The 217210-nt window shown below is 45.0% G+C and overlaps 5 protein-coding genes and 1 long non-coding RNA gene across 15 annotated transcripts in view; 3 read left to right on the plus strand and 3 right to left on the minus strand.

The window, feature by feature from the left end:
* Nucleotides 1–8299, minus strand: part of LOC142466087 (uncharacterized) — a 22519-nt gene extending 14220 nt beyond the window's left edge. For 2 of the 3 annotated variants that reach the window (XR_012788051.1, XR_012788050.1), the window contains exons 1-2: nt 7719–8299; nt 6316–6428 (exon numbers count right to left, since the gene is read on the minus strand). This is a non-coding gene — a long non-coding RNA (uncharacterized LOC142466087). The remainder of the gene's footprint in view (nt 1–6315; nt 6429–7718) is intronic. The other variant, XR_012788049.1, reaches the window with a different exon arrangement.
* Nucleotides 8249–14639, plus strand: EIF5A2 (eukaryotic translation initiation factor 5A2). The gene is made up of 5 exons (XM_075570807.1): nt 8249–8402; nt 9345–9530; nt 9875–9979; nt 12335–12466; nt 13046–14639. Exons 2-5 carry the CDS (start codon nt 9366–9368, stop codon nt 13106–13108), a joined length of 465 nt encoding a protein of 154 aa, XP_075426922.1. The 5' UTR covers nt 8249–8402; nt 9345–9365; the 3' UTR covers nt 13109–14639.
* A 5141-nt stretch (nt 14640–19780) lies between these two features.
* Nucleotides 19781–22885, plus strand: RPL22L1 (ribosomal protein L22 like 1). Of its 2 annotated transcripts, XM_075570808.1 has the most exons (4): nt 19781–19937; nt 20298–20387; nt 21096–21217; nt 22693–22885. In XM_075570808.1, the coding sequence occupies exons 1-4, from the start codon at nt 19899–19901 to the stop codon at nt 22835–22837; spliced, it is 396 nt and encodes a 131-aa protein (XP_075426923.1). In that variant the 5' UTR covers nt 19781–19898; the 3' UTR covers nt 22838–22885. The 2 variants fall into 2 exon arrangements, with proteins under 2 accessions (XP_075426923.1, XP_075426924.1); XM_075570809.1 differs by lacking the exon at nt 19781–19937 and having other exon boundaries at nt 21027–21217.
* Nucleotides 22886–64092: 41207 nt separating this feature from the next.
* Nucleotides 64093–138635, plus strand: SLC7A14 (solute carrier family 7 member 14). 5 transcript variants are annotated; one of them, XM_075570812.1, is made up of 9 exons: nt 106950–107108; nt 107448–107627; nt 114526–114998; nt 123791–124027; nt 126418–126635; nt 129252–129398; nt 129903–130111; nt 130234–131111; nt 138123–138635. In XM_075570812.1, exons 3-9 carry the CDS (start codon nt 114695–114697, stop codon nt 138437–138439), a joined length of 2310 nt encoding a protein of 769 aa, XP_075426927.1. In that variant the 5' UTR covers nt 106950–107108; nt 107448–107627; nt 114526–114694; the 3' UTR covers nt 138440–138635. The 5 variants fall into 5 exon arrangements, with proteins under 5 accessions (XP_075426926.1, XP_075426925.1, XP_075426927.1 ...); XM_075570811.1 differs by lacking the exons at nt 106950–107108; nt 107448–107627 and adding an exon at nt 64093–64211; XM_075570810.1 differs by lacking the exons at nt 106950–107108; nt 107448–107627 and adding an exon at nt 94087–94215.
* An 8583-nt stretch (nt 138636–147218) lies between these two features.
* CLDN11 (claudin 11) lies at nt 147219–170871 on the minus strand. Of its 2 annotated transcripts, XR_012788052.1 has the most exons (4): nt 170404–170871; nt 161261–161425; nt 148329–149800; nt 147219–148248 (listed from the first exon to the last, which is right to left on the minus strand). XR_012788052.1 is itself a non-coding variant. In XM_075570816.1 (3 exons), the coding sequence occupies exons 1-3, from the start codon at nt 170627–170629 to the stop codon at nt 149565–149567; spliced, it is 627 nt and encodes a 208-aa protein (XP_075426931.1). In that variant the 5' UTR covers nt 170630–170871; the 3' UTR covers nt 147219–149564. The 2 variants fall into 2 exon arrangements, 1 of the variants encoding a protein (XP_075426931.1); XM_075570816.1 differs by having other exon boundaries at nt 147219–149800.
* Nucleotides 170872–183842: 12971 nt separating this feature from the next.
* On the minus strand, nt 183843–212715 carry SKIL (SKI like proto-oncogene). 2 transcript variants are annotated; one of them, XM_075570818.1, is made up of 7 exons: nt 212560–212715; nt 205487–207112; nt 191315–191412; nt 190283–190527; nt 187217–187377; nt 186245–186469; nt 183843–184931 (listed from the first exon to the last, which is right to left on the minus strand). In XM_075570818.1, exons 2-7 carry the CDS (start codon nt 206531–206533, stop codon nt 184770–184772), a joined length of 1938 nt encoding a protein of 645 aa, XP_075426933.1. In that variant the 5' UTR covers nt 206534–207112; nt 212560–212715; the 3' UTR covers nt 183843–184769. The 2 variants fall into 2 exon arrangements, with proteins under 2 accessions (XP_075426933.1, XP_075426932.1); XM_075570817.1 differs by having other exon boundaries at nt 183843–184964.
* Nucleotides 212716–217210: the final 4495 nt, after the last annotated feature.

Raw genomic sequence — 217210 nt, forward strand, 5'->3', positions numbered from 1 at the left:
CCAAGCTGCCCTTATTGTTTGTTTATACACAGGATTGAAGCGGGGGGGGGGGTCTCCGGAGCTTTACCCCATTCATTTTAGCTCCGGGGACCCCCTGCTTCCCGAGATACGTACCTCCCGCAGGGGGGTGCCGGTCGCTGCTCCGCTCGGCTACCAGGATTCCCCGTATCGGACCGCTTTTCAAAGCGGCCGCGTCCTGCGGGCCAATAGGAAGCCGTGACGTCATCCGGTGCGGCTTTCCGATTGGCCCGCGTGACGCGGGATCTCTAAACTTGCAGGAGACACCGGGCACCACCTTTAGAGATAAGTATCTCTGGAAGCAGGGGGTCCCCTGAGCTGAAATTAATGGGGTTCAGCTCTGGAGACCCCCTTGCTTCAATCCTGGGGAAATTTTTTAAAAAAAAGCTAATAAAAAATGGCTTGGGTTGCCCCTTTAACTGACACGGGAAATGTTGTGTAATGTTTTGTTACATCTCCTTTGTAAACTATCATGCATTGAACTTTGTTCTGTCAGCATATTGCCCTAATGACTGCTGCAATCACGGCACGGAAAGGCTATTTGCTGTACAAAGCAAATGGCTAATAAGTCTGTTCCAAATCCCCTGGTACATAGTGTCCAAAACACTCCGCTTTTATGGTGGGATTTAATTCTAATAACAGGAGGGGAGGAAAACCAATCTTACCCACAATGCAGCGCGCTGCTTTTACAGCAGTTAGGGGGAAAGCAGCAGTATGGTCAGAACAGAACATTGTTAGATTATGTACTTAATGAAGCGTTGCCTTGATATCTATATTACCTCAGTAACTGCCTCCTCACGTCTATATTACCTCAGTAACTGCCATCTCGCGTCTATATTACCTCAGTAACTGCCACCTCACGTCTATATTATCTCAGTAACTGCCTCTTCACGTCTATATTACCTCAGTAACTGCCACCTCGCATCTATGTTACCTCAGTAACTGCCACCTCACGTCTATATTACCTCAGTAACTGCCTCCTCGCGTCTATATTACCTCAGTAACTGTCCCTCACATCTATATGACCTCAGTAACTGCCTCCTCACGTCTAAATTACCTCAGTAACTGCCTCCTCGCGCCTATGTTACCTCAGTAACTGCCTCCTCACGTCTAAATTACCTCAGTAACTGCCTCCTCGCATCTATATTACCTCAGTAACTGCCTCCTCACGTCTATATTACCTCAGTAACTGCCTCCTCACGTCTATATTACCTCAGTAACTGCCTCCTCGCGTCTATATTACCTCAGTAACTGTCTTCTCACATCTATATTACCTCAGTAACTGCCTCCTCACGTCTATATTACCTCAGTAACTGCCCCTCACGTCTATATTACCTCAGTAACTGCCCCTCACGTCTATATTACCTCAGTAACTGCCCCTCACGTCTATATTACCTCAGTAACTGCCTCCTTGCATCTATATTACCTCAGTAACTGCCTCCTTGCATCTATATTACCTCAGTAACTGCGTCCTCGCGTCTATATTACCTCAGTAACTGCCTCCTCGCGTCTATATTACCTCAGTAACTGCCTCCTCACGTCTATATTACCTCAGTAACTGCCTCCTGCATCTATATTACCTCAGAACTGCCTCCTCGAATCTATATTACCTCAGTAACTGCCTCCTCGAATCTATATTACCTCAGTAACTGCCTCCTCATGTCTGTATTACCTCAGTAACTGCCTCCTCACGTCTATATTACCTCAGTAACTGCCTCCTCACGTCTATATTACCTCAGTAACTGCCTCCTCACGTCTATATTACCTCAGTAACTGCCTCCTCACGTCTATATTACCTCAGTAACTGCCTCCTCGCGTCTATATTACCTCAGTAACTGCCTCCTCGCGTCTATATTACCTCAGTAACTGTCCCTCACATCTATATTACCTCAGTAACTGCCTCCTCACGTCTAAATTACCTCAGTAACTGCCTCCTGCATCTATATTACCTCAGAACTGCCTCCTCGAATCTATATTACCTCAGTATACCTCAGTAACTGCCTCCTCACGTCTGTATTACCTCAGTAACTGCCTCCTCACGTCTAAATTACCTCAGTAACTGCCTCCTCACGTCTATATTACCTCAGTAACTGCCTCCTCACGTCTATATTACCTCAGTAACTGTCCCTCACGTCTATATTACCTCAGTAACTGCCTCCTCGCGTCTATATTACCTCAGTAACTGCCTCCTCGCGTCTATATTACCTCAGTAACTGCCTCCTCGCGTCTATATTACCTCAGTAACTGCCTCCTCGCGTCTATATTACCTCAGTAACTGCCTCCTCGCGTCTATATTACCTCAGTAACTGCCTCCTCTCGTCTATATTACCTCAGTAACTGCCTCCTCACGTCTAAATTACCTCAGTAACTGCCTCCTCACATCTATATTACCTCAATAATTGCCCATTATATCTATTTACCTGAATAACTGCCCCTCGTTATTATTTTACCTCAGTAATTCCCCTCATATCTCTTTCACCCCGACAATTGTCCCCTAATTACTATTTTGACCTCACGGTGGGTAATAAGGGGTTAATCGCGGATCTGTGGGTCTCTGGCAGGCAAGGGGTTAATAATTTCCCCCAGCTCCTCATTGATTAGTTGGTAGGATAGCCAATCAGCGGGTTAATGAATCGCCAAGTGTGACGCCGCTGTGCCGGTTTTTAAAATGATAACATAGGTAGGTGTTACCCTTAGCACAGGGGTTCGCAACTCCAGCCCTCAAGATACCCCCCCCCCTCCCTCCAACAGGACAGGTTTTCAGGATATCTCTGCTTCAGCACAGGTGAGATGGCTCAACCAGTCCCTGCTTCAGCACAGGTGTCTCAATAAGTCCCTGCTTCAGCACAGGTAGCTCAATCAGTGGCTCTTATGGGCTATCCTTAAAGCCTGACCTGTTGAAGGGTCTTGATGACTGCAGTTGAGAACCTCTGCCTTATCATACCTCCCATGCTAGCAGTGCCTTACAACCTTTTCCCTTTAATGGGCCGTGATCAGCCATGCTTACTAATCCATGCTGAAGGGGCCTTACGGAGTAGCACTGCTTAGGTAATGTGGCCCACAATGTCTCACAGAATTGGATGCATCTTTTACAGATGGAACCCACAGCAACAACCCCAACCTCCCACATGTGAAGGGCAGCCCAGGAATACAGCAATAACATGTCTGTGGTACCCTTTGTGTACTCTGCCCTATTTAGGGTAAGGGCCTAGTTGCCCCATCAGATGTCTTACTATTATAAAGGAGAATATGAAATAACATTGAACGGTTACATGGAAAATACGTCTGGCGTTAGCCTCCGCCCCCCTGTGGTAGCTCTGCAGAACTATATTTCTAGGTGGTGAAACTGTAGCACAAAGACTTCAAGTCCCTAAAAGCTGCAGACCAAACACTATCCTACATGTGTGTTTTTCTTAATACATCAGTTCTGTACTATGAGAAAACACTTTTAGCAGTTTTTTTAAACAACTCTGAATGACATTTTTAATGTATTATAATGTAACAAGCATTTTTTGTTTCTATAGAAACTATTTACGTCACATCCCCCTCCTCTTCTGAAACAGGCTCTGGCACACCCCTGTTAGAGCCCTGCCTTCTCTCTAGCAGTGCACCAATTGTATCTAGTGACTGCCCGGCCACATGATCTTCCCCACAGAACTTTGCATCTTTGGTCCTCTTCTGCTGCACTGACGGCCATTTAGTGATCCCGAGCCGAATCTTTGCCAATTGATCACAGATCGGATTGATCGACAACTAGCTAATTACAGTACTTATCATTGTGTGGATTATATTGATACACATATTAAAGGGGAAAAAATGTAATAAAAAAACAAAATGGCAGCTTGGACTGCTACTTTAACTAGTAATGCAGCAGGCATAAGCATATAGCGGTCCATGTTAAAATGGATTTGAAGCAAAAGGTGACACTGTGTGCTCATTTGCATGTCATTACCCAATGGGGAAAGGTAGTGTTTCAGACCTGTCTGAGTCATGTGAATGTGCTCACACGGGGGATTTGTATTTGCTGTACAGTGTACGCTGGAGGGTGTTTGTCATTTTTATGAACCCCTGGATAACAGAATGGTTCATCTCTGGATAACAGAATGGTTCATCTCTGGATAACAGAATGGTGCATCTCTGGATAACAGAATGGTGCATCTCTGGATAACAGAATGGTGCATCTCTGGATAACACAATGGTGCATCTCTGGATAACACAATGGTGCATCTCTGGATAACAGAATGTTGCATCTCTGGATAACAGAATGGTGCATCTCTGGATAACACAATGGTGCATCTCTGGATAACAGAATGGTGCATCTCTGGATAACAGAATGGTGCATACTTGGTCACAGATCCTAAAATTCATACTCTGATACTTTCAGATCATACCCCTATATCAATATATTATTGATATAGGGGTATACCCCTTTGCACCAGAGAGACATAAACAGACATGGTACCAGGTAAAGGGTTAAATCATGACACTCCGGCCCTCACCTCCTCGGTTACCAGATCACTTCACCATATAAAAACCTTAAAACAGGGGTTATACACAGAATTTTACTATAGTTGCCAAAATTCAGCCTCTGATTGGCTTCCTGGCGCACCACGTGACGCATCGCTGCTCGGGAACACAATCCTATTGTAGCCCCTGCTGGCTGACGCGTAACAGTACACAGTGAGCCAGGGAGCGAGGAGGGACCGGGACAGCAGCAGGGACCTAGCCTTAGCTGGAATAAGGTAGAGGGGTGAACTCATCCAGTCTGGCCTTTCTTACACTCTGTTAATTAAGGTCAGGTGATCTGCACCTGGCTGTGCTGTTCTCTTGAATGGAGAATAGTCGGGGTCACAGGCTGGGGTCAAGGTAGGCAGCAAAGGAAAAAGTTCAGGGTCACAGACAATGGTCGATGTCAGGTCCACTCCCCCACCTGTCGGCGGCCTTGCGAGCCCTCCCCCCTTTCACACCTGTATTTTTTTTCCCTCGCTGTCTCTCACTCTTCCCCCCTTCTTCCTCATTCACTCTCCCCCTACATCCCCTCTCTTCTCTCTCCGCTATCACTCAATCCCTCCTTTCTTCACACTCATTTCCCCCTCCTCCCCTGGTCATACACACAATCCCCTCCCCCCCCACTAGACACACAATACCCCCTCCCAATAAAAAATTACCCCCAAAAAAATGCAGACACCACTCCATCCCCCCAGATAGACACCACTACCCCCTCCCCTCCCCCCCACACATATGCACTTACCACCCCCCACACACAATCTGGAGTTGCTTGGTAAACAGAATTGGGATTTTCCTATCAATTGCATCTGTTTGTGACAATTATTATCATCGTTTATTTGTAAAGCGCCAACATATTCCTCAGCGCGGTACAGAGCAATGTAAATTACAGGAACAGAATTACATACCAAATAAGGACAAACATACAAAAGGTAATGAGGGCCCTGATCCTGAGAGCTTGCACTCTATAATGCTGGTCATATAGTGCAGGGGGTGCTCAACTCCAGTCCTCAAGCCTCCTGTCCCTCCCAACAGGTCAGGTTTTCAGGATATCCCTGGTTTAGCACAGGTGCCTCAATCAGTCCCTGCTTCAGCACAGGTGGCTCAGAGGCTCAGTCTTTCAGCTGTGCTGAAGCTGGGCTATCCTGAAAATCTGACCTGTTTGGGGGGCTTAAGGAGTGAAGTTGAGTACCCCTGATAAAGTATGTACCATAGAGTACACAACCTCCGTCCATTATAAAGAATACCAAAAAATGCCTGGGCTTTATTCTTGCGCTTTAAAATAAAAGGATGGAATTCCAATTGCTGCTTTTTTATAAAGTTTGTGTGGAGATTATGGAAGTATTGGGGCTCATTATTGGTAAGTTGCCATTGCAATATTCATTATACAAAATGCAAGAAACGGCAATTCCAAAAGCAGTTATCCCGCAGTCGTTATTTCTCCGTCGTTGCAACACATTCCTTTGGATTGGGTTTCAGTAACATACTGTAAATCAAGTCAGCTGTTCAACAAATATCAAGCGTTTTAAAAGGTCAGTAGCGCCAGCTGCAGATCACCATAAAAACTACACCAACCCAGTCCAACTATGGAACACTTAATGCCTCGTCCAGCGTGAGAGCGAGCTGGCGTTCCAGCCCGTGACGTCAGGCGCTCATGTTGCTCGGGCGATTCCTGGCCCTGTTAGTTGCCAGTGACGTCACGTGAGTGGTTCGCCTTCATTGGCTGAACCGCGCACGTGACCCAGCCAAGCGCGACAAAGACAAAAAATGCGGTCTCTGCACACATCGCACCTCCGCGCGCGCAGTATGGACGCCACCATGGAGTTTTATTGATTTGATCGCGTGCTCTCTAACCCTGGACGAGGCCTCACACGGATCAGCTCCGGAGACCCCCTGCTTCAATCCTGTAATAAGAAAAGAAAATCCAAATAAATTAAACCCGAATGCTGGAGCAGGTGCTACTATCAATGTACCTGGAAGATACTATACAGAAAATAACATGGAGATAGGCACACCGAAAAGTTGCTGAAAATATGTATTTTATTGGCCCACTGTTTTGTCTAGAAAAAAGGTTCTGCCGTGACAATGAGACCGGGGGTATTATTCTTGGACATGCACAATATACATATTTATTCACATTTCAAAATCGTTTAGAATCTGTTATTTTTCTAAATAATATTTATTACATTCTAATTGTTTTATAAAACATAGAAAAATAAAAAAATTTTAGGTTACCACAATAATACTGGACACAAAGGTGAAAGATGTGAATGAATCATGCTCGAGACAGACACACACACCCCTCAACTCCATGCCATTTCCTCCTCTCCTTGGCCCCACCCCCAGGCTCCTAACACCTCCTGATTGGCTACATTACCCAGCAGCAGCCAATCAGGATGAGAGCTGCCCAGCCCCCTAGCAGCAGCCCTGCTGTGGGAAATATCGCAGCCCCCCTCCCCAAGCCGGTCAGGTCACTGTCCAGAGAGGTAATACCGTACACACATGTACAGTATTTCCTTTCATTTTTTACTGGACAGTGTCCAAATACGGGACACCTCGCAACCATATTAATATATATATATATATATATAAAAAGAAAGCGGAGAGGTACACTGAGAAGCAGTAGAAATTTATACTAAAAAGCCCACAAAGGAGCTACAAGGTATAATACAATTTATGACAAACGATTTTACTTACAACTAACTAGGTGGTAAGCTGAACCGGGAAGGCCTGGAAGTACAGCCGTGAGTAAGAAGGGTAGGACCTAACCCGCGAAGTTCCTCTCTGCTGCCGGTGTCGCTCACCACCAATAGGCGCTCACGTTGCAGCCCCTTGTGGCCTCTACGCGTCTCGCACTACGTGCACGTCCTGAGAAAGCACGTAGTGCGAAACGCGTAGAGGCCACTGGGGGCTGCCCATTGATTGTAAGTGACACCGGCAGCAGAGAGGAACGTCAAGCCAGACGGAGCCCCATCTTGGCCACGGCTTTACTTCCAGACCTTCCCGGTTCAGCTCACCACCTAGCTTGCCGAATACACACATCCAAAGTGCAGTTGGGGGAGACACAGAAATTTGATTCTTACAGCCTAGGTTGCCATTTTAATAAGCAAGCAGTAGGAAGCCATGATTCTTATATCACCGTGAGCAGAGCACGCTACCCCAGCGCGCCTTGCTTTCCCCAGCACCTCACTGACCTGCGGTCAGTATGCAGTGTGACGTCACTAATCCTCCCGGCATCCTCCCGTTCCCCTCACACAGCACCACGTGTCCGGGCCCCCTCCCAAACTGCCTGCAGCGTGACGCAGCCCGCATGGGTGCTTGAGGCACGTCACCCCGCGTCATTGCCTGAGCCGCAGCCGATCCGTGTGTGTCACTGTGAGTGTGATTGAGTGTGTGTGAACGTCCGTCGCTTTCCCTCTGGCTCCGCCCACTTCCCCCATAGCTCCGCCCACTTCCACACAGCTCCGCCCACTCTCCCTCCCTCTGGGGGAAGCTCTGTGGGCATGCCCGCCCTTTCCCCCCCCCAGCGTATCTCCATGGGTTGGCACGTGTGGGACGGCGGCCTTGGGTATATACCCCCGCCCACTTTGTGTAAGGGAGGGGGGGAAGGCGAGCGCAACACCTCATCTACGCTGGGGCCCCGCCCACTCTGCGTAACGGATGGGGGGAGGCGCGCGCACGCGACGTCCCAGCACCCCCCGTCCCACGGTAGCGCGGGTGCCAGTGTTCGCGCCGTGACGCGTCGCCCCGCCCCAATATAAGCCGGAAGCGGAGGGGGTTTCTGGGTAAAAAGCCTGCCTGGGCCCCGCCTCCTTCGCGCTGCCGCAGTGAAATTGGGCGCGTGTGCGCAGTGACGTCTCTTTTTTTTTTGTTGGAAGGTAAGGAAGGGCTCGCATGGCGCGTGGGTCCCCCCGCACCGCCGCCGCGAGACACAGCGCGCGCTCCCTCTCCTTCCCCCACCCCTTTCCCTCTGGGAGATGCCGGTGCCGTGGGTTTTGGGGAGAGAGCGGGCAGGGCGGCGCATAATGTGGCGCTTGGGGGAAGGGACAGGGGTGAGGCCGGCACACGGGCGGGGGACTTGGCGGTCGAGTCGGGCTTCGGGCCTAGCGCGCCACGAGCTGCCCTGAGGGGGTGAGACCCGATAGGGGGAGGGCTGGGGGGGAGACCCGATAGGGGGCGGGCTGGGGGGGAGACCCGATAGGGGGCGGGCTGGGGGGGAGACCCGATAGGGGGAGGGTTGGGGTATCTGCAAGCGGGGAAAGTAACAGCTGCTTCCCCCCCATCTTCCGTGCGCGTTATGCACGACAGCGGAAACCCGTTAGATTCGCCCGGTCCTTGCGGTGTGATCGGCCGGGCAGAGGACGGTGGGTGGCTCGCGGGCTGGTAATCTCGGGTGACTTCGCGTGGGGTTTCCTGGGCCAGGGTTCTCATACACGTGGATGGGGCGGCGGGCGCGAGGCTGGCTGACCCTCCCGGGTGTGGTCTTTCTTTCCCTTCACAGACCGGGTGTGACTTTGATAACTGGGAAGGGATAATACTTATCTGGGTATTTTGCTGTATTGATGATGTCCCAGTGGAGCACAATGTCCTCCATAGGAGGTATTGAGATTCGTGCATTAGGTTAGGAATAGCTTCTAGGTCTAATCATCTCCATTTTGGTAAATGCACTAATTGTACACTAATTTCTGCACATTTGTCACAGTGCTGGTCAGCATGCACACGCGTGTTTAATACAGCGCCACATCCCAATTACAGAAGTGTGATCATGTTTTCTAAAAGGTGCATTGATGCTACATTATTAAAGTCTAATGTCTCTTCAGTACTCGTAGACACCCAGCAACATGGCCGATGATATTGATTTCACAACTGGAGATGCCGGGGCTTCCACCACTTTCCCCATGCAGTGCTCTGCCCTGCGCAAGAACGGGTTTGTGGTTCTGAAAGGACGTCCCTGTAAGATCGTTGAAATGTCGACTTCCAAGACTGGCAAGCATGGTCATGCCAAGGTAAATGCAAGAAACCAGTCAATCGTTTACTAGGTGACGTTCACATGTTAATTTGCTACATGTCTTGTCTACCTTCAATGAAAACATATCAACTGCACCATACTTTGAAGATATTCTGAAACATAACGAGGGCTTTTGCCTTAATTACATGTTCAAAAAAGCCTCAAGGCAACATTACTATTTGATAAATTTGTCCTGTTTCTGCAGCTGTGGTTCTTTGGGTGCCAAGTCTTTCAATGCTTTACCACTTTTGGGATCTACACTCTTTGAATGTTTGAGTAAAAAAAAAGATGGTTATTGCATTTAGGCCTTTACATGTGTTACAACTTGTTTTTTATTTGTAGGTTCATATGGTTGGTATTGATATCTTCTCTGGTAAGAAGTATGAAGATATTTGTCCTTCTACCCACAACATGGATGTTCCAAATATTAAAAGAAATGATTACCAAGTAAGTTGGTTCACATGCTCAAGCCTGCTGCAGTTAACTTGTACGTATTGATAATTTGAGTTTAATGTTTGATAAACCTGTCTGTGGTGTGGATGGCCTCACCTTTGAGCAAAGTAGCACAGGTCAACTTAATGCAGTCACTGGGAACCTATAACTTGTCATTAACTGCTTCTTACAGATGTAGTCAAACTTACTCTTTTGTGAGCCGCAATTTGCGTGCGATCTTGGCCCTGAAAAAACGACCAAGTAGAATTAACACTGTGGGTCCCTGCTTCTGAAGGGGTATTAATCCTGGCCTCAAGAACTAGGCTAACCTTTTGGATGAGCTTCGCAGCCATCTCCGTCTGTGTTGTCCCCAGCAGCTCTGAAGGTAAGAAGCGGTCTCCACCCCCTGTTATGATGTAGAGCGATGTCTCAAACTCGGTCCTCAAGGGCCACCGACAGGCCAGCTTTAATGGATATCCCTTCAGCACAAGTGGCTGAAGGCTGAGCCACTGTGCTGAAGCAGGGATATCCATAGAAGCTGGTCTGTCTGTGGCCCTTGAAGACTGCATTTGAGACCCCCTGAGTAGAGTATCTACATCATCCTGGGGGTTGGGACAGACCAGAGACTGCTTCTTACCTTCAGAACTCCTGGGGAAAGCTGCACAGCTCATCGAAGGCCTGGTCCCCGCTGACAACTGCAGCGCCCGCTGTGGCGGACGCTGCAGGGACGAGAGCCCTCCCCTCAATGGCGCCAGGCCCGCTGCGAGGGGGGGCCGCAGAGCTGTGGCGAGAGTTGCTCCTGCTCTCAATAGAATTGGGAGCAGGACTTGTGGCGGAGCGCTAAGCCACGCCCCCCCAGCGGTTCAGCCAATGAGGGCGAACCTGTCGGGTGACGTCACGGCCGCGCCCCCGTCCCTCCCGCGTCGTGCCCCCCTGTCTTTCGGTCTGCAGCTCCCTGCAGACCGGGGAATCGGCTGCACGTGCCGCCAGTCTCGCGTGCAGCGGAGTTACCGGGGCCTCAGCCTGAGGTTAGTATTGGTTTCTTGATGGCCCATCAAGTGAAGGATTAACACTCCATGGGTCCCATTCTGCAGGGACCCCTGCAGGGCTGATCTTCATGGGCCCGCAAAACGTACTATTTGTGGTGCCACTGATTTTAATTATGTCTGTCTGCAGCACTGAAAATCGTAGGTCTGGCAACATCTGTATGTGGCTTTTTACTGCGTATGTGGCTTTTTACTGCGCATGTAGGCCAATATCTTGTGTTCTGACATCTACGGGTTAATTCGTTTTAACAAAAGCATGATTAGTCTCTGTAGTAAGCAAAATGTGTAGGTGATTACGTTTTTGTATGTTGGTGTAACCAGTGGAATATTCATTGGTGAGTTTTGGTATGGGAGGTTGTCTGACTTGTCTAGCATTGTTCAAATCGATGGACTGGAATAAGTCTGTAACCAGTGACACAGCCATTCAATTCTAGAATCAAACTCTTAACATCAAACAGTTTTGGTTTTAAATGTAATCCGTCAGGAAATATTGGGATAAATCTGACATTTTTAAATGCAGAATGTTTGCATTTAGGAAAGTGCTGTTGCAAGACACCTTTTTCATAGTCTTGACACTGTCTTAGAAATAATGGAAATATACACCCATTACATACACTTGGCAAAAAGTAGGGGCTGGCTCAGAACCTAACAAACACATACCAGGCTAGGTATATACTGGGGGAGGGCACAAACGGGTCAGGTATTGGATATCTCCCTCAAAATGAAAGCCACCTGTGCTGAAGCAGTGATATCCTTAACCTGACGATCTTTTGATGAATATAATTGCCCACCGCTGGTATATACAATTAAGGTACTATGATGGGAATCAATTTATCACGTGCAATATGAAGGCAATGGTGAGTTGTAACCACGCCTTGTTGGGATCCTTGTCACAATGTTAACATTTTAGCCATAATGTGCCTTGCTATTCCATTTTATTTTTTATATTGAGTTTTGGTGTCTTGTTTTTTTATTTCAGCTTTGAATATATATTTAACAAATATTGTATGTATTTGTCTGAATGCCGTTTTGTTAGTCTAGCAGAGAACCAATACTATAATCTAAAGTGCCGGGATGTACACCGTAATCAGGTGTTTTAGGATTCTTATACATGGTGGTTACTACATTAAGTCCCCGTAGTATATTCAGCATCACATTTTCTGCCTTAACATCTTAATTGTTTATAAGGGTTTAATGCTTGAGCCAGGGCTTTCAGTAACTACAGTACTGTATGTGGTCTGGCTTGTATCTGGAGATTTGGAATATCTTTCTTGAATGCATTTACCAGTATCTTATCTGACTTGAGGAATGCCTATTTTTCCAGCTGATCGGTATAAATGATAAATACCTGTCCCTTCTGAATGACAATGGTGATGTTAGAGATGATCTCAAGCTGCCAGAGGGTGACCTGGGAAAGGAAATAGAATCAAAATTTGATGCAGGAGAGGAGATGCTGGTAAGGCAAATGTAGCTTGTTGCATGTATTGCAGGCTTTTCATAGCGGAGGGCCACCATGGAACCCTTTGGAGGGGGGTGACTATTTTGTCAGGACATGTGCCCTGTGAGACTAATGATGTAATGGCCGTTTTATAATCCCATAAACACTTAATCATTACCAAATTGGACAAAACTGATCTGTTTTCAGGAAAGCAGTTTTAGCTGAACATTGTGTGCTTATTCTCATGTTTACAAACATGACCGATGAATACATGTACTAGTCTAAATTCACAACTTCCCATGGACAGCAAATGTATTCTCCAGACAGTTTATGCAACACTCCCCATGACAGACATTTTTGCGAGCTGGGGATAGAAAAAAAATTTCATTAAAATTCATGACATATTGGTTATTTATTATCATCGCAGTAGTGGGTAACTCATTGATTGTAATTTTTAATGTCTAATTTGCCCAACCTTTGAACAGTAATGCATTCAGTGTCCTGAATGGAATGCTGTCAAATCAGATTGAAGGCAAAATGCTAATACTTGCTTATTGTAACCATTGTAAAAACTTTATTTTTATTTTTTCTCTCCAGATCTCAGTCTTGTGTGCAATGACTGAAGAATGTGCTGTAGCCATCAAGGCAATGACCAAATAAACAGGGATCCATCCACCAGACCCGAGCTATCTGCTCAGGTCCAGATAAACCACAGATCTTAAAATTGGTTCTGATTGTCACCAAAGCTATGGCCTTCACAAACAACCTCATTTCTTTTTGAATTGTCTGCAAATACTGCTAGATTCTAAATTTGGTTATGCAGGTTTAACTGGCATTTTTTTTTCAAAATCACTGCAGTTTTAAATGATTTAAGAATTCTCTAGTTACCTTTCACATTCCCTTAGGTGTCAGTTTGAGGGTCCAACCAAACTGATCAAGCGTCTTGAGTGGAAATGTTCTCCAGCATCTGTTTGCTCTTGCATACAGGTTAAATCAGGCGTCTAGTTACATTGGTAAAGGGCACCTGGAATACTAAGGTAATTTAACTAAGCAATGTAATGTTAAAATATATTGATATACCTTACTAATACAGCAAAATGACAATATTTAGAATTATATTAACTTAAGCCGCAAGTTTGAATTGTATGCATGTTAGACTGATCTCCAGGTGCCAAGTATAAGCCTTGGACTGCTGAGAAACTAAAGTGATTTTAAAAATGCCAGTTGATTTTGCTGCCTTTCCTGCCCCCTCCTTATTAAACAGTCCTGGTGGCCATGTGCAACTAAATTGTAATACCTCTGTGCTCTCCTATGCCAATGTGTTGGCTGTATTGTAACCTTGTAAAACCGTGTCAGCCTGCCTGTCAGTCTAGACAGGTACTCGGTATGTTGGGTGATTCTACATAGCAGGCAAACAGGGCACAAATAAGGGATAGAGTTGTTAACGCTACAGATGTTCACTCGAGGCCTTTGTCATCAGACTGAAAAAAAAACAAAATAATAAAAATAGAAAAATGCAGTTCGGTTGCTTTTTTCTTTTATTGTATTTATCTTGAAATATTAAAAGGAGTAAAGACCTTCCCAGGAATTGGTTTGCAGTGCTTCCAGTGTGTTTTATTTTTAAGTGGAAATGTCTGGATTTAAACTTGTAGCACAAAAAAAAGGACACTTTGAACATGGGAATGTGCGCATTGTTTAGGAGATGGCAAAATACTTTGCATGTAGTCTAATTGCATTCTCATGTTTAATTCCTTGAGTATTTCCAAAATCTGGTGTCTAAAGTACCCCGAGTAGAGGTATAAAACATGTTTTGTGTTTTTTAATCGGCCTTGCTCTTTCCATATGCATCTTGAGCTGAACCTTATGGTAGACTTGAATATTGGTTCCATCAGTATTTTTGGTAAAGCATTGCTCTCAGCTGCTATTTACCCTTTGTACAGAATGGAATGTGTAATCTTTATTTTTTAAGTCAGAGCAACCCTTTAAGTGGGTTTTTTTCCTTCTCCTTCCTTGATAGGCACTTAAGTCTGTATATATGACTGCAACTCCTGTGCCTCCTTTTTCTTGCAACTGAGGACTATTCTGAGTTTAATTCACAAACCTTTCATGGTAACCTTTCCAAAATGTGTTTCCCATATTTTGTTTCACTGCTGAATAAATGCTATAAGGCAAACACTTCAGCTCAACACTACATGCTGCCTGTAGTCTGTTTTTGTATCAAGCTTGCATATGAACCATATCTGTTTGTAGGACCTCAAGCATCAGAAAGCTGGCAAGTGGCAAAGTTTGAACCTACAGAACTGAAGTACAATTACAGCAGAAAAACTAAACAATGTGGTGCTGTTTGACTTTTATATTTGCTGGCCATCATTAAAACACTAAGCAAGTTAGGCCTCGTCCAGGCTGAGAGCGCGTGTGCGTCAGGCACTCATGTTGGTCGGGCGATTCCTGGCCTGATGGTTGTCAGGGCGTGCCTGTGATTTCATGTGAGTGGTTTGCCCTCATTGGCTGAACTGTGCACATGACCAGGGCAAGCACGACAAATACAAAAATATTTCTCGGCAAGTAGCGCAGTTGTCACGTGCGCGCACGCATCCTCGACCAACGCATTGTCGCAATGTGTTTGATTGCGCTGAGCACGTGCGCTCGGCTTCACCCTGGACATGGCCTAATTCTGTTAGTGATGTTGTGAATCCACCTCCAGTCCGCTTTAGAAATAAGGATGCTTATATTTACGGTTTTACAAATGGAAGTAAACCTTAGCCTAATACAGAGTACTTAATTGACGTTCAAGCGCAATAATGTGAGGGGAAGGAGCAAACACATTTAATGTCTTCCTGTTGTGTGTTGGGATCATGCACCTTTTGGCAAAATTAACATCTACTCTGCTGTCACTCTTGGGTAGAGGGCTCTGCAACTCATTGATCTCTATACGGTGCAGGTGTTTGGCATTGTATCACTGCTGGCTTCCAACAACCAAAGTCATTTTAAAGCTGCAATCCACAATGGGTTCTTTGCCAAGCTTGTGTTGAACATTAGCCTGCTGCTACTGAGCGGTTTTAAAATATATATTTTTAGCCTTCAATCTATACTTGGTTCTCATCATGTCGCTTGGCAGTGGGCCCTTTGGGAAAGGTGGCAGAAGAAATGGAGACCTTGTTTCTTATCTACTTCAAAATGTGATCCTATCTGGATAATGTGCAGCTTTAGCTTTTTTTTTTTTCTCTCACATCTGGTTTAAATCTGTTACATTTGTGGTTACTTAAAGCTTTCTGCTGAAATATTGGCACATATTTGGGCCTAAAATGACCACTGCATGTTTGATACTTTGCAGTAAAGGCTATTTCACACATTCATAATGTGGACATGTTTTTCTTCACCTGACCCCTAGATCAAATGCTAATTGAAGCAGTAAGGGCAAGTCATGTTTATATTGCTGACATATAAGAAGTTAATATGAACCACCGTTGCTCTTAATGTGTGTTTTAATCATGCCTATAGCATACGTTTCAATATTTGGGTTTTCATGTAGTATGCAGTAGGGGCTTATAAATATCTCACAAATAAGTTTATTCTAAAATGATAGTTGACACTTAAATGCAGTTACATCTTTTGTGGTTTGTATTTTAGCTCTCCCTGTTGATCTAAAACTGCTCTAGAAGGCCTTTTGACTTGATGGGTGGGGGAGGGTAGGGGGTGTAGCTATTCTGTCGAAGTAGAAAGTGGTGCTTATAAGAAGCCAGTGTTTTACAAACATGCTTTTCCCTAAGCTCTTATTTCAGAAGTATTTTTCAGCATGCTATAGAAGAACTGACATTGCAATTTACACATTTCAGTAAACTTACCAATGTAAAAGTCCCAATGTGTTTTAGAAAATAAAGTGAGTGTTGTATAAAATGTCATGTCCTCTTGAAATATGTAAATCCTAGCACAACACGAATTCTGTTTATTTGGGCTACAAGATTTTGTGCAAAGAACGATATATTTAACAAGTGTTGACTATCCCAAAATTCTGCAAAGTATCTGTTAACAAAAATGGGTGATAAGCCTATTTGACGTTGGTTAGATTCATGTACTGTAACAGTTCTCTGCCGTTTCAAGTTGTACAACACAATCAGAAGCCTTGTATATTTTGCATTTCACTGTAAAGTTAAACCTAATTGGTTAATCAAACCTGTAAAGTTTTAAGATTTGTGTTATTAGGTTACTAAAGTGTGGATTGAACAAAGTTAATACGATATCAATAAAGCCTAGGTGATTTCGGATGTCTATATATAGTTTTCATTTATAAAGGTTCAATTCTACCAATATTTTATATAATAAACATTATGCATGGTTTTTCCATGTGAAACCAGGGATCTCGCCCAACCTTTCACAAACTAAAAAGAACAATTTTTGTAAAGGTGCTTGCATTCCTTTTTTGAGTATATGGATTTCCTAACCAAAAATGCTTTTGATTTAATTATTCAGTATTTTGTAATGATCTGTGTCCAAGTTTCATTTCTTTGTTCTTTGGGGTAAGTATAGACTATCTTTGTGTTTAGGGAAGCGGTGTTTATATCCATTTTATATTTTGAGTATACGTGGACAGCTGTCACACAATTTTGCACACGTTTTGGTTCATTGTTGAACAAATCTTCAGTTGCATCACAAATTATCAAAACAGTATTTTGGTCAGAAGCATAGTTTAATAGAAAGTGAGTGCTTGCTTGTAAACCACAAGTACCCCACATAATATTACACCCCGTACACTTAAGTCACTAAGAAGTTCTAGTTATGTGTAAGGATAGGTCTCGATATGACATGCATGTTAGACAAAGGATTATCACAGTGAAAAGCAAGATTTAAAAAGTCTGGTAGTACAGCTGTGTATGCGGTTTTCTTACAGAAATCTGAGAACATGTCAGCTCCACACTATACACCCAAGTCCTACATTGCTTTACGATATATTTTTTTTTTTTTATAAAGAGACTGTGTTAAAGCCGTGCTATTGTATGTGCATGGAGCAGAGGGTCCTGAGAGCTGAGCTGAACTGGATTGATTTCTGCTCTAGTTACCACCGTGCCCCCCCCCCCCCCCCTCTCTGTAGGTACTTGTACAGTTTAAAGTTCCGGTCACGTGGGCCACCACGTCATTCCTTGTCTCTGCCTATTGGCCCGTGGTACTTTTAAACCTCCATATTGTGCACATAGCTAGTCGGCACCTACGGCGGTAATTATCTTGGGAAGCAGAGGGCCCCCAGAGCTGAAATTGTATGTCTTTATTTATATAGCGTCATTAATGTACATAGCGCTTCACAGTAGGTATACACGGGGTAGACTAAATCAATGAGGTTCAGATGCAGAGACACCCTGCATCAAATTATTTTTTTTATTTTAAAGTCTCTTTAAACACTTCAAAGCACTAAGTAATGCAAGAAAGAGAAAATTACAGGCTAATTGGCAATAAAAATGCATTTTTACTCCAGGAGCACAAATATCAATATTCCTTAAATGTTATAGGAGCAATGATGCCACAATAGCCACTCGTGTGAGACTGCACGTAGCCAAATACTTTGGAAGCATCTGAGCACAAAGCACATTGTTACATCCACATCAGCTATAGCACGTAGAGTGGCCCCAATGCCTAGGACTTTATTGCATTATTCCCAGTTCTTAAACATGTGCATTCGACGTAATGTGATATTTATAAAAATGTTTTACCAGGAGTTAATACATTGAGACTTACCTCCTCGTTTAAGTATGCTCTGTATGGTAAATTATTTAACAAAAAGATGATGAAATAAAAATGCTTAATTAAAAACACAACTCATGATTTTTTTTTTTAACATACAATTTATGTTTGCAATAGGTTTAATAAATAAAATTATATGTAGGGGAACACAGCCAGTAAAACTGACAAGAATGTATATGATGTATAAATCACGGTCATGTGACACTTCTGAGGAAAGATGGCGGACGCTGATATTTTAGGAGTGAAAATATAGCAAACAAATGTAGGGAAAAATCAACAAGCTTTGACAAGAAAGGAATAATTGTGATTATAATTCTGTTTAAAGCTCTGGTTACTGAAAAAGTACATACTGAAACTGCTGATAGAGCAGGGGTGTGTAACTACCATGATAAAAAGGTGTGAAGCATTAAACTTGTTAGGAAAGACTAGCATATAAATTTAAAAAAAAATTGTATTAAATCCCAAATGCCGGAGCCATGGAGCGAGTGATACTCGGTTGAACTTCCCAGGGATTGGCAATGGAGACGTACGGCTGGATGGAATTTGGTCTGATGGGGAGAAGGAGTGGCTCAGTGAGTAAAGGATTGAGACTGGCACTAAGTTTAAAGCATGGGAGCCTGGTTCAATTCCCAGTGTCGGCTCCTTGTGACCTTGAGCAAGTCACTTTATCTTCCTGTGCCTCAGGCACCAGAAAGTAGATTGTGCGCTCCACGGGGCAGGGACTATGCCTGCAAAATGTCTATAAAGCGCTACGTAAAACTAGCAGCGCTATACAAGAACATGCTATTATTATTATTATACAGTAATAGCAGTTCTTATGTTCTCTAGCTCAGCACAAAACCACACACCCAGAACTTGGAGGCAGGTCCGTTTTCAGTCTACAGCATCAATTTGTCACATTTTGCAAACAATATAAAAATGCAGCAGAGGATGCTTGGCACAGCTGGCAAATGTTCGCCCAATTCTGGTTAAAAGGCCATTGTTAGGCCGAATGTTAAAGAACATAAAACCACTCATACCGCCAGTATTCCTACCAGACTTGTCATTCTTTTTTTAAAGTAACCTTACAACAACAACAAAAAAATGCCCGTATTGTTTTTAATACATATATAGACCACTGCCAATGTTGTACCACCATTTAGGAAGTTATGGATTTGCTCAAATTTTCACCACTGCTGAATATTACCCATGTGACGGTTTCTGTCGGAATGGAGGCCCTGCATTTACTCATGGTGTAGTCCAGTCATTATCAACGCACCCTGGGGGCCCACAACCTCAAGCCAGGAGTCACACATTTATAGAGCAAAGCAAAACTGTGCAAACAAAAGCTTACACTTACAGCTAATATGAAAATACTGGCTTTTAATTGGCACGGGTACACACGTTGGTCCTAGAAGGAGCGAACCCCTTAAACGGTATTCTCTTATTTAAACATGTGACTGCCATTAGTACACCTGGGCCCCTGGGCGGACTGATCATTGTATGTCACTGCTGTGGTCCTAGGAGATACTACTGAGTCATTACTGCAGCCTGACTGAGCAGCGAAGCAAAGGGGGGTGGGGTGGGAGGAACAAGACACCGGATGTGACGCAGGTATTGCCGCCGTATCCGACGCCACGCCCACTCCATCAGCGCACTGCGACGTCACCCCGCGTATAAATACCGCGCGGCCGGCGCGTGCATCCCCCTCTGTGATAAAACTTTCCGCGTGGACAAGATGGCGCCAGTGAGGCCGCAGCACAAAACCTCGGAGAGGGTGAATGTGGGGCGAAGGGGGACACGGGGAAGGGAGAGGGGGAATGTGGGACGGGGAAGGGAGAGGAAATGTGGGACGGGAGAGGGAATGTGGGGCGAGGGGGACACGGGGAAGGGAGAGGGTGAATGTGGGTCGGGGGACACGGAGTGAGTGGGGGAATGTGGGGCGGTCGGTCACGGGGAGTGAGTGGGTGAATGTGGGGCGGGCGGTCACGGGGAGGGAGAGGGTGAATGTGGGGCGGGCGGTCACGGGGAGGGAGAGGGTGAATGTGGGGCGGGGGAGAAACGGGGAGGGGGAATGTGTTGGAGACAAACTAAACCCCAAGCACACTGTCACCAACATCCTAACTTCTTTCTGCAGAGAGACAAAAAGTCCAAGAAGGCGACCTGGAAGTTCACCCTGGATCTTACACACCCGGTGGAGGATGGGATATTGGACTCTGTGAGCTTTGTAAGTTCCCTGCGTCCTTCCCATATGTTTTAATCGGAACAGTTTGTAATTGGATAAGTATCCTCCCTTCAACGCTTAAGTAACTTGGCTTTACTTGGTTGTAGAATAGGCTGGGTGCATAATGATTTTTTTTTTCTTGTGTGGCGCAAATAGTGTGCGTAGCGCTGTTCAAAGTATTTGCGCAGAGCTTGCAATCTAATTTTGGTGCCTGAGCTAAAGGGACTTCCGCAGGGTAACAAGCCGACCCGCAGGGATTGAGTCGGGCTCCCCTGCTTCACGCTGTCGTGTTCAGTCTGTGCCTTTGCTCACTGAATCACTGTCTCGGAAGATTGGTGAATGCCTATTTCAGAAAATGGCAGTGAAATAATTAAACACGTACAAGAAGTGCACATTTAAATTTGAGTTCTGTCTGACATTAAAAAAACAAAATACGAATTCAGGTTTTTTTTAAAGCTTTAATTATAAACCACCTCAATGTGTGAACATTAAATAATGCATGTTTTATTAATGTTTTTAATTAATGAAACTAAAGTGTATGTGAAGCGATTGGTTCTATTTTGATGTGGTAGTGATCGTATTAAAGTGTTCTCTTATAACGTGAAAGGAAGGAGCTTTGTCTTTAACATGCTCTGCAACTAGGGTTCCCTTCCCTAGTAGATGCCTAGGGTCCTCTTCCCTAGTGTCTATCTTTTTGTTTTCCTGAAACAGGAACAGTTTCTGAAGGAGAGAGTTAAGGTCAATGGGAAAACTGGAAATCTTGGGAACGTTGTTCATATTGAGCGTTTGAAGAGCAAGATCACGGTTGTGTCTGAGAAACAATTTTCTAAAAGGTAAGACTGGTTGCTTGTTAGTTGTGTAATTTATATGATTTCGGCATGAAAAGTTAAGCAGCCGTTCAAGCTGCCATTTTTCCCCCATTCAATATGTGCATCAATACAATCTGCACACTGACAAGTGATTAGCTAAGTTGCCGATCGATCTGTTGTCCTGTGATCGATCAGCAAATTTGGCTCGGGCGTTCATTAAATCACTGTCAGTGCTGCAGAATAGCACCCAAGATGCAAAGTGCTTCTCTCGAGGGAGGGGTGTGACTTTGTTAATGGTTGCTATAGAGAAAAAAAAATCCTTGTTACATTAGAATACATTAAAAATGTATTGAATTTTTTTGAAATGCTACAACATATTTTCTCATAGAACAGATTTATTTAAAAAAACCACATGTAGGATATTGCTTGAACTGCAGCTTTAATGACTAACACAGGGAATTTAGTGTTAAAGCAGCCGCACATGTAGCACTGTGTGATTTTTGAATTTGATATTATGGAATTGAAACAGAGGGTCTCGAGCTGAACTGTTAATTTCATCCCAGGGGACCTCCCTGCTTCCAGAGATGCCTGGGTGCCGGTATCTCTGGAGTTTAACAGTCCCGGTCAAGCTGGCCAATAGGAAGCCACAAGGAAAGACATCATGGCTTTCTATTGGTCCGCAGGACATTTAACCTGGCTGCAGAGATACCGGCACCGCTACGGAGCTAGGTATTTGAAAGCAGAGACCCCGGAGCTGAAATTCACAGTTCTGTGAGGCCCTCTGCTCAGTCATGTAATTAAAAAATAAAGAATGAATGAGTAGACCAGATGTGTCTGCTTCAGTTGCCATAAAACATGGGTCATTAGTAATTTACAGCTAATGCCATTAAATATTATTTTGGCTTTTTAGTATAGGACAAGCTCAATTGGAGCATTGTAACACATCATAATTCAGCAGTTACAGAATAATTGAGTAAATGATTTCAGCTTTGTTAAATAAGAACTGTAATAAAAGTAGTAGTCTGGTTGTTGGATTCTGGGCAAGTTTGTAAATGTTTTCACCCTTCAGTAAGTTTTAGCAAACACTGTGTTTTGTTAACATAACATTTTTTCGGGTCTTATGTAGCTATTTTCAGTATGGAGCAATATTGCAACTGTTTAGGTAGTCATGATTTAGTTCAGGGGTATACAAACTTTTCAGCGTGCGCCCCCTGCCTGCTCTCCTCGGCGCCTTAGACTCCCCCCGCTCGACTCCAGCATTAAAATACACGCAGGGTCGTGTCGTCGTGGTAACGTGATGTCACGTGTCCTCGCATCGTTATTTGACGCTGGGTTACAGGGACAACACGTCGCTGGATGGTAAGTGTATTATAGAGGACTTGTGCGGTCCCCGCCTGGGGGGAGAGGGCAGGACCTCCTAACAGCTGCTCCCCCAGTTTGCGCACTACTGATTTAGTTTGCCTTGCAGGGCTAAAATACTAATGGTTCTTTATATATAGGTACCTGAAATACCTCACCAAAAAATACCTCAAGAAGAACAATTTACGTGACTGGCTACGAGTGGTAGCGTCGGACAAGGAGACCTATGAGCTTCGCTACTTCCAGATCAGCCAAGATGAAGAGGAGTCGGAAACCGAAGAATGAAAACATTTGTGTGCTCGCTATTTTACCAAATAAAGGCGTTGGACATTGTTTTGGGATGTTTTGTCCTGTTTTTTAGTCCAGGGTTGTGTGTTGTTTACTTTAAGGTTTTTTTAAAGTGGCAAAATATTAATCGGGGAACCCAACTAGGTGTATAATGCGTTAAATAGGTTTTCTGTTTAAAATAACAATCGCTGTAGGTGGGAACAGTATAAATCATTTATTTTTGTGTCTCAATATTGTGACACATAGCTGTGTTTATTATAGCAGCTTGACTCGCTTGATGGATCTTCCTGATGTGAACAAATGCAAACCGTTTTAATGGCCTGGCCTGTTTAGCTGCTATAGATTCTGACCACTCACTACCTACTTGAATTACATTTGAAACCCATTGGAATAAACCTGTTACATTGGCTTCAAAGTCTTGGTGCGCTATACATAAAGCAGAGGGGAGACCATGGTTCAGAATTTGCTTATTGAGCTATAAAAAAATATCAACAATGAAATTGTGAATAAAGATAATCGCACCAGGTGCCTATTAGCTGAGCTATAGTCAATCTTTCAGGAGAGGGCATAAAAGCTGCAGTTCAGTCTTTTTTTTTTTTTTTTTTTAATTTATTTTTTTTACTTCAATAGATTCATATGTGCAATCTCTAATTACCTAAAGAACTGAATAGCTGCTGGTCAATTAGTTCTCCATGTATTGATAGGTGAAATTTGGTGACATAATTAGAGCTGGCATATGTTTTTCTTCTGCTTCTTTCTCTCAGTGGAAGCTCATGAATATTCACTAGCACTCCTGCAGTGACATGTGCTAGAGGGAGGGCAGGGCTGACAAAGGGGTGTGCCAGGGCTTGTGACAGGACATGAAGGGGCAGTGCCTTAGCAAATGGCTGTTAAAATAGAATACAAGAAAATTGGTCTTTCAAAGTTGTTGTTTTTTAAACAGAAAATGCTAAAAGTATTTTTTCTTACTACAGAACTAATTTATTAAAAAAAACACATGCAGGATATTGACTGAACTGCAGCTTTAAGTGATGTATGGTGAGTGGCCAAGCTGCAGCAATTCTCCTGTCAGGCCTAATATAGGGAGAATGCTTGGTGAACAAATGGGAGAACATTCATATTGGGCAAAGTGCAATAAAAAAAATTAACCACAATTGTATTTTTGTTTTAATTCTTATTACCAAATTGCCTAAAGCAACTGTCCCCTTAGCACTGCAATGTATGGCCAACATGGATGACCTGAGCAGCTCCACATGGTGTCCCACTATACCCCACCCTCCATTCAAACAAGGGAAAATGTGAAATCAACGGTATTGTTCCCGTCCTAATATAGGTATCTTCTTTCCATAAATCTAATAACTGGTTATAAAATAAAAAGTATATAGTGTATATGTTTAAGTGAATGTGCAAATTGTATTGCTCATTCCTGAAAGTTAAATAGTGCAATTCGAAGCTAAAATGAAAATGGCGGTCAGGCTGAAGGACCTGCTCAGTGAGTAAAAACAGTGGCTCTGAAACTAATGACACTGACAAGCAGGGGAGCCTGGTTCAATTCCCAGTGTCAGCTGCTTGTTGGGCAAGTCACTCACCCAGTTCACCAAAGAAATAGATTGACAGCTCTACGGCCGGGCACTCATGCCTGCTAAAATTCTATGTAGAAAAGTACAGGCGCACTCGCTGGATTAGATCAGCGCGCCTTGGGTGCACGAAAATCATCTCAACACAGGGAGATAAATATGGCTTGTAAATCCTACAAAGTGGAGAAGAAACCAGTGCTCCAGGAGTCTTACTACACAAACAAGTTTATTCCACAGACATCAGTGTTTCAGTCAACAACATTGACAAAGGGCTGCTTACACTGTCAGCGCTGTACAAGAAAGAATGTCTTATGTAAATGTCATTTGTCCCATATTTGGACGGACTGGAATCCCATGCTGTTAACCCTTCAATGTTAAATAGAAGGAAGATGAAATTAAGTTCAAATGTTTATTTTGCTGGTAATTTCCCTGCTGTCGCGTTTATACTAGTTAAACGGATTGTCAGCAGTTCCTTAAAATGCCATTTAAACGTCCCCCACAACATTTCTTCCGTGTTGACTTGGATATATATCTACCCCATCCCTTTTACCCAGGAATTGTCCAACTGGAGGGTTCCAATCATGTTTTCATGTCCCTATAATGAAATGGGCAGTTTTTCACACAGGTGATTGTAGTATGCTGAGTATCAGTGTGACTGGCAGCATAAACTGCAGCTTTGATGTCATTGTGCGCATCCATATTAACTTGTTTTCCCACTAGGGGGCGCTATGACCTCTTTCATGCCACTGCCTGCTGCCTTGTGTTGGTCTTTGCAGCTGTTTGTGAAATGTGTGCTGTATTTGAGGTCTGATAAAAGGATATAACATTAAGCAACAATGGGAGTACAGTACCGTATATCTGTAAGCGTGTTGCACATTGGCTAAAAAAAATGTGCTAATGAATAATAATATCACTTGTGAGCACATCTCGGACTGGTTTCTGCCTTTCCCCTTTATCTCCTAGCATACACTGCTTCCACTGCAGCAAGGAATTCTGGGAAAGGATGTGCAAATGAGCAGACAGTGCCACCTTTACTAATAAATAGAGATATTGAAAAAGACAACGTTTGTAAGATGATTAATGTAAAGGTGAAGGTTTTTTTTACTGCCAAATACTCATCAATACAGAAAATAACTTACATACAGAATAATACACCTTACTTGTTCTGTATATGCCGGAAGTATCGAGACTTATTTTGTTTTAAAAGCAAAACAGTATATTTTCATAAATAAATACAGAATTATTCGATATGTTAGTTCATTAATTTATGTAATAGTCTTTTTTTCAATGTTTACAGAAATGTTTAAAATGGAGCTAATAGGGCTCCATGTTAAAATGGATAAAAAGCAAAAGGTGACACTGCTCATTTGCATGGCATTTCCCAGAATCCCTTGATGCAGTTGAAGCACTGTATGCCAAGAGAAAATGGGTAAAGATAGGGCTGCAGACCTGTCTGAGACACATGAATGTGCTCACAAGTGATAATTTTATTTATTTATTTATAAAATATTTTACCAGGAAGTAATACATTGAGAGTTACCTCTCGTTTTCAAGTATGTCCTGGGCACAGAGTTAAGACAAATAATACATGGTTACAAATACAGTTACATAAATGTGCAGGGTATACATTATATACAAGACATTGCATGCACAGTTAAAGATAATATATATTATGGGCGAATGAAACAATTACAGACCAGATTAAAATGTGAGACAGCCTTAGATTTGAAAGAACTTAAACTGGTGGTGGATGTGAGAGTCTCTGGTAGGTTGTTCCAGTTTTGGGGAGCACGGTAAGAGAAGGAGGAACGGGCGGATACTTTGTGGAGCCTTGGGACCATGAACAGTCTTTTGGAGTCTAATCTCAGGTGATAGGTATACATACGCATGCTGTAAAAAGCTGACACTGATATATGAGTAATGAGTATCCTAGTAGAAGCAGTACAGGTAGTGCTCGCTATCCAACGTTTCACTTTACAACGAATAGCATATCCAACGCAACCCTATGGGCTGTTTTTCAACGCCTGAATGCGTTATCCAGCGCTCACCGCCACTGATTAACATGGGACTCACTTTACAATGGGTTCACTATCCAACGCTACTTCCAGAACGGATTCCGTTGAATAACCGAAGTCTGCCTGTAGTAGTTTCGGAGTTGGAAGATCTAGGGTACGCTAGAAGCAGGTCCCTGTGACCATGGGGAAGTTACTTGACCTGCGTGTTCCTCTGTACTTTGATTGTAAAGTCTGTGGAAGGGATTCATTGCAGCTGCACGATTCGGTACACACAGCATGCTGTGTACAAAGAAGAGCAATACAATACTAATATGACTAGTATGATTTTTCATTTTTCCATCATTTACGTTTAGCTTTTCCAGTGTATGTATACTCTGGAAAAACACCTACCGTGGCACATGCAGACAATGTTAGTGCCGCACATTATATTTTAGAATTATTCTTTGAAAGGTAAAATATTGTATAGGATTTTTGAATGACCCATTAGATAAGGTTGTTAGAATGTTTTAATTATGTTTTCCCCTTATCATTGAACAATGGGATTTTCTGTTTGCCTTCCTCTGGATCAATATACTGTTAATACAAATATAGGATAACGTGTCTGTCGTGTAAATTTAGCACGGGTTGAATTTGATGGACATGTATCTTTTTTCAACCTTATCTACTATGTAACTATGTAACTGTGTAACTGTAACTGTGTAACTATGTAACTGTGTAACTATATAACTGTGTAACTGTGTAACTATGTAATTGTGTGGTAAATGCATTACAGTATATCATTAAGAATTTGAATTAAGGTCTCATCCACACCCATATACACGGATTATCTTTTGCTTTGCAATGCTTTACGGCAGTGGTTCTCAACTCCAGGCTTAGACCCTCCAACAGGCCAGGTTTTCAGGATATCCCTGCCGAGCCACTGATTGAACCACCTCTGCTGAAGCAGGAATATCCTGAAAACCTGGCCTGTCGGGTGGGGGGCGGAGGGGATCTTGAGGACTGGAGTTGAGAACGCCTGCTTTACAGTATCCTAGAGGAGAATATTTCAACATGAGTTGATTTCCCTGAGGCTGAATGTGTAACTATCGTGAGTATGAAGTAACTGGTGATGTTCCTTAGCAACACAAATGTCATGTTCTTACATATAATTGGTTCTGAAATTGTATTTTTAAGCTCAATAAGAAACAAAACCAGTTAAACTGAACTTCAGCATCGCTCCATGCTCGGTGCCATTTATTTGAGCGATTCTTGTGGGATTGAAATAACTTCAGAGAAACATTAAGAACGGCTTTGGGTTAGTAATTAACTCACCGATCCTTTGACGAAGTGGCCCTCTTTGGCACGAAATGCGTTGGGCTGGGACAGGCTCGGTACTAGGGAGAGTACCAGGATCTACGCATGTTTATGTTTTTGTAACAAGATGTGGTAAAAAATACAGAATTGTTGGATTATTTCAACAAGCCACGTTGCCGTTTTGACTCGGTGATTGGAACAAGGGCTGTGCGACTCCGTTTTCTGTTTTCTGCTTGGAGTCAGTGAAAGAAACCGCCGGTCTGGAGTATTCTTGCAAAAGAAGAAAACTTAGCCAATGTTAGGGCCTAAGATATCCAACACACAGCCATTTAATTGCCATTGTTTATCCCAACCATGATTTCATTTAGTGTCCTATGTATTTTTATCCCTTGTAGTTTTGGGGACATAGTTGTCAGGTGTTTGCACGGTCTGCAAACGGCTCCCAGTCAGGGGGAATGATTGGGCCTCTTTTCAGGAATGGGAATTTGGGGTGTTTTCCATCATAGAATTCTTCACAGAAATGTGATTTGAAGCGTTACCTAGAAGACTTGGGTTTATTTTCTCTTTTGTGCCTAGTTATTTAGAATTCAATTTCACCTGATTATAGAACCACCGTGTATGTCTTGTTTGAAGTGATTGTAGCGTTGGAGAATTACAGGTTCCGCATATTATAATGAGAGTTATTCACAAAAATCTCTCCTTCTTCACAAATCAAATCTGCTGGGTTTTGCCGCATTGTGTCATATGAAGGAAACTTCACTATCGCTCTTCCTACATTTTAATGAGGGGCAAGGGCATAAAGAAAGGTTTGGGTTGCTTGTTATATGGCCATGTATGGCTTGTTGCCTGTCATTTTACTGTCTATAACAAGAGTGGCCCACTCCTGTCTTCAATGGCCATGGGGTCGGGTTTTAAAACTATCCCTGCTTCAGCTCAATCAGGCAAAAGACAGAACTAAATAGACATTTTAACTATACATATATCCAGGAACTGCACTGATTCTTATGTCTTCATACAAAAAACAAATACAATTATTTGCCCGGTGATTATTTCTTTTTTTCAACTTTAAAATGTTTATAACGACAAATTAAGCGCCATTGTAATACTGATCACGGAACTTACCGGAGGTTGGAACAAGGGCAGGGACACAAAACAGCGGGAGTTTTTTTTTTTTAAACAAATGAATCCAATTGAAAACAATAGATTACATTTCATCATTTTTGGGGTGATTCTACCAGTTTTGGAGAATTTGGTATATAGCCTCTTAAATATTTTCTATAGTATAGATAACTGCTGTAAACATTTTGTAGTATCCTACAAAATGGAGCAGGGGTGGGCAACTCCCGTCCTTAAGGGCCACCAACAGGTCATGTTTTAAGGATATCCCTGCTTCAGCACAAGTGGCTCAGTCTGTGACTGAGCCACCTGTGCTGAAGCAAGGATATCCTTAATTCTATGTAGTCTTTGAATGAGCCACTGATTGAGCCATCTATGCTGAAGCAGGGATATCCTAAATTTTATGTAGTCTTCGACTGAGCCGCTGATTGAGCCACCTGTGCTGAAGCAGGGATATCAATAAACCCTGACCAATTGGTGGCCCTTGAGGACTGCAGTTGGACACCCCTTTTCTATAAATTCACAAATTCAGAGATAACTTAAGCCCTGGGGCTTCCAGGGTGGCGCCAACAAAACATTTAACAGTAATGCATTGCTGGACCCATTGGGTTCAATGCAGAGAAGTCAATAAATACGGACAGAAATAAGCAGGGAAATAACAGCTTTCTCTTTGAAACGTAAAACGAAAATATCTGTAGGTTACCCAGCTGCTAATTCCCGTTAAAAAGCATGAAATAACATTTATTTTCACAGTGCTATTTAACCTTCAGCTGAGGAATGAAGTTGTTACAAGATGGCAGCTCTGTGTTCTATTTCAGTCTTTCTTTTTCTTTGAGAGCACATTGCGCTTGATAAGAGCTTAGTTGAAGGTACAAGGGAGTGTGTGTCAGTCTAGCTGTCCAAGGACGTTCTTAAACAGGCCGGCATTGCAAGGCTCTCCCAGGTGGCAATTATGTTAAGACAGTTTTGACATTTGCTGCCTCAAAGACTTCAGTGGAATATCACCCTTTAATCCCAGTGTTTTCGCACTAAAACATCATTCTTTGGTCCAGAACATTGAAATCTACTCAACATGGCCTGTGGACATTGAGAGCTATAACAGGCACATACGCAGCTCTTTGAATTGCAGAATAGTTCAGCCCTTTGGCAGCATTAAACTTATCCACAACAGCAACAGTGTCTTAGAACAATAAGACACAAGAAAAGCGTTTTAATGATGCTTTTTTTCTGAGCGAGATCAGCTCTGAGGTCATCCCAGCTGAGTCCCATAACTAGCAAAGCTGTACGACAGTGCATGTCACTAATACATGTTTACTAAACCGTATCACAAGGATAAAAGCAGATTTTACACGCATTCTGTTTAAATACTTAAATAGTAAATAGAAATTAAAATCTGTTGGAGGATGCAGTCGCGATTTGAAATGAAGGGGGATTCTTATGTAATCTTTAAATAAAAGTCCCACGTGTGAGCACATTCACGTGTCTCAGAAAGGTCTGCAACCCTGCCTTTCCCCATTATCTCTTAGCATACAGCGCTTCCACTGCAGCCATGGATTCTGGGAAATGACATGCAAATGAGCACTCTGTGTCACCTTTTGCATCATATCCATTTTAACATGGACCCCCTATAAGCTTATGCCTGCAGCATTGTACCAGGTAGACAACATGATTCCAATGTTGTCTCCCAGAATCCCCAACTTGCTCACCCACTCTGCTAATTGGCTCTTCCTCCCAGTGACATCATCAGATGGAACTGAAAGCTTCATCTAACCTTGTCTGCTATGTTGTTTTATCAAAGGCAATAGGGATTGTCAGTGACTATCTTCCACTTAGAAAGGTCCGTGGAAGTTTTCAAAGCTTCTGCAGGAATGTGGGGAATACATTATCAAAGGGTGAAGCAGAGGGTCTCACATAAAGTGGCTTTTCCAAAGGGCCACACACACAGTGGGTTTTCTGAATCCCTGTGTGAGCCCTGTTCATATAGTTATAACACATGATGGCAGATACTATACGTTTCCCAAGTTATTGAAACCTGGTTTGGGTGTGATCCTCTACACCCAATGTAACCCATCTCGCTATTGAGGAATGTCAGGGCTGAATTTGGGAAAATGATCTGTGGTGGGACTTTGTTTGTACAGGTGTTTTCAGTTTCTCGTGTGAAACAGAAACCCCTTTTTCTTGCTTCTGGCTAGGGGTCTGTTATTCTCATCACACAACACGGATGCACACAGACTAGATGCTGTGAAATCAGACATGAGTCATGGGAAAGCACATTAGTTACAGATCTCTAGGAGCCTCCAAAATCTTCAAGTTATAACTCGCCACATTGGCACACAATAAGTCCTCGTACCATCGTGAGAATAGCGATTCAAGTGTAACTATTTAACCCCTTCCGCTGCAGGGGGGCAGCAACCCCTTGCAGAGAAGGGGATAAACTTCTAGCACATAAAACACAATGATCCCAGAGAAAGTATTTAGAAATACAGGTGCATCCATTCTTCCTGGGGCGGTCTGCTTCTATCCCAACAAAATTAAATAACGAGGAGTGGGCACTACCAATTTCTCATCAACCAGTTTTGTATTTTTGCCACAGAATCCAACATTTCGGCAATGTGAGACTCGAAAGAGACCATCCGCTCACACTTCCCACAGCGGCATGCTCCCCGGAGCAGCTGCTCCAAGTGCACATACTGTACATGTCACAAGATGTGCATTGAGTGGCATTCTCAACCCTGCCCATTAGTGCTACGACGGAGTATTAAGTGCTAACAATTTACTATATTTTTATTTACCTTGTTTCTGCTCCGGGTAATAACTCAACACTCAATCTAACTGCAATTCAGTCCCACTGCTCAGTGCGCGCGCGCTGAACGAGAGATAGTACAGGACTGACAAATTGTTCAGAACATCATGGACACATTTTTGAGAGTTTGGTTTGATTGAGCACTAAGATTTGGCATAATTACACAGCCATCTTTATTAGTTGGTAAACGTGTGAGATTCCTAATTTTACCACGATTCCTTTGCATTTACAATGCCTCAGAAGTGAACATAACGTTTTAAGACCTACCCACTCACTGTAAATGCATACTGTACTGAAGTTGAACACAGTGGAAAAGTCTTGAGTTGTTGAAAGAGAATCCCGAATGATGTGAGTTTTAGTCCTTAACCTGAGCCGGTCACTTCGTCTTCCTGACCCACTAAATGACACCGAGTTTTTCCCTGTGACCTGAAACCTTTCTCTTTGTTCTGTGTGGCAGTGAAAACAGCTGCTTCACTAATGCCTCTTGATCACAGAGCTCGTATACCCGTATTTATGTAGTGTCCTAGTGACATGCTACATCTCCGCAATTTGACATGACCATCACCCCTTATCTCTCCCTCTGGACCATGATAACTGCACGTAATTATATCTGCAGTTCAGTCTTTTTTTTTTTTTTTTTTTTTTACTTCAATAGTTTCTCTAATTACCTAAAGAACTGCATAGCTGCCGGTCAATTCGTTCTCCGTCTATTGATCGGCAAAGTTTGGCGACATCTTTAAATATGGGGAATGTAAATCGTTGCTATAGGAACAAGCATGCTTGTTAAAATAGAATACAAGAAAATTGGTCTTTCAAAGTTGTTGTTTTTTAAAACAGAAAATGCTAAAAGTATTTTTTCTTACTACAGAACTGATTTATTTAAAAAATAACACACACATGCAGGATATTGCCTGAACTGCAGCTTTAAGCGTTGGAAGCTAGATGCCCAATGCACTTGAGTGGGATCTATAAAACCATTTTGAGTGGTCTCTGTTGTTATGTGTAAACCCATATCTTTCTTTCAGATTGTATCAGTGTGTTTTTCTGCTGTTAGGTCCTACAAATATCCAGTAATACTCCACATCGTTCCCTTCCCATTCACTACAGTTTCACTTGTTACTGTACAATGCCCCAAGCTTGGCATCTCTGCAAATTATAGATCCGACTTCCAACATTTGATGTAAATGAAGTTGAAACACATATAACTTCATAAATATTACATCTTATGTATGTATGTATATCTGTATTTATATAGCACCATCCATGTACATAGCGTGTCACGGCAGTAATACACGGGACATAATAATATAACACGTAATGGGAATAAGCGCTTGAGACATAAAAGTAACATTAAGGAAGAGGAGTCCCTGCCCCGAAGAGCTTACAATCTAATTGGTCGGTAGGAAGAACGTACAGAGACAGTAGGAGATGTTCTGGTAAGTGCGTCTGCAGGGGGCCAAGGTTGATGTATGAGATTTACAGTATAAGCCAGCGGATCCACCCATATCCTTCCCACATTTAGCAAATGTGTAACTTGTAGCCATAACTGATGTGTTTAGTCTGCCTTTGTTATCTGTGATTAGTTTGTGCACACCTCTGCCTTGGGTTTTGTAGGACATTGTCTTAACATGACACTGGTGTGTTACTATCTGGTTATAATGCTCTTGGAAATGAAATGATGCACGAAGATAAACCACTTAGAAAAACCTTTGTGAAAATGATTTTGAAACAGTGGGAAGTCGGTGATTGGACCTTCTTCACAATATCAATACCCAAATATCATAAGCAGTATTAAGTATGGACTCCTAACAAAAATACATGCCATTCATATAATATATATATATTTTCACATGTTCTGCTGGGTCCGGACAACACAATATGCGTAGTTCTGCGTACAAATACCTATAATCACGCTCCTTATACCCAGGTTTGTGTTACTGTGCACATGCACTGCACTCAGTTCTGCGCACAAATACCTATAATCACGCTCCTTATACCCAGGTTTGTGTTACTGTGCACATGCACTGCACTCAGTTCTGCTATTTTCGTTAACCAAAATGACCATTAGGATAATCGTAACGCCTGTAAAGAGAATAACCTAACGGTAACCCAGTGTTACTCCTTGAAATTACGTATGGTTACATTTTTTCCGCTATTCGTGCTAATGATATGCATAACAGGTGTTCCCCCTAACATTCAGTAGTATAAAACCAATTTCTGTGTCAATTTCTATAGACTTACCCCAAGGTAAGTCTATTTTATATCCCCATTTGGAGTTGGTGTATTTTAATATGTTTATTATTAATATGTATTGGGCGGATATTTCTAATATGTATTGGGGGGGTATTTCTAATATGTATTGGGGGGGTATTTTTAATATGTATTGGGGGGGGTATTTTTAATATGTATTGGGGGGTATTTTACAAATGTATTGAGGGGGTGGGGGTATTTTTTATATGTACGGGGGGGGGGCGGAGGGGGGGAATACAAGGCTAAAGGTTGGCATTCTCCCCATTAGGACATTATGTATCAAGATAGCCCAGAAGAAAAGGCAAAATAATACCCATTCGCATTCATTCATTGGGCCGTGCTGCTTCATTGCTGTGAGATCCATCAGCAGCCTGCGCTTTGTGTGTGTGGCTGGGATCAGAGCTGGGTTTGGCACAGCACAGAGTCTCCCAGCCCGGGAGCAGACAGTTTGGTGCAGTCGGTGCCCACATGCAGCTATGTGGTGACTGCAGATGTTAGAGACGCCACTCCTTCCTATGGTATGAAAATAACATTGTATTTAACCCCTATGCTACCAGAATGGCCGGTAACACAATGCATTGATAATGAGTTGATATAGTGGAGGCATTTTTTTTAGTAACACAAATAACATCTATGTACAATCATATTGTCGTGAAGAGAAATGGTTCTTTTATTATACTGCTGTTGTATGGACGAAATGTATAGCAGGTAACAATAATCAGTAAATGTGATTGTAGCTTGTCAGGATGAAAATATAGAATAATTATGTATGTATGTATGTATGTCTTTATTTATATAGCGCCATTAATGTACATAGCGCGTCACAGCAGTAATACATGTGACAATCATATAAATAACAAATAATACAAATAATCCATGATGGGGAGAAGTGTTTCAGACATAAAAGTGACATTTAGGAATGGTGTCCCTGCTACGAAGAGCTTATAATGTAATTATCCTGAATGGATTAGGGCAGGGGTGCGCACATTTGTCTCCTCAGCCCCCCTGCCTGCTCTCCCCCCCCTGCCTGCTCTCCCCCCCTGCTCGCCCCCCCCCCCCCCTTTACCTTGTCTTCGACGTGAAATTATGCCGCTGGGTCACATGATGTCGCATTGCCATGGCGACACATTGCCTGAAGCCATCGGAGACAAGGTAAGGGAATTTACAGAGGCCTCGCGCGGTCCCCAGCATTTCATTTAAATGTTTTGGGGAAGAGCGCGGGGCCTCTGTAAGCGCCCCCCCCCTAGTTTACGCACCCCTGGGTTAGGGGATGCGTCACGCGTTTTCTTAGAAGGCCAGGCTTGCTAACCCATAAGGCCTCATGGCCTAAGACCGCCTGGTCCAGGGGTGGCCAACTCCAGTCTTCAAGGGCCACCAACAGGTCAGGTTTCAAGGATATCCCTGCTTCAGCAGAGCTGGCTCAATCAGTCCCTGATTCAGCACAGGTGGCTCAGTCTCTGCTTCAGCACAGGGGGCTCAATCAGTTTCTGTCTTTGACTGAGCCACTGATTGAGCCCCCTGTGCTGAAGCAGGGATATCCTTGAAACCTGACCTGTTGGTAGCCCTTGAGGACTGGAGTTGACCACCCCTGGCCTTGTCCATAAGACCCATTTATATTTGATGGGGTGCGTTTCTCAGAAACCCCCGCACTGCATTCACAATATAATGTGTCGCCTCCGACTTTGTCCTGCTCTTTTGCCACATTATCACTAAAACATATTAGCATAAATAAATTCATTTCCCGCACACATCCCTCCCCCCCTCCCAGTGTTATGATGGAGCAATGTGCGCTGTAATTGATTTTTGCAGATGCTTAGCTAAAGCAGGAGGTGCCACTGCGCCATTTTCACAAGTGGCAGAAATCCGCGTTGCTTTCTTGATGGTTTTTGAGAACCGTTTTCTGACCCGAACAGTCTCCAATTAAATTTTCCTGCAAAATGAATATCCACCAACTGCTGCAGTTCAGAATCCACGGGACGTTCCTGGTCATTAAGTTTAATTTAGTAGTAATGGTCATTTTATTTGTCATCATTTGAATCACACATGCACATTTTCCATGACAAACTGTGTGCCGTAGTGTCGTTGGGGTGTAAATGATCTTGTTAACGGACAGTGTGACACAATCAGTGCAGCTAATGAGCTTCTCTTCCACCCCTCCTAGCACACTGTCAGAGATTGTATTCCTCTGATATATGTCAAAGTGCTATTTGTTCCAGCAACAGCAAGCGTCCAAAGGTGATGAAACAGCCTGCATGTATTCTCCTGCAGATTGCTAATCTGTGCTCTCAGATACAGACACCTCTGCAGAGGTAAGAAGAGAAGAATAGAAAGTTTCTCTAATGCATTAAAGCTGCAGACCAAGCAATATCCTACATGTGTTTTTTTTTTAATAAATCAGTTCTGTACTATGAGAAAATACTTGTAGCATTTTTTAAAACAACTCTGAATTGCATTTTTAATGTATTATAATGTAACAAGCATTTTTTTATTTCTATAGTAACCATTTACAAAGTCACACCCCCTTCCTCTTCTGAAACAGGCTCTGGCACAATCCCCTTTTTGCGCCCTGCCCTCCCTCTAGCAGTGCACCAATTGTATCTAGTGACTGCCCGGTCACATGATCTTCCCCAGAGAAATTAGCATCTTTGGTCGTCTTCTGCTGCACTGACACACATTTAGTGAACCCCCGAGCCGAATCTTTGCCAATCGATCACAGGAGAACGGATCGATCGGCAATTTAGCTAATTACTTATCATTGTGTGGATTGTATTGATGCACATATTAACGGGGGGGGGGGGGGTGGAATTTAAGCTTTAAGCAGCCGATTACAACACAAAAGCCCAACTGGTCAGTTTGACAATTTTCCATCAACTAGATAACATTGTTTTTGTGTTTGTTTTATTGGTCGTGTATGAGTCGCTATGGAAAATACGTTGGTCCGTTAATATATAATATATAAACTTTGCAAGACAATCTGCCGCCTTGGCTTGCTCCCCTGGATTCAGGACCTCACACCATCCTATGTAACATTGTAACATTTGAAACAATACAGCATTGTGTAGAGGAGCGCTCAATGTTTCGAATCACCCAGCATTGAGTAGGTTAGTGATGATACTGTATATTCCCGTAGTTTAATTGGGAGATATCTCTCGTGCTTTTCACGTTGTTTGAAGGCCTCGTGATGTTCCAACCACAAAAGCTCTTCCTCCGACTAGAAAGCAGCCCTACCAAGGAAGTTTACATTGAAAGCAGGCATCTTTCAACGGAAAGTGCCAAGCAAACCACCTTTGAAGTGATGCCAAACGTTAAACTATTGTGATAGAAAGGGATGTGTAAGAGGCAAGCCCACAGTTACCCCGATGAAAAGTTGTGTTTATTTATATGCATCCTTTGTATTTACGAGAATTGCAGGAGATTTCCGTGTGACGCAGAACTCAAGTACATAAAAACTCCAGGGCACGGACACTACTGATTATAAATAATATACTTTTCCTAAATAGCACACATTTGTTAGGAACAACCCCCTTTCCAGTATAGCTTACACTCTTAATTGAGAGTTATTTGTCCAAGGTCACAAGGAGGGGGATTTGAACTGGGTTTGGTCACCTCACTAGGGTTGTCAGGTGGCTTCTCCAAAAATACTGGACACAATGGTAAAAGGTGCGACGCGCTCGAGACACACACCCGCTTGAGACAAACGTTCTGGAGACACATACACACATCTCTCTGCTCCATGCGGTTTCCTTCTTTCCTTGGCCCCACCCTCAGGCTCTTGCCACCTACTCCTGATTGGCTGCATTACCCAGCAGCAGCCAATGAGGCTGGAGGAAGCTGCCCAGCCCCTTAGCAACAGCCCTGCTCTCTCCCTGCTCGGGGAAATCCCGTAGCCCCCCTCCCCCCCAAGCCAGGCAGATCACTGTCCAGAGAGGTAATACACATACATGTCCAGCATTACCTGTAATTTTTTACTGGACATGGAGTCCTTTTTGCAGGGCACGGTTACAGGTCCTTTTTTTGGATCAAACATGGATTTTGTCGTGGATCCTACACTTCTAACACACATTGCTATCCATTAGACAAGCAGATTACAGGAAGAAGGGATATTGTTCCTTCATCGGGACGACATTACTGGGCATCTGCGGGCGAGCTTGCCGAAGATTACTGAATTATTCCAAAACAGTGTAAAATGCAGTATTGCAGTCAGGGCCGGTGGTAGGCATAGGAGACCAAGAGGATGGCCAGAGGATGGTGGGGGCAGAGCCCACCGCCCCCAGCGGTCCAACCCATATGGAAATGAAAATTTCTGGAGTCTGTAGCCAAAGAGGACCTCAAACCGCTTCATAGCCAGGTATGGAATCGCAAATTAATTTATTTGTATTTATAAAAATATTTTACCAGGAAGTGATACATTGAGCGTTACCTTTCGTTTTCAAGTATGTCCTGGGCACAGAGTTCTGATTTTCATCTTCAAACGGTATCGTATTGCTTATTGTGACACAGTCCAAAGATGTTAGGCAGCTTTCTGCCCCGTTTTAGGTCAGAAAGTGCAGAAATAGTTAAAAATGATCCATTCCACAGCTTCACATTAACTCAGGCTGGTAAATGGAAAATCCAGACCACAGATTACAATGGGTCTAGTTCTCCCTCACCTGCCCTCCTAATCACTAGCACATGTATTTAGAGTAGAGAGGTTTGCATTTCACTCTCTCTCCTTAGAGCCTGGGGGCTGGGGGTGTCGCTGCTCCCCTGCATCCAGTTCGGGGTGGACGGCCCCTTCAAGTATCACAGTACCAGAGGATTTGCCTGGACACTTGGGACCGAGTTCCCACCACGAACAGATAAGACAAACACATGTTTACTGCCGTATCTAATAGACTGTATGGTTTATCTGGTGACCCTAAATAAGAGGGCATTGTTTTAAACTGGGGAACCAGGTTAGTTGGCCCAGCAGCAGTTAGAGGCTGATTATGATGTGTAGTTAGATCCCTGAAAGGGATAGGATTTTGTTTATATAATTTGGTTTCTTGTTACTTGAAATAACAGTGTGGGAAATACTATAACACTGATATGAGTAAACCGCTGAACGTAAATATCTGAGTGCCTCTTGCCTACACATGTTAAAGCTGCAGTCCCTTACTTGGATGAAAATAAAGCAGGCAGAAGCCTGAGTTAAGCAGCATAATACTTTGCATGATCCTGTTTTTGTATAAATAACCCTAGAAGACTGTCTCGGGAAGAAGCCAGACAGACGTCAGCACTACAAAAGAGGGGCGTTTGTCACAATATATATATATATATATATATATATATATATATATATTTATATTTATAGGAGAGGTTTCTAGAAGGTCAGATCCCTGGAGGAGGCAAAGCAGAGGGACCTCACCATGTATATAGTTTCAAGTATATAAATACAGTTAGTATAGGAACCCCTTTATTCTTTTATAGATAGGGACCTAATCAGATAGCGTTCCTAGAAATGGCTCCATACAACTCTCTACATTCACACAGGGAAGTCTATGCCCAGAGGGTGTTCCCCAATATGGAGCCCCGGGGCACAGCCGGATCAGCCCGCTCGGAAGGTCCATAGCTGACTCTCACCCTAGTACCACGATGGGGGTACTGCCTGCATACACAGAGAGATTGTTACAAGGCCCTTCAGGGGTCCACATCAGATGGCGCGATACTGACGTTATCAAGGAGAGGGATCTGTTAGGTAACGTAAGAAGCCTAAAACCTCAGCGCCTCCCTAGGGGCAGCTAGGGAAGCAGCATAGACAGAATAGACCAGGGGCACGCACGTGATTATACTTTATGCAATGTACTTTATAAATGTGGGCTGGGCTCCCTACGGTAATAAAGCTGCTGTTTGAATGGACAAAGTTCCTGGCGCCCATCTTTACTTACGACCGCCCAAGTTGCGCGCATCCTGCACCCTGAACCAGGTAATGCCTCCTGATTGGCCAATAATACAGGCACTGATGTGAACTCCTTAGGCTACGGCCCCAGTCCTCACTGCTGCACGCGCGCCTGGCGTCCTGGCGGCGCGTGCACAGTTTAAAGTCGTGATCGGCGGTCTGTAGGGGAGCTGTAGAGGAGCGCAGAGCCATGATGGGGAGGGGGGGGCACAGCCATGACAGGGCATATCTGCCCTTCCATTGGTGCGTGCCGCCCACGTGATCGTGTCGCGGCACGGGAATACAAAATTCTTGTCTTCCCTGCCAGCGTACGTGGCACAGCGCTCTGCGCGCCACACACACACAGCCACTGGAGCCTGCCCCACAGAGGGCTGTGCTGTAGGGCGCGCAAGCAGTGGCCACTGGATCCCTGGCCTTAGGATCCGGGCGGTGACGGCTACAGGGAAATAACATTAAAAAAAAATAGTCTAATAGTATAAAAGTATAGTGTGGAGAGGGAGGGGCAAGACTGACGGCTCGCCTGGGGCGGGGGGGGGGGGGGGTGGGAATTGGGGTTGAGCACCAATGGCCTAGGGCACCCAATACCCTAGCACTAGTCCTGATTGCAGTGCACCGTATTAGGCTCATGTAACTAACCATTGCAGCCTGAAAATGTACTCATATAATCAATAACAAGAATATTTGATGCATTTTGCAATCGAACACATCAGCTAATATATTCAGCCTTGTCAATCAATAGAGATACAAGTTAAAGAGTTGGTGTAAAGCTTTTAAATTGCTTTAAAATGACTGAAGAGGAAATCTGAACCTGTCGCTCCATACTCACGGGAGAGAAGCATCCCTATGATCCCTATTTATTATTTTATTCTTATTCTTTACGCGGGACTCTGAGATCAGTCGCCCTAATTAGTGGCCTTCAAAACTCCGTTGAAGAAATAGTTGTTCTTGACAAAGAGATTTCCACTCGTGGCGCGACAAGAGAGGAAGCCAAGCTGCTTTCCTTGTGCAGAAAAGAAAGAACAGCCGTGAGATAGGAAAAGAACCGAAGTCATCAGCGTTCCCCAAACCGTTCATTACTCCCAACAAGAAGGGAACCTTATGTATTCCTCGGCCTTGAGGTTAAGTATACTGTTGTGCCATGTGCTGGGTGTGTCGAACTGCACTGTCCCTGACTGAGACAATTAGCAACACCTAAGGAACCCTGAACACTTACCGGAGTCCTTAATGTTGGCGTGAAAATAAAGAGCTCTTTATTATATAGGACGCTGTCGGCAAATATAGGGCAATCTAATTGATATTGTGCCTGCGTCTTTCAAATGTCACAGATTGAGGGTATTCTGCCAGTATGCCTTCCCTGTGTCCCTGTGAACCTTGTATTCTCCGCGTTTTATGGTCATACATGAATAGTTGGAAGCACCTCTGTAGCTCGTGGTTTGACCTGAGCGTTCTGCAGCATTGAGGACCAGTTCTGCGCCTTCACACTTCATTCCATCGCACAATGAGCCAGTGTGGGGTGTTCTTGGGCTTACACACTGGAACTCTGCAGATAATGTCACGTCCAGCCTGTTTTAGCACCATTGTGTGTCATGCCCCTTTATTATTGTTCCGAAACATAACAGCTTCACTCAGCCATTGTTCAGTTTCAATCAACAATGTGCTTTTGTTTTTGAAGCAGCGAAACCTCACTACATTCACCCTGACATCTATCTAATTGTTTCGAGATGACCCATTAAAGTGGTGCTAACTAGAAATGCACGACGCGGTGTTTCGTGCTATTGTTTTTGGTTGTAAGTAAGTTACTAGTTTAAGCCGCCACCCACCCACGGGAATGACCTTGAAAGTATATTCAATGCCATGGTTTGTAGAAACGATTAGCAACCTTATTTTTTCCTCGTGAGTTTTTACTTTATTTCAATGTGTATTTAAAGGTGCAAATTAAATGCTGGGGATCGCGTGAGGCCTCTGTAACTTCACATGCCTTGCATTCCAGCGACGTATCGTCGTGGCAACCTGGCGTCAAAGGGCAGGGGGACGCAGGAAGAAAACTTTGCACACCCCTGTAGTAGGGTGTCCAGATGGCAACTCCTGCTGTTCACACCCGCTTGCTCAACCACAACAAGCAGCACAGTGCTGCATTCCATGCAGGCTTCAAAGAGACTTATCAGGGAAACTGTCTTATCCTGTGCTTCTTTACATTGGCTGCATTCCACTGATGTCGCATAGTGGGAAGGGCCACGGTTTGGGCTCACTTCTCAGGAATAAAACATAACGTTTAAAAATCCTCAAGCAGACAAAAAGCTAGGGAGGAGCAAAGAGACGCCCTGTTTTACCGTATTGGGAAGAGATCTTTAACAAATAAAAAAATGTATGGAACTGCAATCGGATCTGCCACTTTAACATTCTAGATCAGGCGTGGCCAATACCAGTCCTCAAGGGCCACCAACAGGTCAGGTTTTCATGATATCCCTGTTTCAGCACAGGTGGCTCAATCAGTCCCTGCTTCAGCACAGGTGGCTCAATCAGTCTGCTTCAGCACAGGTGGCTCAATCAGTCTCTGCTTCAGCACAGGTGGCTCAATCAGTCACACTCAAGCAGAGATATCCTGAAAACCTGACCTGTTGGTGGCCCTTGAGGACTGGAGTTGCCCACCCCTATTCTAGATAATCCTACATTGTAAGTTTACAGTATGGGATGCTTCACCAATCTATCAATCAAAGAGGCAGCTGCACCCTGACAACACACAGCAGAATGCGGGCGGTCACTCTTAGGCCAGGTCCCCCGCTGGCTACTGCAGCGGCCGCTGTGGCGGACACTGCAGGGACAAGAGCCGCCCCACAATGGGGCCGGGCCCGCTGCGAGGGGGGGCCGCCGCGCTGCGTCGACAGTTTCTCCTGCTCTCAAGAGAATTGAGCTCAGGACTCGCTAGGCCACGCCCCCGGCGGTTCAACCAATGAAAGAGAACCTGCCGGGTGATGTCACGGCCGCGCCCCCGTCACCCCCCCATCACGCCCTCCCCTGTGTTTCCCCCTGCAGCTCACTGCAGACCGGGGGACTAGGCTGCACGCGCCGCCAGCCTCGCAGACGCGCAGGCAGCGGGGCCGCAGCCTTAGTAGCAGTTTAGGAGAAGCCGGTTGCAATAGAGAATAGGTCTTCTGTCTCACATTTCATTCCGCTACTTCTGGCCAAGCCCCCCGTTTGGCAATGACAACTTCGGAGTTACTAGCATAGAACCTATAGATTATCCAGCCTATGAAAGTCCAGGCTAGTAATGTCACTGAGTTTCTGTAGAGAGACGCGCGGGGTTGAGGACCAGCAGTTTCTATGAAATAACATCGTTGGATATTCTCCAATTTAGTCATCTTTCAGTCGGAGGTTTCCAAAATCCATTGCACTATTCTCATTGAGTAACGGCATTTAGATACTTTACAATCCAAAATATATGTATCTTACTTAAGTTATCATAAGCCAATTATATCATGTATTCCAAGTGATAGTATGGAAATTTCGACACAAAAATAAGTAAAATAAATTATAATCTCAAATCTCTTTAATTGAATTAAAAACATCCCCCTCACAAATACAATTTCAGTGACAAAACACAAACAGGTTTCACTTACAATGCGCGTGCTCAGCACACACAACATTTAAAACAAAAAAAAGTATAGAGTGGGAACGTAAAATAAACAGGGGAGGGGTAAGGGAAATGAAATATTCCATCAACAACATGTATCACAGCGGGGTACGATAGATACATTTAGGGTTTACAGCGTAGTTTTGTTTTAATCCACATGTTATGCAGTTTATTTCAAGCTAAAACACAAACAGTAGTGTCAAAGAAAATATAATGGAAAGGTTCAAAGAGCTCTCACCCACCGGCGGAGTCTCCATACGGTCACTCGCCTACACAAGACGCCAGGGAAGCCGGAAGGATTACTCGTGGTTCCAGGGCTCCCAGATTTTATTAAAGGAATGCAGAGTTTCTCCACCAACATTATTTCGTTAATCTTTTGGGTAATCAGCCTAATGGGTGGGGTTACCTCTCTGATCCATACGGCAGCAATGGAGCATGGTGCTGCTGACAGGATGTGGGAACGGAGCTTATTTAGGCGTGGGGTTACGTTTTCAAAAGGTTTGGCTAATAAAAAGGACATTGGATCCGAGATAACGTCGATATCTAGAACTGACTCGATCACATTTTGAATCACGACTCAGAATTGAATAACCTTTAGGCAAGACCACCAAATGTGAATCATATCTCCCACCTGTCCACGGTTTCTCCTGCATTTATCGGAGGATCCCAAATATATGATACTTCATTTCTTAGGGGTCGGGTACCACCTGAACAAAATGCTATCTCGTTCTCCATAATGGTAGTAAATACCGATGTCTTGGCCGTAAATTCCTAAATGTCCTACCAGCCGCCCCGCAGAATCTCCACCTGGAAATCCTCCCGTCTAGACATATAACCGTGGGCTGGAACATCTCCATATGGAACCAGCTCCTCGTGTAGAGATGATATCAAAGCTTGGGGTTCATTTTTTTGCCCTTGTTTTGCCTTTGCTTTCCAGCCAAAAGACTTTAATGCATAATCCCCTCTCTAAAGAAATCATTAAATTAGGGGGTTATCTAAGAGTTCGATGGTAAAGGTCAATCAAAAGATTAGTGAGGGGTTACACAACGCGTGTCTCATAATAAGATAAGGTTAAGGGAGGTTAAGGCATAAAATAAGAGAGTTACTCACTCTCTTTCCACTTTCTCCAACGTCAAACCAATAGCCAGATCGGAGGAAGGTTATCACGCTGATAGATTTGAGTCAAATATAAACTGCAAATATAAACTCCAGTCCTTATTGGCCACCAACAGGTCATGTTTTCAGTATATCCCTGCTTCAGCACAGGTGGCTCAATCAGTCCCTGCTTCAGCACAGGTAGCTCAATCAGTGACTAATTGAGCCACCTGTGCTGAAGCAGAGATATCCTGAAAACCTGACCTGTTGGTGGCCCTTGAGGTCGGGCGTTGACCGCCCCCGGTATAGAGTGTTAACCAGGACAATTGTAGAGACAGTGTTGCTAGCCTACGTTTGAAAGATTGTTCTCGTGAATGTTGCTATCCCTTCAGAAAACGCGACGAAGCGCTCCTTTCCGCATTAGTTCCCGGCTTACCGCGTCACTTGGCAGATACATATTTATCTACAAAACACCAAAGGGTCGTAAAAGTCTTTGCTATTTTTCCATTATAATTCTGCTCCGTGATTCACCCAAACGCTTCAAACAGCGCAGTGTGAAAAAATAATAGCGCAGCCTACCGTCGTTATGTGACAATATATCGTATATACTTATAGTCTCACCAGATAAATAATGGTACATAGAAAGCCATTTCTGTTTGAAATTTAAATTGGATGTTTAGCTAAAATCCCTGTTGCTGGTAAACGGTTCCCAATTGTCACCTGAATAATTAGTTTGTGCCGGGATCCAGACGTGGCAGTAATTGGTCCATGCACCATGGTTTTATTTATAACACTGGAAATGAAGTCTCCAGTTTATACTTTGTATATTTACAGCCGCATTTTATTCCAGGCACTTCTATAGTTATGGCAAATCGTACACACTTACATCATCGACTCAATTCCCCCATAATATAATAGCTTCCAGGACAGGAAACGTTATGTAAAATAACAATATTTGGTAGCATGTGACACAACAGAGCTGGCACAATGACCCTCTGCACCGAAGAGCGTACATTCTAATGTGGGCGCGGGGTGATAAAGTGACTTACCCAAGGTTACAAGGTCACAATAATGACACTGGAATCCAAACCAATTCCACTCAGCTAGGTGTCTGATCCATGTGAATAGCTATAGGATTAACAGAATGTGTACCCAATTGTAATCAATATAACTGACAGTTCTAATAAGAACAATTTTATTTCATATACCTCTGCACAATTACTATATAGAGATTGGTATCGGAGATCACATATATTTTATATATATATAACATTTTACAATGTTGTTTGTGGTGCCTGAGGCACAGGGAGATAAAGTGACTTGCCCAAGGTCACAAGGAGTTGACGTCGGGAGTTGAACCAGGCTCCCGTGCGTTAAACTCAGTGTCGGTCGCGTTACTCACTGAGCCGCACCTTCTCACTAAGATGCAATGGTGAATGTGACTGAAATCCATACAGACTGCAGCACCCAAGAAGCATTTTAATTAAAATAATTTACAATTAGTACAATAAAGGAAAACAGTGGGAGATCTGAAGATCTTTTAAAACGCATCTTACCCGGCAGGACTTTGCAGACTAATATGGCACAGACTGATTCTGTAGGATTACAATACAAACTGTGCCCTTTGAACGCTCATATTCTGATGTGAAATATGGAAATAAATGGCTTCATCTCGTTTAAACCTTTTAACAGATTTAATTGGAACCCATTATTTCAGTGGTTTATCTATATTTGAAATAACTGGGCTGAAAACAAAAACGCACAAATAAATAGTATTTATATAAAACCTACAGAATTTGAGTATATCAAAGTCTGATCCCTAAATTGCAACACGCAATATTACTTGTTAACGGACACTTAATTGCGTGGCTTTTAATGCATGGTAATGGCTACCTTACTTTTGTGAATGTGGCCCATACATTCTTTCACCCTACTGAGGATAGGGTAATGTCACAATAGTTTCATCTTCTCCCGATTCCCTAGTAGGGTCGCCAGGCGGCGTCTCCAAAAATACCGGACACCATGGTGAAAAGTGCGAAGAGCTCGACTCACACACAAACAAACACACGTATCCGCTCCATGCTGTTTCCTCCTCTCCTTGGCCCCACCCCAGGCCCTTGACACCTCCTCCTGATTGGCTGCATTACCCAGCAGCAGCCAATCAGGAGGGAGGAAGCTGCCCAGCCCCCTAGCAATAGCCCTGTTCTCTGCCTGCTCAGGGAAATTCCACGGCCCCCCAAGCCAGTCAGGTCACTATGTCCAGAGAGGTAATACACATACACGCCCAGAGAGGGAATACCGGTATTCACATACACGCCCAGAGAGGGAATACCGGTATACACATACACGCCCAGAGAGGGAATACCGGTATACACATACACGCCCAGAGAGGTAATACCGGTATACACAAAAATGTCCAGAGAGGGAATACCGGTATACACATACACGCCCAGAGAGGTAATACCGGTATACACATACACGCCCAGAGAGGGAATACCGGAATACACAAACACGCCCAGAGAGGTAATACCGGTATACCCATACACGCCCAGAGAGGTAATACTGGTATACACATACACGCCCAGAGAGGTAATACCGATATACACATACAAACGCCCAGAGAGGGAATACCGGTATACCCGTACACGCCCAGAGAGGTAATACCGGTATACACATACACACCCAGAGAGGTAATACCGGTATACACATACACGCCAGAGAGGTAATACCGGTATACACATACACGCCCAGAGAGGTAATACCGGTATACACATACATGTACAAAGAGGTAATACCGGTATACACATACACACCTAGAGAGGGAATAGCTGTATACACATACATGCCCAGAGAGGTAATACCGGTATACACATACACGCCCAGAGAGGTAATACCGGTATACACATACACACCCAGAGAGGTAATACCGGTATACACATACACACCCAGAGAGGTAATACCGGTATACACGCACACGCCCAGAGAGGTAATACCGGTATACACATACACACCCAGAGAGGTAATACCGGTATACACATACATGTCCAGAGAGGTAATACCGGTATACACATACACGCCCAGAGAGGTAATACCGGTATACACATACACGCCCAGAGAGGTAATACCGGTATACACATACACACCCAGAGAGGTAATACCGGTATACACATACATGTCCAGAGAGGTAATACCGGTATACACATACACGTCCAGAGAGGTAATACCGGTATACACATACACGCCCAGAGAGGTAATACCGGTATACACATACACGCCCAGAGAGGTAATACCGGTATACACGTACACGCCCAGAGAGGTAATACCGGTATACACATACACGCCCAGAGAGGTAATACCGGTATACACATACACACCCAGAGAGGTAATACTGGTATACACATACACGCCCAGAGAGGTAATACCGGTATACACATATACGCCCAGAGAGGTAATACCGGTATACGCATACACGCCCAGAGAGGTAATACCGGTATATACATACACGCCCAGAGAGGTAATACCGGTATACACATACATGTACAAAGAGGTAATACCGGTATACACATACACACCCAGAGAGGTAATACCGGTATACACATACACGCCTAGAGAGGTAATTCCGGTATACACATACACGCCCAGAGAGGTAATACCGGTATACGCATACAAACGCACAGAGAGGGAATAACGGTATACACATACACACCCAGAGAGGTAATACCGGTATACACATACATGCCCAGAGAGGTAATACCGGTATACACATACACGACCAGAGAGGTAATACCGGTATACACATACACGCCCAGAGAGGTAATACCAATATACACGTACACGCCCAGAGAGGTAATACCGGTATACACATACATGTACAAAGAGGTAATACCGGTATACACATACACACCCAGAGAGGGAATACCATTATACACATACACGCCCAGAGAGGTAATACCGGTATACACATACACGCCCAGAGAGGTAATACCGGTATACACATACACACCCAGAGAGGTAATACCGGTATACACATACACGCCCAGAGAGGTAATACCGGTATACACATAAACGCCCAGAGAGGTAATACCGGTATACACATACACGCACAGAGAGGTAATACCGGTATGCACATACACGCCCAGAGAGGTAATACCGGTATACACATACACGCCCAGAGAGGTAATACCGGTATACACATACACACCCAGAGAGGTAATACCGGTATACACATACACACCCAGAGAGGTAATACCGGTATACACATACACGCCCAGAGAGGTAATACCGATATACACATACACGCCCAGAGAGGTAATACCGGTATACACGTACACGTCCAGAGAGGTAATACCGGTATACACATACACGCCCAGAGAGGTAATACCGGTATACACGCACACGCCCAGAGAGGTAATACCGGTATACACATACACGCCCAGAGAGGTAATACCGGTATACACATACACGCCCAGAGAGGTAATACCGATATACACATACACGCCCAGAGAGGGCGACAGTGTCCAAATACAGGACAGTCTGGTTCAGCACTGGACACCTGGCAACCCTAGCCCGGCCTATATGGGTAATACATATGCCCTTGAGTCCTGATTCTGTATTTCCTTCATAGGCTTGTTGTGGTGGGAGCTATGTAACACAGCAGGCAAAGCTCTAGGGAAATATCCATGTTCAAAATGCATATGAAGCTGAAACTGACAGTGTTCGCATCTGTAAATCCCCCCCCCAGAAACTGCAGTTTCATCTCTACTGAACCGTGGGCCCAGGCAGGGCTGGCTCACACATAGGGGACATGTTAATGCACTCTGGAGATTCTTGCATTTAATGTAGCATTGGGGTGCAGTGCAGACAAATGAACCCCTTTGCTACCAGAGAGGCCTGCAATATACTGTTAAATGGAGAATACCGGTCCCGTCACGGTTAATCTGTTTGGTGGACACACAGCATCGCCATTGTTAATTCATTTTTAGTTGTTTGATGCTTCTTATGATCTTTAAGTTTGAAGTGAAACATGCCCTGCCTAGTGTGTGTGATGTATTAATGTACAGTAAGTGGCATCGATGCAATTGTGCAGCTTATAACATTTGCTAGTTCCCGCTGAGGCCTAAAACACCACAAATCCTTAAACCAGGGGGGGCCAACTCCAGTCCTCGAGGGCCACCAATAGCTCAGGTTTTAAGGATATCCCAGCTTCAGCGATTGAGCCACCTGTGCTGAAGCAGGGATATCCTGACAACTTAAACCTGTTGATGGCCCTGGAGGACAGGAGTTGGCCAGATAAGATAAGATCGAAGATACAGGTCTCCGCGAGTCTGGTCGGCCTTGGAAAAGGTTAATTGCCAGTCTGCTTGGAAACCAGGTTTACACTAATATGAATGACAGCGCTCAGTAACAGATGAGCCCAGACAGGGCATTGATTTCCTGTTTGTTCTGTTAGAGCCTCTCTGTAGGATATTGCTTCCATAGCAACCCTCTTTTTAACGATGTTGGAGGGATTCATCAGATTACCAACAGTGATGCCTGTGCGCTCAGACTAATTAAAATAAACAGCATTTCATCACTTTTGCTCTTTCCATTAGCTATGAAAGGTGTAGAAACTGGTCATTGTTTAAGCTGAAGGAACGCAGAACATAAAATACGGGTTTGTGGTCGAACATGAGTTATTCCAAACTCTTAGAAGGAATATTTTCTAAAGAGACACCTTGCTTAATAATGCTCTGATGTTAACCCCTTGATTCTTGGTTACTATGCATCCCCCCTCCTTTTGGGATTGCAATGTATTTAAAGGGTTACTCTGTGTGGGCCCACACCCCTTCCCCATCATATGGTGCTGGGGTGCCTCAACAATAGTTAAGCCCCGCCCCTTCTGCCTTGATACAGTGACATCAGTCTGGCATTTATATAGTGGGGAGGAACTTCTGGAAGGGAGATCCCTGGAGGAGACCTAGAGGAGGGATCTCACTGTAAATAGTGTGTTACGTGTAAAGATATCCCCTTTTTATTGTTTAATAGTTAGGGAAAGTGTCCTAGTTAGATCGTGGCCCTATGAATGGCAGACTATACCCAGAGGTGGTTCTGCAGAGCACAGCCCAGTGGAATAGTTGGAACAGCCCCATCGGAGGGTCCATAGCTGTCCCTACTCCAGATCGCCACGAGGTAGCCTGCATTCCCTGTGAGAGGGACCCTGATCACAGACTGAGATTAGCACACGGCCAGACAGAGGCCCTAGGGAGACGAAGCTCTACGGAAGCCACCCAGACCCGATTTACTCTCTCCTAAATCTGTCTCTGCGTCTCGCCTGCTGAAATTCCTCTCCTGGCTTCCTAACAAATCCCGTATCACTTACAAAATTCTCCTCCTCACTTTTAAGGCTTTACACTCTTCTGCCCCTTCTTACATCTCAGCCCTAATTTCTCACAATACACCTGCCCGACTCTTGCATTCTGCTCAAGGATGTCTTCTCTCTACCCCCTTTTGTGTCTAAAGCCCTCTCCCGCTTTAAACCCTTCTCACTGGCTGCCCCACACCTCTGGAATGTCCTTCCCCTCAATATCCGTCTAGCAGCCTCTCTATTCACCTTTTAGACCCATCTTAAAACACACCTGCTCATCGAAGCATATGAGTAGCTCCGTGGCTAATACTATACACCTCCCACATCGACCTTGACCCCCTGCAGACGCACTGACCAGAACACCCTCCTACTGTCTGTCCGATCTTCGTACTTACCAATTAGATTGTAAGCTCTTCGGGGCAGGGACTCCCTTTCCTAATGTTACTTTTATGTCTGAGGCACTTCTTCCCATTTATGTGTTATTTGTAATATTTGTTAGTTATATAATTGTCACGTGTATTAGTGCTGTGACGCGCTATGTACATTAATGGCGCTATATAAATAAAGACATGCATACACTGTACATACAGGAGAGGGCTTCGTTAGGTAATAAAAGGGGATCAAGCCTCAGCACCTCCCTAGAAGGCTGAGATAGGGGCAGCTGGGGAAGATCTTGTTCAGACAACAAAAGACAGAAAAGGTCACAACGTACATACCAAGATGCATGTGACTGTAACAATAAAACTGCTGTTTGAATGAATAAAGTTCCCAGCGCCCGTCATTGGTAGCACATCAGCCAGCCACATGAATCCAGCACCCTGACAAAGTAACCAGCTCGGAGTAAGCCAAGGTAAGAACCATTGATGTAAATCCCCAGGAGACGGGGGGCAGGTTACATCACATACAGGTGAGCGTTCAATAGCTATGCTTTTCTAGACACGAGCAATGTGCAGAAGATCACCTATTTTCTCTGATGGTCATGTTCGTTCTCTTTCATAAACTCTGATGATATCTGCACAGTCTAAACCAGGGGTGTCCAACTCCAGGCCTCGAGGGCTACCAACAGGTCTGGTTTTCAGGATATTCCTGCTTCAGCACACGTGGCTCAATCAGTCCCAGCTTCAGCACCTTCAAACCTTTCTTATTATCCAGATGTGTCCCCTGTAACCAACACAAAAGTGCAAACACTGCGTTTGTTACTGTGTCTTATTTAGGCATGTTTATGCCCTTGGATAGTCCTGCTACAATACATCAAACCCTCATCTCATCGGCAAACCCGTGTTAGAAATTCATATGGTGCAGAACTGGCGGAGTGCAGCAGGGAACCCAGGCAGGGTGTATAAATACCGCTATTATTAAACATGTCCCAACATATTAAATGGAATTGGATCAGTTGCTCTTTTATTGTTTGAACTATATTGTGTGCACTTGACAGTAATAAGATCCCAAACGCATATGTTATCTGCTTGTCTCTGGTATTCCAGGATATTAGCGCAGTGGTTTCAAACCTTTTTTTTGTTGTTGTTAAGGAACCCCAAGTGAAATTCTGAGGAACCCTCAACCATCTCTAATAGCGCGTCTGAGAGTAGGGGGAGCAGAAGAGAGCCAAAATGCTGGGAGGAGAGCAGAGGGGGCAACAGAGAGCAGAGAATGCAGGGAGGATAGCAGGAGGAGAGCAAGGGGGGGGGGGTTAGCAGAGAATGCAGGCAGGGAGGAGAGCAGGGGGGGAGGGCAGCAGAGAGCAGAGAATGCAGGGAGGATAGCAGGAGGAGAGCAGGAGGGGGTAGCAGAGAATGCAGGCAGGTAGGAGAGCAGGGGGGCAGCAGAGAGCAGAGAATGCAGGGAGGATAGCAGGAGGAGAGCAAGGGGGCAGCAGAGAATGCAGGCAGCGAGGATAGCAGGAGGAGAGCAGGGGGGGCAGCAGAGAGCAGAGAATGCAGGGAGGAGAGCAGGGGGGGCAGCAGAGAGCAGAGAATGCAGGGAGGAGAGCAGGGGGGGGCAGCAGAGAGCAGAGAATGCAGGGAGGATAGCAGGAGGAGAGCAGGGAGGGGCAGCAGAGAATGCAGGCAGGGAGGAGAGCAGGGGGGCAGCAGAGAGCAGAGAATGCAGGGAGGATAGCAGGAGGAGAGCAGGGGGGCAGCAGAGAGCAGAGAATGCTGGGAGGATAGCAGGGGGGCAGCAGGGAGGATAGCAGGGGGAGAGCAGGGGGGCAGCAGAGAGCAGAGAATGCTGGGAGGATAGCAGGGGGGCAGCAGAGAGCAGAGAATGCAGGGAGGATAGCAGGGGGAGAGCAGAGAGCAGAGAATGCTGGGAGGATAGCAGGAGGAGAGCAGGGGGGCAGCAGAGAGCAGAGAATGCAGGGAGGATAGCAGGGGGGCAGCAGAGAGCAGAGAATGCAGGGAGGATAGCAGGAGGAGAGCAGGGGGGAAACAGAGAGCAGAGAATGCAGGGAGGAGAGCGGGGGGGGGCAGCAGAGAGCAGAGAATGCTGGGAGGATAGCAGGGGGGAAACAGAGAGCAGAGAATGCAGGGAGGAGAGAGGGGGGGCAGCAGAGAGCAGAGAATGCTGGGAGGATTGCAGGGGGAGAGCAGGGGGCAGCAGAGAGCAGAGAATGCTGGGAGGAGAGCAGGGGGGCAGCAGAGAACAGAGAATGCTGGGAGGATAGCAGGGGGGGCAGCAGAGAGCAGAGAATGCTGGGAGGATAGCAGGGGGAGAGCAGGGGGGAAACAGAGAACAGAGAATGCTGGGAGGATAGCAGGGGGGCAGCAGAGAGCAGAGAATGCTGGGAGGATAGCAGGGGGGAAACAGAGAGCAGAGAATGCTGGGAGGAGAGCAGGGGGGCAGCAGAGAGCAGAGAATGCTGGGAGGAGAGCAGGGGGGGGGCAGCAGTGAATGCTCGGAGGAGAGCAGAGGCCGGGCCTGACTGCAGAGGGTGGGGACTGTGAGGTTGCTCATACTGATTGAATTATCCATTATTTTTCTGCTTATGAGTATTCACAGTTGGATTATATATGCATGGATTCACTTTTGTTCTTATCAGTGTTTTAGAGCACCATACAGCATTTTTTTCTGTTGCAGAGGGTGGGGACAGGGTTAGCTGCGGAGGGTGGGGGCGGGGTTAGCTGCGGAAGGTGGGGGCGGGGTTAGCTGCAGAGGGTGGGGGCGGAATTAGCTGCGGAGGGTGGGGTTAGCTGCGGAGGGTGGGGGCGGGGTTAGCTGTGGAGGGTGGAGGGTGGGGGCGGGGTTAGCTGCAGAGGGTGGGGGCGGGGTTAGTGTCAGCGGAGCCTCAGCAGTGAGAGCAGGAAGTGAGGTGCCTGCTGCCAGGGCTCAAGATCGCTTCCCCCCCATGCTCCACAGTGACAGGTAGGACACACTAGGACCCCCCCTGCGGCTGCTCCTCAGAACTGGTGTGTGTGTGTGTGCAGGTCAGTGGCTGTGTGAGTGTCTGTGCAGGTCAGAGAGAGAATGGGGGGTAGAGAGAATAGAGGAGGGTGGAGAGAGAGGGACGAGGGAGGGGGGAGAGAGAGAATAGAGGAGGGGATTGAGAGAGAAAATAGAGGAGCGGAGGAAGAGAGAGAGAATGGGGGGAGGGAGAGAATGGGGGGATGAGGAGAGAATGGGGGGAGGGAGAGATTAGGTGGCATGGGGTAGGAAAAGGAGAGAATGGGGGTGGAGAGGGAGAATGGGGGATGGAAGGGAGAGTTGGGGGATGGAAGGGAGAGTTGGGGGAGGAAGGGAGAGTGGGAATTGGTGGAGGAAGGGAGAGGGGGGGGAGGAAGGGAGAGAGACTGGGGGGAGGGAAGGAAGAGAGACTGGGGGGGAGGGAAGGGAGAGAGACTGGGGGGAGGGAAGGGAGAGAGACTGGGGGGTGAGACAAAATAGGGGGTGGGGGGGGGGAATGGGGGAGGGGAGGGATAGAGAGAATGTGAGGAAGGTAGAGAGAGAATGGGAAAAGGTAGAATGAATAATACAGCATCAATGGTGACACTATTAGATAAATATCATTATAATATTCATTTTTTAGTAATGTCATTTGTTGTATTAACAATCTTTTTTTGTGTCCCGGTTTTTCATTTTCAAATCTGTTCCCCTTGGAAAAGGTTACTCGTGGTTGCTCTTCCAATGCAGAAAAAGGGACAATATTTCCAACTGCGAAAAGAAAAATGGAACTACGCAAATTTCCTCCCATTTCTTCACTGCTGGAGGCAATAAAACATTGAAAAAAAATGGGATTATGGACTCTGCTAAGAGGCAGAAACCCAACAGGAATGAACCTGGAGGCGATGTGGGTGTTTCTCCCTCCCCGACTCAGAATCCCAAGATAAAGTTACATGTGTCAGGCACCGGGAGTCAGATCTGGGGGAACAACTGGATGGAGATAACTGGGACAATATTGTCAATGCTGTGGCCAGCTGCTCTATATGCATAGCACCCGTACAAGGTAAGGATGCGCTGGTACAAAACCCCAGTAGCCATATCTAAATGTACGGTTTTGTACGGTTATTCATAAATATTGTGCTCCTATGGGCCCCCGCACTTAACACTCAGAGGGAGGTATATCATCTTAGTTTCTTAACTGGTAAGGGACTCTGCACCCCTTTTGTTGATTCGGAATAATCATCTGTATTACCCTGGTTACACGACGCCCATTATGGGGATCCTGGCTGGTCCTTTGTAATTACCAACAGTACCTTTGGCTTGTTTGGGACCTGCCCCTTCCATACAGACATAGACGAGTATTACTGCGGATCCTTTTCTGAGGCCTTCTGTGGCGTGCCGTTTTCCTATCTTTGGGACCTGCTGGATTCACTTAGCCTTCTTCTGGGATCTAACTTAAAAGGCACTGTCCTTCTCTACAACATAATAAATAAAGGGATGCCTGCTCTGTTCTACTTCTTTATGAGTCCATCTCCTCTGCCCGAAGCTTCTCTCCCCGAAGCTCCTCTCCCTGAAGCTCCTCTCCCCGAAGCTCCTCTCCCTGAAGCTCCTCTCCCCGAAGCTCCTCTCCCCAAAGCTCCTCTCCCCGAAGCTCCTCTCCCCGAAGCTCCTCTCCTCATGTCCTCCAGGAACCTAACCTTTCTAAAATATTTTCTCTTACCTAAATACTCTTCCATGACATCAGAATCTCCATAGCAACACCGAGCGGGAGACCACCATATGCTAAGCAGTTAGTAACCCTTTTGGAGGGGGGTTTGTGACGGTGCTCGTCTCAAATCAGGAGGCGGACCCGCAGGGCTGAGGTAGGGATGCAAATAAACCGACACGTGACCGGGGACAGAGTCCTGTAAGAGTATCCGTAGTCGGTAAGCAGGCAGAGGTCAGGGCTGCTGTCAGTGGGGCAAAGTCGAGTAAACAGGCAAATTGTCAGGGCAGGCAGCAAGCAGCGAGGTCGGGGTCACGGTCCGGGCTCAGCAATGGGGGAACCCAAACAGACGAAATGGGTAACGCGTGATACCGTAGACAAACAGGAGCTGCAAACGTAGAACCTTGCTCGGCGACTCCCACTTGGAACGGCAGCCTTGTACAGCAGGCTGCCAGTACCCAAAATGGCCACAGTGAGCAGAAAGGGCAGGTGACTTGGAAAACCCAAACCGCAGCAAAACACGGGTCGAGCAGAATCCTTACAGGGTTACATTGATATGACACGTTCTGAAGATTGGGCGTCTTTGAGTTTTCCAATAGAAATGTCAAGAAACTCCAGGTCAGGAAGCGCATTTAGTGCGTTTTTGCCAAAAATGCAAGTCATGAGTTTTACCTCCACGACGATTTGTCAGATGGAAAAGTTGACGAGCTATCGGAATGATACCTGACAAAAATTCCAAAAGGTTTGTCAACCCTTGCTCTATCATGCGGGAAACTCATGTGAACCCCAGTTCAATCCTCCTGTAACCCCCCCAGACCAAGAGCTCACCTCGACCTCTGACCCTAGCGATAGAGGGAAAATAAAGGCAGACAGTCCCCCCCAGGAAATGCTCAAAGGACTTATCCTCTTTCCACTACATGGCTAGGATTCCCCACCTGATACCCAAGCTGTGTAACAAATACTGTACCCTGTGTATCTTCCCTGTGATATAAAGACATCCCCCCCCCTCCTATTTTATTTCTGTACCCCTCCGCCTCTCCACATATATCCTTTCTGCTTAAAAATGTAAATAAAAACTAAGCTGAAAATAAAATGTAAAAAATCGGATGATATGGTACACATTACAGCGCAGTAACATGTATCACGAAACAAACGGTATTTACGCGCTGTATCGAATATTTATAAGATCTGCAGCACTTTTTGGCTGCCATTGTGTCCCTTCACTATAAATGTTAAGACGTTCCATAAAGAGTAGCAGCAAATGTAACAGCGTCACGCCCGCCCGCACGCCCGCACGCCCGCACGCCCGCCCGCACGCCCGCCCGCACGCAGGGTGACTGAAAATAAAACGCTCTCCTGTGGAAGTTCAATAACAGGAACTTGGGGCTGCTGAGCTAAGCAGAGTGTTGTTTTAGAAACCCTGTCCTTCGGGGGGAAAAAAAACAACAAATCGAAAGTTAAGAGATTACAGGTGTCTGAAACGCAGAGCGCTTTCCTGGCCGTCTGACATTTTGCTGACTGCGCAGTTTCTACTTGTTTGTACACCGAACCCACACATTTGAAGTCCCCCCCTATGGGAGATGGTCAGGAGGACACATTTACAGGGGTTTATTCACAAAGCTTAGGGGCCTATGCAGAGAGCAGCGTTAGAATAAATTGGAGAGTTTAAGAAAAGTAGCTTTAATGGAGAGTTTTATTCTCCATATGCAGAAATGGGTGAAATCCGCTATTTTTAGCATTACTGCATTTGGAGAATTGTAAATGAGGAGATGCGCGCAGCTGAAAGGGGGGGAAAAAATCGCGCTTTTTTTTTTTTCCCTATAGCTGGCGACCTCCTGCTTCTTGCCAACTTTAGTTGGCGGAGAAAATTGCCGAAAATCGTGCCAAAAACAGCCGCTAGATGGCGAGCGCGCCTTTCTGAATTCGGATATTTTTCAGACTGGCGAGATGTAGTTTCTCGCCAGCCGCGCGGCGAAATTTTGAAATAGAGAAAAAAAATGGCGCGTTTTCCCTAACTCGCCATTTTCAGCTGTTTTTAGCGCGATTTTCTCCTAAAAATGGCGAGATTGCAAATAGCGCTGCTCTCTGCATGAGGCCCTTAGTGTGTGCTGCAGGTTGCACAGTTATGTGTGTAGAGCTCAGGGGAGTCCCTATCACAGGGGTGGCCTACTCCAGTCCTCAAGTGCTACCAACAGGTCAGGTTCTCTGGATATCCCTGCTTCAGTACAGGGCGCTTAATCAGTCCAAGGTTCCCCACAGGTGGCTCTATCAGTCCCAGCTTCAGCACAGGTGGCTCCAGGGGGGGGGGAGGGACAGCCGGGCCCGGTGGCTGGGGGGTCCCGGCTGGCCGGCGCTGCAAGTTGGGCCCGACCTCTGGCCAGGCCCGGATGCTGGTCCTCTCGCGGTCGGGCCCCGGCTCTCCCTCAGCTGCAGGCCTGTGGGGGTATTTTCTATATGTATTTGGGGGGTGGGTGGATTTTTTATATGTATTTGCGAGTGTATTTTATATGTTTTGGGGGTGGGTGGATATTTTTATATGTGTTGGGGGGGAGGGGGGTTGTGGGTGTATTTTTTATATACAAAAACAGAAAGGCCAGCGCATCCTACAAAATGACACAACATATAGTGCAACACCTCAGTGCTTATCTGCTCATAAAAAAGGGTCATTTAGTTAAACCCTTTGGCCAAAAGGTTGTAAGCCTGCAGCCACGTCACGGCGTGACCAGTATGCAGCCACGTCACGGCGTGACCAGTATGCAGCCACGTCACGGCGTGACCAGTATGCAGCCACGTCACGGCATGACCAGTATGCAGCCACGTCACGGCATGACCAGTATGCAGCCACGTCACGGCGTGACCAATCTGCAGGTCCTAACGCTGCCTGGCACAATTCTCATGTACCTCTCTTTTCTGCTGGAGGGAGAAAGACCGTACTGGGTCTGTGATACACAGGGACATGATAAAAACGGCTAATTGTATTTTTTATATGTATCAGGGGGTGTATTTTATATGTTTTGGGGGTGGGTGTATTTTTATTATGTATTGGGGTTCTATGCATTTTTTTTAACTTTATTAACAGGCTTTGAAACAATACAGTGAGATACATTGTCATATGTACACAAATAATAGAGCAGTGCAGAATAGCCACATACAGTACACACATACCATGCATATTATGTGCACATATCAGGTGAATATATTACTGTGTACATACATCAGGTAAACTATAAAGCCCCTTTTTTTTTCTCTAGTTATTTCAACGTGTTATTAATGTTGTAAATGAGAAGAGAAGAAATTAAACTTCAGCCGCTGGGATGAAAATATTGTGTGAGACATTTCTACTAAAATACCAGCAAGCCCGAGCCTCATAGTAATCTGAGGACAGACTGGATCCCATCGTTGGGGAGACTGGATCAAATTGTTAGGGAGACTGGATCCCATCATTAGGGAGACTGGATCCCATCGTTAGGGACACTGGAGGTAGGACATGATAGCTGTAAAATGAGGTGGTAGAGATTTTGGGAGATGATTCACAAGATAGCAGGTGTTTAAGGTCCTCATATATTGTGTTACCTGATGTGTTGGGATAATAAAATCTAATATTAAATCCTCAGCATGTATAACCTAAAATATTCTTTCCAGTTAAATAGTCTCCAGAGCGGTGAGCTATAGTACCATCATTCACCCAGTAGCCCAAGCACGCTGCCTGGGGGTCACATTCTCCTCTCACATTCAAAACGTCTCTAAAACCTGTTGCTTTTTCCTCCGCAATATTACAAAGATACGCCCTTTCCTCTGTTGCTCGACTGCTAAAACTCTGACTGAGGCCCTCATTCTCTCCCGTCTCGATTACTGTAACCTCCTGCTGTCCGGCCTTCCTGCCTCTCACTTGTCTCCCCTACAATCTATCCTAAACGCTGCTGCCAGAATCACTCTACTCTTTCCTAAATCTGTCTCAGCGTCTCCCCTCATGAAATCCCTCTCCTGGCTTCCTATCAAATCCCGCATCTCGCACTCAATTCTCCTCCTCACTGTTAAAGCTTTACACACTTCTGCCCATCCTTACATCTCAGCCCTAATTTCTCGCTATGCACCATCCTGACTCTTGCGTTCTGCTCAAGGATGTCTCCTATCTACCCCCTTTGTATTTAAAGCCCTCTCCCATCTTAAACCTTTCTCACTGACTGCCCCACACCTCTGGAATGCCCTTCCCCTCAATACCCGACTAGCACCCTCTCTATCCACCTTTAAGACCCACTTGCTTAAAGAAGCATATGAGTAGCACCGTAGATATTACTAGACACATGATACATAAAGCTTGGACCCCTGCAGAAGCACTTACCAAAATGCCCTCCCACTGTCACTGTACGTTCCTCCTACATACCAATTAGATTGTAAGCTCCTCGGAGCAGGGACTCCTCTTCCTAAGTGTTGCGTTTATGTCTGAAGCACTTATTCCCATGACCCACTATTTATATTATTTGTTATTTATATGATTGTCACATGTATTACTACTGTGAAGCACTATGTACATTAATGGCGCCATATAAATAAAGACATACAGACATACATACAATACAATAGTGAGGCTTAAAGCTGTAGTTCAATCTGTCATTTAAAAAAAAATATATAGTATGTGCATCAACACAATCTGCACACTGACAAGTGATTAGCTAAGCTGTAGATCGATCTGTTCGCCTGTAATCGATCGCTTGCTCCGGGTTATTTAATTCAGTTCTTGCACAGCATTGTGGGCACTGTAGTCCTGGAATATGACTGACTGGGCAGTTACTAGATACAATTGGTTCACTGCTAGAGAGAGGGCTCAAGAGCCAGAGCCTATCAGGAGGGGAAGGCACTTTGCTTCCTATATTAGAAACATTAAAAATGTCTTAAAATGTTTTTTTTTTTAATTGCTACAAGTATTTTCTCATAGTACAGAACTGATTTATTAAAAAAAAAAAAAAAAGCACACACGTAGGATACTGCTTGAACTGCTGCTTTAACAGAACAATAAACAGATAAAGTGAACTTCTCCCCGAGTCATATGTTTCAACAAGGTGAGCAGTCATGCGGAGGTATTAAGAAAACATATTATAACAGAATCAATATAACATTATAAAACAGCAGAGAACAGGAAAACAACAAACCCAACCAGCTCTAGGACCCTGCGAAGGGAAAACATGTTATATCCACACAGTGCAGCTCACGCAGAGTTAAACTTTAACCCTTTCGCAGTGATGGATTAAATGATTGTCTAGAACTGGGGGGGCGCGCCGAGATTTTTCTAGGGGGGGCGTGGCGGTTGCAGAGGCCCCCGCACTCTTCCCCGCGGCATTTAAATGAAATGCCGGGGGATCACGCGAGGCGTCGGCAACGCCAACTTACTGTGATTCAGACGGCTGTGTTGATGCGTCGCCATGGCAACGCGACGTCAAATGACATCACATGACCCCGCTGCGTCATTTGATGCCGGGAACCGAGGTAAGGTGGGGGGAGGGGGGGGGGTGCGAGCACCAGGGGGAGCAGCTGCAAACGTTTGCGCTCCCCTGGTCTATAATATGGGATATTATTCCCGAAGGAAAGAGGGGCGCCCATACGGAGCGGATCTACCATGAAAAGCACCCCCCCTCTGTATACAGGAATCAGGCGGTCATGTACCGCCATTTCCACGCTGCCGGCGGTAATCGGGGGTAAAGCGCGTCCTCTCTCGGGGAGCAGCTCTGGGGCATTTTGAAAAGTAAAAGTTCCTGGTCGAGGAGGAAGAGAGAAACCTTTCTCTTGTAGGATTTTGAAGTGGGCATTTGCCGGCTCAGCGACTTATACATAATTTGACCAGGCTGAGCTGGGTGTGCGGCGATACGGCGGCGATATGTGGTGGCTCAAGATGGAAGTCGTAGTCTGAGCCCGCTGCTGGTAAGGTAAACCTTACTTAATAACTCTATAATCTAGTAACACCTTCAAACCTTTCTTATTATCCCGATGTGTTCCCTGTAAACAAAAGGAAACTTATCAAAATGTGGCGCTCTAAATATTCAGATATCAATCATAAAGAGTATAAATTAATATAACAGTGATACTTATATAAACATATAGGAAGATGCAGCTGTGACCCGGCTGAGGTTTGCTCGGTCAATCCTCTTGGTACGGAATGGCGATGGGGTCTCCGGGAAGCGCAATATATGTAATAAAGAATAAAACAGTGATGGTGCAATATTGTTAAAGCAAGGAAAGTGAATTCAAATAGTGATGACACGGCTTTCTATATATATACTCACAAACGTGTGAGGTTTTGCAGGCACATAAAGGTATCTTTTAAGGCATTCATTCAATCGCCAGGGGATGCAGAGATCAGTGTTTCCCCGTATGTATGGACTCCCAGGAACATATTTTCAGATACAGGTAAGCATTTTAGATCGCAATGGGTCTCTCTGGCTGGGTCGATGGTGTCTCAGCTTCCCCTCTCTCGTGGCACCAGTGCGTTCCAGACACCGGAAGTGATGTCATCCGCCGCGTCCACTTCCTGGGGTTCCAGCCTCCTGATGAAACCTATGTGGTGAAACGCGTAGAGTGACGCTCTATCCCTGAGACGGCTGGAACCCCAGGAAGTGGACGCGGCGGATGACATCACTTCCGGTGTCTGGAACGCACTGGTGGAACGCACGCCACGAGAGAGGGGAAGCTGAGACACCATCGACCCAGCCAGAGAGACCCATTGCGATCTAAAATGCTTACCTGTATCTGAAAATATGTGCCTGGGAGTCCATACATACGGGGAAACACTGATCTCTGCATCCCCTGGCGATTGAATGAATGCCTTAAAAGATACCTTTATTTGCCTGCAAAACCTCACACGTTTGTGAGTATATATATAGAAAGCCGTGTCATCACTATTTGAATTCACTAACCTTGCTTTAACAATATTGCACCATCACTGTTTTATTCTTTATTACATATATTGCGCTTCCCGGAGACCCCATCGCCACCCTGTAAACAACACAAAAGTGCAAAACTGCTTCAGCACAGGTGGCTCAGTCATTGATTGAGCCACCTGTGCTGAAGCAGGCATATCCTGAGAGCCTGGCCTGTTGGTGGCCCTTGAAGTGGAGTTGGCCAGCCCTGGGCTGCAGTGAGTGTGAATCTAATCTCGCCCTCACATTCCGCCCCCTTTGTTTCCCTGGCTTTTCCCTTCGCGAGGAAACAAATGTATTGGAAAAGTAAACGCCAAAGGGCGTCAAATATGAGCTGCCACTTTTCCAAAACAAGCTTCGTGCGGCTATCTCTCCTACTTCCTTTTTCATGCAGCAATACATCATCGTCCTCACCGTCATCATCATAGAGCAGAATGGATTGTTTGGTTGCAAGAGATAGGAGGGCAATAAATGTGCAATTTCTGTCTGTTTGTCGCTAGGATTTATATCAGATATTATTTTTAATTGATGTAACCCGGAACATTTAGACAATACCACCCATTTAACTCTTTAGCTGCCAGACAGGCCTGCAACCCTGTATGAAAAGGTTTAATACCAATCCCACCTCAGTGAGTCTGTCACTGATGCCCAAAGGTTATACACAAAAAGGATGTAGCTTTAGGGGACGTAGCTCTGTATTACTGCGTAGAGTAACACAGGAGGGAGGGGGAAGAGCGGGTATGATACCTTTTATTGGACCAACAAGTAGTTGATATTTTAACTTTCCAACCTCTCGAGGTCATTCGTCAGCTAACCATGAGAGGTTCCAAAGCTTGTAACACCTCAACTACTTATTTGTGCAATACAGTGTATCATACCCCCTCCTTTGTTACTACATGGAAGAAATTGCTAACACGGACCCCCACCCTACTCACTGTATATACTCATCGTGTTTAAATCCTCACTACTTCACAAAAAGAAATAAGCAGAAATGATTCTTCATAATAATATGTATTTTACTCATATAGAAATGTACATAGATTATAGGGATCATTTAAAACCATATCCCAAGACGTTACATCAGTTTTTTAATTTGTATTCTAATTATGTATGTATGTATGCATGTCTTTATTTATACAGCGCCATTAATGTACATAGCGCTTCACAGCAGTAATACACGTGACAATCATATAAATAAATACTACAAATAACACATGATGGGAAGAAGTGCTTCAGACATAAAAGTAACATTCAGGAAAAGGAGTCCCTGCTCCGAAGAACTTACAATCTAATTAGTCGGTAGGAAGAACGTACAGAGACAGTAGGAGAGCGTTCTGGTAAGTGCGTCTGCAAGGGGCCAAGCTTTATGTATCAGGTGTTAATTATCAGCCATGGAGCTACTCATATGCAGGTGTGTTTTAAGGTGGATCATAAAGGTGGATAGAGACGGTGCTAGTCGGATATTGAGGGGAAGGGCATTCCAGAGGTGTGGGGCAGTCAGTGAGAAAGGTTTAAGGCGGGAGAGGGATTTGGATACAAAAGGGGGTAGAAAGAAGACAGAACGCAAGAGTTGGGATGGTGTATAGCGAGAAATTAGGGCTGAGATGTAAGGAGGGGCAGAAGAGTGTAAAGCTTTAAAAGTGAGGAGGAGAATGGAGTGTGAGATGCGGGATTTGATCGGAAGCCAGGAGAGGGATTTCATGAGGGGAGACGCTGAGACAGATTTAGGAAAGAGTAGAGTGATTCTGGCAGCAGCGTTTAGAATAGATTGTAGGGGAGACAGGTGAGAGGCAGGAAGGCCGGACAGCAGGAGGTTACAGTAGTCGAGACGGGAGAGAATGAGGCATATCTTTGTAATATTGCAGAGAAAAAAGCAACAGGTTTTAGCTACCTTTTGAATGTGAGAGAGGAGTCGAGTGTGACCCCTAAGCAGCGTGCTTGTGCTACTGGGTGAATGATCGTTCTTCCAACAGTAATGTGGAAGGAGGTAGTAGGGCCAGGTTTGGGAGGAAATATGAGGAGCTCTGTTATTGACATGTTAAGTTTAATTCGGCGTAGGGCCATCCAGGATGATATAGCTGAAAGACAATCAGAAACGTTGGTCTGTACAGCAGGTGTCAGGTCAGGGGTTTGAAAAGTACATTTGTGTGTCGTCAGCATAGAGGTGATATTTGAACCCAAGAGATGTGATTAGGTCACCAATAGAGAGTGTGTAAAGAGAGAAGAGAAGGGGTCCCAGGACAGAGCCCTGGGGTACCCCCACAGAGAGATCGATAGAGGAGTAGGAGGTGTTCGCAGAAGAGACACTGAAAGTACGATGGGAGAGGCAGGATGAGATCCAGGATAGAGCTTTGTTCCGAATACCAAGAGTATGGAGAATGTGAAGGAGAAGAGGGTGATCCACGGTGTCAATTATGATTATATACAATGAGCAATTTTCTATTCATAAATGTCAGCATCATTATGATAAGTAAAGCGGTTACATTGAACCTTACGTTTAATTGGATACATTTTTTATACATCTGTTCCACCCGCGCACTACTCATGTTAAACATGTTCTGCCATTTTCCCTCAACTTGCCCAGAATTGCTTTTCTTTTTGTGATATCAGGACATAAAATAATACTGATTTTATGCGCCCTTCATCTGTTTTTGTTCATGGGGGAAAATAGTTCTGTTCTTACATCTCTATATCATTCTGGGACTATTTAAAGTTCCAGTTCCCTTTCTAAGTATGTGCATAAAGATTTCACAAAATACCCGCGTTCCGGTTTATCAGGGTGTTAGGCACTGAAGACACTGGGATGTGAATAATAATTTAAGATGATTGGCACTAAGATATTAATTCCCTCTTTTTATTAAAATCACCCTTTATAGCAGGGGGGTGCTCAGCTTCAGCCCTCGAGGAACCCCTTTCCAACAGGTCAGGTTTTCATGATATTCCGGCTTCAGCACAGGTGACTCAATCAGAGGCTCAGTCGAAGCGGGGACTGGTTGCGTCACCTGTGCTGAAGCAGGGATAGCCTAAAAACCTGACCTGTTGGGGGGCATGAGGACCGAATTTGAGCCCCCCCCTGCTTTATAGAATGACTATTTTTTCATGTGCTGTGTGTTTGGATAAATAACTGTCCATAAGCAACAGGGGGGTGAATCCACACATCTCCGTTAAAGGAGCAATACAAGCGGGCAATTTGTAATTATTCTTTACACCGGATGAAAGCATGGGGATCTCGGATCAGAACCCCATTCATTTCAGCTCCCGGGACCCCCTGTTTCAACCCTATGCTAAAAAAAACCCCACAAACAATTGTGTCCACCTGGACTGCCGCCTTGTCAGGGCTCATAATGCCACGTTACCTAAATCAGTTCATTTCATGTTACTTTCCCTAAGGTTGATGCATACCCACAAAGCTAATTATACTGTATGCAAGAACAACGGCCATGAAATGTATCTCGTTAGCATAGGTTGGATATCGGTTAATTAGCGCAACGTTATGTAATGTGATGGCCGTTACATGATCCCTGTAACAGCGCATATCCACAACCAGCGCCGCTAAGGTTGACGCACGGACTTGGTGTTACATACCAGGTTACATTACTACCAGGCAGACCCGGAAACATTGCTCTCTGTGTTGAGGAGATGGGGGGAGAGAAAATACCAATGAACACGTGTTGTGTGAAGGTGTTTGGGGAGATATTTAAGTCAAAGAAGACTAATAGTAAAGGGTAAAATAGCTCTCTCTCTTTCTATCTCTTTCTATCTCTTTCTTTCTTTCTCTCTTTCTCTTTCTTTCTTTCTTTTTCTCTCTCTCTCTCTCTCTCTCTCTCTCTCTCTCTCTCTCTCTCTCTCTCTCTCTCTCTCTCTCTCTCCCTCTCTCTCCTTCTCTTGCTCTCTTTCTCTCCCTCTCTCTCTTTCTCTCTCTCTCTCTTTCCCTCTCTTTCTCTCTCCCTCTCTTTCTCTCTCTCTCTTTCTCTCTCTCTCAGGTCTGGGTGGAAGTATCAACACCTTAACCCAGCGGAGCGCAAACTGGTGGTCTCGAGACTGACTGCGGGGGGGGCGCGGGGTTTACAGAGGCCCCGCGCGCTTCCCGAAGGCACTTAAATTAAGTGCCGGCGCAGCTGCAGGGCCTCAGTAAACCTGACTTACCTTGACTCCAGCGGCTTCTTAGACGCATCACCATGGCAACGTTGTGGCAAATGACACGTGAGGTTATGTTTCGTCACGTTGCTTAATGCCGATGCCGGAGCCGATGTAAGCGGGGGTTGAGGTGGAGCGGAAAGAGGGGAACCGCCAGCAGGGGGCGCAGGGAAAAATTTTGCACCCCCCTGTCTTAAGGTATGACTTAATTAACGTAACGATACGCAGCGGCAAATTAGAAAATACACCGCCCCATGGCACTTCGCTGTGGCGGCCGCCTCCCCGCTGCCGCCCGCCTTCTTCTTCTGAATCACAGCATCAAACGACACTGCGGACATCACCAACATGGCGTCGTGTTGCCATGGCAACACGACATCATTTTACTCCACGACGCCGCATTTGTTGGTGACATCCACCGCCTCATGTGACATTGCGGTTCAGAAGGAGAAGGAGGGCGGCAGCGTCGGCCGCCACAGCGAAGTGCGTTCCCATCAGGCCTGAGAGCGCTGCAAATGTATATGGGGCGGACATTTTTGCCGCCCCAAAAAGTTTCCGCCCTAGGCCCGGGCCTAAGGGGAAATCCGCCACGGACGGTACATCCTTTCCTGAAACGTAACAGACATTTGTGGATGTGCGCTGTTACAATGTAGGCCTCTTTCGCATATAAATATCACTAACGCCCATTATAGCCTTTGGGTTATTGGCCTTTGAAGATACACATACACATTCTAGTGATGATGTCACAGACGCCTGTGTGGTTTGGAACCCAGTCATTCTTTTCCCGTCTCCTGGGTAATACCCAGCATGCATCTCTTCATACTTCTTTGTGTTGTCTGAAGCTTCCGAATTGTCTTGGCATTTAGGGTCCCAAGTTTCAGATCAATGCGTGAGCACAGGTAGGATACAACGGTCAAACACTTTCCCTTTTTAAGGCGCAGTGGAAGGTTCCCTTGTAAGTGTAACAACCCTATCTCCCCCACCCACCCCCCCTCATCAGGGAGATTTGCAGGTAATGGGTGTTATGGTGCTAACCTGTAGGCTTACAGAAGGCCTAAGCCTCCGCTCATGGGGAGCTTGGGGTGCAAGGTGCAGGGCCTCCACCTGTGAGGATCCCGCCACAGACGAGATGACCCCTCACAGAAACCTATATACATATACCGTGACTAACCACTCACACAACAGTATAAACAATAAGCTCTTTACCAGCAGGGTCCCACAAGGTATACATGCATAATAACAGCACAGCAATAAGAACTCCCTGTCCCTCTCCTCTTACTGGGAGAATACAGCTCTAACCCCAATACCCCTGGGATAGTGTATGTCCGCCCAAGGTAATAGGGTGTGTGAGGCAGCGCTACCCCTCTGATGTCGTTGGTGCATGTGTTGGGCACCTTCCTTTTGTGACGCTCATGAAACAGGGTCTCGCTCCCTTGAATAGAGGCAGGTGTAGTGTCCCACAATGCGGGGCCTCCGACACCACTCCCCCCTCTCTTTACTACCGGAAGCTGCATGCGTAGTCTCAGAAGGCAGGGGGGTTCTTTGCGGGAGTCTGTCCGGCTCCGCAGTATCACCGTTGCGGGCTCTATTAGGAAAGGTCCCTAACTATGGGCCTTCCCTACAATACCAAGCTACAGGGATTGGGGCTTAGCTCAGGCCTAGGGGAAGCTCAGGCCTAGTCCCAGGCAGACTAACTGGCTCCCAGGACAGTTCCTTCCGCGCCGCGGGCTCAGGCAGCTCTGACCTTGCTCCTCATAGTTCTAGAGGATATCCTCTCTCCAGTCCCTGCCAACCCCAAAATGGCCACCGCTCCTCCGCATAGCAGTCTGAGGAGCTGCATAAGCTCCCCCGAGAGGTGTGGAGGACTACTCTGCTACATCAGATTGTCTTGATACTCTCCATCACATCTTCATTCCCCTATTGTTTTCATTGGAAAGTTCCCATCTATTAGTACTTGCCGGCCAAGGTAGACATCGTCTAAGACTTCTTGTTCTGTTCCATTTATTTCGATCTTTGTAGAGTTGAAACGTTTGTTGAACATCACTTCGGCCTTGATGAGGTTCATATGGAGGCCCGCCTTCTTACTTTCTTTGGCGAGTTTCCCAATTTGTTGCTGGACGTCCTCTCGCCTTGTGGCAAAAATAACAAAGTCATCTGCGAATCGTAGGCGACTCAAGTATTCAACATTGATTTCGATTCCATTTCCTTCCCAATGTAATGTCTTGAACAAGTCTTCCAGTGTTGCTGTGACACGGAGTCTTCCCGTCACACTCCCGGGCTGATCCTTATCTTGCTTGAATCTAATGGCTGATGTGGCATTTCCATAAATGTTCATTATCATGTCAATGTGTGCTTCTTCAACACTTTGTCTTCTTAATGCCTTCGAAACCGCCGAGGCGAATATAAATATATATTTGCTGACAGTCCCCCTGCAACACTGCAGAGCAGTTTCTTGCAGGCCTCTTTGAAAGTGAGGGGCTTGAGAACAAAAACAATATGGGTTTAATTAATGGCTGGGAAGGACATATGTTTGTAATAGTGACCTAACCTCTTTTGAGCCAGTGGAATATACAACGCACTGTTCTGTAATCTGCTGGGAAGCGCCAGCTGTGAACAGGTTTCACTGATTTTAACAAAAATAATCCCCCCAGACTGGCAATGTTATTTTATTAAACATCAGGGATATCATCTTTCTAATGCAATGCATAACTCGCAATCATGGAGAAAGGGCATTGTATATCAATTCTTATTATTCTCATAACACTACATAAATATTATGGATAAATGAATCCATATGCTATGAATTGCAATAACTCACTGAATGTCAGCCCACATAAAAACAATAGAGGTATCTGGCAGAGAAAAAGGTCAGTTAGAAGACATTAAGACTGGGGGTTATGTATCAACGTCTTCTGCAAAACAGGGCCAAAAAGTGGGGCAAAAAATTAGCACCAGATTTATCTCAGAAAAAAACTCTGTGTTGCGTTCAATTGATTTTTAGTCTTTTTCTAAATCTGGTGCTATTTTTGTACCACTTTTTGGCCCAGTTTTGCAGGTTGGAGACTTTAATATGTGACCCCATTGCGTTACTAGTGTTACCACCCAAGTCCACGTTGTAAAGAATATATAGGCCACAGGCTTCTTCTTCAGCTTCTGTCCTGTGCTGTGGAGGGCAGCTGAACTCAAAGTGATAGAATGCAGAACATTAGGAGTTAAAAACCAAGCACGACTCAGCTGTCCTTAGTAATGTGAAGTTGGGTGTTATTCCTATGGGCGCAGAACCTCACATCTCAGCTGTTGGGGTGGGATACCGGCATGGTACTATGTATTTGGTAAGTATGAGCACATTCAGTGCTTGCTTTGATGTACTAAACTCATTGAGATTGTGATTGACATGTTCAGTGCTTAGGATCAAGCTTTGATACTCTGCACTCGCTCATGCTGTACATGCTGCACACCCAGGAGCTTCTCCCAGGATCTGAACTAAATCTTGTCATCTCGTTTACAAGCCCACGTGGCCTGCATATTTATATTGTTAGTATATAGCATAGCATCCAAAACCTGGACGGTCTTTTATAAGTGGATTACTTAAAAATCAGCAAACATCACAGCAGATTTGTAATATTACCAAGATCAGAATCCCCAAAGACCTGAGTATTACACTGCTAAACCGAGAAGGGGTCAAGGGGCACAGAATTAGGAAATATCTATTAAAACACATGCTAAATGCAGCAGGAGGTACCATCGCTGCCAACTGGAAAAAGATGGAGGCCCCCACTATGGGACAATGGGAGTGGAGAGTTTGGGAGCTCATGAAAATGGAACAATTATCAAGGATAACCACTGACACGAGGTCACAATGTGAACGCCTCTGGCTGCCATGGTCAGAGATCACTGCTAATAGAACAGTGTGAGAGGGTCGGAAAGTGGACATATTTGCCGTAGTGAGAATAATAATAATAAGGATAATCCGGACTACTCTTTATGAGATTGACTTGTTTCTAGTATTTATTTTACTTCTTCTTTGACTAATTATTTAATTTTTTATTTTATTTTTATGTCAGATTGTTGGTGTTATGTTTGTTTTTACTAGTATATGGTTTAAGTTGTGTTGTATTGTTTTATATATGTTAAATGTTATAAAAATGCGGATTATAAATAAAGAATTTAAAAAAAATGAGCAAACACAACCTTGTAACTATTAATATTCTTCTGGCATAGCTAAACCTCCACAAAATGTACAGTGTGTACAGTATGGCAAACACACAGCGTACTAACATTGATTTATTCCTAGGGCAATATGTATAGAAGCTTTTCAGATCTGGCAAGTCTCCATCTCTGAGGTGCACAGAAGTTGGTCGATTCATCCCAGATTCAGATGTCTTTAATCACCTAACTAAGGGAATCCATCATATCTGTAATTGTGTACAAAGCTTTGGAAACCTCGTAGATTCCTCCTCATTTGTCCCAGTACAATACTTCTTCAGAACCCATATGGCTACTCACGACATGACATTATTTATCGAAAGGTACCACTAGGTTTTACCCAATCAAAATAAAATAGTCTGCCCTTTCTGCAGCAAATGTACAAAATGAGGACAACTTGTCTCCCACATGACGATGTAATTGTCTAGGCTAATTAATTGAAATGAGAATTATTTTCTATCTAACGATGGAGCCTACTGTAGTAGCTTCGATGTTATCTCTGCCAAACGGAAAGTTTTGGCATGATCCTGCCTCACGGTGTGACATTAATGTTATCACGGTATTCAGAAAGTGTTCTCGCAAGTCAAAACTGAGGTAGGAAAATGCTTATACCGCTCGGGACAGCAGTGTCCTTATCTCTGTCCTTTTCTAAGTTCTGCCACGGCGATCTGCCCGCAGTCTGTAAGAACTGCCCGGAGAGAAGCTGCATCTCCCTGCACAGCTCTTACAGGCGATCTTCCTGCACGGAGAGAGCTGCATCTCCCTGCACAGCTCTTACAGGCGATCTCCCTGCACGGAGAGAGCTGCAACTCCCTGCACAGCTCTTACAGGCGATCTCCCTGCACGGAGACAGCTGCATCTCCCTGCACAGCTCTTACAGGCGATCTCCCTGCACGGAGAGAGCTGCATCTCCCTGCACAGCTCTTACAGGCGATCTCCCTGCACGGAGAGAGCTGCATCTCCCTGCACAGCTCTTACAGGCGATCTCCCTGCACGGAGAGAGCTGCAACTCCCTGCACAGCTCTTACAGGCGATCTCCCTGCACGGAGAAAGCTGCATCTCCCTGCACAGCTCTTACAGGCGATCTCCCTGCACGGAGAGAGCTGCATCTCCCTGCACAGCTCTTACAGGCGATCTCCCTGCACAGAGACAGCTGCATCTACCTGCACAGCTCTTACAGGCGATCTCCCTGCACGGAGACAGCTGCATCTCCCTGCACAGCTCTTACAGGCGATCTCCCTGCACGGAGAGTGCTGCATCTCCCTGCACAGCTCTTACAGGCGATCTCCCTGCCCGGAGAGAAGCTGCATCTCCCTGCACAGCTCTTACAGGCGATCTCCCTGCACGGAGAAAGCTGCATCTCCCTGCACAGCTCTTACAGGCGATCTCCCAGCACGGAGAGAGCTGCATCTCCCTGCACAGCTCTTACAGGCGATCTCCCAGCACGGAGAGAGCTGCATCTCCCTGCACAGCTCTTACAGGTGATCTTCCTGCACGGAGAGAGCTGCATCTCCCTGCACAGCTCTTACAGGTGATCTCCCTGCACGGAGAGAGCTGCAACTCCCTGCACAGCTCTTACAGGCGATCTCCCTGCACGGAGAGAGCTGCATCTCCCTGCACAGCTCTTACAGGCGATCTCCCTGCACGGAGAGAGCTGCATCTCCCTGCACAGCTCTTACAGGCGATCTCCCTGCACGGAGACAGCTGCATCTCCCTGCACAGATCTTACAGGCGATCTCCCTGCATGGAGAGAGCTGCATCTCCCTGCACAGCTCTTACAGGCGATCTCCCTGCACGGAGAGAGCTGCATCTCCCTGCACAGCTCTTACAGGCGATCTCCCTGCATGGAGAGAGCTGCATCTCCCTGCACAGCTCTTACAGGCGATCTCCCTGCACGGAGACAGCTGCATCTCCCTGCACAGCTCTTACAGGCGATCTCCCTGCACGGAGAGAAGCTGCATCTTCCTTCACAGCTCTTACAGGCGATCTCCCTGCATGGAGAGAGCTGCATCTCCCTGCACAGCTCTTACAGGCGATCTCCCTGCACAGAGAGAGACGCATCTCCCTGCACAGCTCTTACAGGCGATCTCCCTGCACAGAGAGAGAAGCATCTCCCTGCACAGCCCTTACAGGCGATCTCCCTGCACGGAGAGAGCTGCATCTCCCTGCACAGCTCTTACAGGCGATTTCCCTGCATGGAGAGAGCTGCATCTACCTGCACAGCTCTTACAGGCGATCTCCCTGCACGGAGAGAGCTGCATCTCCCTGCACAGCCCTTACAGGCGATCTCCCTGCCCGGAGAGAAGCTGCATCTCCCTGCACAGCTCTTACAGGCGATCTCCCTGCACGGAGAGAGCTGCATCTCCCTGCACAGCTCTTACAGGCGATCTCCCTGCACGGAGAGAGCTGCATCTCCCTGCACGGAGAGAGCTGCATCTCCCTGCACAGCTCTTACAGGCGATCTCCCTGCACGGAGAGAGCTGCATCTCCCTGCACAGCCCTTACAGGCGATCTCCCTGCCCCGAGACAGCTGCATCTCCCTGCACAGCTCTTACAGACGATCTCCCTGCACGGAGAGAGCTGCATCTCCCTGCACAGCTCTTCCAGGCGATCTCCCTGCACAGAGAGAGCTGCATCTCCCTGCACGGAGAGAGCTGCATCTCCCTGCACAGCTCTTACAGGCGATCTCCCTGTACGGAGAGAGCTGCATCTCCTTGCACAGCTCTTACAGGCGATCTCCCTGCACAGAGAGAAGCTGCATCTCCCTGCACAGCTCTTACAGGTGATCTCCCTGCATGGAGAGAGCTGCATCTCCCTGCACAGCTCTTACAGGTGATCTCCCTGCACGGAGAGAGCTGCATCTCCCTGCACAGCTCTTACAGGTGATCGCACTGTTTTTATTTAATTTTAATAACACAGCATTCATTTCAGCCTCGGTGACCCCTGTTTCTTGAGTTACAGGCCCTGGAATGGGGTGCTGATATCTCCCTGCATTGTTTAAATCTCCTGCGTCATGTGACCGGGACATTTAAACTGTGCGGGAATACCGGCACCCCATACTGAGGCCTGTAACTCGGGAATCAGGGGGTCCCGAGGCTGAAATTAATGTGGCTGAGCTCCGGAGACCACATGCTGCAATACTGTGTTATTAAAATAAAATACCGGAAATTACCTTTGAACCGGAAGTGACATCACCGGAAGTGCCGGCGCTGGCAGTATATAAGCCTTCGCATTAGACCAAAAACGGCAGAGCCGCCCCGACGGGGTTGAATTTTTTTGGTCTGATTTAGAGGCTCATCTACTTCCGGTGTCGGCACTTCCGGTGATGGGACGGCCAGTTCAAAGGTCATTTCTGGTTTCAGCACGTCCGGTTCAGAGGTCATTTCAGGTTTCCGACATGACGTCACTTCCTGTTTCCGGTGACGGCACCGCCAGCTCCTGTCACATGACTTCCAGTCCCGATTTTACTTTCACTTATTACTTTTACTTTCATTGCATTTTTTTACTATAACTTTTATTTTAATTTATTTTCACATAATTTTGGTATATTTTGACTCCTCTCACCATCCTCTATCCAGTGGATGTGGTGGTGGAATAAGATTTTTTTCATGAAAAGTTTTGTGTTTGATTGACAGGTATTTATTGATGTAAGTAATTACAAATATTTTCGGTATTTGTTGATGCTTAAACAGATAACATAATTAGACGTACATTTGCATAACAATTAAATGCGTGCAAAAGCTCATCTGTCGTCGAAGGAAGAGACGCCGGTGTAGACGGTTCCTCCCGCCAGTATTGGCGCCGGGGTATCCTTTGCATGAAGGTCTCGTTTCCATTGAACATGACGAGGTCTTATTCCTTGGCTTCAAACTCCATTCCCATGTAGAATTGAAATGTCGCTGTTTGTGGGAGGTAGGATGTAGCGCCCGTTTCTTGTGGGTGTATGTGGTACATAAACATGGGATGGGGATTAGAAGTGACAAATTCTTGGTGCAATGGCTGACAATCAATTACTTGTAGCAATGTAGGGTCTTTTTTCCCATATATTTCCCGTGTCATTATTTTGACGTCTGACAGATATTATTCCCGGGCCCTTAGGAATAACATGTGCCTCCGTCTCAACAGCATTGAGCCATTTTTCAGCCCAATATGTGAAATCTTCTTCTAAATTGTCTATAAATTCTTGGTCCGCTTCATTAAATTGTGTGTATGGGTCTTCTAATAATTGTTGGTATAGATTGTAAGCTTTATCGTGTTCTAGAGCAGCACAGTCAGCTTCAGATTTACAAATTGAGCATCTAGTGGGTTACCTGTTCCCAGGTAGTTGTACCTCAACGCATTGAGTTTTCTACTCATTGGCCTACGTCATCGGTGTGACGTCTTCGTTTAAGGGGTGGAGTGGGTGGCTGGGTTAGCAGGCTGTCTTCCAGTGGTTGGGAGTTCTGTGTCAGAAATTGCCGTGAGAGATCCGCGTCTGAGTCTGCATCTGAAGGAATCCGAACAGCTCCTCAGTAGAGACACACTCCGGCCTTCTCCAGTCAGTGAATCTGTAATATATAAAATATTCCTCCACAATCACACTGTTGGTTACTACCGCTAAGGTAATAAAGGGGTTAACCCCTCCTGCTACCCAGACAGTAGGCATAAACACCCACCAGGGACAACACCAACCTTCACCCACCCCCTCTACCCCCAATAACCATTAAAATGCAATACAAACAACAAAATGAGCAAATACACCCATTGATTGCCAGTGTGGTTACCTATACCCTCAATGGGAGCAAAGATAACCCCAATGGCAATTAATGGGCACCCTACTACCCACCCCTTTTACCCCCAACAATCCACACGCCCCCCAAAACACAGTACATTAATAGGCAAAATCCCTATTATCCAGATCTGGCTAATAGCGCATTTGCCAATTACAAATAAACATTATCCAGCCAGCATAAAGTAAATTAAAGTTGTACTTACCCCTGCCAGGACAAAGGCCGTCCTCTTCCTCATCTTTGTCCTCCACGTCGTCCGTGGGCAGCAACAATAAAATTAAAAAAACTACTGGCCACTAACCCCTTAATTACCTTTGCGGTTAGTACCCACTATAGTAATTAAGTGGTTAACCATCTCTTCCCTCCCAACCCCCCCCCCCCCCCCCGATAGCCACCCAGGGTTAACTCCTCCCACAACCTTCCTGGTAGGCCTGACCACCCACCCTGGGGTTAGCTGCCAAGGTAATGAAGCTGCCTGTAAATGTATTTTTATTACATAGGATGGAAGCAGGGGGTCTCCGGAGCTGGTATTAATGTCAGCGCCGGAAACTCCCGGCTTCAATCCGATGCAGTAAAAATAAAAACATTTCTTCAGAGTCCCAGCGCGGATCCCGCCGCGCCACCCTTCCGGTGGCGAGATCAGAACCTGCGCGTTGCAGCTGCGATGTGAATCTCGGAGCTACTAGAATAGCTCGTTTTCACACAAAACCTCGAGTTTGAGCATTTTTTGAGCTCCCACACACTTTGTGTCCGTGCGGGCGCTCGACCGATCGGGGAGAAGCACTTCTCGAGTGAGTTTGGCTTGTTATCGGAGCTTTCTGCATAGCTGCACCTGCAAACTCGCTCGAGAAGGGCCCAAAATTCTCGATAAGTTACTTATCGAAGCTACTGGAATAGGCCCCTACGTCTGCCTAAGAAATAGAGCATGGTAGGTGATAAATAAATGATATATAATAAATAAATATGATATATGATAAATAAATATAACATACTGGCTTCATTTATAAATATATGTTTTGAAGAAGATCCTTTGTGATTAGGAGAGCCTGCACTCTTTTTAACCACTAGTTAGCTTGTAAAGGTATCACTTGTACTGTACCGTTCTCGTGCTTGTCTGTGTAACATGCAGCAAGAGCCACAATTGATTTCGTCAGAAATGGCTGCAAAATTGCTACTTCTTTCAGAATTGCCCAAGTGCGAATTTTTGGCTTCGTTGGCATTTAACGGCGTACTTTTTTTCTGACCTTTTCACCACTTCTCGGTTCTGATACTGAACTGGATTTTTTCCTTGAGTCTGATTTGATTTGACATTTTAAGAGTGGAGGTTACACCAAAAAAAACATGGAGTCCAACATTACAGCATTCGCGTATGAATAGAAAAAATAAATACAGGTAGAAAGTCAACGCTAGTAACAGTGTTTGCCTCGATTCATTCAATCCACGGCTTCAAATGATCCGTGTGTAATTTTAAGTACATGTTTCGTTCTAATTTGCGATATGGTGGAGACTGGAGAGCAGTATGGTTGAAGTATAAAAGATTTCAGTGGGGTTTCGGAAAAAAATTAATCCCGCGTTAACATATAATGACACTGTTACTAACGACCATAATTACAGAGGGATTATAAAGGGTCGTTTTCCATTTCCATCCGACGGAAACTAATAACCGACGCTGGTGGTCGGTGAAAAGAATATAAATAATATTGGATAGACTGGTTGTAATGTCAGATAATAATTGCCATTCTGCGTTTCCAAGAGCTGGTTTGCTAAACATTTCCATAAAGCCATTGCTTTAATTACTGCGGAGAATGGACATGCTAATTCTCATATTGCCGGCTCTTTATGTAACGATCGGCATCCCACGGCTTCTTTTTTTACAGTGGCAGGGATCCAATGTGTCCTTAGCTAAAAATACTACTAGTGCCATTAATGTGGAGCAGCCGGATGTACCTGCAACGTTGTATACTGTCAGAAAGCATCATGTCACAGTAGAATGTTTGGAATACTATATCACAGGGACACATTTGTAACCACTACTTAAAATCACTCGAGAGCTTTTAGAGCTGCAAAACTCAGCTACGTCTACCTGAAAAGAGCTGAAATGTTGCCAAGCAAAGGGAGCTTCCCAACACATGAAATAATCATTTCTTTCTTTTTGATTTGATATTTTATTGATTTTTTTTTTTTTTTAACACTGAAAAGAGCGATGGGGGTACAAAAATTAAAAAAGGAAGGGGGGTGTGGGTACAGGAACAAAATAGGACTTGGGGAGGGTTTGGGTTGTAGGGTACATTTTCAGCCATATAAATACACAGCAATTATAGCATTGGGTTGTAAATATCGCCCTTCTACATGGCTGGTCTTAAGAGTCTTTGTTTATTCCAGTGTCGAGGAACTCAGATCTATTTGTGTCTCTGTACCTGAGGGGTTGTGGGGGTCTTCTATAAGGTGAAAAGGTTCCGGTGCATGTCCCATTTTACCTAACCATGTGTCCCATATATTTGTAAATGTGGCCAGGGAATAATTGAGGTAAGCTGTTATTGTTTCATACTGAAGCACTCGCCGGATTTTATTTATTATTTTGGAGATAAGAAGAAAAAATGCACACAATGCGCACCAGGGATTAAAATTATATCATTTATTAATAAATATTTCACTGAGGGGATCCAACCCCACCTCAGTATAAAACATCACACAGCTAGGTTCAGTTGCAATGAACATGAACCTTAGGATATACACTAATTAATCTAAATCCATTGACTGCATAACACACAATAAAAAAAATGGTAATCAAAGAGACAGTGTTAAATGAATAAACAGAACAATTGATCCTGAATTAACTAAAATGTAGTAAAACAACTGTCTATGACTGGCAGGGGGAGACGGAGACTCACACTGAAGCCAAAGGCGGGTCCGCGGCAAACGTGTAAAAACCCGGATCACGCCACCGCAGAGATGGAACCACCGCCTGGGCTTCTTGCAGACGCCGTCTCAGCCTGTCAGCAACACGCGCAGAATGACCTGTCGTGACCTCTACGCGTTTCGCACTACGTGCTTCGTCAGGAGGTCACATACAGCGTCATCAGCGCGTATTTACATAAGCTACAGCCAATCGGAGTGCCGAGCTTGGAACCAGTACTTAATGAGTGCCATACACTCACAAAGGATAGTTTTAAATTTATAATGACAGCAGTTTTTAGCCAGCATCAGCCAAAATAGGGCATATAAGTGGTTCAAACGGCATATATATTCATTATCAACAACATATACATTGCATCCATAGAAAACAGGGAAACAGGAAAAAATAATAGTAAATAAATATTAACCCATTCACTGCTAAACTACAAATGTAAGACATACTACAAACCAAGCAAACCATATACCTATCATGCCCAGACTGCAATATACACATCAATGATTGAATACATACCCACAAGGGAAAAAAGAGATACACAATAAACATAATGAAGTCACTTAATGAACGTCTCAGACATATGATATCATTATTTTAGAAGTTATTTTAAGAACGGAGTAAGTTCAATTAACTCATTAAAACCAGTGGTAGATATCTGGTATGGGACCTCTCCGCGCGGACGCTAAGGGGCACCTGGTCGCCATCAATATATGTAGCATCGGTTTGCGTTCTCCGTATGAGACATGCTGGATCGGCCGGCTAAGTAGCGCCAACCAAGAATCAATTTCCACAGTACGTCCCAGGACCTCGTTTATTAACTGAGAAACTTTCTGCCATAATCCGGATATTATGGGACAGGTCCACCATATTTGTACCATTGTGCATTTCTGGTGCATCCCCCGAAACAATTCAATAGACATTTTGAATATGCGTCCCTTTGAATTGATAGGTAATAATTGTAGCACTGTCTGCAGCCATTTAACTTTAATAAATAGCTCCCGTGGGGGTGTTCTTAAGGTCTAATATTATGACTTATTTGGGGGCAGTCATCAAATTGCAAAGATAGAATTTTTTTGCATTAAATTAATTTTTTTAAAAATAATTTTAAGATGCTTATTTTAGAATGTATATGGAGTTCTTTTTATTAAAATCTACCAGATGCAAAATTGGGACAAAACAACAGCGTCGCTAGAGCAGAAAATACATCTCACATCTTTTTATATTTGTTTCTGTGATTCATTTCTCTGCACACGTTTTGGCCAGGATTTGCCGTTGGAAAGTCTTCATTAATAGCAAAGATGTTAACCGCTTAAGACCAAAATGAATGAGATTTGTGTGTTCTGGACCACAATATTGTATTTCCAGGGAAACATAATGACTTTCGTCAGTGAGACTATGAGACATTAATAATTACGGGATGAGGCTCCCCAAAAGTCAGTTAGGTTTGAAAAAAGAATAATAGTAATAACTTTATTTCATATAGCGCTTTTCCACCCAATGGGACTCAAAGCGCTTCATAATTACAGTGTAGTGCACTGTATGCAGCACATAGGAATTTTTACAGACACAGTCACTGCCCAGATGAGCTTACAATCTATTTGTTGGTGCCTGAGGCACAGGGAGATAAAGTGACGTGCCCAAGGTCCCAGGGAGCTGACACCGGGAATGTTGGAAATAGTCCCAATGGCTCCAGGTAATTTGCTCTAATTTCGCTGCTCTTCTTTAGTATGTGAGTGGATGAGCCCCTTTAATCAGCAAATGTTTGCATTGCTCTATCCTGCAGCCGACAGAAGATTGATCGTTAACTATTTACTCTCTACTGCATTTGCTTTTATTGTTAATGACCCCAGATGTCATGTCTCAATATTGCTGAGAGCCACTAGAGTAGTAATTACTTTAGGCCTGTGATTACCTCATTCTGTCTGTAAATGGCTTAAGGAAAGAGCGGTGTGTTAATATTTTACATGGAAAATACTCTCTCAACATGCTTAGCACTGTTCTGTTTTACAGGTGGTGGGAAATCCATCTTTACATCCATCTGTGACATCACAGGCCTGTCTCCAAAGTAATATGTTGGGACTATTTCTCCTACAACCGGCTAACGCTCTCCCGCAGGGATGGATTTCTCATTATGCCCGGGCCTAAGGTGCCAAAATGTGGGGGCGGCAGAATTTGGAGGCGGCATGTGCTTGTCAGCAAGCATCAATCGTGCATGCGCCACCGGCAAGGTGACGTCACACGGCATCACGTCGCCATGGCAGTGGGACGGTGCGGCGCTGGAAGAGGTTTACCAAATAATCTGTTTTGAGCTTAATTGATGGATGGAATGAATTGAAGGATTCGTCAAATTGTTTTACATTTTCGTCACACCCTGTGCATATTATAAACAGATAATGGATGTATCTGTAATATTTGTAAGGTTTGTGGAGGCTTGTGGTTAGGAATCTCTGTTCAAGATTGGCCAGAAAAATATTGGCATATTGCGGTGCCAGCCTGGTGCCCATTGCAGTCCTCATTAGTTGTAGGTACATTTCCTTGTTGACGCGGAAGTAGTTGTGTGTGAGGATGTTCTCTATCTGTTTAGTCATTACTTCAGCTCTGTATTTATGATCTAGAGGAGAGGTTGTGAAGAATTTAGATCCTAAGCTCTTAGGGGCAGGAACTCCTTTTCCAATTATTTTTTCTGAAGCACTTAGTCTCATTCTGTTATAATATTATGTCACATGTATTGTAAAGCGCTATGTACCTGAATGGCGCAATATAAATAAATATGTACATAAATACATCCATGTAATTTGAAGCATGCCTCAGTGCCATCCGTGTGGGGGATGTTACTGTACAGGGATTCTGCATCCATGTAAGACGTAGTGTGTTGTGTGGAAGTTGTTTGATGTTACGTTTATTGAGGGATTCTGCGGTATCTTGTATGAAGCTGTTGGGGTTCGTGACTAGTGGTTTGAGGATATTCTCCACTAGGCCTGATATTTGTTCAGTGTGTGCATTCATACTGTACCTGTTATAATTGCTCTGCCGGGGTTTCCTGGTTTGTGGATTTTGGGAAGCATGTTAAAGATACCAACTTGGGTATTAGTTGGTCCCATCCTGGTTGCAGGTGATTAGGGAATGGTTTGATGAGATTCTTGAGTTACTTTGTACTTTCTTCTATGCATGTTATTTGTATCCATCACCCCCACGGCACCTCCTTTATCTGCTCGGTTAATGCTGATGTTGTGGTTGGTTTCGCAGTGCCATGATTGGAGATCTCTCCATGGAGGAAATGTTGTACATCGTTTGTTTCTGTAATACTGATGCCAGCGAGGACAGTTAACTGAAAAAGATATATACAATTTCTGCTTACATTGTTTGTAGTTTTGCTATTGTAGCGCCCCCTTTGGGTACTACTAGTTAGTATAAGGAGTTAACAGCCTTAATGGGTTAACGGTGTGGGATCACTCATGTTATTCCCCCACCATGTGATGCAGGATGACAATGCAGAAAGGGATTAGCCACTTCTTTGTACAGTATGTCTTGTAACCACTGAGGTCACTATAGGGAGATAGAAGGGTATACTGTATATAGCTCCACCTGATGTTCTAGAAACAGGTTCTTCAGAGTTCTGAGTGAATCCTCAGTGTCAGTGCTGTGAATAGGTTTTGTGTATTTATGTGTATTAATGATGTGCTGTCACCCTTTGTTGTTTTCAGGTAAGAAACGTACTGTATATAGTTAGTGCCCATAGTAATGACCCAACATTGTTCTTATGCATGAAGAGGAGTGAGCATGTACTCAGCAGGGTGTTCTCAGAGTAGGAGCTCCGGAGCCTAATTGGATCGGCCCCACCAGAAGTTCCTAAGTAAACTCCCAATCCAACCAGTATGGACTAAGCATGCAGTGCATGGAAACACTATAGTGATCCTGGAGAATAGTGTGTGTCCCCCAACAAGGGTCCACCTGAGATGGGGCATCATTGAAGCCATGCAATTATCAGCTATCTCCTGATTGCCAATCTAACTAATACTAAGGGGAACAAGCCGAAGTACCTCCCTAGCATAGGAGTGAGACCTACCAGGGGAGTAACCATATTATTTGCCACCAGTTAATGTCTGTTCCATGGCGGCATTATGAACAGCGGTGAATAAAGCTCTTGTTTGTACCATAAAAGTTACTGGCGCCCATCCTTATTCTATCTGCCTATCCACGCCCAGCCTGCACCCACCCAGCACCCTGAGCAGGTCTGAGAGACCGAGCCCAGCCTGCACCCACCCAGCACCCTGAGCAGGTCTGAGAGACCGAGCCCAGCCTGCACCCACCCAGCACCCTCAGCAGGTCTGAGTGACAGAGAACAGCCATTTAACTCGATGTAAACTCTTTTAGACCTGGGTAAGGAGGGTTACACATACATTTTTAATTTAAGTATCATCTACCAAACGACCATGTCCCTGGCTTGTACATTTGGCTTCTCTGGTTGATTCGCTGCAGGATAATGTTTCGCTTTCATGAAAGAATGGTGTCGAATATTGAGAAACGTCCCCTGAATTCACAGCCTCGCTGAAAGTGATTGTGCTGGAGAAAAGGAAGAAAAAACATTTTTGCATAAATTTGCAAAACCCATTTACTAGAAATGAGGATTTGTCATCCAAGACTAATTTGGCTTCTCTAATTGATGTTTTCATTTCTTATTTACATCTGAATACACTTGAAAATGTCTGAGTTCTTGATTATGCATTTTTGGTAAACATCATATTTCTAACCTTCTATTTACTGACAATATTTAATCACTGATATAAAAAGTTGCTGCTCCCCATGTGGCGCCTCTTCCCCATGTGCTGCTCCACTGCTGCTCCTAATGTGGTATCTCTTCCCCATGTGCTGCTCCACTGCTGCTCCTAATGTGGTATCTCGTCCCCATGTGCTGCTCCACTGCTGCTCCTAATGTGGTATCTCTTCCCCATGTGCTACTCCACTGCTGCCCCCCATGTGGCATCTCTTCCCCATGTGCTGCTCCACTGCTGCCCCCCATGTGGCATCTCTTCCCCATGTGCTGCTCCACTGCTGCTCCCCATGTGGTGTCTCTTCCCCATGTCGTGCTCCACTGCTGCCCCCCATGTGGCATCTCGTCCCCATGTGCTGCTCCACTGCTGCTCCTAATGTGGCATCTCTTCCCCATGTGCTGCTCCACTGCTGCTCCCCATGTGGCATCTCGTCCCCATGTGCTGCTCCACTGCTGCTCCTAATGTGGCATCTCTTCCCCATGTGCTGCTCCACTGCTGCTCCCCATGTGGCATCTCTTCCCCATGTGCTACTCCACTGCTGCTCCCCATGTAGCGTCTCTTCCCCATGTGCTGCTCCACTGCTGCTCCCCATGTGGTGTCTCTTCCCCATGTGCTGCTCCACTGCTGCTCCCCATGTGGTGTCTCTTCCCCATGTGCTACTCCACTGCTGCTCCCCATGTAGCGTCTCTTCCCCATGTGCTGCTCCACTGCTGCTCCTAATGTGGCATCTCTTCCCCATGTGCTACTCCACTGCTGCTCCCCATGTAGCGTCTCTTCCCCATGTGCTGCTCCACTGCTGCTCCTAATGTGGCATCTCTTCCCCATGTGCTACTCCACTGCAGCTCCCCAAGTAGCGTCTCTTCCCCATGTGCTGCTCCACTGCTGCTCCTAATGTGGCATCTCTTCCCCATGTGCTGCTCCACTGCTGCTCCCCATGTGGCGTCTCTTCCCCATGTGCTGCTCCACTGCTGCTCCCCATGTGGCGTCTCTTCCCCATGTGCTGCTCCACTGCTGCTCCCCATGTGGTGTCTCTTCCCCATGTGCTGCTCCACTGCAGCTCCCCATGTGGTGTATCTTCCACATGTGCTGCTCCACTGCTGCTAACCATGTGGTGTCTCTTCCCCATGTGCTGCTCCACTGCAGCTCCCCATGTGGTGTCTCTTCCCCATGTGCTGCTCCACTGCTGCTCCCCATGTGGTGTCTCTTCCCCATGTGCTGCTCCACTGCTGCTCCCCATGTGGTGTCTCTTCCCCATGTGCTGCTCCACTGCTGCTCCCCATGTGGCGTCTCTTCCCCATGTGCTGCTCCACTGCTGCTCCCCATGTGGTGTCTCTTCCCCATGTGCTGCTCCACTGCTGCTCCCCATGTGGTGTCTCTTCCCAAGTGCTGCTCCACTGCTGCTCCCCATGTGGCGTCTCTTCCCCATGTGCTGCTCCACTGCTGCTCCCCATGTGGTGTCTCTTCCCCATGTGCTGCTCCACTGCAGCTCCCCATGTGGTGTCTCTTCCCCATGTGCTGCTCCACTGCTGCTCCCCATGTGGTGTCTCTTCCCCATGTGCTGCTCCACTGCAGCTCCCCATGTGGTGTCTCTTCCCCATGTGCTGCTCCACTGCTGCTCCCCATGTGGTGTCTCTTCCCCATGTGCTGCTCCACTGCTGCTCCCCATGTAGCGTCTCTTCCCCATGTCTGCTCCACTGCTGCTCCCCATGTGGCATCTCTTCCCCATGTGCTGCTCCACTGCTGCTCCTAATGTGGCATCTCTTCCCCATGTGCTGCTCCACTGCTGCTCCCCATGTGGTGTCTCTTCCCCATGTGCTGCTCCACTGCTGCTCCCCATGTGGTGTCTCTTCCCCATGTGCTGCTCCACTACTGCTCCCCATGTGGTGTCTCTTCCCCATGTGCTGCTCCACTGCTGCTCACCCTGTGGTGTCTCTTCCCCATGTGCTGCTCCACTGCTGCTCCCCATGTGGTGTCTCTTCCCATGTGCTGCTCCACTGCTGCTCCCCATGTGGTGTCTCTTCCCAAGTGCTGCTCCACTGCTGCTCCCCATGTGGCGTCTCTTCCCCATGTGCTGCTCCACTGCTGCTCCCCATGTGGTGTCTCTTCCCCATGTGCTGCTCCACTGCAGCTCCCCATGTGGTGTCTCTTCCCCATGTGCTGCTCCACTGCTGCTCCCCATGTGGTGTCTCTTCCCCATGTGCTGCTCCACTGCAGCTCCCCATGTGGTGTCTCTTCCCCATGTGCTGCTCCACTGCTGCTCCCCATGTGGTGTCTCTTCCCCATGTGCTGCTCCACTGCTGCTCCCCATGTAGCGTCTCTTCCCCATGTCTGCTCCACTGCTGCTCCCCATGTGGCATCTCTTCCCCATGTGCTGCTCCACTGCTGCTCCTAATGTGGCATCTCTTCCCCATGTGCTGCTCCACTGCTGCTCCCCATGTGGTGTCTCTTCCCCATGTGCTGCTCCACTGCTGCTCCCCATGTGGTGTCTCTTCCCCATGTGCTGCTCCACTACTGCTCCCCATGTGGTGTCTCTTCCCCATGTGCTGCTCCACTGCTGCTCACCCTGTGGTGTCTCTTCCCCATGTGCTGCTCCACTGCTGCTCCCCATGTGGTGTCTCTTCCCATGTGCTGCTCCACTGCTGCTCACCCTGTGGTGTCTCTTCCCCATGTGCTGCTCCACTGCTGCTCCCCATGTGGTGTCTCTTCCCATGTGCTGCTCCACTGCTGCTCCCCATGTGGTGTCTCTTCCCCATGTGCTGCTCCACTGCTGCTCCCCATGTGGCATCTCTTCCCCATGTGCTGCTCCACTGCAGCTCCACATGTAGCGTCTCTTCACCATGTGCTGCTCCACTGCTGCTCCCCATGTGGTGTCTCTTCCCCATGTGCTGCTCCACTGCTGCTCCCCATGTAGCGTCTCTTCCCCATGTGCTGCTCCACTGCTGCTCCCCATGTGGCGTCTCTTCCCCATGTGCTGCTCCACTGCTGCCCCCCATGTGGCATCTCTTCCCCGTGTGCTGCTCCACTGCAGCTCCCCATGTGGCATCTCTTCCCCATGTGCTGCTCCACTACTGCTCACCCTGTGGTGTCTCTTCCCCATGTGCTGCTCCACTGCTGCTCCCCATGTGGTGTCTCTTCCCCATGAGCTGCTCACAATGTGGCGTCTCTTCCCCACGGAGATACACATTTGTTGATTCACCATTACACTTATAATCAGAACATCAGAAAGTGCTACTAGAAAGCCCAGTGGGTTGTTATGTTACACATACTGTATATCTTGGTTCCTACAGGTCATTTTGCTGAGGGACGTGTGTGTTTGGAACCCTTTTAATGACAATAAAAAATACTATGCTCATTGTGTGGTGACAGAAACATATAATAAGCTTTTCTACAATGATATATTTACTACAATACAATCCAGACAATTATGCGTTTTTCTGCTAAAACGGTGACTGCTTTCATCTCATAGCAGTTTGAAATGGGACCTGTGTAATTAAAAGACCAATTCAGGCTTTTAAAAATAAATATATTGTTTTTTTAAACATAGATTTGAAGTAGAGGGTCTCCTGAGTTGAATCCAATTATTTTCAGATCTGAAGACCCCCTGCTTGCCTTGATACATATCTCCATAGGGGGCGCCAGTATCTCTGCAAAGCTTAAAGCTCCCGCGTCACATTGGCCAATAAGAAGCTGAACCTGATGATGTCACTGCTTCCTATTGGCCCGCAGAATGTGGGAGCTTTGAAACTCCGCCATTACGTGAACCCTGGTAGCTGAGCGGAGCGGCTACCGGCACCCCCTACAGAGGAAAGTATCTCAGGAGGCAGGGGGTCCCCGGAGCTAAAATTAATGGGGTTCAGCTCCAGAAGCCCCCTGCTTCAATACTATGTTAAACAAAAAATTACAAAACAGATCGCTTGCTCAAATTGCTTTCTTAAGGCCCATATTTATTGAGGAGTGGGACGTCTTAAAGCACCTAATGGCCAATTCAAACAAATGCACCATTTTAAATCTATACTGAAATGCTTACAACGATGTTTTAATTTCAACTTCATTGGTGAGCCATCTATGTAAAGAGATGTGTGAAGGCTTGATATGCCATCGCTGATCCTTACCAAGTTTAGGTCAGGCAGCCTGGAGCTATTTGGGAGGTAGATTTACTAATCATATAGAACACATACTAGCACCAACTAGAGAAAGGTGGGAACTACTGGTTACGGACTGGAAGTGAGCATGAGCCATTAGTAGTGAAGTTTGGACTCCTGAATATTTTGTATCACTGCAAAAGAACATGAAGAAGGCTTCACCAAGCTGCTCAGGTGGATATCTACCTCTAGGATCTTTGACCTACCGTGAAAAGTTGCCTGAATACTCCAACTTATATTTACATGATGCATAAGGTTTATTTGTGATCAGGTTGTCTTGTGTGGGATAGATTGAAAACAATCCTTTTTTCTTTCCTTCATTGGTTAATCGTTTAGCACCTAATAGTTATAGTTGCTAACAAGCTTCACATGGACATTAAATGAAACAGGGCTGAATTTTTAAATTAGGGGTTCTTGATCAAAGAAGAGAAAAAGGCGTTATAAGGAAGTTAGGAACATGGAGTTAAATTGGGATACATACATATTTTTAGCAGCCCATATTGTACTAGAGGATCTGCTTATTGTAATACAGAAGTCACTGTAATTCTACAACCACCAAACCCTAACTTAATCATGAAGCAGTAGCAAATGAGAGATGAATTGGTTTCCTCTTCCAGACACTAACGCAGAGACGATCCCATGTTGTGACTCGTTCAGCCTTTTCAGAAATCAAATTGGAGGTTATTAACTTCTTCTGCACACAAACAGGTAAACAGGAACGTGGTACAGATTCTTCCATGGGTACATTAAAATATAAGTCAAACATACATCCAGGGGCTTAGCCAGTGCTTGCCTAGAGGAGGAGCACATAGCAAAGCTGATGGGACACAAGTAAGAGTATGTCCAGTTATCCACTGGAATAGTCTTTCTCAACCAAAGTATAGAGGTGAAGGTACTGCCTGAGATATATTCTTCTATTTTCTATCGTGGGTCTCCTCTTACCTCTCCCATCATACTTTCAATGTCTGTTTTGCCAACACCTCCTCCTCTATCGATCTCTCTGTGGGGGTACCCCAGGGCTCTGTCCTGGGACCTCTTCTCTTTTCTGTTTACACACTCTCTGTAGGTGACCTACAGTAATCACATCTCTTGGGTTCAAATATCACCTCTATGCTGATGACACACAAATTTACTTTTCTAACCCTGACCTTACACCTGCTGTACATACAAAAGTTTCTCAATGTCTCTCTGCTATATTGTCCTGGATGGCCCTCCGCCGACTTAAGCTTAACATGGCAAAAACAGAGCTCCTCATACTTCCTCCCAAATCTGGCCCTACTACATCCTTCCACATTACTGTTGGAAGTACTATCATTCACCTAGTAGCAAGTAGCCCATGCACGCTGCCTATGGGTCACGCTCGACTCCTCTCTCACATTCAAACGTATCTAAAACCTGTTGCTTTTTCCTCCACAATATTGCCAAGATACGCCCTTTCCTCTGTTGCTAGACAGCAAACACTCTGACTCCGGTCCTCATTCTCTCCCGTCTCAACTACTGTAACCTCCTGTTGTCCGGCCTTCCTGCCTCTCACCTGTCTCCCCTACAATCTATCCTAAATGCTGCTGCCAGAATCACTTTACTATTTCCGAAATCTGTCTCAGCGTCTCCCCTGGTGAAATCCCTCTCCTGGCTTCCTATAAAATCCCATATCACACACTCAATTCTCCTCCTCACTTTTAAAGCTTTACACTCTTCTGCTCCTCCTTGCATCTCAGCCCTAATTTCTAGCTATACACCAACTTGCGTTCTGCTCAAGGATGTCTTCTCTCTACCCCTTTTGTATCTAAAGCCCTCTCCCACCTTAAACCTCACAGACTGCCCCACGTCTCTGGAATGCCCTTCCCCTCAATATCCGACTAGCACCCTCTCTATCCACCTTTAAGAACCACCTTAAAACACACCTGCTTAAGGAAGCATATCAGTAGCTCCATGGCTGATAATTAACACCTCATAGATAAACATTGGCCCCCTGCAGACACACTTACCAGAACGCCCTCCTACTGTCTCTGTACGTTCTTCCTACCAACCAATTAGATTGTAAGCTCTTCGGAGCAGGGACTCCTCTTTCTAAATGTTACTTTTATGTCTGAAGCACTTCTCCCCTTTATGTGTTATTTATATTATTTGTTATTTATATGATTGTCACGTGTGTTACTGCTGTGACGCGCTATGTTCATTAATGGCGCTATATAAATAAAGACATACATACATATATGTATTGGAAGATACTAGGTTGACGCAAGCACAGAAAAATAAAGGAGGTGTGTGCCACTATAGGATTTCTTTGTCTGTGCTTGCACCAACCTAGTATTTTGGGACACAAGTAACTACATGCACCTGTCCTGGGCAGGGGACAGGAAAGCAGTTGGTGACTAGGCTGAAGCCCCTCTAACTGGCAATCATCGAGAACTTGTGTAATGACAAGCAACACAATTCATTGCATGACTGCATGACACCTTTGTACAGGAGAACTCGTGTATTTCTCAGCATTTTGCAGACCATGATGCTCTCTGCTTTGTCACAGCATGGCTGCTTGATTTCTTCATTCCCCACTGTTCCATCAATATTGTTGTTTTCAAGAGGACTGTATTTTTCCATTGCTTTTTTTCTAACCAACACTGTAGGAACCAGGAGAGCAATGTATTCAACTTGGATGATTGCTTTGTATTTTTAATTGCCTGTATTCTGGTATTGGAAATAGCAGTATATATGGCTGGCGCTGTTCAACGCACATGCTATCCTGTTGGACTAACGCCTGACCATTTCCTATACCTAATGTCTACTGGCTGATTTCCATTTCCCCACCCTTTGATCTCTCACACAATCCTTCTTTATGGTGTAGAAAAGTTAGATACATGGAGTTATTCATTAAACTGCAATAGTGTCATGGAGTGTATTGGACTACGCAACAGTAATAAAGACAACCTCAAGAAAATAAAAAGGGGGACACATTTGAAGCAAGCAGGTAAACTTTATATGGAAGCAATAAACAAAACGATTCAAAACGCGTGTGTTAAACAGGATCACCTGCCTGAGTTTGTTGTAGTAGAGCCCGATTAAGGTTTTTTTTTATTCCCCGCGACCTCCTCTGTCATCCTCCATTGGTCTCTGGAGTGTGAGGGGAAGTGATTGCCGATGTAACTACCACAGCGCTGTGCTTCTCCGCTGGAGGGCTGGTCCTCTGGTTGGTGAGCACAGAGTGGTCGCACTCGTTGCTGGAGTTTGGCGGCTGCGGCTGGCATCCTCCGATGTACGCGGAAGTGGCGTCGGATGTGCTAGTATCCAGTCGCGTCAGTAGGGATTCCCCTGGGCAGTAGCCTGTATGTCTTAGGCAGGCAAAACGCAGACCCCGTTCAAGTGCGGGGTCTGATAGTTGCTGGACTCTGAGGCAGACCATTGTGACTTTGGTAGTGCTGCTAGCTGGTCCTAATGTCCTAGTATCCTACGCGTTTCGGTACTTCAGTGCATTTCTCAGGGAAATAAAGACAATATAGCATAAGCTCATCCCCAAAAAATGTGCATTTCATGTGTGGTAGGAATAATGTACATACTGAATTATATATCAACTAGCTGTACCCAGCGTGCCATATGCCGATCTGAAAGGCTGTTAATTAAACATTACTCTTTTTTTCCACCCCTTCCTGTAATGCCTTGCTGTCTCGTCTCCTCTTCCCCACCTTACTCTCTCCTCCATCATGCCCTGCTCCTCGTTGAGCTCCTTCTTCCCTTCTATATCCACTCCCTGCCTTGCTGTGTCTTCTCCTCTCTGTGCACACTACACTTCCTTCTCTCCTACTTATCTCATCCCCTCCTTGCTGTCTCTCTGTTTTCTCCTCCTACAGACCTTGCTGTCTCTCCTCCCCTCTCTTTGCATTCCCACCTGCCTGATATGCACACTGCTCTCCATTCCCTCCTCCTTATCATACCTCTGTCTCCTCCTCTCCGTGCTCTCTCTCTCCCCTCTCCCCTCCTTGCTGTTTCTCCTCCCTTCCCTCCTCCATCATGCCCTGCTCCTCTTTGCACTCTCTCCTCCATTCTTCTTGCACTCCATGCCTTACTGTGTCTGCTCCTCTCTGTGCACACTGCACTCCCTCCTCTACTACGCATCTCATCTGTCTCCTCCTCTCTTTGCTGTCTCCACTGCCATTAAAATCCCCTCCCCCAGCATTTCCTTGGTGAGTGAGAGGCCACTCAGTCTAACACAGAGGGGAGAGATGTGTAGTCTTATGGCCTCTCAACCTATCACAGCGGGATGTACAGACATCCTTAGATATATATATATATATATATATATATATATATATATATATATATATATATATACATACATACATACATACATACATACACACACACACACACATACATACATACATACATACATACATACATACATACATACATACATACATATACACTGAATATCTCTTCTTCTGGGCTAACAGGGTAGCTTAGTGGTAAAGTCACTGCCTTTGCCACAGTTCAAATCTAAGTTTCAACTCTCGTTGTGACATTGAGCAAGTCACTTTATCTCACTGTACCTCAGGTACAAAAATTAGATTGTAAGGTCTTTGGGGCAGGAATCCTCGTGCACTTTGTATACTGACAGCGCTATATCATATAACAAAAATATATGATTATTGCTAACAACCTATTATTAGTATCAACCTCCTAACAGCAAGTAATATAGCACCATTCTTCTGTGTTGATTTTGTGTGGCTCTTGCTTCATTTCTTCTCCAAACACTTTATAATAAAAGTCATTTTCCTAATTCTAAAGGTGAGTAAATTTATGATAGAAAGATAGATAGATAGATAGATAGAATGCAAAATCCAGAGACAGGGCACTCACACACAATATGTAGTAGATGTCTTCCAGGGTGCATACCATTCATGCATTGAAAAAATCACAATCAAGGAACAGGAGAGGCACGTCCAAAATCAAAATCGGGGTGCTTAATACGCAGCACTTCTGCTCCCTCTTGAAAAAGGCTTCATTGGGAGCCAAATGTTGAGTATTAAACGTGTGTGTGTGTGTGTGTGTGTGTGTGTGTGTGTGTGTTCTTGTTTTAAAGTATGTCCTGGGCATAGAGTTATGATGACAAATACATGGTTACAAATACATGGATACAATGATTAGAGATAGATATATGATATTCTTGACTTTATTACACCTTTGCACCTTACAGTATTTCCATTGGTGTTGAATCAAATGAAAAAGCAACAGTACTGTATTTGGGTGTAAAAAACACAATCCTTTCAATCAAGAGCCCAGTAAATACAATATTTAATTTATAATATATGTGTGTGTGTGTGTGTGTGTGTGTGTGTGTGTGTGTGTGTGTGTGTGTGTGTGTGTGTGTGTGTGTGTGTGTGTGTGTGTGTGTGTGTGTGTGTGTGTGTGTGTGTGTGTGTGTGTGTGTGTGTGTGTGTGTGTGTGTTATAGGAACATAAACGGAGAGAGGCTGATTCAAGACAAATGTGCAAGTTTAAATTCATAAAAATAGTGTTACATCATACAAATTTGTATTATCTCACTTTGAGCACAGATATGTATTGTCTTCTCAGTGTTTTTTTCTGTTCGATCTCATCTTTACTTTACCATCCAAAACCAACCTTAGCCATCAGCCTATATTATGTTATTATCGCCTTCTGGTTTATCTTCACCACATGACATTATTATTATTATTTATTTGTGTGGCGCCAACATACTCCACAGCGCAGTACAATGTGGGAGGACACCAACACTGTATGACAAATAAGTACATATATGTTAAGAGAAACAAAAGGTCCCTGCCCCAAGGAGTTTATTCTCTCACACCGGAGGAAGGGCAGGACTCCCAAAAGCTGGTCCTGTAATATCAATTGTTAGTCCAAATACCCAATACTCAAGTCAGGGGTTCTCAACTCCAGCCCTCGATACCTCCAAACTGGTCAGATTTTTTCAGGATATCCCTGCTTCAGCACAGGTGGCTCAGTATTTGGGGGGGAATGGGGCTTGAGGACTGGAGTTGAGAACCCCTGACTCAAGTACTCATTTATTCTGCACAGTCAATATCAGAATATGACTATGCTATGATCTCCTTTTCTTCATGTACATTTCCTTTGTGTTCTCTTGGCCCCCCTTTATTTCACCATCTCCTTGTCTTGTTAACCCTGTGCTTCCTGCTGCAGCCAGGTGTCCTGCAACCCCTTAACCACTAGAACTCCCCGAATCCCCTCTCCAGGGCAAAGAGTGTCTGGATTATGTATGTGGCTCAGCACCACGTGACCCAGGTTGGAGTCTGAATGATTCAGGACCTGTGCGTGCACACTCTGCCTCCTCCTCCTCCTCCCTGCCAGCCACACAGACAGGAGACATGGAGCTCAACACAGCCAGCTCTGCCTGCTGATCTGCAGCACTTGGTGAGTGCTCTGGGAATGGCGCGTCCTTCCTTTAGCCCGGTTACACTGATAGCCAACACTCTGCCCTGCCTATTCTTTTGTCTCTGGTGCCCATCACTTGGCTGCTTCACCCATTCCAATCCTAACCTCCATTTATTGCCTCCCCCTCCCTCTCCCCCCCCCCCCCCCCCCCACCACCTCCTTAGGCTGCCCTGCTACTCGGGTTGCCACTATGGTTATGTATTATGTAAAAAGGATACAGAGGAGGGAGTGGGGGAGTTGTCCATTGGGTTTCTTCTTCCAAGGCTCAGTGGAAGGGCGTTCACGTCTGTACCTGCTACTTATAGCTCAGCGGGGTAGCCAAAGCCAAAAAGAAGGGGGTTTCTGTGACCCTGGGGGGTTCCCAGTCCCAATCAAGCATCATTTTGCCCCATGGACCATTTGAAATGACAGTGTTATTTCCCGGGTAGGAATTTCACAGGGGTCGTCTGGTCATCGGTGGTAATCTACACTATGGATATTGGTTTCTAATGAAGGTAATGGTGACTTGGTGAGACATGCAGTGATGAAGAGGCAGTGAGACAGATATGGAGAGATGAGACCATTGGACCTTAGTTTGCTTAGCAGAAAGATGATTTTTGTCCCCTCCATTCTTGTCTTGTACATGCAAGCAAAAGAATATATCACTGATGCAAGTGAAACCTAAGATCCTAAATCATTTAGATGAGTGGGCAATTTTCAATTTAGAAAAAAGATAGGACACGGAAGCAGGCTGTAACCGGAGATGTATTATTGTTGGATGGGTATATTTGCATGATAAAAAGACCACGGAAAAGAGTCTACTTGGAAAATAACCTGGATCCAGCTACACCCATATATCAAATGTCTCTATTTGCTCTAAAACTATTGTCTTGCTGCATAATCATTATAATCATTCGTATACGTTTGCAAATACAAATATAGCAGGGTGCAAACATTAAGTACAAATATACTTGATCAGCCAAAATTAGAAACTCAAGATGTAAGTGGTGGCATAATCTGGTTTTACTAGAGAAATCTTCACCAAACTGCATATATCCACATTAATTAGCACAACCGAATATATCTTAAAATAATGTAAAATAGATATGATATATAATATATCAGTGAACTATATTTTTATTTTTACTTTTCCTTTTTGATTTTTAAATCATAACCACCCCGCCACCCCCCACCCACCCCCCTCATCTCTGTAGGTTTTGCAGCACTTCAAAAGTTGATGCTTCCATGAGCTAATAAGTTCATCCAGCAATTTAACAGGTGTTATGCCAAGTTTACTCCTGCAGGTACCACCATTAAAACATAAGTAGATTTTCATTGACTTCTAAAGACAGAGCACGTGTAATTCGTGCCTCTCACATGGTGGGTATAGGGTTAATGGAAGCTGCCGTGTGTTGTTATAGTGGGGGAGCATTAACTGTTGGATTCCAGCTTTCAGTATGTCATTTTGCAACACCAAAATAATTATTTCCTTCCCATCAAACAGCTTTCTAGCATAGCAGAGAGTTGATCATTAGGATGTTAGATATCAATGACAGAGCGCAGTGCTCTCTGCCAGAGGGGGGTTAATTTTGCTTGACATGAAACTGATTTATCAATTGCAGTGAATACTACTTACTTTTCATTGATGGAGTGATGTGTTATCAGCTAAGTGTTCAGCAAGCCTAGGGGAACACGGCTGCTGTAACAGTGGGTGTAGGTTCGCTCTCCATGGTTCTGAATGGACGCAGAGCTGAAACGAGTAATTTGAAACTAATAACAGTTATATAATATAATAGAGTAAAACTGTATGCCTTATATAAAACAAAATCAGAAAGGTTATAAGTATTTTCCAACCATTTTTTCCCCCTTTTATTTTAGAAATATCTGTAAACGTTGTAAAAGGAGGTCTGAGGACTTTTTAATGCTCTTATCTCTTCCTTATCTCTCCCTGATCTATTATCATTTTGTAATCAGTCATTTCACAAACGGGAACCACCATAAATCTGATTATTGTATCATTGCTGGAGAAACAAGACTGAAAAGCATCTCTCTCTCTCTCTCTCTCTCTCTCTCTCTCTCTCTCTCTCTCTCTCTCTCTCTCTCTCTCTCTCTCTCTCTCTCTCTCTCTCTCTCTCTCTCTCTCTCTCTCTCTCTCTCTCTCTCTCTCCCTTTTTTCCTTGCAAATATGAATTGTATTGTTTTTAAATCAAGATGGAAGAATACATTGATGTATGAATTGTTTTTAAATGAGTGGATGCCACCTTCTGTTTTGTTTCAAAATGAACATTGTAACTATCGCTTCATTATTTATGTATTTTTCTCTATATTTGTGTCTGATACACAATTCGTGGATATGCTTTTGTTTCCACTACCTGCCCTACCTGAACACGTTATAAAAGTACTTGTTATATATGTATATTATTTATGGAACCCATCAGATTTGCAGCACTTTATCGCTTTTACATTATAATAAAATGACAACACAGGGAATATAATAATACAGAGGTTATAAGGGCAACAATACATAAATGTAACATTGGGGACAATAGATCCCTGCCTGAGGAGCTTGCAATCTAAATCAACATGTAGGGATACTAACAGAACGAGTAAGAGTCCATTTAAGTGCATTGGTTAGAGTGCGTATATTGTAGTTATGAATATATGGTAATTATGTGCGTACTGTAGTTATGTGCATACTGTAGTTATGCGCACACTGTAGCTAGAGTATACTGTAGTTATGAGTATACTGCAGTTATGAGTATACTGTAGTTATAAGTATACTGTAGTTATAAGTATACTGTAGTTATGAGTATACTATAGTTATGAGAATGCTGTAGATATGAGTATACTGTAGTTATGAGTATACTGTAGTTATAAGTATACTGTAGTTATAAGTATACTGTAGTTATGACTATACTACAGTTATGAGAATACTGTAGATATGAGTATACTGTAGTTATAAGTATACTGTAGTTATAAGTATACTGTTGTTATGACTATACTACAGTTATGAGAATACTGTAGATATGAGTATACTGTAGTTATAAGTATACTGTAGTTATGACTATACTATAGTTATGCGAATACTGTAGATATGAGTATACTGTAGTTATGCGCAAACTGTAGTGAAGCAAACTGCGTCATTTTTGTGTTGCGTCTCCTTGTGTCCATGTATCAAAGAGTTTGCTGCGGTCTTTGCACCATATGCATCAGCCTGTGTTTTGGGAAGAAGGAGTTAGAAAGGAGTAACATAACGGACAGATTATAATGAAATATATCACTGTGTGCGCCTCTGTGCGGCACTTGTCTCATTTCAGTCTGCTTCAAAAAATCCACCAGGTCAGAAGTGACGGTAACTTTGTTATTTAAAAATCTGCGCCTTATGTAAGAACCTTGGTACATTTGACACAATTTTGGAGCAAACGTTGGTGCAGTGTGATAGGACACGTTTTTCTGTACACTACACAGGCAAAGGCCCCAATGTGTCTGGCGTGGAGGAGATACGTATTGCTTTGTTTTTTAACATGGCTTTTAGGCTTACCTGTGTTTAGTTCTTCTGGCTTCTGCCGTAAATTATTGAAGCATAGAAGATTCAACCAAAATCAGATCCCCAGGGACGGCCAGCGATGGACCATTAAATGCATACATTTTCGGGGAATTACTTACTGTATGTATACATAAGTTGTGTACATGCAACAGGTCTGGTAAATACATTAAGTCAGATGGAAATAATGGTGGAAATACATTAAAGTAACACTATGCCGTTCATTTTATTATTGGTGATATGATCATGAATACATTTTTACTGTGAACCTCCTAACTCCAGTCCTCAAGCCAGGTATTGCACTGTGTATTTTTGTCACATTGGAAGTAGCTTTGGGCATTTTTGTTTGATTTTTGTTGTATACATTTAGCCACGCCCACTAGCACTCCTTTAGACACACACACACACACACACACACACACACACACACACACACATATTTATTTATATTATATATGGTAATGTTTGGGGTTTCTCAGAGCTTGTTGGGTATCTGTGTGTTTATTAGATATACAAGTCCACAGCACAAATAATGCACAGTTCATGAAAGAAATTTGCCAATATGAAGCATGAATATATTAGTTGTTACATTAGGTGCCACCTCATAAGATGTCGGAAGATACCTAATGGCCCCATCAAGTAAATGGTCTGAGAGGTTTCTTAAAGCACGTGAAGATGTCTTATGGAAGAGCATCACTTAGTGAATATGCCCCAAAATGTAATCTCTTAGCAAGAATAATCCTCAGTTACAAACTTTGAAACACTGGCATTCAGCTGGCAACATCTTGTTGGGTCAATTTTGTGCAAACTTTAAAAGTACAGTTACAGAGCAATGTTTCTGATCTTTTGAGCACCTCCCAATTTGCCATATATCTATTTAACACTCATTCAAACTGTTATGTACGAATATATCAGCTTGGTCATATCTTGCTTATTGTTTACCACGCTGACTGCATTTGTTGAAATGAGATTCTTTAGTGGTGTGTATAAAACAATTTCTTGGGTAAAAGAAATGGGAAGAGAGGGTTTTCTTCCAATTTGTAATCATTTATTGACTGAATTGCTTAAGACAGATGTTCATGGACATGACTTACTGAGTCATTGTATGACTAACACTACTGCAGTACAGAATGTCAGCGCCTGTGTTCATGGCCACTGCATTCATCCTTTCCCTGTCATCCTTTTATATGAAATGGTTTTTCCTTTCCGTCTTTCTTGTCATATAGTTTCACAGAACACACCGCCGAGTTGGAGTTTCTAACACAAGTGCATCTCATTATTCTACAAAAAAAAAACAAGGTGTTTTCAGATGGTTGGAAAGAGGAAAAAAAGAGAAAGATAAGGTTCCTTATCCTGTTTTTTCAACGTATTTAATTTAGATAAACCACCCTCCATTAATTGTGACCATATATACTAGCACTACTTAGAAGTAATGCTGAAAGTGTTTGTAAATCTATATTTCGCCCAACACACATCTTCTGATTTTTTGATTTTTGCTGTGGAGAAGGTTCTCATAACTAGTTTGTCCCAATGCTATTGTTCAACATCTAAAATAAGTAGAATAGTAAATGCCATCCAATGCCCCAACAACGGTGATTCTGCATCCAAAACATGGAGCGATCTTAAGGCCCCAACACAGTCATGTACCGGAAAATACTCGCACAATGCCCAGAAAGGCTCACATTAATAATCATGCACATTTTTTGTTTTGTTTATATTTTGGCCTCAGTAAACATCGTTTGGTAAAATTGGGTTTAAAACATGTTTCCTTTTGTACCACTCCTCCCTCCCCTCCCCCCCAACGCCAAATCCCCCCTCCCCCCCCAAAAAAAAATTAACTGAATTAAACTCTGCTCTTGATTTCAAGTAAGTCTTTCTGGGTATATGTGTTGTTACAGTAATAGCCTTTCTGTTCTGTACACCTTTATATATGATGCTTTTATTAGCCTCAGTAGAAATGTAAACATTTTGCATGGGTACCTGGGATTTTATGTATGTATGTACTGTATGTACTGTATGTATATATTTATTTATATGGTGACATCAAGGTACATAGCCCTTTACAGCAGTAATACACGACATAATATTATAACACAATGGAAAGAAGCAATTCAGACAAAACAATAGGAAAGGGAATCCCTGACCTCATTATGACCCTTTCACTTCCAGTCCTGGAGAGATAGTGCAGGGGGAACGTATTCTGTGAATCCAAGTGAAAGCTACCTGTTTGTTTTTGGGATATTGCTGGTGAATATAACCATACATTTGACATAGAGCCTGACGGCTGCGATTATAGCAGATGGTTGGACCAAAGAATAGGTAACCTGAGCTTTAGTCTTTTGTTCTGAATTGTCAACAACCTTCACACTCTCCTGTATTTCCCCAACCTAACTAGTCCGATCTCTGTATGAACACGCTGCTTCCTGCTTTAATCGAACTCTATCTCTGATATATATCGCATTGTCATTTTAAAATCATAAAGAAGAAAAGGATAGTGCTTAAATACTCACAAATGCATTGGACTGAATATCTTAGCTCCCACCTGTTTCTACTTATATTCTACAAAGCATGCAGGCTGGAAAGTGGTATGTATGTATGTATGTAAGTCTTTATTTATATAGCGCCATTAATGTACATAGCGCTTCACAGCAGTAATACACGTGACAATCATATAAATAACAAATAATACAAATAACAGATCATGGGAAGAAGCTCTTCAGACATAAAAGTAACATTTAGGAAAAGGAGTGCCTGCTCCAAAGAGCTTACAATCTAATTGGTAGGTAGGACGAACGTACAGAGACAGTAGGAGGGAATTCTGGTAAGTGCATCTGCAAGGGGCCAAGGTTTATGTCTGAGGTGTATAGTATCAGCCACGGAGCTACTCATATGCTTCTTTAAGCAGGTGCGATTTAAGGTGGTTCTTATAGGTGGATAGAGAGGGTACTAGTCGGATAGTGAGGGGAAGGGCATTCCAGAGGTGCGGGGCAGTCAGTGAGAAGGGTTTAAGGCGGGAGAGGGCTTTAGATACAAAGGGTGTAGAGAGAAGACATCATTCAGTGGCAATGCTGCCTGTGATGTGGTGATACAATAGGGAGTCTTGGTATGGATGATGCAGATACAATGCAACCCCTTGCTCTTACCAGTAATGTATATAAGGAATATAAATAAATAATAAGGGGATAATAATAATTATAGTGGAGATACAGGAGTGGGGAGACTGATAAGATTGACTAATCACCATATTAAAACTAAAATGGAAATGCAACCGTAGAAGTTTTATTTGTTACGGCTATATATTAACGAAACAAGAAATTTTAAATTGCAACAATGCACAGGTCAATCGTTCATTAATTCAGTTTAAAATAATTAAAAAAAATATGCAAGCCATGTTAATTTGTATTGTACAGTATTACAAATGTCTAAGATGTATATAAGAATAATCATGATTTCCAATAAAAAATGTATGGAAAAAAATTATGCATTAGGAATTAACTATGACTCATAATATATCATTTAGAAAAAATATAGCAGATTAAGCCAAAAGTGAATGAAGAATGAGAAATTATTGCATTAGTTCTTAATAGGATGCCTTTCTCTACATGCCCTTTCAGACACTGTCTGACTCATGCCTTTGACGTTAGGAATTGCCTTGTTGACGTCACTCATGTACAAGATGTAATACAATCAATATCCTCTGAATATTCCATCCAGAATCACTATTAGGTACCACCAGAAAAAGCCACACGCCAGGGCTGGCAAGTCTTATATTACTGTTATTAGCTTTTTGTCGCTGTTTTTCACACAGATACAAATTACATTGGAACTATAGATTTTCCCTTCTTTTTTTTTTTTTACAATCCAGCTTTCCTCTGCTTATTTAACCATTTTTCTTTTTAACCATTTCCATTATATCCTTATACTCCTTGATTAAGGATATTTGTGTCTGAAACCCGTAGGAGGATTGTTTCCCCCTCTCGGGGTGATGTTTTTTGTACCTGTGCTGAATAAATAGAACCTTTTATTTTTTGCCACCTGACTCCCTGGCAGTGTGCTGTTTTCTCCCTTTCTCTCTATTGTTAACCTTTTCCATTACCCTGTTTTTAATCTGCATTATTCAGCGTGTAACTGTCAACTATTACCTTCTGCGTTACAGTTAGGGTTGGCCAACATTTTTCGCCAGAATTCGAATCTGTGGCGGATTAGCGGGTTCATTCCGTTCACGTAATTTCATAAATTAGGCTAAAAAAAAAAGGCAGATTCAGGTTATTTTTTCTTATTACTGAAAATCCTTCCGACAGATTCAGAATCCAAACCTAAAAACGGAATTCGGGGTCCGTCACCTGCTTTATTACGGGAGGAGTATAAAAATGAGGGCGCAGTCTCATGTTTAAGTCATTGTGTTGTTCCGCGGATCATATTTCAGTTAAACCCATTGACGGATTCTTTAAGATCCGTGAATCCGCGCCGCATCGATGGATTTTGAAGAATCCGCATGGCCTAAAGATGATAAAATCCGACCTCGGATTTCATTGGCGGATTGAGTCTGAAAAGCCAGTGAATATCCATGGATCGGATTCAGACAAGTCCGCCCATTTCTAGTTTCAGTACAATTACAAATGCATTGCTTACTCCCTGGGTATTTACAGTCCCAGTAGAGTGTTTATAATGTATGTGTCCTTTCTTGGATCTATTTTTGTCTTTCTAGCGTTGTTGTGAGTCTGGTCTGCAGTGAGATATAATGTATCAGTCTTCTTACATTCGATATAGATCATCTGCTGCGTTGAAACATAATGCCAGACTCACTAACCCAGTGTTTTTCAACCAGGGTTCCTAGAAACCCATGGGTTCTGCAAGCATCCTTAAAGGGTTCCCTGCAATGTTTAGGTCATTTGAAAATTATACCAAATACAGAAGAATTTACAATGCATCTGATCTCAGACGCGCTATTAGAGAGGGTTGGGGTTCCTTACAATGCATCTGATCTCGGGCACGCTATTAGAGAGGCTTGGGGTTCCTTACAATGCATCTGATCTCAGGCGCGCTATTAGAGAGGGTTGGGTTTCCTTACAATGTATCTGATCTCAGACGCGCTATTAGAGAGGGTTGGGGTTCCTTACAATGCATCTGATCTCAGGCACGCTATTAGAGAGGGTTGGGGTTCCTTACAATGCATCTGATCCCAGGCGCACTATTAGAGAGGGTTGGGGTTCCTTACAATACATCTGATCTCAGACGCGCTATTAGAGGGGGTTGGGGTTGTGCAGAAATTCACAATATAATTATACGGTTTCTTAACCAACAAAAGGTTGGAAACCCCTGCACTAACCTGTGGACATTCAGATAAAAAACATTCAGTTAAGTCTGTCCCACATACACTGCTCATGCTGTAGATTCTAAAATCAACAGTGTTTATCGCCAAAGAGACTGTTTATATGAAACCATTGAAAGTCCCAAAAATATTTAAAAAAATACTAACAACTCTGTCAATCACCCACATTTTACTATTAAACATGCCACAGACAGATATTTTTTCTTCCCCACTTTCCTTCATACAATATGGTCTGGTATGAGTTCGGGTGTTTCCCTCTCAGCTGATGCTCCGGTTGTGATTGCAATATTGGACTTGCTATTATATAGCTTTTTTTTCTCTTTTAAAAGTGTTTTTTCTATTTGTGCACCAGTGATCGGGGTTGGGGTCTTCTCCTTCAGTTGACATATGGTACCTGTAAATAAACCCTTTGAGTTTCTCATAGTGCAGAAGCCCCGCTTCTTTGCTCAGGAGACAATATGCAGTCATATATCAAGTGAGTGTGACTATGAATATTGGGGAATCCTTAGTGACTTTTGAATCCAAACTTGTGGATTTATATAAATATGACATTATTTCTAGTGAGAAATATGAAAACATCAAATACAATACTGAACATTTGAAGAATATTTTAATTTCTTGTGGTTTTCTCAATATCTTGTTTTTTTTTTGTATTTTGAGGAGGAGGAGGAAAAGTGACATTAATAGAAGATATTACATCGTCCTTTGCAGATCTTAGACACACTTAATCCTGAGGCCGCTGAATAAAAAAACAACACAAAACTGCTCTTATAATTACATTTTTCAGAAACCAACAGATGATGTAAACAAGGGACAATCAGTCTAAAATGACCTCAATAAGCGACACACCAAGGAAATATTAATGGGATATGGAAATGTTTTCCTCCTTTAAAGCCTGTGGATTGATGTTTCAGCTTTGAAGCAGCTTATAGCTCAACAAAGCCGTCTGTTGCTAATCAGAACTAGGTAGACATATAAACACCACTGATCCTTTAGTTTGTGAAGCCGGGGCAAACTGAAGCATTCCATGAAGATGACACGAAGACTATTTTTTCTGTTGAATCTGTGGCTTATGATTTCACTTGCTGGATAAAATGTTTGCTGTCCAATCCTCAATCTTATATGAATGGTAGTGAACATGACTATTTTGTTCTTTCAAAGTTCACCTGAACTTATGTCTCAGGTCCTGCACCAGTGTCAGATAAAACCAACTTCAAGTTATTAAGGAAACACAATAATCAATATTATATTAGTTGGAACTAACGTGCTTTGGGCATGTGTATTTGCTTCCACCACAGCATTGAAAGTGAGACTCCCTGTTAAAAAGGATCCAATATTTAGGCAATTCTATAGGGATCATCTATAAATTCTCTCGGAATAATAATACATTTATTTCATATATAGCTTTTCTCCCAATGGGGAGCACTTTACAATGACAGTATAGCATGCAGTACCCAGCACATAGGAATGCTACAGACTCTAGTCCCTGCCCAGATGACATTATAATTTATGTATTTGGTGCCTGAGGCACAGGGAGATAAAGTGACTTTCCTCAGGTTACAAGGAGCTGACACTGGGAATTGAACCAGATTCAAAGTCAAGGTTATTGCTGCCAGAGTCAGTGTCTTTACTCACTGAGCCACTCCTCATCTGGATAGATTTTAGGTCACTCACGTGTGTATTCCGTGTCATCCAGGCACACATTCTGTTAAAATAATGTAAGCTTCTTGGGAATAACATAAATCAATGAGAATCATGTGCACATTTTAATAGAAGCATGTAGCTACTTTATTGGGTGTGTGTTCTGGTGCATTTTTTTGGAGCCATGCGTTGTATTCTATTGAAATCGGGTTTGTTGTACGGTTGAAATCCATGCAGCTTTATCCAGTCTTTGTCCCCTCTTTTCCTTCTGAAATCTGGATGGGAATAAGGTGTGATATGGCATGTTATGTAAGGGACATTGAGGATGCACTATGCAGATTGGTAACATGACAACCTTCTCCTCTGCTATGAAACAGGGTTTGATAAGATCATTTCATTTGTAACCAAGGTAACTCGCTAGAAATCAGAGGATCTTGCTGTAAATGTGGGTATGAGGGCATTACCTGCCAGGCTATATGAATGTGGTCTTCATTTGTCTGAAAACATGTTGTAGTTATTTGTAACACATTTACCTTTAACAATGTTTCTTGTTTTCCACTTAATCCCAGCGGTACCCAAAGAGGGACCCTGCCTTGTTTTTACGGGTAAAACAATGAAGCCATAAATATCTAAGTCTCCTAAATAAAGTGTGTGAAGATGATGACTTTGATGCTGAATATGGGCAGCAGATGGTGCGCTGAGATACTCTCATTTGCATGTGTGGCTTCTTCATACCTTTCCATTTTGGTTAAATGTTATATCCAGGCGGTCCTCGCTATCCGGCGGTCCACTTTCCGTCGCGCATAATGTAGTCCGCTGGATGCATTATCCGAAATCGGACCTGCTTATCCGACGGTCACCGCCGCCGATTAACATGGGAAGAGCAGTCCGACGGTCCGTTATCCGAGGGCGGTTTGCGGGACGCATTACGTCGGCTGAGCACGGACCGGCTGTATATGAAAGAACGATGTTGGCCAGTATACTCCACTTCTCACCATATTAAATAGGGGGATTGTGAGAGAAGTGACATAGCGCACAGGGCGGCAAACAGGTAAGTGCCTATGAGCAGCAAAATGTTAAAAGCGCCACTGTGTGCCTCCGATTTTTATTACTGACGCACAAAAATACTTTGCACCTGTTTTGTCCCAGTTGCCTTAATGACAAATGAGCAAGTGATTTGCAGCTTACATTCTCCCTACTTACCATTTAGATTGTAAGCTCTTCGGGGCAGGAACTCCTTTTCCTAATGTTACTTTTATGTCTGAAGCGCTTATTCCCATTATGTGTTATATTATTATGTAACGTGTATTACTGCTGTAAAGAGCTATGAATTGTACATGGATGGCACTAATTATATATATATATATATATATATATATATATATATATATATATATATATATATAGGCAATACGATACCGCACGTGGACGAATATCAGAGGCAGCACTCCAAATGAATATCAAAAATCCTGTATTATTCAACAAAACATCATATCCAACGTTTCAGTCCTCAAACGGGACCTTTGTCAAGGTGATGATCATCACCTTGACAAAGGTCCCGTTTGAGGACCGAAACATTGGATATGATGTTTTGTTGAATAATACAGGATTTTTGATATTCATTTGGAGTGCTGCCTCTGATATTCGTCCACGTGCGGTATCGTATTGCCTATTTATTTGTACAGGATTTGCACCCAATTTTTCTATTCAGACGGAGTGCCTATGGTTCTTTATTACCTGATATATATATATATATACACACACAAACACACACATACGTACGAATAATAAGAAAGGGAAGGAGTTATTTGTTTCATTAACTCACGGGATGGATCAAGCTCTCTGCACTTTGCCATCAATTCTATACATTTCAGCAGCATCGATAATACCTGCCAGGGTGGAGCTGCTGCAAACCACTCAGCATGACAGATCTACGTTACATTTAATAAAACAGACTGCCACATCTCGCAGCTGACACAAACATTAACCCCTTTGCTGCGGCAGCAGCCTGGAATGTGTTGTAAATGCCTTGTAGACATGCAGAGAAAACACAACCCAGGATGTCCATGAACATACATTTTGGGGTATTTACGCTATATTTTTAGAGAAATATTTGTAATAATAGCAAACACATTAGGGCACACCACTATTACTGCAAATGATATGAGTATGTCCTGCGGAGTTTTAGACAGCATACAATGATGTAGCTTCCTCTCTGCCCTGCCCCTTAGAACATCAGTCTGCCGGAGTGAATTATTTGCAAAGACTACAGTCGTGTCAGCGAGACTTGTAACAAAGTACACGAGGTGGAATAATGTGCCTTCAAAAAGGAAATGGAAAAATAAACATCTGTCATTTTTATTGGCAGTAATTCGGGTATTGTATGAAAGCTGAGAAACATTTCCATAATCAAAAGTTACATAGTTACATAGTAGATGAGGTTGAAAAAAAGACATATGTCCATCAAGTTCAACCTACGGTATGCTACATTTAAATGACAGATACTTTAACCTATTTGTGTATTTAAAGTATATTGATCCAGAGGAAGGCAAACAAAAAACCCCAGTGACACATTATCCAATGATTTCTCATAAGGGGAAAAATAAATTCCTTCCTGACTCCAATAATGGCAATGAGATTTCTCCCTGGATCAACACCCTTCCCATGCTTACTTATTGGTATAACCTGTTTAACAGGTATTCCCTCTTCCTTAAGGGAATCAGCCGCTACTACAGTACTGGTGCTACCTGTTGGATGTACAGAAGGCCTGGGCCTCCGCTCAGAGGGAGCCTGGGGTGACTGTGTGTTCTGTATATCTCTATATGGTGCAGAGCCTCCACCTATGAGGATCCTGGGGTTATAGGATTGACTCCTCATAGGACTCGTATACCTAAGGTATACTCAAATAACATACTCACAATCAATAAAATATAACTAATTTACTGTGATCCCACAGAAAGCATAATGTGACACAATACAACCAAGGCACAGTATTATAATAGAAATAACAATAGTCCTGGGGTAGCTAGCCCCAAATAGTACCAAGTGTGCTCGGGCACCTGTGACCCAGTGTCCTGCGAGCAATCCCTCCCAATGTGTGTGAGGGCAGCGCTACCCTCCCCCTGTCGTTGGTGCACTTTACCTTCCTGGCTTAAGGTCCCCCCAGGCCACACTTTCCGTAGGAGCAAGCGCCACAACTGTGTCCCACGTAGTGGGGTCTCCAACACAAGCCCCTCACACCTTAGGGTCCCGGGTGATGTCTGTGACGCTGGCCGCAGTGGGAAGCCTCCCTCTGCTCCGAGGGTTCTGCTGCACTCTCTCTCTCTAACAGGAGCTCCCTATCTTAAAGCTAACCTTACACACGTATCGGCGGTGTGGGGGATCTATGTGGGGCATAGGGGTAGGTTTGGGCCTAGTCCGGGAGCTGAGCAGGCTCCCCGGACACTACCTTCCTCTCCCCTCGCTCCGGATCATCTGCTTGTCACCCCCTGGACCGCAGAGGACATTTGGTCCCCTGAAATGGCTGCTCCGTCTCTAAAATGGCCATCCCCATGCTACACACATCGCCCATACCTTACATGTGGTGCCAACCGCAAGATGGCCGCCGTACCTTCCCGATCCTCCCTACATTACTATGGCCGCCCTCCTGATTGGCTGTAACGGCCCATGTGATACTATCTCCGCCGCAGGGCTTCTGGTAGTTGTAGTCCCGCTATTTTACATACCAGGACATCTCCTACGGAGGTAAGAGGGGCACCCTGCTTCACCTGTATACCTTTCCTTCCTAAAAAGAGATGTCTAACCTTTTTTTGAAGATATCTATTGTATCCGCCATCACAGTCTCCATGGGTAATGAATCCCACACTGTAGCTGCCCTTACTGTAAAGAACCCTTTCCTTGGTTGCTGGTGAAATCTCCTTTCCTCTAAATTGAAGGGATGACCCTGTGTCCTTAGTACTGCCTGTGGGATGATTTGTTCTTTTGCAAGCTCCTTGTATTTTCCCTGAATATATTTGTATATAGTTATCATATCCCCTCTCAGATGCCTCTCTTCTAATGTAAACAAATCTAATTTAGTTAGCCTGTCCTCATAAGCCAGATCTTCCATCCCTTGTTTTAGTTAATTTAATGGCACGAACATCGAAATGACCTATTACTTTGCTGTTGCAGCCCTTATAATACTGAGGGGTCAGATCTTTAACCAAAGACGTACTGAAACGCCAGTCACTGTAGGGTGTGGCCTGGGATATTCTGCAGCCAGGATTGATTGTTAATACGCGTTCATCTGATTGATATTGGATATTGCACTTTAGTGAAGAGCCCTCGTTGCATATGTACCGTGTATTATCACCCTCCGAGACAGGCAGTGCTATTTCCCTACACATTTAGGGGTTTGTATTAAGGTTTCCAATGGGGCACTATGCCGGTAATTTGTGTTATGGTCAGAGTGCGGTAATGTTTGCCGGTGTTCTGCATGTATAGTGCCCGGTCTGCATCAGTGGGGCAAGGAGTTACATGGGGCAATATTAAAATGGGATGTATCCAATGTTGCATCAGTAACTGTGCACTTTGCAACAGGTCAGGTTTTCAGGATATCCCTGCTTTGACTGAGCCACCTATGCTGAAGCAGGGATATCCTGAAAGCCTGACCTACTGGTAGCCCTTGAGGATTGGAGTTGGCTACCCCTGGTCTGGACCATGTTTCTTTGTATTACATTGATGAAGATCTCCCGATTGCATTTGTCTAAAAGCAAGTACAGTAATTAACCCTTTCATTTAACATGACATTTGATTTTAAAAACAAAATTCAAAAAGGTACAGTGGAAATCCTCCTTTTAATTCGCAGTTTCTACAGGACATAAAAGTGCAAAGCTTCAGCTGTGCTTTAATTTGCGGAGTGCATAATAATTTTGGATCATACTCACTTTAATCAAGTTAAGATACCTCCAGGCACTGTGCCAGGGGGGATATAATGCCGCTGGGCACTTCACAGACTTTTTTTTTAAAAAGAGCAATCAATAAGTTCTTTGCCTGCTCCAGAAAATGTGTTTATTCTGTTAAAACAAAGTCAGCTGATAACCCCATTATGGTTTCATTTAACTGTGACTGAATTTGTTTAAAGTGCCTGCTCACTGTAATAATTTTTTCACATTGGTTCACAATTCTAAATCGTGTGTGTGTGTGTGTGTGTGTGTGTGTGTGTGTGTGTGTGTGTGTGTGTGTGTGTGTGTGTGTGTGTGTGTGTGTGTGTGTGTGTGTGTGTGTGTGTGTGTGTGTGTGTGTGTGTGTGTGTGTGTGTGTGTGTGTGTGTGTTACCATTCTGTGGCTAATGAAATGCTTTTATTTGTGCGAGCATTCAAGATACACTGATCTCTTCTTCCGGCGGTGTTACAATGATTCATTGCAACATGTCAATTAGTTGTGTAATATTAAAGTAGGGGTGCTCAACTCCAATCCTCAAGACCCCCCAACAGGTCAGGTTTTAAGGATATCCCAGCTTCAGTATAGATAGCTCAATCTGTGCTGAAGCAGGGTCGGATTGAGCCACCTGTGCTAAATCTGGGATATCCTGAAAACCTGACCTGTTGGAGGGTCTTGAAGACTAGAGTTGGGACCCCCTGTATTAGATACTTACTGAATTTCTGTGCCCACTCTTTATTCCCTTTGTAATGAGTTTGAATGTATTAAGCATTAATGTATGGGGTTTCTAAGGAAACTATTTAGGAAACCACAGCACTTCCTCCTTTGAAATAGGCGTCCATATTGGGTACCCCTGGGAAGTAGGATCTTAGAACAGGTGCATTTATTAAAAGAAAAAAAGAAAAATATGACAAGAGCCAATGACGCCTTAAAGGAGCAGCCCACGCCTTAAAGGAGCAGCCCACGCCTTAAAGGAGCAGCCCACGCCTTAAAGGAGCAGCCCACGCCTTAAAGGAGCAGGCCACGCCGTTCTCTATATTCTTATCTTCTTACGTAGGATTGAGGCAGGGGTTCTCCAGAGCTGAACCCCATTAATCTCAGTTTCGGGGACACAGAAGGATGACGTCACCACTCTCCGCCCCGAGCCTCTGACCCCGCTCCTGCCCTTCTGTGCAAACGTGATTAGGGTTATCACAGAAGGGCAGGAGTGGGGTCAGAGGCTCGGGGCAGAGAGCGGGCGAGAGACGCTGAGTGTTGGAGAGCGCAGAGCTGAGAGCGGCTCCTCACACAGCAGAGAGAGACGCTGAGTGCTGGAGAGCGCAGAGCTGAGAGCGGCTCCTCACACAGCAGCGGAGAGATGCTGAGTGCTGGAGAGCGCAGAGCTGAGAGCGGCTACTCACACAGCAGCAGAGAGACGCTGAGTGCTGGAGAGCGCAGAGCTGAGAGCGGCTACTCACACAGCAGCAGAGAGACGCTGAGTGCTGGAGAGCTCAGAGCTGAGAGCGGCTCCTCACACAGCAGCAGAGACGCTGATTGCTGGGGAGCGCAGCGCTCAGAGCTGAGAGCGGCTCCTCACACAGCAGCAGAGACGCTGAGTGCTGGGGAGCGCAGAGCTGGATTGTATCTCCCCCCCCCCTCCATATATTTCTAGTGTGATTGTTACCAACACTGAGGAATCCCACACAAGAGATTCCCAGTTTGTTTTTTAATCATTCCCCTTTGTGTTGTTTCTATAATTAAATGGCCCTTTTTTTTTTTTTTAAACCTGATTCACCCAATATTCTTCATTGCTCCAAGTGAGGGCACTCCGATCAGGGAGAAACTCCCACCAAAGAGCTACCTCATAGAGGAATGCCATCTATACTGACACGCTTTGATCAAGGACTCTCAATATCCTGATGAAATAGAGGGCCTGGCTGAGATAACACACCTTTCCACTGTAACAGCGGTTTATGCATAAAACTCAGTGAGTGTGAGTGTGAGTGTAAACTCTCTGAGTACCTGCATATTGTGCTTTACCTGAACGTTTCACACTATATGTCCTTTCCTTCTTCTTGTTCCCACATATCCCCGCACCAAACAATATTTAGAACAGCTATGTTCATTGTTTGGCATAATATGCACCTGAGAGAATAATATAATTATTATCATTTATTTGTAAAGCGCCAACATATTCCGCTGCGCAGTACAATGTGGGTACAGAGATGAGATAATGACATAAACAGAGTTACATACCAATAAGGACACGCACGCACAAACAGATACAATAGGTTAAGAGAGCTCTGATCCTGGGAGCTTACAATCTAGAGTATACATCAGGGATGGCCAACTCCAGTCTTCAAGGCCTCCCCCCCCCCCCCCCCAACAGGTCAGGTTTTCAGGATATCCCTGCTTCAGCACAGGTGGCTCAATCAGTCCCTGCTTCATCACAGGTGGTTATAGCAGTCCTTGCTTCAGCACACATAGCTCAATCACTGATTGAGCCACCTGTGCTGAAGCAGGGGTATTCCCTACTACCTGGCCTGTTGGTAGCCCTTGAGGACTGGAGTTCGCCACCCCTGGTATACCGACTCAAACCTGCAAAATAATGCTTCAGCTTAGGTGGCGTTATGAAATACATGTGGAGAAGAAAAGAGGGCACAGGATGAAATGAAACAAGACAGTCAGCCTCTGTGACATTGCTGCATTCAAGCACGGTGTGCACATTGTGTAATTGATGTACAGAGTTTTGCTGTACACATTGTGTGATAGATGTACAGAGTTTTGCTGTGCACATTGTGTGATAGATGTACAGAGTTTTGCTGTACACATTTGCCTCGGACAATAAAATATAAAATGAGACATTTCTTTCCCCCCCCCCCCCTCTTTTTACATATAGTTTTATATAGTAGAAGTCTTTGCTGCAAGATGATCCTGCATTGCGTTAATTAGAGACCAACCATAGCAACAACTAATCAGTTATGGGAGTTATTCACTAACAGCAGTATTATAATAACAGTATTATTCACTAAACGGCAATAGATGTTGGCGATTGTGAATCATTCTCTACGGTCCCTTTTCAGGTGTTAAGCCATCTCCCTCTGCTCAGGGAGATAGAAGCTTCAGTTACTGACATGGGGCTTCAATCTTCCTGAGCGAGGAGAAAATGTCTTCAACAGCACCTTGAATAGTACCCCGGGCATCTCTTTGAAGGTCTCTATGTTGGTACAGCAGCAACTGTTTTGCTTAGCATGTGAACTTCATAGGAGCCAATACAATACTCTGAACTCATCTTCTCCTTGTCAGGAAGCATTGAGGGCCCAACGGATGGGAAAGACAGCTTCGCCGCATGTTGAGATGGGGCCAGTGTGTGTAACATGAGCACAAATCCCTTTGTAGAACATACAGTATAAACCTTTAGGAGCTGGGGTTCAAGAATCGAGCTGATTTGTTCTTCTTGTTCATGAAACTCGCCTCCTTTATGTTCTTGTAGTGTTAATACAATCATTGTACAGCACATGTTATTGTTTCCACCCCTTATTAGTTTAGCTATCACAGGGGCTAATTACTCTTTGTTCAGACCAATTATGCCGTCTCCTCCCTTCCTGCTGTGTACCAGCTCACTTATTGGGGTCTTTCACAAAGCTGCAACTCATTTTGTAATTTAACATCTTCAATACCTTTAACAAGTTAATTGGAAAGCGTTTTAGAGCAAGTGTGCATTGTAGTGTATGCTTCATTAATTACCCCTATCTCCAAATGTATATTGCAGTGTTTTTAAACCAGTGTTCCCAGGAACCAAGCGTTTCCCGGGCATCCCCAAAGTGTTCCCTGTAATTTTCACTCTATTTCGTGCTATTAGAGAGGGTTGGGGTTCCTTACAATGCATCTGATCTCAGATGCGCTATTAGAGAGGGTTGGGGTTCCATACAATGTATCTGATCACAGATGCGCTATTAGAGAGGGTTGGGGTTCCATACAATGTATCTGATCACAGATGCGCTATTAGAGAGGGTTGGGGTTCCATACAATGTATCTGATCACAGATGCGCTATTAGAGAGGGTTGGTGCTCCTTACAATGCATCTGATCTCAGACGCACTATTAGAGAGGGTTGGGGTTCCTTACAATGCATGTGATCTCAGACGCACTATTAGAGAGGGTTGGGGTTCCTTACAATGCATGTGATCTCAGACGCACTATTAGAGAGGGTTGGGGTTCCGCATAATTTCATATAGGGTTCCTTCACCAAAAAAGATTGGAAACCACTGGTACTGTATATTGGATAGTCTTCTTTACAACTACATTCACTTTTAAAACAATTCTCACATAATATATACATATAAAATCATTTATTTTCTTCTTAGAAAACATGATTTAAGCCAAATAGAATACCCCTTCTAAAGAATCATTCAGGGTATCCTGGCACGCTCTGCTCCCATCCACCCCCAAAAAAAGCCCCATGACATTTGCACGATATATGATGAATAGTGTGCATCATTAACCCTGAGAAAGGGACAGTGTTCAATGACAAAGCCATATTAAATGTGACCATCCTTATTTCCACACTAGGGTTTAAACTTTGAATTGACTTAAGCAAAATGAATCAACATTACAGCGATTTCTACTACTTTTTCAATGGAACATTTTGTTTGTATTTCAAATAGAAAATGTCATTTTCACTACAAGGAAAAGTGTATGGGAATAAAAACGGCAGGAATCTTATACTGACCAAAACAAACATATTTCCTTTCCGTCTTTACACCACGGCAAGGTCACACGAGGTCAAACAACTCAATTACAGCGAATGTACATCGTGTTTATAGGTGCTCTTGACCCGTTGTATATTTTCCCCGGAATGAGCTGGTCTAATCACAGTGTCACTTTTCTTGCAGGTCACTAAGGATCACAGAGGACAAGGTTTTTCTGATATCATGACACTTATCGCTGATTTGCACCGATTGTAGCAAAACAAAATACCAATTTCAAGTGAATGCTGGAAAGAGTGAGCGCTGCGCTGTGCCCTGCTACGCGTCTCCGTTTTATTCCAGCGTCTCTAAAATCATGAGTCGGTTCTTTTCATATTTGGACCCTAGGAAGGTTCCGTGGGGCGCCACGTGGCACGCAATCAATGCAAGGATTTTACGCACCAAACCCGTAGAGTCCATGTTGGAAGGGACCGGAGCTAGCGGCGCTCATGGAACCAAGCTGGCCCGGATACTCACCACAGTAGACCTGGTTTCGCTTGGCGTTGGCAGCTGTGTGGGCACCGGGATGTATGTGGTTTCTGGACTGGTCGCCAAAGAAATGGCGGGGCCTGGCGTCATTCTGTCCTTTATCATTGCTGCCGTGGCTTCGATTTTGTCCGGTGAGTATTTTACCGTCCTCGTTGTCCTTGAGGGTAGTTTGCGTCTGTTTAAATAAATCCCGAAACCTACACATTCAGCGAGCCAATAAAAGTCAATGGTTTGTGTTACATGTATGACACCGTGCACTGGACACATGTATTTATCAAATGTTTTACCAGGAAGTAATACATTGAGTGACCTCTCGTTTTCACGTATGTCCTGGGCACAGAGTTATGATGACAGATACATGGCTACATTAAATGAACAGAGGTTATATATTATATTTAAAGATATTTTATTAACAGTTCAAAATAATATATGTTATAGGCATATGTAACAGTTACAGATAATATATATTATAGGCGTATGTAACAGTTACAGACCAGATAAAAATGTGAGACAGGTTTAGTTTGGAAGAACTTAGACTGGTGGTGGATGTGAGAGTCTCCGGTAGGTTGTTCCAGTTTTGGGGTGCACGGTAAGAGGAGGAGGAGCGGCCGGATACTTTGTTGAACCTTGGGACCATGAACCGTCTATATTGTATATCCACAACAAATACACTAATTGTATAATCAAGGCTCGATAAATTATACAAAATGCTACTCACCAGACACAAAGAAAAAAGGGCTCCTATACTTCTCCAAGTATATTACTACAAAATACAGTTTATTTGATAACAAATGTAAGTAATAAAAAAAATTCTAGAAAAGGGGATCATTTATATAAGTGGCTATTGGAAATGGGCAAATATATGCCAAAAATTTGAGTTTGGCAAAAAAAAAAAACAGGGTGATATTCATTTTTAAAAATAATTACTCTAAAAATGTGAAAAATGAGAAAAGAACACTTTTGCTAATAGGCGCAATTAAAATAAATAAAAACCGTATTTGCGATTTTTGTTTCACATTTTTTTCCGAAATTAAAAAAAGAAAGCGAGCCGAATTTCAACGAATTCTCCCGTCTCTAGCGGTTATGTAGGTTATGCGTTACTTCAGGTCCGGCCAACGCCAGTCCTCAAGGCCCACCAACAGGTCAGGTTTTAAGGATATCCCTGCTTCAGCAAAGGTGGCTCAATCGAAGACTACGCCACAGATTGAGCCACCTGTGCTGAAGCAGGGATATCCTAAATACCTGACCTGTTGGTAGCCCTTGAGGACTCGAGTTGCCACTCCTGCATTACTTCATACAATCTGCTGACACATTGTAATGCGGGATAGAATTCTCAATAGAAACACAAGGCCTGAAACCCCAGGATGCTTTGACATTGAAGTTAAGAAAACAAGACTGAATGAACAGGTTTTCTTAATATAGATACAACAGACGACAGTGAAGCCCAGTGCTACATCCAACATGATAAAAATACACAGTAAAATACTTATATATTCTCTTGAAAAGAGGTCATTTAGTTTAACCCTTTGGCCAAAGCCGTGTGGTTTCTTAATATAGAGCCAGCCCGGCTAACTGCCCTGACTTTTTACCAGCTTTATTCTCCCATTCTCCTCCTTCTTTGCACTTGGGGTGGTCCTTCCATTAGTACGCCATGAGTAAGTCTTTGGCCCTGCTAAGTTACACTACTGCTTCTAACACTATAAAGATGCATTTGGTGCTATATCTGCGAAATTCCCACGCTGGGCTCTGTAAGTTATTCTTATATATAACTGCATGTTATTGTCAGGGATTCCTCATTCATGGGAGCCAGATCCAACACCCAGAGAACGGTAATGTAAATTGGATGTATGTATGTATAACTTTATATAGGGCCCACAGTGTACTCAGCGCTTTACAAGAGAGAAAATACAGTGCAGGGAATAATAGTACAATAAGTGAAACAAATAAGATCAGACAATAGGAAAGGAAATCCCTGCCCGGGAGAGCTTACAATCTAAGTGGTATGTTGGGAGACTTACAGAGACAGCAGGTGAGGGAATAAGTGCAGGTGATGGTAGTGCTTGGTCACAGAAGCCACAAGTCCAGACCATGTCACTACCATCATATTGACAAACTCTGCATCTCTCCAACTCTGCATCTCTGCATCTCTGTATCTCTGCAACTCTGTATCTCCTCTGCAACTCTGCAACTCTGCATCTTCTCTGCATCTCTGTATCTCTGCAACTCTGTATCTCTCCATCTCCTCTGCAACTCTGCATCTCTGTATCTCTGCATCTCCTCTGCATCTCTGTATCTTTGCAACTCTGTATCTCCTCTGCAACTCTGCAACTCTGCATCTCCTCTGCATCTCTGTATCTCTGCAACTCTGTATCTCTCCATCTCCTCTGCAACTCTGCATCTCTGCAACTCTGCATCTCCTCTGCATCTCTGTATCTCTGCAACTCTGTATCTCTCCAACTCTGCATCTCTGTATCTCTGCAACTCTGCATCTCCTCTGCATTTCTGTATCTCTGCAACTCTGCATCTCCTCTGCATCTCTGTATCTCTGCATCTCCTCTGCATCTCTGCAACTCTGCATCTCTTATACACATGTAGTGGTGTTCCCCTGCCCCCCCCCCCCCCATTGTACCTCCGTTGCGGGTGCTGTAGTGACGAGCGGCAGACCCACTGGCAATTCAGGAGGGTGGGGGCAGAGCAGGGAGCGCTCCGGTGCTTCGGAGGCTCCACGGCGGCCCGGAAAGCATAGGGCGCCGCCATGTTTGATTGTTGCGCATGCAATGTAGATGTGCGGCGGGGCGCCCCTGGTATGTCGCGCATGCGCAGTGTAAGCGCGCGAACGGCTAGCCAATAGAGAGGAGGCTCTGAGGTGGGAATACAATTCCCATGAGCCTCAGCAGAGCCACATGACACCAGGGAACGAATAGGAGTGAAGGGATTGCTGGCAGGCAGGAAAGGGAAACGTGGGGGAGAGACCACGCTAGCAGAGGGTCCTGGAGGAGCAAGGGGAGAGGAGGTGTGTGTTGCAGGGGGTCAGTGACCCACTGCATAGGCCAGAGATTCCCCTTAGGCCCCAGTGCAGGCCCTGAGTCACCACCAGCTTGTGGTGCTGCAGGGAACAGCCACAGATAGGGACAGCATACCCTTTACTGTAGTAGCAGACAGGGACACAGTATTCTTCCTGCGCTGCTGTGCTGCCAGTGGTTTGGGATCAAGCTGCTGAAGTGAAGCAACTACTCGTGAGAGACAACGCTGGATCGGCGGATCCTTTGCGAAGTACTGTTACCGGCTGCTGGAGCGGTCGGAAGGTAGTATATAAGTGCACCAACACCGGTGCCTGCAGGCGCTGATCCCGCCTTGGGGAGGGTTCTTTGGGGACACTGAAGGTTAAGTGACCAAGGGACTGGTCCAGTACATTGGACACGGTGTGGGCGCACACGGTGATGGGTAAAGGACATTATTCCAAGGTGGAGTGTGGCAAGGCCACTGTTATCTAATTATTGCATTGCTATATATATGTATGCACTGTGGTTGTACGGGTGATATGTTTATGTTCATGCTCTGCATTCAATTAATAGTAAAAGGTTACAACGTTGTGGATTATTATCATTATTCTTGTCCGGGGGAATCTTACTTATTGGGGATCCTGGGCAAGTGGAGGCGCTGCCAAGAACATATTGTTACCCCAGGCTCCCAGTTAGCGGAGGCCCAGATCTCGCTGAGCCAGCAGGTACACACAGCATTAGTAGTCTCTCTATATCAGCAGGAAAGAGGGCTACACACACTTTTACTGAATCATACACCTGGAATGGAAATGTTTCAATCTATATTCTGGGAATAGTTTGATCTAATTATGTTTTTTTCTGTGCAATAGCGACCATCAAAAGCCACAAGATCTTGAGCAGATTGTGATACCGGCAGCAAATAACAAATAAACACAGCAGCAATAAGCAATGACCTTTCAGAACGGGATTACGCTAATCTAGAGCTTTCCCTCGCCAGACACAATGTGCTGCTCGGGTTTATCCGGTGCGATGGTTAAAATAACATTTCATGCTTATTCATGCTGAATACTTATTCCACTTCTTAACCAGTAACATATTTATCTTTCCAGTCTCAGGAAATTAGATCTTCTGACCAGATAGACACTCTCTTTTTCTTTACTACTCTTCTTGCAGCTGGGCCTTTTTTACTAAGCAGTGCTATAGCAGAAATCCGTGCTGCCGTGTTTTCAAATCTTTTTTAAACTTGTATATTTTGTGCCACAAAAGCAAAGCCGTGTCGTTACACCCAGAATCCCTCTGGTCCAGTGAGCAGTCCATCTCGGCCTCAGCTGCAGAAAAATATTACAAACGGACGCACGTCACAGATGTGCCGGGCAAAACCGAAATACTTTATTCCGACGTAATGAAAAATGAAACAAAAGTGCGGCACAGACTAGCCGCGCGGAGCAGCCCTAGGCGCGGTCCAATGTGTTTTGTGATTTACGACGCACGACCCGGAGCTGAATCACCGTCATCGATACTGTGACTACCCTGTTCCCCAAACATTCCCCCAAATTCCCCAACAGCAGTCCTCAAGACCCCCAACAGGTCAGGTTGTAAGGATATCCCAGCTTCAGCACAGATGGGCTCAATCAGTCCCTGCTTCAGCACAGGTGGCTCAATCAGTCCCTGCTTCAACACAGGGGGCTCAATCAGTCCTTGCTTCAGCACAGGTGGCTCAATCAGTCCCTGCTTCAGCACAGGTGGCTCAATCAGGGGCTCAGTCTGAGGCTCAGTCTTTGACTGAGCCTCTGATTGAGTTACCTGTGCTGAAGCTGGGATAGCCTTAAAACCTGACCTGTAGGGGGGGCTTGAGGACTGAAGTTGAGCAGACTATTGTTATCATCCTTGGTATAAGGAGGGAAAGACAGAGGACACTGGTGGTCACATTGCATACCCCTCCCATCTGTTTCTAGGTAACCTAATGAACAATATAAATGCAGAAAATCTGAATTTGTTCCTGACAACAGCAGAAATACAGATAACAAATTGCTACCAGTATTGACCTCTTTGTTAGTGAAAAGAAGCGTTTACAATGTGATTAGGACCTGACAGATCACGGGGATGATAATGTGAACCATCAATATTCTTGTAGCAATGCAATTATGCTGTGACGGTATCTGTGAAAAAAATACAAATTATAATAAACATCTAGGCGAATATTTACTAAGCGGACGGTATCTTGTGGAATAGCATCACAGTAAAGATGGGCCTTGAACCATATATAGAAAATAGGAAAATTTCAAGAAAAACTCCCACGCGTTTTGCACCTATAGTCTTATGTGCGAAACGCATGGGAATTGTACTTGGACTTTTCCTATTTTCTGTATGTCTCATTAAAGAACGTTATATTTTTCCTGTGTTATTTCCGGTATCCTGTTTGCTGCTACGTATTTTCTTTCTACTCTTCCATTCTCCAGTGAGTTAAAGCTGCAGTCCAAGCTGTCGTTTTTTTGTTTAATTTTTTCCCTTTAATATATGCAGCAATACAATACAAAGAATGATAAGTAATTAACTATGTTGTCGATCGATCCGTTCTCTTGTGATCGATCGGCGAAGATTTGGCTCGGGGGTTCACTAAATAGCTGTCAGTGCAGCCGAAGAGGACCAAAGATGCAAAGTTCTGTGGGGAAGATCATGAGAGTCACTAGATGCAATTGGTGCACTGCTAGAGAGAGGGCAGGGTTCATAAAGAGGCTGTTCCAGAAGAGGACGGGGATGTGACGTTGTAAATGGTTGCTATAGAAACAAAAAATGCTTGTTGCAGTATAATACATTAAAAATGTGATTCAGAGTTGCTATTTTTTGAATATTTTTTTAAATGCTGCAAGTATTTTCTTATAGTACAGAACTGATTTATTTTTTAAAAAAAGACACATGTAGGTTATTGCTTGGTATGCAGCTTTAACACACACCATTTAGTAATGCACTTCAAACAGAGATAAGGTAATCTAGCTAATGTATCTGCTTCATGTATTTCCTATGTGTGTGTTCCCACATCATTGTGCCAGAAATGTTTTGTGCTTGTTAAATTAAACGAGTCTGCTGGTCTTCCATCGGTCCTGTTCCAATCCAGGGTCCAGATGTCTTTTTCATAAGAAAAGCTTATGTGCAAAAAATTACCGGTGGCATTTATATACTGTGATGCCCACACCACGTTGTAGCATCCTTTAGTCCCAGATAAAGGCAGGAAACGTCGTAATTCTCTTACGTGGGGTTTATTTATAGGGATTAAATCAAATGCTAACAGGCCCCCCGTACCTTTAAATCAAAACAACACATAAAAATAACACCTATTCCCTTTAGGGAAAGCTAACTACACCATAGCTTTCGCCCTCACTAACTGCATGGCCAGCTAAGCTGGTTCCCAAGTCAAAAACATGCCCTGGCATATGCCACAGTGTAACACAGTCTCTGCATACAATAATAAGGGTTTTGCTTATCTTAGTCCTTTTGGAGCAGACGTCCCTGCTTCAGCACAGTCTCTCCTCCTTTCTTCCCAGGGGAACTCTGTCCCAGGTTGAGCCCAGAGAATCTCCTCTGTAGGTCCTCTGTACCAGCTTCCGCAGCTGGGGAGCACTTCTATCTCCCCCTTCTCTGGGGAAAACAGTCTCTCAGCATAGGAGCTTTCAGTCTGTCTTTTAAACCACTTCCTTGTTCTCTCAGACCAGGCTGATTAACTCCATTAGTTAGCAGCTGTTGCTGGCTTCTCTTTGAGGAATTAACTCTCTGTGGACTGGAAAGCACACTTACTGCACTGTCCCAGCCCCTAGAGGACAGTGATGGTATCACAATACATACAGAAAAATAGCGATCCCATTAATGTTTTGGGGTGCAGCCCCTCCGTCAGAATATAATGAGCCCCCAAAATGTTAATGGGAATGTTCTTTTACTATAGGTATATCAATGCCACCAGTAATTTTTGCACATAAGCCTGTCTGCTTCCTCTTCATTTCTTCTTTTGAAAATGATACATAAATTAGTATTTTATATAACAAGATTTGTATTAATCGTTTTTAGCTTTCCAAAGTGTGAGTAGAATTACAAGTTCCTTAATAAATCATTAGGTTTAAATGTGATACATCTCATCACTAGGGGTGCCAGGCGGCTTCTCCAAAACTACTGGACACAATGATGAAAGGTGCAATGTGCCCGACACACACACCCCTCTCAACTCTTTGCTCCATGCTGTTTCCTCCTCTACTTGACTCCACCCCCAGGCTCCTGACACCACCTCCTGATTGGCTGCATTACCCAGCAGCAGCCAATCTGGATGAAGGAAGCTGCCCAGCCCCCTTGCAACAGCCCTGCTCCCTCCCCGCTCAGGGAAATCCCATGGCCCCCCAAGCCGGTCAGGTCATTATACCCAGACAGGTAATACCGGGCGCATACATGTCCAGTATTACGTTTTTTTACTGGACAGTGTGTCCAAATACACGACAGTCCGGTTCAATACTGGACACCTGGCATCCCTACCTGAGTCATCACAGTAAGCATTGCAGGGGCCCAAGCGGCTTTCAGTTGAATGAAAAGATATGTCACTGCGTTGCCCAATGTGGATAGAAGATCTGCTGATCTACTGGATTCAAATGTTTAAATAACCCTCAGCTGTCCTTTCTCCGGGCTGTGTGCTAAGGGAATTATCGTAATTGCGTATGTTGTGCACAAATTTGCAGTAACAGCATTTACAACCTGCCAAGTTCATTCTTCATCTGCACACAGACTCAATTTATTCTGGGCACTGTTACCAAGTCCCAAATTAGGAAGTCGGAGGGCACTGCACGGATGCTTTGTGGTCCGCAACCATTTGTATAATGCTATAAAGGCTAATTACCCTCAGCTTTGTTATTATGCCAATGTAAACTCCGCACCTGATTAGAATCGGGGGGACGGGGGCGGGGGAGGGGGGTCAAAAGATCATGGTAAACATGAGTAAGTATTCCTCACTAAAGGGGTAGTGGATTTATGGAACAGCCTACTGGTAGAGATGGTAGACCAGGGATGGACAACTCCGGTCCTCCAGCGTCACCAACAGGTCAGGTTTTCAGGCTATCCCTGCTTCCGCACAGGTGGCTCAATCAGTGGCTCAGTCATTATGAATGAGCCACTGATTGAGTCTCCTGTGCTGAACCAGGGATATCCTGAAAACCTGACCTGTTGGTGGCCCTTAAGGACGGGAGTTGGCCTCCCTGATGTAGACAGTGATACAGTTAATAGATTTAAACATGCTTGGATAGGCCCGTATGTAGAACATTGGCTGACAAAGTGGGCCTACGTTCTTATGTTCCTCTGTTTCTATGCTACTATATCCCTATGTTCATATGTTTCTGTTCCTCTGTTTCTATGTTCCTGTGTGCCTATGTTTCTGTTCCTCTGTTTCTATGTTCCTGTGTGCTTTTGTTTCTGTTCCTCTGTTTCTATGTTCCTGTGTGCCTGTTTCTATGTTCTTCTGTTTCTATATTCCTATGTTCCTCTGTCTATATGTTCCTATGTTTCTATGTTATTCTGTTTCTATATTCCTATGTTCCTCTGTTTATATGTTCCTATGTTTCTATGTCGCTATGTTTCTATGTTCCTATGTGTCTATATTCCTATGTCCCTATGTTTCTATGTTCCTGTTTCTATGTTCCTATGTTCGTTTGTTTATATGGTCCTCTGTTTATATGTTCCTATGTTCTATGTCCCTATGTTTCTATGTCTCTATGTTTATATGTCCCTATGTTTCTACAGTATGTCCCTATGTTCCTATCTTTCTGTGTCCCTATGTTTCTATGTTCTTATGTTCCTATAAACATATTCTACATATCCTATAAGTTACCATTATAATATTTTAGGAGTAGAATTTTTTTGACATCGTTCTCACACTTGTTCTTTTTGCCCAGGCGTCTGTTACGCAGAATTTGGCGTGCGAGTCCCAAAAACCACGGGCTCTGCTTATACGTACAGCTATGTCACGGTGGGGGAACTTGTGGCATTCTTCATTGGATGGAATTTAATCCTGGAGTACCTGATTGGCACGGCAGCCGGGGCAAGCGCCCTCAGCAGTATGTGTGATTCCCTCGCCAATCACACCATCAGCCACTGGATGATTGAACGCGTGGGCACGTTAAATGGATTGGGTAAGGATTACTCTGGAGGAATGTTTGGCATTGCGTTAGTATGCCTGTCCAGCAGTGAAGAGGTTGATTAGCATTGTTCCATGTAATGATGGTCATTTTGTTTACTGTGTATATTAAAGCCTGGTGAATAAACTCATAAGGACCTCAATCAATAAGGCCCATGGCGGGGTCTGTGATGGTATTGGGCCCATAGCGGGGTTCTGTGATGGTATTGGGCCCATAGCGGGGTCTGTGATGGTATTGGGCCCATAGCGGCGTCTGTGTTGGTATTGGTCCCACGGCGGTGTCTATGCTGGTATTGGGCCTACGGCGGTGTCTGTGATGGTTTTCAGTAGCAATACTATGAGGGTCATATCTTCTAAATGGTGCTAAACCATTAGATATCTTCTGGTGTTGGAAGGCGCCTTTGGACGCATTCACTGTAATGTGTCCCTAGGGGGTCTTAGATAACATTTGTCCTTTATAGTGGAGAGAAATGAAACTGAAATCAGACTTGCAGAATGTTTTAGGTTTATTTAATGTTTGCTCTTTTTAAGCCCACGTTTCTTGCTTTGGGCATCGTACCAAACTCTAATTGATGGATTGTTTCTAGTAAACTCAATACATTCTTTTTCTTTTGTCACAATACAACCAAGCCTCCAACATTATGCTGCGCTGGGCTGGAACGGTTTAAAGAGCATTTATATAGAGGTATTAAAATGTCTCACTGCAGCGTTCCTTTCATCGAAATACAACGTGACTTCATGTAGACCAAAGGCACAGCACCCTGACAGTGTCCTATGTGAGTTTGGAGACCACCTTAAAGCAGGGGCTCTCAACTCCAGCCCCCCCCCCCCCACTCCCCCAACAGGTCAGGCTTTCAGGATAGCTCAGCTTCAGCACAGTTGGCTCAATCGAAGACTGAGCCTCCTGTGCTGAAGCACGGACTGATTGAGTCACCTGTGCTGAAGCTGATATATCCTGAAAACCTGACCTGTTGAGGAGTCGGGGCTTAAGGACTGGACTTGAGCTCCCCTGCCTTAGATTGATTTGCCGCCGTGTTACCATGGCAACATACCATGTGTCTGTGTTGCGGCTCTGACAATGATTTAAAGGACCTTGTTAAATACAAATATATCAATGTTTTGGGTTACAGGTATTGTAGCCATTGAACAATAAATTGGATGTATAATAATCTGTTGTATTACTGTCCTGTAGCATAGAAACAAATGATATGCAGATCTTCACAATGGACCGGTTCTATAATACTCCACAATAACGTTGTATTTACAAAGCCTGATTCACTTGTAAACCAGTTTGCTGAGAGACTGAATACATCGCCACAGTTTCTAAACATTTAGGGGCCTATGCAGAGAGCAGCGGTAAAAATAATTGGAGAGTTTAAGAAAAAGTAGGTTTAAGGGAGAGTTTTATTCTCCATATGCAGAAATGTGCGAAATCTGCAATTGAAAGCATGAATGCGTGTGTTGAGTTTAAAATGGAGAGATGCGCGCTGCAGAAAAGTATTTGAAAAAAATCGCGCTTTTTTAAAAAAAAAATTCTATGGCCGGCGAGCTCCTGCTTCTTGCCAACTTTTGTTGGCGGAGGAAATTGTAGAAAATCGCGCCAATAACAGCCGCTAGATGGCGATCGCGCCTTTCTGAATTTGGATATTTTTAACACTGGCGAGATGTAGGTTCTCGCCAGCCGCGCGGCGAGATTTATAAATAGAAAAAAAAATGGCGTTTTTCCTACCTCACCATTTTCTGCTGTTTTCTGTGCGAATTTCACCAAAAAATGGCGATATTTGCTATAGCGCTGCTCTCTGCATGAGGCCCTTAGAGCTTATATTTACTTACCTGGCTTTTCAGGCGAGATGTAGAATAATCTCATGGACAGATTTGAACATGGGACCTTCAGTGTTATATCCCAAAGAAACGGCCGCGGGCTGAGCTGTTCCTCATGTTCTAGATCAGCGGGTGCTCAACTCCACTCCGTAGGGGCAAGTAACAGGTCAGTTATTAAGGATAATCCGGCTTCAGTAAAGGCGGTTCAATCAAAATGACTGAGCCACTGATTGAGCCATCTGTGCTGAAGCAGGGATATCCTTAAAACCTGAACTGTTGGTGGCCCTTGAGGACTGGAGTTAAGCCCCCTAGTTCTAGATTCTAAGTCTAAAGGTTCACAAGCAGGAACCCTGAATTACCCTAGTTTATGCTCACTATCGTGCTGAATAATTCGAAGCACATTTCCCACTCTCCATTTAAATATAAAACCAGGACGGGGACATTTCTTTTCCCCCCCATTTTTTTTAGACGCTGGAAGATTAGGGGTACAGAGGATTTCCCATAATGTATGTAGAAAGAGAAATGGTATATTTTCTTGAAATAGTGTTTCTTCCATTTTTCCAGGCAAAGGAGAAGAATCGTACCCGGATCTCCTGGCTTTGGTTATCGCCGTCGTGGTAACAATAATCGTGGCACTTGGGGTGAAGAACTCTGTTGGTTTTAACAATGTACTGAATGTCGTTAACCTGGCGGTGTGGGTGTTTATCATGATAGCTGGTCTTTTCTTCGTCAATGGCAAGAACTGGTCAGATGGGCAGTTTCTGGCTCACGGATGGTCTGGGGTAGGTGTCTTCTTATGAAATGTTTTGCTAATTAGAGCCAGGCCCGTCCCTAGGCATACTTCAGGTACGGCACCGCCTAGGGGCAGCATGTCTCCGGGGGGTAGCCACTCCTGGCGACACTACTTTTTAATAGGTGGAAAGCAGGGGGTCTCTGGAGTTGCACCATGTTAATTTCAGCTCCGGGGACCCCCTGCTTCTAGAGATACTCACCTCCTCCGTAGGTGGTTCCGGTATCTCCTTCATGTGTTAAAGGTCCCGTGTCACGTGAGCCAATAGGAAGCCGTAAGGGGTGATGTCGTGGCTTCCTATTGGCTCACAAGACAGGAGCTTTAAACACCGGCAGCCTCTTCAGAGCTAAGTATCTCTGGAAGCAGGGGTCCCCGAAGCTGAAATTACCGGGGTTCATCTCTGGGGACCTCCTGCTTCTAACCTAGGGGGAATAAAACAAATTGGGGGAGGGGGGAAACGGGGGAAGGGGCAACCTTAATGGTGCTTCCCTGCGGGGGGCATATAACCTAGCTACGGGCCTGACTACAGCACTGTTTTAAGGTCATTTTTCTCATAGACAATGGACAAAAGAGCATTTGAAAGATTGAGACTTAACATAAGGTTTATACTTGTAATAATAATATTATTTGTCTTTATAATGTATATTTATTTACATCATATTGATTCCCCGAGGTATGATATTATACAGTTACATGTTGATATTATCATCTCGTGTAACATTTGGGATTTGCAGGACTTCGTCTGAATTGATGTGTTTCTGCTTATTCTTTGCACCTCGCCATCTTTTTGGGCCCCACCGAGACTGGTTTTCATCCCAGGATAATCTGAGGCCGAAAACCTTTCAGTTGGTGAAACAAACAAAAACATCATCCAGAATATAAACTGTCCCATGCCAGATATGTCTCTACGTAGGAATAAGTACGACAGTTTGTAGCAAAGAAAAGTATTGATGGGATTATTGTACCCTTTGGACTCCAATCCATGATATCTACAGCCTTGCTACATTACAAGTTCCTACTTACCCTTATATGATGATAAAAGAGGGCCTTATTTACTAAGTAGCGCTATGCCATAAGACCCCTTACAGTGCAAAAAGAGACCTTATAGCAGGGATTCTCGACTCCAGTCCTGAAGACCCCCCAACAAGTCAGGTTTTCAGGATATCCCTGCTTCAGCACAGGTGGCTCATTGATTGAGCCATCTGTGCTGAAGCAGGGATATCCTGAAAACCTGACCTGTTGGGGGGGATCTTGGGGACTGATGTCGAGAACCCTTGCCTTATGGAGTGGGCAGTAAGGTGTCTTTCAGCACCAGCAGATCACTTATGTTATAGCAGCGTTTACTAGATATGGGCCATAATATTAGGGGTCCCCAAACGAAGGTGAAACGGTAAACATTTTGCTTTTCAATTTAAAAGCGTTGCAGCATCAGACGTCATTTAAAACAGTTCAGTTACCCTCCTACTTTGCAGCTAAGAGCTGCTGTTTTTAAATGGCCCCTGATATATGTCTGTCCACGTAAATGTGGTCATTAAAGCTGCAGACAAAGCAATATCCTACGTGTGGTTTTTGTTTTTTTTAAACACTGAATGACATTTTTAATGTATTTTAATGCAGGGGGGCGCAAACTTTTTTCCCTGCGCCCCCCTGACGGCTGTCCCCTCACTCCCGTGAGCAACGTGACGTCACATGACCTCGCAGCGTCATTTTGACGCCGCGTTGCCATGGCGCCGCAGGGAGGAAGCCGCCGGAGCCACGGTAAGTTAGGTTTACAGAGGCCCTGCAGCTCCCCCGGCACTTAATTTAAGTGCCTTCGGGAAGCGCGCGGGGCCTCTGTAAACCCCGCGCCCCCCGTCGGCAGTGTCGCGCCCCCCCTGGGGGTCGCGCCCCACAGTTTGCGCACCGCTGTTTTAATGTACCAAGCATTTTTTGTTTCTATAGCAACCATTTACAAAGTCACATCCCTTTCCTCTTCTGAAACAGGCTCTCGCCCCGCCCTCTCTCTAGCAGTGCATCTAGTGACTGCCTGGTCACATGGTCTTCCCCACTGAACTTTGCATCCTTGGTCCTCTTCTGCTGCACTGACTGCCATCTAGTGAACCCCCCAAGCCGAATCTTCGCCGATCAATCACAGGCGAACAGATCGTTTGACAACTTAGCTAATTACTTATCATGGTGTGGATTGTATTAATGCACATATTAAATGGGGGGAAAAAATAATAAAAATTTTGCAAAACGGCAGCTTGACCTGCTGCTTTAAGGACGATATTCACTAATCTCGAATACAATGTATCGCACTGCGACCCTGCATTAAATGCCATTCAAAGCAGTGCTAGTTAACTCAGGATAGCAGCGTGACGCTCCGCGTTGGCGCTGAGTGATTATCAGCGTGAATGTTTACTCGATTTCGGAATTACGGATTTATTGCATTGCTCTGTACATAATCTCTCAGAAGCATTTATCATGCGGAAAACAATAAGACATTATGGTTTGGTCATTTTCCAATCTAATATCTCGGAGAAACAAATGTTTAATGACTTGTCATGTTCTGCGCGTTGTTCTGTCTGATTGCAGGGCCATTTAATGATTCCATGAATATTGCTTCCAGGTACTGAAAGGCGCCGCCACTTGCTTTTACGCGTTCATTGGGTTTGACATCATTGCAACGACCGGGGAGGAAGCAAAGAGCCCCAATACCTCCATCCCATACGCCATCACCGCGTCCCTGATCACCTGTTTAACAGCATATGTATCTGTAAGTACTGTATGTGTAATGACACGTGTTAGTGATATTAGTTCCTTCATGGCCAACACCATACCTACTCTTCCCAATTTATTAATAGATATTATTTTCCCCGTTGGCTTGTATGTTCCAGAAATGCATCTCTTTTACACATCGTGACGTCTTGTAAATATTCAAAGAAATAAATAATGTTGCCTTCTGGAAGGATGTTGAAATGTTGATGGGACAGTACAACAATATAGGGGGGTTCCTAGACGATCAAGATAGTAATTGTGCATAAAAATAGGACACATTTTTCTCTTATACCCATTTATTAAAGGAGAGATACAGCATAGCCATGGGTTAACGACTAGTAGCTTTGGGCTGAATATGGAAACAAGCTATAAAAACATCGGTGACATCTAAATATGTCCTCTTCTCGGCTACCACTGAATATGGGGGAAGAAGAAGTTTGCCTCCATGAAGAACCTCTCGGTGTATTTACATTTCTAACCTTACTTTTCTTTGTCTTTACAGGTTAGTGTTATATTAACATTGATGGTACCATACTACATGATTGATACAGAATCCCCACTAATGGAAATGTTCGTGGCCCATGGATTTTATGCTGCTAAATACATTGTTGCCATTGGATCTGTAGCGGGGCTAACTGTGAGCTTGTTTGGCTCATTGTTTCCTATGCCTAGAGTTATTTATGCAATGGCTGGTGACGGGCTTTTGTTCAGGTCAGTATCATGTGTTGTAAGTTATATATTAACCTTACTGAAACTTGCCTGCTCCTGAATTACCGTATGACACATGCATTGTGTTTTCATGTGGCCCTAACATGTCTCCATTGTATTTTTAGGTTCTTGGCCCATGTCAGTTCCTACACAGAAACTCCAGTGGTGGCTTGTATTGTCTCTGGATTCCTAGCCGCACTTCTGTCCCTGTTGGTCAGCCTTCGGGACCTCATAGAAATGATGTCCATCGGCACTCTCTTGGCGTATACCTTGGTGTCTGTTTGTGTCTTACTATTGCGTTACCAGCCCGAGAGTGACATCGATGGCTTTGTCAAGTTCCTTTCTGAAGAGCACACCAAGAAGAAAGACGGTATCCTTGCTGACTGTGAGAAGGAAGTTTGTTCCCCAGTGAGTAACGGAGAGGAATTCAGTGGGCCAGCAACTAACACGTGTGGTGCAAAGAATTTACCTTCCCTGGGAGACAATGAAATGCTTATCGGCAAATCTGATAAGTCCAACTACAATATAAACCACCCGAATTATGGAACAGTCGATATGACATCGGGAATAGAAGCAGATGAGTCTGAAAACATCTATCTTATCAAGCTGAAGAAACTTCTAGGCCCGCGATATTATACAATGAGGATTCGCCTTGGCTTGCCTGGGAAGATGGATCGCCCAACTGTTGCTACTGGTCATACCGTCACCATCTGTGTTCTGCTCCTTTTTATCTTGATATTCATCTTCTGCTCTTTCATTATATTTGCCGCGGACTATGTGTCTGACCAGGCTTGGTGGGCGATCCTCTTGGTCGTTTTGATGGTACTGCTGATCACCGCATTGGTCTTTGTAATCCTACAACAACCTGAAAACCCCAAAAAGTTGCCTTACATGGCACCGTGTGTGCCGTTTGTCCCTGCATTTGCCATGCTGGTGAACATCTATCTCATGCTGAAACTATCTTCTGTTACGTGGATCCGTTTTGCAGTCTGGTGTTTTGTTGGTAAGTTATTGATTGTTGTTAATGTTGATTATCAATCAGCAGAAGCCTTTGGTGTGATCGCATTGTTAAACCATAGCATAAGCTCTAGTACAAACTGAATCTCCTCAATCACTTTCTCATTGCCAACGGATGTAGTAGTTGTGTTGCTTTTGTGGGTTTATTTAGCAAGCTCAGGATAACTGTGCCTTGCAGCACCTGCTTACAATGAAGAAACTTGTTAGTCCCTTTTTGGCACGGTACATCGGCAGTAACACATGGTCAGACAAACTTGCCTATTGTGAGTTTTGTTTGTGTATAGGAAATGTAAAAACTTATGGGAACAAAATGATGTATATCCTACAGTAATGTTGTCATGCAAACCCTATTATATATTTACATAACCACACTCAGAATGGTTAAATGATGTATGGACGGACTCGCTCATCTTGTGTGAAGGTTAAACAGACAATTTTAAGAAGCTATGTTCATGTTCCAATTAACAAAAGCCCCACATTATAGAAGAGGATAGAATGTATCTGGCCAAGGACAGAACTGCAACAGTAAAAAGACGGCTTTTCTATGTATGAACTATAATATTACACGTTTATAAATCTTTCTATAGCGTGTAAGTCTCACAAACATGTCAGTGAGGTCATTCAGAAGGTTTCAAATGCCATAATCATTCATTATCAATTTATTAATTGCCATTGAAGTAAATAACCGTTCTTTGGCCCAGATTCACAGAGGTGTGGTATTTACTTGCGTTACTATGAAGGACGTTGGTGCTAATGATATGCGGAAGAGGCGTTCCTTCTAACAGCGCCGATCCCCAGAGTTCCGGTGTAGTTACCGCGGGGATTTAACCATATCTTAGTTAGGTCAGAGATAAAGAGCGCGTTACTCACACCCAGACCCTGAGATAGGTCTGTTACAGGGTCCGGTTAAGTGTAACACCACAGTTACATCTTATTTAACCATCATAGTATTTACAGGGTTATTTCCCTCTCCTGTCTCTTTTATCTTTAATGAAACACCTATTCCAGGTCTGCGTGGGAGTAACGCCGCCTTTGGGTACGACGGATTTAACGCCATGTTATTTGCAGCTAACGCAAGGCAGCACTAACTTCCCATGTCATTAAGCCTATGCTAATGAGATCACTAACGAACGCTATTTTGCATGTAATTAGCTTTGTGGATTGGCGTTAACCTCAGGGAACATATCGTCCGTTGCTGATTTTGATAACAGTTATGTTCTGAACCCGGACTTAACGGGGCTGTGAGGATCTGGATTATCTGGGTCTTTATGGCTTTCTCCTTTCAGAAAACTCCCTTAGACGCAGATCCACAGAAGGGTGCAAAGCTTGGCCCCTTTTTGTGGACCTGGGCCTTAGATGGTTACATGTATCTTCCTTTTACTAGATAACTTTTTAGCCTACTGTAATACACTGTACACTCAGGACACCAACTCAAGTCACCCACTCAAGACACCAACTCAAGACACCAACTCAAGACACCAACTCAAGACACCAACTCAAGACACCCACCAAGACACCCACCAAGACACCCACCAAGACACCCACCAAGACACCCACCAAGACACACACCAAGACACACACCAAGACACACACCAAGACACCAACTCAAGACACACACCCAAGACACCAACTCAAGACACCTACTCAAGACACCTACTCAAGACACCTACTCAAGACACACACCAAGACACACACCAAGACACACACCAAGACACCAACTCAAGACACCAACTCAAGACACACACCAAGACACCAACTCAAGACACACACCCAAGACACACACCCAAGACACCCACTCAAGACACCTACTCAAGACACACACCAAGACACACACCCAAGACACCCACTCAAGACACCTACTCAAGACACCCACTCAAGACACCCACTCAAGACACCCACTCAAGACACACACCAAGACACCAACTCAAGACACACACCAAGACACCAACTCAAGACACACACCAAGACACCCACCAAGACACCAACCAAGACAAGTTTTGTGCATTTTCAACTCCTCCGCTTGGGATTGAGATGCTCCTCGCCGCCATGCAGGCGTTTTAGAGAATATTGTATCTGCGTTGTGAAGCTGATGGGAGGCTGGGAGATTCCCACTTGCGTGCAATCAGCCGTTGCTATCAAGAAGATTCAATGTTTTACCCGTAGGCGTTACAAAGCACGCGGTTCTTCCTTTAGAAGTATTTTAGTATAATAAATTCTACAATAAATAAGGACTTTGATTGTTAGCTCTTTGGGGCAGAGACTCCTTTTTCTATTGTGTTATGTCTGAAGCGTTTATCCCCATTTTGTGTTAGAATATTATGTCACGTGTATTGTAAAGCGCTGTGTACAGTGGCGGATTTAGAAAACTGACGCCCTTAGGCACGTGCCTGGTCCCGGGCTCCTCCTTCGTGCCACCCTCGTCCATCATGAAATGACGCCGCGACATCACATGGAGTCACGTTGCCATGGTAACGTGATGTCACGCGCCATTTGACGCCGCAACGTCACGTGTGATGTCACGTTGATTGCGTCCGTGGCAGCCGCCACATGTAAGCGCCTTCCCATCAGGCCCTATAGGCCTGAGAGCACGGTATCTGTAAAAGGGGGCGGACAGTCTGTGATTATCGGGCCGCACTCCGATCAAATGTATCATGGTCAGAATGACGTTTCAGAAATACGTTCTTGCAACAAACACACACACGTTTTGAGGGAAGACATCCTCTTCCTCAGGACCGGGGCGCGAGTTTACAGTGCGGTTTTTCTCTATTCAAACGATAGGCGCTATTTAAGAAAGGAAAAAAAGACCAAAATCCAAAAAAACAATGCAAAAAATCGTGGATTACCTTATGCGGCCGCCATTCGGCATTTATCACGCTTATTCTGACGGTGTTACGTTGGAAAGTGGTGTGTTTATGGGTGTGTCTAACGCAGGGGTGGGCAACTCCAGTCCTCACGGACCACAAACAGGTCAGGTTTAAAGGATATCCCTTCAACTGAGCCACTGATTGAGCCATCTGTGCTGAAGCAGGGATATCCTTAACTTGGCCTGTTGGTGGCCCTTGAGGTCTGGAGATGGCCACCCCTTGGTCTACTGTCTTGCCTGATCACTGTAATTAAAAAGTAAACATTATATATTGATCTCACCTCTATAGTGTTGCTCCCCTGTTTTGGGGCTGGTCGGTGCCTCTGCCACCTCTGAGATAGCCGCACTGCCTTTGTAATCTAATAGTCATTCATTTAGCTCTATTATTCTTACACGGCTTCACATTACGGCAGTGAGTGCTGCTTGGTTTACCAGTTTCCATTGACCAGTCAAATGAATGAAATACTTTACTATATATATTTATATATACATATTAGAATATTTCATTATGTTTAACTATGTATATACACTGTACGTATTATAAATATATATACATAAGATATACATAAGATATATATATATATATATATATATAGTTAAGTTATGGTGAGTAAAAAAAGTGACAAAAACCCTCCACAGCAAAGCATATAGCAAATGGAAATATTACTGTATGCTCATTTGCATGTCTTAGGCAGGTCTGCAACCCCGCCTTTCACCATCATCATCCAGCACACAGTGCTTCCACTGCAGCAAGGGATTCTGGGAAATGACATGCAGCCCTGCCTTTCACCATTATCACCCAGCACACAGTGCTTCCACTGCAGCAAGGGATTCTGGGAAATGACATGCAGCCCTGCCTTTCACCATTATCACCCAGCACACAGTGCTTCCACTGCAGCAAGGGATTCACATAAACTATGATATATTATATTAGAATTTCATTACTATAGGTAGTATTAATAATACATATATATGCTCACATACAGTGTTTGATTTGCTAACACTTATAACACAGCTTACCTAATAATATTCTTCCGCTCTCTACGTTCATCATAATTGTATGTCAACAAATACAAGTAACATTGCATGTACTAGTTTGCTTCTACGTTTGATACAAGCGTCCTGCACTTTCCATGTTACAAAGAAGCCCTGGTTTGGGCAATGTAAGTGCCCCCACAAAGAACGCCCTGTAAATAAATAGACCCCAACAATAGCAGATGAATTCACTAATGATTGGGAAGTTCACCAAGCCATTCTGTCTCATCACCTGGAACCTTTCTTCGATGCAGGGTGTGTGCAGCGCACAGCAAGAAGAGAGAGAGACGCAGGTCTGGCAAAAAATATTCTCTCTAATGGGAAGCCATAAAATAGAGGGTTGCAACCCCTTCTACGCGTTTCGTGCAGGTTCTGCACTTTATTTAATTGATTGTTATTATATCATTAATTACCCAGCATGCTCTTTCCCTTTCAATGAATGGATACATTTTGATATAGGATCAGGTACTTGAGCACCACCCCCCATTCATATGGAACCTGTCTTCAGCCTGTTTTGCATTAGCTCCTGTTGCTCTCATAATTAATTTGCGTACTAACAAGTTCTCATTTGTTTCACTGTATGCTCCAATTAGGTCTTTGTGGGTCATATTAATACATCCCCTCCCTCTGTTCCTTAAGCCTCTTCTCCTCTGGTGGTTCCTTTGAAAGCTGCTCAGGTGTCCTGCTTTATAAGCCACTGTTGATAAAATGTTCCCATGTGCCCATAGTTACTTAATTATTTAACTGAGGTCTAAAATTGAGATTTACTGTTGCTTCACCCCAGTGTAATTCAGCCCCCATAACCAGACCTCCTCTTCGTTGGCAGAACACAAGCTCTAGGACGCCATCCTCTCCATGAGGGGTGGGCAACTCCAGTCCTCAAGGGCCACCAACAGGCAAGGTTTTCAGGATATCCCTGCTTCAGCACAGGTGGCTCAATCAGTGCTGAAGCAGATTGATTGAGCCACCTGTGATGAAGCAGATACTGATTGAGCAAAAAGTTGCTGAAGCAGAGACTGATTAAGCCACCTGTGCTGAAGCAGGGATATCCTGAAAACTTGACCTGTTGGTGGCCCTTGAGGACTGGAGCTGCCCGTGCCCACTCTACATCCTTCCGCAGTTTAAGCATTATCAGACCTTTCCAAGGCAGACAAGCGTAATGTCAGGTTAGACCCGAGGGTTTAAAGGATACTAATAACAAGGTGGTAACCAAAGATAAGTGGAAATTGATATATACAGACATGTGTGTTCAGCTCTCTCCCTTACTCTAGATCTCTAAATAATGAATTCCCCGTATTACTTGCCGAATCAAATAAAGCAAGAATAAGCCAAACTGGTGCATTTGTTCCAGTATTTGGTTACAGCTGTTCCTGATGGAGCTTGATACAAACAGTGAAAGATAGGCAGAGGAACCATGTGTCTTTTACATCTTTGTACGCTTGATGCTTTTCGGGGTCACCGGTATAGTGCGCAATTAAAATATGGAATTCTCTTCTGAAGCAGATTATTTCCTTAAGACTTCTGTTGGCAGCTGTGAGTAATGAACACTGCATATTTAATGTTACATCAAAGCACCGTGCCTATAAAATAGCAATTAATACATTTTCTTCAACAGTTTTCGTATTCTTGGAACACCATTTGGTTAAAGGGCAGAGGAGCCATCAAAGGGGATCCATCAGAGCATAGAGTTTAAATTATAATTGGGCTGATGCAGGACAGCACTTCCCATGACTGGGATGAGTTAGGGCGTCATTAAATTTCCATGAGTAGAACTTGCACATACACCATCTGGCTCCCGGAGCACTGAAGCTTCCATCCATATCAAGAGATTTCTCTAGCACTTGTCATGCATTTTTAATATACAAAGCTGTCGGTGATAAAATAATTTAGCATCCCAAACAGAAGAAAACCTTCCTGGTGTGCGCAAATATCATGGCAACTGTGTGTCATCGACAGCCAAACTCGAGGCGCCCGAGCAAGCTTCACCCATGTGTTTATACATAGTCTATATCTGGTGTAAAAGAAGAAAATATAAGACGGCACATGGGAGGGGGGGGGGCCTCTGAAGGTCACTTTGCTTGTGACCTTTCACAGATTCACGTCTGGACATCTTCCCAGCGGCCCATTCATTTCATATGAGTGCGGTAACTAGATGCAGAAGGAATTTGCTCTCAAGTGACAGTGCCCTGACATGTCACCGTGCAGGGTGCGCGGGGTGAGGGTTCAATGATGGGTCAAGTATACCGACCCCTTTGAGGAACGAGTCAGTTCATTGTTGGGGGGTTGGGGGGAGGGTAAGGTGAGATAGGCGAGAAACAGAAATTAGAGCAGTGGTGAGCAAGGTGTGGGGGGCTTAACTTAGTATGGAGTCCTGGAGGGAGAAGTCATACTGTAGCTCTTCAGTTAATGCAGGGGTGCTCAACTCCAGCCCTAAAGCCCTCCCCCCCAACAGGTCAGGTTTTCAGGATACCCCAGATTCAGCACAGGTGGCTCAATCAGAGGCTCAGTCAAAGTCTGAGCCTCTGATTGAGCCACTTGTACTGAAGCAGGGACTAATTGAGTCACCTGTGCTGAAGCAGGGACTGATTGAGCCACCTGTGCTGAAGCAGGGATATCCTGAAAACCTGACCTGTTGGGGGGTGGAGGGGGGGTTTGAGGACTGAAGTTGAGCCCCCCTGGGTTACTATAACAATGTTACATTACAACTCTGAATGTATTTCCCTTGTATTGCAATAATCGGGGTGCATTGTGTTTAATGTTTTATTGCTTTTTTATTTTAGTGCCACATTTCGCTTGGTAGTTAATATACACTGGAATGTACGTAAACCCCACATCTGTGTATTAGCTTAGGCAACATGATATACTTCAAGGGCCGCATTGAGACCTATATTTAAGTGAACCAGCAGGAATGCGTCTTCCTATGACACAAGGTGCCTTATGGCCACTTAGTCAACAAACATCTTCTGCAGGTGTTTGATACCTCCCGCCTTTGTGTGTCTGGTTTTGGTGCTTTTTCAATCAAAACAGAAGCGTACCAGGTGTTGCTGCATTTTTCTGCCTCCATCCTCATTCTGATCTCTGCTCTGCTCCACCCCACAGGTTTGCTTATTTATTTCGGCTACGGGATGTGGAACAGCACATTGGAGATCAGCGCCAGGGAAGAGGTCCTGCACCAGAGCACATATCAGCGCTACGATGTTGATGACACCTTCTCGGTGGATGGAGGCTTCTCCCACGCCCCCGAAGAAGAGGACCTACCGGACTTGGGCAGTTCAGAACCGAAAGGCTACTACCAGCAAGCGCCGGAGGGCAAGGACAGCAACCGGCCGACTAGCAGGTCAAAAAGCAAAGGGAAGCACAAACAGGACTCGCACGGGCTGATTGCCAATGATGAGTTAGACTGCTCCCCGGAATAAAGGCGAACCCCACTGCGCTTGTGATTCACCTCGACTTTGGTCTAGAATGGGATAGCTTATCGGGTTCTGACTAGGAAACTCCAGTCCTCAAGGGCCACCAACAGGTCAGGTTTTCAGGATATCCTTGCTTCAGCACAGGTGGCTCAATCAGTCCCTGCGTCAGCACAGGCGGCTCAACCAGTCTCTGCTTCAGCACAGGTGGCTCAATCAGTGGCTCAGTCTTCGACTGAGCCACTGATTGAGCCACCTGTGCTGAAGCAGGGATATCCTTAAAACCTGACCTGTTGGTGGCTCTTGAGGACTGGAGTTGCCCACCCCGGGACTAGGGCTCTCCATCTATCTCACACAAAAGGCTGATTATTAAGTTGCAAAAAGTATTTATCACACTGCTGTTTATCATTTTCGGTTCATACACTGTTGGCTTAAATTATTTGATTGTTTTTAGTTTTTTGTTTTTTTTAAATTTATTACAAGAAAGTTAAAAAACCTCATCCAAATGAGGCAAGTATGCTACTAAATGATCACGTAGTGTGTATTCTTGTTCTTCGGGTGTACCTTTGAGCCAGAACTTATACACGTGTGTGTGTGTGTGTGTGTGTGTGTGTGTGTGTGTGTGTGTGTGTGTGTGTGTGTGTGTGTATACACACACACACACACACACACACACACACACACACACGTGTATATACATATATATATGCATATATAGTTATATGCATAGCATGTATGTATCTAAATCTACTGTTTTTATATATATATATATATATATATATGTATGTATGTATGTATGTATGTATGTATGTATGTATGTATGTATGTGTGTGTGTGTGGGTAGTCAATGTATTATTGCCACCATAGCCCCGCATTATTTTGAAAATACAAAAACAGAAGTGGACTAGATCCTCGTGACTTACTGTAGGTTGAAAGTACTCTGTGTGCCAAATGGTCAGGAGATATTATCATATTGCTGAATATATATGGAGCATCATGTGAAGCAGAATGTCACCTTCTGTCCCCATATAGAAAGGCGAAGGGAAATGCACCGTTCATATTAAAAGTTTTAGGCACCTTTTAATGTTTTTCATCAATTTCTACGAATAACAGCAAATAAAAACCCCAGATTGTGAGCACACACATCTCACACAGCTCTGCCGCCCCCCGCCTTACCCCGCTATCTCTTAGCATACAGCGCTTCCACTGCTGCAAGGGATTCTGGGAATAACAGATCATTCATTTGATTCCTGCACCTCCTTGGGAAATCTGTCGCAGGACTATCTGGCACTTAAAGGGTTAACAAGCGATTCATTGGAATAAGAATTCATTATAGAAGCTCCACCAATAATACGTCAGCGGATGTGCTGAGCGGTCTCCGAACTGTCTGTATTCCCCGGTATGCGCAGCACTAACTGAGCTACAGGTATACACTACAGTACATGTAACAAAGAGCCCCTGAGAATGTCATGCATCATGAATCTCATTGGTATATTCTCAGTCCATGTAGGATACAGTGGGGTAGCTGGACCAGGGCTTTGTACGTCTCTAAATACTGATAGAAACAAGACTAACCCTTCATCATTGCTCATCAGGCCAGGGGAGCTCAACTCCTGTCCTCAAGCCACCTCCCCACTCCCACAACAGGGCAGGTTTTCAGGATAGCCCTGTTCAGCACAGGTGTTTCAATCCGTCTCTGCTTTCAGCACAGTAGCTCAATCAGTCTCTGCTTCAGCACAGGTGGTTCAATCAGTCTCTGCTTCAGCACAGGAGTCTCAATCAGTGATTGAGCCACCTGTGCTGAAGCTGAGATATCATTAAAACCTGACCTGTTGGGAGGGGGGGGGGTGCTTGGGGACTGGGTTGAGCCCCCCTGCATTAGACAGCACTTTGAAACAGCTTGAATACTTCAATCCAGTTTCACCCGTTTTCTTCAGTCTGGGGGGTTTTATTCTTCCCGGAAATAGTTATATTTGCATGTTTCACTTTCAGTTATAACTTGTTGTGTGGTTTCTCCCGCTGCCTTTATTATATTCTCCCAGTGTTGATTTTGAGTGTATATAACGCCACTGATCCTCACTTAATGCTACTGATATGACTAAAGTCTTTATGTATATTGTTGTGCTATCGTTTCACGGTTACTGTAGTGTTCTCGGTGCTTTATAGATCACTATACAATAAAGGGATGGACGTACAGGAGAGTATAGAAAGCATAGGCCTCCATTTACTGCACACGCGGTCTTTCCCTCGCCCCGGACAATTTGAGCCGCATTCATTTCAATGTGGACACTGGCCCTTATTTAGTAAGCGGTGCTATTCGATGAGACATCTTCTGGCCCTGGAAAAGACACCTCGTGGCCCATTCCGTGGAAGGTGACTGCCGCCACCGGACGGTATTTTATGACGTAGCACCGCATAATAAATAATAAGCCACTTGCATTTTCTTGGACGCGGGACAAGAGGTCTTCACCGCATACTGACCGGGGACGGAGGCTTCCCACCCTGCAGGCCTGACAAATGGGAGGGCAGAGCCGCCGACAGCTTTCTGGGGCCCTGGGTTAGAGTTGCCACCAGGGACCCCCATGTCGGCGGACGTGTGAGCCCCCCCTCTTTCTCTTACACTCCCCCCTTCTCATACACCTCCTCGCTTCTCATCCACCCCTTCTCACACTCGCCCTATGGATTTCTCTCCCCCTTCTCACACTCCCCCTTTATTTCTCTCCCCCTTCTCACACTCCCCCTATGGATTTCTCTCCCCCTTCTCACACTACCCCCTCTATTTCTCTCCCCCTTCTCACACTACCCCGTCTTTTTCTCTCCCCCTTCTCACACTCCCCCTATGGATTTCTTTCCCCCTCTGTCTCTCACTCCCTCCTCCCTCTTACACCCCATCTCGCACACTCAACCCCCTCCTCCCTCAATCCCCCTCCCTCTCAAATCCCACCTCTCCTCACACTCCAACCCTCCTCCTCATACTCCACTCCCCACCCTACACACACACACTGAGGGGAGACCTCCGGTGCCGTGTGGATGTGGAAGTTCGGTCGAAATTCCGGCCAGGCCCAAATCACAGCACCAGACGGACAGCACCCCCCCCCCCGTCCCCCCTGCAGCCACCAAGCCCGGCCGTTGTCTCCCCCCCCCTCCCCCCTGTCGGCCGCCATGTCTAAGGGGGCTGTGTTTCTGAGAAGACGTAAAGCTTTTACGTTTGTTTCTGCTCACAGCTTAGACAAGAGGCCTAGTGAGATTTGTGTCACCCAAGACCGGGCAGACGTCATCACCTACGGAGGAGCGGGGGAGGGGGGGAGCGGGGAGGGGGGGGCGAGTGGGGGGGGGATTGGTGGGAGCTGTGGGGGAGGGGGAGGGGGGGAGTGGGGGGGGATTGGTGGGACCTGGGGGGGAGGGGAGACGGGGTGAGTGGGGGGGGGGGGTGGTGGTGGGGGGAGGGGAGACGGGGTGAGTGGGGGGGGTGGTGGTGGGAGGGGAGACGGGGTGAGTGGGGAGGGGTGATGGTCCAAGAGGCAGAGCGTGATACATCTCATGATAACGTTCCCCCGACTCCTCGGCTACATGTAAGAATCCCGCAGCGTGGGGCAAGAGGGTGGCGGCTGATTATAGTTGGGCGAGGTAACGCGCATACAGGGTGCCTTCCCCTCATTTAATGGCAAAACATATACTTTTACATTGATACCTAGTGTTTTAAGTGTTAATTGATTGTTAATTTGACCAGAAATAAATTATTCATTAGCTCGACTGATAGCAAGCTCCCGGAGTCACTCGTGGTCAGTCACTTCAACGTTTGAACCTCTTAATCCTGTGGCCTTGCAGTGCATGCTGGTAATCTAAAGCAGGGGTGGCCAACTCCAGTCCTCAAGGGCCACCAACAGGTCAGGTTTTCAGGATATCTCTGCTTCAGCACGGGTGCCTCAATCAGTGGCTCAGTGCTCAGCCACCTGTGCTGAAGCAGGGGCTGATAATATACCTCTTTCACTACAGGTGGCTTATGAAAACCTGACCTGTTGGTGGCCCTTGAGGACTGGAGTTTGCCGCCCCTGCTCTGAAGGGTTAAACATTAATAAGGCAGAAGCTTGCTTATTTTTCACTAACCGTTTTACGGAAGGTTATACCCAATTGGTTCCAACTATTAGACCAAATATTCTGCAATGCATTACCTATAGTATTCCTGTAGGTAGATCTCATATAGCCGTCAGCTGAAGTGAGGGCTTTGTGTACGATATCTGTACAAATAAACGACTATTTTTCAATCAATAGTGCTAGATTTTAAAATTGTGAGTATTACATATATATTGTACACTACACGTGTACAATATACATATATATATATATGTGTGTGTATATATATATATATATATATATATATATATATATATATATATAAAAAAAAAATATATATATATATGTATATATATATATATATACATATATATATATATACATATATACATACATTTACCAGCATTTTGCAATGTTACTGCATCAAGAATTAAAGAAATACATTTTAAAAATTACTTGGAATTGTGAAATGTAGATTATTAAAAATATATATATAATTAATTAAACCAGGCTAGTATCAAGAAATAAATATTGCACTAGTCAAATCTGCAGTTGCTGAAAAGAAATGCCTAACGTCTACCTCAAATTTTCAATGGAATTAAAATGTCATTAATATTTCAAATGTTAAAATGGTTAATTCTGGAGCAGTTCAAAGGAGGGTTAAGAAATCCCATGTTAGAGACTCTATACAGTTGAAATATTAGGCTCTACACCAGGGGTGGGCAACTTCAGTCCTCAAGGGCCGCTATCAGGTCAGGATTTAAGGCAATCACTGCTTCAGCACAGGTGGCTCAATCAGTCCCTGCTTCAGCACAGATGGCTCAATCAGTGGCTCAGTTGACTGAGCCACTGATTGGGCCACCTGTGCTGAAGCAGGGATATCCTGAAAACCTGACTTGTTGGTGGCCCTTGAGGACTGGAGTTTTCCACCCGCGGGTTACAATTCTGGCACTATTGTTGTAGAAAAGTCTGTTTTCCTGCTGCAGAGTCAGCTTGCAGATATCTCCTGCGCTTCTCTTGGTCTGCTCTGTATTTTGCTGTGTGCAGATGGCCTTGTTGGTTGCTCCTCTCTGCAGCTCCGGGGCTGACAATGCTGTAATTGTTACCGTTTGTTATTTTTGTGCTTTCTGAAACGCCGTTGGTGCGCTGGACCAGGACAATGGGGTGTTGTGGTCGTTTAAACCAAGGAACGAAAAACTAAATATATGCAGATATATTATGGAGTGACTTATTTTCAAATGATTGTGTGTTAATATATCGATTTAAAAACTACTATCGGAAAATGCAGTTTACCAAAATGTGTATATTTTAATAAACGCATAAAGCTTTTGCGTGTGACTTTCATATAATTATGTGTAAAAAAAAAAAAGCATTGTTAATTCAAAGTTTGGAAAACAATTCTGTCTCAACGTATGTCATTTGTACAGAATAAATATATGAAGGGGGTATACCAGGGGTGGGAAACTCCAGTCCTCAAGGGCCATCAACAGGTCAGGGTTTCAGGATATCCCTGCTTCAGCACAGATGGCTCAATCAGTGGCACGGTCGAAAACAATATATATGGTGTGTATGTGTGTATATATAAATGTATGTGTGTATATATTATATATTGTGTGTGTCTAGATGTGGATGTTGTATAGATGCATATGTATATAGCGTGTATGTATAGATATATACATGTATGTATAGATGTATATACAGTATATGATGTGTGTGTACATATACACACACACAATGTGTATAATATATACAAACAGTATGAATACTGTGTCTATCTATATGTGTGTATATGTATTACATAGTTTGCGGCACGCACATATATACATATATATATATATATAGATGAGCATACAGCTATATTTGCATATATATATATATATATATATATATATATATATTATGTGGTAATGTTTGGGGGTTCTCAGAGCTTGTTGAGTATCTGTGTTGCTCATGCACAACCAGAATAACGTGCCTGGATGCAGCTGAAAGTTATCCCCCTACCCTAACTACTGAAACCCCTAAAGTTATCCCCCTACCCTAACTACTGAAACCCCTAAAGTTATCCCCCTACCCTAACTACTGAAACCCCTAAAGTTATCCCCCTACCCTAACTACTGAAACCCCTAAAGTTATCCCCCTACCCTAACTACTGAAACCCCTAAAGTTATCCCCCTACCCTAACTACTGAAACCCCTAAAGTTATCCCCCTACCCTAACTACTGAAACCCCTAAAGTTATCCCCCTACCCTAACTACTGAAACCTCTAAAGTTATCCCCCTACCCTAACCACTGAAACCCCTAAAGTTATCCCCCTACCCTAACTACTGAAACCCCTAAAGTTATCCCCCTACCCTAACTACTGAAACCCCTAAAGTTATCCCCCTACCCTAACTACTGAAACCCCTAAAGTTATCCCCCTACCCTAACTACTGAAACCTCTAAAGTTATCCCCCTACCCTAACCACTGAAACCCCTAAAGTAATCCCCCTACCCTAACCACTGAAACCGCTAAAGTTATCCCCCTACCTAACCACTGAAACCCCTAAAGTTATCCCCCTACCTAACCACTGAAACCCCTAAAGTTATACGCCTACCCTAACCACTGAAACCCCTAAATTTATCCCCCTACCTAACCACTGAAACCCCTAAAGTTATACGCCTACCCTAACCACTGAAACCCCTAAAGTTATACGCCTACCCTAAACACTGAAACCCCTAAAGTTATCCCCCTACCTAATCACTGAAACCCCTAAAGTTAACCCCCTACCTAACCACTAAAACCCCTAAAGTTAACCCCTTACCCTAATCACTGAAACCCCTAAAGTTATCCCCCTACCTAACCACTGAAACCCCTAAAGTTAACCCCTACCCTAAAACTTACCTTATTCTAGAAGCGGCAAGCTTTTGGAGGGTCGCTCTGGGGATTGTGGCGCGGCGAGACGGCCGAGACCAAATATACTATTCCAGGTAAACATTACAGACATTAATTGTTCGCTGAAGTCTGCGAATCACGGCAAATGCGCTGCATTTTATTTATTTTTTACATTGGATTTGTAAATCTATCTGGCCATTTACTGGCATTTCCGCGAAATTCTGCCAAAAAGTGACATTCTGAGCAATGTGATTTTTTTCTCAAATTTTGCAATCCCCTTACCCCCCCCCCCCCTCTTTATGTAACATATTTTAAATGATAAAATGAAGGGGATACCTGACAGCTTGCACCCCAATATATGATGCCAAGTCAGCTTGCACCTTTTAAATGTATCATATCTGGAAAGCAGCTAGAAAGAGAGCGCAGAGACAGGACAATGACAGGAGAGCGCAGAGACAGGACAATGACAGGAGAGCGCAGAAACAGGACAATGACAAGAGAGCGCAGAGACAGGACAATGACAGGAGAGCGCAGAGACAGGACAATGACAGGAGAGCGCAGAGACAGGACAATGACAAGAGAGCGCAGAGACAGGACAATGACAGGAGAGCGCAGAAACAGGACAATGACAAGAGAGCGCAGAGACAGGACAATGACAAGAGAGCGCAGAAACAGGACAATGACTGGAGAGCGCAGAAACAGGACAATGACAAGAGAGCGCAGAAACAGGACAATGACAGGAGAGCGCAGAAACAGGACAATGACAAGAGAGCGCAGAAACAGGACAATGACTGGAGAGCGCAGAAACAGGACAATGACAAGAGAGCGCAGAAACAGGACAATGACAAGAGAGCGCAGAAACAGGACAATGACAAGAGAGCGCAGAAACAGGACAATGACAAGAGAGCGCAGAAACAGGACGATGACAAGAGAGCGCAGAAACAGGACAATGACAAGAGAGCGCAGAAACAGGACAATGACAAGAGAGCGCAGAGACAGGACAATGACAGGAGAGCGCAGAAACAGGACAATGACAAGAGAGCGCAGAAACAGGACAATGACAAGAGAGCGCAGAAACAGGACAATGACAAGAGAGACGCAGAAACAGGACAATGACAAGAGAGCGCAGAAACAGGACAATGACAAGAGAGCGCAGAAACAGGACAATGACAGGAGAGCGCAGAGACAGGACAATGACAGGAGAGCGCAGAAACAGGACAATGACAGGAGAGCGCAGAAACAGGACAATGACAAGAGAGACGCAGAAACAGGACAATGACAAGAGAGACGCAGAAACAGGACAATGACAAGAGAGCGCAGAAACAGGACAATGACAAGAGAACGCAGAAACAGGACAATGACAAGAGAGCGCAGAAACAGGACAATGACAAGAGAGCACAGAAACAGGACAATGACAGGAGAAAGCAGAGACAGGACAATGACAGGAGAGCGCAGAAACAGGACAATGACAGGAGAGCGCAGAAACAGGACAATGACAAGAGAGACGCAGAAACAGGACAATGACAAGAGAGCGCAGAAACAGGACAATGACAAGAGAGCGCAGAAACAGGACAATGACAAGAGAACGCAGAAACAGGACAATGACAAGAGAGCGCAGAAACAGGACAATGACAAGAGAGCACAGAAACAGGACAATGACAGGAGAAAGCAGAGACAGGACAATGACAGGAGAGCGCAGAAACAGGACAATGACAAGAGAGCGCAGAGACAGGACAATGACAAGAGAGCGCAGAAACAGGACAATGACAAGAGAGCGCAGAAACAGGACGATGACAAGAGAGACGCAGAAAAGGCGCAGAAAATACAATGTTACCGCTGTAAGACTTATCACATTCTTTATTAGATTTGACACGAGGTACAAGTCCATTAATTAAGCCGTGTTACATATAACAGTAAGTATTCGTTATTTATAAAAGGTCATAATAATGAAGTTCTAGTCTGGAAAGTGTAATCAAACAATGAGTACGTTTTATGAAATTATAGTCATTCCTGCAGTATTTACAGCTGGAATGTAACTGATCTTGTTTTCCTCATAACTACAATACGTTACAGTTTATGCTTTACACCAAGGGTGCGCAACACCCATCTTCAAGACCCCCCCCCCCCCAACAGGTCAGGTTTTCAGGATATCCCTGCTTCAGCACAGGTGTCTCAGTCTCTGCTTCAGCACAGGTAGCTCAATCAGACCTTGCTTCAGCATAGGTGGCTCAATCAGAGGCTCAGTCTTTGAGCCACCTGTGCTGAAGCTGGGATATTCTGAAAACCTGTCCTGTTGGGGGGGGTGGGGGTCTTGAGACTGGAGTTGAGCACCCAAGCATTAAGGCATTACTAACTGCCAAAAAACATGTTATCACAAGTACTTACAAAGTATTTACAAATAAAATATCAATCTAATGTACAAAACTAAAAAAAAACACCGTTTTACCCAAGTTAAACTTAAATTTTGGCTCCACGGCAAAAGTGGCTCTGATTTTGCACCAATGTTTCCAACATTGAAAACACGGAAATATTTTCCTCGCTGTTCTGTGTAAGGTCGGGAAGTGAAACTGCGATAAATCCCTCCCGCGCGTTCATTCATTGCTTTCTTTTCGCTCTTGTGCTGCATTAAACAAAAACGAGGGCAGACTGTCAATTCCAACAACGCCAAACGCATTCCTTACTCACGGCGCATTCATTGCGCGCGGGACGGGAGCGTTTCCGTTTCACTGGAACCAGCGCTGAAGCTGCCGGTTACACCCAGAGCGGGTTATATGTAATTAGATGGTTATCCCTAAAACATGGCTGGGGTGGGGTGTCTGGACAAGCACTGGACCAGGGATGGCCACCAACAGGTCAGGTTTGAAAGATATCCCTGCTTCAGCACAAGTGGCTCAATCGGTGGCTCAGTTGTGGACTGAGCCACTTGTGCTGAAGCAGGGATATCCTTCAAACCTGGCGTATTGGTGGCCCTTGAGGTCTGGAGTTGGCCACGCCTGCACTGGAACAATAAGCCCTATTGTTTTTGTTTCTCCGGGCTACAAAGGATTCTTTTGTGTGTGTGACTGAGGACCAGCTATTGTGCTTCACACAGGCAAACGATGTTATCTTTATTTAAATTGGAACGCAAACCAGAAGGCATTGTTTGCGTAGCAGCAAGGACAATAAGCAAATAACATGGCAGGGGGGCCATTCATCCTCCACTGCTGGAAGTACCCCTAAATGCAATTCCATGGGGAGAAAGGGGTTTTAAATGGGGTGCAACATTAACCAATCAGAATGCTACCCAGTTACCCTTCTAGTGGGACCTCTGCTGGTGGTCCGTCTAAGTCCGGGAACACAGTCGTTGCCATGAATAAAATTAGCTTCTTGCCCAAACTCTTTGGAATATTTGAATCAAGCAGCTTATGGGGAAATTTAACTTACACTTTAATTTTCAACACAAATGTTTTGGCTTTTTAAAAATGGAGACCATCGAGAGATAGAGCCCCCCGGAGCCATCACCGCGCAATCGACTGACTTTAATGGCGGATATCGCCAATTTGGGCGCGATACAGCTGATGGCGCAGTGATGGCTCCGGGCAGATTGCAGGTGCATTGGCTCCCGCCCGTTTTATTTATTTTTTGGGGTTTTAATAAATGCAGCAGTTCTATACATTTAAGGCAACGCAGTTATCTAAGCTGCCAATGGATCTGTTCTCCCGTGATCGATCGGCGAAGATCCTGCTTTTCGGGGTTCACAATATGGCCGCCTATTTCAAAAGAGCAAGTGCTGTGCTTTTGTAAATGGATGCTATAGCAACCCGAGGAAGCTTAATATATTAAAAATGAGTTTAAAAGGCATAAAGAGTGGGGGGAAAGGCAGTAAGTATTATCTAATACTACACAACTGATTTAATAAAAATAAAAAAAAACACATATAGGATTTTGAAGACTTAGTCAGAAGGTCTCTCAGAGTATCCTATACATGAGGCACCAATTTAACACATAGGATCTAGGTGTGTCTAACCTTGTGAACGTATACATGAAACCATGCTCAGGCACCTTCCACAATTGCTTCATAACACGGCACTTACGTTGTAGAACAGCATACACAGATAACACTGAAGGCACGTACGTTATCAAGTCCATCAGCAACAATGTAAGAAAGGCCCCGGGGATCCGGGCTGGGGGACCGAGGTCACGTTATTCCTACACATTCGCACTCTTGGCGTGGGTTGGCGAACCAGACCCTTGGGAAGAGTAATAAAAGCGGTTTTCCATGAAGGCTTGTGACTCTCCCGAACAGCAGCAGATGACCGCGCCACCAAAAAGGCAAAACGCCGCCCCGATCCATCCGGCGTACAGGGAGTATCCGAACGTCACGATGGTGGTCTCTTTGTGAGTGGACACGGGGAACCAGATGGTGGCGATGATGGCGCAAAGTGCTAAAGGGAAGTGAGACAGAAGACAGTGCAATGTAAGACTTATCGGTGTGTTCATGATCACAAGTATTGAGTAGTGTAATGGGACATTTGGTTGCGCCCATTTTGCCGCGACGAAATGGCCACCACCGTTCGGTCTTAGACGGACTCTCCACCGCAGCCGATCCACCGCTGGGATCCCGCCACTGGCCGCATCTTAGGTAAGATTTGTACTGGTAAGGGAAGGGGTTTAATTTAAGGGGTTTTAGCAGTTAGGGTAGGGGGTTTTAGGGTAAGGGGTTTAGGTACTTGCCTTAGTGGCTAAGGGGGTGGCGGCAGGTTCCGGCGGGGGGCGAGTCGCGTCAAAGCACCAGCGGCCATTCTTTCGCGGCGAAACGGGCGCCACCAAATGTCCTAGACCATCGAGTAGTGGGACCTGCTCTCTATATTTTGCATTTTTGGGGTTATCTTAAAAGCACCTTGAACTACATCTTATTTTTTTTTTCAGTTAAAGGGTTGAAGCCGAGAGTTTCCAGAGCTGAACCCCACTAATTTCAGCTCCGGGGACCCCCTGCTTCCAGAGATACCTCTGTAGGAGGGGTCGGTATCTCTGTAAAGTTTAAATATCCCGTGTCACGTGGGCCAATAGGAAGCCACAAGGGATGACATCACGGCTTCCTATTGGCCCGTGGCACATTTCGTTAGGCACACAAGTTCCTTGCCTGCCGAGATACCGCCCATCCCCACCCCCTATGGAGGTAAGTATCTCAGTAAGCAGGGGGTCCCCAGAGCTGAGATTAACGGGGTGCAACTCCGGAGACCCCCTGCTCCAATCTTACAACAAAAAAACACACAAACACAAAATGTAATGCGCAGCGTTTTTCTGCTTTAACCGCTGCTCCAGTCCTCTACTCTACCGTATAATCTCACGTCCTTCATATACTATTTCACATAAGGAGAATAAAAGAACAAATATTTAATGCAGTAATTCATCTCCACGAGGAATAAGAAAAAGGCTGCTTCGCATAGTAATCCGTCCCCGAAAGAATGCAGACGGGATTTATTTCAGGTTTAGTTTATTTTAGGGGATCCAATAACCCAATTTTCCTGCATTTATCTCGAGGCTATTCAAACAAACTTCATTTAATAAAGTGATTAATCTTAACCCCCTTATCCTGAAAAAAGTGGATCCAAGAAATGTATTAAAAAAAAAACCATTCATTTTTACATTGAATGCAGAAATAATTATTAGAAACACAAATCGGGATTATCTATATTTTCCACCGGCATGTTGAGTCTTGTTTTTACTTTGTTGTGGTCCAGAAAAAAACATTTAAGTGGTCAGAAAAAAAATATTCAGTGTGGTTAAAAAAAACATGGAGGTAACGGTTGGGTTAATAAAGGTAGCAGGGCAGAATTTAAACTGGCTATTTAATTAAGATCCTATATTTCTATTTTTGTGGCCCAAAATTTATTTATAAAATATTTTACCAGGAAGTAATACATTGAGAGTTACCTCTCGTTTTCAAGTATGTCCTGGGCACAGAGTTAAGACAAATAATACATGGTTACAAGTACAGTTACATAAATGAACAAGGTATACATTATATACAGAGACATTGAGTGCACAGTTAAAGAAAATATATATTATGAGCGTACGAAACAGTTACAGACCAGATTAAAGTGTGAGACAGCCTTAGATTTGAAAGAACTTAAGCTGGTGGTGGATATGAGAGTCTCTGGTAGGTTGTTCCAGTTTTGGGGTGCACGGAAGGAGAAGGAGGAACGTCCGGATACTTTGTTGAGCCTTGTGACCATGAATAGTCTTTTGGATTCTGATCTCAGGTGACAGGTGCTGTATGTGGAAGGGTGAGGAGCTTGTTCAGGTAGCTGGGTAGCTTGCCCATAAAGTATTTGAGGGTGAGACAGGAAAGGTGAACTTTGCGCCTAGACTCTAGTGATGACCAATCTAGTTCTTTGAGCATTTCGCAGCGATGTGTGTTGTAGTTGCATTGGAGAACAAAACGACAAATTGAATTGTAGAGGGTGTCAAGTTTAAAATCCTTCTGGCACTTCAGTTATAAAAGAAAAGAAAAAACGGTGAAAGTGACAATATAAAGCAAGTGGCAAATTATTCGCCCGAGCAAGTCGGCTTGGCGTGTGCGCCAGTGACACACACAATGAGTGTCATTATTACAAACACTGTTACTTGTAACAATCATATCACGCAGCTGTCAAGAACTGACTCATGCAAATACAAACAGATTCACTTGGTACGGAGTTGTCATTCTCCATCGCTTGATGTCCACAACACATCTTGTTATGATAAAAGCATGGCGTGGCCAACAGACCTCAAGGGCCACCAACAGGTCGGGTTTTCACAATATCCCAGCTTCAGCCCAGGTGGCTCAATCAGTGGCTCAGTCGAAGACTGAGCCACTGATTGAGCCACCTGGGCTGAAGCTGGGACTGATTGAGCCACCGGTGCTGACGCAGGGACTGATTGAGCCCCTGTGCTGAAGCAGGGATATCCTGAAAACCTGAGCTGTTGGAGGACTGGATTTGGCCGCCCCTGTGATAAAGGTAACAGTTGAAAAGTGTGTGTGTGTGTGTGTGTGTGTGTGTGTGTGTGTGTGTGTGTGTGTGTGTGTGTGTGTGTGTGTGTGTGTGTGTGTGTGTGTGTGTGTGTGTGTGTGTGTGTGTGTGTGTGTGTGAAATTCCCGCGGCCAAACACAGATCTATGGAATAAAGGTTATTAGCAATGTGCACATCGTGCTCTCCTCACATCTAATCCGACGCGTCTCTCGCCGCGCACAGGGCGGGCGCCCTCGCTAATTAGGAGACGAGCCGCACACTGCAAACACACGAGAATCCCAGTACTGCGCAACGCTCAGCCCTTGCGGGACGGAACCGGATATTGGGCCGCGGCCGTCTTGCCGCGATCAAGTCTCCGCCGGGGGTTTGGCCACAGAAGGACACTCCGCCGCGGCCGCTCCGCCACTGGACACTCAGCCCCCTGGACGCTTCGCCAAGGAAAGCTAATTCAAGGGTTAATTTAGTGGTTAAAGATAGGGGTTTAGGGTAAGGGGGTAGTGTTCGCAGGGCAAGGCGTTCGCTTCCTCCTCCTGTCGGTGCCGGGGTCCAATTTTCACCGGACGGACGGGGGGGGGGGGGGTGAGTTGTAGACGGGAGCACGGAGACCCCCACCCCCTCCTCAGCTCCCCCCCCACCCCCTCCTCAGCTCCCCCCCCACCCCCTCCTCAGCTCCCCCCCCACCCCCTCCTCAGCTCCCCCCCCACCCCCTCCTCAGCTCCCCCCCCCCCCCTCCTCAGCTCCCCCCCACCCCCTCCTCCGCTCCCCCCCCACCCCCTCCTCCGCTCCCCCCCACCCCCTCCTCAGATCCCCCCCACCCCCTCCTCAGCTCTCCTCCCCACCCCCTCCTCAGCTCCCCCCCCACCCCCTCCTCAGCTCCCCCCCCACCCCCTCCTCAGCTCCCCCCCCACCCCCTCCTCAGCTCCCCCCCCCACCCCCTCCTCAGCTCCCCCCCCACCCCCTCCTCAGCTCCCCCCCACCCCCTCCTCCGCTCCCCCCCCACCCCCTCCTCAGATCCCCCCCACCCCCTCCTCAGCTCTCCTCCCCACCCCCTCCTCAGCTCCCCCCCCACCCCCTCCTCAGCTCCCCCCCCACCCCCTCCTCAGCTCCCCCCCCACCCCCTCCTCAGCTCCCCCCCCCCACCCCCTCCTCAGCTCTCCTCCCCACCCCCTCCTCAGCTCCCCCCCCCACCCCCTCCTCAGCTCCCACCCCCTCCTCCGCTCCCCCCCACCCCCTCCTCCGCTCCCCCCCCACCCCCTCCTCAGCTCCCCCCCCACCCCCCTCCTCCACTCCCCCCCACCCCCTCCTCAGCTCCCCCCTCCGGTCGGAAGTTGAATTCCGAGGCCGACAGGAGGAGAGAGAGCAGGGAGCACTGGGCCCCTGGACCGGTAGAGAGAGGTAGGGGGGGGGGGTGAGTGCACATTCTTACCTTCTGCACAGTGGGCTACCTCCTGCAGCGTTGCCATGGCAACATGACATCACATGGCGTGTGACGTCACAATGCCGCGACGCTGCCGGAGGGCTGCTGATCTAGGTAAGTCGTCCCCCCCCCTTTTTTTCTTACAGAGGGCCCCACTGCCAGCGTGCCGCCTTGTGCCCTGCAAAGCCTAAGGCTGCGTCCATAGAGGGGGTAGCAGGGCTGAGGCGCGCTGACGCTGAGGCTCGCCTGCTGAAGCCTGTGTGATTTCATGCCCATGCAGGCGAGCCAGCGGGCGCGATCGGGAGGCAGGGGGAGGCTGAGGGAGGCGGGGCAATGACGTCGCTGGGCCAATCAACCGCGACGCACTGACGTCAACGTCACGGCGCCGACGTCACGGCGCCGTGACGTTGACGCTGCTCCGCGCTGATTGGATGTTTTCAGCCGACAGCGCGCTGAAAAACAGCTTGGCTGTCGGCTGAAGAATCCAACTCCTCAGCACGCCTGCGGACGCTCGCGTGACCCCCCTCTCAAGGCATCCTCATTGAGGATGCCGGGGCTCAGCGCGGAGCGTCCGCACGGCTCAGCGCGGCTTCCCCTGCTATGGACTTGGCCTAAGGCCGGCAAGGGTTTTTTAGGGTAAGGGGTTGAGGTTTTTAAGGTAGGGGGTAGTGTAACGATTAGGGGGTTGTAGGGTAAGGTTACGACCTTACCTTGGCGGCAAAGATCGCGGCGGAGAGATGTCCCTGCAGCGAGGTGAGCAGCGGCTAAACGCTGGCGGAGATTTCGTCGCGGCAAAACGGCCGTGAACCAATGCCCTAGCCGGCTGCAGTGATTCCACGGTACTAGTAATTATTTACTGCAAGAGGCAACGGCAGCACACGTCTCGGCAAAGCTACCAGCTGCTGGCCTGTTTGGCAGTAAATATGTTATGTTAATGTTAGTGGGTCATAAATCACGGCACGGAAAAGTATGAACTAGCAGTACTGGCGCAGTGACTCATCGGTGAGTCATTCCATTATATCACACAGGGCATTACTCATCTCTTCCTCCTGTGCGCATCATGAGCAAGCCGGAGTGCGCACACGTTGGGTGACAGTTTGCCATAAACAGACAGAGACACCAAAACAAACACAGCGAATTAGCAATAATAATAATAAAAAAAAGATAACTATTCGTAACTCAAACTCATGAAAAGTGTTTTTAAAACAGCAGAATCGCAGACCGAGACCGGGAAACTTGCAGGGAGATGTGGTAGGAAAATGTGGGAGATCTTCTCATCTTCATCTCTTGGCCCTTTCTTAGTCCTCGCTCTCACTCGCACCTTCCACTCCTCCCTATCCTCTCGTTGCACAGCGGTGCGCAAAGTGGGGGCCGCGACCCCAGGGGGAAGGGGGCAGCAGATATTTGCTGGGGGGGTGCGGGCGGTTGCAGAGGCCCCGTGCTCTTCCCCCAGGCATTTAAATTAAATGCCGGGGGATCGCGTGAGGCCCCTGCAACTGTTTACTTACCGAGATTCAGCCACTGTGTTGCGTCACCATGGCAACGTGATGTCACATGACCCCGCAGCGTCATCAGACGCGGATGAAGGTAGGGGGGGGGGGAGGGCGCGAGAGCCGAGGGGAGAGAGAGAGGGGGGCGCAGCACTATTAATTGTTTGCGCTCCCCTGCTCTAGCACTTCCCGTCATCCTTTAAGCATGCACTTTTCACAACTATTCTACAAAAACAACACCCGTGACCACACACGCCTTACTAACCTACTGCTCTGTTGCTCTACTGCCTTTTGCCTCCAAATTGCTAGAACGTCTCGTCTTCTGCCTCCTGCAGGGGGTCCTCCTGGACCCTCGGCAATCTGGCTTTCATACAGCTCACTTAACTAAGAGTGTCCCCACTAAAGTAGCCAACGATCCCCATAAAGAAAAATCTCACGGTCCTTTCCCCCTGCTTATCCTTGATGATCTATCTTCTGCTTTTGATACTGTGTTGGTGGACCATAGAACTCTGTTCTGGGACCTCTCCTCTTCTCTCTTTACACACTGTCACTTGGTGACCTCATCAAGTCCTTTGGCTGTAAACATCAACTCAACACAACTAAACATCTACCCTTATCTCACACCTGCAATCCAGTCCTACGTCTCCGATTGCCCCTTGGCTATATCCCATGGCTGGTGCTCCACTGCCTCAAATGCAATACCTCAAACTGAGCTTCTCATATTTCCTATTGTCCCCTTTTAAATAAATGGAACCACCATCTCTCCTGTTTCCAAAGCGCATTGCCCTCGTGTGACGTGACTCTCTTTATTTCTCCATTCACATTCATGTTCTGGCTAAAACTTGTCGATTTTTCCCTCTGTTACATTGCCAAGATTTGCTTTTTCCTTTGTCAATCTACTTCCAAAACTCTAATGCATGCCTTATCCTCACCAGTCTGAATTATTGTAACCCAACAGCCTCCCTGCCTTGCAATCTCTCCAAAATTCTGCAGCTACAATCATTTCCCTTCTCCCAGAACAGTCCCTGCTCATCTCCTCCTTAAATCCCTCTCCTGACTTCCCATCAAGTTCCGAACCACCTACAAAGTTCTCCTTCTAACCTCCAAGGCGCTCCACTCACCTGCTCCTCCCTACATATCAGCTTTGATTTCCAGTGGCGGATAGGCAGCGGCGAAGGGTCCATCTGCTGGCGGTCATTTGGTCACGGCAAACCGGCTGCCACCAAATCTCAATGCCACTCTGGGGCAGGTATTTCATTTCCTATTACCTGATTTTATATTTATTGCACTATAATGATCAAGAACAATTATGAACATATTCACATGTAACATACAGGTCCCCAAACCTGCCTGACACCATAATCACACAGCATAGGAGTGCTTGCACTGCGACCGGGATTCTGGGTAATGACATGCAAATGAGCAGTCACAGGGAGTCCCTTTTTGCTTCTTATCCATTTTCACATGTGTGCCAACAAGCTTATGCCTGCAGTGTGTCTGCTTTGTAGCCATTACCAGTTTAACAAGGTCAAAACTGCTGTCTCTGAGTAGGTTTGCTGGTCATGCACTTCTTTATCCCAGGCTGTGCTGGAATATGGCAGGCATAGGAGGAAAGGCGTGCAGGGTGGGTATCTCAAGGTGACCAGAATCTACATATTATCCGTAATCCCAGAGCACAAAGGGGTTGAATGGCTCCAGTTTGACACGTCAAGGACTTGAATATGGGTCCTGCCCGCGTTAGAATTCTGCTCCATTCCGGGCAGGCTGGAGGAAAGGTTTTTATGGGGCATTCTTGGTTCCTTCCTCTGTCTGACACATCGGCATAAACTTCACATTCATTGTAAGGTTCAAATAATAACAGGAAAGTAGGACAGGCTCCTTACAGTTTTCTTTCCCAAGCAATCAGCTGACTTCCTCTTAGAGCAGGACACGACACACACAGTCATATACATAGTAAACCGTGTACCAAATATCTCACAGCCCCCAAAAAAGGAATGGTGTGATGTTCATTAGAAATAATGTGTAAATCAGGGGTGCTCAACTCCCAGTCCTCAAGACCCCTCCCCCCCAACCGGCCAAGTTTTAAGGATATCCCTGCTTCAGCACAGATGGCTCAATCAGTCCCAGCTTCAGCACAGATGGCTCAATCAGCCCCTGCTTCCAGGGCCACCAACAGAAATCATGGGGCCCAGGACAAATGAAATGAGCAGGCGCCCCCCCCCCCCCCCCAAACCCATAGCGCACCCACCCCCGAACCCATAGCGCAACAACCACGAAAAAATATCTTTTAGTGCGCAACTTTTACTTAACTGTTTTCTTATTGTGATACAGAAAAAACATTACAATGCAACCTGTTTATTTTTATATTTTCAACAAGAGACATGTGACTGCCTGCCTGGGTGGGTGAGTGGGTGGGTGAGTGAGTGGGTGGGTGGATGAATGACAGTGACTGGCTGGGTGAATGATAGTAGAATGACAGCTGGGTGAATGACGGTGGGTGAATGACGGTTGGGTGAATGACGGTTGAATGACGGTGGGTGGGTGGGTGGGTGGGTGGGTGAATGATGGTGGGTGGGTGACTCAGACAGTGACTGGGTGGGTGACAGTCAGTGACTGTGTGGGTGACAGTCAGTGACTTGGTGACAGTGACAGTGGGTGACAGTGACTGGGTGACAGTGACTGGGTGGGTGACAGTGACTGGGTGGGTGACAGTTAGTGACTGGGTGGGTGACAGTCAGTGACTGGGTGGGTGACAGTCAGTGACTGGGTGGGTGACAGTCAGTGACTGGATGGGTGACAGTCAGTGACTGGGTGAGTGACAGTCAGTGACTGGGTGACAGTGACAGTGACAGTGACAGTGGGTGACAGTGACAGTGGGTGACAGTGACTGGGTGGGTGACAGTGACAGTGGGTGACAGTGACTTACCTTGACTGGGTGGGTGCAGCTTGCCGCCGGACGCTTCCCCCTCCTGCCCCCGATATCCCAGCGGCAGCTGCCCGGGACGGGAGGTGGGCTTGGGGAAGTGGGGGGGGGAGCGGGCCGCAGAAGAGGAGCTGGTACTTCCCCCTCCATCCTACGTTGGGAGCGGGGGGGCGGGGAGCGGGCCGCAGAAGAGGAGCCGGTACTTCCCCCTCCGTCCCACGTTGGGAGCGGGGGGGGGAGCGGGCCGCAGAAGAGGAGCTGGTACTTACCCCTCCGTCCCACTTTTTTTAAATTTATTTATTTAAATAACTGGTGCCCGGGACGCCAGTGCCCTTTGTCCCCCCCTGTTGGCGGCCCTGTCTGCTTCAGCCCAGGTGGCTCAATCAGGTGCTCAGTCTTCGACTCCTGAGCCTCTGATTGAGCCACCTGGGCTGAAGCTGGGATATCCTTAAACCCTGACCTTTTTTTGGGGGGGGGGGAGGGATCTTGAGGACTGGAGCTGTGCACCCCTGGTGTACACGATTGCTAAAGAGTGAGGTCATGTATTGACCATGTAGCTCTCAAGCAGAAACACATTTCTAAATACATTAAAATACTTGAGTTGACCAGTCTACAATTTTTGGCATATCCACTTAGGTGAAGACGCTACAGTATATTAAACAAGCGTAAAGCTTTGTAGTATAAACCCTTGCAGAGATGTCTAATCGTAAGCAGCTGTCACGGTGGAATATTCCAGCAGATCGCAGTTACCCGTATGAACTCTGTGTGACCTTATATAATATACTTCATCTTCCCTTTTCTTCCAGCACTACAAGCCAGGCGTTACGGTGCAGACAAAATACACAAAAAACACAGCGCACAACGCTCATAGAGTATTAATAGATATATTAAAAGTAACCAACAAATAAGGGTAAGTATTGTGCGTACATCAAAACAAAATTAAACAGGCATGTCAGGGGTTAATGTTACCCATGCACCAGACAGAACGCCAATTCGGATGTCATCAACGAAGGTACAAGCAGCTCCCCGTGTCTCGGCCTCTCGGTCCCAAAGTAGAGCCTGGATAGTCCCACTCGCATTGGTAGAAAGTCCAGCAAACTCGTGGTATCGGTCAGTTCTTGCAATAGCTGGATACACGCTTCTCAGCCCACCGATCCGGCACTTCCGGGTTTGTGACGTCACAAGGAAGCGACGGTGCGTCGCCATCTTCCCAGTCACCGAGTGAGCTCGCAGTGGTGTGGTAGAGAGTCCAATGAGCTAAAACAATTCGAACCTTTAATCCAACGCGTTTCGAAACCTTACGGTCTCTTCATCAGTTGATGAAATCCGAATTGGCGTTCTGTCTGGTGCATGGGTAACATTAACCCCTGACATGCCTGTTTAATTTTGTTTTGATGTACGCACAATACTTACCCTTATTTGTTGGTTACTTTTAATATATCTTTTAATACTCTATGAGCGTTGTGCGCTGTGTTTTTTGTGTATTTTGTCTGAACTTGTAGGGGGTGTTTTTGAGCCGTCCCTGGTATCACAACTGCAGACGCTCCGATTACACAGTGTCCATGAGGTCACGTACTGATTTATACATTTATCACTGATTATCACTCCACGTTTGTGTATTGTTTGTAGTTGCGCACCTATTTTCACTGTTATGGTGCAGAAGTCGCCTCTTGTGCACTGGCAAATAATGAAAACACATGAGGATTTCTGTAACCGGCTCCGAGATAACCAATGTGCATCCGTCCATGTGCTCAGCACTGTTTCACTTGGCTCTCTCCTTGTCCGTCTCCCATTGCAATGCTTTACATCAGTGGTTCTCAACTTTGTTTTTTGTTAAGGAACCCTAGAATTAAATTGTGAACTCCTGCGGAACCCCAACCCATCCATTTCTGAGCCCCGCCCTCTCTCTAGCCGTGCACCAATTGTATCTAGTGGCTGCCTGGTCACATGATCTTCCCCACTGAACTTTGCATCTTTGGTTCTCTTCTGCTGCACTGACAGCCATTTAGTGAACCCCCCAAGCCCAATCTTCGCCGATCGATCACAGGAGAACGTATCGATCGGCAACTATGCTAATTACTCATCATTGTGTGGATTGTATTGATGCACATATTAGAGGGGGAAAAAAAAAAAAAAAAAAAATGGCAGCTTGGATTGCTGCTTTAAAGAAGCTCTATGCAATAAAACATTTTACAAGGATTGTACCACACTGCGGACTAGGTTGGCGCTTTACAAATAAACAATGATAATAAGGAAGCAATGTATACAGGTTTCCTGGTGCCTTTAAGAACAATCATTTCCTACAGTTTTACACATTAACAACAACAAAAAACACTGTTGTGTTAACCCCATTAAATATCAAATCATATATGGACAATAATATGTAGCGGTGAGATAACAGATTGTGGATGCTGATGCTCCTTCCGTGCACCCCAAAACTGGAACAACCTACCGGAGACTCTCACATCCACCACCAGTTTAAGTTCTTTCAAATCGAAGGCTGTCTCACATTTTAACCTGGTCTGTAACTGTTACATACGCCTATAATATATATTTTCTTTAACTGTGCATGCAATGTCTTGTATATAATGTATACCCTGTTCATTTATGTAACTGTATTTGTAACCATGTATAATTTGTCTTAACTCTGTGCCCAGGACATACTTGAAAACGAGAGGTAACTCTCAATGTATTACTTCCTGGTAAAACATTTTATAAATAAATAAATAAAAGATTATATTTGAATTTAGAGGGGGACGTTGTCCTTTTTCTTGTGCAATCTCAGTTTTTCCCAGTTTCAGTTTGCTGCCTTTCTGGAACCTCCTCTCCCCCCCCCCCCCCCCCCCATCCTTGTACAAAACTGTGCCAACCTTGGGGTGGACACTTCCCCTACCGAACCCTTCTCTCCACTTGCAACGCTAGATCAAACAGGCTTTCCTGAGCGGCACTTATACATATAGCTGCTGACACACTAAAACCAATGAGCGTGGAGAGCTCCAGCAACCGCAAGCATCCCGTACACAACGTCCCATACTGACCGTTTCCCGGGGCGGCCTTACCTAAGACGGAAATCAATACTCCTCCCAGTAGAAAGCGCTTGTGTTTCTCGGTACCAGGATCATGACCCATTCTAATGCAGGGTAGGGCCGACAGCAGCAGGAACACAGCCGGGAGCCCGAGGAAAGCGCCTGTTATCATCAGCGCACGAGCAGCCTGGATGTGAGCTGTCAACAGGATGCATTGTTTTGGGTGATAAGCACTGAGATCCAACATCTTCACCTAACATCTCCCAGCCCACCTGCACACACCCTTTATTATTCTCAACGTTATTGCCCCACAGTACATCTAAAACACTAAACCAGGGGCGGCCAACTCCAGTCCACAAGGGCCACCAAGAGGTTAGGTTTTAAGGATATCCCTGCTTCAGCACAGGTGGCTCAATCAGTGGCTCAGTCGGAGACTGAGCCACTGATTGAGCCACCTGTGCTGAAGCAGAGACTGATTGACCAACCTGTGCTGAAGCAGGGATGACAACCGGACCTCGTAGTGGCTCTTGAGTACTGGAGTAGACCACCCTGCGCTAAACACTAAAGCGCCAGTTCCCATGCAGGCGTCAGGCGCCGCTTGGGCAGCGAGGAAGAGTTACTGCAGCTACGGTTGCTACTGGAGCACATATGATGAGGCTGTTCATCAAGTTCTGCATCTCGTCTCTGCCATGTGTCTTCCCTCTCTGCCCATCAAATAAATCGGACATTTACAAATATGGCGCGGATGCAAATGGACAGCGAAAAGAAGTCATTGACGCACTGAAAGCCCCCCCCCCCCCCGTATAATCTGAGAATGATAAATAACCCCAGGGATGGGATCGGCTACGGCGCTTATAAGAAAGAAGATGCTACATTATTCGCCAAAATAATTTAAAAAAAAACAAATAATCGTGTGTGTAAGAATGAAATTAAACATTTAACCCACAATAAGACAGCAAATAAATGAAGCTCAAAATACGTCACTTTCATTATGCGATGTTCTATTTAAGCTGCTTAGCGACCATTTTTGGTCTTTTCAAAGTAAGAAAGATTCTGAAGAAAGTAGAAAAAAGAAACGCCCAGTGTCTGGTATTCTACAAGAATCGTCCATGTAAGGGCAAAACCAGCACTCCAGAGCACAAATTTATTATAAAATGATCATTTTATAATACATTTGTGCATATATTTCTTCTGACAAAGTCCCCTGGAGTGACGGGTTTTCCCCTCTTATGGGAGATTCGGAAGACAGCTCAAGACAAATGCAAGACAAGGGTCTTCAGAAAGACGTAGGCAGCATCAAACGCTAAAGAAATCTTAGAGGCGTTCAGATACTCAAAGCAGACTGAAGAAGTAGCCTTATCACTGTCTATGAAGTGGGTGAACCCAATTTGAATCTCAGTGTTGGCTCTCTTTGTGACCTTTGTCTGGTCACTTTTTGTCCCTGCCCTTCAGACACCAAAAGCAGGTTATAAGGTCTTCGTAGCCGGGACACGGTGTGCCCACAAAATTCTATGCTGCGTCGCTTAATAAGAAAAGTATATTATTACATTCACCGAAGACTTCCATCAAGCTTTCTGAAACACTGACCTTTGATATATTGGGTTAGGAATTATACATAATAGAAATTGTAAGTCATTTGGTAACCCACTTTTTGCACTTGAAACAGTTTTGTTTGTAAATATATTGTTTTTTTTCCCCAGATCCTGTGCGCTCGATTTTATTTTCCCTTGGATTTTGGTTTCCGGCCACATCTGCTTTACAGGAAACAGAATCAAAGGAACCTTCAGCCTCACCCACGGAAGTTCATTTTGAACATTTGCTGTCTGGGATATTTCCGCTCACGTGTTGGAGAACAGGAAACCCAATGCCAACCGTTAAACTCCAGTTCCACGCCAGGCATGTGATAATCATGAAACGGATATCTGGAGTAACATAGGAAGGCAGCATGGCTATGGGTACTGCACAAAGGCATGTAGGAAGTGGCTGTCATGGTGAGGAGCTGATGAAATTAGCTTTTCACTTAACCTTTTTCAACTGTAGCCAGCTCAAAATGAAACCCCCTAAAAAAGCCCTTTAGTGAGAAATACTCCTTTAGAAGCACAGAGATTGGGGAAAAAAAGCAGATCTGGGAGTTAAGACTACATTAAAAACTGCACTAATGTTTTTACAATACATTGTAAAATGCAATTTGGTTAAAAACAAATAATTGTTCTAAATACAGTTCATTTTTTGGATGCGTTTTTTTTTTAACGTAATTATAATTTAATATTAGTTGGTGTATTTGTACATTGGAAGAACTACATAAGATGAAATCTGAAATTAGTGAAATATCCCTATTTTCTTCTCAAGGCTTTGGAGGCGGCCATCTTGAATTTGTGCATATGACAGGGGAAGGCTCAATGGTGTGTCGATTCATTGCTATTTGCTTCTTCTACTGCACCTTCTGCCTATTTGCCATCTACATCGGGGGAAGAAAAAGGGTGACGTTTGTCATATCCCAGAAGATGAAAGCAATTAGCAATAAATCTCCAATTACTTCATAGTACCCATATCATCGATAACGTCACAGTTCAAAATGGCTACCTCCAGCACACCCATACAAAGACAATAAGCTTATCTGAAGGCTATTTTCATTGTGTTTGAAGGCTGTAGGCTGCCTGGACCTCCCCCATATTATGTACACGGAGATATCAATCACTGAATGTTCATTCTCTCGGAAGAAATCTTGTTTTCCTCCTGAGCATGCTCTGCAGCCTTGATGTTATCAATAACAATAATGGCATAGTAAATGAAGTGCATGAGTTAGTTTTGTGCACAAATCACAAGGGGCATTGATTCTGTAATCTGCTTGACTTCGGTACAGGCAACAGGATGGTACAGTGCACCGAGAACCGGGATATTACACCGAATGGGCCAAATCTTCCCTGCTCTCATTAAAACAAAGGCTTCCTTTTCTAATACTGCACTACAGAAGTTCTCAACTCCAGTCCTCAGGGCCTCCCTCCCCCCTACAGGCCAAGTTTTAAGAATACCCTTAGTCAAAGAGCCTGCTTCAGCACACGTGGCTTAATCCGTGGCTCAGTCTTTGTTTCTATTCCGTTTTCAGGATATCCCTGCTTCAGCACAGGTGGGTCGATCCGTGGCTCAGTCGTTGCCTAGCCAACTCCAGTCGTCATGGGTCACCAATAAATCAGGGTTTGCGGATAACACTGCTTCAGCACAGGTGGCTCAATGAGCCACCTGTGCTGAAGCAGGGATATCATGAAAACCTGACCTGTTGGGGGGTCCTGAGGACTGAAGTTGAGAACCCTGCTGTACTCTAATAGGTAATGTCATCTAACAATGTGAACTGTGACTAGTTACTCTCTTTCCTTTCAGCTCTGTTATTCTTACTCCGTCCTGTACAAAATGAGAAAAGCAATGACTGAGAACATCAAAACCAGGATAAGTGCAACTACATGGAAACAAGGTTAGACCAGGTCCCTGACCAAAGAGCTTACAATCTAAGCAGTATAGTGGTAGACAGCCAGACACAATAGGATATCATATACCCCTGTAAGTGCAAAAAGTGTAAGGGCGTGTGATCACAGAGAGCCAGCTTCTGTATGTGGCAATAAAAGAAGAAAAGTTACCATTGCATGAGAAACCACCCTATGTATTCTCCTCCTTGGGTCAATTATTAGTTTTTTTTAATATATTTTTTTTTCTCCAATTTTGTTAAAGAAAATCAAAAATAACTTACAGGTTTAATGAAGCCTCTGAGCGTTAGAGGGGATTTTCAAGTATTACAAATCCCCCTGGGACCAAAAGGTTTAAAATACTTCAATTGACCATCAAATATATATATATTTCCATTTGCTATATGCTTGAGAGAGAGAGAGAGAGAGAGAGAGAGAGAGAGAGAGAGAGAGAGAGAGAGAGAGAGAATATATATATATATACAAGCAGTCCTCGTTTTACAACGCTTCGCTTTACAACGAATGGCTTATCCAACGCATACCTATATTCATTTTTACAACGCCAAAATGGCTTATCCAACGCTCTTACGACGCTTTGCAACGTTGTGTATGTGTGTATATATATACACATTCACAAACAATATTATATATTATATATATTATTTATTATGTTATATTATATATATAATACAGTATATACACTATATAATTTATGTGTGTGCTGCATATCTTATTGCCTGCATAAAATATTTGGTGTATTTTAGTGTTAAAAATGCCTTCAGGAACGGAACATTTCATTTAAACAGTGTTCCTATGGGAAAACGTGTTTCGCTTTACAACGTTTCGCTTTACAGCGCCATTTTGAGTAACACATTGTGTCGGATAACCGAGAACTGCCTGTATATAGAAAAAAGAGAGAGGAGAGAGCATTCTGTCTTAGGATATGATGTTAGGTTAGCTATATTCCCCTTTTTATTCAATTTAGTTTACTTTTTCCATACCCCCATTATCACATTATATATTATGATATATTATTATATTATATATTTATTTATTTTTATATATATATATATATATATATTTTTTTTTTTTATATATATTGTTCATAATGTTTTGGTTATTTACAATTACAGGTTATTTAATATTACATTGGTATTAGAGTTGGTGTCTATTCCTGTTGAAATCACAGATTGATATGTTGTTATGTGTATTAGATATTATTCACCTAATTAGACATTATTTATCTAATTTTAATATGTTTTTATTCACATGATTTGATCCTGTATGTGTATATATGTTTTTATAATATTCTATGAGTCTATTCATAGTCTTTCACTTAGTTTATTGATTATAATCACATTGTTTAGTATTTGTTTTCTCTTCATAGTTCTGTTTATCAATAGTGCGGTATTCATTAGTTATTGAGTGTGCACCCATCAGCTTACTCACAATCAGCTGGATTTAGGGGTTGCAAGGACACCATAAGGGTATATATACATATCCCTGCATCCCTTCCTCATCAGCCTTTGAAAAAGTCCCCCGTGTGCGACGAAACGCGTCAGGGAGCGTCATCACGCATCACGCACGGACATTACGTCATTACGCATGCGCAGGAACAGGCCGGTTCGAGCGCGAAACAGCAAAGCGGCCATCCAGCACAGGAGACATTCTCGTGGATTCCTGGGACGTTTGCTGTGTAATATCCGAGGCACCCTGGAAATCCTGACCGATCTCTGCCCCTTCATCTCCGTGAGACCGATGGACTTTTGATCCTACTGCAGATACCGGATGGTGGTGATATTTCACAAAACGCTTTTAATTCTTGTACCCTTGTGAGACATTTTCTTCCCCCTCCCCCCCTTTCCCATCATTAAATATACGGTTTTATACTATGGGGCGTGCGCTCTCTCCTCTCTCTTTTCTGCAGATTCCCAATGGATGTGGTTAATCCCCTTTGAGAGCAGCCGGAGACCCCTATACCAGCCTCGCTATTGCACCATTTATTGGACATTTTGAAAGGACTGGTTTTCATTTATTTCCCTTCTTCATTTACAGTTTGATGTTATTATTGGTCTTTATTTAGCACCATTTATTTAATTAATTATATTAGGCACTTATACATTGATAATATGTTGGTTTATCCTCGGTATTAATATTACATTTTATTTGATTACCATCACTTAGGCGCTGCTTTATAGTTTTTTTCTTTCTTTTTTTTTGCTTTATAGTTTTTTTCTTTTTTTTATATATATATATATATATATATATATATATATATATATATATCTTTAAGTCCCTGTTCGTAATGTCTGTGATTACATTTTTAAATAAAAATAAAATTATGAGAAACCCAGCATTGCTTTTTTGGCCAGGATAGTGGTGACCTTCCAAGATAAATGTCTGGAGACCATTTGTTACTAAGTAATTCATCTCTTAAAATGAGAGCCAAGAATATTCTGAAAACGTTTTTACAGATGTTCATAAATAACTGGCCGGATCAATACATACTTTCCCTCTCTGTTTATGTAAACATTATAGCACCATTTAAAATGTAGTACGATAGGGATAGGAGGTGTCTATTTACCCGTCAGCCGGCTCTATAACCTTCTCCCTCTCCCTTATTTACCCTCAGCCGGCTCTATAACCTTCTCCCTCTCCCTTATTTACATGTCAGCCGGCTCTATAACCTCCTCCCTCTCCCTTATTTACCCGTCAGCCGGCTCTATAACCTCCTCCCTCTCCCTTATTTACCCGTCAGCCGGCTCTATAACCTTCTCCCTCTCCCTTATTTACCCGTCAGCCGGCTCTATAACCTCCTCCCTCTCCCTTATTTACCCGTCAGTCGGCTCTATAACCTCCTCCCTCTCCCTTATTTGCCCTCAGCCGGCTCTATAACCTTCTCCCTCTCCCTTATTTACCCGTCAGTCGGCTCTATAACCTCCTCCCTCTCCCTTATTTACCCTCAGCCGGCTCTATAACCTCCTCCCTCTCCCTTATTTACCCGTCAGCCGGCTCTATAACCTCCTCCCTCTCCCTTATTTACCCGTCAGCCGGCTCTATAACCTCCTCCCTCTCCCTTATTTACCCGTCAGCCGGCTCTATAACCTTCTCCCTCTACCTTATTTACCCGTCAGCCGGCTCTATAACCTCCTCCCTCTCCCTTATTTACCCGTCAGCCGGCTCTATAACCTCCTCCCTCTCCCTTATTTACCCGTCAGCCGGCTCTATAATCTCCTCCCTCTCCCTTATTTACCCGTCAGCCGGCTCTATAATCTCCTCCATCTCCCTTATTTACCCATCAGCCGGCTCTATAACCTTCTCCCTCTACCTTATTTACCCGTCAGCCGGCTCTATAATCTCCTCCCTCTCCCTTATTTACCCATCAGCCGGCTCTATAATCTCCTCCTTCTCCCTTATTTAGATGGCAGCTGGCTCTATAATCTCCTCCCTCTCCCTTATTTACCCATCAGCCGGGTCTATAATCTCCTCCTCCCTTATTTACCCATCAGCCGGCTCTATATTCTCCTCCTCCCTTATTTAGATGGCAGCCGGCTCTATAACCTCCTCCCTCTCCCTTATTTAGCTGGCAGCCGGCTCTATAACCTCCTCCCTCTCCCTTATTTACACAGCAGCCGGCTCTATAACCTCCTCCCTCTCCCTTATTTACACTGCAGCCGGCTCTATAACCCTCTCCCTTATTTAGCTGGCAATGATTTTCTCCCAGATTACTACAATTTAGAAAGTGATGGTTAAGGTTGGGCTGGCATGGTAGGGCCTGGCTAGCATTTTAGGGCTAGGCTGGCATATTAGGGTTAGGGTAAAGGTAAGGCTGACATGGCAGTACTAGTACTAGGCTGGCATATTAGGGTTAGGCTGGCATGGTAGGGCTTGGCTAGCATATTAGTGTTAGGGTAAAGGTTAGGCTGGCATATTAGGGTTAGGGTGAAGGTTAGCCTGCATATTAGGGTTAGGGTAAAGGTTTGGCTGGCATGGTAGGGCTTGGCTAGCATATTAGTGTTAGGGTAAAGGTTTGGCTGGCATGGTAGGGCTTGGCTAGCATATTAGTGTTAGGGTAAAGGTTAGGCTGGCATATTAGGGTTAGGGTAAAGGTTAGGCTGGCATATTAGGGTTAGGGTAAAGGTTTGGCTGGCATGGTAGGGCTTGGCTAGCATATTAGGATTAGGGTAAAGGTTAGGCTGGCATATTAGGGTTAGGGTAAAGGTTAGGCTGGCATATTAGGGTTAGGGTAAAGGTTTGGCTGGCATGGTAGGGCTTGGCTAGCATATTAGTGTTAGGGTAAAGGTTAGGCTGGCATATTAGGGTTAGGGTAAAGGTTTGGCTGGCATGGTAGGGCTTGGCTAGCATATTAGGATTAGGGTAAAGGTTAGGCTGGCATATTAGGGTTAGGGTGAAGGTTAGCCTGCATATTAGGGTTAGGGTAAAGGTTTGGCTGGCATGGTAGGGCTTGGCTAGCATATTAGGGTTAGGGTAAAGGTTCGGCTGGCATGGCAGTACTAGGCTGGCATATTAGAGTTAGGCTGGCATGTTAGGGTTAGGGTTAGGCTGGCATGGTAGGGCTTGGCTAGCATATTAGGGTTAGGGTGAAGTTTAGCCTGGCATATTGCAGTTAAAGTAAGAGTTAGAATGGCATATTAGGATTAGGCTGGTATATTAGGGTTAAGGGAAGGGTTAGGCAGGTATATTAGGGTCAGGCTTTATTTACCCAGCTCCCAGGGTAAATACCCTCTACCATACGGAAAACCAAGAGTTATTTTGTGCTAGGCTGTGTAGTATTACTATTAGCCCATGGTAAGCAGGGGATAACACAATAATTCTACTTCTTCCTCCATTTAACAGGTCAGCTCATTTTATCTTCACTTTTCTAACAACTGAATGTTAATATCTATTGTAATTTGTGTAAAATGTACAGACAACATATCTCTCTAACCATCTTAATGTCTTGTATAACGCATACACAGAGCAAGCCCTGCTCCTATGGACTGGAGAAATGTTACAGGTGTTAACCAGGGAGACGGGAAGAAATCTGGTGCTGTTATTTTTATGCTGTTTTGCCTGCATTATATGTTTACACTGTTTCTGGAGAGCTAAGCCCAAATCTGTCAGCCTGTCACATAACTGATCAATTACCTTAAATAATAGTATTGTATCTTTCTGATAATCACCATATACATTATTCAAGTACATTATCCTGTGCCAACGCTGAAACGCTTTCAAATATGAATAAGCATGTCAACTATGTATCCAGAATACACAAAAAGACCTGAACTATGTAATTACACATTTTTCACACACAAAAAATAGCAAAACCTTAACAAGAAAACGATATATTTTTTTTCAATCTCGTGTTACAATGTATTAGAGGAAAGAAAACGATTTTTTTTCCCAATCTCATCTTACAAGTAAAGAAAAAGATTTTTTAAGTGGGCACTTAGTTTACCCTTTAAATGATAGGAGTTCTGTACAGAATTCCTTTAAAAGCCTTAAAAAGTGTAACTGCTGTTTATTACATTACAAAAAAAAAAAAGAAGATAAAAGCTCAATCTGTCCTAGAGAAGAAAAAAACCCACATTTGAAGGCTTTAAGTGGAAAACAATTATTTAGACAAATCTGAGAGGGAGAGAGAGGAAACAGTCCATGTAACATTGGACAGGACACAAAGTGACATGACTTATACTGTAGGCGGAGGTTGGATCTCACCAGGCAGGGTGAGGATGTCAGCCAGCGGTTTGCAGTGGTAGAGACCCACGGAGATGACACAGTCTGCCCACAGCCCCCTGGATCCCAGCTCGTCCAGCTTCCTGCACGTGTTGATGCTGTAGTCGCAGGTCAGCACCCAGTCGTTGGTGGTGGTGGCGATAACCACCCCGATCCAGCCGATAAAACTGGCTATGAACCCAAAGAACTGCAGACATGTGCCGGCCATTGCAAGCCTGGGGTCTGCTGCTGGGAGGAGATCTGTGTGTGTGTCTTTGTATCCTGTGTGTGTGTGTGTGTGTCTTTGTATCCTGTGTGTGTGTGTCTTTGTATCCTGTGTGTGTCACTGTATCCTTGTGCAGAGGGGCAGAGAGGGGTGGCTGTTACCCAGTGATGTGGGCCTCCTGGAGCAATGAGTCCCCAGATCTGCAATACATAGTGATAGCAGCATCACCCTCCTCTTCCCCACCCAGGGTGAGACTCAGGGAACTCAAAAAAAACACTCCCACCCAATCAGAAAGTACGAGGGGAGCAGCCAGAGGGGGAGAGCCAGCCAATCAGAAGGGAGGTGATGGGACATCCATTAGTGGCACAATCACAGGACACTTTGACTAGGGGGGGCAAGTTGGACATCAGCCCATTGAGTGGCAGAGGGACCAGGAACATCAAAGGGTTAATCTGCCACCCAGAGAATTGCTGGGAAACAAACTGCAAATATGCATACATCAGAAGCGATCCGGTGCCCTAGCCTTTGTTGTGGGAGAGCCCAGTGTAAGATCCTATCCCTGTCACTCATATCTCAAAGGATATTGGGAGATGTTTGGGACAGGATATACTGGGTATGTCATTCATAGGATGCACCGTCCTGCATTTAATGTCAGTGGGGTTACAGGTGTGTTTATAGCTGTGGGGTGTTGAATACTTGGCCACTTTGCTTTTTGCATTGTTTTAGGATTTCTTATTATTTTCGTGGCACAATCCAAACTGCTTAAACATCACACGAAGATATTATGAATACATGTAATAAACTATTTGCAAAGTAAGAGAGTATTTCCCTGTGCCCTGGGCAGTGATCCTGTGAGATAATACTTAATAAATGTGAAAATGGGGCCCACTAGTGGGCATTGCTGCTATTGCAGTCAGTATTACAGGAAGCATAGCACATCTGCTTACATGCCACAGAACACCATTTCAGTGCCATGGGCAGGAGTGGGAAACTCAAGGGCCACCAACAGATCAGGGGTTCAGGATATCCCTGCTTCAGCACAGGTGGCTCAATCTGTGGCTCAGTCTTCAACTGCACCACCTGTTTATTATAGAAAAAAACTATGCACATAACACACAAAAATCTGTTGTAGCAAAATGTGTCTGAAAATGTAAATACTCTCTCCAGAGCGTGCAACAGTTTATCCAGAGCCTCAAAGCATTACTTCTAAAAGCATTGTTTAATATATATATAAAAATACAGTGCTTCAGAGTACAGAAAAAGATCATTACAAGAACATACAATTACAGTAAATGCAGACGTTTCTTAAAATAACAGAAAACAACAAAAATCCCTATACTTTATATTACCATATTTCATATGATTTCCCCCAGAGAGGTCACTGGCATAGAAATATGAAAATTCACGTTTGCTCCAAAACACACCTCTGTTGATTTCTGATTTAATAATACCTTGCTACGACTTGTGTACTATTTTTTCCCCATTAAAACAACGTAAACCCACCCGTCGTAAATCAGCTGCTAGGTTGACGGTTTTACGACTTGGAATAAAACCTTGCTCTAAAAAGATGTTTAAAGGGTGCATAGCTATATAAACACATTCACAACTTCCTTTCTCTGACACACGTGTGTCATATCAATAGATTCAGTTGATTAAGAGGGATGTAACAAGCCTAAGTATGACCGTCTTGCGCCTAAATTTGAATGACAAATGTTTACAAGTCCTTGGCACAGTTTATTTGTGAATTAAGTGATCTTAGGCGCTAAACAACTTAAAGTGATATAAACAATATTGTGATTAAATAAAATATTTTTAAAGTGATATAGGATAATGATGTATAGGATGCAAACAGTTTGGCTTATGCTGTAATCTTGGCTCGAGTGTTCAGCCTACTCACAAGATTCAGATGTATATAAAGCAGTTTGCAATTAGGGCTGCTACCCGTATGGAATGAACGCAGTCTGGATCTCCCTCAGGGACACCCTCAGCGATATGCGGTTATGTATAGGAGAGACAAGAGAACACTACATAGTGCGATCGGTCTGATATTCAAATTTATGTAAAAAAAGATATAAAAGTGCGCACTTACAATGTGCATATTAAAAACAAGCATTTATCACATCATTTGTGAAAAAACGGAGGGACACCGCGCTCTCACCGCCTCCCCTGGGTCTTCTGAGCCTCCTCTCCGTGTAGTCTGCTGTCAGGGCCTGTCTCGTTGCGCCCGTCCCACAATACGTGGGAAAAACCATTAGACCCGGTGATTACTCCGGAGGGGGCACTTCCGTTCATTCCATACGGGTAGCAGCCCTAATTGCAAACTGCTTTATATACATCTGAATCTTGTGAGTAGGCTGAACACTCGAGCCAAGATTACAGCATAAGCCAAACTGTTTGCATCCTATACATCTGCACTTAAATTTGTGTATTCTCTTTCTTCTTATCCCATACATGCTCCTCCTGGATTGTTTGATTATATCTCTAACATCTTGGCACAGTTTACCCATGTTGTGTGGGGTACGGTTTGATTTGTCTTTTTGCCACGATACCGAATATGTACTTCTTAGTATGTACAGTAGATGACATCACATGATATTCTGAATTTTAATAAAGTCCTCCAAGAAAGCGGTGACCTGTCACACCCTTTCTGTGATGCACAAGGGGGGTCTCAGGAATGTTAGCTTCCTTTAGCGGACAGGGCTGGGGTCTGGCGATCGTTTTCTGCCTTCCGCCCGTGCCCCCCAACCCCCTCAATTAAATCCTCTTTGCACAGACCAGGGAAGCCTTGATCTATCATGAACCCAATATATTGTATTTTTTCCAATCAAACTGTTGCTACATTAACCCCTGAAGCACAAGATAGGTTAAAATACATAATATCATGACAGTGTATAAAAAAAGAAATCTAAGATATGCACTTACACATGTAATAGACTTTAAAACAAGAGGTAACTCTAAATGTATTATTTCCTGATAAAATATGTTATTAAAAAATATAAAATCAGCTTAATCCAGGTGCGCGTGAGATTTTTTTGGGGGGGCGGGAGGGGCGCAGGCGGTTGCAGAGGGCCCGCGCCTTCCTCAAGGCATTTCAATTAAATGCCGGGGGACCACACGAGGCCTCTGCAACCTCTACTTACCGAGGTTCACCCGGCTTCAGGACGCGTGACCATGGCAACGCGGCGTCAGGATCATGCGAGGTCACATTTGCCATGGTAACGTGACGTCAAATGATGCCGCAGGGTCACGTGGCGTCACACGACCCCGCGGTGTCATTTGACGCTGCACCAAGGTAAGGGGGGGAACGCGACAACAGAGCAGGCGGAGGGGTCGCAGCAAGAAGTTTGCGCAGCCCTGGTCTAATCTCTCCCCTCTGTGCAGCTTTAGACATCTTCAACCCCACAATATGATTGCAAGAAAAAGGTCCCAAAGGGCAAAAATAGCTTCTAGCGCAAAAACAAAACAGGGAGAGAAAAAAATAGAAAGATATAGTGTAAGATGTTAATAAAATGTACAATTCGGAGTTATAAAGCTTTGCACTTACATGATATAAATACTTGGATCAAGAGCATGTCAAGGTAATTAACCTCTCTGATATTTCTTCTTTTCTCTTCTGGATAAACCTCATATAAAAGAGAAATGCGGAACATAGCGCATATCATCTCATTATAAAATATATAAAAAGGAAAGTTATCACACTCACAAATGCCCGCTGTGTCACAGCATCAGAAGAATGAAGGTTACCTTCCGGAGCTCTCAGATGCCACCTGGAGGGATCCACCTTCGTATGTGGTAGGCTCTGCCTTCGCACCATCACCAGATACCCAGGTCAGGTTCCGCCGGTCCTCTCAGCTGTCTCCACAGTCTACCTGTCGCACCTTCCAATAGTTCACCCTACGCATTTCGCTATACAAATTCCGCCGGTCCTCTCGGCTGTCTCCTTAGTCTGCCTATCGTTCTTTCCAAAAGACGTTCACCCTACACATTTCGCTACGCAGTTTCCCGGAAGCCGTTTAGTGAAACGCGTAGGGTGAACTTATATTGGATGGAGTGAGAGGTAGAGGAGATGGGTAGAGAGAGAATGACATTCGATCTCAAGTCAAACTTCGGAACATATCTCAAACAAGTGGAAAGCGCAGAGTCTCAAACTTGGATTCACTTTTTTTTTTCTTTCTCATTATTATTAGAATACACCCAAAAAAAAATAAAAGTTAAAAAGAATGACCAAATTGTTAACAAATGTTTTGTAATGTTTTAAATATTCAAAACCAATCAAGTTTTAGCAAAATCAAAAACACGAAAAATGTTTAGTGTGAAATGTGTGTTAACCTGCGGAAGTCCTTGTTTTGGGGAAAGTCGAGGTGCCCTCTCAAATACTCAGCTTTGCACATGTATTGATCTTCCAAACCCATGTTTTACCCTAGAAATCTCATGGTCACATTGAGTACATACAGAGGTGCCCATGAGCATTTGCAGCCCAAGATCAGGGTTGTGCAGAGCACTTGTTTTGTGGATGGGCTAGCGCAGGGGTGCGCAAAGTGGGGGCTGGGGGCGCGGCGGTTGCAGAGGCCCCGCGCTCTTCCCCATGGCATTTAAATGCCAGGGGATTGTGTGAGGCCTCTGCAATGTCTCCAACCTTAGCTTCGCGTCGCCATGGCAACGTGACGTCAACCGACACCGCGGGGGTCACCTGACTGCGCAACGACATTTGATGCCGAAGACAAGGAAGGAGGGGGTGCGAGCCGGTGAGTAGGGCAGGCAGGGGGGTGCGCAGGGGGGAAAGTTTGCACACCCCTGGGCTAGCAAGTGTATTTTCTGTGTCCGTTTGAAATATTTAATGCAGTGAAGAGGCAGATCCCTCCTAGGGCCAAAGTGAACCAAGCCCAGTGACATGTTTAAGGGGTCTCAGGTGGGTAATTTATACCTTTTTTTCCATCCAAATCCGACACGATTAAAATATAAGTTAAATCTAATTAAGTTAGACATGGGAGGGGTTGGATTTCCTCTGACTGCTCCCTTTTGTGTGATGTCACAGTGTGATCAGCAAGTGTTTGTACAGCCAAATCTTCCTTCCCCTTATCTTTATTGGCTCTCTGATAAGGACAGTGTGGGGATAAGGGGTGGGGGGGGGGGGGACACTTGATTGACAACCACTTCCTAATTCAGAAGCCCCTGAGAAATTCACTTGGTAATTAATTTCCCCGTCCAAAAATAAATGAAAGCAGACAAATCTTGGCCATTAGCATAGTTAGATTTGTTTAGGGAAGGCAGTTAGAAGTATGTGACTGTGTGGGCTTGTACCATCAATACTTTCTCCCCCATGCACCTCACAAGCCGGCGAGGAGTACACAAAGTAACCCCCGCATTAGCCAAAATAGAGCAAATACATCCATCCACCTTTCAGCATCCAAACGCCACAGAAGAATACATCACATGACATTTATTTATTATGATTTCAATCCATTGGCGTTTAATATTTACAATAAATGACCATGGACCACCGCACAAAAATACATTTTGAGGTATAAGCAGAAAGCACAGTATGTATGTGATGTTGCAATATAGATTATTCCACATATTGTAAACGGATTGACCAGATAAATGCATTTTGTTTAGTTTCAAACCATATAAAACACCTGTTCATTTCTTGAGGTAGAGGGCAGTTTTGAACCATGTTCTGCACAAATCACAGTTACTTGAAGCATGAACTGTACATCATTGGCAAATAATCTAAAAATGGTCATTGCAATTCAAAGGTTTTACAGTTTCGATGTTTTTACACATGCGCATTATTCAAGAATTCACATTTTCAGTATGTTATCATGCAACATAAACACCCTGTGAAGAGTATGCACGAGGACTCAAAATAACTTTTACTAAAAAATAAACGTATTTCTACAGAAGCAACAATTTAGTGAAATAAATATTTTTTTGCTAAATGTAGGCATTACATTTTTAAATAATACACGATCCACAAAGTTCTCATATATGCGCATTATTTAATACGGTGGTGCCAAACTAACTGTGCAAATTTGCATTAAATTGCAGGCTATGTGGGACCTTTAAAAGGTGTGAAGCATAGAAGATTGGAAATTTTAATGGGCAATATTGTAGCTTGGGGCTGTGTTCAATGATAACTTGGTGGGGATGGGGGGGGGGCTTGTTTTTTTTTTTGCGTTTGCTAACATTTTCCACCTCCATTTTACTTGGCATCACAAATTCATGCGAATGACTTAACAGGAAGCGAACTGCTTAATTGCCTTGCTTTAATTATGAAATACTCAAACAAATAAAAAATTGCAATAAAGATGAAAAAAAAAATCCCAAGTTCATCAATGCACTATACAAGGGGGTCATTTTATTTCATTTAGATTGGATTATGGCTGTATACATGCTCCGTTTCTTACCAGTGCTTTATTTAACCAAGCAGCAAAAATACAAGCGGCATCTAATAATTTATCCCAAAGCTCCATCTCACCAACATGTATTAGATGTCATTTTGAGAGCCTCCTCTCGGTAGTCTGTATGTGAATAGCTGGCACACTTCCTTTGCATTTAGAAGCTAAAGTTGAGATTAGAGACGTGAATTTGTCTAAAGTCGCTTCGTCTACGTTTTGCTTCAACTTTCGAAAAAAAGTCTCCAAAAAGTTTGATGGAACTTTTTAGCCGAAAAAGTTCTGTTCCGAAATTGGCAAGTTGAAGTGAAATTTGATATTTTCAAGGAGTACCCATCAACTTACCTACCTCCCAAGACACTCGTCTACACAACACGTGGAGATACCCGTGAACACACCCGAGAGATACCTGGGAAATATTCATATTTGCATATTCAAATAACCTTATTTCCCATAGACTTCTGCTGAGTTTACCAGTATCTCATCTCTCCACGTGCTGTATAGATGTTTTGGGAGATGTAAGTCAATGGATAGTCTACCAAATAGTACGCTCTTCTGGTTTTCAAAGTTTGACAAAAACAGCATGTTTTGCCAGGTTCGCGAACATGGGCGAAAAGTTTGCACAGCTTTATTAAAAATATTGGGATTCCAATATAACAATTTGTCTAGTGAAAAGTTTGTATGTTCTACAACAGGGGAGGGCAACTCCAGTCTTCAAAGGGCCACAAACAGGTCAGGGTTTCAGGATAATCCTGATTCAGCACACATGGCTCAATCAGTGACTCAGTCGAAGACCTGTTGGTGGCCTTTGAGGACTGGAGTTCCCCACCCCTGTTCTAAAACATAAATCTAAGATGCTAAACATCAATTGTGCATCAAGGAATACATTGCCATCTCCATGAAAAAGAAGCAACTCTGGATACAAGATCGCGTGAATAACCACTGCACATTTCGGTTCCTGTTTTGCAGCCTACAGTTCCGTCACACAGCTATTTTATCAGTTTATTGCAGACATTCTGAACAGAACATCCACAGAGGATCCAAAAAGAAGTCTTTCAAGTCTGAAACCCTTCTGCTCATCCCATCTGTTGCAACAGGAGTTGGAGAGTATCTTACAGCCCTCTCTCTCCGAGAAGCAACTAGGCTTAAAAACAATTATTGCTGGCCAATAACAGGAATGACTTCTCTTTGGAACATCCGTAGGTTCAACCCCGATGGTAAAGGCCGGCACTGCCGTAGAAGATGCATTCTTATTTCCCCTAACAGTTATGATGGGGTCACCATGCATTATATGCCTTTTGGCAGTAGACTTCCGATTGTGTGTGTAACTGAGGAATCTTTACACACATCTGCCTTGCACCAACCATCAAGACTAGCATCCAAAGATTGCCGAACAGTGCACAACTACTCACTTTCCCCTATATTTCTATATTGCTGGGGACTTACATCGTAAACATTTACAATAAAGAGTCCATGTTGCGACCAAAAATAAATTAAAAATGCATATGAAAATATGGTCATTTTAAAAAGTAAATATAAGTATATTTTTGTCATGAAATACATATGTACAAATTGGACTGCTTTGAACTGTATTTAATGAAACACTAACTTAATCTTCACAGTGAAGTCAAATTAACGTCTTAATGTTAGATTTCTAACAGTATCTTTTATTTAAGAGACTGCATTTGCCTGCAGTAATATATACCAAATCTCTGTCCGTTACTTAAATAAGGCGTATAAAAAATACAAGCACATCAATAGATGTTTATCATATAATAAATGTCTTTAGTGTTCTTGCTAAGACAGACGACTGCAAGTGCAGGAAAAAAAAAAAAAAAGCAACGTCGTAAATATAATGAAGATATAAAGGCTAATAAATGAAATATTTTGGGGAGAAGACAACGGTCTGCAAAAGGAATATTTAATTTCAGCAGCTTCTCAAACTATTTCAGGCTTGATCGAAGACTGAGCCACCTGTGCTGAAGCAGGGATATCCTGAAAATCTGACCTGTTGAGGGGGCTTGAGGACTGGAGTCGAGAACCCCATGTCCTCGAGCATTATATATCACGTTTGTAAAAGGGAGCCCCTCACTAAATCTGAAGAACCTTTGTTCTCATCCTAATTTTGCCTTTTGGTTCCTGTTTCCTAAACATTCGTCCACTGAAATACCCCGGGGATCACCAGAAGCGCCCGGCTCACACACATTCCCCGTCAGAAGCTGGTTAGAACATGCTAAAGCAGGTGGGACTATCGTCATTGAATCCGATATAACATGGCTTTCGTCTCGGATACCTGCAAGCATCGTTTAGTTTTGGTTTTCATGCGGAAACGATTAATAAAACTATTATTCCAAAGCAACTTCTCTTTTGTTAAAAAAAAAAATTTAAATCAATGTGTATGACAGAGGAAGGTAGAAATTAACCCGGTAACCAGTATTTATCCTAAACGTTACCGACAACGGCAGCAGTTACCCCTTCCGCTTTCATCCCACCTGCATAAAATAATACCGCTTAAAAAGGAGCAATCCATGCAATATCCTACATGTGTTTCTTTAAATAAATATGGCACAGCATTGCTTAGTCAATAAACCCCATGGGGGGAGGGGAAGGAAGATTCCGGAACCTCCAACAGGTAAGTCAGTTGGCATTAAGTGCCATTGACTTGAATGGAAGTCAACGCCAATTGAGCGCCAATACCAGTTGTTGGAGCTTCGCAAATACCTCCCTTAGGGGTAAATTCTGGATTGTCCCAAGACTTCAATGGGAATTTCCATCCTGAATGGGTCGCTTTTGGGGTCGAGCAGAATTGTCCCCCCCTTAGTTCCTTATACAGCGGGTTATGAAGATCGTTCCGTGTGCTGCAGAAGCATGTGGACTAAGGGCATTAGAAATAACAAGTTGTGGAAATGAATCTAGATTGTACGTATGTAAAAAGGTAAGGATATGGCTAAACTAGATCGGAATTATTTTCTCGTTTCCCACAAAATGGAGATGTAGTATATATCTACACCTAGAGCGGACCGGAAATGCCTCACCAATTTGTACAAAAATTGGACATTTCCCAATGTGTCAAGCATTATATTCATCGTGTACGCATCTCCTTATTGGAAGCCTTAAGGGCCGACATCCCTGTCTCCAAGTGCTTGGTTCCTGCGTCCCTGAGTTTGTCAGTGTTTTTGCACCGCAGTTTGGTAAGCATCTGATTATTCCCCACTGCAGTGCCTTATTGCCATCACAGCTACCAATAACATCTCAAAAAACTTGGAGGAACATTTGTTTTGCCATCACAGATAATACACAATTACTGCCAAAGAGGTGGACCTTTGAACTCTTTCAATGCAGGAGCGGCCTGGAACAAAAGTCGAGACATTTCAGAAGTTCGGTCAAGCTGACATGGTTGAAATTTGCAAATATCATTTTAATACAGGAACAAGCAAAAACACACCTTTTAGGGTAAAGTGCCCCTTTATCAGCGAGCTGTGTGCGTTTGTATAACGTGCAACACACAAGGTTTGTCTCTGAAAAACACTGCAGGCCACCTAGCAACAAACCGGTTCGGAGTGAGAAGTCTCAGGTGTGACCGTCACAGTAACATGTATCAAAGTGTCAAAAGATGAAAGACATTGAACATTATAATTTGCTGGGCAGTAAGTGACGTCCAACCTCTATTCAGCCTACGCTACTATAAAGGGACACTGAGCTATTGCATGGCAGGCTGGCAGAGGGTAGGGTATCTACAGATTGAAGTTCATAGAGTCTGCTGGTATCTCTGGCTCTGAGCACCTCCGAACGTTTCATTGCTAGCAAATTGTATAGTCACATGCAGCCTTACTTAGCCACTCATCTTGAAAGGCCAAATATATGGCCTTGAAGTTGTAAGCCTCTTCATAATACAGACTTAGTGATGCAAATTCTCCAGACAAAATGTTCGGTCTTCAAAAATAAAAATCATATTGATACAGCTGTGCACAAGTACTGAAAATTGCATAACGATATAACGTTTCACCAATGTACAAAATAGACATGCTGTACAAATACATCACATAACAATATAGAAGTATTGTCTTTACAAGAGGTTTGTAAAATGTGCATAAGGTTGATATTTACGTAAGCGATCTGAGTGATTTGAGAAGCTGCTTTCCAAGCAACACGTATAACATCTAAAACTTTACAATTTATACAGTTATACAAAATTATTACTCAGTGAAGATCGACAGAAATAAAAATTATGGAACCTCTAAGTATATATCTTAGGACATGAATCTGTATAAAAAGTAAGACTATGCATTATATGATCATAGTTTGTGTGTTTTCCAAACAAACACATTTCTATCATTATTTTATGTCGAGATAACTTAAAAACTATTAAACTGTTAGAATAATTCTGTATTTACACACAAAAAAAGAATCATACTAAAATGTAACTAGGACACAAAGACGCGGTAATAAATTAAAAGAATTCAAATGAATGGTACCTGCAATCTTAAAAGGGGAAACACACGGTTTTGCAGCAAGAATAAACATTTCAGAGCTGAGAACTCCAAAGCAATGTGTTTAAAATCAGGGGCAGCCAACTCCAGTCATCAAGGGCCACCAACAGGTCAGGTTTTCAGGATATCCCTGCATCAGCACAGGTGGGCTCAATCAAAGACTGAGCCACCTATAATGAAGCTGTGACAGATTAAGCCACCTGTGCTGATGCAGAGACTCATTGAGCCACCTGTGCTGAGGCAGGGATATCCTGAAAACCTGACCTGTTGATGGCCCTTGAGGACAGGAGTTGGCCACCCTTGGCTTAAAGCTTGTCCTAAACTGAAGGTTTGTGTGGGGAAAGGTGGGCACTATTAGAGAGACTGACACAGTCCAAAACTACAAAGACCCTGTGGTTTTTGAAAGCACTATTGCAAGTACAGTATGCAGAGATAACTTCAGGCGTATGATATGATACTGTTGAGGCAGGGTGCTTGATAAGGCAGATAATCAAGAAAGGAATGAAAATCCTTGGTTGCGAGATAATAAAATCTTATACCCCAACTCAGTTATTTTAGCAAGTATGCATATTTCCTAGACATTCACTTAGGCATCAAATAAAGCAAAGTCATTGGACCCTATTGATTTAATCAAGTAGCATCCAATGTGAACACACAATAACAAATTAAGTACACAGCCTATTATGTGTACGTGTACAAAGTCTTTCAAATCCTTCTGCACGGTGGATGATTTAAATAAATTAGAAGCGTTTGGATTCCAGGCATTTCGAAAAATTAATTTGACAATTATAGCAAATACACCGTTTATCGTTCGAACAGTCTGACAATTAATTTGAAGGCCCCTGCCTCATTTTATGATGCAAAAAGAAAACAGATTTGGTTGAAAAGTCCTGCCTATGTGGCAGATTTCTTTAGACCAATTTACTATCCCAGATAATTTTTCATTTTCCCAACATGCCTGCATGGTGTGGACGAGATGTTTCGATACAGCTACACTTTATCTTGCTGTGTGTAATTAGAACCAGGGAACCACACGTAATCACGCCAGGGAACCGCGTGTAATCACGCCAGGGAACCGCGTGTAATCACGCCAGGATTCCAGGTTTGCTCTGGAAGAGTTCCACGCGTAATCACGCCAGGGTACTGCGCGTAATCACGCCAGGGTACTGCGCGTAATCACGACAGGATACCGCGCGTAATCACGACAGGATACCGTGCGTAATCACGCCAGGGTTCCAGATTTGCTCTGGAAGAGTTCCACGCGTAATCACGACAGGGTACCCAGTTTGCTCTGCAATGTACAGCTGGGGTTGGGAGCGCGTATGTATTTATTTGCTAGCTGAACGAGGAACGTCGTAAATCAATCTCTGGCTTTCTCTATAGGCTGAATAACGGATTTAAATTTGATTTACTGAAAAGGGACCAGAATGCTGCTTCAGTGGTCAATGCAAGGGATAAATCCAGCCCAGCTGGGTTAATTATGAGATCAAAAATGTGCACGGGTGCAACGCTTAATCCCAGGCCTGTTTTGCCCTGCAGTTATACTCAATATTTATATACGGGGCGGCATATACACTACAAATAGGAAATGTTTTCACCCACTGTGCAATATAGATATAGTTCTGCTATAAGTTTATTGCAATGTTTAAAGATTATATATATGTATCTCAAGTACCTATTAGAACAAGTTATTCAATAAACCACAACAAACAATTAATGCATAATTTGTCATTTTCCTATATGCCTATTTTGTTTTCCCGCTGGAATATTTTGTATATCTATTAATACAACTCGCTTTTCGCTCTGTTCATTCGCAGCAGACACAAAGTCATGAGAGAGATCAATAGCAGTGAACTACAGATTACTCCCACTGATTTATCGCTTATTCCACTACAGCTTTTACTAAGAGCTAACTCAGCAATACTAGGCAGCTTTCCTAGACAGCTCATCTCATTGTAAAAACTGGACTGGATTAAGCAGATCTGCACGGAGATAGCAGCCCCTGCGACGACCGGCTGGCATTTAATCATTCAGAAAGCTGGTTGGGTTTTTTTTTCTTTCTCCTCCTCTCCCCCAAAGTCATCATCCTGGGATCTTCAAAGGGAAGTTACTTCATGTAGGCAAAATTATCCCAATGAAGAGATTATCCAATGAAATTCAGCATATTAACCATCAACGTGAAGATCAGGGGGGCTCAACTCCAGTCCTCAAACCCTCCAACAGGTCAGGTTTTCAGGATATCCCTGCTTCAGCGCAGATGGCTCTATCAGAGGCTCAGTCTTTGACTGAGCCTCTGATTGAGCCACCTGTGCTGAAGCAGGGATATCCTGAAAACCTGACCTGTTGGGGGGGGTGGGGGAGTGGGGGGGGCTTGAGGACTGGAGTTGACCCCCCCTGGCGTAGATAAATCAGACATTCGTTCGCGGGCATGTTTGTGCCGAGTAGTTGGATTTGCAGGCGCCGAAGAGCAACGAGAGTAGAACGTACCGGAGAATCCTCGCAGCGCCATCAATATCCGGAGCGGCCATTCGGGTCCCACAGGAACGCGGGCACATGGGGAGATATACAACCATCGGGTGTCTGTTACGGTCAGCCCCTAATAAACAGATTCTGACACTGATACGGAGGAGCCTTATATTTGTATATATGAGGATTTTCTAACCCCCCCAAAATAAATATATATATTTACACACACACACACATATATATATATATATATATATATATATATATATATATATATATTTATTCTTGGTAAAACCTAGTAACCCCCCAGGGAAAAAAAGTTTATAGCAGCATCATGTTATAGGGGGTCTACCGCAGCGCGAGGTTATCCGCCGATCGCCCCACAGACGGAGGTACAAAGTGCAGAGAAGATGTGGTACAGAAGAATAAATAGTTAAATCTTAAGGATAAAATATAATATACGAGGACCCATTTGGGCCATCGGGATCCTATTATACCATTGAGCAGTTAAACCCTAGTATTAGTTGGGGTTTGTGATGTCAAGTTACTGCACATTACAAAAGGGCAGAAAGATTTGTTTAAAAATCCTTTAGCTGGTAGAGTGACCTGAATGCAGTGAAGGGCATCCCAGCGGCAAAAGTATTACACATTGCACATCAACATATCACCACCGCCTTGTACTTCCAGATCCTATTACATCTTTCCATGTAGCAACCGCTCATATTTCAGTCCAAAAACCACCAAATAAAACCCTGTTTCAAGTAATAATGACTCGTTTGCGACACGTAAATTCTATTCCCCGTTACCGCTCCCCGACGATTGCAAAATCTGAAGCTTTAGCTCCGTTATCATCAGCTCCAGTTTCTCCCGGGCTTCTCGTTCCCGTCGCAGCTCATCCTGCAGTTCTGTTCTGTCAGCCTCGGCCTGGTCCAGTCTCTGCCTCAGCTCTGCCAACTGCATAATAACACAGTCAAACGTGTGCTTGTTCTGGGGTAACAGAGAAGTTTGTACTAAAAGGGGAGTTTGTGGAAGTGGCCGGAGATGGTCAACTATTGGTAGGATTTAATAGTTAGGTTTCCAGAATTATGACTTGGGGTATACGGAGAGCGTGCAAGGAGGTACCAAGAACCCCAGTCTAAGACTAAAGCTGGTAAGCCATTTAACACCAATTACATCATGTATTAAAATAATTTGTAATTAAAAAAACGTTGTATGGTAACAGGACATCTTCCAATACAAATATACATTTTCCCCCCAAATTCTGATATTTAGTAGGAATCCTAAATAAAGCCTCTGAAAATGACAGAGTGTGATACCAAGCTATACTAAAGCCCTATCCTTGGTATAATAAAACAGGAGACAATCCGCACACTCCAGTCAGGTCGCTACAGTGAAGTTTAATTTCTGGTCCATGTTACTCACACCAAAAACAGCCGCCAGGACCAAGGACTATGCTTTTCCATCCACTTATAATTTACAACGCCACTGATTGAGCCACCTGTGCTGAAGCAGGGATACCCTGGCTTGTGTTTTGGCCCTTGAGCACTGGAGGGTGGCCACCCCTATACTAGTGCCAAGGGGCCAGTGACCGTACGTATTACACCTGCATTATTAAGTAAACGCGCTATGGCCACCAAAATCCACAGCTCTGCCCATGCTACCGCAGAAGCCGCTCATGTAAGGCCCATACTATAGTGGGTGCGTGCGGCAGTTATAATTGGCTGTGGTTAGCCAGCCATTGTATGCAAGGGCCGCGAGCGCGCACGGCAGTGAGCGTGCAGCCGGGCGATAGCGGGGAAGACTCCGAAAAGTAAGTATTCACGCCGCTACCGCAATGTGTGCGTGTGTGTGTGTATATATATATATATGTGTGTGTATGTATGTGTGTGTGTGTGTATGTGTATGTGTATGTATGTGTGTGTATGTGTGTATGTGTGTGTGTATGTATGTATGTGTGTATGTGTGTATATATATATATATATATATATTTATATATATATATATATATATATATATATATATATGTGTGTGTGTACAATATTAATAAATAATTTATTCTCACAGCGTGTCTTTTTTTAAATACACACACACACACACCTTCCCCAGTGACACACACACACAGTACCTTCCTAGCCTGTCGCTCACAGCAGCACGGACCATACACACAAAAAGTGTGCGTCACGTGCACGAGCATTCGCGCAGGCGTGCGCGCCCACTATATTACTGGCCTAACGGACACTAGATTGGTTGCCACATCCATCTCTCACCTGGTTTGCATACTCGGCCTCTTTGTCTCGGTCTGTACTGGAGTCACATGAGCACTTCTGCTTCTTCACTTGTTTCAGCTTCTCCTCCAGGTCCCGCTGCTCGTCGTACAACTCTTCCATTTTCTGGGTGTGCTCCGTCTGCAAGGACTCAAACTCCTTCTGCAAGTTCTGCTGCTCTGCAGTCAGCTGCTTCATGGCTTTCGAGCTGCTCAGCATTTCAACTTCCTGCCAGAAAAGATCTTTAAGTAAATTATAATGCATACAAAAAGCAATATATAGGCAATCTCAATCGCAAACTGCAAACCCTGCCCAGGGGACATGCTATTTGGTGATCTGCCCTTCCGATCTGGGGTTAAGAATGAGTTTGAACCTACTCAATAAACAAGGGGAGTAGCAATTCAAAGGATGGCCAAAAGAAGTAGTTCGCCACTAAATTATACGTTTCATTTTTCCAAAGTGCTGTCATCTATTCTCCAGGAAAATATAATGTGGGATATTTTACGTAGATGGCAGATCTCGATACATTTAGTATTTAAAATAATAATTTATTTACGTATTCTATGTAGCACCCACCAGTTTCTGGGCCTAATGTCCCTTTTCCACAGATATCCAAGAGGATTTCAGGAGAGAGAAAAAAAAAGCTATGTGATCTAAAAATCTCATGCACAATATATGGGCAGCTTCTAGAGAAATAGAGGCCATGGATTTCGGGTGCTGTAAACCAGAAATTAATACCCACCTAATTCTGCTGTGAAAACTGCTATATATACACTGACTGTGTGACTGAATGTTATAAGATGATTTGCTCGGTACAATTCTAACTAGATGTGTTCTTTCCCTCCAGTCTTTTTTTTTTTGTACCTTCCCCCCCACCCCATCTTTTATTTTCTCCATTTCCCCCTCTCCCGAAGATTTTTAATACAAATTGAGTTTTTAAAAAGAAAAGAAAAGAAGAAATAAAGGCCAACATACAATCTGAAGTTGCTGCTTCTTTTGCAGGATGTAATTCAGTTTTTCTTGCTGTTTCAGGAATGTTTTTACAACTTCTTCCATGATGTGACCCTTGTCGTCCTCACACATGGCGTCTTTGTTGCAGGTTGGTCCATTCTTGTCCACGTCTTTACGACTGGCTTCTGTAACAAGTAAAGCAAGATTGTACTGAAACTGCACACGGTTCCACGTGGTTGAAAAGCATCGCACTTCTTTTCAAAAGCACAAGATGCAGTGAAACAATGTATTAAACGTTGTACTAAAACAGAGATTCCCAACAGGGGGGTGTTTCTCTCGGTGTCTCCAAGACTTCACCCCACAAAATAGGTCATTGCCGATTACTTAGAAACCCACTGATATAGTGGGGTTCTAAGGCCGGGGAGGGACTACGTGCTTCTTAGGGTCCCAAAGTGCACATCGGTGAGGTTGGAACAGTTGTTAATTATCGCGGGAGCATCCAAAGTCGCGTCCCACAGGGCCTTGCGTTAGTCACAGCGCCATTGCGGGAGATGCCCTTGGAAGCTTCTGCGGGGATTGATTGCTATACCGCCGACACTGACTGCCCACACTGAGGCTCCGTACGCTACACTGCCCGGGATCAACCAATCAAACGGTTTGGCCTCCAGTATTTTGTGGAACAGGCAACAATATTTACAAATTGGGGGTTTGTGGGGGAAAAAAAATAGTTTCCTGCCGGGGGTTCACAATGAAAAAAACAAGTTAGGGAACCGATGCAAGAGAGAACTGAAGTTCCAAAAGTATCAAGACTTCGGTTGCGGTGAGAAAAGGGGATCGAGATGCATCGTGCAAATATTCTCTAAAACACACACACATCCCACAGGAGAGAATATGAAAGCTGCAGTTCAGTCTTTTTTTTTTTTTTAATAATTTATTTTTTTAATTCAATAGTTTCATGTGGGCAATCTCTAATTACCTAAAGAACTGTATAGCTGCCAGTCAATTCGTTCTCCATGTACTGATCGGCGAAATTTGGCAACACCTTTAGATATGGGATATGTTTTTCCTCTGCTTCTGTCACTCAGTGGAAGCTCATGAATATTCATGAGCACTCCTGCACTGACATGTGCAAGAGGGAGGGCAGGGCTGACAAAGGGGTGTGCCAGGGCTTGTGACAGGACATGAAAGGGCGGTGCCTTAGCAAATTGCTGTTAAAATAGAATACAAGAAAATTGGTCTTTCAAAGTTGTTTTTTTAAAAACAGAAAATGCTAAAAAATGCTATTTTTTCTTACTACAGAACTGATTTATTAAAAAACCCCACACATGCAGGATATTGCCTGAACTGCAGCTTTAAGGAGAAGGACCCTTATTTAGAAAGATCCCCATGACAAACAAGACATGTTGTTTCTAGATGGATCACACATTGTTACAATTTACAAATACTGTACAAATTCAGCAGATTGGACATCGAAATCACTCGACTAAACGGTTAAATGCAGGTGTTAAGGCGTTTTTGTCACACAGAGCATTAGACAATTATAAGCATTTTATATGGAAAAAGGTGAATGCGCCTTCTAGGCAGACTGTCTTACGGAGACTAAGGGAAATAAAGATGATGGAGCTCCTCACAGCACAGTTGAACCAGAAAACTGACAAATTTCACAAAATTTGGGAAATATGGCCAGGAAACTAGGGAAATATATATAAATATATATCATTTATATAAATAAATACAGAAATACCAGACAAATGGGCTCGTCCTACCCCCCCCCCCCCCCTTCCACCCCTCCCACCCTTCTTTTTCTTCTTTTCTACGTTCTTCTCTATCCTTTGTTAAGCTCATGAGAGACGCGTGTTATATCAATTATTTTATTTCAGATGACGAACTGTTAATGCTCTTTGTTGTATGGACAATATATTTGTTATGTCTCTCTAAAACAATAAAAATAAATTGAAACAAAAAAAGAAAGGGCGGTGCCTTAGCAAATGGCTGTTAAAATAGAATACAAGAAAATTGGTCTTTCAAAGTTGTTTTTTTAAAATCAGAAAATGCTAAAAGTATTTTTTCGTACTACAGAACTGATTTATTAAAAAAAACACACATGCAGGATATTGACTGAACTGCAGCTTGAAGTCAACAAAACAGACTTGTGATGCAAAAAAAAAAAACATATGTTGTAATGTTGAATATTGTAATCCTACGTAACGTGATAAAATCGAGTAGAAGCCATTGACCGAGATGGAGATTTAAACGCTAGTTCCGCTTGTCAGGGAATATTGGAAATGCAATAATGTGAAAGGGTTGGCATTAAGATATGCACCACCATCACCGGCACGTTTCAGGACCGAAGAACGTTTAAATCTTTTTCAAATTTACGTCTACGATCATACAAGGAACAGTACAGTTACAAATACATGGGGGCATACGATTTATCTCTGCCCGCCAGAGAGATTAGGGAAAATACAGCGGTGTGATTGCAATGAGGAACACGGTGGAGTTATAAATCAAAGAAGTCCCCAGCATGGTCATTCTGCATAATCGCTACTATTTGTAGAGGCATAATTAGTGACTTCAGAGCAAATATTTAATTCTGTTCCACCGCTAGAAGTTTAAACCCTTATTTCTTGCCATTTGTGCATCCTTTTTCTGCTACAAGAGTTCGGCATATCATATTCCATCAGAAGAAAAATCTCAGTTAACGATGTGACGATCTCCCAAGTCCATGAGAAATGCCACACGCTGGGATCTTCCCTGAGAACGCCTTGCTGCTTCCTGAAAGCTTGCCCTTTTCCTTTGCCATTAAAAAGGTATGATCTTCACCCTATATTTTTTTTTTTAAACGTCCTCCCCAACAGTTCAGGTTTTCAGGATATCGCTGCATCAGCACAAGTGGCTCAGTCAAAGACTGAGCCTCTGATTGAGCCACCTATGCTGAAGCAGGGATATCCTGAAAACCTGACCTGTTGGGGGGTGGTGGGGGTCAGGGGGCTTGAAGACTGGAGTTGAGCCCCCCTGAGTTAAACTTTTAAGCAGGGACCCGAGAATACTTTGAGGAAGGCAGTAGGTTAATATTCACGTTTTACTTACGTGGACCATTAATCTTTTCTACATCCGATTTCAGATCTACTTTCTCTTGTTCCTCGAGCGAGAGGTCAGGATAGGAGGAGGTCAATTTAGATTTGACACTTTGTGTCGGCTTTGCCGACTCCGCCGGTGAAGATTTGGCGGCCTCTACATCTCGTCTTGCCATCTTCGCCTCTTTGCACTGGGATGCCGCAGCGGTAAGGGAGACATTTGGAGCCACCACCTTATCGTACATGTAGAGATAGTAACTGAAATAAAACAGAATATTCACCAAAAGGTTTTATGAAAGCAGAATACACTTTTTTCCCCTTGTCCTGAAATTACCAAACGATTTTAAATTGTGAGTCTCGGACACAAGCTATTAGAAAAATGCGGAGAAAAATAAAGGTTATGAGAACCATGTTACACAAAAATATTATTTCACTGTACCAAGAATAAAAGGTTGACCCAATTCTGTGTAACATAGCAAAATATACAGGTGTAAGCAATATTATATGCTAATGAATGCCCTGAAGATCCGATGTTGTGAGGAGTGCAACGTGAGAAAATAAAAGTGCACATGCTACACAATTGAAGGTGTTATCCTATATAGCAACATACAGAATGCGTTCCAATTACGTGAAACATTGTGTGCGTGTGCATGTGTGCGTGTGTGTATATAAGTGTGTGAGTATGGGCATGCATATATATGTACGTGTGTGTGTGTGTGTGTGTGTACGTGTGCCTCTATTATTTTTATAATGCGGCATAACACGTAATTGAAAACGTTATTAAAATGTAGGCCTAATAGTCTGTTGTGAGTCCAGAGTCCTTTCGAAACACAATTAACCCTACGGACATGCACTTCTTTATATTACTACAATACACCTCATATCGTAAGCTGTTGGGACGGATTTAGTGGTCTCCAATATTTACTTTAATGCTTGTAATACTTTTACTGTGAGTATATATTGAAGAATGCTCATGCACGTGTAACACGGAGCTTAAACTAAAAAGCAATGCGGACATGCACACTACACTAGGTGACTTCCTTACCTTGGATGTAGCAACGAATTCGATTGGTTGACAGGGTCATCTTCTTGTTTGATAACTGGATACCAGGATGGCAATTCCAAGGTCTGTAAATGATCAGTCTGCAAACGAAGCAAACGGTGTAATAAGGTGTGTGCGTGCGGAAATAAACACACACAAACTTAGGAGCCAGCTAGAATTTTTAGGAACCTCCGTTTTGATGGGCGGCGGGAGGGGTCGCAGAGTGCAGCTATTCTGGTCTCATCCCCACCCAACTTTGTGTCTTAAAAATTCAACTCTAACACACACACACACTCCATGTGTCTCTGACACACACTGATCCCCCTCCCCCACTGACACTCACTCCTCTCCCCCTCCCCCACTGACAGCAGGGGCGGGCCGTGCTGAAGCTATCTGCCACCTTCGCCCGGTCCTGCGTTGATGTCACGTTAGTAAAGCAGGATCGGGCGCGCTGTGACTGACCGGTCACTCAACACCACAAAACCCAGGTGCCAGGGATGATATTTTAGGCACCCAGGAAGTTTCCATCCCTGCACATGTACACGCGTGTGGTTACATGTGTATGTACACGCCATGCATAATGCAGTATTGTAACCGCCACCACTCCGCACATTGGCATTTCCCAAATAATATGACCGCAGTGCGGTATCGGAGTGCTTTACTGCTATTCTGCACCATTTTTCTACTTCCAGTAACATTCAGAAAATCCACCATTAGAAGTTTATGCAAAATCAAAACGCACATAATAAATAAGGAATACAAGTAGAACTAGTGAAATAGAGTCAGTAGATCTATATTCATACGGAAAGAGAAGTATACGGAGCCAGCAGCAGCGAAATCACAGCAGAAGCGTTCACACTGGGGACTTTGCGACACAGCATGCGCACGCCTCTGTCTGCTGGGCGATGTGTGATCATCCCCATCAGACGGAAAAAGGCGGCATCCAGGAAGTGTGCGTGAGAGCATGTCTGTGTGTGTTTGAGGATTGCAAGATATTGGGCTTTATGATTAGGGAGTAGTTGCAGTTTCAATCTTGCTCAATTTGTGGTCAATTTCTGCAGCCAATCAATGTAAACGTCTGGACATTGATCGGCTGCTGAAATTGATGTCACGCTGCTTCAGCCGGAGATCACAGATTGAAAAGACTCCCGCGACTGCAGCAGCGTCGACGCCGTACTTTGCAGCCAATGGTAGTTTCAATACTGAACACTACTATTGTCCGCCAGGAATCTGTGACGAACGCGCGCGCACACAAGTGCACGCACGTCGTGTAGCGTGCTGTGTGAGCGGAGGGAAGATCTGGCGTTCTGCAGTTCCAGGTATAATTCCCTTTAGACCTCGACGCACCCTAAACGCATCACGAGTGATCTCTCGTATCACGAGGTCTGCCTAGCGGTAACTAGACCTGAAACTGCAGGACGTCAGTCTCGCCTCTAAAGATTTCACTGCTGCTGGCTCAGTATACTGCTCTATCTCCTCACTACCCGAAATATCCCAAATCTCCTCACCACTGTTGGTTAGGAATAATGTCAGCACAGACAGAGTGGTTTATTTACTTTGTATTTAAGAGTATCCAGTTATTTCTCTGTACAATAAATAAAAAAAACCTTTAATATGATATTTATAAGATTACTTTTCTTTGTGTTATTTTTTTGTTTCTGGCTGTTCCCCCGCCGGGGAGGGGTGAGTTGTAGCGCCGGGGAGGGGGGGCATGTATATGTGTGGGGGGGGGGGGAGAGGTGGGAGATATAGAGGGGGGGTCTCGCACGGCCGCTGACACTGGGTGGGGGGGGGGGGGGCGCTGAAGGGGTAATAATAGTGTGTGTCCCGCTGACTGTAGCGGCGCCGGGGGAGGGGGGGGGGGGGTCGGGGTGAAAGCGCGGGAGACACGGGGAGAGGAGGAGGTGCGCGCGGGTGCTGCTAACACTGTGAGCCCCGCTAATGTATGTAACAGTGTGTGTGTGTGTGTGTGTCACTGTGTGTGTGTCTGTCACTGTGTGTGTGTGTCCCTGTGTCCCTCTGTGTGTGTGTCACTGTGTGTGTCACTGTGTGTGTCACTGTGTGTGTGTCCCTGTGTGTGTGTGTGTGTGTGTGTGTGTGTGTGTGTGTGTGTGTGTGTGTGTGTGTGTGTGTGTGTGTGTGTGTGTGTGTCCCTGTGTGTGTGTGTGTCTGTCCTTTGGCCCCTCACTCCGCCTCAGGCCAATGAGAGGTGTGCGGGGGCGGGCGGGCCAAGGGACCAATGAGATTTCCCCTAGGGACACCGGACATCCAGGCAGGCAGGCAAACATACAGTGCTTTCACTAATATAGTATAAGATACAACTTATTAGTGTAACCGTCTTCTTTACAAATATTCTACGAACCTTAAAAAGGACCTGATTATTTGCAGTTAGTGTAAAATAAATATGTTTTGTTTTTTACGGGGCCCACTGAATTAAAGTATGTTAGCTCCTTATGACCAATAAGCAAATAAAACCACGTTGTGAGCACATTCACACATCTCGGACAGGTCCGCAAACCCCTGCCCTTCCCCATTATCTCTTAGCATTCAGGGCTACCACTGCAGCCAGGGATTCTGGGTAATGACATGCAAATGAGCACACAGCAAGCTAATTTAACTGTGGCCGTTTACCATGGGGAAGTTTCTGTTAAAAGGGTGTCAATTAGCCCCAAGTAACCTATTAAAACAGCCACTGTCCTTAGTTTAATCCTAGAAAAGAGTGTCCCCTTAAGGCAGGGGTTCTCAAACTTTTTTGTTTGCGCCCCACTGCCTGCTCTCCCCCTCTGCTCGTGCCCCACCCCCCCCAAAAAAAATTCACCCCCCCCCCCCCCGGTTTGCGCACCGCTGCCTGAAATTCTCCAAACGTTTTCATCAACAAAAATCGAGAGAGCCATTTATTTTGCCAAAATGTTTTTACAGATCTTAAAGTATCAATCGCCGCAGACGACTTATTGCAGTTTACGTAACTTGGGGGTAAGAACTGGTTCCCCGACCTCCAGAGTCCCAATATATTTGTAGGGTTCTTTCTGTGCCAGTTATGACACACAATAAAAACACTACAAATACAGCTGCAAGGTCACAAATACAAAGTCACCGTCTTCTTTTCATGGACGTTGCAACTTTCTATTGGCCGAATTCATCCCAAACCTCGTTGCCTTTTTAGTGGCTGCTCAAATGAGATTCGGGGGGCAGGACACCGTGGTTCAACAGATACGCTATTATGGGGGGGGGGGGGTGAAATACCAGTTCAAGGTTAACAAAAATATGGAGGATGAGTACGGACCACTGCTTTGTGATCCCTACAATTCAAAGCAATTACTTCTTATTTTGAGAGACTGCCACTAAAATCCCCCGCAGAAAATACAGTTAAATTAATGGGGGAAGCATTACATATATATTTTTTTAAAACAAATCTGCTATGTATGATCAAGCAATGGGTTTAGTGCAGGTGTGGCCAAGTCCAGTCCTCAAGGGCCACCAACAGGCCAAGTGTTACGGATCTCCCTGCTTCAGCACAGGTGGCTCAACCAGTGGTTCAGTCAAAGACTGAGCCACATGTGCTGAAGCAGGGAGATCCCGAAAACCTGACTTGTTGGTGGCCCTTGACGACTGGTGTTGGCCACCCGTGGTTTAGAGAGAGCCTGTTTAAAGAAACGCAACAGAAACCAAAACAAACCCGTTTTGAAGGACCTGGATGCGGACCTAAAACCCAAATTACGGTTAAAACGAAGCAGAATGGAGGAGTTAAGAATATAGTGCCCCGGACACGTCCGTCTTCATAACATGTTCATGCAGCAAATGCATTATGATACACGACATGGGCAAGGCACTCAGCGGACCTGTGCTCACATCAGCCGGACATCCTCAGCTCAGCCTCTCCGCTGGCTGGTCATATCAGTCCGTGCAGCACTTCCCAGCGTGAGAGATGCTGGGGGCCCCATTATCTTCTCATCCCAGGAGGTTTCCGCGTGCAGCAATAAAAAGTTCCTGTCCACGCTTGGGAGGTTTAAAGAGCGTTTGTGAGGACTCGGGACGGTGAACATCTGTCATTTTTGGATAGCTATCATGCATCTTTTTTTTTGTCATCTATTTTTCCAAGTAGAAGCAGATGTGGCCAATTAAAGTATTAAAGTGTGGTTATTGTTGCATGTTCCTTTAGGTCAGGGGTGCTCAATGCCACCCCTCTTAGCTGGATCACCGCCGTTATATCTAGTATCATGGACAGAACCTTTAACCACTGAAGATGCAATGGAACAGGCGAGGTGAACTGGGGAAGGAACTGGATCCAGCACAATAATTACACCCCGAAGGGTTTCCAAAGCAACCTAATGTTTCAATTACTTCTTTTGTTACAATATAGTTTGGTATTTGAAATCCAGGCCTCAAGTTTCAATTTAGATAAGAAGAAAATCAATGTCACTACTTCTCGCTTGAAATGTAAAATAACGTACTGCTAATGTACAAACGTTTTATATTTTAGATCAACAAATCGATTACAAACTAACAATATTTACTGTTGAAAGAAAATACAGCTCTGTTTATATTAAAGCTGTCATCACAGTCCCCCATCTTTCTTCTTGTTACAGAAGTAGGGGGTTCCCTTTCCCTTGAATTAATCGATTGTTCCAATATTCACAAGACTGCTGGAGGGCCCCTTAATGTTTTGATTTGTACAGGGCACCCGCAGCTAAAAAAGGGGGTCCAAGGATGGAAAAGGGGGGTGAGCAGGAGAGAGCCCGCAACTGCCTCCTGTTAGGCCTGCTGAGGCTTTATCTGGGGGGGGGGGGGGAGACGCAGTTCATGCGCTGGGGTAAGGGGATACCCACCCGTGCTATGTCTGCATCACGCTGGGACATATCATTACTGCCTGCCCAGATCAGAAGAAGTCTGGAGGGGATTGCGGATAAGGAGTGCGCCAGGGCGCATGATAACAGAGCTGCCCATTACAGCCGGTCACAGGGGTAGCAGAGTTACCCTGGTGTGCCCCAGGGGTGATGGGACCTGAATAAATTATTCCCGGGCGGACCATGCCTGTGGGGGGGGGGGGGGGAAATAGGGCTGGAGGAGGCTGCCACAATTTGCCTATGGCGAGGGCGTGCCAGGATTGGGGTGCAGGGCAGGGTGTGCGGGTGGTGGGACTAATGGATGATATTGATGCCAATGTGTTGCTGGGGAGTGATCTTGGGAAAGTGATTTGTGCCTTACCCATTTCAAGTTGAAGCCCTGTAAGTGTATGCCTGCCGTATTACACAATGTTACTTTATCTGGTGTTTTCAACAGGGAGTGTAATGGGTTTATGACTTAACTGGCAATAAAGCCATTAAATGCTCACATAAAAAGGACAGATACACAAAGGCCGATCCAAGTCGGGTGGGGCGATATCGACACTTTCACCACAATAATAATATTAAGGAATGTATCACGATACAATATATATCGCAATACATTTGTTAAAATAAGTCTGAAAATGTTCTAATAAAACTAAATAAAATGTGTTCCCAAAATACATATTTTCTTTAGATTTACTATAACAAAAGGCCCTTCATTCCCAAACCCCTTCCATATTTGCACTTGACCTTTTCTCATTTCACTGCCTCCATAACCCTACCATCCACCCATCCACCCCTCACCTACACTGCTCCCATCCCCCTAACCTCCCCCTCATCCCATCACTCACCTACACTGCTCCCATCCCCCTCATCCCATCACTCACCTACACTGCTCCCATCCCCCTCATCCCATCACTCACCTACACTGCTCCCATCCCCCTCATCCCATCACTCACCTACACTGCTCCCATCCCCCTAACCTCCCCCTCATCCTATCACTCACCTACACTGCTCCCATCCCCCACCTACACTGCTCCCATCCCCCTAACCTCCCCCTCATCCCATCACTCACCTACACTGCTCCCATCCCCCTCATCCCATCACTCACCTACACTGCTCCCATCCCCCTCATTCCATCACTCACCTACACTGCTCCCATCCCCCTCATCCCATCACTCACCTACACTGCTCCCCTCCCCCTCATCCTATCACTCACCTACACTGCTCCCATCCCCCTAACCTCCCCCTCATCCTATCACTCACCTACACTGCTCCCATCCCCCACCTACACTGCTCCCATCCCCCTAACCTCCCCCTCATCCCATCACTCACCTACACTGCTCCCATCCCCCTAACCTCCCCCTCATCCTATCACTCACCTACACTGCTCCCATCCCCCACCTACACTGCTCCCATCCCCCTAACCTCCCCCTCATCCTATCACTCACCTACACTGCTCCCATCCCTCACCTACACTGCTACCCTCCCCCTCATCCCATCACTCACCTACACTGCTCCCATCCCCCTCATCCCATCAGTCTCACCTACACTGCTCCCCTCCCCCTCATCCCATCACTCACCTACACTGCTCCCATCCCCCTCATCCCATCAGTCTCACCTACACTGCTCCCATCCCCCTAACCTCTCCCTCATCCCATCACTTACCAACACTGCTCCCATCCCCCTAACCTACCCCTCATCCCATCACTCACCTACACTGCTCCCCTCCCCCTCATCCCATCACTCACCTACACTGCTCCCATCCCCCTCATCCCATCAGTCTCACCTACACTGCTCCCACCCCCCTCATCCCATCAGTCTCACCTACACTGCTCCCACCCCCTAACCTCCCCCTCATCCCATCAGTCTCACCTACACTGCTCCCATCCCCCTAACCTCCCCCTCATCCTATCACTCACCTACACTGCTCCCATCCCCCTAACCTACCCCTCATCCCATCACTCACCTACACTGCTCCCATCCCCCTAACCTCCCCCTCATCCTATCACTCACCTACACTGCTCCCATCCCCCACCTACACTGCTCCCATCCCCCTAACCTACCCCTCATCCCATCACTCACCTACACTGCTCCCATCCCCCACCTACACTGCTCCCATCCCCCTAACCACCCCCTCATCCCATCACTCACCTACACTGCTCCCATCCCACTAACTTCCCCCTCATCCCATCACTCACCAATACTGCTCCCATCCCCCTAACCATCCCCTCATCCTATCACTCACCTACACTGCTCGCATCCCCCTAACCTCCCCCTCATCCCATCACTCGCCTACACTGCTCCCATCCCCCTAACCTACCCCTCATCCCATCACTCTCACCTACACTGCTCCCATCTCCCTAACCTCCCCCTCAACCCATCACTCACCAACACTGCTCCCATCCCCCACCTACACTGCTCCCATCCCCCTAACCTACCCCTCATCCCATCACTCACCTACACTGCTCCCATACCCCTAACCATCCCCTCTTTCCAACACTCTCACCTACACTGCTCCCATCCCCCTAACCTCCCCCTCATCCTATCACTCACCTACACTGCTCCCATCCCCCTAACCTCCCCCTCATCCCATCACTCACCTACACTGCTCCCATCCCCCTAACCTACCCCTCATCCCATCACTCACCTACACTGCTCCCACCCCCCTAACCTCCCCCTCATCCCATCACTCTCACCTACACTGCTCCCATCCCCTTAACCTACCCCTCATCCCATCACTCACCTACACTGCTCCCATCCCCCTAACCTCCCCCTCATCCTATCACTCACCTACACTGCTCCCATCCCCCTAACCTACCCCTCATCCCATCACTCACCTACACGGCTCCCATCCCCCTAACACCCCCCTCATCCCATCACTCACCTACACTGCTCCCATCCCACTAACCTCCCCCTCATCCCATCACTCACCTACACTGCTCCCATCCCCCTAACCTCCCCCTCATCCCATCACTCTCACCTACACTGCTCCCATCCCACTAACCTCTCACACATCCCATCACTCACCTACACTGCTCTCATCACCCTAACATCCCCCTCAACCCATCACTCTCGCCTACACTGCTCCCATCGTTATAAAATCGCCCTCTTTCCATCACTCTCACCGAGAGAGAAACTCCCTCCATTTAACACACATTTAATTTATAAAATCTTGAAAATACATTACAGATTTTTCGACAATTAAGAATTGGAGGAGAGGAGTTCCTACCTTACCCTGCCGCAAACTGCTGCTCTCACATCCTCCCCCGAAGCTCCTCCCTCTCCCTTTGAGCATGCATTCAGATGTAGGAAGGGAGGAGGACTCGGAGAGAGAGGGAGGCAGAGAGAGAGCACAGCGGCAGCTTCAAAGCTACCGCTCTGCCCACTGACATCCCGTAATATCGCAATTACAGGTAATCTCCAATATTGGCACTATGGGAGATTATGTTATCGTGATATTACCAAATATCGGTATATTGCCCAACCCCAAGACATTTTGTCTTTGACAGTTTGGAAGGCTGTTTTATAACATAGGATAGATAGTTTAGACACAAAGTTCCAAGTAGCAGTGCTCAGTGTGATTGAAACATATAATATGAATGAATGTTAAAGTTGCACACATTGATGGTGTGTGGAAGAAGCCAAATAATGCTGAGTGAAGTACTGGACCCAGTGCTGTATATATAATATAATATAAACATAGGTAGCTATAATCGTCCAGAAACTTATGGTGTGCCCCCGCTTCAGCTTGGATATATTACAGAGGGAGTGGTGCTGCAAGGGGCATGTAACTAGATACACGAAAGAGACAGACAGAGCCCCTAGTGGTAGCACTCTATTCCTAAATGATATGGTGATTATTTAAAATAACTTTATTATTGACATAACGTTAAAATATTGGGATCTAAAACAAGGATTAAATATTCCAAGTGTGTGTGTCTCTATTGGATTAGTGTATCCAGAAGAGTGTACATAATTGATTTAATGTCCAGTGTTAGGGTAGTTCACTGGCCCTAGTGTTCCACATATATAGTGAATTGACTAGAGTTCTAGTGGATTGTCAGCAGTTAGAGCCACTCATGCAGTGCCCCAGTAGGATATACTAGTTGGTGCTCTTAAGTATGGGACCTATGCTGTGCTATTGCGTGATGGCAGCTTAAGCATAATAAAGTTGTTGTATAGAACAAATCTTGGTCTAAGTGCACCTATTTTATGTTTCCGTCACCTCCCTATACATAGGTGGTGTGTTGAATAGGGTGTATGGTGCCTGGTACATAAACATCTACAGTGGTTGATGTCTGAGGTATGCTGTATACTAGTATTGATGAAACTTATACTGGTATATATTGTGACACTGCTATAACTATGTTCTGAATAGATACCAAGTTAATAGCTATGTACTGTACCTTTTGGGGTATAATATCGGTCAGTTGAGAGACCTGTCCCCATTTGGCACAGTGCTAATGCATGTGTGGTTGTGTTCTGGCACTCCAGGGGTTAATTTCTGGTTAGGTTTGCCTATTGCTAAAATTTTAGCAATAGGCAAACCTAACCAGAAATTAACCCCTGGAGTGCCAGAACACAACCACACATGCATTAGCACTGTGCCAAATGGGGACAGGTCTCTCAACTGACCGATATTATACCCCAAAAGGTACAGTACATAGCTATTAACTTGGTATCTATTCAGAACATAGTTATAGCAGTGTCACAATATATACCAGTATAAGTTTCATCAATACTAGTATACAGCATACCTCAGACATCAACCACTGTAGATGTTTATGTACCAGGCACCATACACCCTATTCAACACACCACCTATGTATAGGGAGGTGACGGAAACATAAAATAGGTGCACTTAGACCAAGATTTGTTCTATACAACAACTTTATTATGCTTAAGCTGCCATCACGCAATAGCACAGCATAGGTCCCATACTTAAGAGCACCAACTAGTATATCCTACTGGGGCACTGCATGAGTGGCTCTAACTGCTGACAATCCACTAGAACTCTAGTCAATTCACTATATATGTGGAACACTAGGGCCAGTGAACTACCCTAACACTGGACATTAAATCAATTATGTACACTCTTCTGGATACACTAATCCAATAGAGACACACACACTTGGAATATTTAATCCTTGTTTTAGATCCCAATATTTTAACGTTATGTCAATAATAAAGTTATTTTAAATAATCACCATATCATTTAGGAATAGAGTGCTACCACTAGGGGCTCTGTCTGTCTCTTTCGTGTAGCTATAATCGTCCATAAGGTGGAGACAGTTATAAGTATGAATGTATCACCTCAATGCAGTACCCCACCGGACAAATGCTCTCCATAAACAGCACTGTTACCGGTCAGCAACTTCTCCTGTTATAAGGGGGAGACACAGTACTCACATATAGCTGCTTCTTGTCGTTGCGTGCATCACGCCGATTAGTCACAGCAGGAAAGAAATCCGAAGATAGGAAGTGGTGCACAGCTGTAAAAACGGGGCCAGCACCAAAGCTAATGAAGTTTAAAAGTTATTTATTAAGCAACATAGTAACGGGGAACAAAAACACACACTAACGCGTTTCAGGCAAACGCCCTAAGGGCGTTTGCCTGAAACGCGTTAGTGTGTGTTTTTGTTCCCCGTTACTATGTTGCTTAATAAATAACTTTTAAACTTCATTAGCTTTGGTGCTGGCCCCGCTTTTACAGCTGTGCACCCGCTTCCTATCTTCGGATTTCTTCCCTGTTTTTTAACATAGGATTGAGGCAGGGGGTCTCCGGAAACCATTAATCTCAGCTCCGACGACACCCTCCTTCCCGAGAAACTCACCTCCAAAAGGGGGTGCTGGTATCTCTGCCTTTCAAAGCTTCCGCATCACGAGGGCCAATAGGAAGCCGCCCCGGATGATGTCACTGCTTCCTATTGGCCCGCAAAGCGCGGGAGCTTTGAAAAGCGGCCATTGCGTGATCTCTGCTAGCCAAGCGGAGCGGCTGCTGACGCCTACTACGGAGGTAAGCATCTCCGGAAGCAGGGGTCACCACAGCCGAAATTAATGGGGTTCAGCTCAGGAGACACCCCCCTACTTCCATCCTATGTTACAAAGAATTTGCCTGCTTGGATCGCCTCTTTAAAAAGGTGTGGGGTTTTAATTCATAGCCAGATATTCACCCAGAGGTGCGTTATAACTGCGCACACGTGGACTTCATGAACGCTGCTTCTTGGCCTCTTGAAAGGATCTATTATTAACTGGTAATGTGTTAGGTTTTCTGTAATAAGCACTGTACGGCTTTTGTAATATTAAATCTAAAAGTAATAAGCAAGGTCTTTGCGCTCTAATTGAACCTATAACCCATTGGAGGAGATTGACCATTTCCGGACACGTTTTGCTAAATTGGGTTTTCGTTTTAATTACATATTTTCCTAGTAGGGAGGAGGGGAGGGTCCCACGTCATGTGGACCAATAGAAAGCCGCGACTTAATCCGGTGAGGCTTTCTATTGGCCGGCATGACCTGCACCTTTAAACTCCGCAGAGATACCAACACCCCCTACGGAGGTAAGTATCTCTGGAAGCAGGGGGTCCCCGCAGCTGAAATGAATGGGATTCAGCTCTGGGGACCCCCTGCTTCAATCCTGTAATCATTTTTATTTTATTCTATAAAAAAAGTCAACCCTTATTGCTGTTTTAAAGCAGCAAAACATGTGAGATCTTATGTTTTTATTTAAATAAATTAGTTCTGTAGTATCAGATAACAGCGACCCTTTTCGTTATTTTGTATTATTCAACTCTTAATGCCATTTTTATGAGTTTTAAAGCATCCTTTGATTTCTATAGCAGGCTTTAGCACACCTCTCCAGCAGTGCAAGATCTTTGCAACACTTTCCTGTTTGTGATAATTTGCTGCAAATGTTCCCATCAGTTTGAGCTGCAAACTGTAAGAATAGTTAACCAATGAATGGGCGGGGGAGGGTGGGGTGGAGAGGGGATATAACTCCCGCTTCAGCTTAAATTAATATATACACGGTGCAATAGGGATAATGGGATAGACGTAAACAGAGGGAAAGGTTCCCTGAAGAATGCACTCGGGGTGTCAAATGTAAAATGAGTGAAAATTAAAATCCTTTTAATTAACAATAATATAAAAAAAATATATACCCGATTGGTAAAGTTAAATCTATGGCCAATCGGTGACCTATATACATGAAAATAACAGGATACCAACTGTTCCCTAGTATGTCCACTTTTGGGGTATTGTTATTAAGTTTATATCCATATCAGATGCTATACTAATTAGACAGTCCTCAAATAACTCCAGTGACTATCGATTGAACTCCATGTCTAATGATTAGAACTGGAGCATTTACACTCCCCCCCCCCCCATAGAAATATCAGTGTGTAGAAGGGGAGGACCAGGTTAAAGTAGAACTAATGATCCATGCTGTCAGTTGTGTTCCCTATTAGGTCCACTTAGTATATTGTAGTGGTATTTATCTGTCTTCCAAAGCACTTAATCTACTTTAGAGAAACAGTATATTGTGTCACTAAGTGTGTTAACAAACAAAAGACCCCTGACCTATACGTCAGGTTGGATCATTTGATGGCCCCAAACCAATTAGTATAGGTTCCACGTGTGGACTGGGATAAGTTATACCTGTGTAAATGGTAGCACACAGTGCGCATGCTTGGGCAATACAAGATTAGGACGCTCTTCCTTTTTTTCAGCCACTACAGTGCCGGTAATTTAATAATTAATGCTTAATGAGTCAGGGGAGCTGGTTTAAAGTATGGGATTACACTATTAGGCTAGTCGCTGGTGTGATAATGGATAGTAAGCCGACGCAGATAAACAATACTATAGCGGACAGCAACCAAATCATTACCCCCGACAAAAACACCATCAAGTAAAGGCTCTAAACAAGGGTCTATCTTTTTCTCCGTCAGAAGATCGACGGGCTTTTGATTGGGTTGAAGACACCCACCTATTTTGGAAGGAAACTTTAACTTCATAAAGTCTTTAAAAGACGTGAGCAGGCACAACTGAGATATCAGGGATTGGATCACTTATGAGTAGGCACACAATCAGGGATTGGATAACTTGGACTTAATAGATCTAAACAATATTAGGGACATGACTTCTCTCCTGGAAGAGTCCACAAGAGTACAAGGTGAGGGCCCCTTCTCCGAGTTGATGCCTACGTCTAAATTTACCCCAGCATTGGCGACGAGCTTGAACGTAGAGATTTTGTATGAAGTTAGTGACCAAGGACTTGGAGAATCCAAGACCTACAATATGTCCTGATAATCTCACTGGCACAGAACGTGCAGCCGTAAAAGAATTACACATCGATAGTGATATCATCCTGAAGCCCTCTGATAAGTGGGGCAATATAGTGATTGTAAATACTGAGGATTACATAAGGGAGTGTAAAATGCTACTTACTGTCTGACAATTTATATGTTATAAAATACTAAAGACTAATCCCACTGTTCGATACAGAAGCGATCTTAAAAGCATTCTAGATCTGGGTCTAAATAACAAGGTATTATCTAAGAAGGAATATGAACTCCTAATACCTACACCACAATTAGCGACATTCTATTGTCTACCTCAAGTCCATAAGGGCACTCTGATCCACCTGGACGCCCGATTGTGTCGGGGATTTAGAATCTTAACGAACAATCAAGTGTTTATGTGGATCTCATTTGGACACCTTTCGTGAATACTTTGCCATCTTACCTGAGGGATACAAAGGACGCATTAAACAGACTAAATGATATTGTCCCGAGACTTTATGAACAGACCGTATTATCCCCACACGACATTGGGTTATATTTATTTATTTATTTTTAAACGCAACTACCCAAAGCTTTGCTCACCACGGAAAAGTTTCAAAATGTATTTTCAATTACTTATCAAATACTTTATCCCTGCTTCAGCACAAGCAATGATTCAGCCATCTGTACTGTAGCAGGGATATTCTTAAAACCTGACCTGTTGGTGGCCCTAGAGGACTGGAGTTGCCCACCCCGGCTTTAAAATGAGATGTACAGCATTTTAATTGATTAGCCGGGAATTAAACATCCCACGATACTTAGTTTCACTTCCGTCCAAGGAGAGACTCCTATTGTAAATTATGAATGAGTGGAATATTCTAATGAGGTATTTTGGCAGACACGGGGGCAATAGATTCAATGTATCTGTAACAACCGCCCCAGCCCGTGGGTACATCATGTCAGACGCCTGCATGAGACATACGCTGTAAGGAAACAACGTGTCGGAAAACCTTAATGGCACATTCTGGGTTACCCACGCCGAATACATACACAAAAACAGGCTCTTACTTTAGCTTGGTTCCGTTTCGGTTGATTTTTCTTACTAAACTTCTCCTTCATTTCTTCTAAGAGAACCTTCGTGTTTTTCCCATCAGGAGTTTCCAGATATTTCGGGTTCAGGTGAATATAACAGTACCACTTGGCAGAATCGAAACCCCAATGGCAGGTCCTCTTGTCCGGGGATCTGTGAGAGTGCATCACGAACGTCTGCGTGGACAACATCCTGTAGCACTCTAAACACTGGATGCACGGGGCGTCCGGCTGGGTGTAGAGTTGAGGCGCAAACAAGCCCTGGCACTTTCCTAAACAATCATGTTCGACATCAAAGGCACTACCCGTCTCCTTCAATTGAGCCAAAGAGTTCTTCGCAGGGAGCAAGCTACCGTTTTGTGGGAAAGTGTGCGGCCGTAAAAGAGCATTGCATAGTCTCTGAGCATCCGTCAGTGTGATCAACCCGCAGGAGGGGGCGTTAAATGGAAGGATTCCCAAAACCTTTAGTATGTGGAGCTGGTCTGAAGTACACCGCGAGCAATATATATACATTTCGTCGCACACCACGTTAATCTGCTGAAGGGAGAAGTCCCGGAGAACAGAGTTTAAGACTTGAGGAAGGCACAGTCTTTTTTCGCCCCCCACCATAAAGCAGGAAATAGATTCCCGCTCCAGCTCGGTATGGGTGAGCTCTGTCGAACTGTCCGAGGGGATAAGAAGTGGCCCGGGGTGAATCTGGGGAGATGGGAGAGGCAAGAACACTGTAGGGGACATGTTCTCTTGGGAAAACCGAGCTGAAAACGCAGCAGGTCCACCCAGCGAACACCGACTGCTTACATTAAACTGTGCCAACGTGTGTTTTAGTCCAGGGTTTAAATCAGAAGATCCACTCAGTGACACATTGCTGGATTTGACATTGTCTGCATGATCCTCTACAGCTGCGTCTTTGTAATCATCAATCTCCATCTTTATTGTTATGAGCTTGTTCGCACCATCAGGAACAACGGCGCTAATGTCCATATCCTTGGCGAGCTTTTTTAATGGCGGGCTCCCATCTTCCCCCATATTTAGTTTCTTTCTGAACCAAAAATCCAAAAAATAAATAAATACAAGAACCGGCACAATTTCAACTTCTAGGAGCCAACATGAAGCAAAAGTTCAATTTCCCGGTGTTAGCTCTACGGAATTTCCCTGCTACATTTTTACATTAAACTCCTTAATTTGCCTCTCTTTGCGACGGACCATAAATATCTGCAAATTTAAAAAAAAATCTGAACCTATTCAACAGCCACTTTATGACGCACAAGAAATCCATACAATTAGCAAAAGGGCCACGTGCATTGTATGTAACAAAAAGCCTATGTTCTGTTATATTCACTTTGGTCCAAAGGAGTCAGTCTGAAGTATAACAGCTATTTCGGTTATAAAATGTAGGTCACAAAAATTGCATCCATATTCACATTCAAATGTAAAAAGAGTAGAGACGGAGATCAGTTGTTAGCACTAGCTTCAAATGGCGGCGGTGCTCTCAGCAATGTGTTTTCACATCTCCGGTTAACGCGAGTTATAGCTAGATGTAAACCCAGGAATCAACAGCATTCAGAGCTTCTGGTGGTGCAAGATCTCAGTCAGCCTTTAAATCATCTGCAAAAAAAAAAAAAAACACGTGTATTGTTATTTAATGTGTTCAAGGTCAAATGATTATACCGTATTCAACATTAGCAGTGTGTGAGACATCTATATGTTTCTCCCCACGGATATTACTGAAAAAAATATTAAGGAAAGATACCCAAGGCCATTACTGACATCTAACCTTGCAACACCAGTACAGGGTTAAACAGCTATTAATACATTGGCTCGTAATCGAAGGTTATCACGCTTATCCTGTGTGTTAGTCTTTTGCATGATCTCGAGCATATTAATGCAGATGCCAAGCCAGCCTCTCTTTAAATCTAACCCGTGCTGCTCTGTATCACGACGGGTGATGCATGATCGATTTCAAACACACACTAAAGATCCAGTTAATATAAGGGAACGTGACAGCGAGCTTAAAACACATGCAAATACTCGGTGAAAACCCAATAAGGGAAGAAAAATGAGGTGAGGTCTCCCTGAAGACGGTCATGTGATAATCTTTATGTAGACAGCTAACAGTTCACTGCAGCCCAGCAGGAGGCTGATAACTGGGCTAGAGATGCTGATGGCATGACCCCTGAAGCCAGCCTCCAATCCTATCCTGACAGTGCAGCAGCTGTAAACATTGCCCTGTGCTAGCATCGAGCTATTGAACACTCTACCACCATTATCTAGCCCGGTGGGACTCAACTCCAGTCCTCAACCCACCCCCAACAGGTCAGGGTTGGGGGGGGGAAGGGTCTTGAGCACCAACTAGCTAGCCAACACTTCCACAGTGGGCTTGAAATGGAAAATAAATGAATAATCATGAGGATCTGGTTAGTTCTGCCTCCCCCCCCCCATCCATGCTTGGGCTAGAAGCGGCAGAGAAAAGCCAGGAATACCCCAGGTACACCAGATCATCTCTTTGTTTAATAGTGATAATTCACAGTACGACCCAAGGAGGCCCATTAGCTCGGACTATAAAGCACATGCTCTGCATCTCGGGGAGACGCGATTCCAGGATCGGGGATATCCTGACAATAAAGGGTGGGTTTAATTACTGGAAATCAAGTCATGGTCTACACAGAACGTTTAATTTACTCAGGCACAGAATTCAGCAATGCTTAACTGCAAAGTGAAGCCAAAAAAGTGCGGAGCAGGCACAACACTACCGCAAATTTTCTCTACATTAAGAAAGTTAAGGGCTTGGGTCATTCCAATGGTCCAAACAATTATTTGGACGGTTTATTTAAGGCTGGAGGACATAAACAGTACATGCAACAAGGATCTAAAAATTAAATGCAATGGTCGTTATATAAATCAGGGGTTCTCAACTCCTGTCCTCAAGACCCCGCAACAGGTCAGGTTTTCAGGATATCCCTGCTTCAGCACAGGTGGTTCAATCAGTGGCTCAGTCGTTGCCTGAGTTGGAGTTGAAAACCCCTGATATAAATGATATAGCGACAAACACTGTTTCTAATATACAGTATAGGGAGGATACTTGCAGTGCTTTATAATGCCTTTCATGAAGCATAGAACCCAAGGAACAATAGGATAAGGGAAACCCCCGCACCCATCAGGCGTATAATTACACAAAAGGACAAGTCAACAACCACTGTTAGAAATGGTTATGCCCCTCATGAGAACCGGATGCCACCACGAAAGCCCCTCTCACGGACCTCGTCACCCTCTTTATAATCACTGAACACAAAATAGATCCTCAGCCACTTCCACTTCCCCCACCCTGGCTGATGCCAGTGTCCCCATGCGTCCCCTCCCTGGGTGATGCCAGTGTCCCCATGCGTCCCCTCCCTGGCTGATGCCAGTGTCCCCATGCGTCCCCTCCCTGGGTGATGCCACTGTCCCCATGCGTCCCCTCCCTGGCTGATGCCAGTGTCCCCATGCGTCCCCTCCCTGGGTGATGCCAGTGTCCCCATTCGTCCCCTCCCTGGGTGATGCCAGTGTCCCCATGCATCCCCACCCTGGCTGATGCCAGTGTCCCCATTCGTCCCCTCCCTGGGTGATGCCAGTGTCCCCATGCGTCCCCACCCTGGGTGATGCCAGTGTCCCCATGCGTCCCCACCCTGGGTGATGCCAGTGTCCCCATGCGTCCCCTTCTTGGGTGATGCCACTGTCCCCCTGCGTCCCCTCCCTGGGTGATGCCACTGTCCCCATGCGTCCCCTCCCTGGCTGCCAGTGTCCCCATGCGTCCCCTCCCTGGGTGATGCCAGTGTCCCCATTCGTCCCCTCCCTGGGTGAGGCCAGTGTCCCCATGCGTCCCCACCCTGGCTGATGCCAGTGTCCCCATTCGTCCCCTCCCTGGGTGATGCCAGTGTCCCCATGCGTCCCCACCCTGGGTGATGCCAGTGTCCCCATGCGTCCCCACCCTGGGTGATGCCAGTGTCCCCATGCGTCCCCACCCTGGGTGATGCCAGTGTCCCCATGCGTCCCCACCCTGGGTGATGCCAGTGTCCCCATGCGTTCCCTTCTTGGGTGATGCCACTGTCCCCATGCGTCCCCTCCCTGGGTGATGCCACTGTCCCCATGCGTCCCCTCCCTGGGTGATGCCAGTGTCCCCATGCGTCCCCTCCCTGGCTGATGCCAGTGTCCCCATGCGTCCCCTCCCTGGCTGATGCCAGTGTCCCCATGCGTCCCCTCCCTGGCTGATGCCAGTGTCCCCATGCGTCCCCTTCCTGGGTGATGCCACTGTCCCCATGCGTCCCCTCCCTGGCTGATGCCAGTGTCCCCATGCGTCCCCTCCCTGGCTGATGCCAGTGTCCCCATGCGTCCCCTCCCTGGCGGATGCCAGTGTCCCCATACGTCCCCTCCCTGGGTGATGCCAGTGTCCCCATGCGTCCCCTCCCTGGGTGATGCCAGTGTCCCCATGCGTCCCCTCCCTGAGTGATGCCAGTGTCCCCATGCGTCCCCTCCTTGGCTGATGCCACTGTCCCCATGCGTCCCCTCCCTGGGTGATGCCAGTGTCCCCATGCGTCCCCTCCCTGGCTGATGCCAGTGTCCCCATGCGTCCCCTCCCTGGCTGATGCCAGTGTCCCCATGCGTCCCCTCCCTGGCTGATGCCAGTGTCCCCATGCGTCCCCTCCCTGGCTGATGCCAGTGTCCCCATGCGTCCCCTCCCTGGGTGATGCCAGTGTCCCCATGCGTCCCCTCCCTGGGTGATGCCAGTGTCCCCATGCGTCCCCTCCCTGGGTGATGCCAGCGTCCCCTCCCTGGGTGATGCCAGTGTGCCCATGCGTCCCCACCCTGGCTGAAGCCACTGTCCCCATGCGTTCCCTCCCTGGGTGATGCCAGTGTCCCCATGCGTCCCCACCCTGGGTGATGCCAGTGTCCCCATGCGTCCCCTCCCTGGGTGATGCCAGTGTCCCCATGCGTCCCCTCCCTGGGTGATGCCACTGTCCCCATGCGTCCCCTCCCTGGGTGATGCCACTGTCCCCATGCGTCCACTCCCAGGCTGATGCCAGTGTCCCCATGCGTCCTCACCCTGGCTGATGCCAGTGTCCCCATGCGTCCCCTCCCTGGGTGATGCCAGTGTCCCCATGCGTCCCCTCCCTGGCTGATGCCACTGTCCCCATGCGTCCCCTCCCTGGCTGATGCCACATCACTAACACCTTATACACACACATGCCCCCCACTGGTTACCAACACTTGTCACGCCCCCGCCAAATCAATACCAGTGCCCCATCATGGCCACTCACCAATCACTGCCAGTCCCGTACCCCCCACCCTCCCATACACACTAACTGCTAGTGTTTCTCTATCCTACCCCCTCCCCCCCACTAACTGAGCCTAGTTCTCCCAGCCAGGTGCCTCATTCTCTGTATGGCAGCTCTGCCCTACACCCGGGAATGTTCCCCCGTCTCCCCCATGCTGTGCCCAGGATGTCTGTCCCCCCGCGCCCCCATGCTGTGCCCAGCGTGTCCCCCTCTCCCCATCACTGAGCCCTGCCCCCCTCCCCCCTCACTGTGCCCTGTCCCTCCTCTCCCCCTCACTGTGCCCTGTCCCTCCTCTCCCCCTCACTGTGCCCTGTCCCCCCTCTCCCCCTCACTGTGCCCTGTCCCCCCTCTCCCCCTCACTGTGCCCTGTCCCCCCTCTCCGTGCCCTGTCCCCCCTCTCCCCCTCAATGTGCCCTGTCCCCCCTCTCCCCCTCACTGTGCCCTGTCCCCCTCACTGTGCCCTGTCCCCCCTCTCCCCCTCACTGTGCCCTGTCCCCCCCTCACCCTCACTGTGCCCTGTCCCCCCTCTCTGTGCCCTGTCCCCCCTCTCCCCCTCACTGTGCCCTGTCCCCCCTCTCCCCCTCACTGTGCCCTGTCCCCTTCTCCCCCTCACTGTGCCGTGTCCCCCCTCTCCCCCTCACTGTGCCGTGTCCCCTCTCCCCATCACTGTGCCCTGTCCCCCCTCCCCCCCACACTGTGCCCTGTCCATCTTCCCCACACTGTGCCCTGTCCCTCCTCTCCCCCCCACACTGTGCCCTGTCCCTCCTCTCCCCCCACACTGTGCCCTGTCCCTCCTCTCCCCTCACTGTGCCCTGTCCCCCCTCAATGTGCCCTGTCCCCACTCACTGTGCCCTGTCCCCCCCTCACTGTGCCCTGTCCCCACTCACTGTGCCCTGTCCCCCCCTCACTGTGCCCTGTCCCCCCCTCAATGTGCCCTGTCCCCCGTCCCCCCCTCAATGTGCCCTGTCCCCCTCACTGTGCCCTGTCCCCCCTCTCCCCCTCACTGTGCCCTGTCCCCCCCTCACCCTCACTGTGCCCTGTCCCCCCTCTCTGTGCCCTGTCCCCCCTCTCCCCCTCACTGTGCCCTGTCCCCCTCTCCCCCTCACTGTGCCCTGTCCCTTTCTCCCCCTCACTGTGCCGTGTCCCCCTCTCCCCCTCACTGTGCCGTGTCCCCTCTCCCCATCACTGTGCCCTGTCCCCCCTCTCCCCCCCACACTGTGCCCTGTCCATCTTCCCCACACTGTGCCCTGTCCCTCCTCTCCCCCCCACACTGTGCCCGGTCCCTCCTCTCCCCCACACTGTGCCCTGTCCCTCCTCTCCCCTCACTGTGCCCTGTCCCCCCTCAATGTGCCCTGTCCCCACTCACTGTGCCCTGTCCCCCCCTCACTGTGCCCTGTCCCCCCCTCACTGTGCCCGGTCCCCTGTCCCCCCCCTCACTGTGCCCTGTCCCCCCTCAATGTGCCCTGTCCCCACTCACTGTGCCCTGTCCCCCCCTCACTGTGCCCTGTCCCCCCCTCACTGTGCCCGGTCCCCTGTCCCCCCCCTCACTGTGCCCTGTCCCCCCCCTCACTGTGCCCTGTCCCCCCCCTCACTGTGCCCTGTCCCCCCCCCTCACTGTGCCCTGTCCCCATCTCCCTGTGCCCTGCCCCCCTCATCCTCTCCCCCCCTCATCCTCTCCCCCCCTCACTGCCGCAGTATCCCGGGGTGGGGGGAGGGCGGCTGAGTGCAGACAGGCGGTGTTACCTCTACAGCTGAGGGGGACAGGTCTCTGCCTCCGGTCCCGGTGCTGCTCCGGTTCGATGTCCGCCCGGTGCGGCCTCTGACGTCACCACTGCACACGGGCCGTCTGTCTGCGGGGAGCGGTGACGTCACCGCAAGGGGGAGGAGGGGAGAGGCGGGGCAGGCGCGCCGGTCACGTGACACCCAGCAGCACACACGGAGAGAGAGGAGAGAGAGAGAGAGAGAGAGGGAGAAGAGGAGAGAGAAGAGGAGAGAGAGGCGGAGAGAGAGAGGGGGAGAGAAGAGAGAGGAGAGGGAGAGAGAGGCGGAGAGAGAGGGAGAGAGAGAGGCGGGGAGAGAGAGAGAGAGAGGGGGAGAGAAGAGAGAGGAGAGGGAGAGAGAGAGGCGGAGAGAGAGAGGGGGAGAGAGGAGAGAGAGGCGGAGAGAGAGGGAGAGAGAGAGAGAGGGAGAGAGAGGGGAGAGAGAGGGAGTTCTTATCCCAAGTTGTTTTTCCCCTAAATCAGACAAATCACACTGTTTTTAAAGACAATCCGCCTTGAAATTTAAGTGAAAAAGTTATAATCCCTTTCCCAGGCTTTTGCTATTTAAGTAATGTGTGTGTGTGTGTGTGTGTGTGTGTGTGTGTGTGTGTGTGTGTGTGTGTATGTATATATATATATATATATATATCTCTGGGTGTGTGTCTGTGTGTGTATCTCTGGGTGTGTGTCTGTGTGTGTATCTCTGGGTGTGTGTCTGTGTGTGTGTGTCTGTGTCTGTCTATCTCTCTGGGTGTGTGTCTGTGTGTGTATCTCTGGTGTGTGTCTGTGTCTGTCTATCTCTGGATTTGTGCGTGTCTGTCTAGATGTGTGTATCTTAATGTGTCTGTCTGGGTGTGTGTGTCTCTGTCTGGAAGTGTTTGTCTGTCTGTCTGGAGATCTGTCTGTCTGTCTGTGTGTGTGTCTCTGTCTGGATGTGTCTGTCTGTCTGGGTGTGTGTGTCTGTCTGGATGTGTCTGTCTGCCTGGGTGTGTGTGTCTCTGTCTGGATGTGTCTGTCTGTCTGGGTGTGTGTGTCTCTGTCTGGATGTGTCTGTCTGTCTGGGTGTGTGTCTCTGTCTGGATGTGTCTGTCTGTCTGGATGTGTCTGTCTGTCTGGGTGTGTGTGTCTCTGTCTGGATGTGTCTGTCTGCCTCAGCCAGTGTTGGCATGTCTGCCTTTTCCACCTCTGCTTATGTCACGGTTTTAACTGGATCTATTTATTTTTACCCTGCTCCTGTTTGCTGCTCTGTCCTTTGTGTCTGTCTCTCTGCATGTGCAATGTGTTTATGAATGTGTCTGTGCATCTCTATGAATGTGTCTGTACATCTCTTTGTCGTGTGTGTGTGTGTGCTTTTGTCTGCCCTTTACTATCTAAAAATGACATACATGCACTGACCAAACTGATGAATAATACAGAAACAGCTGCAGTGGGAGAGAGATAACAGATACACTGATATATAGATACACCCAGTTGGGCCAAGGAAAACAGGGCTAGTCTCAGATAAATAAAAACAAAGCATTACAGACATAAAAAGATCAACATAAGGACTAATCAGACAGAGATGGACATGTCTGTGGAGATTCAAAGGAAACCAGATTTGCGCTAGGTCACAGACGACATCTCCAAATACAATGGCAGACATTCTGGAAGAGACACAAAAGGTGCAAAAGGAAGGGAAAAAATATACAGGGTCAAACAAAGAGGCAAACACAGATACAAAGACAGTGAGTCAGTGGTAAAAAAGAAAACCTGTATATACAGCCCGTGTCCTCGTCAAATACACACACCCTACTTTACATGAAGACTAGACACAAAGAGAACTAATGTGTCAGCTATTAACACCCCTACTGAACAATGGCCTTCCTAAAAGCGCAATTAATTACCGAGCCATACATTTAATTAAGTAAATTGTCAGCTTTACGCTGCATGACAATGTGCCGGTCTGCATGGAAAGAAATAACGTGCAAAACATATGAAAACTGACCGCACACGTCAGCTTCCACAACACACACAAAGTTTAGCAGAAACGCTGGAAAGTTGGTATTCGCTAGAACGCAAACTGAATAAAATCAGCCGCGTCGGATGCTAAACAAATGAGGCAAAGCATTTCTGTCCTATTCAAGGTTGCTGGAGTGAATCGTTGGCTAGCCTGTTTCCTCCATTAGTTCTCGGTCATTGGAAGCAAAGCAAATATAGCCCAGTATTAGTCGGTGTTGCATAGAAGCAGCAGTTTGTGCAGCGTGCCTCGATCACAGGATTGCATGTGACATTCCCCACGAGCATGTAACAGAGACAAAACTTAGGCCAGCCTGTTCAAAATATATATATATATAAATCAGGAGGGAAAAAGCACATTACTGTGCCTCACACACTGCAAAAAGCATTCATTCACAATGGTAAAGCAAGCACTATGGGCCAAGGTTACTAAATGGTGCTATGCCACAAGACACAGTCTGGCCTGTTCACTTGGATAGGCTGGGTGTCTCCCGGTGCTGGAAGATGTCTTATCTTTATACCACTTCCTTGTTTATATGTCTCTCAATCACATAAAGCAAGGGTGACCTACTGCAATCCTCAAGGGCCACCAACAGGTCAGGCTTTTAGGATATCCCTGCTGCAGGTGGCTCAATCAGTCCCTGCTTCAGCACAGGTGGCTCAATCAGTGGCTCGGTCTTCGACTGAGCCACTGATTGAGCCACCTGTGCTGAAGCAGGGATATCCTAAAAACCTGACCTGTTGGTGGCCCATGAGGACTGGAGTTGTCCGCCCCTGACATAAAGGTATATATGTGGAGTAAAAACGGAAGTTTAAAAGGCCTCAGACATGCTGCTTGTCCGTTTTTGCAACCGAGTACTGTTAAAACGAGTTCAGAGTCTGAGGATATCCATAGGGAGGCCTAGCAAGGACAAGAAAGGCCCTGCATCGTTTTGTAGCTATATAAAGAAATAAAACGTATTCTTTGAAATTGGTTAGGCCCCTCCCCCCACAGACGCCTATACGAGTTTAACTCATATAATGTCCGTATCTTGCCCCTGAACATACCCTGCTCTTTAATTAACAAAACGAGTGTTAAAAAAAAATCATGATTTTCTTCATCTCTGGCTTCTGAAGTTACCATGGTAACCTTTAGACTGCATTGGCCTCAGGAGAACTCCATTTTAACATCCCGGGCAGCCAATATGTCAGACGTTTCTATCTCCTGAACGGAGCATCACATTTTAATAACAATAACAGTGTTGGGAAGGGCAAGAAGAGATCTCTTAAAGTAAAAAAAATCTAATGCAAAAAATAAAATGCTTTAAATGTGCATTTTCCCAGACAAAGTAATTTTCAAACACATTTATTAAAAACACGTCTCTTCATTGAGGTAGAAAAATCTCTGCACTTTTAAGTGCAAGGTCTTAATCCCCTCTGCGGAACATTGTATTGTATTGTATGTCTTTATTTATATAGCGCCATTAGTGTACATAGCGCTTCACAGTAGTAATACACGTGGTAATCAAATAAATAACAGATAATATAAATAACAGATCATGGGAATAAGTGCTTTAGACATAAACGTAACATTAAGGAAGAGGAGTCCCTGCCCCGAGGAGCTTACAGTCTAATTGGTAGGTAGGGAGAACGTACAGAGACAGTAGGAGGGAGTTCTGGTAAGTGCGTCTGCAGGGGGCCAAGCTTTATGTATCATGTGTTCAGAATATCCACAGTGCTATTCATATGCTTCTTTAAGCAAGTGTGTCTTAAGGTGGGTCTTAAAGGTGGATAGAGAGGGTGCTAGTCGGGTACTGAGGGGAAGGGCATTCCAGAGGTGTGGGGGAGTCAGTGAAAAAGATTTAAGGCGGGAGAGGGCTTTAGATACAAAGGGGGTAGAAAGAAGACATCCTTGAGCAGAACGCAAGAGTCGGGATGGTGCATAGCGAGAAATTAGGGCTGAGATGTAAGGAGGGGCAGAAGAGTGTAAAGCTTTAAAAGTGAGGAGAAGTATGGAGTGTGAGATGCGGGATTTGATCGGAAGCCAGGAGAGGGATTTCATGAGGGGAAATGCTGAGACAGATCTAGGAAAGAGTAGAGTGATTCTGGCAGCAGCATTTAGGATAGATTGTAGGGGAGACAGGTGAGAGGCAGGAAGGCCGGACAGCAGGAGGTTACAGTAATCAAGACGGGAGAGAATGAGGGCCTGAGTCAGAGTTTTAGCAGTCGAGCAACAGAGGAAAGGCGTATCTTTGTTATATTGCGGAGGAAAAAGCGACAAGTTTTAGAAATGTTTTGAATGTGAGGGGCGAATGTGAGAGAGGAGTCGAGTGTGACCCCTAGGCAGCGTGCTTGGGCTACTGGGTGAATGATAGTAGTTCCAACAGTAATGTGGAAGGAGGTAGTAGGGCCAGGTTTGGGAGGAAGTATGAGGACCTCTGTTTTAGCCATGTTGAGTTTAAGGCGGCGGAGGGCCATCCAGGATGATATTCCAGAGAGACATTCAGAAACTTTGGTTTGTACAGCAGGTGTAAGGACAGGTGTTGAAAAGTATATTTGTGTGTCGTCAGCATAGAGGTGATATTTAAACCCAAAAGATGTTATTAGGTCACCTAGAGAGAGTGTGTACAGAGAAAAGACAAGAGGTCCCAGGACAGAGC

This window comes from Ascaphus truei, chromosome 14 (assembly GCF_040206685.1).
Source record: "Ascaphus truei isolate aAscTru1 chromosome 14, aAscTru1.hap1, whole genome shotgun sequence".
NCBI lineage: Eukaryota > Metazoa > Chordata > Amphibia > Anura > Ascaphidae > Ascaphus > Ascaphus truei.

Bases quoted from the DNA above. Each gene is read 5' to 3' on its own strand.
- RPL22L1 (XM_075570808.1), top strand. From the start codon at position 19,899: ATGGCGCCAGTGAGGCCGCAGCACAAAACCTCGGAGAGG. The intron at 20,388-21,095 runs GTAAGTTCCCTG...TTCCTGAAACAG, and splicing joins TATTGGACTCTGTGAGCTTT to GAACAGTTTCTGAAGGAGAG. The intron at 21,218-22,692 runs GTAAGACTGGTT...CTTTATATATAG, and splicing joins GAGAAACAATTTTCTAAAAG to GTACCTGAAATACCTCACCA.
- SLC7A14 (XM_075570811.1), top strand. From the start codon at position 114,695: ATGAGTCGGTTCTTTTCATATTTGGACCCTAGGAAGGTTCCGTGGGGC. The intron at 124,028-126,417 runs GTAAGGATTACT...CCATTTTTCCAG, and splicing joins GGGCACGTTAAATGGATTGG to GCAAAGGAGAAGAATCGTAC. The intron at 126,636-129,251 runs GTAGGTGTCTTC...TATTGCTTCCAG, and splicing joins TGGCTCACGGATGGTCTGGG to GTACTGAAAGGCGCCGCCAC.
- SKIL (XM_075570817.1), bottom strand. From the start codon at position 206,533: ATGGGGGAAGATGGGAGCCCGCCATTAAAAAAGCTCGCCAAGGATATG. The intron at 190,528-191,314 runs GTAAGGAAGTCA...GTTTTATTTCAG, and splicing joins AATTCGTTGCTACATCCAAG to TTACTATCTCTACATGTACG. The intron at 187,378-190,282 runs GTAAGTAAAACG...TACTTGTTACAG, and splicing joins AGAAAAGATTAATGGTCCAC to AAGCCAGTCGTAAAGACGTG.
- CLDN11 (XM_075570816.1), bottom strand. From the start codon at position 170,629: ATGGCCGGCACATGTCTGCAGTTCTTTGGGTTCATAGCCAGTTTTATC. The intron at 161,426-170,403 runs GTGAGATCCAAC...TCCTGTTGACAG, and splicing joins TGACATCCTCACCCTGCCTG to CTCACATCCAGGCTGCTCGT. The intron at 149,801-161,260 runs GTAAGGCCGCCC...ACTTCCCTTTAG, and splicing joins AGTATTGATTTCCGTCTTAG to CACTTTGCGCCATCATCGCC.
- EIF5A2 (XM_075570807.1), top strand. From the start codon at position 9,366: ATGGCCGATGATATTGATTTCACAACTGGAGATGCCGGGGCTTCCACC. The intron at 9,980-12,334 runs GTAAGTTGGTTC...CTATTTTTCCAG, and splicing joins TTAAAAGAAATGATTACCAA to CTGATCGGTATAAATGATAA. The intron at 12,467-13,045 runs GTAAGGCAAATG...TTTTCTCTCCAG, and splicing joins ATGCAGGAGAGGAGATGCTG to ATCTCAGTCTTGTGTGCAAT.